General features: G+C 38.4%; 5 protein-coding genes across 16 annotated transcripts; 3 read left to right on the top strand and 2 right to left on the bottom strand.

Moving 5' to 3' along the window:
• The first annotated feature begins 2073 nt into the window (after positions 1–2073).
• On the top strand, positions 2074–99840 carry palld (palladin, cytoskeletal associated protein). Of its 8 annotated transcripts, XM_065257099.2 has the most exons (23): positions 2074–2330; positions 5800–6696; positions 48764–48939; positions 49594–49660; positions 51001–51118; positions 52016–52084; positions 53180–53321; positions 53441–53464; positions 56262–56381; positions 57711–58095; positions 60949–60984; positions 79691–80347; positions 83434–83572; positions 85023–85124; positions 85783–85821; positions 88086–88307; positions 88862–89011; positions 91620–91708; positions 92419–92551; positions 94470–94677; positions 94909–95074; positions 96169–96302; positions 98074–99840. In XM_065257099.2, the coding sequence occupies exons 2-23, from the start codon at positions 5801–5803 to the stop codon at positions 98232–98234; spliced, it is 4233 nt and encodes a 1410-aa protein (XP_065113171.1). In that variant the 5' UTR covers positions 2074–2330; position 5800; the 3' UTR covers positions 98235–99840. The 8 variants fall into 8 exon arrangements, with proteins under 8 accessions (XP_065113171.1, XP_065113172.1, XP_065113173.1 ...); XM_065257100.2 differs by lacking the exon at positions 53441–53464; XM_065257101.2 differs by lacking the exon at positions 60949–60984.
• Positions 99841–100317: 477 nt separating this feature from the next.
• On the bottom strand, positions 100318–102450 carry cbr4 (carbonyl reductase 4). 3 transcript variants are annotated; one of them, XM_065257108.1, is made up of 7 exons: positions 102316–102450; positions 101864–102015; positions 101643–101763; positions 101320–101453; positions 100875–101009; positions 100581–100776; positions 100318–100393 (listed from the first exon to the last, which is right to left on the bottom strand). In XM_065257108.1, the coding sequence occupies exons 2-6, from the start codon at positions 102006–102008 to the stop codon at positions 100598–100600; spliced, it is 714 nt and encodes a 237-aa protein (XP_065113180.1). In that variant the 5' UTR covers positions 102009–102015; positions 102316–102450; the 3' UTR covers positions 100318–100393; positions 100581–100597. The 3 variants fall into 3 exon arrangements, with proteins under 3 accessions (XP_065113180.1, XP_065113179.1, XP_065113181.1); XM_065257107.1 differs by having other exon boundaries at positions 100318–100776; XM_065257109.1 differs by having other exon boundaries at positions 100318–100776; positions 102368–102433.
• A 731-nt stretch (positions 102451–103181) lies between these two features.
• nek1 (NIMA-related kinase 1) lies at positions 103182–136520 on the top strand. Of its 3 annotated transcripts, XM_065257096.1 has the most exons (36): positions 103182–103267; positions 104450–104589; positions 104680–104776; positions 105329–105426; positions 109148–109231; positions 109345–109412; positions 109517–109603; positions 112038–112092; positions 112454–112654; positions 112788–112860; positions 114183–114337; positions 114589–114654; positions 115576–115635; positions 115805–115852; positions 115938–116018; positions 116103–116341; positions 116846–116965; positions 117075–117177; positions 118235–118300; positions 118796–118879; positions 119137–119214; positions 119333–119428; positions 119523–119690; positions 119889–119954; positions 120038–120278; positions 120951–121091; positions 121941–122102; positions 122198–122413; positions 122535–122640; positions 122796–122872; positions 123097–123305; positions 131076–131215; positions 131307–131650; positions 132237–132370; positions 133133–133265; positions 135549–136520. In XM_065257096.1, the coding sequence occupies exons 2-36, from the start codon at positions 104473–104475 to the stop codon at positions 135560–135562; spliced, it is 4227 nt and encodes a 1408-aa protein (XP_065113168.1). In that variant the 5' UTR covers positions 103182–103267; positions 104450–104472; the 3' UTR covers positions 135563–136520. The 3 variants fall into 3 exon arrangements, with proteins under 3 accessions (XP_065113168.1, XP_065113170.1, XP_065113169.1); XM_065257098.1 differs by lacking the exon at positions 114589–114654; XM_065257097.1 differs by lacking the exon at positions 118235–118300.
• A 7840-nt stretch (positions 136521–144360) lies between these two features.
• On the top strand, positions 144361–195796 carry sh3rf1 (SH3 domain containing ring finger 1). Its single transcript, XM_065257093.1, has 12 exons — positions 144361–144675; positions 146705–147264; positions 173476–173751; positions 174400–174495; positions 178253–178561; positions 185578–185688; positions 188345–188475; positions 189329–189499; positions 190457–190734; positions 191983–192311; positions 192865–193211; positions 193323–195796. Exons 2-12 carry the CDS (start codon positions 146839–146841, stop codon positions 193489–193491), a joined length of 2643 nt encoding a protein of 880 aa, XP_065113165.1. The 5' UTR covers positions 144361–144675; positions 146705–146838; the 3' UTR covers positions 193492–195796.
• Positions 195797–201912: 6116 nt separating this feature from the next.
• LOC135738920 (polymeric immunoglobulin receptor-like) lies at positions 201913–206114 on the bottom strand. Its single transcript, XM_065257094.2, has 7 exons — positions 205979–206114; positions 204712–205020; positions 204024–204338; positions 203749–203871; positions 203504–203581; positions 203182–203246; positions 201913–203094 (listed from the first exon to the last, which is right to left on the bottom strand). Exons 1-7 carry the CDS (start codon positions 206025–206027, stop codon positions 202984–202986), a joined length of 1050 nt encoding a protein of 349 aa, XP_065113166.1. The 5' UTR covers positions 206028–206114; the 3' UTR covers positions 201913–202983.
• Positions 206115–219998: the final 13884 nt, after the last annotated feature.

Raw genomic sequence — 219998 nt, 5'->3', positions numbered from 1 at the left:
TTTGGATTAAGAAAAGGCCACAGCCCACGGATTTATCACGAAATCTAAAAACAGAGTAAAAATATTTATTTTAAATATGCATTATTTAATAATATATTTTATTAACATTCTAAAATTTAATTTCCAACATTTTCATTATTCCCAGGCGGCTGCAACATAATTCCTAGTCTACGTTTAGAGAAATTTAAATTTTATCTCATTTGTAAATCACTTTGGATGAAAGCGATTGCAAAGTTAATAAATGTAAATTTGTTTTTATCATTGTATTTGTGACTATGTAACCACATTTAACACGTGGGCTGTTCGTGTTGTTGTCAGGATACAAGCATACATTTCCATACTGGATTTTGCTAGCTGTTGCTAGTTTGTTGCTGTTCAAGCAAGACCAGCATAGCCATGCAAACCAGCAGCAAAATTCCAACCATCATGGTTATTCTGGGTCACCTGGTTGACCTAGCACGAGCCTGCTGCAGCAGATACCTGGACAAAACGCAAAATACCAGGAAAGCAGAATTGTGGCAATCTGAGGCAAGTATCCGAAATAACATACATACACTCATTCATCAATCAGTGGTATTTATGTTTGAGTTGCTGTCAGTGAGGCAGGCTTAACTATAATCAGTGGATTGATTGTTGAGCAGCAGGAATAGCTGTGAGCTGTCAGTTTTTATGAAGTGAATGTGATAAGGGTCCTGAAAATAGACTCCTGCCGCACCACTCGTGGCCACATCTGCCCTTCATCTCACACACCTCTCTTAAACCGCCAAAAGTCTCTCATTACTTTCTCTTAGTTAACAAATTAACTTAGTTTTCCTCAAAGCCAGAACAATGTATCCTCCTTCTTACAAAAGGAGCTGGTCAACTGGTTCTAGATAAGTTCGAGCGGGTCAAAAGGCATGAAGCTGATCTTGGCAGATCATTAGTACTATAGACAGTGAGCGGTGACCGATGAGCTAATTGTCTGCCAATGGGTCTTCTGAGCTCATAAACCCTATGATAGGAGATTAGAGTAGTAGAACAGTCATCTGTTGGGGTCTCGCTCCTATATTAAGTACACTGTTAATGGCAGGGTGTCTTAATGGGATAACAGTGTATTTAGGGAATGAGCTATTGATATGAAGTTAAATTAAGACTCTTGGTGGCTTGCGCACAAACTGGATCTGGAACTCCCATGTCTTCATCTGTAGCTGTGAATATGACGTTTAATGTCATAGTACTGTAGATAAATGAGTGCACTAAGAAAAATTTTACAAGGTAATGTGAATCTGCCTAGATTTAAAGGGGACATATCATGAAAATATGACTTTTTCATGTTTTATGTTCTATAATTGCGTCCCCAGTGCTTCTATCAACCTAGAAAATGTGTAAAAGAACAACTAATAATAACTTAGTTTTGGTAAATCGCTCTCTGCAAGAATGTGGAAAAAATAGGTCATTGAAATCTGGCTCCCCCTGTGATGTCAGAAGGGGATAATACCGCCCCTTAATCTGCACTATCCAACCAAAGCACTGCCATTTAGTGCAGAGATCAGATTATTTTAAAGGACACACCCAAAAACGGCACATCATACCTACAAAGTGGCAATTTTAACATGTTATAATAAATTATCTATATCGTATTTTGAGCTAGACATTTTTATCTTGTGAAATAAGAGTCAAATGGGTGGATGAGCTGCAGTGTAGACAATGCATGCAAGTTTATTGGACTGATAGTACGAAAAGTAGTCACAGAAATAAACTTTAGACAAATAATTCATCAAATTGAAGTAAATACAATCCACTTATTTGCATTTGTAAAATTATCACACAGAACTTTGCCGTTTTCAAGAGTTCAAAAAGTCAAGTTTGTGTATGTCTGCAAAATGCATTTACTTGTCTTTGTGGACATGAAAATGATGCATGTGTTTTTCTTTGATGTGGTGGGGGGACATGGATGCTACACTCATATGTCTCTCTCTCTCTCTCTCTCTCTTTCTCTCTCTCTCTCTCTCTCTCTCTCTCTCTCTCTCTCTCTCTCTCTCTCTCTCTGACTATATGTCTCTTTCTTGCTGTGAAACCTGATCTAGAGGCCAAATTTAGCGGTGCTCAGTAAGCGGTCAGGGCCCGAGACAGATGGGACAGCCGGCCACTTTGCAGCCACAGTGTAAAACTCAAGCCGGCTCACCTTAGAGCAGTCCGACAAAGAAAACAAGAAACTCAGAAACAGGGAAGAAAAAACCCACAACTCCTTGAGTGAGAGAGCCACAGCTTTTTTAGTTTTCTGGCATACCGAACTTTAGTAAAACTGGAAACCTCAGACAGAGACGGACGTTTGCAGAAACTGAATTAAGGTAAAGTAAAGCTTTTGTTTTTGCTTATTTGTCATTGACTTTATGTGTGTCTGCCATTGAAAAATTATGTGTATTATGTGCATATATAAAATACTGAACAAAGCTAAATCATATACATTTAGATTAGTAACATATGGAAAAAATGAAATTGTAAAATGAATACTGAATTATTTCAGTTTTCTAGATTTCATATTAAAAATATGTCTTATTGTCAGCCTATTCTGATTAAATTAATTCAACAACTGTACTTACGATGGAGATGGAAAATCAAGCATGTTAATCTGTCAGTCTTGGTTTTCACAATTGTTTGGCCTGTCAATCTTTCATATTCCACTATGTATAATTTATCAATACAGAATAGAGAAGCCATATTTTCCACATGAATAATATAGTAAAGTGTGTGTGTGTGTGTGTGTGTGTGTGTGTGTGTGTGTGTGTGTGTGTGTGTGTGTGTGTGTGTGTGTGTGTGTGTGTGTGTGTATGTGTGTGGGTGAACAGGACTCAGTTAGTTAGGTGGTTGCTTGCTGCTGTGAAATGCAGCCCTTGAGGATTAAAAATAACAACAGCTGGCCTGCAGGACGCCATGACGGAAAGAAAGTCGTACTGTCACGTACCTTTATAAACACATACATGTTCGCACACCTTTACATACAACACCTGGCCACTTTATACAAACAAAATGTAAACAAAGTTGGTGGTAACAATAGTTCAAACAGCAGTGTTGAATGAATTTCAATTAATAGACTATAAATAATACATCAACATGTGCAAACATTAGGCTATCATGTTATAGTGGAAAGTTTCTGTAGTCATAAAGTAGTTATAAAGTTTACAAGAGGGCAGTAATGGGTCTCATACTGTATACACACATTCACACACACTCCTGCACGTCTCCCACACTGAGGTGTGTTTTCTCAGAGATGTGATCTGTTGGTCGGTGGGCTTACAGACACAATATTAATGTTTCACCAATGTGAGGTATGTCAGACCAAACACTTTCTCTGAATTTATAGCGAGGGATTCTCTCCACAGGTTACTGTCGAGTTTTACTTTTTTCATTTCGTTTCTGCTAGTTAAAGTCAAATGCATGAACAGGGTCGTAAAGTCATAAAGTAGCCCATTTATACAGTAAATGGAAAAAGGAAATTGTGCCTGGGAATCATAAAACACATTAACATTATCAGATGATAAATAAAAAAGCCAATAGTTTAAAAAGCAGATAGTTTAAAAACAGCCAATAGTGATGGTTGATATATACTGTCAGTCAAAAGAGAACAGATAAATGCAATGAATTTGAGCTTTGCGGATAGAAAATATAAAGAAACATCACTGCACTGGAAAAAATTATGTGTTAATTTTTTACACATTGTGTGTGTCATGCCATTTAAGGCGTTATTTCATGTTAAAATAAATGAAAGGGCCAACACAAGTTGTGTTAAAAAAATTTATGGGAGTAACGCGTTACAAAGTAATTCCGTTACTGTAATTCCACTACTTTTAGCGGTAATTAACCTGTAACGAAGTATTTTTTTAAAATCAAGTAACGCAGTTACAATTACTGAAATTTAAATGAGTTGGTTACTCACGTTACTCTATTTTGTGAAAAATAAACACTTGCAGACAAGACATTTCTGATCTAATGTCGCAGGACCGTGTTGGGCGGCACAATAAATAATAACACAGAAGGTGTGTTAGTTTAGGGACAACACATTAAAAGTCCTGCGATGTTAGATCAGAAATGTCTTGTCTGCAAGTGTTCATTTTTCACAAAATAGAGTAACGTGAGTAACCAACTCATTTAAATTTCAGTAATTGTAACTGCGTTACTTGATTTAAAAAAAAACCTACTCATTACCGCTAAAAGTAGTGGAATTACAGTAACAGAAGTACTTTGTAGCGTTACTCCCATCACTGTTTTTAACACAACTTGTGTTGGCCCTTTCATTTATTTTAACATGAAATTATGCCTTAAATGGCATGACACACACAATGTGTAAAAATTAACACATCATTTTTTGCAGTGTGGTTTAATGTTCAATATTAATGGTCATTATATGAATGAATAACATTCAGAAAATATAATCTTCAGAATTTATTTAATGCAAGTTAATATAAACACCAAACTATCGGCCGATATAAGTTTAAATAATCTGTTATCAGTTTTGGTGGAAAAAAAATTAATATCGGTGCCGTGCATCCCTATTTGTTTTATAGTTTACCTAACAATGCTAAGCAGAATAAGAATATTAGTTTTTTATATTCAGCCTCAGAACTGCATGGTTATGGCCAAAAGTTGTATACAGATATAGAAAACCAGGAGATATCAAAATTTAGTGTCATGCAGTATAATATGAAGTTTAGGTGGGTTATCAAAGGCAGAATAGGTCCTTCACAACCGATGATGTCCTGTGTACAGTGTGATTGTTGACTGAAAGACTATAATGTAAAGCAGATGAAAGATAACATGGCCAAATGTATTTGTAAATGTCAACAGTTTTTAATCATTTTTGACTGAGAAATGAGCAGTTTTTTGTTTATGTATTTTTTTCTTTCTTTTGGTATTATGAAAACCTGTTTGAAAAATTTTCCTACGGAATTATGTTCATATCTGTGACCCTGGACATAAACCTAAGGGTAATTTTTTTAAATTGAGATGTATACATCATTCGAAAGCTGAATGAAAAGATTGATATATGGTTTGTTAGGATAGGACAATATTTGGCAGAGATTTCGAGATACAATTCTGAGGGTGCAAAAATGAAAATATTGAAAAAAAAAACGCCTTTAAAGTTATCCAAATTAAGTCCCTAACAACATGTTACTTATGATAAATAGATTTGTGATATAGTTACTTGTTACATGCATAAAATATCTTTACTTTATTTCCTAATGATTTTATCATTAAAAACATGATAATTTTGACCCATACAATGTATTGTTTGATATTACTACAAATATACCCATGTAACTCGTTTTGGTCCAGTGGTCCAAAAATACTGTCTGCCTGCGACGCAAGGCAGCTGGAACTTAACTGGAAATGTCAGATTATTGAAAAATGTAAAATACTGCAGGGATGAACAATAAATAAATACATAAAAAAGAAAAGATTGAGAACATTGAAGAAGATCCTGACATATGAGGGAATGAGAGAGATAAGGGGAGCAGCAGTATTTAAATGGCAGTCATGCCTTGTTAGGCCTCATGATAAGCTTTTGTTAATGCTGGACAGCTGTAACCAAAGTATGTTACCCTGAGTCATTGTACGACAACTGCCCATGAGCTGTTTCTATTGTGTGTTTATACTAGTTTGTTCTGTAGTGTAGGAAATCTAAAATCAGTTATGATTATGAACATTTTGCTGATAAAATATTAATATGTGAATATGAATCGGATATTGTTCAGTATTTTTAGATACAGTTTAGCTACATTTCTGACCCTTTTTTTGCATTTTACTTGTGTATTGGTGCAGGATGCAGGACGGAGGCTGGAATGACACAGTCCCCCTTTCTCTGCTGAGAGACCCCCTGGAGGGCACGGCTTCGGGAACATCTCTTGACGGCGTGGCTTACTTTGACCCTATGGCAGACATGGAAAGTGGGGACGGGGACTTTCCAGAACTTTCTGCTTTCCTGAGCCAAGACGAGATCAACCTCAGTTTGGACTTAGCCCAAAAGGCCATGAGTGACGCAGGAGACCCAGATGACCTAGATGAACCCCCAGTCCCCACAGAGCACCTTCCCCTTTACTCAGAAACCAAAGACCACACCCTCCCAGAATCAGTGTCAACTGAAACGTCTCGGTCAGCCGATACGACATCAGGTAAAGTCACATCCAATCAGAACGTGCAACTCAGCAGGCCTAGTCAGCAAGCAATGCCTGCACCTGAATCACCCGAAAAGTTTTTCTGCCAAAAGTCCAACACACCAGTATATAAGCAAGACCGTCCCCGGCTAGTCCACGGAGGTCTGGAGCTCAACGATCGAGCCGCCTCGGCCACCGAGTTCTGCAGCCGAGCTGCCACCTTCATCGAGGAGCTCTCATCCATCTTCAAAGGCTCCACACGTGTGGATCACCAAGGTGATGAGGACACTTCTTCGCCCGACAGCGGCTACTTGTCTCCAAAGAGCCACCGGCTGGGTGTACAACAAGCTCAGCCACCTTCATCATCTTCTTCCTCTTCAGAGCCCCACCAGGACCAGGCTGGTGTTGGGTCAGATATGGCTGATCTTCCGGGGCGAGAGGATAGTCTAGATGGGCCCAAGGCTCCTCCACGCTTCACCCAGAAACTAAAGAGTCAGGAAGTGGCGGAGGGTAGTCCTATTCGTCTGGAATGCCGGGTGACTGGGAACCCACTTCCGTTAGTCAGGTACGATTATTATCATTTTAAGCAACTCGGATGGTTAACGACCATTGTGCTGTTCATGCTAATATGCGATTTTTTGATATACGATTGCATTGTTTTCTTAAATCCATCATCTTTAATAGATTTTATCCAAGCAAACATGGAATATTAGCATTGGTTGTGATCTTGTTTACTGTTGCACCAACAAAAATACAAGCTTGTGTGATATATTTAACCAAGAGAGAAAGAGAAATATGAGGTGAGAAACAGGCTGTGTATTTTTTTTAAATATAGCCTATAAATAAGTCCTGCTTGCTTTTAGATGGCATACCTGCTGTGTGGTTCACTGTATGAATGAGATCACATTTTGGCGAACGTTATGAAGCAACTCCCGCTCGATGATTCTGAAATTTGATCTTTTTCCTGCCAATACTGGAAAGTTAAGAAACAATCTGATGCTATTTTTAGAGAATCTGTTGCGAGCCAGTACGGCCCTGGTGGGCTGCCAAACTTCCACTGGACTCTTTCTTCTGAACGGAAGTGATTCCTTAATTAATGTTGTGAAATCTCTAAATGATTCCCGCAAATTATATGGAGTAAAAAAATCAAAGTTTATCCGAAGGAACACAAGTATAGGCCCTTATCAAACTCTCTGGGAATTTACGATCACTAGCCATCTTGGAACCGTTCTTTTGTTGATGGTTTAAACAGGAAAATGAGCAACTCAGATGTCTTCCAGCAGTCGGGATCATGTGATGAATTCCTGATTTTTCTCTTGGGGTTTGCAAGGATTAAAATCCATCACTGGCATTTAAGATGAATGTTTTACAATGTGCTATAGGCAAAGAGATCAGAGTTTTTGTGTGGTTTTATTACCTACCAGATTAATGTGCAGCTCCTGTTTGGGGGGGGGGTATTACTTTCATTTAGCAGATACATTTTATGCATTTAATGCACCACTGGATTTAAATTCAATATCTGATATATCATGCAACCATGTTATCTGAGTCACATCTGTCTCAAGCAAGCACATCTTGTGCAAGTTAGTTGCTAAAGTTTGGTCCAGAACAAAATGTGACCCTGGATCACAAAATCAGTTTTCCAAGCTTTCCATTGATGTATGATTTGTTAGGATAGGACAATATTTGGCTGAGATACAACTATTATCTTTAATCTGAGTGTGCAAAAAATTCAAAATATTGAGAAAGTCGCCTTTAAAGTGGTCAAAATAAAGTCCTTAGCAACACATATTACCAATGATAAATACTTTTTTATATTTATGGTAATATATTTACCAAATATTTTGGCCCATAAAATGTATAGGCTATTGCTACAAATATAGGCCTACTGGTGCGATCCAGTGTCACATATCAATAATTATTCTCAATAGAAAATATAAACTAGCCTCACAAGCACCACTAACTGTTCCTGTTTAATGCATTTTTTAACCATTGTTTAACATTATGTTATAAATCATAGTCATGTGTAGTGTGCCAACAGTCTAAAGTCTGGATACACTGCAGTATTTTTGCACTCCTAAGATCATTACATTATCACACTGTGCGAAATGGAGTGTTTTATACGACAAGCATAGACTGTACATTGATGACACCTATGCTGCGTCCGAAACCGCCTACTTAGGCAAAAAGCAGTAGTATGTCCGAATTCATAGGCCTTTTCTCAATGTCAAGGATACTTCCTTGGTAGGACTGGTCATTCCAAGTCACTTCCTTCAGAGGTTAGGCGAGGCTCCTCTTTATAATTTGGAGAACACGTAAATGGAACAGGCTAGCAAGTGCATGTCATTGCGTCATTAGGTCAGTGCAAATGTGTGCTTTCGGCGCTGCGCGCATAGGGTTGTGGGTGATTTGAGAGCACGAAGGATACACATATTCATCCTTTACTGTATATGGGATATTTTTCGAAAGAAGGACTCAGTCCTTGGTTGCAATTCCGAGGATCCTGGACATTGGAACAGTCCTTCGACGGATGTCGATGACATAGCATCCTCGAAATTCTGGCTTCTGAGGATCCTTCCTTGACATTGAGAAACAGCCATAGTATTCCAAAAACAATAGGCGAAAAGCAGCCGGATGACCTACTACTTCCGGTTATATTTTGAAGTGAATATTTTTATAATATATCGGGTTGAAAAACCCCCTAGGAGAAAAAAACCCAGACTTTTTAGCCGGGGAAGTAAAAAAGTCCTAGGAGGGAAAAACCCTTGGGAGATATATTTATATATACATTGAAACGGATAAGGAGATTAAGCGGAGATTAAGCAGGTTCCGCCGGTGGTCGTTGGTCAGGCATCAGTTGGGCATCACGTTGAAGGACAGCCAGTGGATCAGAGGTGTGCCGACTTTCACATTTACCGGAACTGGGTCTGTTTGGCGGATGTAGTACGTCCAAATCTCATTCATACTACCAGGATTCATACTATACATTACCTACTGTTTTAATGGTCAGTAAGTAGGTACTTCATCTCATTCAGTACGTACTGTACAGTATGCGGTTTTCGGCACACGTTAGCGCAACGTCACCCGCATGCGCTACGGTAAACAAATACCGGTACACAGCTTGTAGCAGCAAACACACGCACACAGTATACCGGTATTTGTTGATCATGCTGAATTTCTGACACTGTCAGAAAACTATTGTAGGCTATCTTTGGATGCAAGACCGGGAAAACGGCTGTCTTTGAACCTCTCTCACTGTACGGCATATTGTAGGATCACCAATAATGAGCCAAGATTACAGAAATTGCGATGATTGTTTCACAATGGCAATTTTTTGGCTGGGACAGCATTTTTTAAGTGAATGCTTACTACTAAAACGATATTAATAAAGTAGTAAAACATCAACAGCAATACATGAAAAGCTTTGAAGCTGGTTTGAATTTTCAAGTTTACATATTTAACTTAGAGCTGTGATCAACAGTTTATAGAGTTTTTAGCCTAAATCGGATTGTTATTGCGAACCCATATTTTCTTCTGGAACACAAAACGAGATGTTAGGCCCCATTTACTTTTATTGCATGAAAAATAAAATCCCTTTTTTCCTTTTTTCCTACAGAAGTAATTTAAATGTGTATTTTTGAGAGACCTAAACAGTCTAGATTGAATAAACACAGAGCTTTATGTTGGATAGGTTGGCCTTATGTTTTCCAACACAGCAACAGAAGGATTGAAGTCAGACAGGAGAGATGGATTTCGGTCCATGTGATGGGTTACATAATAAAAGGAAATAGAAACACACTTTTTTTGTTAACGGACATGGTGGTTGTACACTGGAACTGCAAAGCCTCTTCTTTCTTTCTCTCTCGCTCTCACCATGACCGGGCCTCATCCTGTCAATATAAATAGTCCTCAGGCCGGCATGGAGGAGCCAAGCTCTGGAATGCCGGCCATTCCATGACTTGACACTTTCCACACGGCAGTATTTTCCCCATCTTTCTACACCTTCTTAGGGAATATGTAGGTGTTGGAAAAAGAGTGAGACCACCGTGTCAGAGAGATATAGACATCCATAACAGCTTAACCTGATATAGATTGCACTAAAATATTCTGGATTGTTTCAACCCACGCCACGGTTGGGTCAAATAGTTTATGGACATGTTTTAAGTTGATTTAAACCAGCGGTTGCGTTCATCTGCATTTCTGAAACAATTAACGTTGCATGTGTTATTTATCGGACAGACTGTATGATTTTCAGCCTCTAGATGGGAGTGTTGCATTTCAAGTTCAAATCAGGTTGTGCAATCTCACAGACAAGATTGAATTTATTTTCCCTGAAACCTGCACCTCTCTGAACACAGCGTATACTACAGACACACCCTTTATAAATACTGCAGTGATTACATACAGGTGTCACATAACCCAGGGTTATATTTATTGTGACATGTTTCTCATAGTTGGCATACACTGGCTGAAGGTAGAAGAGATAGCTTGAAGTTTCTGGAGACATGAAGGCGGCCGCTCAAATTTAGACTTAACGTTCAGAGATCAAGGAATCGCGTTGGAAAAAAACTATAGTTAAACTACAATACATGACCAAAAAGTAACAAATTAGTATTCATGTTTATTCTTTCTGAGCTATTTTCCAATTTATTATAATTTGATCTTGGGAACAGACTGTAATTTTTGCAGAAAATCACATTCTTTTGTTTTTAGCCTTTTAAATGTTGAAATCACTGTATTGAAATGCTATGCATCTTATGCAAGCTGTTGTTTAGACAAGCTTTTGTACAGTGGATCCCATATTTTCAATATGATGAGTGGGAAAGGGTGTATTTGTGACCAAATACAGAGTAAGGCTAGTTTGTGTCACATCCAGATCCATGATCTCACTCCAGTTTCTCTACACATATGGAGTAAAAATGAAAACTGTGATGAAAGTAAACACAGTGTGGCTCTGGTCTTTATCTTAAACAGCAGACAGTGGTTTATATAAACAGACTGATGGATTCAGAGATGTTTTCCATCCCTTGCTTTACTCAGATACAAACATATTCTTGCCTTTATTTTGCTGATCGGCTGCTTAAAGAACAAATGGCACGGAGGGACTGAATTGACATTTAAAATTGTGAAAGTCAACCATATAGTTTTATTGTACAATAAAATAGCTTGGATATTCAGATACACTGTAAAAAAGTCTTTAAACCTGCTAAACCTGGTTGCCATAAAATTTGAGTTAATTTAATGCATGTAATCCATTCATATATTGTGGACTAACAGTTTACTTAATGAAAAGATACAAACATATTTGGTTACATCAAATGCTCTTAATCACACAAATCTCTCATCCTATTTCACTTTCCTCACTTTCACACAGTCATGGGTGTGAACGCATTCTCACGCACCCTTTTGAAATCAAATCATGTGTGAAAAATCAGCTCCAGTTTTCTTCTGCATCTACTAAATCTGTAATGACATCATCTGCATGTGTCAGCCCGCTGTCTGTGCTCACATCAGAGCTGACTGATATCATTTAAATCAGTGACCTAATGCAACTTCCAGACTCCTGTAGGTGTTGTTTATTACACGTTCAGCCTTTACCATTGGCCCGTGACTGACTGCTGTCTAATCAAATCTTAATGTTTTTTATCCTTTATTTCAGTTGAGAGGATATCTTGTGGAGCTTCTCTGTTCTTGGTGCTGTCTTTTCATCTTAATTCCTCTGTGTAAAGACCAACATTGGTGGTCACCACAATATGTCTCAACTAGTTTTCTTTTCTTAACCAGCATGAATTTCAACCAGCTTAGTGAACACCATGGCTAGTGTAGTGTTAGACTTGTACCACACCTGCCTGGACCAAGTTGGTCTTTTTTAAAGGCTTTTACTCAGTAACATGTACAAACTTTACTGCTTATTTGCCACTTGGAACTGTCACGGCTGGTACACAAGGAAGACGAAGGAAAACCCAAACGCAGACTAAAATGAAGAATACTTTAATACGTACAAACAGACAGAACAAAAACACCCACGAGGGGGTAAAACATAACAATAAACAGACACGAGAACTAACTAACTGTGAGGATTTAAACCAGGAAATGAATCCAAATGCAGACAGACTACAAAATAATAATTTATTGACAAACAGGGGAAAAACAAAGACCCACGAGGGGGTAAAACAGGACAAGATCACACTACACTAAACTAACATAAAACTAAACATGAATCAACATTTAACTACAAACAACAAACTAGACTGAATGTACTGATACTCACAAAAATACAAGACTCTGGAACACGACAGGGAATGTAACAAGACGAACGCGCACTGGACAACAAACACAAGGACTCTTAAATAGGGAGAAAGTAAATTACATACACCTGGAAAATAATCACGAGTAAGGGATCGGGGAAAAAGTGACGAGACCTGGGAAATGTGTGGTCAGAAAAAACCAATACAAAAACCACACATTTCCCACATAAAACATGGTACTGCCAGGACCCCGAACACAAAGACTAGATGTAATAAAACAGATGATTTCGGACGGATCCTGACAGTAGCCCCCCCTTAAAGAGCGGCTACTAGACGCTCCTCAAGGGGAACACTAAACACGGGACAAAACAGACTGCATACAAGACATAACCCACGAAAACATAACAAAGACTAACAAGGGCAAACAGGAAAAAACTATGACAGGACTAAGGTGGGACAATAAAAATAACAAACAAGGGAGGGGGGGTGGGGGAACACAAGAGTTCAAAGGGGGTGGTCCAGGGTGGGAGGGTGGAAAAGGAGTCTGGGTAAACTTGGGGAGAGTACTGGACGGTTCATTGCCGAAAATGGCAAAATCTGGCTGGGGTGGCGCTGGCTGCGACCACGGCTGGGGGTGCGCTGGCTGCGGCCACGGCTGGGGGTGCGCTGGCGTCGAACACGGCTGGGGGTGCGCTGGCGTCGAACACGGCTGGGGGTGCGCTGGCGTCGAACACGGCTGGGGGTGCGCTGGCGTCTGCGTCGACGCCTCTGTGCGCTCCGGCGGCTGCGTCGACGGCTCTGTGCGCTCCGGCGGCTCTGTGCGCTCCGGCGGCTGCGTCGGCGGCTCTGTGCGCTCCGGCGGCTGCGTCGGCGGCTCTGGGCGCTCCGGCGGCTGCGTCGGCGGCTCTGGGCGCTCCGGCGGCTGCGTCGGCGGCTCTGGGCGCTCCGGCGGCTGCGTCGGCGGCTCTGGGCGCTCCGGCGGCTGCGTCGGCGGCTCTGGGCGCTCCGGCGGCTGCGTCGGCGGCTCTGGGCGCTCCGGCGGCTGCGTCGGCGGCTCTGGGCGCTCCGGCGGCTGCGTCGGCGGCTCTGGGCGCTCCGGCGGCTGCGCCGGCGGCTCTGGGCGCTCCGGCGGCTGCGCCGGCGGCTCTGGGCGCTCCGGCGGCTGCGCAAGATCCCCCTTCCTCCTGTTCTTCCTTCGAGGTCGCGGAGCAGAAAGTGGATGAGGTGGTGCTCTTAAGTCGGAGGAGGACCCCCCAGACGAAGACTCCCAGGAGATCCTCCTCTCACGCTTCCCTCGAAGGGACAGAGGTGGGGAGCGGCTCTCTGGAGCCGGAGGAGAAAGTTCAGGGTCGCCGAACCCCCACATCCCAACGGTTCTTCCCTCTCGGATGGACTGAAGTCGATGGGGTTCGGCGGTTCGGGTCGGGTTCCGCCTGACGTTGACTTCGGGTCCGCATACGAGCGGGTCATAAAACTCGTAACCCGACTCATATGCGGGACAGGAACCCCTTCCCCGTCTCGCCAGGCGAGTACCGGTGTACATGTCTGCTGGGTTCTTTGTTGGCGCGTTCGTAATGTGAGGATTTAAACCAGGAAATGAACCCAAATGCAGACAGACTACAAAATAATAATTTATTGACAAACAGGGGAAAAACAAAGACCCACGAGGGGGTAAAACAGGACAGGATCACACTACACTAAACTAACATAAAACTAAACATGAATCAACATTTAACTACAAACAACAAACTAGACTGAATGTACTGATACTCACAAAAATACAAGACTCTGGAACACGACAGGGAATGTAACAAGACGAACGCGCACTGGACAACAAACACAAGGACTCTTAAATAGGGAGAAAGTAAATTACATACACCTGGAAAATAATCACGAGTAAGGGATCGGGGAAAAAGTGACGAGACCTGGGAAATGTGTGGTCAGAAAAAACCAATACAAAAACCACACATTTCCCACATAAAACATGGTACTGCCAGGACCCCGAACACAAAGACTAGATGTAATAAAACAGATGATTTCGGACGGATCCTGACACTAACTACATAAACACTGGGAACACTAAACTACATAAACTCACACAGAATACCAGGAACAGGAACACACTCAGGGAAACTTGCAGGGAACACAGAAGAATACCAATGCACAGAGGACAGGACAGAAGGGTATTAAATAGGGAGTTCTAATAACATACACCTGGAGCTTAATCAAACATAAGGGAGCGGGAAACAATTCACGAACCCTGAGAGAAACGTGGACCGCGGAAGGGCATGTCACACAACTCTCTCAGGGCAGACACGTACTGTCACAACCTAATCTCTCAAACTCGGATAAGACAAGAAATTGAGAGATCAGGTCATGACAGTACCCTCCCCCTAAGGGCGGATACTAGACGCCCTCAGGAGGAGACACTAAACACAGGACCTAAAATGAGACAAAAACCAAGAAAACAGAGAAACCAAAATCAATGGTAAAACAGATAACATTATAACAGGGTTGGGATGGGTTAACAGAAACAATATACATGGAAGAGGAGGGGGAGTAACGGCAAAGTTTGAATAATGATAATCAGTCTGTGTCCTTACAGTCTTATGAGTCTTTTTGGTGGTATTGGTGACAGATGGAGAAGTCCGGGGGGAAGAACCAGAGTTCATGACAACGGAGGGGGCTGACGTGGGAACACAGGGGGCACAGGAAGCACAGGGGACTCAGGGACAGGGAGCACAGGGGGCACAGGAAACAAAGACTGAAACTGACAAGACGGTTCCGATCTGCCGGAAAGGGCGGATTCCTCTACGTCCATGGGACGCGCCGGCGACACAGGACGCGCCGGCGACACAGGACGCGCCGGCGACACAGGACGCGCCGGCGACACAGGACGCGCCGGCGACACAGGACGCGCCGGCGACACAGGACGCGCCGGCGACACAGGACGCGCCGGCGACACAGGACGCGCCGGCGACTCTGGAGACTTGGGGGAAGTTGATGGTACAGGCTGCACGGGAGAGGTGTTCTTCCTCCTCGTCTTCCGTCTGGGACGAGGAGCGGAAAGCGTCGGGGGAGTGGGAGACAGTACGGCCGGACCACCCAACTCCGAAGCTGAGCCACCCGACGCCGAGTCCCAGGAGGTATGTCTCTCACGTTTCCCCCTGAGACTGTCGGGTGGACAGGACACCGGTGGCAGAGACGAAAAGGGCCTTTCTGAGGAAAACACTCCCACTCGCCGACGCTCCGGGATGGTTGCCAGAGGGGCTGGAAAAGAGGTCCTTCCTCCCTGGAATGCCCCTCTGGCCGTGGCACCTCTCCACGCGTTGCTTCCCCCACGTCGAACCAGTCTAGTAACTCTAAATGCCTCATAATCAATATTGGGGTTGAGGTCCATAGTCCGCTGGGTTTTTAATTTGGCGTTGGTATTCTGTCACGGCTGGTACACAAGGAAGACAAAGGAAAACCCAAACGCAGACTAAAATGAAGAATACTTTAATTCGTACAAACAGACAGAACAAAAACACCCACGAGGGGGTAAAACATAACAATAAACAGACACGAGAACTAACTAATTACATAAACACTGGGAACACTAAACTACATAAACTCACACAGAATACCAGGAACAGGAACACACTCAGGGAAACTTGCAGGGAACACAGAAGAATACCAACGCACGGAGGACAGGACAGAAGGGTATTAAATAGGGAGTTCTAATAACATACACCTGGAGCTTAATCAAACATAAGGGAGCGGGAAACAATTCACGAACCCTGAGAGAAACGTGGACCGCGGAAGGGCATTTCACACAACTCTCTCAGGGCAGACACGTACTGTCACAACCTAATCTCTCAAACTCGGATAAGACAAGAAATAGAGAGATCAGGTCATGACAGTAACACTTAAAGCTGCTGTCTGTGCAATCTTTATCATCTTACATGAACAAAAAAATCTGTTGGGTAATTTCAAAGTAAGTTTGGTGTCATATTATTGTATAGTATTTTTTTATATAGTACTTAATATATAATATTTTTGCTGGATTGCCTAAGTCAACCTACTTTTAATTTAAATCTTGACATTTTATAATTCCCATAAAATTTCATTCTAAGGGTGCTTTCACGCCTGCCTTGTTTAGTTCAGTTGAATCGTACCAGAGTTCGATTGCTCAGTTGTTGCGGTTCGTTTGGGCAGGTGAGAATGCAGCAATCCAACTCCGGTGCGCACCAAAAGTGGACCAAACAAGCGGAGGCTTTCAAACGAACTCTAGAAAAGTTTGTTTGTGGTGAGAACACGATCCGAGATCTAACCGACCTAACTGCAATAGTACTGCGCATTTTGGACTAAACCACCTGCCGTAGTCAGCTGCGCAGTGCATTATTGGAAGAGGAAGTGTTTGTTGACAGTTAATGACAGATCACGGACATACCTGGAGTTGCGAGGAGGTGCGGGCGGAGCCTCAGAAATTTGGTGTCTTTGGTGTTTGTAGTGCATTAAAACGTTGTTTTCAAGCCGCATCTGGGATTCATTCTGGAAATGAAAGGTTTGTCTAGAGTGCTGTTTACAAACTATGTATAACAACCACGGACATAATTACAGCGCGCAGCCGTCTGTCCATGGTGTCTGCTGTATTTTCCTTCTTTTGTTTACTTCCAGGGTTCTGTTGGAATTTCGCGCACGTTGATTCTGACCAATCAAGAAGCAGTTTAGGAAATGTGTTCACATACATGTGGCCAATGAGTGATGTGGATCTTATCACATGACAGAATTTTGGTTCGTTTCAACTGGTGCGGATCCGAGCAATCAGTGTGGTGTGAAAAGGAACCAAAACTGCAAAAAAAGTTACAATGTATCATTTTTTGCTTTTGGTCCGGACCAAATTAACCAAACTGCAGATGTGAAAACACCCTAAACATGATAGTATCAACACAGATTAAAGGGACAGTAATTAGGATTTCCCCGCATTTAGTGGTGAAATTGTATTTTGCATTCAAACGAATAGTGCTCTCTAGCGCCTCGCTTTTCCAAATGTGTGTTGCATCTACGGTAGCCATTATGTAATCACAGATCTCCTTGTCCGTTTCAGCTGGTTCACGTGTTCTAAACGAAAATGTGTTGTGGAAATGCGTTGGTTGGCTAGTGCTTTTTGTCCCTCTCTGCTATTATAGTTTATCAGTATGGCGGAACGACATGGAAGCCTCCTTGGACTTACCCGTTCAATGTAAGTAAAGAGAAGAAATTCTAAGCTTACAAAGAAAAGTCAGATCACTGGCAGAGGTCATTTGACACCAATGAGGACATATTTATGAATAAAGACATTGATTTTGGCTAATAAAACATTTGAAATCCTACTTACAGTCCCTTTAACAGAAAACAATGCATTGTGACATGTCTTTCACGTCACTAAATTCACTAAAGGTACACCTGGTTGTACCCCTGTAGATGAACAAGAATTCTCATTGAGTGCGTTTACATGCACAATCTTACGCCGATTATGCTTAATAAACTGATAACACGTGGGGTCATGTAAACGCGTAAAGCGGTTTTCTTTAATCGGGGGAAAGCCCATAAACAGCGTAAGCAAAAACCGATCGGCACAGGTAGTTTTTTGCTCATTACGGCATGTAAACACCTTTACCGGCTTTCTCACGGTTTTGTCCATGTGCGCATGTCTCCGCGTATGAAAGATAAACGTCACACGCGGAAGTAAGTGCAAGGTAACGCATAAAAGTCTCCGCTCGACTAAAGCAGTTGGCAGAGAAACTGTGAAAATAAAAGCTCATGTTACATTTACAGGTTCTGCAGACATTAGGAGAGATACAACAGTACAGCTTAAGACAGATATTTTGTTGACTTTTTGATCAACTATTGTGTAGGTGGTGACATCACTGCCTGCGAGAAAACTGATAATTCTTCAAGTCCCATGTAAACGCAGTTGTCTGCATAGCCGGCTTACTGATTTGCATGTGAAAACAGTTTTCTGTAATAAGCAGATTTTTGATAGTTATCTGCTTATTCTGTGCATGTACTCATTGCTTCCAATGTAAACAAAACAAACCACATACTGTTGGTGTCATTTTGAGCAGAAAAAAAAACATTTAAAGTAGAAGATGTAAAGGTGGATGTTTAGGCTTAGACTTTAGACTTGATCTTTATTAGTACTTAAAGGGACACTTCCATTTGCATACCCCAGTCATGTTTTTGAATGGTCATGCATCATTTTCTCAGTTGCCGCTGAGACAGGAGAAATACAGATTTCAGTGTTGCACTTCCTTCTTTCAATGATGTAAAAATCATCATTTTGCATCATTGAAAGCAGGAAGTCCAATATCTTTGTTGAGGGAGTGAGACTACAAACACCCCTTTTCTCGGTCATATAGGCACCAAATTCTAAATGTATGTTACATTTCGACTACAAATATGACACACTTTCAATAAAGGTTAATGTCTCTACGGGTGAAATGCTCCTTTAAAGATAGCTTTGAGAATTTCGATCTTTAAAGGTAAAATATACAGTTGCAGAAAAAAAATCAAGAGACCATTTCAAGATTTTCAGTTTATATAAATGTACTTTTTATAGGTATTTGTTTAAGTAAAAATGATCAACTACCTTAAAACATTTCTGCCATATTTCTTATAAAAAACAAAGTTTTTATTAGCATTTACTTACTGAAAATTAAAATAGGAATAAAATGGTCAAAATAAAAAGAAAGATTCCGATTTTGAATAGCTCAAAGTAAAAAAAACACAATGCTAATGATTTAACATTTATTTTAGGAAAAATTTGAAAGTGAATATTTGATGTAATAACCCTGATTTATAATCACAACTTTCATGTGTTCTTTCATGCTCTCAGTCTTGTACATTGCTGTTGTGTTGGGGTGACTCTATGTCACTCCTGAGGTTCACTGTTGGAAGTCAACCGACACTGGACTGATATTGATAACAATAGGCTACATGTAGAAACTAGAGTGGTCTCTTAATTTTTCTGGCAGCTGTATTAAAATGATTTCTACTTGTACACACGCAGTAAATTAAAATGTGTCTTTATATTGAACAGCTATTGTAGATGCCGCCAGTGTGTTCCTATTTTAAATTTTGCACAACACGGACATGCTGTTTGCGAACCCCTTCGCATAGTGTTACTGCAGCTGAAATAAATAGACTTTTAGATCATGCATCTTAAATAAGTGTTTTTAATTCATATAAATTGCTAAGAAATATTTTATTTGAATATAACAAGATTTATAAAAAAAACTTAGAACTTTCTTCTATATTTTACATTAATACTCCGCTCACTCACTAGTACAGTTAATCTTAGCCGCAGTACTTTTGTTGTCCTCTGACTTTTCTGTGTTTTCTCTTGTTTTTATTATGTTAATGTAAATAACCTGCAATTTTATGTTTCAAACAGAGATGGCGATATAGAGGCCAAAGTTACAGATTGCAGCTTTACCATTTATGCTTTCTGCAGATACATTTAACCAAAGCTACCCATGAACTTTGCAGTGCTAGCACAATGCTCTACCAACTAAGCTACAGAAAGATGTATTGTTTACATAAGGAACTATATTAGCTAACTTCTGAAAGTAATTCCGTTATACACTTCAATAAACCGAACTATAGATCTTGATTTTCCAATATTATAGTTAACATTGGCATTGAATGTGGTGTCCTTTGGTGATCCTGACATGAGGATAGTGACCGGATGACATCACCTCTGTTAAAAAGCAGCACCTCATCCTCCTTCACATTCTTCCACTTAAACGATTAACCCCAATCATTTGCAGGTGTTGAGAGACAAGGAGTTCTGTAAATATTAGGTTTGGCAGAGAGATAAACAGTCCCCATGCTTTTCAAGGAGATAGAGGGGCGTCTATAGATTTATGCCTGTAAGGAATGAAACCCAAAAAGGTCTCAGAGTTTAAACGCATGCAAACGCATAAAGGTGGGAATCCCAACGTGTGCCGTAAAGCTGTGAGTTTCATTCATATCTCCACCCAGGCGTTTGTGTTTGTCCTTCACAGAATTTGACATCTGTTTCTAAGTATTGCCTTTCAGGAGGACGTCTCTTTAATGTTACACAATCGCTTTGGTAATTTGTCATTATTCATCATACCGTATAATTTATCATATTAGGACACTTAATTAATCATTTATTCATCTAGTTGATGAAAGTGTCCACCCAGAAACATTACTTCAGCATTTTGATACACAAATCTTTACAGCCTACAGCAAAATGCAAGAACACACATGAACCAGTAAAACAGGAGGAATACTTTTGCTTAATGTGTATCGAACTTACATGAGAACAAATAAGCCTAGAAGAATGAAGATGTTTGCAATTTTGACCGTAGGTGTTTGTGAAATTCATGCCTAATCTAATGTTGAGATTGAGAGCATCAAAGTTTTATTTCTATCATTTTAACATTGATTTCAATCATGAACATACTCAGCCTGTATTAAAGGGGACATTTCACAAGACTTTTTTAAGATGTCAATTAAATCATTGATGTCCTCAAAGTGCGAATGTGAGGTTCTAGCTCAAAATACTATATAGATAATTTTTTATAACATGTTAAAATTGCCATTTTGTAGGTGTGAGCAAAAATTTGCTTCCTTTTAAATGCAAATAAGCTGATTGCTGTACTAAATGGCAGTGATGTGGTTGGATAGTGCAGATTAGGGGGTGGAGCCAAATTTCAATGACCTATTTTTCACATGCTTGCAGAGAATGATTTACCAAAATTAAGTTGGTTGATCTTTTTCACATCTTCTAGATGGATAGAAGCACACGGGACCCCATTATAGCACTTAAACATGAAAAAGTCAGATTTTCATGATATGTCCCCTTTAAAGTAAATCACAAATAGTACCGTAAAATGAATCCATAGTAGTTTCACTGTGGATATTTTAATGTTATTTAATGTTATCTTATGTCATACTGAACATTAGAAGGCATCTTTATCTATTACTGAATGACAACAAAAGATATCAACTATACAGAGGAATGTCGTGCTAGCGTGTAGTAAAGTGCATAGCTGCCAACTGACTGCATGTTTATGTGAACCAGTCATAAACAAACATCACTCGTCCATGAGCACATGTACACACGCACAGTTGGTATTGTGGATTCTCATGAACTTTCTTGCAATGAAGTGGGCAAACAAACACCACTGTAAGAGAAAGAGGAACATGCACGCACGCTACGCACAGCAGGAGGATACGGTTCTCATTATAATAAAACTAATTGGAAACAAAGTGATGTGCAAGTTTTGCTCACCCATGGGAGCACCTTCACAATGTATGCGTAACATATGCGCATTCATTACTTCCCCAGTAATGGCACTTAACCACTTTATCACTTGTTTTCCTTGGGCATGTACTTTGATGAGGTTGCCAGGTCTTAGCAGGAGATCCTTCCTTGTATTTCTAAAAATGCCCCTTGCAGTAACAAGCTTGGGTTCACGTGCCAACCCTATCCCCTTCTTTCCCCTCTCTGGAGGAAGAGAAAAGGATGTTTTAGTTTTCCCCTGGGCCCTTTGTGAATGAAAATGAGGTTATTTGGTTTTCATTTAAAAACATTTAAACAAACAATTAGTCAAGTATGGAAAAAAGTGAAACCATGAGCATTTACTTCAAATATTATAAAATGAGACTGGACGAAATACCCCATTGTTTGTCAAAACTGGTTGGATTTATATGGATAAACAGCTTTTATCTTGTTGCTTTAGTTAATAGGAGACAGTGTTTACTGTAGAGGTTATGTTTTAACATTGCTAAAAAAGTGAATCAGTCCCTTTTAGGGATGATTCATACCTTTATTTGGTCTTGGACGTGTGTGTACAACCCTTGACTGTGTGAACCAATTATTCGCTAAACCCCGACCACCTGGTGTACTCTTCTTGTTTACAAAGTTTCTTCAAATTGTAATAGGACGGAACAATGCAGTGATGCATTATTGTTGTGTTAGAGCACAAAATGTCCGGACGTAATCGGAAGCAGTTAGAAATGACCTCAAAAGGAAGAACCGTGGCTTTGTTTTTGGAAAATATATCAGAACATACCTTAGGTGAAGTATCCTTGATGCTTGCTGTTTTACATAGAGCGAGAGACTGAAAAAGAGAGACCATGCAGCGCAAGACTGAACGAGGATGTTTTTTCCCTGTACCAACATTCTTGTTGTGAACCACAAGAGGACTTGTCATGCAAATAGTGCATTTTCCAACCAGAACTGGAATTTAAGAGGGGCGAAAAAGCACAAAGGAAGAGATGGAGAAGTGTGTATACGTATGGCAGAATTCAGCTTGGAGAGGAGGTCAAACAGTGAGGCTAGAAACATTTTGGTTGGCAACCACGAGAAACACAACTGTCACCGTGTTACATTGCACAAACATTGAGGTTAACCTGAAAAACATGCGCATATTCTAACACGCACTTGTCGATATTAAATACGGTGAGGTCATGGAGATTGAGTCTGACAATTAAGAGCGATTATTTCACTTTAAAGCATCACCACCGTTACTGTTTGTGTGCACTGTGGGAAAACATCTCTGTTGGTTTTCGTACCTGTTCATGTTTGGTTAACAGTAGCTTGTAATTATGATGTCATGTTGTAAACTGTGGGCGTTTCAGGTGTTTGTGTGATGAGATCAATCCATTGTCAAACCCCTTTGGTACCGACCCAGCATCTATGTCATGTGCATTTGTGTACAGTATATAACCACTGATCTATATAAATGACTGGATTGTGCGTGACGTCACAATTGTTAAGCCACCGCGCCGCCATGTTGGTATGCTCAAACATTCTATTAAATCAATGGACGTTATCAGATTTTAATGATAAAACATCACTTTACAAGTCTTCATTTTTATATCTGAAGTCTCCATGTACATTATTAAAACGCAAACGTCCTAAGCATGTACATAAATATTTACTGAACGTTGTACATTTTGCTTTTTAATCACTTATTATACATTTATCTTTATTACAGTATCAGATTAGTAGACAGACCACAGCATATTTAGTATTAATGACAAACGTGCTCATTCTGAAATCTAAATAAATAATCATGCTTTGTACCGTATGTGCATGCAATAATTTGCTGGTTTTGTAATTATGTTGTCTTTACAAGTTACCTAAACTTATTCAGAGAATTAACGCTGACCGTGCCGCTTAATGTCAAAAAACTTTATTTATATTGGGTTTTTGTCAGAATGCAGAAGACACATTCACCTTAACAGTTTTTTATAAATCCCTTATCCTGCCGGATTAAAACATAAACATTGCAGATAACACCAGAATTAACAATTAATTTACGTACACATATCCTTAAAAATAATTTTGTGTGACTGATACACTGTAAACCGGGTGAATTTTGATCATGATTTTGAATGTAAGTCCTCTTTCACACAGTAATTCTAGTAAATTACCATAAATTCACCAGAATGAATTTACCAGTAAATTCAAAAATGTGCTGTTCACACATGCAGTGACGTTCCGTCTTTATACCAGTAAGACATCATTCACACGTAAGTATCAAAATACCGGTAAACTCGAAGTGAAAGCGGAAGTTACCTGTGGTGCGCGGCCGCGAGCTCCGTGTCATATTTGTACACAATGGCGGGTTATGACTTAATATCGTCAGTCCGTATTTTGTTGTTTTCACATCTGTGGCAAACGGTCGCGAAATTGCTCGTGACCAAACAACATTGCGTTAGGCGGCGTCAAACGGAACCTGTGTTTGCACATTAGGCTTCACAGAGGGTGTGCTAAGGACGTCGGCAATTTGGCAATTATATGGTAAGCTGTTTTAAACAACTTTGAAGAAATGTGGATGTTAACTTCAGTTGTGCTCGACCGGGTGTGCCTCATAAGCCTTGAAAAATGAAGCCTCTGGCTCTTTGATCGCCCCCTGGTGGCTGGCTGCAGTACAAGTCATAAACCCCGCCCTCTCCATTCAAACGAATGGGACTCTGCTCTAAATAAAAAAAATATTTACACTTCCAATAAAAGTTTCCGATAGATGGTTTTGGTCCTTTCAAGTAGTTTTTATCACGCTGCTATGTTCAAGTCTTCATTATTGTGGTAAAATTCATTTTAGCATGTAATTTGATGCAATAGAAACAGGGCGTGACGTTATGATTGGCATGGTTGAATTGGTCGCGCGGGCGTTTGGGCGGATATTTGATACTGCGGCTCCGCCTCTGGCTCCACGGACGATTCCTTCTGCGCATGCCTTGGCTCCAAACTGAAGTTTTTACGTAACATGGCGGCGACCGTGGTCGAACATTTTTGGCTTCAATTTATTACAATGGTGGGAGGCAATGTCGCATAGTCCATCTTTTTTTACAGTCTATGTGCTCGACTTTTAAGCAGCATGGGTGTGGAAACGAACGTAAACAGTGCGGTGGTAAACGCGTCATCTGTTTAAAAACGTTCTGATTGGCCCGATCTGTCAGCACGGTCTGACGTCGTCTGTTCTAAATGCCGGTAATCCTATATTTTTCGTTCACACATAGCGCTTACCAGTAAATTACTGGTAATCTTACAACCTGTCTTACTGGTAAATTGGGAGCACCGATTTACCGGAAAGGTTCTGTTCACACATGACATTTTAACTGCAATTTACCAGTAAATTACCAGTAAAGACTGTATGTGTGAAAGGGACTAGTGACGCCCCCGCCCTGTTGGGATTACCAAGATGGCCGCTCGAACTCTGCGCTGACTTCACCTCACGCTGTTACTTTAAGCGTTCTATGCGCAATCCAGTCATTTATATAATGTATATTACTCAAACATGTAAATTACATTTTTACAATTATGCATTTGACGGATGCTTTTATCCAAAGTAATTTACAGTGCATGACATTTAATTAGAATTTGATCCCTTAGTAGTATATTAGTATTAGTTCCCTGGGGTTCGAAGTTCGAACCCATGACTTTTTGTGCTCTTAATGCAATGCTCTTCTATCTGAGCTACAGGAACACCTCCACATGTATCAGTCAGGATCAAGTGCTTTGATTATCACATAATCATAATAGAAATGCTGACCTGAATACCAGCCCATCATAACTTCACACTTGTCAAGTTGCATGAACCATATGACGTATTTATGATATTTCTGCTGTACCTGTACTTGGTCTCAAGTCATGCATTACCATTGATCAACAACTACAACCCAAGTTTTGAGATTTTAAAGAAAGTAAAAGCAAAAACGAAATGAAGTGTACTTGAATTCATTCATTAAAGGCTTTCATTTAAGAACTCAAGATGCTTTTATTGTGACACCTTTGAGGTGACCAAAACATGCGGTTCATGCCAAAATCAAAATTAAAATGTATAATCATTTTATTTATTTGGTTTATTTATTGGCTTAATTTTTCAGAGATAAGCAAAAATAAACATATCAAAAAACTCAGCGGCAAGCTATATTACCGGTAGTAAACTAATGGAGGGAATAGGGGACACATCAATGTCTATCCAGTCCGACTTTGTGGGAGGGATGGTCAGTCCACCTGGCCATTTCATTCCCATAATATTGTCTTCAAAGGTGCAATGTGTGAATTTTAAGAGGATCTATTGGCAGAAATGTGATATAATATACACAACATTTCAGTTATGTATAAATACCTTACATAATGAACTGTTATGTTTTTATTACCTTATGAGCCATTTTATCGACATACACTGTGGGTTCTATTGTAGCCCTAAATGGAAAAACTTCTCTACATAGTGTTTTGTCAGTACAGTATGTTATATCAGATGACAATATGTTTGTCCTGTGGAGGCTAACATTGCTTCTCCATGTGTTTCGAAAGGGAGGGAACTGAGCCGTTGGTTTGATGCCTCTAAAATCAACACACAGCAGCTTTAAGAAACTAAAACAGTCTATTTTTGCAGTGCATATAACTAACCATTAAGTTTATTTCTACTTTTTCCTTCCCCTTATTTGACAATTTCCTGTTGATTGTAAGAACTAATCCTCTGTATGCTGATAAAGAGCAGTCAGCAAGCTGTGAGCACAACTGATATGTTAATACTGGAGTCTTGCGGACACGATACTGCTTAACACAAAAAGGGGACTAGGGGATGATAACGATGATATAGGACAGTCCATATGGACAGTCATTGTAATACTGACATATTTAGAAAGACCAATATCCAAAGACAGCTGTACAATTCAACTTTACTTAACACTGTCTTGTTTCATTTTTGTTCTCGCTGTGAAAAACCTAATTTTTGAGACAAAACAAAGGGCACTGATGTATTTTAAGATGTCAGTGCAAGTTGTTTTCAGTTTTGACAGCGCTTTATTTTAGTCAAGGACTAGTCTAATCCCTGTCAGGGAAACCACCCCTTTATGTGAAACTGGGGGACAAGTACCTGTATATGAAATCTGGTTTTAAAATGTTTTTTTATTAAAAATAAACAAAAATCACCTATTGAGCAAATACATAAACTATAAGGGGCCTTATTTTACCAATCCAAGTGCATGGTCTAATCCACTTTTTCTAATTTAAAGATTGGAAAAAAAATTTATGCGCCTAGCGCACAGTCTAAAAGGGTTTTTCCTATTCTCGTAATGAGTAATGGGTGTGTTTTGGGTGTAACGTGCAATAAACCAATGAGAGTCTCATCTCTCATCCCCTTTAAAAGCAAGTTGCGCTCATGCCATGTCGATTCCCATTTAGATGGCAGAATTTATAAACCGAAAGTGGAGGAAGAAGACCACCAGTTTAAGATTGATATAAAAATTGCGTTGTTTTTATTTGTATTGAAATCTTTGGTTTTCTTTAAAAGACGTTTTCTTTCAGTCATGGAAGTAAAATTAGCAAGCTTTTCATTGCTGTAAATGTATGGATAGCCTACATGATCAGTGTTATCTCAAAGAATAATTAAAAAATATGCAAGAAAAGGTTTGTACTCCAAAAATACTTTATTTGTAGCAAACAGGAGATAAAGAATTACAAACGTGTGGAGAACCGAAACGTTTCAGCACTTGGACAGCGCCGTGAGTGCTTTGAAAAGCATTAAAAAAGGTTCCCATCTCACCATATCCACAGGTACAAAGTCATCATATGCAATTAATCTGTGGGGTAGCATTTAAAAACAATCGAAATAAATGCAATATTTGCATTTGTTTAAAGCAAAACATTCAATTACTTACCAGGCTACAGATGAAGCAGCTCTTTACGCATTCTAACGTCTCGTAATCGGTCCTCATTTATGTCAAAGAGACTCAATAATAATTTTTTACTTTTTAATCCTATAATTTTTATATTTAAAAATGATTGTGTGCTGTCCATGTGTGTAGTAAGCAAACTTGAGTTGTCGTCTTGTTTATAGGCGCATATTACTTTTTGCGCTATTTAAATAACAAAAACAATATTGCGCCCTTGTCTTTAGACTTTGACCAGGTTTTAGTTGGTCAATGGCGTAGTCTATTTTAGTTGTCTCAAAATAGCAATGCGCCAACAATGTGCCTGAACACACCTCGTTTTCAGACCAGCATGACCATTGGCGCACAAATGGACGCAAATGCTTTTGCTATTTAAACAACGTAACGCTGGACATGAAAATAATAACTGCGCGTGAGTGTTCAAAACCTGGTTCCCAACAGTAAGCTTATAATAAGTTGAGCTGTCAGGTCGAATTTCATGGAAAATGTTTTTTATGGATGCAAATGTAAGTACATCAAATAACCTGTAATTTTATATTATTATAAGAGATACTAATAGAGAGGCCAAAGTTATGGATTGCAGCTTTAATAAATGTATACAGTATTAATGTACACTCTTAGAAAGGATGTGTTAATTTTTTACACATCTTTGTGCGTTAAGCTTTTAACACATTATGTGTAATTTTAACACATTATGTGTCATTTTGTGTTGATGTTGTGTTAAAAGTAACACAAAATGTGTTTTTTCAATAATTACACATAGATGGGTGAATTCTGGGACAACACATTTAGTTTTTTAACACATTCGTTCTAAGAGTGTACATTAATAATAATACCTGATAATGTAATATAAATATAGTTATTATTTGCTTTTTAAAAAAGAGGCAAGATATTTTTAAATGTTTGCAACCAAACAGTTTTGAAGCACCATTGACTTCCATAGTATTTTTCCTAACACGGAGATCAGTGGTGCTCCTGCTTCCTGCTCGATTACAAATATCTTCCTTGTGTTCGGCAGAACAAAGAAATGCATACATGTTTACAACAACAACTTGAGCATGAATAAATAATGACAGAATTTTAATTTTTGTGTGAACTATTTCTCTAAGATAATTTTTGTCAAAATTACAAAAACTGGATGATAAATATTAATGCATAGCCTCTGTGTGTTTCCATTCTGAATACATCGCTATTAACATTCATGTTATCAAAGCTATAAACAAGATTTCTTCAAGCTTAGGTTTCATACCAATAAACTTCAGCTATGTGACCTCTAATGTGTGTGTGCACCAAGCATTAAGGTCACATAGCAGCCGGTGTGAACGAGAGAAAGAAGTGGAAAAGGTCATGGGTCATGATAATTGGACAGAAAAGCCCCCAAAGGGTACAGTACCAAGTCACATAGCAGTGTTAAACAGCACACACATGTTAACTTCACACACTCAGACTGCTGACACAAGACGACGTAAAAAACACAGGGGTGTTAACAAAGACTCGTCACTTTGGCATGCTAAAATCTGTTGAATTACGCACAATGACGTCCATTTGCCTGCTGGTTCTAAAGGGAAAACACTTTGTGTGGAATAAAGCTCAGAAACACACACACACGTTACGGAGATGTCAAGGATCAGTGGGGCATTTCGGGTGAATTCACAGGGTGTGCTGTAATGCAACGTTTGATATGGCTGTTAGGTTTGAATGTGACTGAATTCTTGTCTGTGAGCCAAATCATTTACAGCTTTTGAACCTTAACTCGCTATCAATATGTGGCTTGTATCTCTTGTTTCTAAATGTTGAACTTTAGCTTTGTATTGTTACTATTGCATTCAGATTCGATGGTGTAAAAAACAGGCCAAATGTTTTACGTGAGCTTTTAGATGTGTGTGTGTCTATGTGTGGATGCACGAAGGTGTTTGTGAGCAAGGGTCATGTATTTGTTGCAATTCTGTGAAATAATGACTCCCAGAATTAATATTATATAGTACAGCGGGGTCAAAAAGAGACAAACCCAGCCGTTGGATTAAATAACCCAGAACATTTTTATATTTGACCCAACATTGGGTTAAAACAGCCCAGCATATGATAAGTTACAACCCAGTGAGTTGGGTTCGTTTCTTTTTTTGTGTGTGTGTGTTAATATCCATTTTGGTGATCCAGTCACAAGTGGATATGACCATGCTGTATCAATCCTGATGCAAAACTGTTTAATATTAAGTGCAGGTGTTGAAGAACGAAAAACCAACATGAAATTTGTTGGTTTCCATTTATGTTAAAATGTTCAAATCCGAGATCAGATTGTTGCCAAATGCCAAAGACCTCTTCATATGTCAACTTTACATCTGGCCATTTCAATCTCTCTCAATCTCTTTCTCTCTTACACACATGGACTTTATTCACTTTCTATAAATCCCTGCCCTATATTACATAATTTATTATTTTTTCTGGTCATATTCCCCTTTATCACTTACTCTTATCACGTCATATATCTCTTGTTTTATTTGTTCTTTGAGGAAATTCTTTCCGTGATGCGCATCATTCCTCCTTTTTCTCTTTTTCCTCTAAAATTCTCCTACTCATCTATTCATCTTTTTAACATTCATCTTTCTTTTCCTCTTTGAGTTTACTGGGGTTCGACCATGAGGCGCCTGAGTTCTGGTGATGATATCACAGCAACAGGGAGTTCTGTCTGAAAGCAATCGGACCCCTCCAAAATAACCACTTACCCTCTTTAATCCCAGCCCAATAAACCAGTGCATTAGAGAGATTTGCTCATGGTCTGCTCAGGGGTCAACTGAATCATTCACTGTCATAGCCGCTTCACTCACTGTGCAAGAACTCACGGGGGGTAAATGTAGGCTATGTAGTTAAAGACAAAGAGGGTCTCTATTGGACCTCTTCTGATTATAACGTCTGAGGTCATCAAGTGTGTTCATAAAGATTAATGTGTTTTGGCTTGAAAAATTGTGTTTGTTATTGTGAAAATGTCATTTTGAATGGTCTTGTGTATAATAAAGTAACTATATACAACTTCAACTTTGCTTATTCATAAAACTGACTGTTATTTCAGAGGGATTTGGGCCTTATATAAGACTTTAAAATTAAGCTATTAAATTTCACAGTGATGTCACTAATTGTTTTAACTAAAGGGCATGTCGCTGGAAAATTACCCCAAATTGGTCTTAAAGGTCGGGGTGTAAGAAAACATCAATACAAAGGGGTGTAAGAAAACATCAATACACAGGCGTATCAAGATATTTTTTGCCAATACCAAAAAAAAAAAACGCAATATCAATTGTAAAAAAAAAGATTCACACTAATTCATGGCAGTTGTTTTGATTTTAGTTTACATCCTGACCAATAAATAGCACTCTTCTTATCTTTAAACTTCAAGAGTGACAGGAAGTTCTTGGTTTGCATATGGTGGTGTGTTCTTGAAATCATTTTTTATACTGGCCTAGTCACTGGCCCCACCCAAAAATATTTCAGTGTCACCTATTTAAAATAATAATTCAAAAGTCAAATGTAATCGTATATATTTTATTCATTATTTGTTACAACAATTGGCAATTTAAAATGTAAACTCTAATTCAGAAATTTCACACAACACGCAGCAGTGTCCACAACAACCAATAAGGGAGGAGAAACCTCATGACATTGCTGAGAAGTTAACGTTTGCGACATTTTGCATATGCAGATTGCATAAGAATACATACAGACAAAGGGTCACAGGCAGAAAATATATGTTAGTGACAGAGGGCAAAGTACTGGCCCCATCAAAACTGACCCGAGCGTCTCTCACACTGGCCCCGGGACATCGGGCAGCCCTGTGACAGCTTTCCTAAAATTATATCAAGTTCTATTCCCAAAATAAGAAATATCCCAATATATCACCCTGCTTACATTACTGCAATGTTCTGCACTGTACCGCAACATATGTATCGTGACACGTATCGTATAACTAGATTCTTGCCTATAAGCATCAGCCTTACTTAAAGGGGTCATAACATGTTTCTAAAATACCATTATTTCGTTTATTTGGTGTAATGCAATGTGGTTTAAAGTGAAAAATATTGTTTCCAAATACGGTACATTATTGTTCCTCCTCTATATCCCGACTTTCTGAAACAAAGCTCATTGTTCTGCAAAGCACGGTGTGCTCTGATTGGCCAGCTATCTAGTGTGTTGAGATTGGCGGAATGTGAAGGAAATTATACGCCCCCTTACCATATTTGGAATATCAGTTCCCTAAACACAGGGTCTCTATTACATGATGGCGATGGCAACAACACTACAGCAAGAATAAAAGTTATGCCGCCTTTCTTTGCGTATACATTTGGGCGGTGTTATGTAGTCTTCCCACACAGTGAGGTAGATATGTGGCAGGTAGGTGTGGATAAGGCTTCAGTTTTAAAAAGAAAACTCTTTGGGTTTGAGACTTTAATCTTTGGGACTTTACTGATCTTCTACATGCACAAACAGCTTTAAACAATCCAATGACAAAGGGAAACATGAAATTACATCATATGACCCCTTTAAAATCAAAGTATTATTTCACAATATTTGTTTTTAAACAAAAGAGGAAAGGGGCAGACATCTTATTGTTTAAAGTTCGAGTTTAGGTTCGTGAATTAATTATGCTTAAACTGAATGTTAAACTGTTGATTTTACTCAAAAACAATGATTTGCAGATACAGTATGACAATGACATGCAAATACTTTATATCACCATACATGATATATATATATATATATGTACATTTGTACTTTAAGCAGACACTTTTATCTCTTTTATCACTTTAGTGGTTTACAAACACTTACAGTAAAATGTCATAAAAGCCCCCCATGGCACCAACTCACACCCCCCAGTTTGAGAACCACTGGACTAGACGATGTTTTAGAAAATTCAGAATGTTCAAATAGATGTTGTGTAACAGATGCGCAGAGGCAACGTCTGCCAAGCACCCTGCAGGATAAGAGAAATGGCATGATATTGTGTGGGTGTAGGTGTATTTACAGTACACTATGTTTGTTTCTTTCTATGAATGGCTCTGCTTAACAGCAGACAGAGGAAATCTGTTAGATTTGTATCTGTGTGTGTTTTGTGGATTTAAATACAACCCATCTGTGTATTTAACAACCTCGGGTGCCTTCATGCATACATGAATTTGCATGTGTGTTTTAGTCTTTTCATTGGAAGGCTTAGTTGTGTCAAAAGCCAAATAAAATGATTGTACGACTAATTTTTTTCTCACAATGGAAAGCAGCAGAAGGAAAATGTAACATGTGCGAGCGCATGTGTGTGTGCACTGTTGTGCTATAGCTAGGCAGATGCGAAAGAAAGCTTGTCAGTAAATCTTTTTGTTCAGCTTTTAATTTACAAACAAATGGGATCCATATTTTAACCTCCAGTTCCCACACACAGCACAAGATGAGGGATAAACTTTTTTCCAACACAACAATACATGTCAAAAAAATGAAAGGTGCACTATGTATCTGCAATGTGATCGGTTATAACACAAACAATTAGACATACACAAAGAATTTGTTATACTCACTCGAAACCCTGTGAGATCTTTAGTGCTGATCTCTTGGAGCACAGTCTGCTTTTTCTCAATGCTATACTAATGTATTTTACCATTATTCACTTATGTGAATAGACTCTTGTCCTCATAAGTCCCCATGCCTCCTCATCCCTCACTCCGGCTTTCGTTTGTTTGTCAGATTAATGGATTGTTTGTTTGACTACATGTTGTTTGTTTAACTTATACCTTCTGGCATCTTGAAGGTTTGCGTATCTGGAAGGGAAATATAGTTTGTATTAGTTTGTGTTGTCTGGTCTCCATGAGAAAATCAAGAGTATCTTGAGATGATGCTGAGATGATCGTGGAAATATCTGGAATAAGAAGAGACAGAGAAAAAAAAACTCAATAATATTCAGTTGTTTTATTTTTTTCCCTGTCTCTTCTTATTCCAGATATTTCCATGTGTGCAACAAAATATGTGTATATGTGTATAAGTATATGTGATTATTCCAGACAGAGAAAAAAAAACTGAATAATATTCAGTTGTTTTATTTTTTTCTCTCTCTCTTCTTATTCCAGATATTTCCATGTGTGCAACAAAATATGTATATGTGTATAAGTATATATGTGATTATGTGCAAATATAATGCTGCATAAGAGCTTCATTAAACTTTGAACTCTGTGTGTAAGCTAAATACTTGGTAACTTTACAAAACTTTACAACTTTTCAAAAAGGTCCCATTTTTTTAAATACAGTATATAAAAATGAACTAATAATGAACAATACATGAACAGAAGCTAAATATTTATTAATGTTTATATTAATATTTATAATAGTAATATTTATTTAAAAATTTAATAATACATTTTTAAAATCAAAGGTTGTATCTGTTAAAGGATTAGTCCATTTTCATAAAAAATCCAGATAATTTACTCGCCACGACGGCATCCAAAATGGTGATGTCTTTCTTTGTTCAGTCGAGAAGAATATTTTTTGAGGAAAACATTCCAGGATTTTTCTCATTTTAATGGACTTTAATGGACCCCAACACTTAACAGTTTTAACGCAGTTTAAAATGGCAGGTTAATGCATAATAAACTAATTAAATTAAATTAAATTAAATTAAATAAAAAATTGCTTATTGTTGGTTAGTTAGCCAACAATAAGCAATTATTAAATTAAATTAAATTAAATTAAATTAAATTAAATTAAATTAAATTAAATTAAATTAAATTAAATTAAATTAAATTAAATTAAATTAAATTAAATTAAATTAAATTAAATTAAATTAAATTAAAATTAAAATTGCTTATTGTTGGTTAGTTAGCTCATGTGTCATCTAGTGTTAATGAATAAGACCTTATTGTAAAGTGTTGCCAAAACATTTACCGTTTGCTCCATTAAAAAAAATCTTTTACAGGTTTTAAAGCAAAGATACCACATTAGATGCTTCTTCTGTGCTGTGTACTGATAAGAAATAAGAAAGTAAATGTACCGCCCTAGCAACGTACTACATTTATAATGTCCTCCTGTCTCTTAATGAAATGTTTTGTGAAACATGAGTACCTGATTGGCTGAATAAACACTGTTGAGTTGTGGTCTGTATGAGGCACAGTGTGTGTTTGGGTGTGAGTCTCGTAGGGGTGTTGGTAGTGGACAAAATAGTTATTCATACACACTTCTTTGTACTAGCCTTTCTAAATACACAAGTGGGTGTGGATGCCCCATGCATTAGTGTGAACCTGTGTGTGCTGGTTTGTGACTGGATGCAGTTATATGTGTGTGTCTGTTTATTGTGTATGTGTGGGTGAGAGAGAGAACGTGTTCATTTCCAGAGCTCCATAAATAATGTCCCACCTGTTCATACACTGGCAGACTTTGAGCACTCAGTTGGAGGTTTACTAACTAACTAATCTAACGAACTAACCATCTAACTTTGAAAGTCTTTTGGTGTTTTATTCTCAATACGCCACAACACGTCTAAACCTCACCCTAAATAAAGGATTAAGTGTACTGTATACGAGGCAACTGTGTTATTATGCAAATATGACATGCCTGTGCTGGTTTTAGAGATAAGGTAGCATGTACTACTGTATATTGTCTGTCATTGTCCCAGAATGCAATTCTGGAACAGGTGCAAAACATTTGTTTGACTCAAACCAGGTGATGGTAACTCTGTGCTAAGTGGGCTATTTAAACCCAGAGGTGCTATTTCGGTCCTGGGCTGAAGATTGAAATCAAACACACCTAATTCAAGTAAACAACTACTTATATATCCGCATACAAATGTATGATGTGCAGTCATTGAGTCATTGTCTTAAAATAAACCATGACTGGAGAATTCAGAAATAATATCCAGAATGCACTGGGCCTCAAATAATTCCTGACTATTGAGTGATTTATGATTTGTAGTAGGATATTAACCACCCGACATTTCAAATCAAATCCCCAGGCTTAGCTTATGACTTTGTATATTCACTTTTCAAGATCAGACAAATATTACATAAATTAATAGTAGTGTTATTGTTACTGTAAGACAAATAAGATATTCAGGGCTCAAGTTTGGACAAACTATTTGTGGCACATGAGATTAACGAAACTGTGGTCAAAGTAGAACACATAGGATATGATACTTTTGTTTATTATTATTAGTAGTAGTATGAAATACATTTTCGAGGGGGGAGATACCCGCCACCATAACCTGTGTTTCTCGTAAATTTGAATCAAGTTCAATTTGAGCAACCACAGATGTCCTCTATTCACCCCTTACAGTTGCATACTTGAACTTAAATAATTAGAAAATTGTGTTGAAAATTGTCTTTGTAAAGTTGGAACAATTTCTAAAAAATCTTGAATCCAGTTCAGGGCCGTATACCGAAGTGAAATGGTTGACGTATGGTGGAAGTGACATAGGAATGTTAATTTGAAGCGATTCTGAATGAAACCAACATTAGCGATTGAAATGTTTTGCAAAAGAGGGAATGAATGAGAGAAGAATAGACAGTGGGCTCCCTGGACCAATGCCAAAGAGTGTGCCATTGAATCTTTGTTCTCCTATAGTCCCCTATACTCTCTCTCTCTCTCTCTCTCTCTCTCTCTCCTCATGTAGCCTGCCCTGCCCTCCCTCTCTCTTCTCAAGCTGTAAGTGTGTTGGTGTGTAATTCAATCAGTGCTATACAGAGTGGCAGAGAGAGTCTGTACATGTGTGAGTGATTGAAGTTTCTGTCAGAGTCATACAGGCGTTCACAGAGACTGTGTGCTGTTAAAGTCTGCATGTTTAGTCACTGTTTTTGGATATTTTGAAAGCAAGCAAAGAGCTCAGGTACGTTACTGAACCTTGAACTATACAAGTGATTGTACATAAATCAGTAATCCTTAATCCTCTAGTTGTATCAGCTACTGTATCTTACAAAATCGTTTACATTTTAAAATAAACTTCTTTAAACTGCAATTCTTCAATATTTGATTGAAACAACAGCATGCATTTGTTAGAGAGAAACGTTTTTCTAGTTTTCTAGTTTTCTCTAAACCGTTAACTGAGATGTGTTAATAATACATTCTGACATGAGTTAATATTTAATAATTTAGATAATTTTAAACTTTGATCAGGGTGCATTGTAATGTTTAAACAGTTTAAAACATGTTTAGGTGGAGGAAGAAAGGGGAATATGTAGCAGCACAGAACACAGGATTAGTATTTGAACAATGAACATGTGCTTTCAGTCTGTATGTTTTGATTCTGGACAGAGTTTGAGGGCATATGAGAGTTTCTGGATTGAATTAGAAGATGTAGTGAAGTACTCCATCTATTATATTCCACTTACAGAATACATATTCATGTCTTTTCAGTATAACATTGTACCTTTGAAGTGAAATTAAAATGTTAATGTGAAATTTATCACAATTTTACAATTAGGTGAGAAGGGGTAGATTTCTCTCCTTTGATGTATGATGATGATGATGATGATAATATTTTTGTCATTTCTAAAATCGTAAATGGCAGTTCATCAAGAAGTATTCCAGTTCTTTTCTTTATCTAATCAAAATGTTTTAAACAAAACATACTTTTGTGAGAATATTGTTTAAATTGCTAATCACTTCATAGGTTTATATAAATACTGTAGTTTTGTTGTTTTGTACTGTAGCTCAGTGCTTACTATTACAAAATTGACCCATTACTTGACAAATACCTTCAGTATTATTCAGACACTGTTTATAACAGTGTGAGTTCATGGGATTCACGTCAAACACAGAATGTTAAATGCCATTTAGACTGTGTGTGCGTGTGTGTTTGTGTGTGCGCGTGTGTGTGTGTGTGCGGCTGTGCGCGCGCGCGCGTGTGTGTGTGTTTGCAACCACTTCATATTTCAGCTGCTGTGGATGTATCTATCAGTATTTCTAATTATGTGGTTAGTCATTCTCCATTTGGCTATCTTCTGCTATATTTGCTCTATGGCATCTCACATTTAACCTCTGACCTGTGATTTAAACTATGACCAGGGTGTAAAATGACTCCTTTATCAACTTTACTAATCAAGAGGGAATTTAGCATGAAGATTAACATATGGCCAGACAAAAGTAATACCAGAGTTTTTTTTTGCTCAAAGCTGCTCTTATAACTCAAGAGACTTAATATAGTTTTCAATTTAAGTATAAATAATAGATTTCCATTTAAAAGTCCCAAGGAGAGAGAAAATAGATGTAATGTAAGTGCAACACTTGTTGATATACATTAACAGTGAATGTTTATTTGGCCCAGGCCCGGCTCCAGTGGGGGGGCAGAGCTTGGCCCACCATGGCCCCACATAACAATCAATCTTTTGGCCAAAAATCTGTAATGTTGTACTATATTAACAGACATGAGAATAATTCTTAAGAAAAATAACATATATATATATATATATATATATATGTACAAAAAATATTAAAAATGAAGAAAACAGAAACACAACAATAACAAACCACACAACAATTGTCTGATAAAAAAAAACTATAGACATGTGAGATTTAGGCATTAAAGACCCCCCCCCCCATTCGACCGGCCCACCTGGAATATCACTTGGCCCACCTTTCATCTCATATCTGGAGCCGAGCCTGATTTGGCCTGGAATACTTTCTGACCAAATGTTTTGTTTAGTATAAAAATCTTTTGATAGCAGCCTTCAGCATCTCAGTAAATCTAAGCACAGTTTAACACATTGTTGATATTATTTTTAAAACTAAAAAAGCACATAAGATTTACTCTTTTTCTTATCAGAAAGTTAGATAAACAGAATTAAACAAAAATCTAAATTTGTTTACCATTCAACCTCATTGGCATCAAAGAGAATCCATTGAGATATTATTTTTGTGACATTTTATTTTCTATGCAAGGCAAACATACAGTACATGTATACGCTACTTTACATAATGATTAACTTTGCTTTGCTGTATTATCCATGTTGTGGTAAAATGTCTCTGTCTTCACATTACATCACCAGCATATAAAAACACACAAGATAAAACACATCAGTCATTTACATTTAAGTTAAGAAAAGATCATTTTAATGGAACCTGCCTGTACCATCTAAACTTTCATTTTAAAGCTTGTTCCTTTATTGCATCAGACATACATTTAACTCCCTGCAGTGTGACCCCCATTTACCCCCACCATTTCTGTCTGTGCCCCCTTTTCTGGTCAATGTTTAATTCTGGCTCCAGACGGATGTTTCCTGTGTTTCTGAACTGTCTGTCTGGACTGATGTCAGTAACATGAAACATGTTCCTTCATAACATCTCCAGCAACAGATGCTTTATCTCTGATAAGCCAAATTCGGAAGAAGCCAAATTGGATTATTTCAGGTCTTCATGCATGAAGAAAGAAAGAAAGAAATACAGAAAGAGAAGCAGGATGTGAATGTAGAGGACATTAAACTGACAGTGGAGAATAGATTTACATGTGTCATTTGATGATTGTTCTTAAAGTTGATAATAAAATTAAGTTACATTTCTGAATTTTGTATTTATTTTTTATATTTGTGCACACTGAGCTCCTCATATTTCTAAAATGTTTTTTCTCTTGTCTTTAAAATATAAGAAGCATGAGGCTTCCTGCTGTCTAGACGTAACAGTTGAAAATTAAATTGTGATTTTACTTTTTTATAATAGACCACTATGATGATTAATTTTAGCAGCAATATTTAACTTTAATGACAGGCTGTGCATCAAATGATCACTTCTGCACTGTTTATATCTCCATAAATGTATTTTGGAGAGCAAACCAAATGTTCGTTGTCAGAAAGTGCCTACTTTTCGGAATAAGAGCCGTACTGGTTTCTTTGAAAACCTCACCAGTGTTTAGCCCTGACCATCAAACTCTGCTTCGGGCTCCATCCTTGGCTTTTCTCGCGTGTTTAACTCTTGCCAGGAGATCAATGTTCCCTGGTTTTAATGATGCTTTATAATTATCCATGGAAGCACCAAGTGGCATTTTCATTTTTCTATCCAAGTCTCTTCTGTTTCTCTGTGGCTGTGGTCACTTGCCATAGTGCACACAAATAGTGTCAGTGAGTTGCCATTGACATTACAGTGAGTGTTGTTGCACGATGCTGAAAGTGTGAGAATGAGGAGACAACTTTGGCAGTTCTGTGTGCTCCAAGAGATGCAGTTGCTTCTCACTTGGCATCACGGTGGGTTTGAATTTATTATGTGTGTGAGATTGAAAAAGATATTGAGAAGAATGAATGAGTGCACACACACAAACTCTGTGACTTGTTGTTATTTGCTGTTGCAGATGGAAAGTTTAAATTGAGAGTTTGTGTTACATGGCACATAATGGCCAAGCCACAGAGGCAGAGAAAAAGTTTGTATTATTCTTTCTTGTTTCTTGTTCTCTCAGACACTTATAGCGTTTGACTGTGATAAGCGCTGCTGAATTCGTTTATACGGTTTAATTATTACCTAAAAAGATTTTTCATTAGCTCCGGTTTGTGGATCTGACAGCTGTGTTTTTGTGGCGACATTGGTGAACTTTGCCTTTTTTCGGTTTACAGTATTTCCACCCATAATGCAATGTGAAGTAGCTCTTTATAAATGTATTTGAGCAAAGTACAATAAATTTACAGCAAATAAAAATATGCTTTAGTTTAAGTGAGTGCCATGGATGTATACAGAAGTGGCCAGAAGTGTTGTGCAAGTTTGAAAAATTTACATCATTGATCTTAAATATTTTATTAGTGATGCATTAGAAATGTGTATGTATTTGAAGTATGAACTGAAGATCAGCTTTGAGAAGAATTTAAGGAGACGTGGCCAAAAATTACATACATGTGCAAAGTTTATAAAGACATAGCCTACGACAAATATTACCACAAAAACATAAACCTAATATGATGTTGTTTCCTTTTTGCCAAATTATTTTCTCCAAGAAATACCTTAAAAGTTTAGTGTTTTGTTGATTGTGTACCATCACTTAAAAATTAAAATGTTAAAAAGTAAATGCAATCCCCCCAGACATCATATTTGCCCATACTTTATACAGCATACATAGTATATACACTCTCAGGAAAAAAAGTACAAATAGATACAAAAGCTGTCACTGGGGCGTGACCTTTTTTTTTCAAAAAGTACCCTTTTGTACCTAAAAGGTGCATACTGGTACCTTAAAGGGTACATATCTGTAGCTTAATGGTACATATTAGTACATTTTTAAAAGGTGGCGTCTCAGTGACATCTTGCGTACCTTTATTCCTAAGAGTGTACGGTCAGATAAAGATCTCTAAACCTGGTATGGTGGCACAAAACAAAATTTGGTGATTTTTAAGCAGTTAAAAACGAGAACTATATTGTATGGCGGAAGAGCACTTAGTTTGCAGCATTTCGACCTCAGGCGCAGTAATATTGACAGGAGTTTGAGCAAGAGGGGGAGTAATCAGGAGTGATGATGTTACTGCGTGCCGAGGTCAAAGTGCTCCAAACGAAGTGCTCTTCCGCCATACAATATAGTTCTAATTTTTATCTGCTTAAAAAATCGCCACGCTTTATTTTGTGCCACCATACTTACTCATGTAATTACTCATGTAATAGGGAAAACATGGAAGTGTTCGGCGGCTTCTGAATTCATCCCTGTTTGGATCCTAAGGAATGTATGGAGCTAGGCTAAATGCTAACACATTCACAACGCGCTGTACAAAGATTAAGTGCATGCATTGAAAAAAGATAGGTATGTATTATTTCGTCTAAGTTGAGGTATGAACATAGTAAAATATTGAAAAATGGTGGTGTTTTCCTTTAAATCCAAATCCACTAACATGTGTTAAGTGTTAAGATACAGTGAAACTTTGCTTTATTATGATAAATTTGACACAAAACCTCTTTTGGTGGTTCATTATGATAGCTTACTGAACAATTAAGTGTACTGCATGATGAAGTAATAGTATTTTTCCAATGATGGTTAATAATAAATGTAACGCAAATGTAAACATTGACATTCTTTATGCTGACACTGCAATTTAATAACACCAGTTGGTCGCTTGAGTCTGTTTGTTACTGTGGCCCATTACAACAAAATTTGTATTGATGTGGCACATTTTTCATTCCTTTGTTTATGGCAATAGATGACGGGTAAAATTCCTGCTCAGAGGAAAATTACATAGGCTTTTTCAGTCTGTCTCTGAGTTGTGGTTGGGAATGTAGACAGACACAATCAAGTCGCCGTGAAGCAATGCAGTAAAGCCTTTATTTCAGAAGGTATTTGGGTTACAAGAGAAAATGGCCATATAAATTATATATGTAATGTTAAAATAGTGACAGGGTGGGTGATCAGCACTATTATGTTGATCATGGCAGAAGTAGTTCTTCAATAAATGATCAAATGATTGAGAAGAGCTAGACCAACTTTTAGCTTTTTAAAGAGGTATCTGTATCATGAGGCCTTATCACTTCACTCAGAAGCAACCTGCAGGCTGAGGAATTGCTGTGTAAATATTTGGCCGTGTTTGTGATGTTGCGTAATTCCTTTAGCCGGTCGGTTGCTAAAACAATGCAGATAGCGCATGCAAGTAAACAAGCCAAAGGTGTTAAAAACAAACATGTGTGTCTAAGTCAGATTCTGAATCTAAGAAAGTCAATGCATAGGGAACAATGTGTGTTTTATGCACTGAGCCAGATTTGAGTAGTTCTGATGGAAATATTCGAGTTGAGATTGAGACCCCTCACATGTATGTGTGATCATTACGGGCAGTCTATCAAAAGGATTTCACAACGAACCTCAGATCTTGAAGTTTGCTTACGAAGTGGTAACTTGAGAAAAGAGAGGAAAGAATTAATAATGAAGACAAATGAGCCAATAACTCCTCAGAGAAGAAGCGATGAGGATGACAAATCTGGACTTGATTTCGCCGCACTTGCGGTAAAGCGGACAAATGCTTTTGCCTTCGCACAGGATCTCCACCACATGGACATGCTGCTTTACTCAAGTGATTAGAAAACGCTCCATCTGAATGTGATCACAAAGACACATACACAAGCTGGGACACATTTCTCTCTGCTTCCTGACCTCGCTGACAATGTTTTATGAGCAGAATGTCTTACAATGAGAAAGACTGATTTCACCATGCAACAAACAGAGCATGTTTCCTTGTCTGTGTAATTTACATAATATATTCCAGCTGCCTGAAGACCTTATCGCCTGTGTGCTATTGTGTGCTTATACTCATTTATATTTATGTATTTAGCAGACGCTTTTATACAAAAACACAAGCAGTTTATACATATTGGATAACTGTGTAAATAGTGCAGCAATGGGAAATTTAAAACAGAATAGTATATAAGTGTACAAGTAAAGTTGCATAACTAAAAACTCAGAAATTAAAAAAGAAAAAGAGATCCCTTTAAAGCTCACGTAACACACGCTGTTTCTGCAATTCTGATGTAATCTGGAGTACCTATAGCGTAATATGACATCCTTTATATCTCCGAAGAGTCTTTAGTTTAATCAGATTTATAAAAGAAATATTAGCTTTACCGAATCTTTCCGATAACGTACGAAAAAATGAAGAAATAGGAGTTACTACCGCGGGAGGAGCGAGTACGAGTCATGCAACACTATACAACACTTATAACTTATGATTCACTACATGTTCGTGTCATTTATATAATATGCACGCGCCTATTTCCAACATAAGACAGAAGTCTAACTTACCGCATGCAACTCATGACCCGGTTGGGAAAATCCACCACATCAAACACACACGCAAAACTCCGCTGCTACCCCGGATAATAAACTATATCCATTGTTTCCATAAGGCTTACTTTCTTCTCCTTACATTGAAAAACACACTTCTTGTTTTGTGCAATTGTTGAGTTTTGAAATTAAACAAAGCTGTGTCGCGTGATAAGATGTTTGCAAATTCTAGCTTCTTCCGCTGATTGACGGGTGGGCGGGGTTTTCCAGGGGAAGTGCCCATATAAAGAAGTGATACGTATAGAAAACACCTGAAACGTCAGTTGGACCTGTAATTGTAAAAAACTTTCCGAAACTTGTACGAACCCTGGCGAAGTGCATTCGGCACAGAAATACTCTGTAACACACCCAAATGCTTTTTTGACACTTTGCCTACGTTTAGCATGAGAAAACAACTTTATAACTGTGTTAATAAGTCAGAATGTATGAAATACCATTGACCCCCCCCCCAAAGCTGCAATTTATTCAGAAAGTACATAAAATTCTTCTTACCTTACCCTGATTCTCAATGATAGGCTTATAATTATAATTTATAATTTGAGCTGCTACCTGTCAGATTTCACAGATAATATCTGTTTGTCATTTGTTTTTTATTTCTTAACACCATTCCAGCATTCCACATACAGTTTATTATACCCAAAGTTGGAGAAGGACAATTTGGCATCTCAAATTTACTAACCTGCAAGTCTTTGGACAGTATGAGTAAAACAAGAGTACCCCTGACACAGTGAGAAAATGCAAACTCCACACAAAAAGACCTCCTGACCCAGCCCATGCTTAAACCAGGGACCTTCTTGCCCCGAGGCAACCATCCACTGACCCACCCTTGATGTCATTCAAATAGACATGAAAAGTATGTAAAGTAACCTGATTTTATGTTTCAAACAGAGACGGTGATAGAGAGGAAACAATGAGAAAGCAATGAATTTTAGGAGAAACATCTGAAACAGTAAACATAAGTGTTGTCATTAAATACTATCCGCATAGCTTTATCATTATAGAATTGATTTAGCTGTAGCTGTTAATTGTACTCGCCAGACAACATGTAATCAACAGCCTTAGACTCCCATTTGTGCCATTAACTTTCTAAGACTTTAATAAGTTTTGTCAAGGATTTTGTTTCTTTAACCACAGACCATCACTAATCCTTAAGAAAAAAAACTCTCCTTTACTAATCCAAACTCTGGTGGTGGTTTCAGACTGTGTGGTGAATCAGACACACACATCCCTTCCAATGGTTTTATTGTAGTGAAGGTGTAGTAACCATTGGTTTATTGATTACCAATTGTACAGTAAAACCATGGTTAATTTGTGGTAACCATGGCTTACCTATACTGCCCTACAAAGGCTAAGTGCAGTAACTACGCAAACACTGAAACGGAAAGTTTTTTTACACCAGCCAGTCAAACATGTTACTGCAATTTTGGCACACACGTTTCTCTGAAATGCGACAAAATTGAACCAGGAGACTTTGTCACAAGACACAACAGATCTCACAAAGCCCATTTCCACTTTTAACTCAATTTTGACCAAATGCGTAGTTACTGCGCTTTGGCTTTGTAGGGCAGTATAGTAATTATGATTTTTGTTTTGTTTGTATAAAAATGAATCATAAATAATATTGTTAGGACTGTCATCTGAGGAAAACTGCTCATAGGTTGCTCTTTCAGATGTAAGGATTTGATTGAATTTGTGTTTCATTTAATATTATAACCTTTTAATACTATTGACTTTTGATTGAACACTCAGTTTGTGACATTGTTGAAATCTCCTTTGAGACTCAAATAGAGACATTTGTGAGTTCATTATTGAGTGTTTTTCTCAGTAGGAATATTTGAGATGAAGGAGATTTAAGCAAAAAGTTTTCATTTCCTCTCCATTTAATCTCATTAAAAGGATAGTTCACCCAAAAATGAAAATAATGTCATTAATGATTCACCCTCATGTCGTTCCAAACTCGTAAGACCTCCATTTTATCTTTGGAAACACAGTTTAAGATGTTTTATATTTAGTCTGAGAGCTTGTTGACCGTTTTTTATCTATGTACGGTATACTGTCCATGTCCAGAAAGGTAATAAAAACTTTAGCAAAGTAGTCCATGTGACATCAGTGGGTCAGTTAGAATGTGTTGAAGCATTGAGAATATTAAAAAGTACAACTTTTTTTTAAAAAAATAAAAAAGATTCAACTTTATCCAGCATTGTCTTCTCTTCCGGTTCTGTTGTGAACTGCGTGCACGAGACTAAAGTCACATGACTGCAGTGACACAGCTGACATGTTTGTAAAGTTTTTTTTTTCAAACTTAAAGCATGCGTCTCTCTCAGACTGTAAACGAAGCTGGGGCGCACCAGATAACACGTCAGCCTTAATCTTTAATCCAGCTTTAATCTATTCACACTACATTACAGTAGGTGGATGTATACACAACCCGCCATAAAATCAAAAGGAGCCAGCGTTCAAAGCCTTTGGAATATTTGGGATGTTAAAGAGATTTTATATATAACTCTTTTTCTGAGATGAATCATCTGTAGGCCACTACAGTAGCAGGGCAGATATAGTATAAATAGAAAACCAGCTAAGAGCTGAACTACACTCAACAATGCTAAAAGATCAGTTGCTAAAATTTGAAGCAGCGGATATAAATGTTGACATAATGTGTTATTTCAGACAGTTTGGATGAATGAGAGAGCAGCTCAGCTAAGTGACAGATTTTGAGCTGTTTTTGGAGCCGTCTGATTGGCAAAGTGGTGTGAATCCGAGCTGCCAAACCTTGGAATGTCGTGAAATCTTTCCAGGGTTCGCAAAGATGTAAAAAGATTCAGACAGTTCTGACACTGCCAACACTTCCAAAAGTACACAGAAGAGAAATTCTGGTTGTAATGTTGCAGACATTCTTCGGTTTAATAGCCTTGGAGATTTTACACCGTTGCTGTGGTAAGCATTCTGACGCAATACGGCCATCGCCCCATCCAAGTGGATGTGGCACACTGGTGATGGTTGAGTTAATAAATTCAATATTATGATCTAATCTTTCTCAGTATTAATCCATTGCACATTTATTTTTGCCCCATGTGCTGCGCATGTTTCTTATATTGTAACAAAAGATGAAAATTAGATTTCTGGCAGTCTCGTGTAGCAAGACCTTCAGATTTCACGCAGAAGGTCTGGAATCAATAGCAGCTTGTAAAGCAACCAGTCACAGTTTAACTCTGTTTCCAGATCATTAAAGAACATAGCACAGTCATCTTTTGGAAATCCTGTAGTATTGAACCAATCAGATGACTCCTGAATTGTTTCTTATTTGTTTCACAGTATAATAATAAATGCTGAGTCGTTTCAACCCACAATTGGATAAACGTTGGACCAACCATTGGGTTAAATGAAACTAGAAATGCCCATATTTGACCCAACCATGGGTTGAAACAACCCAGCCTTTTTTAGAGTGTGGATGTTGTTTCTGAGTGCCAGGATGGACTCAGCAGGATCCGGAATTTTGGGATTCTTTATAAAAGTCTTAATGAGTATTTTAAGATCCGGAGACCAGCAGAAGGAACAGCTGTGAGACCAAAGCGGGACTCTGTCCAGACGTCTTTAGACAAGACATTTTAAAGCCTGTGTCTGTGAGGTTAGATGAATGGATGATAGTGGTTAAGGACACTTACACAACAAAGAAAGTTTGAAGGAACCTCACAGTATGATATATTAGGGAGGTCTGGTTTAGGTTTACTTTATGAAACAGTGGTCTAGCCAATGTGTGTGTGTGTAGATTTCCCGTAACACGCTCACAGGTGTACAAAAGAAGTATACTGGGTCACTTTCAGATTTATGCCTCAAGGGGCGGGAACACCCATAATGCTGACAGTATCTGACATAACTGATTTATAACATTGAAATTGCATTTAGTGTGTACATGAGTATGTGTGGATAAAGTGGTTTCCCTGTAGACTTTGTGATTCCCGGACCTATGTGTCACACCGCAGCGCATTCAACTCTGCTGTAGCTGTGTTTGATGTGTCATGTTCTGCCAGCTGCACATACACACATAAATCTAAACATTCCTCTTTGTCTGAAAATCTCGTGACTAATCAGCCAAAGATGCCCAAGGAAAATACTGCACTGCAATAAATAAATCCTTAACAAGTTTTAAATTGGTATGTTTTGTATTCCAGCCAATGTATATAAAGATCCCTTACACAGTTGTTTAATGTTTAAAGTGCCAGATAGTCACTGTGTTTTTACACATGTATGTCTTAAACATTTTAGATGAAGATTTTAGCTGGAAAATTGAAGATAAAATGTGAACTTCCTTTTGCCCTGGGTCTATTATCTACATGTAAGCCATTTGTACAATATAGGTTGATATACCTAAAAAGTGTAAACAAGTTTGGTCAGTACAGGCAGATGTGGAAAAGAGTTAAAACTGTGATTTGTGAAGTACAGTGTTTGTATTATGGCTGTATTGGGGGAAATCTGCTCTTAGACTCTCTTCTTCTGTTGACTTAATCTCAGACGAGCGATTTGGCAGGGATTAGTGATACTGGACTGATGCACAGAGACTGTAAATAAAATTGGTTGCAATAAACTGGGTGGCCAGAGATTTTACTGTAAACATGGCCTCAGTGATTTATTCAAAATAATTTTGCCCCTTGTACTTTCTTGTACACTTACAAATGATCTCCAGCATTATAGCTCCAGTTACCACTGCTACAGATTAATTCATATCTTTCTAAATTAAAAGTTAATGTGTATCATATGTTTCTTTTAACTTGAGCTAAATGTATTCTTTTATAATCAATATATTATGCAAAATATTATGCATATTATGCAAAATCCACTTTTACAAAGTGATTGGACATAAATTTGTGTTGGCAGTGTGCGAACACAACCATCCTACAATCCACCCACTTTCTCTGGTTAATGTGATGTCACACAAAAATCGCCCCTCCCTCGGCCACTTAATGACTGTTTAATTTTACCCAAAAGCATTTCGAAATGTGTTTGTTGGCACGTTGTAGCATTAATGCAGCTAAAGATACTAATGTCCAAAACTGTATTTACAGGAACAAATCAATTTTTAACTGCATTTAAAGGTACACACATGAAAACCGCCCTGTTTGCTCACACCCAAATAGGGGCACTTTCGATATGCTAAAACAAATGACATGTGGGGTTTTGAGATGAAACTTTACAGACACATTCTAGGTACACCAAATGGGCATAATATTGACCCTTTATTCTATGTTTTTTTTTCTTTAAACCAACATACATTTATAGAAATAAAAGATACATTTGAATTGAGCATTGATATAACAAAATGTATTGCAATCAACATCAATGTGGTCGCATGAATTAATGCGGATAAGCCAGCTCAGAAAATACAAACAAAGTGACATGAGATTGTGTTGGCTGATCCACTTTGATTGACATGCCGTCCTCTCTATTTTATTGAATAGGTGGTTTTGTGAGGGGCGGGAGCTGCATCATTGCCCTGATATTCAGATCTGTCGTGATGGTGACCTGCACACTTTGGTGATCACTGAAGCATTTGAGGACGACACTGGCAGGTACACCTGTGTGGCATCTAACGCACTGGGAGCAGACAACACCTCTGCAGAGGTCTACATTGAAGGTGAGATACAAACATTTTTGACATATTTTCTAGCAAACATGCTTAAAGCAAGATACATTTAATTTTGTTAAGTGAAATATTTTGAAGATTCGTTTTTAGAGAATATATTTTATTTTACATACACCACTAGCAATTTTATTAAAGTATTTACTCAAAAAAATGCTGGGTTATTTTTAACCCAGTGTTGGTTTAGAAAGAGACGAGTCAAGCAATAGGGTTAAATTATACCAGACAAATGTTTCTATTTGACCCAATAATGGGTTTAAACAACCCAGCATTTTGGGTTGAAATAACACGGTATAGGTTGAACCAGTATAATCCAAAGGACTGGGTTGGGCCCTTTTTGACCCAAAGCTGCATTTTTTTAAATTCTTTATTTCCCAATGATGTAAAACTCATTTAAAACTCATACCATTCAAAAAGTACAGTGAGTTCATATTAGTATTTCTGGGGTACATATTGGTATCAAATGTATACATACATGTATCTGTACCTACAATAAATACTACACATTAGGATCTTTTTAAAGGATACTGCCCCAGTGACGACTGGAGTAAATATTTGACCATTTGACAATATTTGACATACTGTAAATCTTCAGGAAGTGCAATTCTCTCTCTTTTATTTTCTTATTCTGTTTTTGTCTCGTTGAAGGTGCATCCTCCTCAGATTCAGAAAGTGAAGGAACAGTGTTGAAGTCTAGGTCTGGAGTCATGCCACAGTATGTGTGTTTCAGCATGTTCTACCTCATATGACCTTTGACCTGTCTAAGTGTCTCAGCTGACAGTCCCTGACTATGTATAACCTAATAGCCCCAATTCACCAAGCGCCATAAAAGTTCCAATTACTCCACTAAAAGCAGCATGCAGGTTGTTTAAGTGTAAACTGACCTTACATAATAAGTTTCAACAGAACAATAAAGATCCTTAAGCTAAATAGAGTTGATAGAGCTGAATCACAAACTTGTCTTTGTGTTTTTATCTCACTCTGTATGGCAGAAATAAATCTCTTCTTTCCCCGTGACCCTCTTTTGCCTGAACTCTGTGTCCTTACCCCTGAACTCATCTTTTCATTTCTCTTCACCTCCTTTTGTTCCTGAGCTGCTGTCTCAATTTTTCCTGTCTGTTTACACAAATTATTAAGTGCTTGGCTTTGGTTTCAAGTGACATCATCTCTCCCATTAAAGATTAAACTCCCATTAGAAGTCATTTATAAGGTGCAAACTGCAAACTAAAAATGTAGACAGTGTTGAATGAATATATTTTTACGTAGTGTGTATTAGTGCGTGTTTAAGAGTAATTACCCCACACACAGAGTGCATGTAAACAATTTCCTACATTTAAACGTTAACTTTCCTTACATCACGTTTCTATATGTTCGCTGTTGGAGACGCTACATTAAATGACCTTTATGTTTAAAAAGTCTGACAAACACTATTAGATTACTTTACATAAACCTATTTAGATGGAGATACATTGTTTAATGTATGCTCAAACACTATATCTATCTCTGCTTCAGTCTGGTAAAGGTCAGCCATCGAGCATCAGAAACATTCATTACATTTATGCATTTGGCAGATGCTTTTAACTAAAGCGACTCAAAGTGCAAAGCATACTTTTTTATCAGTGCATGTGTTCCCTGGGATTTAAACCCTTGACCACAATGCTCTACAAATTGAGCGACAGGAACACTCTATAAGAAACTAAATATTGAACATTACAGTTTTTCCACCAGGACTGAGACTAACTCTGACCACAAACCTATTTTAAAGCTAAATTCAGTCCATCTGGAAGATTAAAAAAGCTTTTTTAAGGGTCTCATGTACTTTCATTTGGTTGTTCTAAAGATGGATTTTAGCGGACTGTGATAGACTTAGGGATTAATTCAGCTGTCACCACCGTAGACAATTTCTTCAACTTTTGACCATGATGACTCACAATACCCATTTCTTTTAACAACGAGGTCTCTTTTTGGGTTCAAATGCGCAAAATGTTAGTGATGTGTTTTTGCAGCTCTGAATGAGGTTGGTTTCAGCTATGGTGATGTTGCATGTTTATTCAGGGCGCAGAAGAAATCCACCTCCGTTTCCTTGACGATACACACAGCATCACCAAAGAGCCCAGATATCCATCCTCATCGCTCCACGCTGGTCCAGCCTCTTTCTGTTACACCACAGAGAGTAAGAAACACACACACACACACACACACACACACATTCTGGTTTCCATGTTTTGTGGGGACATTCCATAGACGTAATGAATTTTATACTGTACAAACTGGATATTTTATTCCCTTCCCTTAACCCAAAGCCTAATCCCAACCATCACACAAAACTTTCTGCTACTTCACATTTTTAATAAACATCATTTTGTTTGATTTATAAGCTTGTTTCCACACAAATTTACTGGTACCCTGCTGAAAAAACCAGGATCAAACCAGCTTGGACCAGCATGGGAATTATGCTGGTCTATGCTGGTTTAGCTGGTGGTCACCAGCACACCATCACCAAAACACAACATATGCTGGTCTTGCTGTTATGACCAGCATGGGATGCTGGTTCTTATGCTGGTTTTGTGCTGGTTTAGCTGGTGTTCATTAGCAAACCAGCACCAAAACACAACATATGCTGGTCTTGCTGGTATGCTGGTTTTTTCAGCAGGGTATTCCTATCTTTTTGGGGACAATTGGTCCCCACAACGTGATAATTACCAGGTACATACACACACACACACACACACACACACACATGTTGGCATGTGTGGTTTACTTTTATTCCATAGACACAATCCATTTTATACTGTACAAACTGTATATTCTATTCCCCTAACCTACCCCAATCCCTACAAAAAGTTTTTTAAGCCGTTCAGTTTATGTTTCTAGCATATAAACGTGTCATTACACACTATTCATGTCCCCGTAAACCAACCACACATATGCACACACAAACATGTCTGAAAGACTTATCAAGTGGACAGTGGACTTGCTCAGTCTCTGGAAAGATAAGATAACTTTAAGATAAATCTCTGAATATCCTAACCACGCAATTGTTCCCTCTCTCTCCATCTCTTTTTTTAAGGTTCAAAGCCCAGTTTCTTCTATTTACGCTGGAGATGCTCTACATAAAGCGCCCCCTACCTTCACTAAGGTAATAAGGCTGTGCGCCTTACACACAGACGCAAACCACACAACTTTAATTCACATACATACACACACTTTGAGAAATGACTGTATTAAATAGGCTGTGAGCTCCTCTGTCCTGCCCAAATGATTCAAACCTTGATCTCTGTGTGCGTCGTGTGATGATAAGTGATGTGACTCAGAACTATAAGCAGGTCTAGACAGAGCTTTAAACTTCAGTGCCAAATTTTCTGTTTGCTTGGGCTGTTAAATCATTTTCCACCTCTTTAAAAAGAAAAATGTTTGTTTTCCTAAACCTCTTTCTTCCGTCCCATCATCCCTGTACAGTATATCTTTCTTCTGAAAGACTTTAATCTTCCAAATGAGAGGATGTGACTTTTTCTTATAGGTGGGTTTATGTCATTAGACCCTTAAGCAAACACACACATACGTGAACGTACAGGCACGCAAATGATTTGGCTGGACTTCTCGAAATTAACTTGCAACATGCAACTATACTCTATACACAGAACAAGCATAACAGATATCACAAGCACATGTGTAAACAATCGATTTGCTTTGTTTCTTTTATCAGTTGTTGACAGCTTCTTTTGTCTTCAGTCTGCTAGTGTATGTACTTAAGACAGAAAGTGTTGAAACAAAGGCGGAAATATTATTTTCCATCTGTCATCATCTACTATTTACTTCCTTTCATTCGCTTATGCCTAAGCTGGTTAGCTGGTCTCCCAGACCGGTCAGGTTGGTTTGGTTTGCTGATTATAAAGGTAGCCCCTGTTTGGCCGGGCTAGGAGACCATCCAGGCCTTCTCACACCAACTTGGTGAAACTGGAAAACTAGCTAGACCACCCTACACCAGATGAGACCACCAAACTGGCTTTGGCCTTTCTCCCAGACCGGTCAGGTTGGTTTGGTTTGCTGATTATAAAGGTAGCCCCTGTTTGGCCTGGCTAGGAGACCATCCAGGCCTTCTCACACCAACTTGGTGAAACTGGAAAACTAGCTAGACCACCTTACACCAGATGAGACCACCAAACTGGCATTGGCTGGTTTGGTTTGTTTTTTTAGTGGATCTTTTAATGTTCATTAGTTTGGTTCTCTGTAGATGTTGCAGGATACACAGGCATCTGAAGGTCAGGTGGTGGTTCTGGAGTGCCGAGTTAGAGGAAGTCTTCCTCTGAAGGTCCAGTGGTGTCGGGAGGGCCAGGAGATTCAAGACTCTCCTGATTTTCGTATTTTGCAAAAGAGTAAGAGGAACTATTACTATATGAGTAACCAAATGCTTGGTTTATTAACACACTAATACATTGTGATTTGATTTTCTCTTTTTCCTTCACTCTTAATTGCCATATCCGTGTTATATCAGAGCCAAGATCTGCAGCAGAACCCGGTGAGTTTTTTTTTATTCCTGCTTCCAATCTCCTCTCATCACTCCTTGTTTTTATAAAAACACCTTCCTCATAGGGAATTACACTATCAAGCTAATATGCCAGCGCTCTTGTTGTGGCAATAGTGTTTGTGCATGATGTTATTGGCTGTGACATCATACGTTTGCAAGGTGGCCCAGATATGACTTCAAGAGCCAACGGCAATGAAAATCTCAAATCTGAGCGAAGTTTAAATGAATTGTAAAAGTTACACGCTTGTCAGCACTTGAGCTGAGTTGTATGAGTCACACGCTTTCATACAGCTGTACATGAATATGGCTCACCTGCTTTCTCATAGTGCTGTGAAAGTCACCTGTACCTGCCGTACTGTACGTCTGCGGCAGCAGCCGTCTTTCAATTGAATCACACAGCTGCAACCATCAATTACCTGTCTAGATTCACCCCACCTGTCTGTTTAAATGTCTGTCACCTGTCTATGTTTTTTCCTCAATACCGGCAATAAGATTCACATCTTGCAGCACATTTAACATCTACTACGGCAAAAATGTTTTATTAAAAAATGTAAAATTAGAAAGCTAGCTTGCAAGTACTTGGCTCTTTGGATTTAATGGAGTAATTCGCTAAAATATAGAAATTCTTTCATAATTTACTCGCCCATCTCAGATTTACGGATTATAAATTTGTTCTGTAGTTGAACAAAAACAGATCATTTTAGATAAAAATGCTGTCATGTTTTCTTCCTATATGGAGGTCAACATGGCAAAACTCCCAAAACCACATACATTAAAGGGATAGTTCACCTAAAAATGAAAATTCTGTCATCATTTACTCATCCTCATGTTGTTCTAAACCTGTATGAATTTCTTTTTTCTGATGAACACAAAAGAAGATATTTTAAGAAATGATGTAAAACAAACAGTAGATAGTGACCATTGACTTCCATAGTAGAAATAAAAAAATATTTTGGAAGTATTGTGATAAATGATGAAGAAAATATTTTGATAAATGATGGTAAACACACAGGTGATGGTACCCATAACATTTTTATTCCTACTATGGAAGTCAATGGTCACTATCTGCTGTATGTTCACAATCATTTCTCAGAATATCTTTTTTTGTGTTCATCAGAATAAAGAAATTCATACAGATTTAGAACAACATGAGGATGAGTTAATAATGACAGAATTTTCATTTTAAGGTGAACTATCATTTTAAACCAAATGACTCCAGTGGATCATATCATCTTAAGCGAAACAATATGTTTGTGAGAGAAAATAAGTAATTTGAGTTTATTTGACTATCAATATTGCACATATCTATAGCAAGATAAAAAAAATAAAATTAGGTTAACAAGTTAATGATGAATCTCATTGGTCTTGTGGTGCTGTTAGACGATTAATCGCCATTAATCACATACAAAGCAAAGTTTGTGTTTTCATATAATATATGTGTGTGTCCTGTGTGTAATTATTATTTGTATATAAATACACACACATACATACATGTATACATTTAAGGACATTTTTATTTATATATATTTTTTACATTTATATATATTATATATATATTATATTGTATATATATATATTATATATATATACACACACAAACATATATTATTCAAACACATTTATTTTGCATGCGATTGACAGCCCTCACTTGACATGTTTCGTCATGAGAAATGCAAGAACCAATGAGATTCAGCATTATGAGTGTCTTGTTTCAGAAAACATATGACGAGCTCATATGCAAAAGTCGTTAAACGCCACCTCTATCAAAAATGAGAATGAGATTGACAGAATGGGATAAATTCAAGTTTATTAAATACCAATGAACTGACTAAAGTGGCATTTGTGGATAATGCATTTCAATTACTGACTAATAACCTTTTCATTGCCATTTAAGTGAAATTACTGAACCTAAACATAAGAGCCTGATCAAAAATGCTCATTTACAAAAAAAACATGTCAGACTCACGTAGAGTGTTTTGCATTTGAGATTTTCTAATATTAACCCAGTGAAGTTGTTTGGGTTCTTTTAATGACTAATGTGCATTATAGTGCTTTGCCACTTAAAGGGGACAGAGAATGAAAAACCATTTTTACCTTGTCTTTGTTGAATAATGGTAGTCTACCCACATTCACAAACATACAAAAAGTGCAAAACATGCTAAACATCTCAGTCTCATAGAAATCCCTCTTTTAGAAATGTCAGCCAGAAAACGACCCAATCTGAAAAACTGATGCTTATGACATCACAGGCATCTAACTGCCCCTCCACTTTAATATAATTGGCTACATTTTTTGAGTGGCAGCAAAGTCAGCCAATCAGTAATGAGATTGCAAGTTAAGCCAGTAGGGGGAGCCAAATAGGTGCAAAACCACTTGTTTAAAATCCCCCACCCTAAAAGAGCTATCTGAGAGAGGTTTTTAGGAAGCTTCTAAGGCATTACAGACCCAAACAAAAACAATTTGTTGAAATCTACATGTCACATCACAGAACAAGGATAAATACTCCGTTCAATCATTCTATGTCACCTTTAATATAAAGTTGTTTGTGTTCAACTAAAGAAATAAAGGCACACACTGTAAGCATACATCTGGGAAGGCATGAGGTTGAGTATTTTTGAAAGAACTTTTATACTTCAGTAAACTATTTTTATGTCATAACATATCAAATAGTGTGTCCTTGTGTCAGTTACATGTGTCACAATGTCATTGATTACATCCATGTTTAATTGTCTGTTGTTTGTAAACTTCATGACTCTATTTGTGATGTCTCCTCTGATTGGCCCTGCAGAGGAAATCTGCACTTTGGTGATTGCCGAAGCATTTCCTGAAGATGGAGGTCTGTTCTGCTGCACTGCCACCAACAAATATGGTTCGGTGAACAGCAACGCACAACTAACCGTCACCCCAGGTGTGTTTCCACCAAAGTTACAGTACATATATCTGTATCCAACATCACATAAATATTTAAATGTCTTGGACAAATACACTGGGTGTAAAGTTAATCAGTAATTAAATTGTTTATATATTAAAAAATATATATCTATAACCATGTACAGTAAGTGTTTTTCGTGAGAATCACTACTTCTTTGCGTCTACATGGGTTGAAACCAAGCTAAGGGATAAACAAAGAACAACAAAATGGTACAATGTAAACAGTGAAATAGCCGCTCAATAGCTTCAGCATAGTAGCCTCTATAAATGTGAGGCAACATATAAACGAATGACTTCATGTGTATACAAAGCAGATACAAAAATGGTCCTCTTAAAAAAGGCGCAGCGCAGCTTTGCATCACATTTTATGGGTTCATTGTGGTGCTTCTTAAAAAGCCATACCAGCCACGTTCTGTCCTTATCACTTCAGACAGTTAGTATGGGGTGAGGAGAGAGGATACAGTATGTGTTGATAGCTGCGTGTGTGTCACACAGGACCGGAATGAATGTTTATACCATGTGATTGAGCATGTGTACTTATAGAGCCATTAAAGCATAGAATAAATCCAAGCAAACAGGACTCTCGGTTGGACACGCTCCAGGAGGCTGACGGCATCCATTGAACAGACGCCAGTTTACTTTTGGTCCATTAAAATGAATCTCATAGATTTCAAGGTACTGTTGCAAAGACTCAAAGTTTGGGATGGGAGTCAAGGTTTGGATTAGGATTTAGATGTGGATTTATTCTTGATCCAGGATTATAATCAGGGCTGGGTTGACATTATGAGGTTGTTTGTCTTGTAGGTCCTGTATGTTGGCGTTTTGCAGTGAGCGTTAAGAGGATCTTTGAATGGGATCCTGAATAGCTTCCTTAAATAAATCCCACAACTCCCTCCCTTAAAATGTGAAGTCTGGCTTTTCTTACAATACATTAATTTTGATACTAAAACAAACGTAAACTTTTCTAATTATAATAAATCTTTAAAAAAGGATGACTTGATATAAACAAGATATAAAAAAAGAAATAAACTGAAAATAGTAAAGTATGCTGTTTTTCCATTAGTCTTCAGAAACTAAAGTGATATGTTTTATTTGCTCTTTCTTTAAAAATGACCTTAAGGCTCTTTAAAATAATTTTACAATAATAAAACCAGTCGCTAAATCCCCTTATTTCAATTAGTTATATATTTATTAACTTCTTTACTTATTGCACTGTGATGCATTGTGGACTGACCAACTGAATTTCATCAAACACCTTATAAGAAATAATGATTTCTACTAAACTATAATCTTTTCTGTTACCTAGCCGGTGAAGAGTTGCCCAGCAATGGTGATACTGGGGAAGATAATGTGTTTGAGGACAGCCAACCATTCCCACCACCGCCTCCTTCTCCTCCACCCACTGAGATTAGTTTGTTAGAAGTCCCACCCAAAACTCCGCCCAGTGCCGAGGCCTTCCAGATCAACGAACTGGACATCTGGCCCAATGTCACAGCGATGCCCGTTCAGGTCTCCACAGATAACGGCCAAGAAAGCCAAACCAACCAGCCATTACAGAATGGTCAGGCTTTAAACAAGACATCGAAAAACAGTCTACCGTCACCTTCAAGTGTAAAGGAAGCTCCTTCTCCACCATCACCTTCGGTAGCAAAGGGTGTCCCACCTCTCCCAACCAAACCCAAACCCAAACTGTAAGTACTGCAGCAGATTACTGTACATCATTCAATTAAAATTAAATAACCCATAATATCAGAAATGCAGTTATGTTGTGTGGCTTTAAGTTCATTTCTATTGGCTTTAAAGCTATGTCTATATTCAAATCAATTTAGCAAATGTTTACATTTAATATTTACATAGGCTTAGTTCAGAGTGCGGTTTTAATGCTCAGTTGAGAAATCTGATTTATTTTGCGCTGGTGTTCACATTATCATATAAATGCGACTGCCATCAGTTTCATGTGTAAACCGTATATGTCCCTGAAGTGACCCGCATTGGCAGATGAAGACATGACGTCAGATGCAGCGCACTGTGTTTGCAGAAATAAACATGGATGCTGCTCATAAAAGTTCAGACTGAATTCACACTGCAATACATTAAGGACCACATATGAAAGTGGCCTGGGTCTGATTTGAAAAAAATCAGACATGTGCTGTTCAGATTGTCATAAGAAAATCAGATACGGGTCACATTTGGGCCACTTTCGCATGCAGTGTTAACGTAGCCATAATTTGCAAATGACTCGCAAGTAGCCAATCACAGTTCATGACTGTGATGTAATGACAGCCTATTCACTGCAAAAAAATTATTTAGTAGTATTTGAGTCATTTTCTTATACAGATATCTAAACATTCATTTAAAACTTAAAGGCGGGGTGCATGATTTTTGAGAAACGCTTGGAAAAGGGAGTCGGGCCGAGTACCAAAACACACTTGTAGCCAATCAGCAGTAAGGGGCATGTCTACTAAACAACATCGCTGCCACAATGTCCAGATTCTGTTGGGGTAGGGGTGTGTTTGTTTAGGTGATTTCAAATGTCAGCATTGGCTTTCAGAGATCATGCACCCCCCCTTTAAACTATAAACTTAATGTAACTTAATTCAATAAGCTTAATAATAAAAAATAGTTTTCACACTGTCAGATATATATCTTAATTGTGATTATTTTTTCAGAATACGAGGACTTAATATTTTTTTGCTTCTCAAGGAATGTAAACGTATCTTAAAAAAATACATTTTAAGATATTTGTACTGAAAAAAAGCAAAATAATTTTTTTTTTTAAATTTTCTGTGTTGGCTATTTCAAATGTAGGAATAATATCAACATAAAAAAGAAAACTGCAGTCATGAAACAATTTCATTTGCTCTTTAAAAATTCAACGTACATTATTTTACTGTTCCATTAAAAATTGCTTCATACAGCAGCTTGATTTTAACAACAATGATTTCTTATCATTGTTGAGTTATGAAAACAATAATAATTTCTTCATGCAAATAAACTATGTACATTTGCAAACGTGACACAAAAACGGTCCCTCTTTATACATAGAATTGAACATTTTTAAACATTTTTATTGTTATGCTATTGTGTTTGTGATATTCCTTAAATATCGCATGTTACTGCTAATGACCAGCAACAACTCTCTGCCTACTTTAAGCAACACTGGACACAAACATTTTTTTATTTTTTTATTAAGGAAAGCATCACTAGCACAGTACAAGTATCAGAATATTATATAATGAAATGAAGGGAAAAAAGCCAAAATTAAACAAGCATAATAAATACTAATGTACAAATAAACATATAAACAACTAAATAAATCAGAGAAAGGGGGGGTTATCCAGAGCTTGTCTCCTTGAAATAATCTAAAAAAGGGCTCCAAGATTTCAAGAACAGATCTGGTTTCATTCTAACTCCAAATGTAATCTCTTCAAGTTTGAGGGCAAAAAGTAGGTCAAAAACCCACTGACTGTAGGTGGACACAAAAATTTTTAGTAAAATAAAAGCTCATTTTTGTGGTCATTTATACCAGTGTTTCTGGGTGATGCACTATCCCCAGCTGCTTGGATTTGTCAGTAGGTGGGATAATGGGAAAGCCCCACTTAAAGAAGAAATGCATTCCATCCCTTTATCACCATGTAAGAGCCGGGTCATTGCTGCGTGCCATAAATCTCTGGGACATGTGTGCGATTTGTGTTTGCATAGATGGAAGATTTACTCCTGTATTGGATGCACATCATATGCTATCGTTTAGTCATCAGATATACTGAGATGTTTCCTGTCAGCACTTCATTTCCATGTTTTTTCTCAAGGTTCTCAGCTTTACATTATTCAGTAGGTGCAATTTGACTCCCACAAGCCCTGTTTTAGTTTTATGCGCATGGCTTTCTGAAATTTTCGGTCAAGCAAAGGTTAAGTACACTGCCCAGGGCCACAACACAAACATGCAGGTCATGCCAGAGCTACAGGTCAATACATGCTTGGGATTAAATCTAATAATCTTCTTGTTTCAACTCATGCACTACATTTTAATCAATTGCGCCCACACCAAAGTAAATTCTCATTGTTGTGCAAGTTTTCATTTTGGCTGACATCTAAGGATGACGTAAAAGTGATCCATTTATAACTTGTTCAGTGAATGAAATACAGTAAAGGTACTGTATCACAGTCAGGGAGAGGGACTAAATAAAACAGGTCAAAGGGGATGTTGTTATAGAGTCAGTTTCTTATCTGGCAGTTGTACTGTTATTATACCTGGATTATGTGTGTCAAGAGAATGCATGTGGCATTAGGGTCTTTTATAGAAACCTGTTTTTTTTTTTTAAAGATTGATTCATGTGCCTTGGAAAAGTACTGTAGCTTGTGGGTAGTGGGTGGATGTTAAAAGAAAGAAAAAAGTAATTTGTGTATGTGTGTGTGTATATGTGTGTAAGTGTATTTACAGTGGCAAACCATGCATTGCGTACATGTTGTTTACATGGCAGCATTTTTTGTGATGTTTAGTCAATCTTCCCCCCATCATCACCCCATTCGTTCTGTGATTCCAGATCAAGCGAACAAGCAGACGACTTTTCGAACAAAAGGTAAAACAAAGAATAGGTTTATGAAGCCTGAGAGTGAATCTTGTGTGTGTGCGTGGGTTTGACGGGCATGTGTTAGCAATGAAAGGGAAATTGTTTCTTTTCGTGGACGAGGTCCAGGCTGGGTTTTAAATGGCATGCTGTTTGGCAAAACCCCGTCTTTGCTTGAGCTTCTGCAAATCGCAGGATTGCCATAAAAAGCCCCGAAAGATTTTCCAGCATAACGTCACAAATCAACCGCCAGGAGCGACGGGGGACCAGGTCGAGAGACCCTAATCCCCTATTCGAAAAAATACACACCACCCCACTGCTCTCAGCCCAGCACTTTACCTTGTAATTTGGTTGTAAAAACAGGAATCTTATAATTGTACAATCACCCAGGGGTTACTGTTGAACGCCGGGTGGCAGGTTATCAGCTCTCCGCATCCTTCTGTTACCGGGCTGATTTCATGCCTGCTTCGCCCCCAGGTACATCCAGACCTGAACTTTGCCTTCTGACCTCACAATCCAGTTTACGTATTCCAGCTGGATATTCCCATCAGTGGTTTTCACATCAGTGCTTTGAAAAGAATGAAGGTATGGGAAGGCATGTTGTAACTCTTGACATTTATCTTTTACAGGTCCCCCATGAGAAGTGTTTTCTTATATTCAACTCTATTTTAGTGCTTCCGTAAAGCAGTGGAAAGTATGAGTTTGTATCTCCGGTTGTGTTGTTTGGGTAAACAAAGGCTGATGAACGGATCTCATGTTTTACAGACAGCCTCGGACATTTGCTGATAGCGCTGCTTTTAAATAAATCAGCTTTAGGGTGCGGTCAAACTAGAACTTTGAGCATGCAAATATTTTTCGGATGTTGCTGTGAATATGAGCTGGGAGCGTTTCGTCCATCTTTGCTTTTCAGTAGAGAAAGGTCACGGCATGATGTACCGATTTTATACTGGTCACATGTCTTCACGTGATGCGAATTCACAAGTCAGAGTTCTCCAGACTTGAACTTTAGTATGCAGTGAAATGATAATAGATAAATATCTTTGCACAGGGTTGCTTTTACATTCTGACGCATTCACACGAGTATGAATGGAAGTCAATGGAACAAAAAGTGTAGGGTGACCGGCCCTTTATTCTGAAGCACTTGCTTTTGTTTGCTAGAGTGCCGCACGGATAACATATTTTTATAGGCCAACTCGGAAGTTAGTGGGTCACTGGTTCCCTCAAAAAAAGCCCATTCATTCCTTCCATAGACTTTTGGATTAACACAAAAAATAAATGGAAAAATGTGAGGGTAACAGTGGCCTGATAACTTCCTGGTTGGCCTACAAAAATACGTCATCCATTGGTGTTCATTTTATGGAGGTGGACAGTAGTGAAGTATTTTTACTCAAGTACATTTTTCAAGTGTCTGTAGTACTTCATCAGAAATCACGACATTTCAAAGCATGATTTCATATTTTTTACTTCCCTATATGACTTTTTATGCTTAATTATAATAAAAATCTAGTACTTTCTTTCTTTTTTTTACTCAAGTAGTTTACTCAAGTTTTTATGAGTTTAATGGGTTGGCTAATTTGTATGAATTCATACAAAGTCAATTGTACGAAAGTGTATGATTTTTAGGGAAAAAAATCAATAATGATAAACCAATCCTAACCACCCCCCTAAACCCAACATCAGAGAGGTGAAAGCAAATTGTACAAAAACATATAAAGTTGGTTATACGAATTAGGCACCTCATAAAATACTTAGGAACCATGAGAGTGTGTTGGAAAGTACTAGATTTGTAATGTGCCAAAGTAATCAATGTAAAAAAAAAACACTTTTATGAAATGTAGTTAAGTAAAAAGTCTGATATTATGTAATAAAGTAAAAACACTCTGATAAATCACTGTACAGATACTTGAGTTGAGTAAAAATGCTTTACTACTGTACAAAAGTTGTCACTGGGACTGTACCTTTTAAAACATTATAATATGTGCCATTTTGATACAGATATGTACCTTTTATGTGCCAGGATGTACCTCAAAGGTACCAATGTGTTTCTTTGAGGTACCAATTTGCACCTTTGTGTACAAAGTGTACCGCCCCAGTGACAACTTTTGTACCTTCTTGTACCTTTATTTCTGAGAGTGTCTCCAACCTCTGCTGATTTCCTTCAGGCATTTGTTCTGATCTACAACTGGAACATTATAATAAGGCACTTTTAGGAATGGGATCAGTACAGCGTTTTTGTTGCAGTTATTAAAATAAAAAGGATGTCTGTGGTTTCATGTACTGATATAAACAAAATCTTGATTTCTTTAAGTTTTATTCAGAAAGGAAATGTCTAACCGCTTGTTAAATCTGACGTCATGCATCACAGATTCTGTCTATTTGTCGCTGTAATATACACCTAGTGTGCCGTAAAACTACAGAAAAATCACACTCCTAAGTGGTGTCCGAAACCTGAGTGAACAACTTCATTCCCTACATTCATTCACTACTTTTTACCCACAATGCACTCTGATTTTGAGGGTTCATTCGATGTACACTCGTTCACTCATATTTCCCATGATGCAACGGGAGACGAACGCTTACCTTGGATCGGCTGAAGGATACTGACAGTAAACACCAAACATTTACGTTTATACACTTTTGTTACTTCTTGTTGTCAGTTATTTTCTACTTTTTGAAAATAAACAAATGAAAAATAATTGTGTTATCTTTTATTTAAAATCGAATACACATTTTTATTAAACAAATAATAAATAAATAAACAGCAGTAAATAAATATTATAAGCAGTTGTTTTGCTCTCTTTATTATCAACTAATAGAATAAACATGACAAATGTGAAAAACAGTAAGAAAGTAAACTTTACCATTTCACAGCACAATCAATAAAGCCACACAGGTGTTTATGATGAATCTCTGCGACAGCTCTCTGACGCATGATATTTACGTCAGTGTCATTTTCATTTGCTTCTTCCCCATATAGTGGACTCAATTGTCATTCCCCATATAGGGAATAGTGAATGAGTGAACGAGGGAACGGTTTCAGACACAGCTCTAGCCTTTATCTCCATACCGAAATCCTAGATGGCCAAAAAATAATTCATCACTTTTTGGACGCCATAAATCTGAAGAATATAGTGAGATAATGTACACCACATATGAACGATTGTTGAGTGGAAGCTCCGAAATTGTATTTCTTACGTTATGACTTAACAAGCGATAGTCTCAATGTGGCTGTTATCATATGCTATAGAAGCATACATCACAATAAACAAAATAAAAAATCGTAGCATTATTTATATTTTACATTTCCTCAGAATGTTGCCATGAAGATCTATATCCATAATAAATGTGCACTAGGAAGCACTAAGAAAAATTCAGCTTTAGTTGGGTATTTAATGAAGGTCAAAATAAATTAGAAGAAGCACTTTGGAAAAATATATACCACAATCACAGGCGTTGCTATGTGGAGGGAATTATGTTTTCAGAGGACCCCTGAATTAGCCGAAAAACAGCAGGCAACTTCCCTGCTCCCAGGGCTGTGTGAAGGAAAACATGCATTTTCGATTCGCCCGGATTAAAATTACCAAGTACAAGCGAGACAAATTTACCTGACCTTGTGTAAACAAATCCCTTCTGAATACATTTAAGGCATTAAATTTAAATAGAAGACTCACTAAATCATTATCTGAAATATACGAGAAGTTCAGTTTCTGCTTTACATGTGCTTATAAGGTGTTAACATACATCAGCGTTCATCACCTTTGAACTGTGCAGTCTGATAAACGTTCAAATCTCTTCACACTTGATCTCTCGGTCTGTGACGCTACACCCTGCAGTGATAAACGCCATACAGGAAACTGTGCAGTGTGTTTTGGCAGACTCTGGTGACAGCAGGAGGGCCCGTGTGAGATAGATGGTGCCCGATGTCCTTCAGCACAGGAAGAGGAGGAGAGATAGAGAGAAATAGTGTAAGGTGTGAAAGTACATGTTGATTGGTGGATGAGTGTTTCCAGTGGACCCAGAGGAAAGGCTTTGTAGAAGTTTGGAGGCCACCGTGCCATATAGGCATTAAGCGTATGGGTGTAAATCTACGACATACCATAAATTAGTGACATTTATCTTAACAACTAAATCCCTGCCACTGCTGAGGTTTCATTTTAAAAAAGCTACGGGCATCTGGATAGGAGGAGAGACTTGTTGCTTGTGTTGATTTATGATCTCGGTGGGTTGAAATCACAGGGCTTTTATGGGAACATGCTTCACAGTGTGTAAAGCCCATAGCACACCAGAATGATAACACCTGGAGCTTGTAAAGACGGAGAGAAATGCGCACAGTGAGATGACTATCTAGATTCTGCTCTATACGCTATCATTTTGATTATTGAGGGTTACCTCCCTCCTCATTCCTCTCGATACTACACCCCTGGTTTTAAGTTAATTTAATACTTGTTATGGGTATGTTAGTTGCCAGTACAGAGTTGAGGTGTACAGATGGCTTATACGTGGACTCTATACGTTCTGCCAGGAAGTTAAAGGTGTTGTATCCTGTCAGAGCCACACCAGAGCCAGACAGTGAGGCAATAATCATTCACTTCCTCTAACAAAAGGACCAGCATGTGCACATGCACCACTAGTTTAGGGTGAAAGTTGGGTCATGGCCTAAAGAACGAGAAATCCTCTCACACCCTGATTCATCAGACGTCTGTGACACACACAGACACTAAATGTCTTCAAGTAAATCTTTGCAAATTAGGCAATAACTTACCTTCTTATAAATTTTTTAAACTTTTACCCTGTGTTGTGTTCAGGATTTTTGCTTGTTTTGGATCATTGAGTTGGAAATGAGACATGAGAGAAAGACATAAACAGAGCGAGACAGATTAGAAAGGAAGTCTTTAATCCTTGCTAAGTCTAAGCATTGCTATCTTCATCGTGACTGCATTGCTGCCATACCGCATAGATCAAACCTCCCGCCCGCCACAAACTTTTGTAAACCGCAGCAGGGGTGGTCGTCATAGACACGAAAGACAACTGCAACAAACTGAGGGCCGGTCTCGAAAAAAAATCTGCTCACATTTTTGCGATACTGCTTCTTGCGGATCACAACCACAGAAGCTTGCTCTTGAATGCGAGAGGGTTTTCGCTCTCAAATGTTATTGTGCTGGTGTTTGTTGATGTGATTTATAATGCTGATGTGAATCTAGTAATGCTGTTGCTGTGTGGTAAATTAATCAGTAGGGTGGTGAAAGGCAGTGAGTTGTTGTATGTATGGCTTTTATAACTATTACTGCACTGAAATGCCTTAATTTTTTACTATAAAAGTAAAAATAGTTTATAATATCTCTTTAAAAAGCATGTAATTAGGATTCCCTATTGATTTCAGTGAAAGTCCTGGTCAGCCAATCACCTGAGCTGTAAATTTCACAATAATGTACATTTATGCATTTGGTAGATGTGACTCAAGTGCATTCAACCTACACAACTTTTTTATCATCAGTATGTGTGTATCCCTGCGTTGAAACACATGGCCTTTGTGATGCTAACACAATGCTATACCAATTGAACAGAAACTGTATGTGACACCTGTATGTGCATTACATACAGTTCATTCTCTACATTAAGGGTTAAGCTCAAATTGTGTTAATGTGTGTCAATGTTGAGGATGCTGCATATTTCTTAGGACGCAGTGGTCAGTATTTTACGACACTGTTTCAGTCGTGGCTTTCTGGTCATTTTTTCATTCAAGCATTCCTGGTAGTGAACACAAAGCAAGCTTTAACATTGAGAACAGGGTCGAGTTTTGAATCCATATCATCTTACAGTATATTGTTTAATTGTTTGGTTTGCCGATTAGCATTTCTGGCTTGTGAGTCAGCGTTGTTTCTTAAAGCTGTTTTGTTTATGAGGTGTTGCTCGTAAAGACCCAAATGGTATATTAACAATCATTTTCTTACAAGGCGTTGCGTGTGGTTTAGAAGCTTACCCAAAAGAAAACAAACATATGGTCAAATTCCATGTGACAATACAATTTTAACATGCAGGGAAAAAAGGTTGATCGCGAATGGTGACACAGCTCCCTAAACATTTTTCTATCCATTATGCACCTCTTAAAGTAAATTGAGGAAATCGTTTTTTTTTCTTTTGGGACCTGTGATCCCAATGTTAGAAAAGACTTCAACTTTTTAAGTTTATACAGTGATTTTTCTTTTTTGTTTATATACAATGCAGAATGTAATAAGTAAGTAAAGTTAGATGGAATGCAGATATCAACATAGAAAGGGAAGCTCAATCCAGTTTATGATACAAAAATAGGTCCCGCATTTTTTATTAGCTCAGACAGTTTACTTTAGAAGGATTTAGCAGGACAATGCGCTCTGCAACGGAAGCCAAGAAGGGTAAAATGTAATTGAAAACACCATTGACCTGTGTTGTCCTTATAAGGAGATGGGGGGATGCAGAGTTGGCGGGAGGACAGGAGGCTCAGCGCTGTATTGGCTGGTAGTGTTAAAGTGACCTACTGGGAATTGAGCCGCTTTCCAAATATGGAAGAGTCCAGACCATCCCAATAGAAAATCATGTTACTGAAAACAAAGAAAAAGAAGATGAGAAAGTAATAAAAAAGATATCAAGAAGTAGTTTTGAATTATTTTAAAACAATTATTCAGTTTTGGAGAAAGTTGAAGAAATGTTGAGTTAATGATTTAGCCTGTCTCTTAGTTTAAAGAAACTTTAATGAACAATGAAGTAATCCATAAATGTGGTTACATTGACATGAAATTAGTGTGATAGAAACTTTAATACTTCTGATGCTAGCACAGTAGGGTGTTATTTTTGTGATCTCATTTATAGATATTTCATCTGGTCAGAACAGAATGTTTAAGATATTATAAGGATTTTTGGGGGTGGAATGACGGCACTTGTGTGTTGACAGAATGGAAAGTTAAAACCTCAACTGATCTTCTGAGTTTAAAGGTCTCTAGGTCTGGAGAGAAATGTTTTGCATACTAACCATGGCTCTCTTAATCATAGACACTTTAGGAATCGCATTGCACATTCATGCATTTGGCAGGTGATTTTATCCAAAATGATTACGGTGCATTTAAAGTAAATGTTCAGTATGTGTGTTTTTTGGGGTTCAAACACATGACTTTTAGCTGAAGCAATGCTTTACCATTTGAGCTACAGGAACATAATCAGAGACGTATTATAATTACTGATCTGCAGTAAATGTGAGTGCATACATGTGTATACATTCATTGGGGTTAGTTTCAAATGCATAAATTCACTGGGGTTCATAAATATGTCTTGATGGCCATTGTAATGATCGACACCAGCAAACATGAGCTTGTTTTTTACCAGCTGTCATGACTCACTTCTGAGGATTAGAATGAGTGTTGAATGGACTGTTTGCTCCCTTCTTGCTCATAGGGGCGACTCATCTACACCCTAACAAAATCACACAAGTGAGCCAAGAGAGGAGCAAAGAGAGATACAGAACAATCCTAAAAATAGACATTACAGACTGACCAAGAAATGATAACAGCACCCTTACTCCCTTTGCATTTACGCAAATACACCCACACTAGTGAGGACATGTCATAAATGTCCATGGTTTTTATAACAGGCTTACTAAACCTCTCATAAACCTATGGACATTTTTCTGATTAAAATGAATCTTGTTTGGCTCACATATGGACTTTTAACTAGTGAGGATCATCTAAAATGTTCTCATGAGTTGCTTTCAAAGTGTTTTATTACATTTTTGAGGGGATTGTCAAAAATTTGGCCCTCACAAACCGGTACACACAGAGAGAGCAGAACACAATTTTAAAGGTGAACTGAGATGACAAAAAGTGAAATAGTTCCAGAAAATTTAATCTACAGCAGATGTAGAAACTAATTGTCAGTAATATGTGTAAATGCAGAGCAAAGTATACAGATGTATGTCATTAAACAACATCAGATTAAAAACATTTCTTAAAATTCAAAAGACTGACTGAAGGACAAAAAAATTCATTTGTTAAATTTATAGTGCACAGATAATTACATTTTTTTTTTTTGTTGAAAATTTGCCATTGAGGGTGTTTTTAAAACAAGCTCATATCTTTTTCAAAAGAGAGATGTTATCTGGTTTAGATTTGACTACTTAAATAACAGGGTAACAGAGGCAAGCACATGGATTACAAATAAAGCATGAAGACATTTAATATTTAATTGTGCCATATAATTTACATTTTAGAGTTTAAGATGCAAAATATATTTAAGAGGTTAACTGCTGTTTTTTTATAAATGTCTACCTCATTTTGACTGTGCTGTCAAAAGTATACTGTTAAAAATGTCCTTATTACAGTAATCAATGAAAAAGTGTTATTTTTGAAATAGTAAGAACAGTTTAACTCGATTACACACGTTAAAGTTTAGTCTTAACAGAATTGACACTGGGGACTTTTATTGGGGAGGTTTCGTGTTGCAAGACTTTTATTTTGACAGGCATGCGGCAGACTGTAGTCAGCGTGAGTCACTCAGCGCTTGTCTGCGCGTTCTTTTATAAAGACGCGAGCACCTGACAGAGCGCGCAGTTGTCTGCTGTATACAAACTCAAACACACCTGTGAGGAATTACCTTCATTAAACGGAAATAGCAAGGTGAAAGAAGTAGGTAGCAACTTTTAAAACTTTCATAAAAGTTAAACTAGAATCATTTTTTTGCATTAATTCCATATGTTTCTTTTGTTTTTAATGCAGATGTTTAGACAGAACATTAATATAACGTTACCTGCTTACATTAAACTAAATAGCCTAGTTGTGGATGTTTTGTTTCTGTTTTTGGTTTATTTCTTTTTTGTATGCAAGGATTTCTTGTTTTTTTAGTATGTTAGAAAGTTTCACACATCTATTAGAATAAATAAAAAAGTCGAATGAATGTCCTAACAATATATATCCTAAGGACAGCAGAACAGAATGAACAGTTAAAGTTTGTTTTATACACTCCTAGACTTTCCTAATCTTAAAAAAATTTATATTTGCATTTATTCATGTAACAGATGCTTTTTTATTACACACAAAATGACACAAACGACACAGAAATAAGGCATTAAAAATGCTTTTAGTCAGCACAGTAAAGCAGGGCTCTGGCAACAGATTTGGGTTATTCAAACCTCAAGCTTCCAAAATATCTGGAAAAAAATTATATTAGTGGCTTTGTCTTTTGCATTTAGTTTCCAGGTTTAAACTGTTGAATGTTTTGCATGTGTTAGCACTTAGCTGAAGGCAGCAGTACCTAATTGATGGTTTGCTTAGTGGAGTCTCAGTACATAAAAGCCATTGTACTGTTATATTGATTTGCGCTCTACTTCTCCTTTGTTGCTCAGTTTGCCTTGTTTAGGGCTGATTTCTCCTCTGTTCTTACTCCTCCCTCCCTCTCTCTTTCTTTCTTATAACTTTTCTTTGCTGGTAATCCCATTTGATGGTGATGGGTGATGTCTTCTCGGCCAATCCGGAGAGGAATGTCTTCAGCTCACATTCCTACAATCCAGACATATACACACTTTGAGAGAGAGAGAAGGAGAGAGAGAGAGAGAGAGAGAGAGAGAGATGCAGTGGGACATTCTGTGTGAAAAGAAAACAGTCTGGTTTTATTTTATGTGCTGTGCATGCAATTAAAGGGGAAAGCAGTGGAGAAAAGAGCGAGATTGGTGAAAGAACAAATAATGGACTGTGCAGATCAGTACGTTTAGACTGCAGATAACTCGAGTGGAAAGAATCAACAGTGAATGGGTCCGATAATGGAGCTCTGTAATGTTAAACACATTTGCTGTTATTGCTGAGACTGAAGGTTTCATTCATCCCTTTTAAATAGGATGGGACAGGAGAGATGGAGAACGTTTTTAGTCGGAGGAAGAGACAATGGAAGACTGAAATCAGATCATATAAAAAGATTGGGGGGAAAGTGCAGGCATGAAAGTGAGAGTGTGGGAGCTTGAGAAGAGAATGAGCCTTTTTATTTGGCCCTGACATCTTTATGGAAAGTTGGACATTTCCTGGTGGGGAGTGTGGAGTGCGTAGGGCCGTTTGGCTTGGGCGGGAGCCGCATTGTGAGATCAGATCTGGGTCAAGCAACCCCAAAGCAGGAACACACTCTACCAATGCCTGTAATCAGAGAAGGAGCTCAAAAGCACAGTTTCCAGACCCTTTGTGTGTACAGAAATGTTTAAGTTTTCCATATCTGACTATTCGATTAGTAAAACGAACTAGTTTTACATTTTATTTGCAGTTTTCCACTGTACTCTGTATAATTTTAGAGGGGATGCTTTAATTATTGTGCTAATGCTGTGATATGTGATTTAGTTGTTAGATGTTTGGCATAGTCAAACCCTCAGTGAAAAGTTGCATCCCTAAATTCATCTCAACAGCACTTTATCCATATGCATGCAGATGGATGTTAGCTGAAACCGATCTAATATTTAGGGCTTTTCAAGGAATAGCCTAATCATTCAAATACGTGACGATTTTCATTCTACACATTTTTTGAAGTGAAGTCTACTCTATGTACTCAGTTGACCCCTGAAAATGGTCAGAAGTGGAAGATTTTGGAAAATCTTGTTCATAGTAGCATGGCAAACATCCAAATGGTTGAATGTACGTTAGTGGCTATGTTGGCAGGAGAATGCATCCGGTTTGGCTTTTTGTGATTGACAGTGCTGCTATTACATTCAATTCTAATGGAAGGATCAGATGCAGTATCCTGCTCTCATTTTCTAAGCTGTGGCATGAATAGACTGTGTCTCAATGGGTGTGTGTGCATATATATTTATGTATGTATCTGAGTGGAATGAGACGCTAGTCTGATCCCACAGATGGTCAAGATACTTTGTGTTGTGGCAATTTAAGGACTCTGTATGGTTGGAGTCTGTGCTTTCTGCGTTATAAAAACCAACTGTTTGAATGATGTTAAAGTATGCATGATGGTGGTATATAGAGTAGAGTGTGTATTTGGATCGTGATGAAGTGGAACTGTCGAAAGAAGGCTATATAAGAAAGTATACTGAGCTGGCAGGGTTTGGGTGTGGTTGTATTTCATAAGGAAAATTGAGTGAATGTGCATAAGGAAAACATTTAGAAGTTTAAGGATGCATGGGCTAAACAACTATACCATTATTGCACAACGTTATCATAATACTGACGAATTCATGCTAACGGTCTCTAAATTTCTCTACATCACAGCATCACTGCAAGCTTGCAAAATTACTGTCTAGTCAGCCTATATGACTCATGTATGTGTCCATGCATTTGAATGGAATCAATCTAATGAATCATTCAGGTTTTAGAATCGAATCAGATATTGAATCACTTAAAAACCTATGAATAATCCACAGTTTAGGGGCATGCTAATGCAGTGATGATGAGTCGCGAAACACATTCAGATTTGTGCATTGTCGCATTTTATGCATAGGTTTTGTTACAGAAAAACACATTTATTCTTGTTTTGACCTTGTGGCTTCGGTTCAGTTTCGCTGTCTTGAGTTACAACTTTTGATATATGACATGTATTTATAAAGCCTGATACACACACACACACACACACAAACAGTTTTTGGGATTTTTTTAGTCATCATTTCTTTTATTCCAACTCTTTAATTCAAACACAAGCACACAATGCAAGAGTTGCTTTGTAAACGCAGGGAGTCATCTAATTATCAATGTTTAAACTCAACAACTTCCTGTCCTCTTTAATCTACTTCCTGTGATTCCAGCCGGTTAACAGTTGAACTCACGCACACACTGGGAAACAAATTCACACAATGGAGACGTTTTTACTCTGAAATCATGCATGCATTTGTCCTTAAAGCACAATAATGGTGCCAGTAAGCATATCTGCAGGTTTATCTTCAGCTTTTTATGTCTGTAAACACAGGCATTAAACACTGATCTGTTTAATTAAAGGGATCGACGTGAGACTTTAGCGTGAGAAGAAGCAATGCAGATTAAAGGGAAGAGTGAGAATGAAAAGAATGAATGAGAGGTACAGTACACTGTTCCTGTAGCTCAATTGGTGAAGCTTTGCATTAGCTTGGCAAGGGTCAAGGGTTCGATTTTCAGAAAACACACTGTTACTGATAAACCTTGAATGCCCTTTGGATGAAAGCATCTGTCAAATGTGTAAATGTTATAAAAGGTATGTGAGAAAAGGAGGCTTTTATCATCCCCTTACTAAAGTATTTTGACCCTTATATAGCTCAATTCTGCGTCACTGGTCCATTCTTCATAAGAAGAAGTGATTGATGGACTTATTAACCAATGACTCATCTCTTACCATTTAGTTCTTAAAAGGGATTGTTTGTGTTGTTACAAACCTGTATAAATTTCTTTGTTCTGAGGAACACCAAGGAAGATATTTTGAGGATTTTTGTAACCAAATCGACCATGAGCTGAATACGAAAGAAGAATACTATGGAAGTGAATGAGGCTCAAGATCGGTTTGCTTGCAAACATTCTTCAAAATATCTTCATTTTTGTGTTCATCAGAACAAAGAAACTATACATTTATACAGGCTTGTAACAAAATGAGGGTGAGAAAATAAAATAATAATGTAGTCTTTTTGGGTGAACTATGCCTTTTAAAGGGCATATTATTTGATGCAAAAGCCGCTAAATGCCACCTCCATCGAAAATGCGATAATGCTATTAAACAAATGTTCTCAACACGTATTTTATGTTTAACTAGTATCTTCGCTTCGAATCCTTTTAATCCCACCTCAGGCCTTTCAGAATCCACATCGATTTTCTTTGTAAAGTCCTCTTAGTGCACAGAAGATGAATCGGATGACCGTGGATCACATTCAAACTTGTGTCCCTTGTGAGTACTTGGACCTGAATACAACGTGAATGTGGCAGTGATGTTGATCACAGCGCCCCCTAATGTGTGGTTCAGTTTATTAATTTTTACATTCTGAGTTTCATTATTTGCAATATTTCTAGTTGCATATTTAGGGATTTTGCAACTGTGTACTTTGTATTGTCCAAAAGAAGTGGAGGCTTTTTAGCCAAAAAAGTGAAAGACGATCAAATTTGGTAAATCCCAATGAAATTACTAAAGTGACATTTGTATAAATTACTGACCAATAACCTTTTAATTACCATTAGAGTAAAATGACTGAACCTAAACCATAAGGGCATGATAAAAAAATGCTAAATTAAGAGAACTTTTTTTCATTTGTAAGCACTACTTTATGCTGCAAACACCACTGTGTTTTATAATGGAACAAATTACCACTTCAAAGTGTGTGTGTGTGTGACTATAGTTTTTTTAATGGTATGACAAAATTGTAGCGCATAAATCATATATTCTGGTTTCCAGCATACGCCCTTACTTATGGGCACTCTGGTGAGGAGGAGAGATGAGAGTCTGCATTTGATTCAGTGCTATAGACTTCAGAGGAAGATGAGAGATCTGCAGGATTGTGCAAAACAGAGGAAGAATACAGATTAAGAGAAGAAACAGGCTGACAGATGGAAGACAAAGTAGATTCCTAAAGTTTTGGGGGCAGTTTAGAGTTTAAAGTGATCTTTTGGTACTGTATGACTTCATACTGTACACTTTATACTTTCTGTGCCACAGGATACAAGAAATAACGTTTTTTCAACATGCAACAAAGATAATCAAATTTAATTCAAATCATTTAAGTTAAATCGTTGTTTTTGTAGTCTAAACAGATAAAATCTTAGTATGAAATCCAATTTATTTTTGACAGCTAGCTATATGAGGAAGTTTTTTTGGTTTCATTGATCTTACAACGTTACCATAGCAACCAATCTCAGTACACCAGATGTCAGATTTGATCAAGCAGTCTTGTAGATTGGATTTGAAAACTCAGATCCAGAAATCGGATTTTTGTGCAGTGTGAACAAATCCATAGTGTTTAAGCAAAGCTATTTACAGTAATTTTGGACAATTTTTGACATCAGCTGAACAGTTTATGATTTTAAACAGACTACTTTGACCATGCGTGTGCGTTTATACGAGGTCAAGCATTTCTCTGGGGTTCCAGTAAAACAGTAGGAGCTGCATTTGTTTTAAGTGTAGACATTTTTAGACACGTACTAAATTGAACAAGAATGTGTGTGAGTGCAGGAATGTGAAGTGTATGTTTTGTGTCCATGTGAGGGGTCTGCTATATCTCCACTGTAACAAACTGAGTGGCTTACTTCATGTAGCCTTTGACTGAAGGCTGTTGTTATTTAAGCAGTTATACATATGGATTTTCTATGGTAGCATTCAATCTTTTATTATATTGAGGTAGATTTGAATACAGCAGACTGAGATCTACAGTGTGTTTGGATGCTAAGATTAAGCATTGAGCTCTGGTGATCATGCAGGTTATTTGGGTTCGAATCTTCACATGCAATCCTTTCATTCACCATATTTTCTCGCCATTTCTACTGTCTTACTGTAGACAAAACCAGATGCAAGGGCTTCTCGCAACATTATGAGCTGGTTTGATTTTCCTGTTTAGACCTGTGTACTACATGAAAGCTTCATCTAAGCTAGAAATATACCATGTCTGAATGTGCTGTAAATTATCACATTTTAAGAGCATAGATAATGGTACCTATTTATGCTCTCTGTGCCTTTTAAGGCAAGCTGATTATGTCATTACCGGCTGACCACCTTCCATTAATTCAGGCCAGAATTCCAGAAATGCAAAAAGTAAACCAAGCATAGAAACGTGCAAAACTATTTTTAAAAAATGGCTCTGTGAATGTACATTGATATTTCTTGAATGCTGGAAACTATTAGGTGGGATATTAAGGGCAGCGGTTGGAGAGATATTTCTGGAGGGACTTGTACTGCCAGACCTCCACCGACTGTTAATCAGCAGCTCTTAGAGAGAGAGACAGAAAAGCAGAATGAAGGATAAAATACATAAAAAAATCAAGATTTAATTTTTTTGTTCTTTGTGCTCACTTTACCTCAGAATCTAATTTCTTTCAATTTGGAGATGTGGGATTTGCAAGAATGGATTTTGAAGAAGTGAGTCTGATCGTCTGGTGCTTTAGACTCAAAACAGAGCCAAAAAAGGAATGAAAGCACAGCAGCACAAGCGCTCAAGTCCAAGAGCCTTTCACCAGCTGCCAAAATATTCCTGTAAAAGAGCTCTGCTGATGTAGACTCAAACGTAAGGCCGATTCAAAAAACAGCAGAAGATGGAGAGGAGAAAATAGATGGGGATGGTCATAGATGGTCATTTATTTGTTTAATGTGGTGCAAACCACTGCCCATGTCTCCAAAATAAAGTAATGTCAAGCTAGTGATTCCCAACCAGAGGAACGTCAGCAGCCTACCGAACTGCTTACAATTTTGGCTTTGTTTGAAAATCAAATTAAATCTACAGTATGAGAATATGAGAGCTTTAAAATAATCACAGTTAGTATGCAGTTTTTTGTATTAACACACATTTTCTAAGTTCTATATAGATTTGTATTGGTATACATATGCATGTTGCCTTTACAGGTAGACGTTTGCATCATGACCCGCAACTCTTTTTAGTTAATAGTAGTCATTTAAAAGGTACTGATGGGTGTGGTGGTACAAAAATGTTAGGACTGATTTATTTTTCTGTTTTTTCCTTTAACACATCATTTGATTTATTTATTTAATGTTCTAGGTTTTGTGTTACAGCTTGGCGAAGTTTTATACACACACCGAATATTCCTGTTTTTTTATGTCTCAGCGACTCTGACTTCTCAGCTCGCTCAAGCTAAAGTTGGTTAGAGGGGAGCTTTCACCTCGTCCATTTAAACAAAAAACGAAGAGGAGGGAAAACGCAGTGACTCATTAGTCAACATCTGGAAATAATTAGGTTAAACAGGGTTTTGAGATGTGACAGGACTACAACCCCCCCCCAATCCTCTCATAAAACACACAGAAATTACACCGATTGAATTTAGTTTCAGGAGATTCTTTAGCGAAAGAGAAACTGGCAGAAAAACACCAAGCTACAGTGGACTGCCTTTTATAGCTAGTCTACGCTATTCTGTGGAATTATACTGTGGGTGATTTTGGTTAAAAGCATCTGGACATGGTTATTGGGTTGTTCAAGCGGTTGTTGGGTAATTTGTCTAGCAGTTTCTAAAAACTAGCCGGACCGAGTGGAGGTTAATGTGCGAAGAAACTGATTACATTTTGACCTGGGATAACTTTTTTCCAGTTTATGGGAAACTGTAGACAGCAGATATCTGAAAATGACTTGTGGCCATGGGTTTTATGTATGTACTGTAATGCTCAGTCATACACCCACATTAACACGACACAGCACTAAGATCTCTTTCGGTTTTACTTTTTTAGTTTACACGCAGTTGTCATTATAATACAAACTTTACTCTCTTGAGTGGATTTAAGTTTCCTTCCCTGAAATTCGACATGAATAGATCATGCATACCCACACAAACAACTATCCCACCAGCTCCTTCATAGTTCACTAAATGCATGTGCAAGAGCGTCTGTGCAGATGACACCCTGCAACAGTCTATGGGCGAAAGGATTAAAGTGCTTCCAGAATACGTACACATTATGTATATGCTGCAGTCTGGAGCTCCTTTCCTCCTGTGTGACGGGCCATGCATTCTGTGATAGAGTAAGAACCGATCTTCTGCCGGCTTTTATGATCTCACTTGCTTTACTTTATGTGTGGCTTTCAAAATGGAAGAAATTTCCAAAATATCACCTAAAATTTTCAAAGAAATGTTCAAAATATCACATTTGTGTCACATTTGATTTAGCAGATTTAAGCCTCTGGTATAATCTGTTATTTTATGCATACTCGTGTGTACATGTGCAGTCGAACGCACAACTTTGCAAAGCATAGTTCATTTGACTCATACACTTGCACTGATGTTTGACGCAGGGTTTATAAAAATAAAAACGGTGGTGCAGGTATAGTACTCTTCTGATGACGAAAACTGCATCACGCGCACACGGACCCTCGCATATGCGCAAAAAAATTGACTATACTTTGACCTTTTATAGCCCTAGCCTGTTTGCTTTTTATTATAAATTACAGGTGGTTGGTGCTATATGAAGTGCACATCTAAAGTGAGTTGCTAGGTGATACACAGACCTGTATCAACTTTAGTTATATTTACTAAATATCTATTTAAAGGCATTGATTGCCTTCACTGTCATAAAGGGCCAAAAAGTTTCCTAGCTGTCAATGTGGCACTACCCTTTCAAAATGTACACCTTGGCACCAAGAGTTTACATTAGTTATAACTCAAAGGGAACATACTGGTACCAAAGAGTGCATATTAGTACCTCAAAGGTACAGGTTGGTACTAAATGTGTACATATCTGTACCTTAACGATACATACTGTGTTAGGATCTTTTTAAATGGTACAGCCCCAGTGACCATTTTTGTCTGACAGTGTTAAAAACGTTTAGTTTAACATAAATTATTACGACACAAATTTCCATAGAGATCCCCTTATTTTATGTGGAACATTTATGTAGGCTGTGTCCGAAAATTTAGGCAGCTGACTTGTTGCCTTGTGTCTCATGAAGCAATGACTTCGGAGGCATTAAGGCAGCTAAGAGAAACGCTTTCGGACACACTTCAAAGGCAGCGTGTTTAAAATATAAATAGATATAACTAATCACATATTTGAAAACTACAATACTAATTTCTCGCTAGAAATGCTATTAAAAAGCGAAAATATACATTTATTTACACTAAATTTGTGCTGCAGCCGATTTCTTGGCCGCCATTTAATTTTTTCGAACTGGACCAGTCTCGACCAATCACATTTCCTATGCGCCCACAAGCATAGAATTATGGGACAAGATCTCAAGAGTCAGGAAGTTAACCTAACATTGGATTCGGACATGCCTTGATGCCTTCCTGCCTTGGGATGCTTCCGCAGAAGACAGCAATTTAGAGTTTTCGGACGCTTCCGCTAGAAGCTGTAGATGTACTCCCCTATATAATCTTGCTATGCAACAAAAATAATGATCTGTGATGAATGCTGTGTGGTGATTTAGTGAGTAGGAGTTTGTGCCATACTGTAGCTGTTATAGGTCATAGATTTATGCTGCCTTCCCATGCTATGGGAAATATCATAAATGCCTAGTTGTTACCTAGTTGGACATTGGACATGAACAGCCTGTCAAGTGATATTTATGATGGGGAAACTGAGATAATTTTGATATTCGGGTTTTTGAGTTGGGCGGACCATAAACTTTAAACATTTTGGCGGGAAGATTGATTGCTGTAGTGATTTATATTTTTATTAGTTTTCTCCACAGCAGATACATGGCTTTGTTAAGTCATTAAACTCTTGTGTACACATAATAGATAATCATTTGATGCATATTGTATGTTTTATACAGAGGCATGGTCTGAAATGATGTGCAAGTGCCAATTTGTCAAATGTCTGAAACGCGTGCTAAAGTTTAAAAAGAGGTGGCTGCATTAGAGCGTATTTCAAAATTAAATTATTTTATTCACAAATCTGTTTCGAATTAACCTTTTAAAATGATTAATTTCAGGCAATAGTTGGCCAGGCTGATAATCAGTCAATCCCTAGTTAAGTGCTGTATTGACCAATCAGCATCCAGCTGATTTCGGTTTCATCAAGATTCATCCAAATCTGGTTTTTTTTTTCAATAATTGTGTTCAAAGTACTTAAATTTTCATAGCTAAATTTAACTTTAATTATTTCCTAACAGAAACGCCGCACAGCTGAAACAACTTCAAGATCAGATCCTTCTAGAGCAGCAGCAACAACTCGATCAGGAGGTTTCCCCTTCTCAGAAACCTTCGCAGGAAGTCCCGCCTCCATCTCCGCCTCTCCCACCCCCTCCCTCCTTTCAGGAGCTGGAGAGCAGCACCATGCAGACAAGCACCTTCAACTACGCCCGTCCCAAGCAGTTCATCGCTGCCCAGAGCCCCACAACAAGTGGTGTGCAGCTGGGATACAGCACCCAGTCTTCTACCTCTTCAGGCTCCAACCTGTCCTCTCCATTATCCCCCACGACGTCCCACAAGCCATTCAGCCGCATCACTCTTCCACCCTTCCAACAGCAGTCGCTACTGACTAAAGCGAGCAGCGTGGAGTCTCCAGGCTCTCCTTCCTTCCCTCCACCTCCTCCTCCATTTCTCAGCTCCAGCAATCTCTCCTCTCCTTCTGGTTTGCAGCAAGACTTCCCTCCACCGCCTCCACCACCTCCTCCACCTGTCACTTCCAGCCCCGCCCGCTCTGATAACTCTTCCCCCTTCACGCTCACTCCCACATCACCAGCGGGATTTCTGGTATCGGTTCTCCCATCTTCACCTCCTCCACCACCAGTTAATGCATTGGGGTTGCCCAAGGGTAATGGCACAATGTAAGTACCCACAATCCTCTGCTACACATTACTTGATTTAAAGGAATAGTTGACCTAAAAATGAAAATTGATCTTAGTGTTGTGCCAAACAAGTATTGTTTATTTTCACAGGCATAGATATGGTTGAACTGCTGTTTCTTTTATTCTATTTTTGAAAATAATTCCTGTTAATAATCACAAAAGCATATACTCCCATTAAGCCTTTATATCGGTGGTGCCCAACCCTGTTCCTGGAGATCTACTGTCCTGCAAAGTTCAGCTCCAATCCCAATCAAACACACCTGAACCTGGCAATCAAGCATTTCAGGGCTACCTAAAAATTAAGAGTCAGGTGTGTTGAAGCTGGTTTGGAACAGGAGTATAGATCTCCAGGAACAGGGTTGGGCATCTCTGCTATATATTATTATGAATTTGCATAGTACATAACCATGATTCCAGTTAAAGACTTGGAAATATGCATTGAATATAGAGTATAGCATGTGCTAATCTGGATCTTAGGTTCCTAGATAGACTTCACTAAAAATCTACCACCCAGAAAGCAATTTGGGCTAAAACCAGGCTAAATTTGGGCTGTCAGTGAAAATCTAATAGACGTCTACCATAGCCAAAGAATAGACGATACGTATAAGTTTAAAACAAATGAAAGCAAACACCTTGAACACCTGTTGCCTTTGCCTACATGTTGGAATATCATACTTCAAGTTATTTTGGCAAAAATGGCATGTAACCAAATTCAAGGCTATTTAGGGTAGAAGTGGGTTACTCATAGCCGGGCTAACTATAGACCCAATATAGACGTCATTTCAACGTCTTGGTTTTTGCTTGCTGGGCAACCATTCCCACCTCTGGTTAATACTTAACTTAATTAATATTCCATACATGCATGCATTCAAGTGCACATCTAAAGTGACATGAGCCTGACATGAGCTCTACACCACTAGGAAGAGCATACAGAAGGAAGTCTTGGGTGAATAAGTAATTTGTAGTTTTTCCCCTATTTTTGTGTTGCTCTGTGGAAGATGATATACAGCTGTGGAAAAATACATTTTAATTAATTCGAATTTTCCTTAAAATACATTTAAAAACGTTATGAGTATTTTGTTGTTGAGATATTAATTTTAACTTGTTTTCTCTGCAGTATTGAAGATCGGAAAACACTATCGTTTTTAGTTATTTTGACCATGTTTTCCACATTTAAAGAGCACCTATTGTCCGATTCACGTTTTTAAATTTCCTTTGGTGTGTAAGTGTGTATTAGTATAGACACTTAGAACGGACTCGCGTTCTCGTGGAGATTGGTCTTGCCAGGCGACCTTGGAAGAACGAACTCAGAAGGTCGCGAGAACACCGATCGCACTTGTGAGAATTGAGATATGTGCGATCTTCCTGTTGGTCACCTGACCTCCCCAGATTTCAGCTCGCAAGTCTGCACTCGATGCATCCTCGATATCAAGAACACATCCGGGTATTTTCATGCGTCCTCTGTACTTGTGTTCTTGAGAATTGGAATTGAACTTACTTGACTGTTAATGATGACGTAGAGCGAGAACACAAGGACGCAAGATCGCCTAAGAACGCATATTGAGAAACAGCCAGTGAAATCCGGAGCTACAAAATTGTGCAGTATGTGAAAAATGTGTTGTTTTTTAACCATAAACCATGCAAACACATTGTATTACACCAAATACACAAAATAACATTGTTTTTAGCAATGAAATAGGTGCTCTTTAAATAACAGTAAATAAATGCAAATAAAAACATAATTTTTATTAAGAATTTGGCAGAAAGTGTTGTCGGTAGTTGACAGAATAAAAAATTATAATTTTACTTAAAAAAAAAATAAACTAGTAAATCTAGGCAAATTGAAAGGGACCATTGAATTGGTCTCTTAAATATTTTTTCTGCCAATGTATTTGCATTCTTACATGGAATGTTTATGGAAAAACAGGGATCAATGTGCGCTGAGAAACATTGAGAGTCAGGCCAGTGTATATGAATGAGAAAAAACATTTTTAGAAAGCACATAAGGTATGAGATTTTTTTTATTTTACTTTAAAATGAAACTTTCAGAGAATGTCTAATATGCTCTCTTCTATACTTTGTCACCTTTCCTTACACACATACTCACCTGCAATCTTTTATTTTTAATTATTCATATATTTGTTTTAAATCTCCTGTGAGTGATGCTAATAAAATGTTATAAAGCAGTAGATATCTGTAGATCAAAGGGTTCCTTATGATTCGTGATCTTTTCAGAAAATGATCCTGCATGTGTGACTGCTCACGAAACATGAGTTTTTATAACCCACTTGTCCATCAGAGAGGGAGAGAGAGATAAAGAAAGCGAGAGGAAGAGAGCTTTCCTGATTCAAAACTGCTGCTGGATCATTCATCTTTATTATCTCTCACTAGTTCATCTCTTACAGTACATCCCCCACTCTCACTCTCTCGCTCAATCTCTCTCTTCCTGGCATTCCAGAGCCAGAGGGGGAAAGATAAGGGACCGCTGTGGAATTCTGAAGCGCACACACAGACACAAACAGATCATGAAAACGATTCTTGGATCCCAGTGGAAAATAATTTCACATTTGTCTTAAGAAATTTTTACTTTCACATAGCAGTTTATTATAAAAGTCGGAGTTGTGTTAACTAGTTGTTTTGTTGTATGTGGCTGTGGCTTGCATTCCTAACCAGCTTTTATGAAAAGATTTGATGGGCAGGTAATTATTAGGTGGCCATAGTTTACAATTTAGCCTTGTTAGCGATCAGATGTAATTTCAACACAAAGATCTGAAACAAATGTATAATTTACAAGTTGATCAAAGTATGCTTTTCTTTTATCAAACTGTTGACAGTTTCTTTTATGTTTTTCTAATTAACATTTTTATGCACTTTTAGTAAAGTTTAAACTGATACTGGCACACTAGAGACACTGGATTTCATTGCAGCGTCTGTCTTTCAACACCAGCTTTATCAAACACTGCTACTGAATCTATAGTTGGACGAATGCCGATGTGTTGTTTGTTACTTTTTTAACAAAGTATTTTCTCATGTATTGTATCTGTATTGTGAATATGTTTCAACAGAGCACTGCCACGTAAAACCACACCCCGGACGCATCGCATCATCTCTGATTCAGACATCCAGGGCTCCAAAGATGCAGTCATACAAGACCTGGAGAGAAAACTGCGTTTTAAAGAGGAGCGACTCAGCAATGGGCAACAGGTTTGTTATTGTATGCATGCGACTAAAATTGTATTTGGGTTACCAAGGACTTAAAGGTGCCGTAGAATGTAAAAGTGTATTTACCTAGGCATAGATGAATAATAAGTAGATGGTAATAACATATTGTGAGCCTCAAACACTATTGTTTCTTCATTTTTATGTAAACCTTCTGCATGCAAAAGACCACTGGAAAACAGGCCAATTCCAACATAAAACAGATTGTGATGTTACAGTTGCGATGTACACCCCCCAATTTTTTATTATTTACAATGTTGTTATGGTAATAAAAACAAAGTTTTGACTGCTGAGTTAGCGCTATATTCTAGTTGATGCTATATGATAACATTTTGACTGAGGTTCTACTAATGGCGTTATAGTTACGTTTGGCAGGTCCATACTGAAATAACACAAACTTACCACTTAGAAACGTCCATCCAATCTCCAAATATTTACAGATTCAAAATCTGTATCTTTGTCTGATACAGGCTCAAAAATAAGGTCTGTATACACACACAGCGCTACTAAAATGAGCTGCTCTGAGAAACAGCCAATCAGAGGTCAGCTTAACATTATTATTCATGACCTTTTCAAATAAGGTAATAATAGACCATTTTATTCTGGGGACAAATCCTATGGTTGTAAATAAACATGGATAAACGTCTCTAGATTTTTGCAATTAAAGTTTTGCAATTTTTGCATTCTTTGGCACCTTTAAAGTATATTTGTAGTAGATTTAATACAAATTAACATGCATTAATACTACCATGCTAGCCTTACTAGCAATACCACATCAAATATGATGTGTATTACAATCAATCCAATAATGCTGGCAATTGGGTTTGACTAGAAAATCTAATTTACCTGATATTTCACCTAAATATTTTAATTGTGTCCTTTCTATGCATCTTCCAAATTAACATACCATGATTAGTTACAACTGGGTGGATTTTGTTTCAAACAAGATTATATTTAACCCTGTCAATGAAATCCAGGCTAATGTCTCATGATAAAATCTTTATTATTAAAAAAAGTTTAATTTCGATAATTGTTTAAATTTCAATATTTGACATGGCCTTACTCTTTCAATATTAAAGATATCAAGGGTATATTTTTACAGAATGTTCTTTACATTATGTAGGATGATTTTATGTAGAAAACAGTATATCACAAAAATGACTTTAGCTGGGTTTTCATAAAGGTCACACATGTTTTCACTGTAACTATATACCACTTTAGGTTTGGATAATATATGGAGAAAAGTACCTTCATCAACAACTCTTCAAACTAAGATTCATCATTGTTTACCTACAAGCCATCAAAGAACCATCCACATATTCAACTAATAGCTCTCAATTTACTATTACCAGCGTCCAAATAAACTAAATGCTATCGCTTGTGTGTTCTTACACACTAACCCAGGCTCTGACAGATTAATCCTGCTTGCTTTCAGAGGTTAACCTATGAGGAGAAGATGGCTCGCAGGCTGCTGGGTGCTGACAATGCTGCCACAGTGTTTAACACGCAACAGGTGGAGGAGGAGCCAATTACACAGGTATATACATAAATACATGCCGATGAGCACATATCTACACAATATCCCCACTGTGTCACCATAAAAAAACCGTATTCTATTATTGCACAATTTATGCACAAAGTGTACACTGAAAGTGCACTGCTCGTACTGCGCGGCGGTTGGAAATAATTTAGACAATTGTGATTTGCTTGCATGCTTGTCAATCATATTATAATAAAGCTAACAGCTCTGAGCTCTTGCATGTGCTTGCACATATACGTTTGGCAGGTAGGGAAATGATGTAATTTTGACAATAAGCAAGGTGTGTGAAAAAGTTAGCAGGAGTAAGCCGTGCAGACACATTGCAAGTAAAGTGTGTGACTGTACACATTTGTGCAATAATTATGTTATCTGAGCTAAGGATGTGACATCAGAGCTTGGTCTTATGGGAAAGTGTTTTATGAGGTTGCTAATTCGCATAAATTCGTATAAGGGGTGAATCATCCAACAACTATTATTGGGAAAAAAAGCAATAATGAAACTCCATCCCCCTCAACATCGAAAGTGGGAAGCAGATAGGACTTAAATATGAATGAGGTTGTACAAATTAGCCACCTCTTAAAATAGTTACAAAGTGTCGTGAGATTGTGTTGGACATCATCAACCCCCATCCCGCCTGTTTCTGATCTCTTTACAGGAAGGGAACTCGGCTGACTCAGATTCTGTCCCTCAAAAGGTTGTTCATCCTGTCTGTCTTCAGCACTGTTTTAGTCATCTAAATCTGTCTCACCACTGTTTTGCTTGGTTCACCCTTAAAGACAGACCCCCCGTCTTTTGTTTTATCATCTCTCAGCTCTCTGTGTGTGGTCAGCCCCATGTTTTGGCCAGTCTCTACTGTATGTGACTGAATACAGCATGTGGAGTATGTTTACAGTACATTCGTCTTTTGGCTAAGCACGGTTATCAAGTCCTTAATGATAGAAGTCACAATATTGATGTCTTTAGAAATTACAGAAACTATAGTATTACTAAATAATGTAGGAGGAGTTTTTAATGGATAACATGGCTAACTGTTCTTTATCATAAAATAAACTCTGACATTGATCTGGACTTAATTGTTTTGTTATAGTTCAGAATAATTCAACTAAGTTAAATAATAAAAAAATCTGTATCATGTATCTACTTAGTGTTCACTGAATAAGGGGTTGACCGGGCATTAAAGAGAGAGTTTGTGTCTGCTTCACACATTTCCCACCCTTGTGAGAAGATACTAAAATGCAGTGGAATGCAAAATGGAAATTGGAAATGCTGTTAATGTTTTGTCAGATGTAAAGTGTGCTTAGCTCTCAACACTCGTCTTTGTGCAAATAGTGGTTGTCCATGTGTTTACATTGGTAGTGTGCATGTGTGTGTGTGTGTTTTTGGGAGGACATGGATTTACGTGCAAGAGAGCTAAATGGAGGCGGTGCGTTGTTGTCTGCATGTGTAGTTATGGTGCTGTGTGTTTTACTTGCTGCAGCTGCGTCTTAAACCTGTGATTATTGTTGTGATGTCATGAGGGCACACCATTCTCCAGATGTTTCTTCTGTCTGCACAGAGTCAAATTCAATGGAGAGAAAAGATTACGAACGCTAAAAGGAGAGATAGGAAAATGGAAAACTAAAAAACAACATAATATGATGAAATACTGATAAGATAAGTAATACTAAGATTATGTAGATACAATTGAGTTAGTGGACTTGAGTTAGCACATTTACAAACAGTGGTGTAGTGCAGGGTATACAGAGTAACCCATTACTAAATCCTTCACAATGATGATAATAAGTCAAGCAGCTGAAGTCAATACTGGCCCATTTTGGAGTGAGCTGAATAGGCAAGGCTGTTATTACATGTCATCATTTATAACACAGGGCCTTCAAGTTGGGCCACTTAAAAAAAAGCTAAAGTTTGTGGGATTGACCCTAAAAAGAAACTGTAATGGCGCTTTTTCATTGCATATAGTACCCCACGGTTTGGGTCGGGTCAGCTTACTTTTGTGAGCTTTTCCACAGGGTGCAGTACATAGTACCCGATACTTTTTTTTTTAGTACCACCTCAATCAGGGTTCCAAGCATCCCGAGCTGATACCAAAACGTGACGTGAAAACACTGTTAATCACTGATTGGTCTAAGAGAATCGTCACTACCAGCGCCAACGCTATAATGTGAAAGATTAGCTTTACCTTCATGCTAGCTTGCGCTGTCTCGAGCAAACATGTTGTCATCTGTGCTTTGCTGTAAGTTCCCAAACTCCCTTTTAGCGATGAAAAACATCCACATGTTGAGAGAATCAGGAACATCATAAAAATTCTTTTTCAAGACTTTCAGTTTGTGGTGGCACATTAGTGACGCGCACGTCCACATATATGCTTGAATGCCACTTAAATGAGGCTCAGCGGAGCGTGTCGACTGACGCCACCGGTGTTTGTACAGAAACTGTCATGTGACACAGAGGTAGTGATAAACGCGATGTGCAAACATCTATTTGTGGTGGTCAATTTTAATTTTGTGGTGGACTGAGAAATAAATAAATATATGGGAATGTACAACAACGCTCTCACTTGTATGATGTCACAGCAGTAGGCAGCGCAAATATAACGACACGCCTATAATCTCTCTCACTCTGAAGTGATACTAAACTCGATGGAAAAGCTAACCAAGCCAAAGTGTGGTGAGCTGACCCGACCCAAACCAAACCACGAGGTACTATGTGATGGAAGGGGACATAAAAGTCACTTTGGATAGCATAATCTGCCAAATGCATAAACAAAAGCGTAAATCAGAATATGGGATTCATTTTTAAACCAAATGCATCAACAAATATAAAGACATAAACTGTTTTTAAGCTAGATTTTTAAACCCTCATCCTGGCTGCCATAGCTTAGTCAAATAGGTAAACCTGACCAAAATCTTAGTGACAGTGCTTAAAGAAACTAACATCCACTTCCTGTGTGTGTGTCAGGAGTATAAAGTGTCCAGCTTTGAGCAGCGGTTGATCAGCGAGATCGAGTTTCGTCTGGAGCGCTCGCCTGTTGAAGAGTCTGACGATGATGTTGAGCATGACGAAGACGCCCCGGGAGAGACGGTCGCACCTTTCTTCGACCAGAAGCTTAAGCATTACAAGGTGTTCGAAGGCATGCCTGTGACCTTCAGCTGCAAGGTCATTGGAGACCCAAAGCCAAAGGTGAGGGGTCATCGCACTTGCAATCAGACTCTCACTTATTTTAATTACTAAAACCGCATTTAGTGGCTAATTACTCTCAACATACACCATTTTAATCCCTGTATAGTAATGTATAGCATGCTAAAAAAGAGTCATCTGATGTAAAGTAAGTTTGACTATATTATAAAATCATATTATGATTAAGAAAACTGGAAGGAATGATTACAATTTCCAAAGTTGCTCCGGACATTTCGAACATTCCATGCCTCATATCCTGTTTTAGAGATGCACTAGTGGTGCGTGAAATGGCGAGTCATGTTTACTTTACCATTAATGGCCATTTGAAAAGAGGCATGTATGTTATAATATGAGATTAAAGGAGAGCAGACTGATATGATAAGATTCCTGCTATATTTAATCTTGCATTTTTACTGCAATGACTGTGCGATGACAGAAGTCTTTATATTAACAAGAACAATGAGGAAGACAAAAAGAAAGAAGCAAAGGTTCAGGCTTTTGACAAACAGTTTTTGGAAAAACATGTTGTGCAATTGTGCATGTCTGTGTGTTTACAGGTGTACTGGTTTAAGGATGGAAAGCAGATATCGAAGCGCAGCGAGCATTACCGTATCAGTCGGGAGCCCGATGGCACGTGCCTCCTGCACACGGCTGCTGCCTCGCTGGATGATGATGGAAATTACACTATAATGGCCGGCAACCCAGCGGTGAGACACACAAACGCATATGCGCGGTTTCACAGACAAAGCTCAAGTCTAGTCCACAACCAAAATAAATTTTTGAGATGTCATAACAGAAAATAACTTGCCTGACATACCATAAATTATGTCAGTGTCATAGTTTTGTCTCAAAATGCAAACGTTCTCAAGGAATATTTTTTCTGAGGTATTTTATAATAGTGATTTAAATATCTTAATTTAACTAAGACATAGTGCTGACTTGCCTTGTATGTGAAACCAGGCCATTTTGTACCAAAGATTTTAAATATACTAAAGTTGAGCATTGCTATTATTGCAAACAGGAGATAATGCAACGCTCAATATGGCAACAAAAGTCCCGCTTCCAGTTAAAAGAACCAATTATTAATTGATAAAAACAGATAATACTTTAGAGGAGGGGCTCTATACAGTTGCACATGGCGCTTGCCAACCTGTGACCATGTGCAGTAGCTGAAACGACTTTGCATAAAAGGGTTTTATTGCGATTTTAAGCTACACGCTTTAAGCTTGAGAAACAAGCAGTTTACGTCAGGTTTAATTGTTGGTCCTATTCAAGTTGATAATACTTGTTGTCATGTATGACTGAAATAACTACCCAGAGGTGTTGCAAACATGGGCGCCTTGTGACGTGACTTTCCTAAAGGGACTTTGACTGTACACACAAAATGGGGCCAAGCCAAGTTTTTTTTAAGGGCTCCAAAAGGGAGCCATAGAGACCCCCTCATGTTAAAATGCAGAAATAGCTAAGTTTACAGCCTGGTACATTTTTTTGTCTATATAGCTAATTCTGCTCTTTATGAAAACTGTGAGGGGGTGAATTTTTTGTAACGCATCAAAAATTAAATGATATTAACCCTTAAAGTTCTGCATAATTATGGGCATGACCACTTGAGTGACAGGTGAACTGCCGCTGCTGCCACCACAGTTGAAGGATTAGTCAATTTTCTTTAAAAATTTCAGATAATTTACTCACCACCATGTCATTCAAATTGTTGATGTCTTTCTTTGTTCAGTTGAAAAGAAATTATGTTTTTTGAGGAAAACATTCCAGGATTTTTCTCATTTTAATGGAGTTTAATGGACCCCAACAACTAATAGTTTTAATGCAGTTTAAAATTGCAGTTTCAAAGGACTCTAAACGATCCCAAGAAGGCATATGGGTCTTACCTAGCGAAACTAGATTGTCCTTTTTGGCAAGAAAAATAAAAAATATGCACTTCTAAACCACAACTTCTCGTCTTCCTCCAGCTGTGTGACAACCCAGCGCGACCTCACGTAATTGCATAATGACATCGAAAGGTCACGTGTTACATATATGAAACTCACATTGTGGACCATTTTAAACAATAAACTGACACAAGGAGATTAATTGGTATCATTCGCTTACAACTACGTCGGAACGGTCCTCTATCTCCACACTTGTAAACACTGGGGCGTAGTTTTGCATACGTCATCCGTGACCTCTTGACATGATGACGCATTACGTGTGGTCGCGCCGGCGCGTCACAGGACCGGAGGAAAACAACAAGTTGTGGTTTAAAAGTCCATATTTTTTATTTTTCTTGCCAAAAATGACAATTGTTTTGCTAGAAAAGACCCCCATGCCTCGTTTGAGATTGTTTAGAGACCTTTGAAATTGCAATTTTAAACTGCATTAAAAGTGTTGGGGTCCATTAAAGTCCAATAAAATGAGAAAAATCTTGGAATGTTTTCCTCAAAAAACATTATTTCTTCTCGACTGAACAAAGAAAGACATCAACATTTTGGATGACATGGTGTTGAGTAAATTATCTGTGTTTTTCTAAAGAAAATTGACTAATCCTTTAATCTAGGCGGGCGTGGTTTCAGCAACCAGGCCTCTTAGCTCCACCCACATTCCGCCTCTTTGCCCATTTTCAGTTATCTGCGAGTGATGCACGATGAAGCTCTGTCAAGATGGTGATGGCATACTCCGCCAACTTTGGGCTTCAAAAATGCTCATGGACAATACGTCCATATTACCTACCGTTTATGGTTCAAGCACAAAGACTGAAGCTCTCTTAATAGAATATTAAGAATATTTATCATCGATAGAACATACATTTATTTTTAATAGTGAAGGAATCTGTCTTAAATTTTTTTGAACGGTTTTGCTTGCACCCTTCCACACACCCAAATGCCCTCAAATGACTTTGTATATCCAATGTTGTATGATTCAAACAGATAAACATCAGCAGTCCGGGGGAGCAGTGAGAAAACTTTTTACAGACTTCAGGGCAACGGGTTTATTCATACAAACAGATACTGAAATGTTCCAGATCTATTCAATGAATCAAAGAGTCAGACTGACCAATCAATCACAGTGTCACAATGACAAACAAAACTGATGCACAGTCACGCAAGTTCATGTGGTCACAGGCCCCTCATTTTTCTCTTTCCCATCTATTTAAGTTTAAAAGTGCCACATTGGCATGACAAATACTTGTTCTGTCATATTGGCAAGGTAAGGCTGTAAACAAATAGAAAGGTCAAAGCAAAAAATGGCAAACCCGCATTGCTAAATTAACAAAAGGAGCACACTTTTCATTCATCTAATAACTGTGGCTTTCACTCTCAGGGAAGAGTGAGCTGTACCGGCAGGATGATGGTCCAGGCTGTAAACCAAAGAGGGAGAAGTCAGCGCTCAACACCTGGACACATCCGCAGGTAAGCGTTATTCTGCTCTCAACAGGATCAGGTTTAACCATAATGACTGTGATTTAGAGGAAAACACTATAATCTGTTCTCAGAACTGTTGGATTTAATATTGATCATTGTCAAGCACCAATGACTTGAGTTGGTTTATGGGATTAGCACAAAACGAAGGCGTGTCGCATGTAAAAGACACCTGTATGTTTTGAACACTGATGTAAGGACCGGTAACAAAGACAAGGGTTTTGTGTGTGTGTTTGGGAATGGTTTTCAACGGGTGGGGTTTCCTCCTGATTAGATGTTATATTATATGTGCCCTTTGTGTATTTATTTGTTTGACCGAGGCAGTTGTGTCAAAAGGTATCACACAATGTGCATGCCTATAACTCATTATGACAGAGAAAAGTAATATGATCCTGAAATCAGATTGATTACATTTTCAAATCTTTTTAGGATACTACATTGTGAATGTGTAGCAGCTACGTTTGTCTCTGAATACATTTGTATTATAAATCTCTGCCGGCGCAAATAACACACCCTTCTGTGAACTAAAGGATTTATAATAAAAGTTTTAAGTCTGTTGAAATAGTTTAGACATATTAACATCCATCTAAAAATCACATCTTTACATAAACGTGTAACCGGATTTGAATTTTTTTGTGTGTCATTTATTTTACAGTATTGTGGTAATACTATGTGTAAACCTTGTTTTAATTTTTTCTCAGACCCCGCTCAAGGTCTAGAGATAGTGGTGATGAGAACGAGAACATTCAAGAACGTCACTTTCGCCCCCACTTCCTGCAGGCCCCCGGTGACCTCATCGTGCAGGAGGGCAAACTCTGTCGCATGGACTGCAAGGTGATCAGCAACGTCACACACTGTTATGATGAACCGATCGACCTCAAAGCTTCTCACACTCTGAAACCCGGCAGATATTTTATCAATGTGACCTAAACAACGTGATAAATACCAAGACAGAAAACAATTTAAGCTAGACTTCAAAAGCTGAAAGGAAACTCAAAGGAATCTTCTGCATACCAGTTGAGCTCTGTTGACTAATTCTTTGGCTTTGCTCTTCTTAAATACCGGAGACAAAAATATGTGTTGACGGTTATGCTTTTATAATGTAAGTCTATGAGGCACGCATACAGGGTACCTGATCCATAAACAAACAAAAAAATGCATTGAACACAATTTGTTTTGGCCTTTTTTGGCAGTTGTGTAGTGGAAAAACAGATTAGTACAAACCAAATTTTTAAATAATCTGTAACGCTTTACAATAAGGTTGTATTTGTTAACAATAATTTAATGCATTAGCTAACATGAACTAACAATGTTCAATACTTGAATCATCTTAGTTAATGTTAATTTCGACATTTACTAGTACATTTATAAAATCAAGTGTTTTAAACTAATGCACAATGAATAACTGTATTTACAGTAGCTAACATTAATAAGAATTAATACATTTTTAAAAACTGTATTGTTTATTTTAGTTAATGCATTTACTAATGTAAACTAATACAAACTTATTGTAAAGTGTTATCAAATAATCTTTAAAAACTTGTAAAGAAAATCACTTTATAGATAAACAAATGATAACGCTCACTTCTGTATTGCAGATTCGCATTAAATAATGTATGACAAGTACATTAAGACATAAACAATAATATAAATAAAGTTAAAGCAACATGTTTCATCACTTTTGAGATGATAAATGACCTTCAATGAAAAGCTTACATATTATTCGGTTTTCTTTCTCTAAGGTTTATTTACATTGGCTCACCACTGTGACCTCTCTGTTTATAAATGTGTTTTTTGTCTATCCTACATTTCTTTTATTTTTGTTTACCTTTTATATTCTACCTATAGTCTTTAAGCAATTTCATTGTTTTCAGCTTTGAATTATTCTGCATTCATTTCTGCCTTTTATTTGGTTTATTTATTTCTCTGCCATTCATATCTGGCTGTGAAACATATTTTACAGTCACAATAAAGACTCCTAAAAAAGAGATAAAAAGGGATTTACTTACTATCCATAATGCGCACATTTGCTGAGCACTTATGTCAGCTATATTTATAGAGCTCATTTAGTTCTACTAGCTTTGAGGCTTTTAAACTTTCCAAGCCAAAAACGTCCCTAGTGGTTGGAAGTTCAAAAGGGTTTAAAATCGAAGCTTGTGTTCAAAGCGATCTTTCCATTTTTAGTTATCTGCTTTTTCACTTACATACATGTTAGGGATGTGTTGGCCTTCGTTTAATAAGTCACAAATGCGCTCAACTGGCTGTAGCGATTCATATAATGGGCGTAATAATAATAAATGGATATAACAGGGAATATTTGCACCCAGGGGAATAACACTCGAACAGAGACCGTGCAGAAGGGAACATTCTCAGCAACATTAAAACAAATGCGAAAAGATAAACAAGCATTGTAAACAGCTCAGTCCACCCATCTCGGCCCCATGCGTAAACAAACGTACACGCAAACAAGCGTCAGCACACAGACGCATTCACTGGTGGTCTGTTATTGGCACACCTCGGGGTGGGGCAGGTGTTGTGTTTCTCAGGAATGTGATGGTTGGTGAAAACAGAGCCCAGGCATTGTGTGCAGATCCATTTCTCATGAGAACCACATGGTAGCACACAGCTACCACATAGACCAATGCGCACACTAGAATTAGACTGGGATAAAATACTTCATGCATATCACCCAAATACATTATTTAATGTAGAGAAAACATTGAATTGACATGTCACGTTCATTGTCCTTAAGGTAAGCGGATTGCCGACACCTGACCTTATCTGGCAGCTGAATGGCCAGACCATCCGTCCAGACTCATCCCATAAGATGCTGGTGCGCGAGAACGGAGTTCACTCATTGGTCATCGAGCCCGTCACTAGCAGAGATGCAGGCGTGTACACGTGCATTGCCAGCAATAGGGCTGGACAGAACTCTTTCAATCTAGAGCTTATTGTTGCAGGTATACAAGCACTTACATACTCTAAACATCATCTTCTGGATAAGAAGTTAAAATAGTAATTTTAATAGTATATATATTTATGGTTTGATATACACTTTTATCCAAAGCAACTTGCAGAGATTTTCTCAGTATGTGTGGTATCTAGGGATTGAACTCAGTATTTAAACTGATAATGCTGTGCTTACAGGAATACCTTATGTATGTTTTTATATATTTTATCTATCGTTTTAGCCAAAGAAATGCATAAAACCCCAAGTTTCATTGAGAAACTCCAAAACACGAGTGTGGCTGAGGGTCATCCCGTCCGTCTGGAGTGTCGTGTGTCTGGAGTCCCATTCCCACAGATATTCTGGAAGAGAGAGAATGAGTCCCTCACTCACAACACGGATAGGATAAGGTATGAAATCTCAGCCAATCACAGCCCTCCTACCGACATTCCACCAATCAAACTGCAGATTTACACTATGTCCTTGACAAGTGACAGCGGAATTCTGTGTTAGAAATGGCTGATAGCTCCACAGATTCCGAGATTTCATTCAATTAAAGTTCTGCGCATTTTGAATATTAATTATTAAATATGGACAAGGAGAGACTGGTTAGATATTTAAAGCAGAAATATATAAACAAATCCCTCAAGTTTCACTAGAAAAGCCATAAAAAGTGGATGGATTCATCTGTGCATGTGTGTGCGCTCTTCAACTGCAGTGTGAGAGGGTGCACAGGGAAAACTCTTTGTCATTGGCTTTGTTTTGTGATCGTCGCATAACGGCCCTTTTTCGTATTTAGTATGGACTCAAATTGCTTATCACTAGAATCATATTGCATGTTACATTTGACATTTAGCAGACACTTTTATCCAAAACGACATCAGAAAAACAATAAAGTGGTTCATCTTAGGAATGCAATAACAGGCCTATGAGAAGTACAAAACAAGGTTTTAAAAAATTGAGAGATAATACCTCTTGGAAGAGGGAAACGAATAAATAAAAGAAGTCCTGTTAACTACTACTGGCAAAGATAAGTCTTTAACTGTTAGCTTTTTGTAAATGGATGAAATTTATCCACAGATCAGTTTAATTTTCATAATAAGGAGAAAGTTATTCACCTTTTAAATGTTTTTGATCTTCGTCTTTTATTGGACACACTTTCCATTCCCTCATCTTGTGTGCATTACGCGCCTATATATGGCCGCTAAAGCAAAGCTGATTTTGAGCCGCTACTGTGTGTATAAACAAAGAGTGATGACTGGCCTAATAAAAGAAACATATGCAGTAACCCTACCACAGGCGGTACCATCAATACCACCTCAGAGAGATGTAAAATCTGCAATAACTCCATTTGTGAACATGCTTTATTCATGTGGATTTGAGTTAAAGTGGGTTTATGAAGAATTAATATACAATCTCGGGTTGTTTGTCATGAACCTGATCTTGTAAAATGGCATAAGTTGCTATGTTTTTCATTGTAATAAGTGTGCGTTCTGTTTCCCAGCATGCACCAGGATAACTTCGGTTACCTCTGTATGATCATCCAGCCGGCGCTGAAGGAAGATGCAGGCTGGTATACAGTTTCAGCTAAGAATGAAGCCGGCATCATCTCCAGTACAGCACGTCTCGACGTACATGGTCAGTAAAAGTAAACCTTGCTTCTAACAATTATATATCTTGGTTAACGGGAAGTTATCTGATCAAGGTGTCAGACGCTTGCATGATTTGCTTCAGGCATTGAGTAAATGTGTATTTTATTCGTCCAATAAAAGCATACTCCCTTCCACCTCCCAGTTGTGTTTCCATAGCAGTGTGTTCGCCATCAACAACATGGTTAATAATACGGATGTATTACCTAAGGTTAACCGACACTGGAAACATATGAAAGTGTTTTTAATTACAGAATGGGTGTAGTTTTATACTGAATGTTTTAATCAGTCATACCATGACTAAAGTTAAGTGGAATAAAATTGAATGTGGGTTTTTTTGGCAAATAGTCGATTGATTCCTCTACATTAATAATAATGTTAATCGTTGCCTTGATACAAAATAGACGATACAGTACAAATGTGCATGATAGAGTTGCATCATGTCATGTAAAGCAGTAACTGAAACATACACAAAAGTGATGTCCAATTTTGAACAATTGACATTTTTGCTCTTTATTCAAATATTTATTAAAGATGCATTAAAAAAAAGAAGCTTGGCAAAAAAGTGCAAAGACACATGTGCAAGTTCATAAAGACATAGCCTAGGACAATAACTACAAACTATTACCATAAAAATATAAAACAGATAAAACCGTAGTTAGTATATGCGTTATAACCTTTGCACATTTTTTTTCTCTGCATTTTTTATTTATATATTTAAATAAAACCCAGAATACATCGGAGCTGATGTGGCAGCTTTTGCACTTTTAGCGACCAGAGTTCAATTCCAGGCTTGTGGTCATCAGTGTTGGGCAAAGTTACTTTTTAAAAGTAATGCATTACAATATTAAGTTACTCCCCAAAAAAGTAACTTATTGCATTACTTAGTTACTTTTCATGGAAAGTAATGCTTACGTTACTTTTAAGTTACTTTTGCGTTACTTTTTCTTACTTGGCTGAGGCTTGATCTTTTTCAGGCCTTGCAGGTGTTTTTTATGATCGCAAAAATGTCAAGCTCTGGCCTGCCATCTCCGTTTCTGACTTAAACTATTACTATCTACGTTAATATGTTCAGTTTAACTCGGTACATTATTTTATTTTTAAATTGAATTAATTAAACTGAAAAGTAATTTGTATTACTTAAAAAAAAGTAACTCAAATACTAATGTGTTCATTTATTAAGTAATGCGTTACTTAAAAGTAAAGTAATATTATTATGTTACTTGTAATACGTTACCCCCAACACTGGTGGTCATTTGCCAATCCCATACCCCTCTCTCCTTCCTGTACTTTCCTGTCCTCTCCTCATTCGCTGTTAAATAAAGGAAAAATGGCCAAAAAATATAACTTTAAAAAATAGAATACACTGTGTTTTGCCTTTTTGCCAAATGATTTTGTCCAATATCTTATACATTTAGTGTTTTGTCTAGCGTTTATTGTTAAATCTATATTTATACCACAGGGCTATTGAATGCTTTATTCTAATTGGTTGAGAAATATTCCACAGGTATGCATTATTTTTTGATAAATGCACACCTAACCTTGGTTGCGCACGTACACACCCACTTTGGGTGTGCACTATTTTCGAATAATAAATGGCCCGTTGTCAATTATTCCTTACGTAAATATTGGACAAATCCCCCTGGACATCACTTTTGGACACTGTTCATAACATCTTCCACGCAAAGTAATTTATCTAGACATAAATATTACAGCATGTGTTTTATTTTTTTACTAAAAAGCATGTTTCATTTTCTCAGCCCAGTGGCAGCAGACTCACACCCCAAAACCCAAGAAGGTACGTCCATCAACAAGCCGCTATGCCGCTCTCACAGAACGGGGTCTGGACGTGAAAGCGGCCTTCTTCCCCGATTCCAGTCCTCTTCTTCCTGGCACCCTAGTGGAGAGTGATGACCTGTAAATACTAAGAGGATCTGACCTTCGAACCCTGATCCCCAATTTCATCACCAACATCCAGTTTACTCGATAATCCCCACCCATTTCCCAACATGAACCCTTGCTGTTCTCTTAACGTGGGTTGGATTGGAGGAGAAAAGCGATTGGATGACTTTTATAGCCATTCATTTATTCAGTCTGAGTGATGGGGAGGGAGCCGATCAGCATCTCCTCAGCGATTTTGCTTTGTGATATTTAACATCTGTCCTGAGCCATACCTGAGGAAAAGAGAAGAAATAGTCCATTCACTATACTCGAATTGTGTTATTGGTTCGTGGCGCACTTAACATTAACATACTGTACCTGCTATCAGACCCAAAAACAAGCACATACACAAGCACATGCTTTGAGGAAGGAGGTAGTAAACTGATGATCACCTTGTTTAATCATCTCTTAAGTGCCTAATAAATTTTATTGACATTAAAATACATCTATTCAAATTAATACTGCATGTTACTACAGTGCCAACATGTAACACTTTTTTAATGTATTTAGTTAATATGCTTTAGATTAGATCTATTTATGAAAAGCTGGAGGAAGTGGTTTCTTTCCAGCACAGGAAGTTGTACTTTTTGGGGATTCTCTAAAAAGCGAGGGGTGGGGGTTTTTAAGGGGTTAAACTGAATATAAGAGCACACCTTAAGCTGCATGGACCCGATTGTCGTCTTTGAAACGATGAAAGAAATCCTTAATTATAGTTATCAGCTTTATTTGTCATCCGCCGTGTTGACGGATGCACACTGCCGTAGATATCTGCTGTGTCTGGATCTCAGCACAAGTCCAGAGATGTTGCACAAGGCCGGGCCTTAATGATATTTTCCCACCCCTTCTTTTGTTAGTTTTTTTAGGAGCGATTAAGAGGAAGCTGATATGTCATTAACGTAAGTTGCAAAATTGCAGAGTTGTAGCAGAATGACAGGTTGGGACAAATGCAGATGTTTGTTGTGTTTCCATGGAAATGGGAGCGATGGGAAATGAATATGATGGAAGGATGCAGAGCATGCATGTTTGTGGGCTGTACAGTGGAGGAGGGAACGGTTGTGAATTAACACAAGAAGTTTATACATGTATTTTAATGGTGACGGTGCATGAAATGAACAGATGGTATTTGCGAGAGGCTTTAGTTTTCAGGTTTGGAATTACAGAGGCGAACACACTATGTGATTCTTAATAGCAATGTTTTTTTAGGAAAAATGAAACTGAATATTCTGTCTTATTCACACACATACTGTTGTGCAATCAAATGTTCAAATGACTTCCATCATCTCACAGACAGACACTTGCAACATATATAAATATCATAAAATATATACAAATAAGACTTTGATTACATGTTTAATTTCTTACACGGATGTTTTGTCCCTGAAATAGACAAAACAGATATTAGGGGGCTCTTATTCTGCAATATTTCTGTTTTCCAAGCCAACCTGTGCCTGTATACAGACGTTTTCTTTATTCTGTATTTGGTTTATGAATAGTAACATAAATAAAAGTCTCTGAAAGTATTAAATCTGGGTCGAGTCAAATTGTTCTTGGCAAAAACATTTCCCAATAAAGTTAAACAAGCTTTTTAGTGGTTTGTATTTTCATGATGCCAAAATGCCAGAATTTATCCTTTGGTCTTTCAATTAGTCTGCCCTAGTTATGTTTCTGCAAACATAAATCGTATAATGGTGACATTTTCATTAATCTAGGTTGGTTTTAGGAGTTTGGCAAGATGAGAGACAGCGGCATTGCAGATTTGGAATTAGAAATAACTCTGACATCACAAAGTATCCATCATATCCTCCACGCATTGACCTGTGACCTCTGTCATTCCAAGTGTGGAACGTGCAGTGTTAACCCAAAATGTCCAGCGAGTTAAAAATAACCTGAACAACCCCCCTAATCTGATCCAGCTGGGCCTGTACTACTATTACACAATTCTGTGTTTGAAATAAAACTCCAGAGATTAATGGGGATCAGGAGGTGCTTAACATTAAGCTTGACTATAAATATAAATATTTTAATACATGTACAAAATATTTGAATGAATCCGCAAAGCAATAAAAACATCTACATAACTTTATTTTCCTTATATACAATCCCCACTTATGCATGCTCTATTACAATTTCAAACTAAAAAACACCAATGGAACAAATATGAAATGGTTGTGTGGCCTTCATATTTCTGACAGGTGCTAACTTAGGTGAGCCACAGGTGTCACATTATTCTTTAAAGCCAAAGACTGATATCTCACACCTCAGAGCTGCTCCTCAATGGCACAGAGCCCCCAAAAGGTGTTTTTGGACCCATCTACATAAACCCTTAGCTGTTGCAAGGGATTATTACATGGCCAACTGCAGACCTCCATCCGCTATCAGAATCTGTCCTGTGATATACGGGGACTCCAGGAGGAAAAGGACAGATTGAGCCACGTCTGCTGGTTCCCCAAAGCGGCCCATCGGAATTCTCTTCACCACTTCTTCTTTTAGTAGCCCTGCTGTCATATCTGTCTGAATGAATCCTGAAAAGATGTCAAAGAATCAGATTGATTTTGATTTGAACTGAATATGGGCATTTAGCATGATGGTTAGCAAACAAAACAGATGTGGGGACACCAACCTGGAGCCACCAAGTTGACTCGTATGTTTCGTGCAGCGACTTCTTTGGCTAGAGAGCGTGTGAATCCCTCCAGTCCTGCTTTACTGGCGCTGTACACACACTGACCAGCGTTACCCTTCAAACCCACCACAGAGCCTGGAAAAAACACCAGTAATGTTCATATTATATATATATTTAAATTAACATCTTATTGAATAAAAATCAGTGACTAACCCCTCATTAGTAGTGTAAATCTGTAGTTGATTCAAATGTGTGTTTTATCTGATAAATACATTGTAATTTATAATTATAATGGAATCCGTGTATTACGTTATCATTATTTGACAAATTTAAATGCTACAATGGTGATATCTGGAGCTCTTGCACCATCTAGTGGTGATCAATTGAGTTCAAATGGAGTACAACTACAGTCCTCAAAGAGGTGTATACAGAAGATATGGGTCACCTATATTGACAATAGCTCCTCCATGGCTAAGCATGCTTCGTAGAGCGGCTCTGCATGTGAACATTGAGCCCAGCAGGTTAGTGTGCAGAACAGACACCATATCTTCAGATTTACTCCTTAATAGCAATGCATCTCTGGGACATACAAAACATTATTGCATTAAAACAAAGTTTGTAATTAACAATATAATATAATCTGTATTATTATAATCCACATTGACTAGTATGCAAAATTGAATAACTGTCAAACAAGACTATTCACACTATATTAAAAACTATAATAGACTCATAGCGTGTATAGCTTAGATTGGTGACATCTCTAACCTGTTGATGCCCGCTGCGTTAACCAGGTATCCCACTGTGCCGCAGGTCTTACTTAAAGTCTCAAATGTTTTCTGGACTTCCTCTTCTTTTGATACATCACAGCTCAGTCCTAAATGTCTATCTGCAATTAAATAAATGGGTGTTTCTTCAGTTAAGGGGTACTGAATGAACTTAACCACAACAGGTAAATCAAAATGATTCAAAGTGATTCAATGATTCACCTCCAGGTAGAGATTCAGCAGTAGCATGTGCTGTTTCCTGATTTCGGGATACCACCACAACCCTATGACCCCTCTGTGCCAACAGCTGACAAACCGCTCGTCCGATCCCCCGGGAACCACCGAATACTACGCACAGTCTGGACATTACAGACCTAAAGAGAAAACACCACATTTATTGCATATTATTTATTACAACATTTATTAAAACCATGGGGTCAACATGAAATTCAAAGCCATGGTCCAGTGCTGAATAATTAAAGGGTGACAACTTTTTACCAATGATCTTTGATTGACAGGTGATTGATTGGTTGATGTTTAGATTTCATTGGGTATGAGAAATTGGTTTTGGTAATAATATGGTATTCGTGGAGGGTCGTAAAGTTTGATTATTATGGAAACAATCAAACAAAATAACTTACAATTGATATGTATACAAAAAATGTCAAACTCACGTTACATCGATTGTATCACAGGCTGCTTGAGTTCTTTCTCATGTATATTTACTGCGTTTGTCGTCAAACGTGAGGTTGACAAGTAATGGGAGCCGCCATATTGACTGCACTGCACCCTCGAGTCAGTAGATGGAGCTAAACGCAGTGCCACATGAATAAATCCTTTGTCAAAGCTCTAAAATATGCTTATATGAAGATATGCTAAATATGTTATAAATGTTAGAAAAAATACTGCCCTGTACTAATAAATATACAGATCAACATAATAAAATTAAATGTACAATATTTCTAAAGGATCTGCTGGAAGGTTTATGAATCATATACCCTAGCTGCCTACATTGCTTTGAATTATAGTGTTTAGTAATTCACCCGTCACATTGTGGAAACATACATAAAATATTAAACCAGGTTATTAATTTCTCATTTAATAATGAATAGTACTCATTAATAGTACTCACTAATTAATAATAGTAATAATATTTTTTTATTAATTTATTAATCATACATTTTTGCAGTAAATGGTTTGCACAACACAAATGATGAAGATAAAATAAATATCAATAAATTTAAATCGTTTTCTAAACTCTTGTGTAAGGAAAATGCTTTGAGGATTACAAAAATACAGTGTACACTTGAATCCTTTTGACCGGTTTCAAAAGCTCTTCAGTTAAGGGCCATGAAAGCGGATATTGGATCCATGACCGTGTACCAACCGGTGACGGTTGCTAAGGGGAAATTTGTACCAAACATTGACAGACAAACTAATGGGTTGAGATTTGACTGAAATTTCTTTCAACCTATTACCGGAGAGTGAGACTGTAAGAGAACCAATCAAATCGCTTAGTTTGGCCTTCTTGTCCCACCTACCCGTTTGAGACGGCCCACAGGGAAAAAGATTCATGTGAGCTGGACTGATGCTGCAAATGCTCGCGTTTTATTCTGATTATAGAAGGTAAGAAATTATTTTGCTAGCCAAAGTGTATTTGTTTCGTGTTTTATATGACAAACCTTTGCATTTAAATGCCTGTTGATTACATTTTAATGGATGTCAACGAGACTGGTAAATTTCCTTTCGCGGTTTTATTTAGCACGCGTTTAGTACAGTATTTACATTAGTTTGGCTAGCGACTAGCTGCTCGGTTAAGGCCCGCTATATAATCCGCTTTATGCATTTAAAACTTTGTGTCTTTGTGAGGATCATAACAAATCGGGAAAAATCTTAACGTAGCGACCAAGGCTGTGGATTTTTTACTGTCTTAATGTCTTAAAACACAAGCAGTGCTTTATGTCATACTCTGTAATTTAAATTGACAACATGAAAATCTCAAACCTGATTTGTCTACCTAGCTTTACTATTGATAAAGATCAGCGCATACAGCTGTCTGCTTATCTAATTGTTTTCTATGTATAAGGTCAGATCTGTCTGTCTCTTCTTCTGCATCTCTTTTTAAAGGTTGTGACTAGCTGTTTCTGTCATGTCCTCTCACACTTTCTGGACTTTTGTTTGTCTTACTGTACTTGCTCTATCATCCAAGGCTGCATAGAATTTTATAATATTTTCATTTCTTGGGTTGATTTGGAAATGAACGTCTGCTTTTGCTGTCTGTAAGACAAGTGGTAGTTGCAGCGATTCCCAGAATTCAGTAGGATTTTGTTTTGGAAGTAAAATTAACCTTTCACTCATCAGAAGCGGCTCTGCATGGTTGCATGATGCCTGCTGGCACTGTGAATGATTGACAAGCTTTTGGAGACTAACATGAAACTTAATGAATGTGCCTTTTAAAATAAATATAGAAACATTAGATTTGTTCCATTAGTTTATTTGGTTGAGCATTAATTAAAAGCTGCACCAAGGTTTCCCAATGAACACACATACTGATAAATGTATAACTTGAATAGGCCATAAGATGCTTTGGATAAAACCAACTGCCAATAATGTAAATTTATATATCATTTTGGTTGCTACAGTTCTCCAATCAGAAGATGAATTGGGATGAATCTAACAGTATAATGTATCAAAGATGATAAACTTTATTTAGTTTATTAGGGTTCTTGTTAATACTGTAGTCTCATCATTTCTTTATAAGTACATAGTTTTTTATGATAATGCTTAAATTTTGTGTTTTGTCCTCAGCATGAGAAGTGTTCTCCACAGACATGGATAAATATGAAAGGTTGAAGAAGATTGGCGAGGGATCTTTTGGAAAAGCCATCCTGGTCAAGTCAAGGGCAGATGGCCGGCAATACGTTATCAAGGAGATTGGCATCTCCAGGGTAACCAGTGTCCTCTTTTAAAAGCATCTCAGGACTGTGTATTTTACATTTATATGCATTTATATTTATATTATATATGTTCTTTTTCAGATGTCAAACAAAGAAAGACAGGAATCACGTAAAGAGGTGGCAGTTCTGGCTAACATGAGCCATCCTAACATTGTCCAGTACAAGGAATCCTTTGAAGGTAACTTGATGTAATTTAAGACATCTGTTTTCAGCAAACTGCATTAAGTAATATTGAAATGTTACACTTCACTGCCCTGCTCTGCCATTATGTATGCCATGACTAATGTATGTCTAAGGTTGAGCGATGTTTAGTTGCCAAATGTTGATTAATATAAACATTTGTTCCGGCACAAACTCGACCTTATCAGTTAATGTCTGTAAAGATGGTCTCTGATTTATACCCATGGGGGATCTGCATGATCTGGCAAAGCCCTAACCTCTTGAATTCAATTTTAGAGAGGATGTCATACAGCTAATGATCATTTCTGTGAAGTCTTTTGCATCCAAATGGCAGGGTAGCTAGTGCATATCTAGCTTGTGTTTATCACTGCTATTAAAATAAACTGTAAAAGGAGTGCAATGTCTGCTCCAATATGCTCTGATTTTAATGTAAAACCTAAAAATTCAAATACTTTTTATTGATTTGAATTGATGACAGCATGTTAGGTTAAATGTCAAGGAGCCTTTGCTGTTCATTTGTCATTAATGAGATGTTGATTTGTTTCTGTAGAGAGTGGTTGTTTGTACATAGTAATGGATTACTGTGAGGGAGGGGACCTGTTTAAGAAGATCAATAACCAAAAAGGGACTCTCTTCTCTGAGGAACAGGTAAGAAAATTAGTACCATCACAAAACATTCAGTGTTTCCCATAGATCTGAAATTTACTTGTGGTGGTAGCTGGTGAAAAGGGCAATCATTATTATCCACCAACAAAAAATGGTATACTATACATGTGACAAAGAACTAATAATGTGTGACACAACACAATACTTTGATTTATTAAACATTAATATTAATTTCACATTATAGTTCATTAATCTAACCACCACAAACTTTCTTTGCCATAAACAAAGCTGACACTGTTTGTCAAAGCACCACGAAAACACTTGATGTTTTTGCACTGATATATGACGTAATTTGATGACCCCTTTTATCAAACTCAATATACAATACTATGAATAGCCTATTAATAGACAGTGCAGGTCTATAGATTATAAATGTGACTGATGTTATAATGGTAATAATTTATATTAGACACTTTTACCGCTTCTGCTTTCTATTTCTCTTTTGCCGATTAAAAAAAGCTTAATCCACTAATTATTTCAGATTTAAAAGTCTACTTGCTGTCCCGATGACAGGCTTTACATTACAGCTTTGCGTTTTTTATATCCTGAGTCAGCTAGAGCTTTGCTCGTTCAGCACTGCTTTTTGCTACAATCTCTGTGCAAACTGTTTAGATTTTAGTAAAGATATGGTCTATTACTAGTGAGATTATTAAAAAATGGGATAAAGAAAATGAAGCGGCGCGTGGTCTGAAACAGCACTCACGCTTTAGCGCGGTAGCGCTCGCGGCCGTTCTCCGATGGACTCGGGTTTTACACACAATATTAATCAGACTTGGGACCCGAAGTAATGAACTAGGACCGACCCGGACCCAACTGACCATTTAAAATATAACCCTGGAACCGTACGGGTCCCGCGTCCTCAGTGAAGAAAGACCTCTAATGGTAAAACTCTGCTCAAGTTCAGAAACATGAAAGGATACTATGTGACACTGAGCTTGCTTCGCGTCGCACCCAAATTCATTGAGAAACAGAGAGCACGTGAACGGACACTCAACGGGAGAGACACAACGTGCTTGCACGCAAAATGAAGCCAACTTGGATGCTATAAGCCCTGGCTGCTCCGTATGTGCTGCAGTTGATCCAGTTTGCCGCGCTGTATGTATGATGAGTTTATGACGCGTACATCATCTTCACGGTCACCCAACCCCCACCTTTCTCTTTCTCTCTCGCTTTCTCTCTCTCTCAACACCTCTCTCTCTCTCTCTCTCTCTCTCTCTCTCTCTCTCTCTCTTTCTCTCTCTCTTTCTCTCTCTCTCTCAACAAAACACAAGTCATCCAGTCGAGTTTAGAAAATACGGAAATTCGTAAAGTGATTTTTTTTTCCTGGGCGGGTCGCAATTTACCTGGGCGCAGCGCCCAAGTAGAGCCTATGTATGGGAAACACTGAATATTTAATGAGGAAAAATGACTGAGTGCACTTTTAAGCTCAGCATTTCAGCAAAAGGAATCACTGAACAACAAATTTCTATGTGTGACCCTGGACCACAAAGGGCCATAAGGGTCAATTTTCTGAAATTGTTATTTATACGTAATCTGAAAGTTGAATAAATAATCTTTCCATTGATTTATGGTTTGTTAGGATAGAAACAAAATATTTGGCCGAGGTACAACTGTTTGTAAATCTGGAATCTAAGGGTGCAAAAAATTAACTCTTTCCCCGCCATTGACGAGTTATCTTGTTAATTAAAGGTGGGGTGCATGATCTCTGAAAGCCAATGTTGACATTTGAAATCACCTAAACAAACATGCCCCTACCCCAAAACAATCTGGACCTTCTTTTGATAGACACGTCCCACACCTACACAACCCAGGCAACAATGTCGGTTAGTAGACACTAACCTTACTGCTGATTGGCTACAAGTGTGTTTTAGAAGTCGGCCCGACTCCCTTTTCCAAAGTGTTTTTCAATAATCATGGAACCCACCTTTATGAGAAAACATTTGCATAAAAAACATGCTCCTGATGAATTTTTATGTTAATCTGCAATACAACAGTATCCACTGGATGGGGCACTTACCCAATTATGCAAAATCTGGAGCCAAAATGTTATTTACTAATTTTAAACTCTGTAAGTTTTGATAATCTTCTGAATCTGATATATAACAAAAATCTTTCACAAAAATTCAATTATTTCAGCTTTTTGCTAAAAAATAGTATTTTTAAAGAAAAATACCTATATTTAACTCTTTCACCGCCAGCGTTTTTTAAAAATGTTGCCAGCCAGTATGTATGTTTATATATTTTTAGAAGAACATTTTCCTGGAAGGCATTTTGTGAAACTTTTGTAAAAATCACATCACAAAATGCAGGCAGGCAACTTAAAAAAAATGGCTGGCGGGGAATGAGTTAAAATACCATTTATGAATGAATATTAGTAGCTACTCAGAAAAACTGCCAAGGTGAAATAATGGGAAGAATGTTCTTTTGTTATCATACGACCTTTGATTACTGCATATTCAAGTTGCATCATCAAGTTACTATCTCTGTTTTGGTAGAATGTAGTCAATCCTATTCTTCTAGACTTAGAAAAATGTGTGATGTTGTTACCATTGTGAAGGTCTGTGAGCTTCGACCTTTGGAATGAACCAAACCAGTGATTAAAACCTAAATAAATACAATCCACAGAGAAGCTCAGATCGAGAGACAGTTGAGTGTTTCCTGATGAGACATCTCAATCTGGGTTCTCCCTGCAGAATATATGCTACCCCATTCGTGGTCTGAGTGTGTTTTATTTTTGTTAAGGTTCATAAGTATTTTAAATCTGACAGCCTTTTAAAGTTGTCAAAATGAGTCCTTAGCCACACATATTGCTAATGATAAATAACGTACATTTACATTAGGAAATTTAGAAAATATCTATTTGGAACATGACTTAATGTCCTCCTAATAATTTTTGGCATTAAAAATCGATAATTTTGACCACCGTATTTTTCGGTCTATAAGACACGTTTTTTTCATAACTTGGCTGGTGCTGCGTCTTACAATCAGGTGCGCCTTGTAAGTCAGTAATTAATTTTGACATTTATGAGGCAAGAGACAACATTACCGTCTTCAGCCGCGAGAGTCTGCCATATGCTGCTTCTGTAATTATGTAATGCAATGGATTCTGTAATGTGGAATGACGAATATCTGAACTTCATGCTAGTTGGCTTGTTCGGTTAACTTAGCCTATTCAACCTTCCAGTTAAGTTCTGTATGCTATGGTTTATCGTTTAAATAACTGATAATATTACTTTTAACGTACAGACATCTATTCAGCCTGCTGTTCTGTCCGCTATTGTTTAATTAAATAACTTGCCTTTCCAGATTAAATGTTTGTTCTTCGGCTTGGATTTTGTGAAATAATTTTCTAAATAAACGCGACTTATAGTCCACTGTGACTTATATATGTTATTTCGTCTTAATGACGCATTTTTGAATGATGCGGCTTATACTCCGGTCCGGTGCGACTTATAGTCCGGAAAGTACTGAAATACAATGTATTTGGCTATTGCTACAAATATGCCTGTGCGATTTAAGGTCCAGGGTCACATATAACAATATGAAAATGACATACCTGTATGGTATATTACACTTTTTATTCAGCATATAATTTTCAATAAGCTTATTGTAGATGAGAAACAGACACTCATTTGTGTAACAAAGGATCATCTCAAGATGTTTGAGATTGTGTATTGATGATCAATCTGTTGTTTCCTGGAAGATTCTTGACTGGTTTGTGCAAATCTGCTTGGCTCTTAAACATGTGCATGACCGCAAAATCCTACACAGGGACATTAAATCACAGGTATAGATCTCTCTCCCTTTCAAATGCTTGTACAGACACTACTTTTTTAATATAATCCACGGTATTCTGTTTAGATATGATAATAATGCATAGTTACTGCTTTTGTCTTCAAGAATATTTTTCTGACCAAAGATGGTACAGTACAGATGGGTGATTTTGGAATCGCTAGAGTTTTAAACAGGCAAGATTTTGTCTTATTACATCTCATTTCTAATTTCTGATTACGCAAACACCTTATTGAATGTGATTATAATTCCCCTCATAACGCTTTGGTTATATTTGCAGCACTGTAGAGTTGGCAAGGACCTGTATCGGCACACCATATTACCTGTCACCAGAGATATGTGAAAATAAACCATATAACAACAAAAGGTACTTATGGTTTTGACCCAGATGGGTGTTCCCAGCAGAGGAAATGCAGAAAACGTATAGTCATGTCCAGTTGCTGAATCATAGATGATTTATATAAAATATTTAGATATAGTTAGAAATTTTAGCAGTACTGTATCTCTGATACCAGCATTATTGCTGTATTAATCTTAAAGAGTCTATCCTGGCACTGCATGTAGTTTAATCTAAATATTCTAAATATAATCTAATAATCTTAATATTCTCAGTCACCACTGATGAACACAGGCCACTTAAATTCACATTTAAGTTTACATTTCAGAGACCATTTGTTCGAACACGAACATGTCCTGGAATTGTCTCTAAAAACACTCCCGGAATGTAGACCTAAGCCCCTTTCACACACAGATTACGGAAAATACATGAAAATACATCCGAGATTTGTCAAGTGATCATTTAATTTTGGTTTATTCACACTGCCAATGATTTTTTTGGAATCTGTGCGTGCATTCACACACAATCCCGTGGAGATCCCGTAAAGACACATGACACCTTTAAATTAAAACCAGCATCTGATGTTTGTTTATTATTTCCTTGATTTCTCTCTCGAGAAACCACGTGTGTGCATTTCTGTATATGATAAGATCATTAAGATGTGCGTGACTATTCTGTTATGCTTATGAATGATATTAGCTTCAGCATGGATAGTGAGAAGTAGAGGTCTTCTCGGTACCCGACCCAAAATGACCCGAATCACTTTATACCCGAACCCGATGTGCATAAATTATAAAAAATGAAAAAAGACCCGACCCGAGACGAACCCGAGAAAATTAGAACCGAGTCCGACCCGAACTAGTGGCATTTTTTTTTTACTCGACTGGACCCGAATGTTAACGGCACTGACGTGTTTGCATTCTGCAGACCCACACGCAGCTGTCATACAGAAAGAAACTCCGCTGTCCTCGCAACCAATTTGGCTAGCTCCTCAATTTGTTTTGCCTTGATATTTGACGACACCAAAGTTACCGCAAAAATTTACATTAAAAAAAACGAAAATTAACCTACCGCCAGCCACACAATGTCGCAAGCACTCTTGGCAAACAGATGAGGGGTTTGAAAAAGACATTGATGCACACACGCGAGAGAGTTCGGGTCTTCTCGGGTCCGTTCAGCAAAAACACATTCATTTTAAATTACCCGAGACACCGATACCGCTATTATTATACCCGACCCGTGTCCGAGGCGCATGTGAATCTTTTAGACCCAAACCCGATCGGGTCTCGGGTCGGACCTCGGGTTTTCGGATCTAGGTGGGCCCGTGAAGACCTCTAGTGAGAAGCTCCCTGATCTCTGCTTCATTCCAGTTTGCATACATTCAATTTTTATGTTAATCTGCATTTAAACCCCCGTCAAAGAGCTGAACGATAACTTATTGTTGCGACAACATATGTATCCTCACTATGACACGCCTTTTACTTTGTTTTTGCGTTATGTTCACACAGAATGCATTCTGTAAATGTTACGGCAATGTTACTAGGTACCCTTTACAGGAGCGATCCAAGAAACAATTATGGGATGTGTCATGGTGTGTCATGATGCAACGTGTAAGAGTGGTCTCTTCGCACTGATTGGTTGGAACATATGGCCATGCTCCTCCCAAACTTAGTTAATTAATCTTATTTTAATGGAACTGTACACAATGCAATAATTTATTATCAAAGTGTAAACTGAAATGTGCGCTGTGAACCACAACATGTGCATGGTTTCTTGAGAGAGAAATCCCAGATAATAAGCTAACTTGGAAAAATTCCACCATGTGCATCATTACAATTGCATTAGACATCACGTTAGGTGTCATGTGTCTTTACGGTATGTGTGAACAGATTTCAGTAAATGAACTAAAACAAAATGATCCCTGGACAAATTCCAGACACACTATCTGTAACTTGTGTGTAAAAGCTATTACATTTATGCACTGGGCTGACACTTTCATCCAAAGTGACTGTGCTTTCAAGGTATACATTCTATAAGTATTTAAGTGCCGTTTAATTTAATATTTATAGCATCTTACTTGGCAGTGGTGGCCAGTGACTTCTCTTCTGAGGGGCGCAAATTCAAAATATGTGTTTGTTGCGTCATGTGAACGATGTGAACCATCATTTCAAGCGTCTCTTTTATCATAAACCCATTTGAAGTGTCTGCAGCAGACAAGATATGTTTTTTTCCCTCGAAAAAAAAGTCACCGGCTGCCACTGTTACTTGGCATAGTTTTATGCAAAATGAAAATTTATTTGAAGTTCAAAGACCACTTTAAAAGTTTTTTGTGTCTTAAGTATTTGCATGTGTACATGTGAGTACTGCACATGTTTTACCCCTATATTTATCCATTTGTCCTACTTTCTCCTTGTCGTTTTTGTCTCTGTCTGTCTCTCGTTCATCCTGTCGGGTCTCACCCTAGTGATATTTGGGCCCTGGGATGTGTCCTATATGAAATGTGCACGCTTAAGCATGCAGTAAGTACCTTGTGTTCTCTGTACTTCTTACCTAAGAGTGCAATTGAGCTTTGAAGTGTATGAGCAGCTTCTTGCATACGAGTGCCTTTTCTATGCGAATGATCAAAAAGAATCAGCTCTTTAATGTCTTGTTTATTTCTATGTGAATGTAGATCTCATCTTTTTCTCTCTTTCTTCACATCTTTCTTTATTTAATGAAATGTTGGAGGAGACACATATTTTATACTCCATTACATTATAGACACTATAAAGAATTCCTACTTTAGATTAATTTTTTAAATTCTCTTTGATAGGCCTTTGTGATTTATCTGTTATGGGAATATATTTGTGTTAATATTTTTGTTTGATGTCTTTCTCGCAGTTTGAGGCGGGAAACATGAAGAACCTGGTGCTAAAAATCATTCGTGGTTCATACCCGCCTGTTTCAATGCATTATTCCCAAGATCTGCGCTTTCTCCTAACCCAGCTTTTTAAACGCAACCCAAGGGAAAGACCCTCAGTCTCTGCCATTCTGGACAAGCCTTTTCTTGCACGCAGGATTCACAAGTTTCTCACTCCTCAGGTGCGATTCATTTATTACAGTCGGTTTGTACTGTACATTATGACTCAGATGAATTATATAACACTTGCATCTAATTTCAGACCCATACCACTCAAGACACTCAAGTTTGTTATTGTTCCCTTGTGTGTTATAGCTTATTGCTCAGGAATTCAGCCACTCACCTCAACTTAATCATCCTAAACCTAGTGTCACCCAGGGAGCACCAGGTAAACACATTTTCTTGCTTTGTTATGCTTTAATTTTACCGTCTTTTCAGCAAAAAACAAAGCACTTAAGTTGCAATATAGTTAAATGGCTCTCTCGCTCACCTTTAAAATAAATATTAAAGTTTTCTTATTCCCCATTCCCACATTATTCTTAAACAATCTCGCGGCCCAACAGGGGGCCATGGCCCCCAATTCTAGACCCACTGTGCTATACTGTTTATTGATAATGGTTCTGTTTCGACTTGTTTCAACTTCATCTAGTAGCAGATTTAACTGGACAAAAAATCACATTCACAAACCGCTTTGCCATGTAGCTGCATGCAATTTTGTACTTTAGCTTTTTTATTAACCTGTAATCTTACCATAAATCACAGTGGCGGCCAGTGACTTCTTTTTTTGAGGGTGCACGATGTGAAGTTCATCACAACATGAATGTAGCCCGTCATGTGTGTGGTTCGTAATTTCAAAATATCTGTTTTGCTCGTCGAGTGACCCTGTGTGTTTCACGTGTCTTCTCAAAATAAGTGCCTGCTGCAGACGCGTCTAAAGGGTTTATGATAAAAGAGACACTCGCATTTACCAGATACTCGCATAATCTCATGCATAATCAGAGTTTACTGTTAAGGGAGTGTCTTGGGTGTATTTTGTGAATGTGAGCGTCTCTTTTATCATAAACAGTTTTGATGCTTGTGCAGCAGGCACTTATTTCAACAAAACACGTGATGCACATGGTTCACATGATGCAACGAACACATATTTTGAAAAAGAGAAACGCGCATGACACTCCAAACACTTATTTTGAATTTGTGCCTCTAAGAAGAGCAGTTACGAGCCGCCACTGGTAAATCGGCAATTCAAAGTAAAGTTCCTGTAAAGTCAATTTTGAAAATTGTTTCTAAACACTTAATAAATGTTAGAAATGTATTAGTGAAACACGTCACAAAGACTGTAAACTATAGTACTGAATTGCAGAGTTTCCATTTCTGAGTTTAGGATTTTTAGGCGGGTCTAAAACAGTGGCTTAATGACGCACATGAGCTACTGCGCATGAGCATTCATTCAGATAGTAGGTTGATTTGAAAGTTGAGAGAGACGGTAGATTTCCCACTCACAGTTTGAGAGCAAAGAAACATATCTAAATACTTGCTGTTTTTTTCATCGTTCAAATTGGGTGCAAATACCAAATTTTTCTGTGGTGTGACATACTCAAAACACATTTAATATCTTGACTTTATAGGGACTTTAAAAATGAACGACTTCTGATTAATTTGGTGCTGCAGATCAGTTTACGTTTTTACATCCCTTTACTCTTCACTCCGCAGCCAAACGTCCCGCCCCTGGCCCCGCCCCCATCTCTCCAGCTCAGAAAATCACCAAACCAGCTGCCAAATATGGAGTGCCTTTAGCAGTACGGAGACCATCTGAAGCTCTCAGGAAAGTCCCGGACCTGGCAAAGAAACCAATTAAACTCAAGCAGGTGAGATGCCTGAGCCTTATGGCAAAGAGCAAGCACCAAGAATTCCATCGGCTAATCCATCCTCATGTTTTCTACCAATATGGCCACAAAATACGTAGTTATTGGGGTTATTGATGGTTAGGTTTTTATGCATGGGCAACAATATTGTGTTTGTTTGTCATATGGATATTGGTTGTTTTCCGGCTCTGCTACCTTACATATGAGAGCGAGAGACCTCTGATCCTCGCTCCTGGTGTCATGTTGTTGTCCAGGCTGCCCCTCATGTTCCAGTTCATAGAAGAGTGAGTCGAATGGAGGAGGAGAGAAGGAAGCATGAGGTATTTCAGACAGTGCCCCCTATCTACAGCTTCCTGTTCTAACACCCAGCCCTCCTCCTTTTAACACATTCACCCCTGCACCAATCCACTCTGTACTCTGTAATCAGTTTATTTTTGGCCCTATCTTTTGTATCCCAACATCCTGAGAGACCCTGAGTGTCGCTAATAAAACCCATTTAGAACAGGTTTTTGAGAGATGATGTGGTGATATAGACATGGACAGATATTTACCCTAATCCAATAAAAAGGTTAGGTAATTCTTTAGTAGATTATAGTAAAATTGATTTCCTTTCCTTTTTTTGTTTCTCCTTGGTGACTATCAGATGATGGTAGTCTACATTTCTGATCCTCTTTCTTCTTTTTTTTTTAACTTTCACCATCTCAGTGTTCATAACACCTGCTGTACAGTACCTTCTGAATGGATCTGTTTAAGCAACTGTTATTTGCTGCTTTTTTATATTTATGTATTGAGGAATTTTAAAGAATATACAGTGGCTCTAAAAATCTGGAAGTCGCACATACCAATTATACAACATAATATTTTATCAAGCCAAATGGCATCTATTTAATGTTCATATACACTTTTCAAATGAAATGTCTCAAAAAATAAATTTCATTGGGTATCGAATTATAAAGCAATGCATCCATCCATCCATTTTCCACTTTTCTTTTGCTTGGTTGTGGGAATGCTGAACCCATCTCAGCATCTCTGATGTATTGTTACTGTATTTAAAGCAATGAAAACTGCATTTATTTTAATCCATACACCTTTTGGTGCCACTGTATATGGACATCAAAATGTGTTTGAAACAGACAAATCCGTTTATCACTGTTGTGTTCGTTTAAAACAAATTGTGCATCCGTTGGTTTAGGGAATGCTGCTTATTTTTTGCCTAAAAACTATCACATATTCTTTTACAGGAGGGAGTTAGGAAAAAACGGATGGAGATGATGGAGAGAGAGAGGAAACAAAGAGAACAGGTGAGCTCTTGTTTCTGTACAGCAGTTGATATAAAGTTCAGTGTAAGGCCTTAATGCTTTCATGAAAGCGATATATGCTATTTGAGTGATATGTCTCTTGGGTAAAAGCCACTTTAAAGCCTCTTTATTAAGGCAGTGAGCATCAGTAATTGTTTTTCTCTTTCTGTAGATGTTGTTATTAAAGGCTGCTCAGATGAAGAGATATGAGAAGGAAAAGGTGAAGTGATGGATGCCCATCTGTAAATAATTGTTTACAATAATTTTATTGAGCGTGTAACAAACATTGACATTTTTAATTTTAGCTGAACCGATTCAACCGTGCTCGGGAACAGGGTTGGAAACTTGTCCTCAGTTCTAGTGGAGGCAGCAGTCCAGAGCGAAAGGTACAATGCTCTCTAGGTCAGCTGATAAAATTATTATTTTTTTTATTATTTATCAAGTTTCTTTCACTTTTATCACTTTTATAGTTTCATGTTGGTGGTGGTGGTGGTGGCGGCGGTGGGGGCGGCGGCATTGGAGCACCTCATTGTCCTGGAATTGTCCCCTCTCCTCTGCCTGGCCCCGCCCATGCCGCACCCCATCTTCCTGGTCCCTTCCCCGCTCCCAGCAGAGCTCATGTAGACCACTCAGCGGATGACCAACCATTAAGACCAACACACAAAGATGGTGCCAGTGAAGGCGGCAAGTGTTCAGGGGACATTGGCAGGTCAGATGAGAAATGAAAGAAAAAAATTATTTTTCAAATTACTAGGCATGTTCGACCTAATGAGGTGATGCACAGACCAACCACATGAAAAGTACCTTGCAATTCTGCTGTGCCGCATAAAGTCGAACACACCTACTATGTTTCAAGTATCTTGGTATTTGTGTCTTTTACTAAACCCACCGATTATTTATTAATGATTATTATAATTGTTTAAAACCAGTGGTTGCATAACAAATAATTATTATCCATCACACAAACATGAGACCTTTAAGTTTTACAAAGCACTGTGTTGTGATTTCTTGCTTTCTTATCTTTATATTCTGCTCTCACAATCTGAATGACTTTAGACACTGTGGTCCTGCAATAAGGGCACACAATTTATTTGGACTTTTCTCCCAAGTCTTTTGGGTCTATTTTGTGTTTATGATTAAAAAAAAATATTCATTATTTTAACATTTGGTAAATTATAATTTTAACCTCTGTATAATGTTACTGTGGTTAAAGGATTCCTGCAGACTCTGAGAAACTGAACGGTCATGTCTGCATTCCCGATAAGGGTGTTATGAAGAGAGAACCACGGAAAGCAAGTCTCCAAAATGAGCAGATTTTAAAGAACAACTTTAGGTCAGTTGACTGTGTTTCATCAGCATGTGAATGTGTTTAAATGTGCTTAGGTGTTTATAATTGTCCTTTAAATGGAGTTATGTGATCACTCCTTGCATCATCACTTTAGGTTACGTGGTCAGTTAGCAGCGGAAAGGGGTAACCAGGTGGAAGAGTTTTTACAGCGGAAAAGAGAAGCCATGCTGAATAAAGTCAGAGCAGAGGGACAGTTGGTATGATTTTTTTTACTTCTACCTCTTCTGATTAAAGAAGTGCTCAAAGTTTAATACAGGTCTCTGTTAACAATATTTAAAGGAACACTCCGCTTTTTTGGAAAATCATTTACCAGTTCAATATTTGATTTTTACCGTTTTGGAATCCATTCAGCCAATCTTGGGGTCTGGCAGTACCACATTGCTTAGCACAATCCATTGAATCCTTACTAGACCTTTAGCATCGCACCCAAAAAAAACCCTAAAGAGTTTCAATATTTTTCCTATATAAAACTTGACTCTTCTGTAGTTACATTGTGTACTAAGACAGGCAGAAAATAAAAATTTTCTAGCCAGATATGGCTAGGACTATACTCTCATTCTGGCATAATAATCAACGACTCTGCTGCCGTAACATGGTTGCAGCGCCTGAAATAGTCCCCTTGGTAACTTTCCATAGCTGGGGACTATTTTCAGCACTGAGTAATATCATTGCGCCTCCTGCAGCCATGTTACGGCAGCAAAGTCCTTGATTATTATGCCAGAATGAGAGTATAGTTCCTAGCCATATCTGCCTAGAAAATTGCAATTCTTAATTTTCTGTCAGCTTTAACACACAGTGTAACTACAGAAGAGTCAAGTTTTAAATAAAAAAAATATCAAAACTCTTTGGTTATTTTTTAGTGCAATGCTAATGGTCTAATCAAATTCAATGGATTATGCTAAGCTATGCTAAAATTGGTTGCAAAAGACGTGAAGATCGGCTGAATGGATTTCAAAATGGTAAAAATCAAATGTTTAACTCTAGGGGAGCTGGAAAATGAGCATATTTTAAAAAAAAGTGGAGTGTCGCTTTAAAAAAAACAATTACTGTTATAGTAAGATGCTTACAAAGGAAATACATCGGACCATGCAATAAACATTGAAATATACACTTTTATGCATTTACACACATTTCAACAGCATAGCCATAAGCTTTTATCAGCCAGGGGGTGTTTGGATTTTGGAGTCATTGATCAATATTTTAATATTTATTAACGTGGCTTTTGTAATATTGGTTGAACCAATGGGTGAATAGGGGGCCCGGCAAAACCTGGCCGTCATCTCCCGATGCAGGAGACCCCAAGTCAACAAAGAGGAGGAGGTATGAGTCCAGTCTGGAACTGAACTTTATTGCTCCATCCACTTTGTCGACCCTCAAACCCCCAGTTCTTTATTTTTCTCTCCCTGCACAATTTATGTTTGTGTATGCAAGTGTTCAATACATCATTTCAGTTCACCCAACACCATGTTTCTGCCAAAATGACCCTTGATTTTTATGTGTATTTTTGTAAATGTTTGCCTGCTTTAACACAATTTGTTTTAAATCCTACATTTTCTAATTAATTACTTAAAGACGTGAATTTAATCACAGACTTAATTCCGGATTCCTGTTGAAGAACGTCTAATTCCTCCGCTTATTAATGAATCTGCTGTAACTGCTCACCTCTTGGTTTTGCAGCCAGAATGCCTTGTTTCTTTTTATATCAGTTCACCAGTTCATGTTTTGTTTGTGTCTTGGCCATATTCTTCTGTCTGCATATTTGTTAGAAGGATGCAAAGGGAAAAACAGATGTCATGTGATGTGTGTATTTCTCAGGAGTACTTGATGAGGCTACGGCAGATCAGACTGCAAAACTTTAATGAACGTCAGCAGATCAAAGCTCGCCTCAGAGGAGAAAAGGTACGTATGAAACTCTCACATTCATGCCCTCAGTTGAAATGGCTTTCAAATGTTGGTTTTAAAATGACAAAGTTGTCAGCAGTTTTAGTATACAGGTGTCTAATATTTATTACACAGATTGTATTAAAGGAATAGTTCAAACAACAATAACATTTCTTTCATCATTTACTCATGTTGTTTCTAATCATATTATTTTATTTGTAAACAAAAAATGATGTTTATAAGCATTTCTTTTATTTTTGTACATTATCTTAAAGTATGACAGTGATGGATCAGACAGTCAGGAATCATGTGAAGAGGCAGTCCTCAGGAGAAAAAAGATTGAGGCTTTAAAGGTGATTCATTTTTTCTTCTGATATTCACGATACTGGCATTATGTTGTATCTTTATGTATAGCTTTGATAATAAGCAGTCAAACATATGGATGCTTTGTGTTTGTGTCTGTTGCTTTAGGCCCAATCAAAAGCTCGTGCCGCCATACTCAAAGAACAGCTTGAAAAGAAAAGGAGAGAAGCATACGAGAGAGAGAAGAAAGCATGGGAGGATCATGTATATCATTCTCCTTCCTTAGTCTTGCCTCAGTCATCATATGTGATGTTTACTACCTTATTGGTTATTATTTCTCACCTATGCTCTTGTCCAGCTTGTAGCACGAGGAGTAAAGGTTCCTGCTGCAGCTCCACCTTCTTCAGCCACTCCCAATCAGCAGCCTGACCCCACCCCCCAGGAGGAGGTCGCCAAAGCCACGCCCTCTTCTAGACCCACCACTCCAGCCATTTCCATGACTGCTGCTTTGAAGGACGTGGGCGCGGTTAGTCGCCCGTCTTACTAAAGAAGCTTTTCACTCTACTACAAAATATATTTGCAGCCATTTTTTTTTCTAATTATTCCTTTAAATTATTTGCAGTAATACCATTATACATTATCTGTATCAATAATAATAATTTTTCTTTTATCTTTAAATGGTAGTGGCACCACTATTTTATTTAACATATTTAATTTTTTCTAGATTTCATCTGTGCAGAGTTCACCTATAAAAGAGGACTCTCTCAAAGCAGAAACATCAGGTGTACAGGTGAGAGTTGCATATTTAGATGCAATGTAGAAGGATGTTTGTATTAAATAGTTCTCAATAAAAATATGTTTTTATTTTTAAAGAGTGAAAAGAAGGAGATTCTTCGCAGGCTGAATCAGAAGGTCCAGACTCCTGAGGAAGATACTAAGAAACATTCCACACTTTGTAGCAATGAACCATGTCCCACTCCTCAACCAATCCAATATCCAGTCACAGACGAAAGGCCACCCACAGGTGGTGATAGGAAGAAATGGGAGGCTGTCGCTCCACCCCTGCTCTCTGTAGCAGAACAGACTCTGGAGGAAACCTGTGCAACTCTGGCAGGTACCAACACAACACTTGGATCAATTTGTTTTCTTAGATTTGGTTCTTATGTAGTCCCTCGGTTATTAAAGATCATTTTTGGGAAGGCACAAAAATTGGCAGGCACTCGAAGCCACTGTTGCCTCACAGCAAGAAGGTACCCTGTTTGAGCTCTGGCTAGGTCAGATGGCCTTTCTGTGTGAAGTTTGCATGTTCTCCCCGTGTCAGCATAGGTTTATTTCGGGTACTCTTTGGGTATTCCTCCCACAGGCCAAAACATGCAGTTTATGTGAATGATATTTTGTGCCTCCTCTATCATGTGAATTGATCAATTTGTCTGGACTGAATTGTGTGTAAATTAACCAGTTCTTGCCATTAATATAGCCATAGATTCTGGAATGGCATTACGAATGCATACATAAATAAAAGAAGGTTCATTTGAGGCACTCGGTTGCAAAAGCAGCTAAATGCCACCTCCATCAAAAAAATCGGCATGTATTTTACGTTAATCAAAACTTTTGCTTCAAATCCTCTTAATCCCAGCCTCAGATCATTCAGAACTACCGGTTTATTGGCAGAATTCATTAAATGTCTAATAAAAAAGCTAATTTACAAGAAAACATGTCAGATACACTTAAAGGGTTTGCATCTCAACTCTTCATTTCCTACAAATTGTGTTGTCTTGTATCTCAGTGTCTCAGGCAGCATCTCCAGTGACAAGTGCTCCCTCTGGTGGAGACCGGAAGAAATGGCAGAATGATGGTGCACCTCTGCTGTCTGTGGCTCAGCAGACACTAGAAGAAACCAGCCTTAATACAGCAGGTCAACTAACAGGTGCACTTTCTTATTACCCTATTTTTTAGTTCATGAGTTTTTGGGATCAGGTGGGTCATGCATTCGGCTGTTATATGACACAAAAACAGAAACGGCACAGTTCAATAAATGACTTGCAGTGACAGTTTTGGAAGTGCAATAAAACTTTAACCCAACAAAATGGGAGTCGTGGCCTGGTGGTTAGAGAGTCGTGCTTGTAACCCGGGTTAAGTCTCATGGTCTTGGAGTGTGTTGCCCTTGAGCAAGGCACCTTAACCCCAATTGCTTCCCGGGCGCTGAAGTGATAGCTGCGTATGTGTTGACTTGCAGTGTTTGTTTTCACAACTCACTGGGATGGGTTAAATGCATAGGACACATTTGAATGTGGGTTCCATACTTGACAAACGTCCCGCACTTAAAATATTAAATTCATATAGTACTGTATTTTCCAGACTATAAGTTGTATTTTTTCATAGTTTGGGGTGTATAGGTTTCCTATATTCTCGTTTAGAAATAATTTGGTTGGTCTTGAGAGACAGACAGAGAGAGAGAGAGACAGAGAGACAGAGAGAGAGCGAGAATTTTCTTGTTTCTTTGTTTTTATATTTTTGGCATCCCAAACTAGATCCTGCTGGTATAAATTTTGCATTGATGTGTTGTGGTTTGTATCCATGGAGGGTGTGTTTATGCATTGGGACTCCAGACCATTCTGTAGCAACCATCTTGACAACAAACTCAAACACAGCTGTAGCGAACACGTTACTCACTAGCCTACTATTAAAAACTTCCTAGCTTTGAAATGTTTTTGTGTGCCTGTAGCATACAATATGTGTCTTTTTTGCATTAACAAATATTTATTTTAACCCACAGTAGGTGAAGTCATTTGCATGGGCGAATTAAAGGAGGAGGGGCTAAGGAAGGCTTGGGGGCGGAGCCCGGACTCTGAGGTTTTGAAGGTGTTGGATAAAGCAGAACTCCAGTCCCTTACCCAGCAACTAGATCACACCAGCATCTGTGACAACACACTTAATGGTAAGTCATTGATCAGAGTGTTTTTCATTTATGTAATCTGTCAAGTGACCATTTTACTGACTGTGTGATCATGTTTTTATGTCTGTCTCGAACAGATTACAGCCTTAATCCCATTGAAGAATCTTCAGATGCCACACCAGCCAATCAAGTGCCTCTTACTCAGGCATGCCAGCCTGCTATTGACCATTCCAAACAGGATGTGACATGTCAGGAAACAGTGCCAATCACAACAGAGGTTAAAAGTCAGGAAGTAATCTTACCAAAACCAGATGAGATACAAAACATTGAGTCTGGAGAAAGTGAGACAGAGGGTGAGAGTACTGTGCTGAATATGAATGTGTAATATTACTACACTTTCTTAGATTGGGACTTTTTTGCAGTGTTTGCGGTTTAAATGTTTCAAGCATAACCATCTTTTCTCTCCCCATCCAGTGGTTGATGATATGGAGTCAGTAGTTCTGGAGGAAGCCTCTCCGCAAACCTTAAATCCCCCAGCAGAAGTCATGCAGGCATGGACCAATGACATTCCAGCATCTGAGTAAGTACAGAAGAGTACCAAATATTTCCATGTATGCCCATATGACCTATTAAATCCAAAAACCTTTTAGCAAACCTGTCTAAATTTGTCGAAGATCCATAAACTTTTGTTGCAATCACTCTTTTAAAATCATTTCAATGTCATGTTTATATTAGGCCAGCAGAGGGCAGACTAATTCAAGCTGAAAGCACAGAAATACCTCGAAGGGAGGAGAAGCAGCCTGAACCAGCAGGTAGTCTCAAGTGTACTGTTAAGAACTCTTATCTCCCTCACACACAAACGTGTCATTATGCACCACATCAAAGAGCTTCAGGCTTTCCCTTTACACTTCATTTGACTGTCGAGCTTTGCTAAGCCCCAGAAGCTTCCAGAACACCATTCTAAATTATACTTCATTGTCAAAGAGACTAACTAAAGGAAATCATTGTGTTGACATCTTCCTTTCTCTCTCTGTAGCTGATGAGGCTCTGTTTGTGAAGCTAAGCAGCAGTCCAGCTCACAGACGCACGGTAGCATTGGCACTCCTGTCTGCCCAATCCTCGGCAGAAGACTCGTCGTCTGTTACCTCACGCTCTCGCTCGGTCTCTCCACAACAGTCCCACCGGCATGAGGATGCACTTCTCATTGGCCTTTCCACAGGCCTCTTCGACACAAATAACCCAAAGGTGAGCATCAATGTGGAAACCCCACTGGACTGCAGACCTAGGATGTAAATTCTTTGTAAGTGTATTTCTTATCGTGTTTAGGGCCATCAAAGGAGCAAAATGCTTTTGGGAAACAGAATTGTGTAATTGCAACATTTACCATCAAATGCTTATTTGGCTGTACTAACCTTGGGCTGTAAATCCTTTGGTTTACGTATGTGCATATGAGTAAAACTACTACAAAAGCATCAGGCTAGTATGAGAGGCAGAGTTCTGCATCATTAATTTTACAGTGGTATAAGAAATTATGATCCGCACTTACAAAAACATGCTTCTTGAGGTATAAAATAAACATTTGCCTAAATAGTAGAGACCAATGATTAAGAAATCGAGAAAATCAGGGGCCCAGGTACCGAACCCTGAGGTACCCCTTTAGTAGGTCAGCATAAGACACCTCTCCCATCCATCCAAGATATTTTAATTTAGATAGGACCTAAACCAGCTGAATGTAGCTCCTCCAATGCTCAGGGTGAAGAAACTAAACAGGTTTAATGTTGAAAGAAGGAATGGTTGGATATATGAAGTTGAAAATTCTCTCAACAGTTGCAGATCCTCAGGGTGTGATGGCAAGGTGGTCTCTGTTGAATGCCTGGTTTTGAGGTCTAACTGATTACTGTCAGAGAGGCTGTTTTGTTGAGAGGAATGAAGAAACCTTACAAGAAACAACCCTCTCAAGAGTTTTATCCCTGAACAGGAGAGATTCTTCATTGTGCACCAGCTAGTGAGGTGGTTGAATGTTGCTGTTTTTAATATGAGACTTTTCCACTGTGTTTGGAAAAGTGCTGTTGCGGAACGATGTGTTGTTGATGATGTGTTTGAGAAGTGTAAGAGAGTGGAAATAGTTTTGTAGGAGTAGGAGAGAAGGGAGAAAGTTTTAGTGCATCTGGTTATTTATAATTTTGTGCTGTTGAAAATTGACTACTTTAGGATCTAACTCTGAAAAAAGCCATCACCATATATATCACAAGATGAGTATAAGGAAACCTTTTATATATGTGCGTGTTTGTGTGTGTATATATTTATGTTTAATAATGGTTATATTTTAAAAATAAAATTGGGAATTGGTCATTGCTAATTGCAAACTTGCAAACAACATTTATACTGAAACACAGAATCCAAAGCCCAGTTTAGCAACAAATTGTTTCCTTGTCTTATCTCAAATTTGCTAAATTTGTAAGGATCTTTATTATACGGTACCTATTATGCCCATTTCTACAAGATGTAATATTAGTCTCAAGTGTGCCCAGAATGTGTGTCTGAACCTTTAACCCTTTCCCCGCCATTGACGAGTTATCTTGTCAATTAAGAGAAAACATTTACATGAAAAAAACGTGTTTCTGATTAGTTTTTATGATTATCTTGAATACCGCGATTATCCACTTCCACTAGATGGCGGAGTTACCCAATTTATAAAAAAAACTGAAGCAAATCTTTTTTTACACTCTGTGTATGTTTTGATAATCGTTCTGAATCTGATCTCTAACAAAATTATTTCACAAAAATGCAACTATTTCAGCTTTTTGCAAAAAAAATCAAAATTTTTGAAGAAAAATACCCATTTAAGAGTTTATAAGCAGAGAAAAAATATAGATAGGATGAAAAACATTTTTTTTTTCATTTTGTTTGTTTGCTTGATTGTTTATTGTTTATTTAAAAGCAGATTTTATTTTTTTTATTTCATTTGATATATTTGTATATTTATATATTTTTAGAAGAACATTTTCCTGGAAGTCATTTTGTTAAACTTAAAAATGCTGATGGGCAACTTTTCAAAAAATCTGTCGGGGAATGAGTTAAAGCTCACGTAACACGCTGTTTCTGCATTTCTGATGTTAATCTGGAGTACCTATAGAGTAGTATTACATCCTTTATATCTCCGAAGAGTCTTTAGTTTAATCAGATTTATAAAAGAAAGATTAGCTTTACCGAATCTTTTTCCGATAACGTACGAAAAAATGAAGAAGGAGGAGTTACTACCGTGGGAGGAGCGAGTGCGAGTCATGCAACACTTTATACAACACTGTTTAACTTGTGATTCACTACATGTTCGGGTCATTTATATAATATGCACGCGACTATTTCCAACATAAGACAGAAGTCTTACTTACCGCGTGCAACTCGTCATGACCCGATTGGGAAAATCCACCGCATCAAACACAGACGCAAAACTCCGCTGCTACCCCAGATAATAAACTATATCCATTGTTTCAATAAGGCTGGATTTCTTCTCCTTACATCCAAAAACACACTTCATCTTTCGTGCCATTGTTGAGTTTTGAAATTAAACAAAGCTGAGTGGCATGATAAGATGTTTGCAAGCTCTACCGTCTCCCGCTGATTGACGAGTGGGCGGGGTTTTCCGGGGGAAGTGCCCATATAAAGAAGTGATACGTATAGAAAACCCCTGAAACGTCAGTTGGACCTGTAATCAAAAAAACTTTCCAAAACTTGTACGAACCCTGGCGAAGTGCATTTGGCACAGAAATACTCTGTAACACGCCCAACTGCTTTTTTGACACTTTGCCTATGTTTAGCATGAGGAAACAACTTAATAACTGTGTTAATAAGTCAGAATGCTTGAAATACCATTGAACCACCCCTTTAAGTGCACTGCTCCTCAGTCCCTTACCAAAAGAGACAATAAGTGCTTTCAATTAAAATAGATCTGATTCCTGTAAATACAGTCTGAGATATGGCGGACAACGTACAACTCGCTGAGGGCAAAAACTGTGGTAATGCAGGACTGTCATTCAGTGGGCGGGTTTTATCAGTGTGACATCACATTAACAAGAGAATCAAAATGGCTAATCTAATAAGACTGCTTTGGTTTAATGGGCATTAAAAAAAGACTGGGTGAATTTTTTGTCTTTGTATGGTGATTATATTCACACTGGCAACGCACATTAAACTGCAAACACCTTATAAAACTGGATGTTGCATAATAGGTGCCCTTTAAACACTATGCAAGTAGTTTACTCCTTTAGTTTACAATCCTTGATAAAACTGGATTGCAAAAACTAAGGTATGTGCATTATGCGGCAAAAATAACTCACGGCTGCACTCCTGCAACTCAGCACAGCGCTGCTTACGCAGGCAGTGTGAATCTTTTAACATGGGTGCAAAAATAAATAAGTACTACTTATGCACTGTGTGAAACAGGCCTTAGATGCATTATTTTACCATATGAGTGTGCAGCCAGGTAATGTACAGAGGACTGTGAAACAAGGGCTGCGTGTTTAATAAAAGGACATTATAGTCAAACCAAAGCATAATAATGAGAACCTCACTGCTGCCATATATCACACTCATTATATAGACAGGGAGAGAGCAAGAGATAGACTGGAAGGAAAAGATAAATTGAAGATAAGACTGTGCTATCACAGGAGGAACAGATTGCAGTCTCTGATAATGTGTAACACTTAGCAGAGTATTGTACATCACACTTTTATACGTGGTGATTTGTTTTCCCCAGACTCAATTTTTTGTTTGTAGCACACAATGGTGTGTGCATGCAGGGGTTGGCATATGTATGAGTGTAGATGTGCTTCGGGCCATTGCCGTATGTGTGTGTGTATGTGTTTGAGCTCCTGAGTGGAGCGTTATTAATGTGATTCTTCCACATCCTTGATACGCCAGTAAACCAAAGGGCTTCGCTCTACCCCGAGTACGTTTTTACCCACAGGCACACACACACTTTGCCTTCACAAAAAGGCACATTAACATTCACACCCGTGCCCACACTTTCCCAAACACAACGTGCATTTGGCCTTTCAGGTTGCTTACACCCAAACCCTTGCACACAAAGTAGATCTCTCGCACGCACAAACACACATTAACTTTGGACTTTCTCAGAGCAGACTGAGTGTGCGAGTGTGTTTAATCAGTAGGTTAGCACTTCTGTGTACTACACAAGTGAGAGAACACAGTGCCGCTCTGTACCATCGGCAGTGTTAGAGATGGATGACTGCACTGATATTAAAACCCTCCTCTGCTCTGTGGAGAGAATTTTAAGTCCCTGCTGGGTGTTTAATAGTTAGCGCTTTTATTCTCGCACACCATTCAGATTCACCAACTTCAAATTGGAGCTTTGAAAGTGTGCTTGTGCCTTTTTGTTCCAATTGTAGGTGATTAAAGGGACCATATTTAAAATTATTTGTACTTTCTCTAAATGCTCACTTATAGTCAAGGTTTATTGCAAGGTTGAACTTCACAAACAGCTTCATGTAGCAGTAATGACTTTTTTCCACCAATGGAGACGAAGGGAGTGTCTAGGAAAATTGGATTTAAAACATTTGTAGCTTTCATAAGATACAACTTTTGTTTTGTGAGACTACTAGTAACATGTAAAGAGAGTGCTTCAGGAACACTGGTTCCCTCACTAAAAAGCCCATTATTGCAAAAAAAGCTCTTGTTTAACGTAAGTTTATGCCACTTACATAAACACAACGTTTATGAATTCTGAAGTCAGAATTAGTTTTTATTTTCAAAGTAACACATTTATTATAATAATAATAACCTTTATTTTCTATAGCGCCTTTAAATGTACCAATTTTTGTATCTCAAAGCGCTGTACAGAAACAATTAAAACACTAAAGATACAGCACACAAAAATATTTAAATTAAAGACACATCACTGTAAAAATAAACATTAAAGACAATAAAGGTAAAAAAGGATTTTTAAGCTAAGATTTAAAAATACCAAAAGATTTAGCTTGCCTAATCTCAATCGGTAGAGAATTACAAAGTTTTGGAGCTAATAAAGAAAAAGCCCTGACTTTGAAAAGTTGTGTTGTTCATCACAAAAGATGTAATTGTCATAAACTTTTGTCAAACACAGAGCTTTTTTGCAATTATCCAAAAGTCTATGGGAAAACTGAATATCTCATCCCTGTGGCACTCTATTACTCTTTAGGTGTTGCTGTGCCTTTAAGATAGTTGTCACTGCTGCATCCTTTTTGCTGCATTGCATTGTGACAGGTTCCCAAAACAATCTGCCTGAAATGTGCTGCACAAACTCTGAAGGTCAGAATGAAATGATCAGAGAACAGGTTAAAAATAACCTTTGGCTGCTCCTTTCTAAAATTGGGATTGCTCAGTATGCAGACACACAAGTGTTACCTTAACCAGGATAACAAGTTTGAAGAAACTTCTTGAAAATTTAGATCCCTAATGCTAATTTTTGTATGTTAATATACTTATGTCTGTGATTTCACAGACATACCTTTTTTAGCTATTCTGGTAGTTTACATAAACGTCTATTTAGATATATGACCCTTTAGTGTAAAATCCAGGCTAAAGTCTCATAGGGGCAGTTTTCTGGACAGGGTTTAGAGTAATCCATAAAATTTAAGTTGTTTTTACAAACATACCTTACAAAAAACAATACCGGTGTTTGTGTGCATCTTAGTGCAAAACAATGGCACTGATAATATATTAAGATATGTCAGGGCAAGGTGTTTTTAAATTAGGGCAAACATGTATTTTAGTCTGGGACTTGGATTAATAACCCTGTGTGGGAAACCGCCCCATAATGTAATGAGATCAGGGGGAACAAAGTTTGATTTTAGTCTTGATTTCTCATATTTTAATCTTTGATATTCCCATCATTCAATAGCAGGGGACTATTTTTGGGCCCTGCGTAATATCATTAAAATATCGAAAAACATCGATATTTGGTTATTTTTGAGCGTGATGCTAATGGTAGGGATGAGAGTGAAGCCTATGAATGAAAACATGAAATAATTACGTCTTTTCATTCTTAGGCTTCACACTCGTGTGTGCGGGACACCCACGACAAAAACTGGTTGTGTGAACGGGTTTTTACAGCTCATTTAAATGACGCGCCAATCGTTTTTGATACCATGTGCTTAGGAGGATCATGACATTACACATTGTAGAGATGAGAGATAGAGAGAGAGGTAAGAATGTTGCCCACATCGAAAAAACTTAAAAGAAGTCTAGAAACAAAGTATTAAAGTATGTATAGCCATGTCACTCATCTCATTACAATATGTTAAAGAAATAGTCTACCCTTTTGCCATATTAAACTATGTTATTACTTCAACCTAGACAAATTAATACATACCTATCTTTTTTCAATGCATGCACTGTACAGCGCGTTGTGAAAGTGTTAGCATTTAGCCTAGCCCCATTCATTCCTATGGTACAAAAAAAGTTTTATTTTGTGGCACCATACTTACTGGTATAACTCCTCATGTAACAGTCTTTAAATAGGGAAAACACGGAAGTGTTTGGTGGCTTCCCTGTTTGGTACCATAGGAATGAATGGGTCTAGGCTAAATGCTAACACATTCACGACGCGCTGTACAGTGCACGCATTGAAAAAAGATAGATATGTATTAAATCGTCAAAAGGGTAGACTATTCCTTTAACTAGATAACTGGATACAACTTATTGTATAGTTTAATAAAATAATGTATTTGGATTATACAAATACAGTCAGTTCACACGCACCAGCACAGCGCGTACACTGGCGCGGAGCAGAGCGAGACCTTTAGCCTATGTGCCAGGGCTTAGCCCCGGACGGCCCTGGCCCAATTTAGACCCATGTATCCGAGTCCTGATCAGTGGCCGGTTGCATAAACATAGCCGTGACATTAAGACTGCGTCTTAAAAATGATTCTGACTAACTAGCAATTGGTTAGGGCTAATCAGTCTTATTATTTGGATTTAAATTAGACTGATCTACCTTTATATGTAACATACTTAAAACATTTATGATCAGTCTTGAAGAAAAAAATTCATGACTAACTTTTAAGACTAGTCTTAAAGTTTTATGCAACCGGCCACAGGAGGTAACAGGAGGTCCAATTCCGATTGAGTCTGAAACATCCCTAGCTAATGGTCTAATCAGATTCAATGAACTGTGCTAAGCTATGCTAAAAGTGGTAGCGTCAGACCCAAATATCAGCTGAATGGATTCCAAAACAATAAGAATCAAATGTTTAACTCTAGGGGAGCTGGAAAATGAGCATATTTTCAAAAACGTTGTGTGTTACTTTTAAACTGCATTTAAGGTCTGAATTAAATATATTCACAGTAGGATTTTTCTTACTTTGAAAATGTAAACTGAGGATCATGAGCATTAAATGTTTCTAAATTTGGGTTAAAAGCAGGGTTTAATTAGAAACTAACCCAAGGTTAAGCACAGTATGAAAATCACTAATGTAATTTCCAGCAGAAACTACAGCACGATCAGCAGCTTTTGAAAAGCAGGCGTCACTGCTCACAGAAATTGGCTGCTGCCCAATTTTTTTCACTTCTCATTTGCATTAGTTGAAAACTTCTCACATTTATGACACATTTACTGCTTGCTTCACTGGCAGACCTACTATTCACATGTGAGCCCAGAGAATGAAAACGCCATTCTGTATTACTGAATAGACACATATGAAGAGCTCAGATGGAAAACCCTAGAAGTGCGTCTGACATGTTTTTTTTTTATCATACTCTTAATAGATTCTGCCAACAAAGTGGTATTTCTGAATGACCTATAAGCGAAAATGATTTTAAGTGAAAGTATTTGATGAACATTATAATAAGCTTTCGGTTAATAACATTAGCGCGTTTAGCGTGAGCTCTTTATAAGGTTTAATGATGTCTTTGTAGCATGTGAAGTCTTTATTTTTCTAAAATTCTTCTTTTATGACCCCTTTTAAAGACATATATAGGTGTTATTCCCTAATCATTTTTGTGTGTGTTGTATCTCAGATGCTGAGAACGTGCTCATTGCCAGACCTCAGCAAAGTCTTCAATGATGCTGCCGAACCTGAAGGCCCTGTCGCTCCTGAAAACAACCTGGAGGTTGAGGATCTGGAGGACAAAGGAGATGAACCATCTGAAACTGAAGAGTAAGACAAACATGGCTCTAAATGAATGTATACCTCCTCGCACACACACACTTGCAAGAACCTACACTGACACGTTCTCTCTGACTCTTAGTGTATACGATGATGATGATTTGAGAGAGCTCAGAGCATCTATGGAGAGGCTTCTCCAGGAACAGCGCAGTGACGATGATGAAGAGGAAGATGATGGTGGTGGTGAATCCAATGGGAGTCCTGCTGATGAAGAACCAGCTGGTGTTAATGGGCTGGCTGGTGTGGGTGGTAAACACAGTCCTGAGCCTCCTCTGGAGGTTTGCAATGGGATGGTTGAAGAAGAAGATGATGATGCTGGCCATGATGAGGAAGAGGCAGGTGAGCTGGTAACTGATGGAATGGATGTTGAGGAAGATGAAGAGCAGAACAGCAGTGAAGGTCAGCTCAACGAGGAGTGGCATTCAGGTAATGACAACTACATAGATATGGCTACACAAACTGAATAAGAATTAAGGTACAACAAACATGGCTCAACCCAAAAGCTTCCTGTATATCTACAAACATAACAAATAACTGCATTCATTAACACAACATAACACAGTGGCTAGCTGCATCCACAGACCAAACAAAACACAATAGCGAACTGGCTTTACAAAAACATCATTACACAACAGCGAACTACTGTACATCCACAAATACAATATAACACAATGGCTAAATGCATCTACAGACAAAGCATAACACACCACAGCTAACTGCATTTACAAACAACACAACAAAACTTTATGGCTGAGATCACTATACTGTAGCAATAAGAGCAGGTGCTGTGTTTATTGAGCTAAAGATATTGTTCTGGTTTAATAAAAAAAACTGATGATTGAAGGGCTTTGAATGACTACTGTGTGAATGATGTTTGCAAATAAAACAGGTCAGCATTCTATTGGCCAATATTTCACCGCACAATCATGTTGTTTAGCTTTGCAAAGCTTTTTTGATTGATTGTGGTATATCTACATCTCTGTGTCCTGTCTGTGAATGGGTCTGAATGCAGATGACAGTGAGGAAGATGATGATGAAGATCTAGAGCAGCAGGACAGCATCTTCAGTCGCCTTGAGGAGTTGCGGTTCAATCTTGAGCAGGCGATGGGATTTGAGAATTTCATCCAAGCCTACAACAAAATAAAGGTCAGATATTTTTTTAAATCCAGATTTTTTACAGTGACTGATTCAAGATCAGATCTACATGAAATGACAGCTTTCACCATGTCTCCAGGGACATTCAGTGGTTTTGCGCTCAATGCAGTGTGTTGTGGAAATACTGCATATCTGGGAGGTCTAGTGGTCGCCCTTCACCAATAACAATGCAGCCAAGTGCTTATAAAATAGGACATAAGTATTTTGTTTGTCGAGTTCTTTCTGGGAAATTCTGCTTCATTAGATACAGATGTTGTCCTCGGCCTTTAAGAATGAATACAAATCTTTAAAAATGTTTTTATATAGCAATAAATCGCTTTAAATCTCTGATCACTTCATGATTAGAAATATTTGAAGATGAAAACTTTTCCATAGTTTCTTCCAGTATTATTTGGGACTCATATGAGTCATATGTCGCGCTGGTATATTTGTAGCAATAGCCAACAATACAATACATTTTTATGCCAAAAATCATTAGGATATTTGGTAAAGATAATGTTCAATGAAGATATTTTGTAAAGTTCTGACTGTAAATAATAAATCATAAATGTATTAGTAATAATATTAATATGTGTTGCTAAGGACTTTATTTAGACAGCTTTAAAGGTTAATCTTTTTGCACCCTCAGATTGCTAATTTTATGATGTATAAATCCTAATTTTAAACAAAAATTGACCCTTATGACTTTTGAATTTTGTGGTTCAGGGTCACATATTATCATTTTTAAACTCCTTTGTGTGTTCATTCTGATAGGCCATTCACGAAGATGAAGATGAGAACATTGAAATGGGCTCCAGCATGGTGCAAAGCATTTTGGGAACCCAGCATCAGCACCTTTATTCGAAAATCCTCCAGTTGGTGATGGCAGATGGAGCTTACCAAGAAGGTAAAGTGTAGGCTATAGTGGGTTTGTCAATGTAATAATATAAATATATCATCTGAAATAAATTATGTTAGGCCTGGGCAAAAAATCGATTTAATGAAGTAATTCGATTTTTTGTAATGGCGCATTTTTGGCTGCCCGGGGGTTCCGTAGCGTTATTATAGCAACATCAACAACATCATAGCACACGTGAAACAGCATCAGCAAGCGACAACATCATCATCATAGCACAAACACATGAAACGGCAACAGCAAGCGACAACATGGCTACCGGCGAGAGTGGGAAGTTTGTTCCAAAGAAAGGAATAAAATCATTTGTCTTGCTTTTGATTAAATAAAAGCAAAATTTGCTTTAAGTTGTCTGCCGTTTGTACTTATTGCTTTTCTTAATAAGTGGGGGGGGGGGGAATCGTAAAAAATCGGAAGTCGAATTAAAAAAAATAAAATCGGAGATTTTATTTTTAGGCCAAATCGCCCAGCACTAAATTATGTTATCGTTTTTACTACTAGAGCTATTTAATTTGAGCTATCATTGTCAGTTTTTGCACATATATAATAATATATGAAGAGTTTGGTTTCAAAACGCAATAAATCCATTTTGACTAATTTGGGTAAAAATGTGTTTTCCATACCAAGAAAGTGAAAAGATGAAAACCACTATTTTCTGTTATAAACCTACACATAGCATCTTTAGGTTATAACAACATTACAATTATTTTATTTAAATAAATCCATAAGTTTTTTTTCAAAATGCTATAAATCTATTAAATCAAAATATAAATGTGCATTCATCTTTGCCATGTTATATTCATTTAGTTGACTAGTGGTAAACACTGATTAAAACATTAGTAGCATTAATCAAAAAACATGTACTTTGTCATTGCTGCTGTCATCCTTGGGACGTCGTCGCTGAACATTTTTGACAGCGTTCACCGATCAGCTGTAAAATGTTTTGGTCTTGCTCGATATTCGTTGGCTTTGAGTAAAAAAATTTAAGGTTTTTATAAGATCCCCTGGGGTCAATGTGTTAGCATGACAGAAGCTTGATACTGTTGTGTGAGAACAAGCAACAGCCAGCATTTTTCCTTCGCCCGAGTGCCACTTACGTAAATTATTAGATTTTGATGGCTTACGTTTCTTCACCACCACAGGTTTATCAATGCCATCAAAATTACTATTTTGTTTTTGTTTATTAGTTGTTCATGAAGTAAAAAGTAGATGAGGAAAACTAGGATTCTGTGCGTATTCAAAGCGGCACCCTTATTGTTTACAATGCGTGGAATGGTGCGCTGTGATTGGTTAAGCAGATTTATTGCATTCTGCAGAAAAGGAGGACTGGCATTTGTCGCGGTTTGGAGAAAATGTGACAGAATAACACGGCGGATATTGGATTTTGCGTAAAATGCAGAATTTACTTTTTAATACTGACCTGATACAATACTGATTTTGGCAGTACAAATTTTTTTTAAATGGCGTTTTTCACGTGTTGGAACGAAACTTTTCATACAGTATTTACACATCTTTTTTTATTTTGAAGGTAAGGTAATGTCTGTAAATAACCTTCAATAGAAGATTTTTTTCAGCAAATACCTACAGTAAATGCTGATTCATTCAAATAAATCACAATAATGCAATCGTATGCTAAATATAAACAGCTTATTCAGTACATATTATGTATTAAATATCCACATTGAAAGTCTAATCTGTTCATGCACTCTTCTGTGTGAAGCCATTTGATGTTCGTCTCACACAATCTTGCAAAGACATATTTACAAGTTAATTTACAGCCTGATCTCTGTAGAAATAGATCAATGATAGGAGTGGGTGTACGAGAGTGCAGCCATTTCATCCACTGCAGTATATCAAGCACTTCAGAGAAAACACACACACACACAAATTCATAAAGAGATAAATTGACACGCTGCCTCTTTCTTTGTTCGGGCATAGCTCAAATGCATCTTCCTGTTGTGCGATCAATTTCCTTACTCTTTTTATGTGCGCATGTGCCTCAAGCTCCCTCCTAGTTATTTTTCTCCTGTTTTTAAGTTCATAGACCGAATGATACAAGACATGCTGCATTGCTTAAAGCAGTTGAGTGCAGTAATGTGAGGGTATTCCTGGCATTTACAATATGCGTCGAGGGATCATTGTTGTTGATTTTAACATGACCTCTGACATGAGAAATATAGCCTGGATGTTTTCTTCAGATCTCTTCAGGTCGTATAAGTCAGTCTTTCCTAACAGTTTTCTTTTTCTTGTGCCTCTCTCTCGCTCTCTCTTTCTCAGATAATGATGAATAGGAGTTATTCATCCGTGCCAATGGCAGCCTTGGACAATCTGCTGGCAGGCTGAAGTGTTCCCATGATGCACTCTGACAGACTGAGGAGGTGCTGCTCATAGAGGATGGGGTGAAGGGGGGGAAATGGGCCACTCAAGCACGGGCCGTTTACAGTCTACGGTTCGATTGTACTTCTGACTTCCATATCCTAAGTAACTAAAGTAAATTTCGTGCGTATAAATGTACTGTGGGTAATATTTAACCAAAGCGTAGCAGAGTGTTAGCAGATGAGGGCGAAAAGTAAGTGTGTCCCCCTAGCTGTTGACAGACTGTATGTGAAATTGCTGCTCTGTGCTGTATTTACTAACAGCTGAAGCCATGAAAACTGCTTTTTAAGGCTTTGGACTGGCCTGGGAGGTCTAGTGTTGGGGGTCAGAGGTCAATCATCTGCCCAGTTTCAGGTACTCGTGCACAACAGACAGCAGGTTTTACGCAGCTGTCTACCTCAAATACAGACTCGTCCAAGTAAAAATAAGTCTTCTCAAACCATTTTTTTTTCAGAATCTCTTTTTATACGTTTTACTGAAGTAACGGTTTACATGAAATCATATCACCTCTTAAGATTTCTTACCAATAAAACAATTTTGGGATGTGAAGGAACTGCTATTTAAAGAGATTGTGAGGAGATACTATGCATATACAGAGCAACTATACAATAGCGTGCTTCGTTTGGTGTTATTTTGGGTTTATGACAGGCATTTTAAATGCTTCGTGCATGTTGTACGCAGCTGCACCTCCAGCTGGGTATGCTGAAATGGTTTTCTCATTTTAGTCGCTGGCAAAAGTGGTACTTGAAAGTGTACAGAAAAAAATGTATAGCATTCTAAAGCAATTGTTTAATAATTTGCAAACAATATTACTGTGTGATTGCATGTTGTGTATATTTGTACTGAGAATTAAAACATACATTTTTGAGAGAATGCATTGCCTTGTGGGTATTTGGTGTTCTTGCGTGTGAGAGTTTGGAAGTGACAGATGCGGTTTGGATGCGAAACAGCTGAGCTGAAATCGGTTGCCAAAATCTATTTTCAGATACCTATTTGAGAGGGATTTTCTTCGCCCGTTTTGAACCTGATTGGCCGTGTGAGCTGTCAATCAAGTTGCAATCGTGCAGCTGTCACATGATTTGGCTGGAAGCGTGTAGGGGTTTCCTTTTATCAGAGAACACCCATACATTCCCAGACAACCACAGACTATTGTGGGTGTGTATAACTTTGCCAAATATCTTGGTAGATGAGTCATGTTGTTCTCTGTATTAAATGAAGAGCCTGACAGTTCATTCATTTGCATTCTGAGCTATTTAAAGTATTCTGATTGTGTATGGGGAAGCATTGTTAAATCACTTGGACAACCTTAATCAGCAGTAATAGTAGATGATCATCACTCTGGTTGTATACCTGTACTGTATATATGTGTGTGTTTGTGTATAAGCTAAGCAATTTGCATTCAAACTTCATCCCCATTGCATCTTTGCAATACAATTAAACAGCAAACAATTTCTGCGATTTGTGCATATCAATTTGCTTTTAATTTCTCACTCCATTTTGCGCTTTGGTCGGCAATAAACTCAATTGTCTGTCATTTTATACTCATCGTCACAGTTAATTGTGGCTCTGTGATGGTCCATGCTATGCAAATAAATGTACGTGATCCTATGGGAAAAGATGGTAGAGAATTAATCCCGCCGTGCTGGAGGAGGGAACGCACTGATGGATGAAAGAATAGATTTTTATTTTATTTTCATTGCTGCGTTTTGCTCTCGTCTGAGTGTGAGCTGCCTTTGAATTTTAAAGGGGAATATTGTGCTGCAATTTTCCAAATGACAGAGAGTCATAAATCGCACCGTTACGATTAATGTTTATTCTGAAATGCTTTGAATTAAAGAGGCAATGCAGTTAACTGTCATCAAAAATACCCATTTTACTATTGCCCGAGGAAATGTAGGTTGCAAAAGAAGTGTTTGCCATCAGATCGAGCCCATAAAGGGATAGTTAACCCAAACCCATTTTTTTCACTTTCATGTTGTTACAAACCTGTATAAATTTCTTTGTTCTGATGAACACAAAGGCTGATATTTTGAGGAATGTTTGTAACCAAGCCGAGGCCCCATTTACTTAACGTAGTAGGAAAAAGAATACTACGGAAGTCAATGGGGTCCCTGATTTGATTTGATCCTCAAATTTGTGTTTATCAGAACAAAGACATTTATACAGGTTTGTAACAACATGAGAGTGAGTAAATGATACATGGCATTTGACAAATCCATTCATTTGAACACGAGCTGTACATATATTTATGGTCTTGCCATAGTAATTCAATGAAGGAGACTGTCCTCTAAAAATAACGACCTTCATAGGTCGTTTGTGCAAGCACCCAATTATGACGTAAAGTGACGTATTAAGGGATTAGTGTCCTCTAGTGGCAGTAGCTTATACAGCCTTTTGTTACGTTTTATTACACAGATTAGACACATTTAATTTTATACATTTGTAAATGTAGAAACAGTTTCATAAACATTTATGGTTTTAAAGATATTTTGGAGCACAACCACACCCTTACCCTAAACCCAACCACTTCTCAACTACATAAAACACAACATGCAAGTAAAAGTACAGTCAAAGGTATTTATTGCATAAAAGTATTAAAAACCATTCGCGTTGCTAACCTTGCGAACTGAAGCCATACGATTACTTTATATGAAGAACTCTGTGATCAAAACGTAATTTCTCATTCAAACATAAACCAGCATGACGTAGACGGTCACAAGAGCCAATAGCGCTTCACATTCTTAGATAACGTAATGATGCAATCGGTCACGAGAGCCAATGCCTTTTCACAATCATAGATGACGTATCATCGCTATTTCTGGCTGCAGTTTTTGAATTTGTGTACACCGGATAAGATATTTATTTACAGAAGATTGTCATCACTTTTGCATCTTTTCATCAAATAAATCGATTGTTTGACCTCGGTACACTTGGAATATTTTAAGTACATTTTTAAAAAGGTGTGACTGTTTTGTATGCTGTGTTTATATATCATATAAATACATGGGTTCGTTATTTGCCCTAAATGCCTGCATAGTGTAATGTGTAATAAAATGCAATTAATCCTGGCAGTTTATATTTAAAATCTTACAAAATATACCCCAAAATATAATTTTATTCCCTAATATATTTAGTTTCACCTGCTGCCGGTAGAGGCGCTAATTTAGTAAATGAATCAATTGGTCGTATTTGGTGAAATGGGCAAACGACCAAAGCAATTGTATGGGTTGGAGAATAGGTTGGAATGAAGTTTAAGTCTGGACTTTAGACTACCTCAATAGCTCTTTAACCATTCTGGTAGAACTGCTTGTATGCATGAACCATCTGTGCTTTACTTTATGAACCGATGCATTAACATTCACCAGGAGAATCTCTTAAACATGAGCCGAATGACAAGGTCCTGATGTTGCAAAACCTCCCCAAACCATCACATTACCACTATCATGCTTGACTGTCAGTGAGGCTTTGCTTTTAAAAAGCACTGTTCGGATTTCACCAGCAGTGATGGGTAAAGATTCGTTTTTTTTTTTGGTTGAAGATTAATGACACACAGCATAAAAATATTCAAAAACAGTCAAAAGTACAAACACTTTTCCAACACTACCATGTTTAGTATTCATGGACATGAAGGTCACCTAAAAAGCAAATCATATCCAAGGCCCTTGCACACTATGGAATGTTTGATATATTCGTGACGGATGGGTTGAGTGGAATAAAATGAGATGACAGCAGAATGGATCGTTCAAGAACAGCCATCCTCTAAGTCTCCTGTAAAATCTTTTAGCCATTTATCAAATCCCAGGGGTTGAGTTAATTGACTTTGTGGGTTGAGGTTTGGCGATATGCGAGTCCGCGAGGAAGATCTATGTATATATGCATAATGCAAAACATACATATTCATGCTCCATTTGCCCAAGCACAAGAATGAATCGCTTGTGTGCATCTCGCAAATTTCATAGACGGCTTTGTGCTTAATCTGACAAGTGTTTTGCCTCGAGCTATAATTTTGCCGAGTCTTTTTCTCTATGGGAGCTAAAACACAGATCTAGTTTATATGTCCAATCTCCGAGGGGGTTTATAAATGTAGGTTAGGTTAAGTTTGAAACCTCCCCCACCTGAAGGGAGATTGATGCTGCTCTTTCATTAACCTCTGTGCTAGTTAACTGTCTCTGCTGTGGAGACAAACTGCACTGCAACATTTAATATCCTGCTGAAGTCCTCCTGAGACGGGAGGAGCTGTGAGATTATCGACAATGCGGCTATGTATTGATAAAGGTATTTGGGTGTGTTAGAGACTCAGAAAGGGAAAAAATAAAGCAGAAGTGTTTGTGTACATTAAACAATGGGAGTTTTCTTTCATCCTGTCTGTTTTGCCACTCCTAGTTGTATTTAATTTGATTCTTAAACAGGGTATTGTGAACAAAACACCCTGTTTTTAAAGACCTCATAAATCACATATCATTGAGTTTATCTCCTGTGCTATTATATGCACTATTGCAACAGGAGGATTGGGTAGGGCATGTCAAAAGCCTTTTTTTCCCCAGTTTTTTAGGCATTTCGTAACATCCTGGACAATAATGAACACTTGCCAAACACGGCTTAGGGTTTTCTTTGCAGATTTACTTAATCCAGCTTATCTACGACAATAGAGACAAAGAGATCCAACCAATATTTTGGTGCTTAACCCCAAATCATCCTGATTATTTTATTGACATTGATCTTAGGCTTGAACAGTGCTTTCCTAATGCCTCATATATCACCATTATGAGGCACTCACAATACTATAGGGTGTAAATATGCATTCCAGTTGAATCTTGCAAAAGACATTCAGTGTTAAAGGGACATTCCACTTTTTTGAAAATGTGCTCATTTTCCAGCTCCCCTAGAGTTAAACATTTGATTTTTACAGTTTTGAAATCCATTCAGTTGATCTCCGGGTCTGACGCTAGCACTTTTAGCATAGCTTAGCACAATCTATTGAATCTGATTAGACCATTAGCATCGCGTTAAAAAATACGCTAACCAAAGAGTTTCAATATTTTTCCCATTTAAAACTTGACTCTTCTGTAGTTACATCGTGTACTAAGACCGACAGAAAATTAAAAGCTATGATTTTCTATGCAGATATGGCTAGGAACTATACTTTCAAACTGGCGTAATAATCAACGACTTTGCTGATGTAACGTGGCTGCAGCAGGCGTAGTAATATTACGCACTGCCCGAAAATAGTCCCCTTGGTTACTTTCAATGGCAGGGGACTATTTTCGGACAGTGCGTAATATCACTACGCCTGCTGCAAGACCAGGTTACAGCAGCATAGTCCTTGATTATTACGCCAGAATGAGAGTATAGTCCTAACCATATTTGCCTATAAAATATTAACTTTTTATTTCCGTCGATCTTACTACACGATGTAACTACAGAAGAGTCAAGTTATAAATAGGAAAAATATTGAAACTCTTTAGATATTTTCAGCGCAATGCTAATGGTCTAATCAGATTCAATGGATTGTGCTAAGCTATGCTAAAAGTGCTAGCGCCAGACCCCGAGATCAGCTGACTGGATTTCAAAATGGTAAAAATCAAATGTTTAACTCTAGGGAAGCTGGAAAATGAGCATATTTTTCGAAAAAGTGGAATGTCCCTTTAAAGGTAATGATGTTTATTTATTGATTGCTAGACCAAGTAAAAACATTGTTACTGTTGACTACTCTTATTATTTTACTACATACTTTATTGCTGTATGAATTTACGATTTTTTTTTTATTGTTTTAATGTTAACTGAAATATGAGTAGCTGATACACACATACATACCCTTATTGTGTCTGACATTAGAGCATGAATTCACAGTTTCATAGATTTAGATGGTCGTAGTAGTTGTCATGGCCTTGGATAACAGATGTGTTCAAGCTGCAAAGGATCACTGAATCCATTATTCTGTGTGTCACATCTCCTCTCTCGTCCCCCCTCTCTCTCTTTCCCTATCTGTTTCCTATTCCCCCCATGCTTTTTATTGCCAGCGACACAGCTGTTGTCTCAAACGTGGCAGAACTGTGCATTAGTACACGAGTGTGTGTGGTTGCAAATTGCTGTTCACAAATTCACTAGCGGGAAAAATAAAACCCCCAGCAGCATAAGTGAGGCTGTGATGCTTTTCTCCTTCTAGCCAATAAACTTTCCTGTCATTTTAAAGTATTACAACATCATTTTCATCCTTTTGCATCACACATTTCTGGAGAATGCATCATTATAAAGCTAAGAAAACAAAAGTAGGAAACAACAAAAGCAAGTTTTTGCATGTAGACACGTTTGATCGGTTCACACTGTTGTTATTCCAAGCTCAAAACAATCCCGATCTGTGATGGGGTCAGAGATAAATCAAAGCAGGCCTTTCCTCTGGGGTTATCCAAGAAATTTGCACCAGGTTTTATAGCCTCTACCCCTCCCTTTAGGGGCTGGGATAAATGACCCCCAGCAACAGTGAAATATGACCAGAGGTCTTCTGCCATCTCCAGTGGGATCATGTCTGACATCCAAGAGCTGTGTGACCATAAATCTACCAGCTTTATTATTCTCGCTTTCTTTCCGCTTGGAATACTATTCCTTTCTTACCCCTCTATTATGTTTCATACACATTTGCCTACATTTGTTTTTCCTTCATCTGATTGATTGTTCTCATTAGTCAAGACATAACAATACTGTTAATGTACACACATCTTTCATCATTCTCATAGGCACTTGAGCTTGTTCAAATCAACCATTTGCAGATGATTTAAAATCAATCATTTACATTGGTTTCAGAATGTGCACTATTTAGTTTAGAGCACAAATAGCTCATAACTATATGTTGTAATTGTCAGGCAGACAAAGGACTAGACAATTTCAAAATCAGCTCTAACGTTGTGTAACACAGCTAAAGCTGTAAATAAACCATGCTTAGAACATGCAGTGCAGTGACTTTTCGGACAATGACCGAGTAACATACTTATAAAAATAAGCTACAGATCTTACCCTTGACTTATGCAATAAATTCCTACAAGATATGTTGTGATCCAATGAGGTAAAAGCCTAGTGCTTTTACAGTAGAACTTGAAAAAGCCTACAGGAGAAATGACTTTCGGATAAGGCATATGCCACCTTAAGACAAAAACCCTAGTCACTTAAGTATTTTTATCCCTTCGGGCAGTCTTAGTCATGAATCACTCAAACATTCTTTAGTTCCTAAAACCTTAAAGAGCAGCGCCCGAGGCTTCGGTTTGTATGATAAAACCCGCCTTTGTGGGATGAAAGCAGAGTGTTATTAAATAATGAGTGTTTAAAAATGAAAACACTTTCTGTTTGCCTATTGAAGCTAAATGTGTTTGTTCCTACAGTTGTTATGTATCAGCAAATCATCTGATCTGATATAAACAACATTCACAGCCTATGGTGCTCTGTGTGTCTGATGATCTCAAAACAACAGGGACCGTGTGAGAATGATGTGTCATTTTAAAAGGTCTCTTGCACAGTTTACACACCGGTGATGTAACTGGTTGTTCTTTTGACAACTTAACTTACATGTTAACCTTTGTGTGTGCCAGTGTGCATGTAGCAACTTGACCTTTGAGCACAAGGTGGAGGAAAAATGCAAAGCTTTGTGAATAACAATGCTACATGTCATATTTGTACCTATAGAGCTATGTTTGTACTATACTAAATAAACAACATTAATGCAAACTGTGCAGCAAAGAATTTTGGGGAAAAAAAGCGTTATGCAATGATAAAAATTATGAAATGCTTCAAACAGTTGTATGATTAATTTTGTCACATTACCTCACACGTGCATTTAATGCAGAGAGTCTTACAGTTATTTTCTTTTTAACAAAGGCTATTTACCATTTTACTTTTACATTTTGTGAAACAAAAATGTCTCAACTCTTATATTGTTGTTATTATTTGTTTAAGCTCATCAATCCCATCGGAAATGGAAAGTTAAATGGCACTTGTGTGCATTGCGGGAAAGGGTATTCCTTGAAATACAGTAGTATTCCCATTGTGGAATATCATATTCCTTGAAATTTGTTTTTACATCTTGTCAGAATAGTAGTAGGCCATCTGGGTATATGAAAATGTGCATACTATGCACAGTATGCATGCTATACACTGTAAAAAGTAAAAGTTGGATTACCTTTAAAAATTACTTTAATTGGTAATACCAAAAAATATATGTTTAAGTAAAAAATGTAAGTTGAAAAAACTTTTTTAGGTGTTACCAACTAAAGTTTTTTTTTTTAAGTTGATCCAACTTTTTACAGTCTAGTACGGTATAATTAGTATGCTATTGCAGTTGCAAGTTATTGCATTTTTGTTAATCTCTATTCACCTGCTATAGTAATTTTAATGTTTTAACAATTTAAAAATTATTATTTAATTATAAAACTATAATTATTTATTAAAAAAAACTTGATGACTCAACTCTTGTGGTTTTAGCCACGACTCGACGCAGGCGTTGATTATAAACAAACTATAATTGTAAAATGCTATCCAATAAGCTTCGGGTAGGTTAGGATGAGAAATTAATGCTAATTATAGGTACATAAGGAATCATTTGGCTTCTGTCAGTTGTTTTGTAATGACCTTTACAAATCCTGCAGTGCCTCAGAAAAGTCAGTGTATTCTCTCAGCTTTGGTTTTGAAAACCCTCCCTCCCGAGTCCCGACTGCCTATGCTAGTACCGCGTCACACAGTATCAACGCCGCTCGTCATGGCGCTCGGACGCAGGAACTCGCTTCTCCTGTTTTTCTTTTTCTTCACATTTTAATCTACCCGAATCTCTTGGACTCGAGTCGTATACTGTTTCGACTCAACAGCTGAAGAGGGCTGACCCAGTCCTTGCTTTGTTAGACCGATCTTAACAAATAAACTTGTGTCCGACCGGGCGATCGAGATTTCAGGAACCCTTTTCCAAGACGAATTCCCTAGTTTGAGGAACTCGGGAAAGAAACTGTTCTGGAAGAAGAGGAGGGGTGAGAAGGGGCCCTTTTTAAAGGTAGCGTTACGTTTGCTCTCACAAGCTTTGTATTGAAATGTTTAATTCAATTCACACTGGAGAAAAAGTTTGCAAAGTTACGTGGGAATCCAATCAACGTGTGCGCGATCTATTCAGCTGGACAAACGTGTCCATGAAAGCGTCTGTCGCGTACTGTTTGCCGTGACACTGAAGGCAAATCACACACAGAATACTTTTGTAACACTTTGGTTTGCAAACGCTTTTTCCTCTACTTCGTCAGATCACAATTCTATGGGTTATTTAGTTTCAGGGTTGATTAAAACAGGCTTTCTCTGCTCGGAGTCGACACATTTGTAACGCCGCTCGAAAACAACGTAGCCACTGTTGGCTTTGTAGTTATTACACGCAAGGTTATTGTTTTTATTCAGGACTTTACGATAAAGAGGGCGAGGTTGAGTGTTTGCTTTACAGGCTTAATTGTTTAGTGGATGTAAACTGCACAGCCCTGAATAAAAGACTTAATGCTGCATACAAAGACGACTTTTTCTATATTAAAACCTCCTTTCTGTCTGTATAATGGAGCAAGTGTATTGCAGGAAGCCAGTATCCTGCTGTTTCAATTGCAGTTGGTCTCTGTTTATTGAATAGTGTTTCTCAATGAGTCTGTTAAATGGGGTCGTGTTTATGTTTTAATAAGGATAACGGGTACCTTAGGAACATTTACTAGAGTTTTATTATAGCTAAAGTGTGGTAACGTCGGTTTTGGTAGAATTGATTACCATTTTACCACACATATCATGATTAAACTACCTTTCCGGTAGTGATACAATGGATAATTTGTTATTAAACTAGAAAATTTTTATATAATAAAAAAATTATAGAATAAAACTGGTTCATTTTTAAAAGGGGGTGAGATGAGCTCGACGAGGCACTGGACAGGCGCGAGCACCACATCCTCGTTCTTCATGTCTCTGCTGTTTTTGCCATGTTTGCTGTGCTTTTTCTAGACCAGTTGAGGAAAAGTCCGTTTTCATATAACTTACGAAAATTAACCATGTTACTACAGTAACCATAGTTCAACTTTGCTATTTATAATAAACTCATAGTAACCACAAAATCTCACCATAATATAGTAATTATAGATATTTTCAGTAAAACTGGTAGTACAAACGATACTCAATCCGCCAAATAGCAATCTTTACTATAAAATCATGGTTAATTTTCATAAGAGATGTCATTGTTTGGAAACATCCTCGCTAAGCTTCGTTTACATCTGTGATGTGTCTGTTTGTGATCCAATCGCATGTGGTCAGCGCTAAAAGCAGATTTAACAGCTTTAAATGGCTTTAAACGTGCTCATACTGATGCGTTTAAAACGCACGCGAGTACATTTAAACGCTAATTCATCATGATGCCTCGCCTACCGCCTTTTCATTTTCAGTGAACAAAAGTTTGCCGCTTACTAGGAGCTTTAACAAAATGTATATAAACCGCACATATTCACATGCACAGATCTTCAGCATGTCTGATTTCAATGTGCATTGACACAATCCAGTTCAGATAATAGATCCCTTAGGAAAGTTAACCATTGTTTGCAGTAACCGTGGTACACCTTTGGTATTTGTTGTAAAACCATAGTAACCACAAATTGATCGTGGTCTAGCTACAGTACAGCAACCATAGTTTAGCCATGATATATTTGTAGTAAAATTATGGTAATACATATGTTATAAAGGAGCAAGCCTACTGCACTCGCTAAATATGAGTTGGTTGCAATCAATTGATTTTGTGCTCAGAGTATAAAGCGTATTCAATTTAAGCACAGTCTCCTATACTGTCCTCTTATTCGTTTACTAGGTAGTCCAGAAAACAGAGTGACTGGTGGTCACTGGAGACACATTACTACCAAGTGTAAATGGCCATTTGCTCACCTGACCACTTGTGGTCGGAAAACCCAAAACGCATTATAATACGAGGTGTAAACAGCTTGCCATTGTTGTGAAATGTGATATATGGCTGATGTATTGGAGAATAGCTTTATAATGAAATTTTTTTTGGCTTTTTGCAGTGAATGCTTGAGACATCACCATGACTGCGGCATGGGAGTGACGTGATAGCTGGATCAGACTTTTCCTCCAAACATCCTCTTATCTGCGCACCCACATCATGCCCTTATCTCTTCAAACGTACAAAACTGATTGAATGAACGACCACACTGAGAAAGATTGTGCTAGTGTGAAAATGGACGAGTCTGCGCTCCTCGACCTGTTGGAGTGCCCGGTATGCTTGGAGCGGCTAGACGCCACGGCGAAGGTGTTACCGTGCCAACATACGTTTTGCCGCCGCTGCCTGCTTGGAATTGTGGGATCACGTGGAGAACTGCGCTGCCCGGAATGCCGGACGCTGGTGGAGAGTGGCGTGGATGAGTTGCCGAGCAACATCCTCCTGGTACGGCTGCTGGATGGTATCAAGCAGAGGCCGAGGAGGACAGGAAGTGTTCACTCGGCGAGTACTAATGGATCAGCTGGAGCGGGAGTCCGGGGACAGGCCTCGGGAGGAGGCCAGAGAGATCAAGGTCCCACGGGGACGCAGTCTCAACGAGCTCAGGCCAAAACTACTCCAGTGAGGGTGAGTTTAAAAAGCTTGAGAGCTTGTTGACTAATTTAACATCAGACAAGTGTGGTCGAATAGAAAATCATATCTCTTTTTAGTATCAAAATCACTCAAACATAGTGATTCAATGGATTATTAGCATGTAAGTCAGATGGTAGACTGCCTGTCTGGCCTCACCCCGTCTGCCTCACCCCATCTGGTCATGGGTGGTGCGACGCTATCAGGATGAAGCAGACCTTTGGGACACACTCCCTCAATCTCTCTTTTTCACTGTCCCATCTGTGTCATGATTCTGGATAATGAGCTGTAAATCAATATCCAGTTTTTTTAATCACTTTGTGAAGTTAATGCAGTGTGGACTGTTTCTAAAAGTTTAGAGGAGACAACTTTTCTCTTATATATGAATAGTGTGGATGTAATATGTGTGGGTTTTTGTGTAGTTTGTATACTAGTTGAGAATCTTATTAGCTCAATTCATTGTTTTGCAACTAAAGAAACCGAGGTAAGTCTCCTTCCCTGCTGAGAAAAAGCCGCATTAACTGCCTATTACACTGCATTATTTTTGTTCTGTGTATGTTATTGTGGCCATTTTTATTCTTTTAAGCTTACATTTTGGAGACACTGTTGTGTTTGTTGGTGCATTAAACTTTGTGCCTGCATCCAAGGGAGTTTCTTTCATATAACTTTCAGACAAAGCGTCTCAGTGGACCCGCATAGTTGTCATAGCAGCAGTTTTGTGATTGTCTGTTTTGGTTCACCTTTTGGTTTAGTATGGTAACAAAACACAGGTGTCCCTACAATAAAGCCCTCTGGCATCTCTCCCACAAAGACTTCTGGGACAGAAAGAGGCCTCCACCCACAGCATGATGGGATATGTCGCTCTAAGCAAGTCGTCTCCGGTCTATAATCTCTTAATATCCATATTTCTTTTGTTGTTTGTAAACAAGTGCTTCTTCATGACAGGTGGATTATCCTACATTTCTAACAAAGTTTAAAAGATAGTCAATCTTTTATCAAACAAATTTGATGCACTCTCTTCACACGTTCCTTGAATTACCTTATCATTGTGAATATCACGCTTTAGGAACATTTGGTTTAGGCCTTTTTAACATCCAGTAAATTGATGTCCCTTAAGGTAGATCAGTACACCGAGATTAAAATCTTTATTAAAAAACACATTTTATTCTCTCCCGCAGAAACGCAGTGATCTTATCTACTCTTTCTTTCTACCCATTGTGCATTCATGCGGCAGCCTATTCAAAGGTGTATCCGAGGTGCTGTAAACAGTCTTGCTTCTAGCAGAAAGGGCTTTGTGCGACAGTTGTAGCTTCAAACAGAGTTTGTGATTCAGAGGTGATGCAAGGACCAGGAATGCATCTGAGACAACATGATAACAGAGAGCTGTTTGACTGGCAGGTCTGTTATTTAGGTCTTTAGAAGGGTTTTGTTAAGTTTGACACACGATATGAGCTACTTTGGATACACACAAGAAACACACTCGTGCATGGATGCCAGCTTGTGCAAAGCCTAAGAATTCCTCTTTGGTTAAAGGATACACAGAAGTCGACATGAACACCCCTGAGATCTTGGTTGTCAGGTGTTATGTTATGTGGCAGATTAAGCATCTGTGAACTTGAAAAGCGTTGTTACTTATAATCTCTTTTCTCTGGCCTGTATGGTGTTTTATCCTTGGTTTGATCTTGTGTGATTCAAGTGAAGGTGCCAGGACATAATAAACAACATTGTGTACTGTTCAACAAAACATGGTGTTAAACAAAATGTGTTTGTAGCCAATGTAACATTCTTGAAAATAAACAACTTTAGGCATGTTTACACAAAGTTTTCAACCAAAAACAGGAATCTTTTTATGCGTATCGTCTGTTCGTTTACATGAAACTGTGTTTTGATGTGTGTTTGTACTACTCAAGAGTTTATTAACGCTAAGTTTATAAAATTTGGACGCTTAATACGCCAGGGTACACATACAACTTGATTGTATGTATCGCTCCATAGTAGGGGTGTAACGAAACATTGTGCGATTCTGCTTGCTATGCTTCTCAATGAATAACAATGAAATGCCACTACATCCAAAAGCCAGAGGTCTGCTCTTGTGCAGAAACTCAATATGTACTGCAGAAGAAGAAACTACTAGGGTTAAAATACTAGGGTTAGGTATCGTTTGAATTTGAAGGATTCCGGTTCCGATTTCGATTCCTTGTTTCGATTCTGGTTCCTAGCAATTCTCAATTCTGATTCTTTCAAGAGGCAGGGTCAAAAAAGTTTAGGATATTTTAAATGAGCTAACTTACCAATGGTCTTTCTGAAGGAAATAGTCCGACCTTCTCCATCTATTTGAATATGAACTTTTTACTTTTTGTAAACTTTACTATGAATTTCTCACAGGGCTGTTTTTAACTACAATATAAATATTAAATAATATGAACTTGAATATAAATATTATAAATTATGAAAATATATACAGGGGAGCCATGAAGGCCTGCCATGAATAATGGCTCAAGGTTAAGGAATTTTTCTACTAGCCCAGTTAGGCCAGTGGTTAAAATTTTCACTTGCACTGCCAAAGTTTTCACTGGGCCCACCACAAAAAAGTAGGGATGTTTTGATCCGATACTTGGGATCTTACTAACAGGGCCGATCCAAATCTGACACTGTGTGTTACCCATGGTTGTTACTGTCAAGCTAAGGGCCTAAAACACTCATACATAATAAACTTTTGTAATGATGCAGCACTTGCCTCAAAAAGTCAAGTTACAGTGCTGTCAACTGGCCCGAGCATTGTTCATGTTGGCCTCAGGCTTTCCTTATTTTACAGCTCTGATAATACAGCGTTTTTAGTTATTTTTGTAGATCTGTGTAAACCGGTATCATTTTGATGACGACGTTGTGTGGTGTTTGTGAAATATTTCAAAAACTCAAAGGAAAACGTTTGTTTTTAGTACAATTGTTGTCAAGCAAACATACCTTTTTGTTTCCAGCATACTGATAAAACATGCACCCTGACTTTTGGTAGTTATGTAAAGGCCGGCCAATCCGACTGAATCAAAACCCATCAAACGGACCGCAAATGGGCTTTGGCCGTGGCATCTGAAGCCAACTGGACCTCATCCAAAGGGGTTCAAGTGTTTCTAAGAGCAAGATGTGAGGGTGATAGAGGTGGGGCATGGGGACTTGCAGGTGGATTCTTTGAGCTGCTGAAAAATGGGTATCGACATGTACTTTGATCTTTCCATGAGTCCAGCAGGCGAGTACCTCTCTCTCCCTCTCTCTATCTCACTGTCTAACTCTCTGCCTATCTCCCTTTTCCCTCCGATTTCTATCAGAGGTGAAGAATAGCAGGAGGTGTGGTCGAGGAGACAGATGCACAACAGCTTATTGTTTGCACCCACCTCTGATCTGACAGTCTCCGGGCAGTGACGCATCCAACACTGTGCGCTGCGGGGGGACACGAACTCTTACAGCGGTCTTTTAGATGTAAATAGGTGAGAAAGAGAGGAACAATGCCATAGTAGAGAAGAGAAACATGGAGGCAGTGAGAATAAGCTGGAAAAAGAGAAGGCGTCAGAAAGACACTCTGATGATTTAAGGGGCCAAATGTCAGCTGTGGATGGTGACTCTCCCTACCGCAGAGCTCCAAAGCCACTTGACTGAAACAACTCAGCAGAGCTCGTGCTGACTAATCACAAGGAGTTTTATTGTGTGTCTGCGTGCACGTGCGTTTGTGAATGACTAACTGAATGTCGCCCAGGGTTCACCTATTGTGCAAGTTTTAGACAAGACTTGTGTTCAGCCAACTGTGGTTCTGCACAGTTTTTGGCCGTGTGTGTAGCAGAAGCACAGTGTTCATTGACTTGGTTATTAGTTCGAATGAATGGAGATCTGTCTCACGATTTTCAGCTTTTCAGTGTTTTTATTTGCGGATGGATGGCTCTTATGGAATCTCACAAAGACTGGCAAACACAGGAGTAATTGGTTTGAGGTAGTCTGATGAGTCCTTCACTGAATAAACTCGCTGAATCCGACAGCGTTTATTGAATTACCATCTGGCACTCTTATAAAATAGTTTTTAACAATCTATTATGAAGGGAATATATTAAAACTTTGCTAACGTTGCATTTAGTGGGGGAATTTGTGTGAATTTGTTTGTGTTGAATGTTGGAACCGTTGGTTTCTCGCTCCCTTCATGATGTATACTGCACACCAACGTTATGATGGTTTAACCTCATCACTTTCTTCTTTCACCCTGAATTGACGTGACATTGCTTTCAACGGCTAGCGTGTCAACCGGGCGTCACAGATGAAACAAAGAGGAATGGCGCGTGGGGTCGTAGGTCAGGTGTGTGAGGTCGTGAGCGTGGGGTCAGAAGTAGAGCAGGAGGCAAATAGACGGTTAATGTAATTCAGAGTTACTCTTTGATCTTCCTCGTACACGCACTCAGAAAAATATTAATATTTAATCAGATTCTAAAGGTGCTTCGGTTGTGCCGGTGATGTAATCAATCTCCATATCTGGCTGGGAGAAAGCGTTTGCAGCTGTGTTGTTAGCCTAGAGCGCACATTTTCGCTCTTAATATCTTGTTATGAGAAGCAGAACGGATAAGTACTTGCATTTAATTGATGAACGGGTGCTTGGTTTAATGGCCATGTGGGCTGATGCTTAGGTTGCCACAACCCTACGGCATTCACGGGCCATCTGATGCCATATATCCACAAAAATGCCATAAGCATTCCAATTTAGATCTTATTGGCTGATGTACAGGGGTTTATTGCCTTGTCAGAAATAATTGAAAAAAGTAGAAAAAATGTTTGTTGTTTATAGCATCATGGAAATCTAAAAGATTTTGAAGATTTCTTTGAAGCACAATACTTATTATGTCCTTGATCACTGTATATTTAGTTTTGCTCTCAAGGCTATGTGATTTCAGATTTTCCGGTTTTGAATGTCGTGTAAAACTTTACTGTGGTCATTGACTTCAGATGTTGGTCAGACAGTTTCCTTCCTGTCTAGGTTGGTGGTTTTTGGCCAAAAAAAGCTGTTTGATTGTTTGATCTCGTAGAAGTACCCGCCGCCTTTGTCATGCTGTGTGTTTTTGAATAGTGCTCTGTAAGGGACCGTTGCATTTAATAATGGCTAGACTGAGCGCAACAAAAATTTTCTTGAAAACATAAGGCTTGTAGAGTTAAAAGACATGGGTCTGATCTATATATGCTAAAAGTTACAGTGTAAGCACTTGATTTTAACCTTGTACCCCATCACACACCCACACACCCGGTCTGTTAACTCGAAAGCCCAAGTGGTTGTCCATCAGTGAGAGTGTTCGTGAGACTGACCTCCATAGCGGAAACTTCCCCAAACCCCAAAAGCCCTCAAATCTAAACTCTGCGGGCCGCCCGTTTGATGTGTGAAGCCTTGCTTCTTCCCCTGTGCTCTCCGCTTTGTGTCTCTTTGGCGGTACTTGGTGTTTTTATGCAAGGAACAAGGAATGTTGTTTATTGTGTCCTGGCATGTATTAAAGGTTTTGGTGAGATTCCTTTGACCCCGCCCCTCCGCAGCCCTGTGGCCGAGTGGGCCGCATTGACTCATACCGGCTCTTTTTTGATGATATCATGGTTGCCGCAGAAACCTCTGGCTGACCCGCGCCTGCGTCACGTAACCCCTTCATTAAGGCCAGTACCCTGTAGGCAAGCCTGTAGTTATGGATCTGACTGCTGCTCACAGATCCTCTCTTTCCTTGTTTTGTGTCTATCTTTCCCTCGGCATTCCTGCTGGGTTCGCTGCAAGTGTATAAGCTAATTTCCCTTTACTCCCCCACTTTTTTTTTATTGCACATTACTCCTTTGCTTCCATTTTCTCATTCTCTGCCTTTTCGTCTTTCTTAATTCCCTTATTTCTCTCTCAGCTGATGGCAGGAAGTCATTTTCAGCTGCATAATGTTTCCCACAGGCTTTCAGATGGTTTGTGTTTGTGTGTGTGTGTGGGTAGTAATGCAGTAAATAAATGTAGCTGATCTGTGCTCTAAGCTGATTTTGTCCCATTATAGTGTGCTTTCTTGTTGTGCTTAGGTTTGGTTTAGGATGATTAGCATGATGACAGCATTAGTCAATTAGTTTGCTTGGTAAAGTTGCGTTTTGAAATTCATCCCCTTTACAGAATCACTAAAGCTATACACAATCAGACAGATGGTTTTGGTCAGGTTAAATTGTGTGTTGTGTTGTTTGTTTGTGTGCTTTATTTTGGATTGCATTTTTGTGGGTTTTTTGTCAAATTATATGCAAAATCAGACAGCTCAAATTATAATTCACTATTATAATCTTACCATTACCAATCTGAGTAAGGAGCAGTGTTGCCAGACAGAGTTGATGGTTTCCAGGCCAAAAACTGTCCAAAACCCGCCCAAACACACAAAAAACTCCCAAAATATTTACATTTTTGATTCAATTTGTTTAGCATTTAGTTATTGAAACTGCCACACTTTATGCACCATATAGCTACAGATTAAACACCAGCAGCTACAGAACCACAATAGCAAAATGACAACATAACTCGTTCACATACACAGCTAAGTTATGCCCCCTTGCCCACACACACACACACACACACACACACACACACACACACACACACACACACACACAAAATACACTTTTACAGCGTATATTTAAATTGTTTTAGGATAATTCAAATACCCAATTTGTTAATAACAAATTCCCAAAATTTTTTTTATCGATTTATATTATATTTAATAATATACCTGTATTTCAGACTAAATTTTACCCACACAATCAAATTAAAAACAAAATTTTTTTTTTAAGTTATGGTTTCCAACTTAAAATTTAAAGCAGTGCAACATTTGAAAAGTATTTCAAGTTTTTTTGTATTCTAATAAATTAAACTGCATTGAGTCGAACACGTTTTATGTAAGTGACCCTCCCCACTAGGGGTGCACTTACAGATACTATTCGGCCGAAAATAGCAAAAAAGTATTTTTCGGTGTTCAGGCGAATTTACTGAACAATAATGTTATGATGTATTAGGGTTGTTAACGGTATGAGATTTTCACATTATGATAATCATCTTTGAAAAATCAAGGTTTCACAGTATAGACGTTTCATTGGACTCTTGCGTTGTCACGGTTACATGCCTGGATGGAACTAAACTTCCAGTCTCTGTTTGTTTAATTGTCTGACTAGTGACTAAACTAGTTGATTTCCTTTAGATGAGGGAAGACTGCGATCACGGATCAGCGCTATGTGAACGGAGGTTTGGCAGCTAATCTGTAGTTAAAGTGCACCTATTTCATTGCTAAAAACAATGTTCTTTTGTGTATTTGGTATAATACAATGTGTTTGCGTGGTTTTGGTTAAAAAAGTAATTATTTTCCACACATCAGATATTTTTGTAGCTCCAGATTTCACTCTCTTCCTGAAACGCATCGATTTGAAAAGCTTTATCTCCCTTATTGGCCAGCTAATTTGTACGTTGTGATTTGCCTGAATACCTCTGACGTCAGCAGGAAATGTGCTTTACCATGTTTGAAAGATTCGCACACAATGCAATGCTGACAGGAGTTAACTTACAGGCCAACAGAGTCCAAGTGGAAGGAATTATGATAATGTCGGTCTTGTCTACATCACCAATCCCAGGATGTAAACTATTGCCTGCGATCAGTGTGTTTGTTGTAGTCCAAGAAAAGAGATTTACCTTGGACAAGATAACGCCCGTCATTGTTTAGTTTGAGGTATGTACATTTTGCATATCGTTAACATGTGCTAATACACACTTACACACCAAAGGAAATGTAGAAATGTGAATCGGGCAAAGATTGTGTGCATTATAGTACACATTTTACACAGTAACGTAGCATAGTGTCGTTTTTGATACAACACTGCTATTAAACAGGTCATTTCGGGTCGGGTACATTTCTTTGGACCCAAGCAGAACTCTAATCAGCAGTGTTGAAGCTTTTTTGCTATTTTAAGCCGAATAGTTTCACTTGCTAAACATTTGCTGTATCCCTACTCCCTACCTAAATAACAAAAACAGATTGGATCACATGTCCCACATGACTAGTCAAGTTTGGAAAGATGTAATCTAGCATAGCCCTAGTTTATACCTGTGTATGTTCTCTGCCTATTTGTACACTCAGAATAAATGATATATGTCTGGCTGCATTGTGTGTTTGCGTGCTGGCACAAGCAGGTGTTTGGGTTTGTTGTGATTTAGACTTGTTTATGTATACTCTGCTTCTGTAGGGTGTGACGGTCCATTTCTCTACCCTGAGGTTACATCATTTCAGGGTTAGGATCAAAAGACCTAATCAGGTGTTAAAAGCGTAACCATGGTGACCGGCTCAATGTTTGGTCGAAAGCACCGGTGGGCCCTTGGGGAAGGGTGTATTCATGCGTGCCTGTGTGTGTTTAAAGTATCCTCTGTCTCAGGTATTTATCACATCATTTAGTCTCAAGCGCGACTAATTACAGATTCAGTTCCGACATCCGTATCTGGTTTGCTCTGAAAGCGTGTGTTTGCATCACTTGTAAATGTTTTACTCGTGTGGTGCGTCGACGTGCGTGTGTGTGACTGATAAAAGCTTGAATATTTAATTTGGCAACATTAACATCTGCTGCACACACACGCACACAAATGCTTGTAAGCGTTACCATGTGCGGTTTACCCAGCAGAGTCACATCTGGTCATTTTTCAACAATCAATAAACGTTATCCGATCCATATATCACCACATCACATCACTCTGCATTTGTGTGTGTGTGAGATGGGTGGCATGCTTTAAAACACCTGAGCTCTTCTTGACAGCTGTGTTTGTGTGTTTTTAATTTTTTCATTGGTGTTTTTGTTGTAGCAGATCTGTCACACCTGTGATGGCCCAGCTGGAGTAAACCACACACACAAACACACAGCTATAGTTAACTCTGAGGCTGTGTGTGGTCTTATTACTGTAATCAGACAAGACGCTTTTAGCTCAAACACTTAATTCGTTTGATCAGAGAGGTTGTGTGTCTGTTTTTTTTTCTATCTAGGACAAGTACTGCTTTTTAATTGGGCTATAAATATCATTTCTAGTGTTGGAGATGCTCCCTCAGCCTCTATGCTGATTGGTGAGCTTGTGTGATTGACAGTTCTTCTACCTAAGGATGAACAATGGGGTTTTTGTTTTCTTTCGACCTTTCACCTTATACCTAAAAGACAAAGCTGCATATAATTAAGAGTTTGCAGTTGTTGGGTGTCCAAAAACCATGAAACATTCCCATTGTACTCCTCGTTGTACTTTTAGGTAAATTTGTACCACTGAAAACAAAAAGTTTTGGATTTACATTGAATGAGTTTTTGTGATTTATCTCTAAAGTTCTGATATAAAACATCAAACACTATAAAAGTGAAACTGGGAAAGCAAAAGTAAAGAAATGAATGTTAAAACGGCATACACTTCTTCATCTCCCTCTGTGTGTGACACGGGCGCACCGCTCTTTTGTGCTTTGGCTTCTGGAGCATTGAGGAGTTCCTTAAAGAAACTGGTGGTTGGGATGCGGTTGAACATCGTTTGTATGATTCACCGGGCAAACTCGGGTTGCTTTAGTGAGATCATTTGTGTGTGTGTGTGTTTTCTCCAGATGTCTTTTCTTGCATTGCTTTGTCTCACGCACCCCCTCTGTGCACATTACTTGAGCTGTTGTGAAGTGTGTAACTGAAGAGTTTTGCTTTGAGCCTCAGGGGGCAACAGATCTCAGTTAATCTGCATGTGTCTCCTGAGTGACGTCTCTCTGATTTCCCTTCTGCTTCAATTACACTGTCTTCATTCTTCTATCCTTTCATTATGTCTTTCTTTTTTTCTGGCCTTTTGTCCGTCCTTCCTTCTTTCCTTCCCATCCCTCCTTCCTTCCTTCTTCCTTTATCATTCTTTCTTTTTTTTCTGTTTTGTCTGTCTGTATTTGCCTATTCTTCCTTTTTTTGTTTCTCTGTCCGTCTCTTCTGTCCGTCTGTCCTTCCTTTACTTCTTCCTTTCTTTTTTCTAGCTTTTGGCTGTCTGTTTGTCTTTGTCTGTTCTTCACTTTTTTGTTTTTTCTGTCTTTCTTTTCTATCCATCATTCCTTCCTTCCTTTCTTTCTTTTTTCTGACTTCTGTCTGTCTGTCTTTGTCTATTCTTTTTTCTTCTGTCTCTTCTTTCCTTTTCTTTCATTCTTTCCTTCTTTCCTTCCTTTCGTCATTCCTTTCTTCCCTTCTTCATTTCTTTTGTCTGTCTTTCTTTGTCTGTTCTTCTTTTTTCTGTCTCTTCTGTCCTTTTCTTTCCTTCCTTCCTTCCTTCCTTCCTTCCTTCTTTCTTTCCTTCTTTCTTGCCTTCCTTCCTTCATGCCCTTCCTTCCTTCTGTCATTTATTCCTTCCCTTCTTCCTTTCTTTTTCTGTCTTTTGTCTGTCTGTCTTTGTCTATTTTTAATTTTTTGTTTTTCTGTCTGTCGTTCCTTCCTTCCTTCCTTCTGTCATTCATTCCTTCCCTTCTTTCTGTCATTCCTTCCTTCCCTTCTTTCTGTCATTCCTTCCTTCCCTTCTTCCTTTCTTTTTTCTGTCTTTTGTCTGTCTGTCTGTCTGTCTTTGCCTATTCTTCATTTTTTTGTTCTTCTATCTGTCTCTTCTGTCCTTCCTTCCCTTCTTCCTTTCTTTTGTCTGTATGTCTTTGTCTATTCTTCTTTTGTTTGTTCTTTTGTCTGTCTTTTCTGTCCTTTTCTTTACTTACTTCCTTCTTTATTTCCTTCTTCCTTGCCTTCCTTCCTTCTGTCATTTATTCCTTCCCTTCTTCCTTTCTTTTTTCTGTCTTTTGTCTGTCTATCTGTCTTTGTCTTTTCTTCGTTTTTTCATTCTTCTGTCTGTCCTTCCTTCCTTCCTTCCTTCCTTCCTTCATTCCTTCCCTTTTTTCTTTTTTGTCTGTCTGTCTCTCTGTCTATTCTTCATTTTTTGTTTTTCTGTCTGTCGTTCCTTCCTTCCTTCCTTCCTTCTGTAATTCATTCTGTAATTCATTCCTTCCCTTCTTTCTGTCATTCCTTCCTTCCCTTCTTACTTTCTTTTGTCTGTCTGTCTTTGTCTTTTCTTCGTTTTTTCATTCTTCTGTCTGTCCTTCCTTCCTTCCTTCCTTCCCTTCTTTCTTTTTTGTCTGTCTGTCTATTCTTAATTTTTTTGTTCTTATGTCCTTCCTTTCATCTTCCTTCCTTCCTTCCTTTCTTTTTTCCTTTTCTTTTCTTTCTGTTTGTCTTTTCATATGTTATTTTTACTGTCTTTCCATCTGTCTGTCCATCTTTCTGTTGTCTCTCTTTCAATGTTTCTGTTGTCTGTCTTTCCATCTGTTTGTTCATCTTTGTGTCTGTTCATCTTTCTTTCTTTGAGTCCGTCTGTCTTTGCATTTGTGTTTTGTCTTTTCTCTCTCTCTCTCTCTCTCTCTCTCTCTCTCTCTCTCTCTCTCTCTCTCTCTCTCTCTCTCTCTCTCTCTCTCTCTCTCTCTCTCTCTCTCTCTCTCTCTCTCTCTCTCTCTCTCTCTCTCTCTCTCTCTCTCTCCCTCCATCTCTCCCTCTCTCAATCTCTTAAACACAGATGATGGACTGTGATTAAGTGTCTGTTCAGTAACTGTAACACTATGAAGTGGATTAGAGGGACAGATATGTGTGTGGGCATGCAACAGCAGGAATTGCCTCTGACACACAAACACAGTGCTAATCTGACTTGGGAAACTCGGTTTGGAACGACCTCAGTGTTGATTGTCCACACTAAAGTGCACAAGTGTGTTTAGCACTTTAATACAGCATGATACACTAACCTTATTAGCTTTGATCTGACCGGCTCCTCCCCTCTAAACAACTCCAGTCTGAAGACATAAGAATTTTTCTGTCACCATGGTAACAACCCCACAGATTTACTTAATCAGAAGCTAAATTCCAAATATGGAAGTATCATGTCTGCTGAAGAGTGATAGTGATAAAATATAAGTCATAAAGTAACTCTTCTTTGCTTAAACTTCCAAGTTTATTAATCAATGTTAGAAATATGTTAACAGATGGGTATGGGTGCTATTCATATTTGTCAAGGCTTGTTTGTTGGAATTAAAAACTTTTCTTGTTTTGGAATAGTTCACTCAAAAATGAAAATTTGGTAATCGTGTAACCCTAATGTACATTACATTATGTTTTTGCATTTGGCAGTATTATCCAACAGCTAAATTATTAACTTTTAGCTTAGCTTAACATTAGCTTAAGCTAAGCTAAGGAACTAAATGTCTAACTAAGCTAATTAGCTTAACTTTTTTTTGCAGAAGATAGTCTTACAGGTTTGGAAATAAATGGAGGTGAATAAGTGATGACAAGATTAACAGTTTTCCTTTATCACTAAGCAAAGCTTCATTTGTTTCGTCATCCTGCAAGCAGAACTCAGTATTTCATTCTGGGTTTCGTGTGCATTGACAGTGAAGTTTGAGTTTTGACATATGTGTGCGAGTTGGAGGAGGTTTGAGTCTCTGAAGGAAATCTGTATGAAGAGGAGGAGAGGTCAAATGAATGGATCTGACAGCAGGGTGGGAGTAGGAGAAAGGGACTGATAGCAAAACATCTCGGATATTGAAAGGAGAGAGAGAGAGATTGCGGAGAGGAAAACGCTAATGCTAATTGCCTCTCTCTCTCACTTTCCTTCTTTTGCATTCAGTCGGTGTCAAAAATGTGCAGACACATAGACAGTAGCTGTTCTTCATGTCTTTCACAGGCTTTCAAGCACACGGCCTCCTCCATCATTATTTCTACATTTATAACAACTCTGTGCTGTTTTGGAATACGGAGAGAAAGAGGGCAAAAAGACCAGAAATGTTTGCAGCTAAGTAGAGAGAAAGTGTGTGTTGAAGCAAAGGATAAAAGCAAGAGGATACAGCTTGAAGATAACGTATGCATATGTTAACATCAAATTGTGATGTGGCATAGTGGTTGAGAGGGTTCAAAAATCATTTTTCCCAGCATTTGAATTGTTCAGATTTACCTGCCGAACATATTCCTTACCAGTCACAAAATTTTCTTTCGTCAGTGTTCCCACGGATCCTTGAAAGTTTGTGAATCTGGGGGGAAAAATTCAAGGCCCTGGGAAGTTTTTTAAAAATATACATGCATAGATACAGGTCATTGAAAGTGCTTGAATCTATTTTATGCAAGAAGTTTTCTGGAAAAAATCTCTGTGTAGTTTAGGATAATATCAAAAAGTATAGACCTTTTAAGCACGCGTGATGAACTGTTCACTTTAAATGCTTATATCTTCTGTATGCGAATGTTGATTAATACCAAAATGCTTTTTTGCATAATTGTGTTTGACAAATGAAAACGCCTCGGGTTACGTATGTAACTCTTGTTCCCTGAGATGAACGAGAGGGAACGAGATGCTGCGTCTCCCTTGCCATACTTCCTGCATCCCTTTAACGCCGTCTTTGGCAATATTTCAGATAGCGATATACTTCCTGGCTCCTGCGTCACCCTGTCTTTGTCGTTAAGCCTCACCATTGGTTGAATTTGATTCAGACGCATTCAGACGCATTAACCCTTGGAGTCATCCCCAAAGTGTCACCGCAGTAAGGTACCCTCGAAAGGTAACTGTAACAATGTATCTTGTTCAATGTAACCTTGCTCTCACTTGAAATGTGTCCCCACATTTAGTCCTTAATTTTGAGGGTATTGAACCTGGAAAGTCCTTGAAAGGTCCTTGAATTTGAAGTTAACCAAGGTCAGGGAACCCTGTTCGTGTCATTGTTCTTACAATGCAAGTCATTCTCAGTCTTAGTATAATTGTACCTGTAACAAAAATATAAAGACCCATTGTAATTTTATTTCTCATATTTCAACTATTTTGAATGCTGGGCTTATTGGAAAGTTGTAGGTTGAATTATGGATGTGAAATAGTTGTCTGTGTTTTTCTATGGAGGGTAAAGTTATGTTTCTTTTGAACTGGTATGATCTACCTGAAACCATCTGCCATTAGCATACAAAATAGGTCAGGACAGGCAGATGTACACACATAGACAGAGAAAGAAAGTAGACACATATGGCTCTAAGACAAAATATGGCTATCATAGCGTCCATGTAAGAAATGGCAGCACAAATGTGCTTCTATTTTCCAAAGACGCATACAAGCAATTACATTCGTCCTTCATGAAAACCACATGCTCCCTTCCCATGATTCCTCTGTAACGCTCAGACCCATTCCCTGTTAAAACATTTTCTTTTTGATGACTAATCTGTAGCTTAAGGAAACGTCCCGCATCAGCAATGTTTTTGCTGTACTCCCATATGTTCCGTGTTTTATTGAATGAAAAAAGTATTTTTCCTTTCTCTTAACTAGGGCTCTGCTTTGACTTTGACGTTTAGCTTTACACATGCCTGCTTCATGGTTCATTTGCCCACACATTTTGGCAGGACGGCTTTGATCACATGAAAGGACTTCAGCTCCCATGAGACTCTGCACACCGGTCTGAAGCAGCTTGACTCGATCAAGCTGCAACGGCTGTAGTTCCCAAGAGGCCTTAAAGTGTAGTCCGGTTCCCAATGGCCAGATGAAAATCAGAGGTTTTGCAGAGGTCAGTGCTTGTGAAACAGGTGCGTGTCGTAATGAGGTGGAAGCGGGGTGGGATGTTGATGTGAGTAATGAAGGTAAAAAGAGATGTCTGGGAAATAACCATCGAGAATGGATGAAAAGAACGCGTTGAGAAGACGAGAAAACCTTTTTGGTCAGGTTCATCTCTGATGTTGGTCCAGGTGCACATCTGTGGTCCAGACAGTTTTTTGCTTTCTTTTGTTTTATATTTTGTGGCACACTCACACATGCATTGATTTACATTTTATGTATTTGCCAGAGGCTTTTATCCAAAGCGACTGATAAAATGCATTCCCTGTGTTGAACCAATGAGCTTTGCGCTGATATCACATTGCTCTGCCAATTGGGCTACATGAACAAAATATAGTGTTAAACTTAAGCGATTTGTGTCTGTGAGGTCAGTGTTTTTACTTTATGGTAAGCCAATATATTGTTTCAATATGTCAATGAAATAAGAGCCCTGTTTTCGATATCACTTTTTGTATGGTAATCCTTATATTTTCCCCTGAGACTGTTAAAAGCAAATGTTGTTTTCTGGCATCCTTGAAACTTTAGAATCTCATTTTAGTGTTACGCACTTAGAGCTGCGGTACTCATGCAGACGTTTCCATGGAAACATTCACTTTTGGCCACTGGAGCAGACTGCTCATCTGCCTGGATTCAAAGGTCAAGGGTTGGATGCAGATGGAAAAGAAGGCAAACATCAGTCTTGTGACCTGATTAGCCCTTTACTGTTCTCTCTCCCTTTAATCTAACCCGAATGCTGTTCTTTCTTTTCCTCATTAAGCGCATACTGCCCTCCGAATGGCTTTTAGTTCTTATTGGGTCTGTGACAGACGCAAATCATTGCAGCAGACGAAAATCTATTTCCTCTCGCTGGCTAGACCTTGTGTTTTGTTATTTAGTCTTCAGCCTTGGATCGACTCAATTCATTTCTTCCCTCGGTTGTAAATGCCCACTCAGCATCCTCTACACCTGATCTATCATCCTTTACAAAGTCATTATCCACTAAAGTTTCTGCAGGGATCCCGTTAGTCAAAGGGGTGAGAAGTACAGGGTTTCAGCAGGAGCTGCGGGTGGGAGTCTGTTTTTAGCAATGGACTGTGATGGGGGACGGGTCAGGTCATTTTCTTGTGGCCGTAAACAGAGTCATTAGCAGCCAATTCCAACTTAATGTAGCTGTAATGAAAACAGTATGGCCGCTGCCCTTGCCAACTGTGTCAATAAAGTGCCGTCATCTCCACTCAGTGTGGTGTTTGTTCAGGTTGAAGATTTCAGTGGAAAGGGTGGCCTGCTGTCTTGTCTACTCTTGCCAGATATTGGACTAAACTACACAGGTCTTGGGTATATTTTGCTCTTTTAAAGAATCCTTTTGTGTGACATGTACAGACCTGCTTGTGGTTATCCAGTTAATACTTGCTTTAAAGTGCCAGTCAATTCCAATTTCTAAGCTTCCTAATATTGTTAAGGAGTCCCCAACAACATGTTTAAATGCATGCAAGGTCATAAACACTGTCATTTTCTCAAAATATAAATTTAATATTGCTCCATTTCTCAGAGACCCACCAAACGATTTGTGCAAAGTCGTTTAAAGATTTAGGCCCAATACCATTTCTCTGTCTTACCCCTTCCCCTTACCCCTACCCCTTAGTTTTGTATGTGAATGTGCAAAACATAGGGGAAGGGGTGAGACCGAGAAATGGGATTGGGCCCTAGTCTGCCTTAACCCCACCTTTCGGTAGCCTACTCTGCTCTTATTGGTCAACTGACTCCGCACAGTCCAGCAATAGTGCAACATGCATTGACCTAGTGCTAACATGACTTGCTGACAAGAGTTAAGAGTTTGAAAACCAACATAAATAAACATCATTCATCATTAATCCAAGTTATAAAAATGCAGAAAGACACTAAAATTTTACACTCATGTAAGCTAACCAGGCCACAGCTAAACAACTAGCAAACATGCGTTGCTAATGTGACTTACTAATAAGACATTTCAGTAAACTAATAATCATACTTACAGGTTGTTATGAGTAGACACATGTAGTTTCAAATAAAGTGGGCACTGAACCATTGTTTAGCAAATTCAGCCTTGAAAAAGTAATTTTAACCACTGATTCTTAACATCTTCATCCTTTGGTAGTGAAAAACAACACAAACTTTCCTTTACAGCTCAAAACATAGCGTCTTCTTGACATGATGTTAACACACTAGCGGAAGTGTCTGTGGGCAGGTCAGGGTTTTCGTTTCTCACGGGCAAGACTGTAAGCGGAGATTTTGCGAAGCGTTGCCTTAATACATAGACAGACAACAGGCGGGAGATTAAAAAATAATATAACTCTTAAACACAGTTCAGAGTCGACTACCTACCTTAGAAGCCAATAAAGTTATTTATTGTCCACTTTTTGGTTTAAATACTTTGCACATTGTTTACATTGATGGACAGCTACATGACACACTGCAATACAGGTAATTTTCGATATTGGATCTGTCTGGTACTTTAAAGCTGTCATCCGACTGTAATTTTTGCTTCTATCACCATCGCCATGTTAGCCCCTGGGAGAGAAGTTATCCAATAAAGAAGAAAGAGAGGCGTTGTTTTATTCAAAATGTATATTAAACAGCTGTCCCTTGTGGTAAAATTGTACTAGTTTAACGTCATTCCAGACAACGACTAACTTGTTATGCCCACGTATGTCACATGATGAATCAACATGGCAGGTGTAGTACGTCCGAATTCATTTATACTATTCATATTCATACTACGTAGTACCTTCTGTTTTAACAGTCAGTGAGTAGTACTAATGAGTAGTCTAACTCCATACTTACCTAGCCATGAATCTCGCTTGATGATACTGCCGTTTTGAGAATCGATACAGTAACGGCAAACAAAATATCCAGATACACACATGTATTAATATTTTCTTACACCCCTGATATATACTTGACATAAACATTGATGTATTTTATCAACCTCTTATAAACAATCCTTTGTTTCCAGGTGTGAAACTGTGTTTCTTTTATCTTGCAGAAGTTGGGTTAAGACCACCAATCAGATTAAAACTTGCCAGATTGGGTTTGTGCGCAGTATACATCAAGCGGTCAGTGAACAGACTGTGGGCGTGACGTCTCCAACTGATACACAGTCTCCTGTCTGACCCGCTCACCCCCATGACTCTGTCTCCTGTCTGACCCATCCACCTCCTCACACTCCTTTAACAGCCCTTGTAAACGTCAACAGGCTGTAGGATTTTTTTTCTAAAGGAAACCTTGCACAGCCCTGGTGATGAAATGTGCAGAGTTTTAATACATCCTTTGTAGCTCTCAACTTGATTCGTTCAGTTTGTGTGTGCCGGGTTAGTTTGCTATTGCATGCCAGCTGGTGGAGTGTTTTGCTCATTTAACGGAATTGGCATCAAATTTAAGTGTGCATAGACTCCAAGCCGACTTTAATTTATCATCCTGTCAGAAACATGATCTGGATGACGATAGGTTGCAGATGAGATGGATTTTGTGAATTGGAGGAAGACAAGGAAGGATAGAGGGACAGATGAAAAGACAGCGGTAATGGTGTGACGTTAGATTAATCTCTCTATCCTGTTAGAGCCAAAGTGATATAGAGATGTTTGTCTATACTAGAGTATAGTGATTGATGGCTTATGAATGGCAGAGCTCATTAGAGTTAAATTACACATTTCTCATTAGCGGTGTATTAGGCATGTCTAGCTGTCACACAGTGACAAATTATAGTCAGATTTGACTTCTCTAAACAACGTCAAACATTGCCGCCAGCTTAATCGTGCGATAAAACACATGGATGGCTTTCGATATATTCTGTTTGTTGTTCTGTTCTGTGTTAAACGTATTTCAACTAATGATGCTCCAATCGATCGGCTGTAGATCGGTATTGGTCGATTATCGCATTAAATGACTCGATTGGTACTCGCTTAACTTGCCGATCTCATGCACCGATCTTTCTATTTACTTTTCTCATCATAGGGCTTCTAAACACGGGTGCAATTTGAGACCATTTTTACACCGTGTGAGTATTTTTATAACCCGTTGCTCATGTACGACGTGCAAATTCGGATTTCTCCCTCCGCCTTTGCAAAGATAAGCGTATTTTCTATGAGGGCGCTCCAGTCCTAACATGCAGCGTGACGCTTCTTCACATTCCCATCAAACATACAACATGTATATCTTTAGCACAGCCTGCCATTCAGCACGAGTACAGACCAAAGATCTCTCTCGTGTCTTAAAGCTACAGTAACCTAATTTGTCAATAATATTAAAGAGAAAATCAATCCCTGTAGAATGAATATTTGTTGTGCTTATTTGTTTGCTTCTTTAATAAAACAATAATATACACAATTAAAAAATACAATTTGTGGTATTACTTTATCTAGAAAAAAAGGTTAACAGTTACAGTCAACAAAAAGTCATGTGTGTAGTACTGATGTGGGCGACATCATCAGTTCAAGTATGGCATGCATCATTTTCTGATGGGTGTTGGGGTGTAAAGTTTGGAAATTAAATCCCACATAGCTGTCATCATTGTGCCATCAAGTGATGTGCGGATTGTTTCTGTAACAAGTAGATAATATTGTAGCTCGGTGGTAGAGCATTGCTTTGGCAGTGCAAAAGTTGTTGGTTCGATCCCAGGGATCATATATTGTGTTCCTTGGGATATTCAGTGATAAATGTGTACTGTACACTGCTCTGAATAAAAGTTGCCTAAATGACACATTAGTAGTAATTGGCAATTAGATGCCATGGATCAGTACGCCTGGAATATAGACCCCAAGAGCGTAAAGTATTTTTAGGTTTCTTGTTAACATTATAATCTGATTCTTTTTGCATCAGGGAGAGTTTCAACATCATAAAGCTGTTGTTGTTTTCCCTCCAGTGATGGGTATTTCGAGCAGCTGTGCATCAGTGAATAATTTCAGGTCTTCTGGGCTCTGAGCTGTCTTGAATTAGCATCTAATATGTTGTAGGTCTGATCCAGTCTCATCCAGCAACGTTCTTCTGATCTTTAGTGAGACGGGCTGATACTGATTCAGCCCAGAGAGGTGTTTATCTCCCCTGTCCAGTTTGAGAGTATTTGGACCGGGATGAATCTCGAGATTGGAAAGCCTCTGAGGCAACGATTAGCCTTACTTTTTGAATGAATCTTTTGAGGTTCATGTAACCTGAACAAATGGGTACACGCAGGCATGTCTTCACTGCTTTGTTTGGACCGAATGAAAGCCACAGTGTGGTTCTTTCATGTCGGGCCAGTTCAAGCGGTCCCTAGCACCCTTTATTTTCATGCACGCTGACCACCCTAAAATTAGTTTGATCTGTCTTGGCTTTTGTATTTCTTCTTATCCTTAAGTCTTACAGCAGGCCAGCTGACAGTCTTGCCTGGGCCCGGGACAAGATAATCTTAGAGGGCCCCCCACCCCTTACTTTTTACTGGTAACAAGAGATTTGGCATTATCAGATTCAGGACCCACGAATATTGCATATTATACATTGTATAAAACATTTAGTTAAAGGTGATTTTCGTAATTTTTAGAAGGATCTCTTGACAGAAATGCAAAATAATATACTAAACTATATTATCAGGGGTGTATAAAGACCTTTTTATAATGAACCGTTATGTTTTTATTACATTAGAATGAGACGTTTTTATCTACATACACAGAGGGTCCCCTTTCGTGGAGGTCGCCATTTTGTGCTGCCATGTTTCTACAGAAACGTTTAAAGGACAAACTTTTTTTACTAAGTTGTCTCTGACAATGACATGTTTTACTGTAGCTTATCTATGCGTTTCAAAAGCGAGGGGTGAGCAGTGGATTGAGCCGTTGGTGGCAATTTTCAACCTCACCACTAGATGCTTCTAAAATTTACACACTGCACCTTTAAATGTAGTACACTGAAAAAAAATATTCATTGAATTTAATACATTTTTTAAGGTAAGTGGTTGCAATCAATTTATTTAAGCTACATTTAAACAAAAAGATTAGTAAAGTAAAATAAAATATAAAACTTTTGTTTAAATGTAGCTTAAATAAATTGATTGCAACCACTTACCTTAAAAAAAAACGGATTAAATTCAATGAATCATTTTGTTTCAGTGTACTGACGCTGTATACTGAAACAAAATATCATAATCACGTATGAATTATGAACAGACTATTGGAAATATCAGTAAAACAACTTCAGCTAATATTATGCTGTGTTTGGACTAAATATTGAATAAATATTACTCCTCTCTTTAGAAATTTGAAGTAGCCTAAACATATAAACTCAATCAATATTTCTCCAAACATGCACGCCTTTGAACCAAAAGTCCAGAGGGATATTATTTTGTAAAGAGCTTTCATGATGAGCATGCATTAGATTTTTCTCAATGAATGCGACTGAGGGTAGAGCCCTGCATTTCAGCCCAAGCCCGACCCGACCTTTTTACACCCCTCAGGTCGGGTATCGGCCAATTTTAACGTCACAGCTGATACGCGGGCGGACCTCGGGCTTATAGGCTTCTCCATCTTTTTATATTTTTCAATTTATTTAAAATAACATTTTGACAGACGATGATTGCAAAACAAACGTAATAAGACTTTTAACCTATAGCACGAGTCCGCTATAAGCACAGCCAGCCACACATTTACAATGCAGCTGTTGCGTATTTAACAGCAGGGCTTCAGCTCACCGAGAAAAAATATTAATGGAGGACTTGATTAAAACCTTGGATACTGCGCATAATCTATGCAAACAGCATCCAAGACATAATCTATAATATATATATATGCATAGCGAAGTTGTAAGATAAGGCAGGTTGCATGTTTATTCGTTTCATGTTTATTTCGTTTCGTTTTGTAGCTATAGCCCTTTTCATTTTTTTATTTCTGCACCCGTTGCAGCTGCAAGCAGCAGAGCAACCTGCCTCCGCTTTTTAAAAATAGTGTGTGTTGATAATAAACGTTTAAACTAACACTGTGATATGCTGAAAATATATATTTTATATAGTTGTTATTATAGGCAAGTGAAGTGTTGATTTGAGAGTTCAATTCATCAAACATGTCGTCAACTTGCTGTCGGCTGCGAACCGCTTGTTGGAACAAACAAAAATACTCTAAAATGTAAATAAAAAAAGAAATATAACTATTTTGCCATTTAAAACAAATCTGAACTGCTTTAATTGCTGCAAGAGTAGTACAGCTGTGTAAGGAATCTGTTTAAGGAGTTATTTTTTCTATTTCTGCGGATTTCTTTTGCAGAATCTATGCGGAATTTTGCAGAATAATTAAAAATGTTTTAAAACGATCTGAGAGAATGTGCGCTGTGAATATTACAAAACAATAAAATATTTTATAATTACATTTTATTAAAGGATTACCCTGAATTAAACTGGACCAACATAAACCAACAGATAATGGACAATGTGCTGTCACAACCATAGAGTTTAATATAAATTAGGCTACATATATTACTGTCTACAGTGTAACAGTAAAAAGAAAAGGCTTCTCATAATGAATGTAGCCTATATCAAGATAATTTCATCTGTTTAACAACACAATGTATATTTATCTTGTAAACGGATTTGAAATAATAAATAATTTTCGCATCACTTAGCAATAGAGACGATAGCGAATTCATTATCTTCTCCGCGGTAAGTTTTATTTCAAATTCAAGTTTTACATATTAAATATTAAATAGTTTGTGCTTTCTCTCATAAAAACCTCACAGCAAACAGCACAGACTTCTAAACACACGCGATGCAGTGACTATATCTGCGGTCACAGATTCCTAACGGGGATAATTAGGAATTCTATTTTCCTCTATAAGGCCTATATTTTCTTCTTTTCTTTTCTTTTCTGAGCACCGGACTTGTGCTGAGTCTGACCGGACATTTTGAGCGTACTGAACTTCAAATCAAATGAATCAAATATTTTCTTTATTATTTATCAATTATTCCATAGGTTCCAGTTCTGGGCCCCCCTCTGGGCCCCACCCCACCCTGGGCCCGGGACAACAGACCCGTTTGTCCCCCCCTGTCGGCGGGCGTGTCTTACAGTATCCCTTGTTTTTTGTACCTTACCTCTTCGCACTCATTCTTTCTCTTTCACTTAGCTGAGCAGAGTGGGAAAATCTGCTGACAGCGGCCTGTGAGAGAGGCCCACAGCGGGGATAAGAAGAGAGTGGAAAGGTATACAGATGAATGGAGCTTTGAGTTGTTGATTATTAAAGTCAGTGGACTTGCTTAAAGCCTTTACGTCAAATAAAGCTCTTTAACTAAAAATACATTTGCCAAATGGAAACGGTGGTGGGCAAGTAAGTTTCAACTTTAGCTCTTAAATGGTTTCTTATATAAGTTTGAAGAAGTGATGAGACTTTTAAAAGGTCATTTTGTCCTTTAGTTAGTCTGGCTGGCCGTCTGTCCTCTCTGCAGTGAGTCTGTTCCATTGTGATCACAACAGAATGTCAGCTGCCCCTTCCTTCATTCCTTTTATTATTTCATTACTTTCTACCTTTCCCACCTTCATTTATTTCTTCCTTTCTTCATTCCTTCCTTTCGGCCTTTCCTTCCTTCCTTCATTCATTTTAATTACTTTCTAACTTTTCTTCCTCCTTCCTTTCATTACTTTCGGCCTTCCTTTCTTTCTCACTTACTATTTCTTCTTTCTTTTATTCTTTTATTCATTTATTCATTAACCTTCATTACTTTCTGCCTTTTCTTCCTTCATGCCCTCCTTCCCATCATCCCCTTCCTTCCTTTAATCACCTTCTTCATTTTGTCATTTCCTTCCTTTCTTCCTCACTTTCTTCCTTCATTCCCTTCCTTCTCATTGTGTCCATTGCTTCCTTACTCACTTCCTTCCTTCCTTCCTTCCTTCCTTTATTCCCTTTCATTACTTTCTGACTTTTCTTTTTTCTTCCTTTCATTACTTTTGGCCTTCCTTCCTTACTTCCGCTTCATTCACTTACTCACTCACTCACTCACTCACTCACTCACTCACTCACTCACTCACTCACTCATTACTTTCGGCCTTTCCTTCCTTCCGTCCTCACTTCTTTCTTTCTTTCTTTCATTCCTTCCTTCCGTTCCTTCCCTTTCATTGTTTTCTGCCTTTTCTACTTTTCTTCTTCACTTCCTTCCTTCCTCACTTCCTTGATTCCCTTTCATTACTTTCTGCCTTTTCCTCCTTCCTTTCTGCTTTGCTCACTTCCTTCCTTTTTCAATGTCTTCCTTCCTACCTTCCTTCCTACCTTCCTTCCTACCTTCCTTCCCTTTCATTATTTTCTGCCTTTTCTTCCATTCTTCTTCACTTCCTTCCTTCCTTCCTTCCTTCCTCATTTCCTTGATTCGCTTTCATTACTTTCTTCCTTTTTCTTTCTTTCTTCCTTCATTCCCTTTCTGGCTTTCCTTCCTTCAGTCTTACTTTTTTTGTTACCTTCTGCCTTTCCTTCCTTGCTCACTCCCTTCTTTCTTTCCTCACTTACTTCCTTTCTCACTTTCTTCCTTGCTTCCTTCGTTTCCTTTCATTATTTTAGCCTCTTCTACCTTTCTTCTTCACTTCCTTGATTCCCTTCTATTACTTTCTGGCTTTCCTTCCATCCTCATTTTCTTTCTTCCTTTCTTCCTTTTTTCGTTACATTCTGCCTTTCCTTCCTTGCTCACTTCCTCCTTACATTCTTTTTATTACTCACTACCTTGTTTTGTTTCTTCTATAATTTTAGTACTGCATTCTTTCCTTTCAAATTTTCTTTATAGTCTCTCTATCATTGGTGTTGTGATTACCATTCTCCTCACTATACACTTGAGATCTGTTCTGCTGTAGAGGAAGCCTATGTTGCTTTTTTGCTGGGTGAGGGAAGGGGGGTTCTTTTGGACAGAGGGCCCCTCTCTTGAACAGCCTGCCTGAAAAGGGCTCATTCAGTTGGGCAGGACTGTGTCTGCAGCCTCCTCCATCTCCCCAGCCGTGGATCATTGTCAGGCACTGAATGAGGCTTTGACCGGTTCCAGACGACTGGTTCTGCACCATAAAACTCCATACATATTGATAAATAGACTTGCTCCTACGCATTGTGGCTCTATTCGCATATCCCATGGCATTTTGAGAGTGCCAGACCAGAAGGTAGTCAATGAGTTAAGCAACACAGACGATGCAAGATAGACAGAAAGAGAAACCAAGCACAGTCAAACTGAGAGGCAGGCCAACAAGGTCAGTCTGAAAGACAAGCCAGCAATTGATCATTGCACTTACATGGAGCACAAAAGCTAGCGTTGAGCATGTTTTGACTGCATGTCTAGCTGGGAGAAAACTGTATTCATGCGTTTTGATTTCAAGCACGGCCGTCTGCAGAATTAAATGAAATGGTATAGGGCTGGGCGATAATTCGATAACGATAATTTTACCGATATAAACTTTTTCGATAAAACGATAAGGACAGTTCGATAAGTGATCGATAATGTTTAAGCACTGTGCGTAATGTTGCGCGAGCACTTCCGGATGCGGCACGCGCTCTTGGTTTACAATCACAGTGACAGTCAGACTTGAAGGAGTGGAAGATGAGGCAAGTTATTTATTTATTAGTAGAGACCTATGATTTTCGCGATGCGGATAACGCGGACGGAATCACGGAATCCAAATGCGCGGAAACATTTTCTTGTGTGTAATGTTGGACGCGCAAACAGGGTTCGTCAAACACAGCAGACACAGGTGCGTGCAGTATACTTTACTTTCATTCAGCGTCCGCCTTGCGCACGCACACGTCCGCCCAGCTTTAAAAGTATATTTACAGGACATTCACAAATTCAGGAAACTGAGGAAAAGCAGCAGATCCACCACTGCAGTGAATATAGTGTTTGGGTATGTGCGCTCCCACAGCAAAGTGACACCCTTGACATCCATTTATCAGCGTGTATAGCTCGTATATGTATAACACACGCGTGATCACTGAACTAAGTTTTCTTTCTTGTTTAAGTGAACATAAACAGCTGTTACTCAGTATATTGAAACTTAAAGCAGTCTGTCTTGTGTCTTAAAGGGACAGTAGTCTGCTGCTTTTGTGTCAGAAATGTGTTGATTTCATAACAAATAGATTTACATTTAATACAGATGCATTAAAACAAGATTTTAGTTTTTGTATTTGTCATGTTCTGAATAAAAAGTAGTTTAAAACCATTATTAACTGTCTGGTTTTTACAATTTTCATTCAGGAGCAAAAATCTGCCTTTAAATTTGACAGGAGTAAAGATTTGTTATTTATCATGATAATTATCGATATCGACTGATATGGAAAACATTTTCTCGATAATTTTTTGAGTCATATCGCCCAGCCCTAAAATGGTATGTGATAGCCTCCAAAGATAGCAGTGTGTAGTCTTCTGAAAAGCATTTCAGAAAAAGGGTTTATTATAGCACCCTTCGCTTTTCACTATCATCCGCTCCACACACTTGATCTGAGTCATCCCTCGCATGAGTTTGAAAAATAAATGTGCTTTTGAGTGCTCATCTTGCATTATCCATGAATCCAAGTTATTTTGGTGAAGTGGACTTTTAGTAACCCTTTCATTCTCTCTCCCTTTACTGCAGGGTGTCCCTCAGCTACCCTGTGCCAAGGCATTGTATAACTATGATGGCAAAGAACCTGGAGACCTCAAGTTCAGCAAGGGGGACATCATCATCCTGCGCCGGCAGGTGGATGAGAACTGGTATCATGGAGAGATGGGTGGAGTTCACGGATTCTTCCCCACAAACTTCGTCCAGGTCATCAAACCGCTGCCACAACCACCCCCACAATGCAAAGCCCTCTACGACTTTGAGCTTAAAGATAAGGAGGCTGACAAAGACTGCCTACCGTTCTCAAAGGTGAAACCAGCTGTTGAGAATCTACTTGTATTATTCACACACATCTTCATTGATGAGTTAATAAAAAATTCATATAAGTTTTAATTAGATGCCTTTTGTCAGTCTCTCCATTCTTCCAAATGTCAGGGCTTTCTCATAACACTGTGTGTGTGCGCTGTATGATATCGATCACATACATACACGGCATATGTGCAAAACCCAACATACAATCCATACATACTGCGCCAAGTTTGAACATGTGAAGGAATGAATGGGATTTTGTAAGGTACGATGCAGTGAATAATAAACTAAATATCAGGCGTTCTGAACATGTCCAGACAAGCTAGCAAATGGCTTTAGAACGTATATGGTGTATCATATAGACAACTTTTTTCCACATGGTGCTACTTATTGGAGCTTGTATACTTGTGGTATATAAAATTAGTTTTTTATTATTCTATTCCATGAAGTAAATAAAAGGAAACAGCAGAAAATTATTTTTTTGTGCATCATAAGCATACAAGCTTCCCTTCAGCCATTTATGTTATGGACAGATTTTCATTAAAAAAGTCTTTGTTACAGTGTTTTTATAAATTGCCTCTTGTGTATTTTTTAACAACTTCTTGCTGAATAGCAAGTAATGTATTTTATTTTTGTCTGCCTCTTTAGGATGACATCCTCACCGTAATTCGTCGAGTAGATGAGAATTGGGCAGAGGGAATGCTGGGAGATAAGATTGGCATCTTCCCTATATCTTACGTAGAGGTGAGCCATATATTAGTGAAGTGGTGTTGTTTCTCTATTAATATTCAATTTTTATAAAAAAATTCAGATCATTTTCTCACCCCCGTTCATTCAAGATGTTTATGTCTTTTTTGTTCAGTCGAGAAGAAATTAAAGCCCTTTTCACACAGAGATTACAGAAAGTGCATCTGGGATAGTTTGATTTTTGGTTCATTTACACTGCAATGTGTGAAATTTTCCGCAAGCTTTGCGTGCATTCACACACATACCATAAAAAGATCCTGTAAAGACACTTGACGTATTTTTTCCACAACGTCAGAAGTTTGCTAATTATCCGTGATTTTTCTCTCTCGAGAAACTATGCACATGCATTTTAGTTTATGACAAGATCATAAGGAGTCTCTGATAAGGAATGGGAAACGCGCGAATCTGAACTTTGGCAGAAAATCGCGTTGCGTTAACCAATCAGGAGCTTGCTCTAGTAGTGACGTGATTACCATATTTTCCGCACTATAAGGCGCACAGGATTAAAGGGCGCATCTTCAATTAATGACTTATTTTAGAACTGTTTTTATATATAGGGCGCATCGGATTATAAGGCGCATAGAATAGATACTGCAATCAAACGTTTGACTGGGTTTGCGTTATGCATCTACTAGATGGAGCTGTGCTAAAGGGAATGTCAACAAAACAGTCAGATAAAGTCAAACTTTATTAAGCATTCTGACAACTCCGTTCACTCCCATGGTAACGTTGTTTAAACTTTAATTTGCATATTAACAAAATCTCACAGCCTTGCTCAAAACGTGGAGGGGAACTTTTCCCTAATTCAGTAAACGTGTAGTAAAAGAAACAGTCTGTGAGAAAGCATAGTACCCGTGTTTACTGACTACGGTAGCCATAATGCTGCAAGCGCTGCATTTTTTCATATTGAGAAATTTTGACAGCGCTACTTGATCCATATATAAGTTTTTTGAGAAAGTTAAAGGCTTTTAAGTGCGCCCTATAGTGCGGAAAATACGGTACAGGAAGCGTGCGGAGTCTCATGACGCAAGTTTCCGCGTGAATGTCTCGAAGCGAAGTAAACTCAAAATGTTCAAGCATCCAACTTTGCGCGAATAGCGTGTTTTTGCCACGTCTACCATGCTTGGTGTGAACCCAGCATTATGCCTCGGTGGGGATCATTTAGATCCCATTGAAATTGCAAACTGTTGAGGTCTACTAAAGTCCACTATATGGAGAAAAATCCTGGAATGTTTTCCTCAAATCTTAATTTCTTCTTGACTGAACAGAGAAAGACATAAACATCTTGGATGAAATGGGGGTGAATAAATTATCAGGATTTTTTTTATGAAAGTGGAGTATTCCTTTAACATTTAATGTTTTGGTTTTTGTGCAAATGTACCCTTAAGTACAGTTTTTGTCTTGGAGACACTTATGCAAATCCTTTTAAAGATTTAGGTCTTACAAGTCCCCTTTATTGCCATTTGTTAATATTGCCAGTACTTCACCTCCACTATTTCATTGTTTCTGTTCTTGTTGAAACAGCACAAAGCTTTTAAAGCACACGATCTCAGAGCTTTAAAACTGTTGGCCATTATTCGAGCTTTATTGCACCCTAATCAGCTTGTTCATCATTCTGACGCAAGACTCCAACACATAATACCTTGCGCCACTGATTTCCTTAAATGCACATAACCTCATGTTACATTTTTCCAAAAACACGCATTACCTCTGTTATAACGAAGGTCGCAATTTCACGCTTCGCCTGAGTATTGCTCAGTCTCTTCATCCAAAGCACAATACCTCCTAACAAAAGTCTCTACTAGTGTAAACATTACCTGAAGCCTGTCAAAGCCAGCGCAAGCTCCTTATCAGCCACGTGTGTAACCTGTAGGGAAAAAATAACCACAAAACGACATTCAAAAATAGCTTTTGTCAGAGATGCATTGCTTGAATAGCATCTCTCTCACGTGAAGCGCGAGAATAAGGGAGGAGTGGGGCACAGGCATTGAGTGGACACAAAAGCCACCGCAATTTTCACCAAACCAGACTTTTTCCAAATGAATGCTTTTGAGAAGGTAATCTCTGATAGCAGTGGCTTTTAAAGTGACATTCAATCAGGTGTTTAAAGAAAGAAAACGGTGGGGGGTAGTTTTTCTGTTCGCATGAGATCTTTTTGCCATCATAGATGTCTATATATGTTTTCAAAGAGCGATATGGAAAATACAATCAGCCACATGTGGCTCTTATTAGGCTTTATGTGTTCAGTATTGAAAGTCTGGATTAGAGAATGGGCAACATATCCAGTGAATGTTCGGCTGGTCTTTGAACTAAAACTGAATTGAATTCATTTCCATTCACACTGAGTGAATCATTATGATCTTATTTTTTTTTAGTCTTAAGATTTGCTGTTATGTCACTTTTGGTTAGTAGATCCACACAGTGGACACTTATGTTTTATCTTATCCACATTTTCTAGTAATGGCAAATTTTAAAAATGAGACAACAACATAAATGTAAGGGACATCTCCCTCATAGCATTGATACTGGACTCTTCCAAATTCTTGCATATGCATTGAGGTTTGCAAATGTCAGCCATTTAGGGATGAATCTGTAGATCAAAAGATTTTAAAGATCACTCATTTAAATACACAGTAAGGTGATGGCCCGTGGCGATATGGGCCGTTCTTTCATTAACTGAAGATTTTTTTCTCTGTGATTTTAGTTTCACATGAAAGAGGACGTGTCCTGCAGTCCCATTCATATCATCTCATGTCTGCTGTGATGATATGAATCATCACATTTTGTTGTGTACAATTGTGTACTTTTATAACTATCCGGATGTGATCATCTTTTATAAGTTGTCTTTTCTTATTGTGCTATTGTTTGTACAGCACTATGGTTTATTTATTAAGTGCTTTATAAAAAAATGGAATTTGAATTACAGTCGATGTATTGTAGCCCATGTTCCCATTACTCTCCTACTTGCTTAGTTGGGTAAGTTTTTCTTTTTTGTGTGTGTTCCTTCGAGATTTTCACTTTTTCTGTTTATCTTTTTGTTCATTTTTCAGCATTGTTATATTCTCAGCTTTCCGTCTTTTTACCACCAGTGTTGGGAAAGTTACTTTTAAAAGTAATGCATTACAATATTAAGTTACTCCCCAAAAAAGTTACTAATTGCGTTACTTAGTTACTTTTCATGGAAAGTAATGCTTATTTTACTTTTAAGTTACTTTTGCTTTACTTTTTCTTACTTGGCTGAGGCTTGATCTCTTTCAGGCCTTCTAGGTGTTTTTTATGATTGCAAAAATGTCAAGCCCTGGCCTGCCATCTCTGTTTCTGACTCAAACTGTTCCCGCTTGGGAAAACACTGTGTAATTCTACGTTAATATGTTCAGCTTAATTCAGTACATTATTTAAATTTTAATTTGAGTTAATTAAACTGAAAAGTAATTTACATTAAAAATACTCGAATATTACTCAAAAAAGTAATATTATTACGTAATGTGCGTTAGTTGTAATGCGTTACTCCAACACTGTTCACCACACCAGTCCTTGATATACCATTTTAAATATATGACTCGTGGTCTATAGTTACCGCATATGTTCTGACACATTAAGCTCATGTGGGCACTGTTTGCTCAAATCTTGCAACTTGTTTCTTTCCGTTTCCCCTTTCTCTATCAGTTTAAGTCATCTCTCTGCTCTAAATGAAAGTAACCAAAGGGGCAAAAGTATTGTGTATCAAAACATTGTCGTTCCTTCTCATTCGCAGTTTAACAGTGCAGCGCGACAGCTCATAGAACTGGACAAGGCAGAAAGTGGAGGAGACTCCAGCGAAGGTCCCTCTTCCTCGGGCCCCCAGGCCAATGGATCCCAGAAGGTCCCCGGAGAGAAGAAGAATAGTAAAAAGCGACACTCCTTCACCTCCTTGACGATGTCCCATAAGCCTTGCCTGGCACCTCCACCCCAGAGACACTCCATGGAGATCAGCGGGCCGGTTCTGATCAGCTCCTCTAACCCCACAGCGGCAGCCCGAATCGGAGAGCTCAGCGGAGGCTTGTCCTCTAGCGCACCTTCACAGGTGAGTGAATGATGGGTGCATGGGTGCATAAAACAACTGTGATGGGAAAATGGCATATAGGGGGGATGAAATGAAATAGGAGGCGGTTGGTCTCTCTGTCGCGCTCCCTCTGAATATTATTACAGCATTAAGGCTGACCTCTAAATGTCCTTACACGCAACCCTCCCTTCCTCTCTCTGGGTTATATTTAGATTAGTACTGATACTGGGTGCAGGTAAGGACATCATCACGTACTGAGGATGAGAGCCGTGGCCATGGTTACACAGGCTGATAAGTTTACTGCTCGTATTCAGTCATGTACATCAGAATCTCCACACAGCATTATATTTTAATTAATATAGCGTGACCATGGCAGCTGTTTGACCTTGGTGTTCATTCAGTTAAATTCCACGTCACTTAAACACAGAGAGACGGAGAGAGGAACATTATCTGTGTTAGGGATAGTTCAGTATATGTACTGTAAAACCTATAGCTGCTCATTAATTTGAAAAATGAAGAATATGTGAAACATCAGGTGTATTATGCAATAAATGTTTTAATCAGTATTGTCACATTATCTTATGTTACATGTGCTTGGTGTCCATTTACCATCTGGAAAACTAAACAATTACTTGCTTTAATAATGACTTGCTCTGCATTCGTCACACTAAAAATAAACGATCAAGTAATGCACATTGCATTCTGGGATAAGTTACAGTGCCAAAAATTGGATTAATGAGAATAATAAGAAATTAAGGATTAATGAGACTCCTATGGTGGTTTGCTTTTTGGATAGCCTTTATGCCTAATGATGAAATTGGATCAGATAGTGTAATTATGTAAAGCTTGGAGAGCAAACTGTTTTCTGAACTACAAACAGGGTAATGTGCACTACAGCATGACTGGCTTCAGTAAAAAAAGCTGCTGTCGAGAAGGATTGTTGTATGACAGAAATTGGGGGAATGCACAGCAGTATCATAAAAACCAAATGGTGAAATTTGTCAAACAGCTGCAAATGATAGTTAGAGAAGACAGGAAAAATCATTGTGTCAACATCCTACCCACACTCAAGAGGGATGCTTTTCCACACCAGCTTACTGTTCTCTCCTATTCTGTCAGCGGTTCTCCCTCTCGCTCGCTCCTCATTCCACACAGTCCAACATGCTGTCCGAGCGTTTGAAATCACTGATGCGTGACAGCGCTCCAGCACATCAAACAATCTCTCCACCAATCAGTGGCAGAGGTTATGCCAACAGCCCGGGAATGACAGTCACTCACAGCTGTTTCACTGGTTGCCGAGCAGTGTGGTCTCCAAGGAGATGGCAGACAGACATGTCACTGCATGCGATGTTCCTGGGTGGTGGAGCTCTAGGAAAGTTTGGAATAAATTTGGCTTTTCTTTTTTTACACTTGCTTCATTTAGTTAGTTTCATTATCAATAGCACATTAGGCTACTTTTAGTTAAGAGTAAATTTACACAACAATAATGTACTTAAACGGAAACAGTTTTTGAAGTTTCATGTACAGAGGACAATGCAATCCCTGTTTATGTGTCTTCCCCCTACTTTACACTTGAATTACCGTTAGTTTCATTTTTAATAGCATATGACATCATTTGTTAGGACTTAGTGCTGTAACAATGCATCACGTTTCCCATGAAAAATAACTGTCTGAAATCGATTCTGAATCGCAAGACTCCGATTCTGTATTTCTTGCGCAGCTTTTGCGTGTACTACGGGTCTTTGATCAGTAGGAAGTCCTTATCAATCTAAAATCATTACGAGTCTGAGTCGTTTACAATGAGCATTTAAAAAAGCAACACTCGTCAAACATAATCATTAAAAATATTCTTTATTATCATGAAAATACCTAAAACCATTTGAAGAATAGCGATGTAAATATGATGATAGACATTTCCTAGAATAGCGTTTGTAATGGGTCTTCTTCTGTGGCACAAAAGGAGTTTCTGCACGAGAACGCTCTCTGGCTTTTGGATGTGGCGGCATTTTATCATAATTCATTCAAATTTATTCATTCGAAAAATGTGCATTTGCACTATTCATCGTCCCAGCCTTGGTAGGACTACATAACATCCGTGTACTAAAAAGTGAGAAGTTTTTTCTTTACATTTTTTTAATTTTTCAAAAAACCTTGTCAAGACGATCACTTTACATGGATCTGCAAAAACAACTAGTAGCGCTGTAATATGCATGTCAAGCCATTAGTTGTGGGTGTCGCTTTGTAAAGTAATGAAAGTATGTCCATGACATCACTAGCTGCATTTCCATTAACCTTCAAATTGCGCAAATTGACATTGCGAATTGAGAATACAGTGAATGGAAACACATAAATTTCTAACGAACTCCCATAATTCTCCAAAAAGTTTTACGCTTGGATGAGGTGGTTTTTCAGGCAATTCGAGAAAGGAGTATTATTGCAAAACTGCAATGGAAACCTGAAGTGCGTAAAAGTCACATGATTATTCTTTTAAAATGGCGCGTTATGTTTGATTGAAGACAAAAGGGGTGTTCGACTTTACGAGGCGTCACAGGAACAGACAAGCGAGTGACATCAAAGTACAGCAAGAGTAGCAAAAAGTATTTTGATGTCATCTGCATGTCGGTGTGCGTGGCGGCAAAGGAAGTCGAACACACTCGTCGTTGTAGATTTTGAAATGATTTATCGTGAGACAACAAAATTGTTTAAGTCGAATAACATTGATTAATGGAACTCCATCATTTTGCAATAATTTTTTCTGACATTTAGAAAATAACACTAAAGTTTTGTGAAAATCTTGAATGGAAACGCAGCTGCAGTTTTCACAAATATCTCACAAAATATTTTAACAATGTGCGATAACGGTATAATTTTCAGAAAAAGTTTGGGATTCCATGGTGTGTAAATAAACGGCAATAAATATAAACATTTTTGTTTAGTTTAGTTTTTAGTTGAAAATGTTGTATAAATGGACCTAAAATAAGGCTTTTCTATTTTTACTCTATTTCTTTTGATTTTGGCATGTAAAAGGAAAAAGTTGGAGACAATACAGGGAATATATTGGGGAAAAGTAATGCAAACAGGCCTGTCATCCCTAGCTGAACCTTTCGGACAAGCCAACTGGAATGACCTATATAAAGAATAAAATTATCTTGTTAAAAACTGGTCTATCCACACTAAAAGGGATAGTTTACCCAAAAATGTAGTTACAAACCTGTATAAATGTCATTGTTTTAATGAACCCAAAGGAAGATATTTTGAGAAATGTTTGTAACCAAAACGTTTGTGGACCCCATTTACTTCCATAGTATTCTTTTTTCCTACTATGGAAATTAATGGGGTCCACGAATGGTTTGGTGGAAAACATTTCTTAAAATATCTTTCTTTGTGTTCATCAGAACAAAGAAATTTATACAGGTTTGTAACAACATTGGTGTGAGTGAATGATGACAGAATTTTCATTTTAGGCTGTTGAACCAAAAATCGGCATCGTAGTAACAGGACAGAAATGGAAGGTAGTATTTTTGCTTTCAGATTAATGACTATGTTCCTTCATAATGGCCCCTAACGAATGGCGTCACCTGTCTGAGAACCTTCTGGAGCCCTCATTCCACAAAACATTGGAAATAACAGAAGACACATGATACTTGTGTCCTCTCAGTTTCGGTCCTATCTATGCTCTTAGATCTGTTTTGGTGTTTATAGGCGGGGTCTTCTGAAAGCTGACCCTCATCTGTGTTTTATGAGAGCAAATACTTAACACCAATGGAATGAGGAAGCATGTGTTAATGTTTATTAACTGAGACAGTTTCTCAAACAAAATCAGTTGTCATGTGTTAATGTGAAACCCACATCTCTGTTCTGAAGCACATTCCAGTGGATTTACACAAGACCACGTTTCCTACAAGCAAAACTGTTTATTTATTTCCTGCAGTGTACTTGAGTCTATAATTAGACTTTTCTTATTGTCACAGTTTTTCTTTTACGCTTCAGGTTTTCATCCATTACACAATGTTATCTTTTCCATGCTCGCTTTACAATCCTGCTGGTAGCATTTGTTCTGCATTTGACTTCAATTTTGTTTGATAAGATAGTTTTTTTATTTCATGTGACTGACACCTAAAATGTTTGTTACCAGGCAACAACGCTATGGCAATACACAATGATTGCTGATCCGTTGTTTGTATGTCATCTAGTAATATGAATATAGACGCACTGCCTCTTTTACACCCCACTGCACATACCCATAATTCCTCTCCCTTTCTTTCCTCTTGTTGCATTTTGTCTCACGGTCTCTTACACATTCCTGTCTGGGAGTTTTAGCACTAATAATTAACCAGACACTTTCGATCTCATAAAAGCCTGTTCATGCCCATAAAGTCATTCCCCTCCTGCATGGCAGCAGTTATGAGAGTGATGTATCCATTTACATGACTTTTCTGACACATTTGGAATATTTAAACCACAAACTTATTGCTCTCATATTCTTCTGCTTTAAAAGGAAGAAAGAGGAAAACTAAGAAAGGAAAGAAGCCGGTGGGAATAAAGTTTAAAGTGAGAAATTGGGTGACAAACTGTGTTAAGTTTGCATGTTCTTTCTTTGTCAGCGTGGGTTTACTCCAGGTACTTCGGTTTCCACCCACAGGCCAAAAACATGCAAGTAAGGTAATTTTGGAGAAACCAAATTGTCTCTCCACAACTTGTGTATGGATTAACCAGTTATTGCCATTAAATATAGCCATGGATGCTGGAATTGGCGTGCAGAATAAAGAAGAAAATTAGAGATTGAATTAAGATTCCAAGGTACCAGACAAATAATATGAATTAAATAGGACTTGAAATTTCTTGATACCCTATAGGTCTTGTATGAAAAACAAACAAATATTTGGCAAAGGACATTTTGGTACCTGTGTCTTTGATGCTCGGCCCTTTGTTGTGCAAATGTATCCCTACAAACAGCTGTGACATTATTTAGCTGTTGGCTTATTTTATCCAATCAACTGATGTTGTTTTCACCTGTGGACGTGGGGTGTCAGCGAGAGCGACATTAGATGTTTGTGCCATTATGTATTTATATTTACATATCTGAACCTTATATTATTAAAGCCATAGCGTGCGACTGATAAACACTGGAGGTAGGCAAGCCTGTGGAGAAGATAAAGGGTGTTTGCAGAGATACACAATGTTTTATTCTTACAAATGAGTTCACTTCTGAAGAGGAGAAACAATTTTAGTTCTTTGTTGGGTGGAAATTTGTGCTGCATTCCAGATAACTCAGATCACGGAAACAGAAATAACGTCTGAATTTAGAAACATTAGAAACATTTAACAACATTAAAAGAATAATGTTACAAATGATTTGGTAACATTAAAATAGGCAGTTTCCTGGACAGGGTTTAGGTTAATACAGGACTAGGTCTTCGACATTTCAAGTAGTTTTTACAAACATACCGTACACAAAAAAATACTGGTGGGCATCTTGAGACAAAACAATAACACTGATGTATGTTAAGATATGTCAATGCAAGGTGTTTTTAAATGAAGGCAGCTAAAACATTAGTTTTAATCTGGGACTAGGATAAACCCTGTCTGGGAAACCGCCCCTTAAAGTGTTTTGCAGCATTAAAAGAGTGCCGTTCCAAACATAATTTCCTAATCAAATCTTGATTAAGAAACAGTGATGTAATGTAATAATATACTTTATTAAAGGTGTCATTATTAAATTTGTATTTGGGGCTTTTGTACGCGCACAAAAGCACACACAACCATCTCTTTCTTTATTGTAGAAAGCAGTCTCATGTCTTACAGATTTGATATGGTTTGGCCTTTTCTCATGCCCATTTCATTAACTGTAATGAACTGATGCTAAGTTTGAGAAACCTGCTGTTTGGTTTCATTGGCTTAAGAACAATCTGGTCATAAAGTGAGAACTACAGAGCTAATTTTGGACCTGAAAGTGGAAAAAATAAAGTCATTAATGACAAATGTCACCCTAGGACATTCATACAATATTCAGAAATGTTCAAGGGTTGCGTTTGCCTCCGGGGAAAGAACGGGAAATTGAATCAAACTTGAAAGTGATTTGTGGATGTCATCATTTTATATAATTATCTCTGTCTCCTCTGTGATAAGGACTATTTCTGGTCTCTGTGACTGCTGTCTAGATATACTCACAACTTTTTTAAATAAGCAGATGGCTTCTTATTTAGTATTATTATTTTAATTTCTATATGAATACTCTTTTCTGTGTCTGATTTGCTGAAGCACAGATGAAGTGTCGTCTCTTTAAAGATGAGACCTTGTCATTTGCAGAGGTTCACAGCTTGAAGTTATTTATTGCTTCACATCATAAAATTTATTTTTTGCTGAAGTCCCTTGAACCTACAAATCCGTTTGATTCTAGCTTGTTTGTAGTGTTTCTCAGAGTTTTTTTTTAACCTGTATGTTTATTTTTGTAGATTATGTATGAAGCCTTGTGAAGCTAACATGCATCTTAATATAACATACAGCAGATGTATCACCCACGCTGGTAGCATCAGTACTACTGATGTTTTCTGAAAACATGGGCATCAAGCTTCAGATTTTATTTTTGATTTGTTGAACCTAATTTTTTGTACAAGCATAGGGCCTCAGTTGGTCTCTGACAGCGAATCATTAATCAGTTTATTCAAGCATGCAACCCCAGCTGACCAGTTAGAATAAATGTTATTTGCCATATGACTCAGATCACCAAGTACATGTTTTGATTGGTTATGAAATTTTTAGGCCACCAAGGTTGGTCATTTTAGGCACGAAGAACAAATGTGAATAAGTCCAATGTGTGTACAGCCTAACCATTAACATGCCATTACAAAAGTTCTCCTTGCATTAAAGTTAGTTTTTCTAAATAACAGTTATCATGTGTTATATACGTATGTAGTTGTATGCCTTTTTGTGTCCTTCCTTGAGTAAAACAAAATCTTAGTATATGCAATTACAGTATTGTAAATCTCTCGGGAATGTTTCATTAATGTATAATTTCTTCTTATTTGTCTCCTTAGGTTCACATTTGCACAGCAGGACTCATTGTAACACCTCCACCAAGCAGTCCTGTCACCACAGCAACAGTTTTCACATTTCCTCCTGAGACCAGCTATGCCTCTCTACCTGTGGTGAGTCTTTTAGGACTTTTTATAGTAATATTTATGACTTAAATAGCATGTCCGATAACTTATTTATCTTTATTGTCCACAATTCATATTTTAAGACCTGAATATTAATACTCCAAGACTATACTCCAATATTACCTCAACACTAGTATGCCACCTTTGTATGCTCATCATTGATGTAGTTTGAGTAAGTTTACTATCATATTTTAACAAAATTCAAACAGATTTTTTGTGTGGAAAGGGTTTTGTTCAGATTGCGTTTTACGGAGTCTATTTGCACAGACTGTATTGGTCGACATGTACTCTCCACACATTGCATCTGTCTTTATGCCTTTGTCAGTGCAAACACAAAGATTTGGCTTGAGAGTGTTTCAAAACTGATCCCCAAGCAGGTGCAAACACACCAACACATTAAGGTAAATTCAGAATCCAGTGTAGTAAATGTAACATTTTGAGTTTGGTGTTGATGCCGGTGTCATGAGCAATTTTGTCCTCCCCTGGCAATTCTGTCCCCCTAGGACCCTGACTGGTACCTAGCAATAATGCCTGGTCAAAATTTGTCATTGTGATATCTTGTCTGTGTTAGCGGTCTAGCAAGCGAAATATTTTGTATGCATCTATTTTGTACAAAGTAATCTTTTAAATAAAAGCTTACAAAAAATAATATAATAAACATTTGTAAGAATTGTAATAAGGCGCTAAAAAAAACTAACCATGAGGATTTTTTTAGCCAATAGGATCATGTGGGGTCCTAAGAGGGCAGAATTGCTCATGACACTGGGATACTTCAGCCTTAAGTATAGTCAGTTTTTTACACATACAAACGCACAGCTTTGCAAAGCAGTTTATTGACTCGTATGTTTACATTGATGCTCAACGCATACGCATTGACAAAATTCAATGCATCTCCTGGGCTACATACTACTTACTCTTGTATTTGCATGTGCAAGATTCGTGTACAAAGTACACATGGTTTTAAAAATCTGGTGGTGCGAAATTTGCGTCACGCACGCGGACTCTCACGTACATGTAAAAAATGGACTATACTTTATTGATGGGGCTGTGAGGCTACACAAGACATCACTCCTACACAACCAGCTTCCCCTTGGGCATCAACAGTGTATCAAAATGCACTCGTATACTGATGGTAGCTACATAAAAGTTTCAGATGTACACACACGCACACACACTTTGGAGCTAAGATGCTGACATTTGATGAGGACAGTCAGCATGCCATCTGATAGCCCTTCATCTCCCTCAACACAAACAAACCAACCATTTTCTGGGAGTCGTGTGGGCCTTAGGGTGGACACTAATGGCTCTGTGAGATAGATGTGTGTGCAGTGGTGTGTGGGAATTGTTTTCTTTTGTTTTGAATGTATTGTTTTTGTAACAGTGACCTTAGTGTGCATCGGCTCCCTCTGTTATCTTGTGTGTGTGTGTGTGTGTGGGGATGTTATAAGAGCAGGATAAAAACAGTTTTGGTAATTGCAGTAAATTTACATTAAGCAATTAACACAATTTTTTGTACAATTAATTAAACCTATTAGCATGTGCGTAATGTTTATGTATGTGTTTATGTGTCTCATAAGCGTTATTAGCATCAGTGTATCATTAATAAACATGAATTAACAATAAACAAGTTCAGTGTATTTATAAATGACTTTAGTTTTAATTAACTGAGAGTAATGAATGCTGTAAAACAGTTGTTGGTTTATGATACCCAATACATTAACTCATTTTAATGAATTAAACTATTAGGATTAGTGTTATTTTGTTGTTCCAGTTCAGTTTCTTGGGCGTCTGCATTTGTATACATGCATGCCTAGTTCCCTAAAGCAACAAAAGTGAGCATTACAGAGTGAGAGTTGTTTTCATAGTGGTGCCACTGGGCTCATAAAGTCTGTCTGCAGATGTGTGTGTTAGTCCATATGGAACCAATTTATCCTTTCTCAGCCAGACATATAGCCCAGGCTGGATATCCACCAATCACAACACCTGGCCCGGCCAAAGTACCCACTTTTTAACAGCCAAGACACAAGCTGGAAAGTCACAGTTAGGGGCATTATGGCTTTATATGGATCTCTGTGTCCTCCTTAATTCTTGCTACAAATTTATATGGGGGGCAGATATGTGAAACGATATTAAAATAGCATGCAGGCAACTTGTTAAAGGAACACACATGCAGTTTTTTCGAACAGAATGTCCAAGCAGCCATTTTCTATATACTTATATATAAAAGTGTTTTTAAATAATGCTGCCTTTACGTGCTATCAAAAATTTGATAATTTCCACTTCTGAAGTTGTGATTATTGTGTTCAGGTGCTTTGAAATCGGAAAGATGCCAGGTTCACTTGCATGTCTTGGGAAAATGTTATGGAAACACTTAAACATGAAATATGCTTAAAATGATTAATTGGATATGTAAATATCTTTTAAGTTCTAACGACAAGAGAAGGCAATAAAGCTGTTGTGTATAAAAACTAATAAAGAATACCTGCCACAGCAGGAATTATTTTCTCATTCGCCATTTTTAAAGCTTGGGGAAAAAGGCATTTTAAAGCATTTTTAAAGGAACTGACTTCAATTGTAGTTTGTTGCTTGTGTGTAATTTGCTTTATTTTGCTATATTATGTGACAGTGTGTTTAAATATTTCAGGATGCTCTTCCTCCTCCACCTCCCCCTCCTCCTCAGTCACAGTCCATAGCTGTGGGTGCAGCCGCATTGAATGCTGGACAGAGACCGTTGCCCGCTTTAGGTGACCAGAGTGGACGTCAAAGACCCACAGTGTGAGTACAACCATAGCATAAGACACACACACACTTCAACTTCCTTTGTCCACATACGTGTAGATCACATTTTTTGTTGTTTACACCATAATTCTTAATTCTGTGTAACTGGAACCTGTTGTAAACAAACATGAAAAAATACACTGCTTCATGTTCAAAGACAAATATTTAGTAATTATATTTATTGGTTCTTTCTAACCCAAAATAGCTGGAAGAAATCTGAAAAAAGACAAACCAAAGCTCAGATCTTATGAGATTAAACGTGTATCTTTAACCCAATTTGCTGTTTGAAAACATGGAGGCATTACATTATTTTCGTTATTTACACTTTTAGTTCCTGTTTGCATCATCTTACAATATGAATAACACACAAACACATATGAGAGAGCTCTTTAAACTCTAACTCACCTCTGTGCTGTTAGAACATTCCAGCTGCGCATGACGGGACACACAGGTGAGGGATCACAGGTCATTTCTAAGGGGAATAGGGTTGTGTCCGGAGCACTAAAATGAGTTGTGACCCTCACCTTTAACCCTTTTCTCCATCAACTTATGCACTAAACACACCTGATTTCTGTTAGGATCACCCATTGTGCCCAGAGTGAAGTGTTTTAATGCCAATCATTTGCGCTTGGTTGCAATGATTGTTTTATTGACCAATGCAAAGGAAAGATTTTGTTGGGTTTATGGTGGAGAAATAGCTCCCACCCCTGTTTGATTAGCAGTATTGCATCTAATGCTGTTTCACATGAATATATTTAATACTTTATTTAGGATGAGTTGTGCATTTATGTGTTTTTAGTAAATTTGTTTGTTTGTTAATTAAGTTTTGGTAAATGTGATTCTCTCTCAGTTATATGGCCATGTTTCCATATACGCCCCGTAAGGAAGACGAGTTAGAATTGAGAAAGGGTGAGATGTTTCTGGTGCTGGAGCGCTGTCAGGACGGCTGGTTTAAAGGAACATCCATGCACACCGGCAAGATTGGAGTGTTTCCTGGAAACTACATGAGTCCTGTCAGCAGGTATGATATGCACACGCATGATCACTTACTTGAACATGTTATCACTCATACATATACACCCAGTAAGCTAAGCTAAGGAAAGATTAGATTGTGTTCTGGCTTTTCATTGGACTATATGCTTCAGACAAACACACAAGTCCCCACTTTTAGATAAATCTGTGCTGGACGCTTGCACACATAATGTTCTAGACTGTTGCTGTGGTTGATTTATTACCACAGAAAATAATTTCTTCTACTTCCTTTATAAACCTGTGGTTAGGGTAATACACTTACAATGGAATTGGTGCTGGCGATACACAAGAGTTAACAATGAGAAATGCACTTTTTTGTAACTTACGTTTTATCTGGTAAAATAAAAAAACACATTATTTTTATAGAGTCAAACATCCTTTTCCGTTTATCTTGAATAGATATTGTGAAAGACCCTACTCAGAATGACTTTCCGGCCAGTTCTTTGTAAATCTATCACATTATTATCTTTTATCTATTAACATTTAAAATGTTTAATTCTTGTGGCTGTAGTTTCAAAACCGAGTGCCAAACGCAGAAATATAATCTATCGTAACATGGCTTGTGTACTTCGTGTAAATGCAAAGAAAAAGGGAAGTGTCAAAATTGTTCATGAATGCTGTACATAGAGTTGTACTTGTACTGGACCTGAAGCATTCCTTTAAACATGACACTCCCTTGTGGAAGATATAAGAATTACAAAAAGTTAAGCAACCCTTTTCCATATCAGCCTGACGCAACGTTTTACTTGTGTAGACAATTATTTTAAGAGTTTTTTCCAGCAACAAAGGAATATAAGTGGGTAAAGCAATAAGATAAACAGGGATGCGTAATAAGACATGTTTGCAGATTTACTATAATCTGTTCCAAGCTGCAGGGTGAGATTTTAAAATGAGAAATGTCAGTCTTGAGTTAACCTCACATTACTGTATCTCTCCTCTGCTACAGGACCGGTAACAGTCAGCCAAAAGTTCCTCTGACCCTGTGCTCTCAGACTGGGCGTGGTGTCACAATTGTTAGCCCCTCACCTGCTCCCATTGGGGCTGGCCTAGGGAATGGGGATTCCAGCAAACCGCTCCCCATTTGCCAAAATCCAGCTCCATCGTGCTCGCTGCCTGCTGCTATAGTAACAGCAGCACATATACCCACTGGACAGACCCCTAAAGTGCTTATGCATGTGACATCACAGATGACCGTCAATCAAGCACGCAGTGTCGTCCGAACAGGTATACAAAAAGAGACTCCCTTTAAAAATTACATATATCACTTTGTGCTTTGGCACCAACGTTATCTTAAAAACCTGAAATAATTTATTAGTCCTGTTTCCAGAATCTTTTTACATAAGTTTGCTTAAAGTACACTGTTGAATTAAAGATAATACATTTACTTGTAATATATGTTAATTTAAGTTTATGGGTCAGTGACAAAAACGGTTTGGCAAGATGAGAAATTCAATAATCTTAAAAAAAAACTTGCTTTAAAAGCATGCATCTGGTTTATTTCAATGCACATAGTGTATTTGTTAATTTTATGCAATAAAAAAATTACATTTGCACTATTTTTCTGAAAGTTAAAGGGATAGTTCACCCAAAAATGAAAATTCTGTCATCATTTATTCACCCTCATGTTGTATATATTTTGTTGTTCTAATAAACACAATGAAGATATTTTAAGAAATGTGTTATAGCATACCGTTCGTGTACCCCATTCACTTCCATAGAATTCTTTTTTCCTACTATTAAAGTGAATGGGGTCCACGAATGGTTTGGTTACAAACATTCCCAAAAATATCTTCCTTTGTGTTCATCAGAACAAAGAAATTTATACAGGTTTGTAACATCATGAGAGTGAGTAAATGATGACAGAATTTTCATTTTTGGGTGAACTATCCCTTTAAGACTGAATGGACCTGAAAATATCAAATGGTGTAATCACCAATTGCGTCAAAGAAGGAGAAATATTAAATATTTTATCCACCTTAATTCCATGTAAACATAATAATAAAAAAAATAATTGTATTATTTATTTCCAAATGTAATTTTTAATGCTTTTTTGTAATATTTGTCCTAACATATGCTGAAAACACCTCTGTTTTCTAAACAATCTTTGACAAATGATGTAAAAATGTATGTAAAAAAAATCATATAACACTAAACTAGATTATTATATTTTATTCCACATTTTTTATGAATATATTTATATTTTTAGTTAAAAAAATACAGACCAGTTACACCACATTGACATTTTTGCAATTATCCCCCAAATATTCTTTCAAAATGAAATAAAACTAGAAACTGGAATGTATGCAAATAATCAGCAAATTTATTTTGAAATTTTTACCCTTTTACATTTAATTTAAACCATACTGACATAACATAATTAACGTCATGTCATTGACACCTATGCCAGAAAAATGTGCCAAATAATCCTAAAATGATCCTAACTTTGTTTATCTATCCCTCTTTTTCCATCAGCTGTGTGTCATAATCAGGATCGCCCTACTGCAGCAGTAACGCCCATCCAATCCCATAACTCTGTGGGCTACCATCCTAACTCAGCTGTGTGTCTCCAGCCATCACCTGTCCTCGGCTCCAGCCCCGGATCTTCATCTAGCAGAATGGGCGTGGCTATGGGCTGCGCGGCCTCTTCCCTGACCCCACCCAATGTTAGTGCTGCTTCTCTAGACAGTGATGTCATGAGACCCGTCACTGTGGTGGCACTTTCTGCGACCCCTGGCAGCACTAAGTCTCTTGGTGCAGGATCGAATCATAGTGTTGCTTGTAGACTGGATAAAGACTGCAAGGTGAGGCTGAAATTGTTGAGCTAAAGTCTCACTTCTGCAAGAGTTTTATACAATATGTGTGTTAGTAGTCTTTTTATGTTTGATTGGCCTGTTCCTATTGTGTAATTGTGTGTTTGCTGATACAGAACTTAAATCATACATTTTCTATGATTTAAATCATTCTGCAAACCCAGAGGACACAATCCTGAATGTTGTTTACTGTGGTTTTGTGTACTGGGATAGCTCTTACACACAGTATATAGTTTACTTTCAGCTCTTTAAATGGGTCGTTTCCATAAATCATTCTCTTTCCAAAACTTCACGGGTGTATTTTTGGATACATTTTTGTTTTTTAAAGTCTCTTGGAATTGGGATGTAATAGGCACAACTGTTAAAGTAAGTTTGATGTGTTCGTGTTATGAAATGTCATTTACTGTAATTCCTATTGATGATGCTCTCGTTGACAACTGATAATCTTCAGAGTCTGTGATGTTTTAGTTATAATTACATGGTTGAATAAAAATAGACTTTTTGCCCTCACATGCCATTTCTAAAGAATCAAATGTCTTTTCAGCGGGAGAAAAAAGGCTTGCTGAAACTGTTGTCTAATAAAAAGAAAGTCCGCCCATCTCCCCCATCTTCTCCTACACTGGAGGCGGAGCAGACTGTTGCCATGGAGATGCCTCAGGGTGCTACTGGACCGGAAATGGCTCAGCCTAGTTCAGCAGTCAATGCAGTGGTTAACAATAGTCGTGTTGGAGTTGAATCTGAACTTTCTGCATCTTCATCATCCAGCACAGACGCAGCATCACATAGAAGCAACTCACAGGACAACACTGCCCCAATTGCCCCACCACCACGACAACCCTGCTCTTCACTCCTTTCAGTGCATCATGACGGGCGACCAATCGTGTGTGAAAGGTAACATTTGCCAAAATTGATTGACTTGTAGGGAATTAAATGAATCTGATAATCTATCAACGGTTTCTATACATTTGACAATACATCTTAATTTCTTTTCTGTCTTAAAAGGTACCGTGTGGTGGTGTCCTACCCTCCTCAAAGTGAAGCAGAGCTGGAACTGAAAGAGGGAGATATTGTATTTGTGCACAGAAAGCGAGAGGACGGCTGGTTTAAAGGAACACTACAGAGGAACGGGAGAACCGGTCTGTTTCCCGGCAGCTTTGTTGATAGCATCTAACGCACATTGACTCTAAAAACTGAACATTTAGACAAATAAACTATGGTAGAAAATAGCAACACTGAATTTCAGCCTTACCAACAGCTCTACAAGAGAGACAACAGGACTGTATGAGTGGTCACACGACTACACACGATGACTGTGATGGAGTTCACAAATGATGAGGGTCATCAGATGCATGGATTTTGCTACAGTTTAATGAATTTATATCCACCTCAGCAGATCCTGTTGTTTCAGTCCTTAAACATTTGGTGAAACGGATGGAAGCAGTGGAGGTTACGGTTAGCACTAGGCACCCTATTTCTAGCACAGTAGAGTATGTTGTGATAGGATTTGTTAATTTATGCATCTGTAACATTTCAAAGAGGTTTAATGTGTGCCTTGTACTGTTTCACTTTACTGTAAATATACGCAAACAAACCTGATCTGAGTCATGAGAACAATATGAATTTTCTTCATTAGAAATACATGAATTTAACTTATTTTAAGTACAAACAGCTTTTTGGGGAGGTTTAGGTCAACTGATAGGTCAAATCCCTTTAGAGACTAATATCACGATACACTTCATGATCATGTGATTTTTTTTTTAAGAAAACTGTAATCATTAATAAGAGGATGAACCAAATGAACTTGAGGTTTTCCACAGTAGTGTTTGTCTAATAAAGTATAATTGGCTTGTAGTCTCAAATTCTGATTGGTTGTCATCATCAGAAATGAAAATAAAGGGTGATTATGGCAATTAAAAGAAAATTAGTGTGGCTGTATGTGCTTCTAAAATAAGGGAATGATAGATGATGTATAACTAATTGGGCATTTTAAGGAACTATTACTAATAGTCCTTAATTTCACTAAGATATTGGGTCAGCTGGATGTTTTTGGGTAGTGTGAAAAAGCCCTCAGTTGAGTAACAGATACAAGCGTCCATAATAAAAGCACAGAGACAGACATTTTCTTAAAGTGATAATACTATTATGCTTGTCTGCATGTGTTAATTTCCTCTCTGGTTTTAACAGCTGCTTCAGTTTTTTACTATCTCACACATGCAGACACATCTGACCTGTAGGCCCCTGCATCATATTCACAGGTTATTACTATAATGCACACATTATGTATGGTAGCCTTTACCATTGCAGTTTACTGATTTTACAAAAGTGATTTTAAGATTTAATCCATCTTACACATGGTTTCTGACTGTGATAGCTTCATAAACATTGATTTCTCTTTAAGTCGAGTCTGTTCTGGTATTGTCTGCTGTACTTTAGTTTTGGATGTTATATTTTGTTTTGTAAGCTTGAAAATGATGATGTTTGTGTATTTCGATTCTTTATACAGTAGATAACATGTTTTATTTTATTTTGAAAGCACAATTTGTTTGATTTTTTAAAGATCTCATTTATGCCCCATCTCAAATTTCTTTTTCCTATTTCACAATTTTATTTTTTCCATTGAGTTATTTTGATGCCTATAAAACTAACAAGATGGCCTTCATTGGATGATTTACTTACATTTAACAAACCACTTGTCAAACCACCCAGGTTTCAGTGAAACAGGTTATGATTATAAGGTTATAACACTGAAATCTGATTGGAAAAGCAACTTAAAATCAGATTTAACATTTTAACTGATTTCACTGGATGATTTCAGACAAAGCTCTTGCTCATGTAAGATTGGATATTAGTCACACAGCAGAACAAAATCTGATCACTGTTAATTCATTAAAACACTTGTTAGTTATGAGGGGTATAAAATAAAGTAATAACTTTTATAAAACATGTTTTGGAAACCTTTCATTTATTGAATTATTGTTGTTCTAAATTCCCTATGAGTAGGTTATGAAACTTTAATTTGAGACTTTTATTATATGGCGCTAGATGGCATAGTTCCGCTTTGCGGTTCATTTTAGTTTCACTTTCACAGACGCTCGCTCCACCATTTTCTTTGGGTGCTAATGTGCGTGGATGCATGTAAGTTCTCCTTAAACAATAACAGTTAACATTAATACTTCATCGCAATGCTGTACTTTGAGTAATCCGTTTCTATTACTAATATAAATGTTAATTATGATGTAAAAGGCCAGTTATATATATTGTGGTTAAAACTTTTATGTTATATTACCAATTTTACTCCACACGATGTATATATCATGTTTATTTGTATTATTTGACAACAATGTTATGTTAGCTGACTTAAATTGATATATAATTCCTCTGTGTATTTCAGGAAAACCACATTAATACCTTGTGGCCATGATTGTATGCTGCTATGAATATTAATACTCAAAGTGCTACATAAAGAGTTAACTGTTGCCTGTCTCCTGTCACACTTCTTACCGGAGCCCTGTAATGGATGGGCATTAACCTACCTAAACACCACAAAAGTCAATTACATTTGGTTCTTCGAGCCGGATGCTGCATTCATTACGGTGATCAATGGAGCGACAGAGCCACAGTTATCCTCTTCATTCCACACACCCTGTCCGTAGACAGGACAGAGTACGTCAGCTGCCTGCTCATCTGCAAGACTATGATGTAGCATTACCCAAATCGCTGATGCCAGTCCCTGGACTTTATGATAGTCCATACGCACAATCAAGGATAGATCATACAGGAGCACAGCTGATTCTCAGTGGACAGGCCGAGCCAGTCTCGACTGTTGAACAGCCTTCTGGTTATGAGCAACACATGCAGTATGGACCAACACATGCAGTATGGACCAAGCCATATGAGCAGTATTAACGTTGAACTTAGTGACCTTGTGAGGCAGCTAGATGTTGGGAGCTCTATTAGTCAGCTTGCTACACCAGCAGCACGAAACATGACTCACAGTCATTCTGAACATAATTCTCATAGCAGCGGCACAGTATCGCCTGTATTGCCCAGTCTCGAACAGGCTGAGGTTACTTTGCTACCTCCGGTTAGACCAAAGGCTACCGCTGTCCCTTCGATCGCACCTTGGCGTTTGGGACATCCATTGCCTGTTTTCGCTGACACAGGAAATCTTCCCCAGCAGTCAACTCCATGGCATATGACACAGACCAGACCCAGTTTGGCACCTGATATGGCTATATCACATCCTGATATCACTGCTTTACATACAGCAGCATATCAGCAAACTTCATACAGTGCAGCAGACATTCACTCCTCATGTCAAATCATTTCATCACTACCACAGACAGTCACATCAGTGAAGCTGCCAATAGTTACTGCACACACAACCTTTGTGCCACCTGTCTATCAGCTACAGGCGAATCGACCAAGTCAATCGCAACAGCAGTCTTTCACAAGGTCAGATCCTTATCGGATAACGTCATCTGTGACAGGATATCATTCTACCTTACTATCTTCTCAGACTCCACTCCAGCCACATTACCCTACTCCGGTTTCGACTTACCAACCAATGCCTGCGTCCCCTCCTCTTCAGCCTTCATACCCTGCTTCATTTTACCAGCCAACGCCTGTGGGCCCTCCACTCCAGCCAGTTCCAATTCCAGCTTTGCCTAAGCTTGTGAATGACAGTGAGCGTGAGTTTACAGACCTAAAGATGGCTTTGGACAATCTCCTCAATCCCCGTACTGAGCTTACTGAACATTATAAATATAGGGTGTTAATGGAACAATTGGTTCTGGAGGAGGCAAAGCTAATTGCACAAGCATGCCGGCATCATTCAGCACCTTATACAGCAGCGATGACCAGTTTACAACGCCAATACGGCCAACCTCACCAATTGGCACAAAGTGAAATAGCGGCCCTCCTAAATTCACCTGACGTTAAAGTAGGAGATGCAAAGGCTTTCCAGAGTTTCGCTCTTAATGTTGACTTGTTGGAGGGCATGTTGATGTCCCTTGAAGGACCACAGGGGCGAGAGCTTACCTGTACAGGACACGTTGATAGGTTACTCAGTAAGTTACCGAAGTACTACAGAGATAGCTTTATTGAACACCTCCAGTTACGGGGCCGACTGAGTTCTGTTAGCCTAAACCCATATAATTTGCATGACCTTGCAGACTGGCTGAAAGTAAAGGCAGAGGCCCAGCGTTTATCCTCAAAAATGGTGCAGCGCTATCAAACTGAGAAGGTTCAAGTAAGTAGAGAACGTCAGCCTAAACTAAAGCCCCCAGCTCGGCCCATCGCTGTCTATCATGGAAGTAATCAGCCCAAAGAGGTAAGCACCGTACATTTGGTTGCTACGGAAACTGCAGGTGCTCAACAATCAGCTAATAGGTTCAAGCGCCTATGTCTGTATTGTAAAAGTCAGGAACACTACTTGTCACAGTGCAATGAAATCACTAAACACTCGCCTGCACAGATTCTGAAGTGGATTAAGGATGGCAAGAGATGCTGGAAATGTGGACGTACAAGTCATAAATGTGAAGAATGTACACTAAAGAAGCCTTGTTCAGAATGTGGCGAGGTTCATCTTGGGGTCCTACATCGTATCGCACTGGAAGTTTCCCGCACTGTGCTGCTTACGACATCTCAAGATCGTGCCTATCTGTCGACTCCAAGCTCTACAGGACGGGTTTACTTAAAGGTGGTTCCAGTGCTGCTGTGGAAAGGCAAGAGCTCCATACCGACATATGCCATTCTGGATGATGGCGCCCAGAGGAGCATTATCCTTTCAGAAGCAGTCCAGCGGCTAGGTCTTGAGGGTGAAAATGAAACTATGACCCTACGCACCATTCGGCATGATATCAGTGTGTTACAAGGGCGGTCCGTTGATTTACTGCTTTCCACCCAGTCAAACCCAAATGAAAAATATACCCTTATGGGTGTGTTTTCGGCTCCTCTCCTTACATTGTCTGAACAAACATACCCGACTAGGAGACTTCAGCAATGTTATTATCATCTCAGAGAGATCCCTCTTCCATCCTTCGATAAGGTCCAGCCTCTTCTGTTAATCGGGTCCGACTACCCAAACTTGATCACAGCCAAAGAGCCTATCAGAATAGGACCAGCTGGTGGCCCAGCAGCTGTAAATACGCAACTTGGTTGGGTTCTCCAGGGACCAGATGGACTCCTTTCACATCAGGTACCTACACAGCAATGTTTATTTACTTCCCTCTCACCAATACCAGATCCGGTTTACCAACATGTCGAACGACTGTGGCAGCTAGATGTACTGCCATATCGCAGTGAGAAGCTAGTAACACGGTCAAAGCAGGATCAAAGGGCTATAAACATGCTGGAGACAAAGACACAGCGAGTGGAAGTTAATGGCGTTGAGCGCTACGCTACCCCACTTCTTCGTGTCCAGGATGCTACCCCCTTGAGAGGAACCAAGGAATCAGTTCTTTCCAGCCTCAGGAACTCTGAAAGGCGCCTGAGTAAAGACCCAGAAAGAGCTAAAGTTTACGAAGCCGAAATACAGAAACTCCTAGATGCAGGCTATGTTGTCAAAATACCAACGGAGCATCTGTGGACAGATAAGGAGTCGTGGTTCATACCGCATCATCTTGTCCATCACAACGGCAAGGACCGGCTGGTTTTTAACTGCTCCTTCGTGCATCAAGGAATTTCACTTAATCAGCAACTACTTCCTGGGCCCAGCCTCGGTGCCTCTTTACTAGGAGTTCTCCTGCGGTTTCGGCAGTATCCTGTTGCCATTAGTGGTGATATCCGTGCGATGTTTCACCAAGTGAGACTTCTGCCGGAGGACAGATCCCTGCTGAGGTTCATTTGGAGGAACATGCGGAGGGAGGATCAGCCTAACATCTATGAATGGCAAGTCTTGCCTTTTGGAACGACCTGCAGTCCTTGCTGTGCCTCCTTTGCTTTGCGTAAACATGTTCAAGAACAACAGCCTGGCAATGAAGAGGTGTTACAGTCTATAGAGCAGAGTTTCTACGTAGACAACTGTCTACAGAGCTTTTCGACCCCTGAAGAGGCTAAGGAACTAATTGACAAGATGAGACCACTCTTAGCCTCTGGGGGTTTTGAGATAAGGCAATGGGCTTCTAATGTTCCATCAGTAGTCCAGCACTTACCAGCAGGAGCACGTTCTGAGAGCATTGAACTGTGGCTTCAGCAGTATACCCCGGATCCTCTAGAACATGCTCTCGGTTTAATGTGGCATTGTCTCAAAGATCATTTAGGGTATAAGCATCGGGCAATAGGAGAGCATCCCCCAACAATGAGACACCTTTACAAAGTTCTAGCATCGCAATATGACCCCGTAGGGTTTATTGTTCCCTTCACTACCAGGGCCAAGGTGCTTATCCAGAAATTCTGGACCAAACCACGGAATTGGGATGATCCGAACTTACCTGCAAATTTGCTGGAGCAGTGGAACCTCTGGGAAAGAGAATTACCCAACCTTAGCAAAATCAAGTTGCCTAGATGTTATCTTCCCCCCAACTTTGCAGTGGAAACATCAAGATTTAGCCTGCATGTTTTTCGGGGATGCATCAGAAGTGGCCTACGGATCCGTTGCGTATCTGCTTATTGAGCAGAATGGAGAAGTCCATACCTCCTTTGTCATGGCTCGCTCCAGGGTTGCCCCCAAACGACAGCTATCAATACCACGGCTTGAGTTGTGTGCAGCGCTGACCAGTGCTCAATTAGCCAGATTTCTCCAACAGGAACTGAGCATTGTTGTGGAAAATGTGACATTATGGACTGACTCCACCACCGTCCTTACCTGGATAAACTCTGAATCTTGCCGATATAAGGTATTTGTCGGAACAAGAATAGCCGAAATTCAAGAGCTCACTGGAGACCACACATGGAGGTATGTTGATTCCTCAAATAACCCGGCAGATGACATTACCAGGGGCCGGACACTTACTGAGATAGCAAGCCCAGGTAGGTGGAGTCAAGGTCCAGAATTTTTGAAGGAACCACCAGAGCAATGGCCAACTACACCCATGGCAGAAATCCATGATGATCCTGTGGAAGCAAAGAAAGGTATTTTCTGTGGCCTAGCAACAAATGACCAAAGCTCTGGAATGCCTGATGTATCAAAATATACCTCATGGAAAGCCTTGGTTGATGCCACTTACCAGTTCCTTCACGGGGCGGCTACTCAAGATACAAATGCACAAACTCCAGACTTCCGAAGTGCAGAAGCTTGCATACTGAGCCAGGCTCAAGAGGAATCTTTCTCAGAGGAGTTTAGAGCCTTAAAGACAGCAAAACCGGTGCCCGTATCCAGCCGTCTGCATACCCTTGCGCCAGAGTTTGATCACACGCTGGCACTAATCCGTGTGGGTGGTAGACTACGGAAACTGTCTGATTCCAGTGAGACTGAGATACACCCAGTGGTCTTAGACCCACACCATTCAGTGACTAAGCTCCTCATAAGGCACTTCGACGAGCGTTTACTTCATCCAGGTCCAGACAGGGTTTTCGCAGAACTACGTCGCTATTATTGGATTCTGAGAGGCAGGCAAGCAATTAAAAAACATCAAAGGGAATGTGTGGAGTGCCAGAAGTGGAGGGCTAAGCCGATAGTACCCATTATGGCTGACATACCCTCAGCTCGTCTGCGACTCAACCAACCGCCTTTTTTTTCGACTGGAGTTGATTGCTTCGGGCCCTTTATTGTTAAGATTGGCCGGCGCTCAGAGAAGCGATGGGGAATCATCTTCAAGTGCTTGACAACCCGATGTATTCACCTTGACCTTCTTAACAGTATTGATTCAGATGCATTCTTATTGGCACTTAGGCGTTTTATCGCTCGAAGGGGAACACCATCTGAAATTCTCTCAGATCAAGGGACTAATTTCAGAGGAGCAGAAACTGAATTAAGGCAAGCCTTCAAGGAAATGGAGCCCAGGCTGCAGGAGCTGCTAGCTGACTATCAGATCACCTTTAAGTTGAATCCTCCGGCTGCACCACATTTTGGAGGCATCTGGGAAAGGGAGATTAGATCGGTAAAGTCTGCCCTGCAAGTAGTTATAGGAAGTCAACCTGTTCCAGAGGAAGTGCTGAGTACTGTCTTAATCGAAGTAGAAGGTATTCTGAATAGCAAGCCATTAGGTTACGTTTCATCTGACGTAGCGGACTTAGACCCGGTCACTCCTAATATGCTGCTTATGGGCCGACGGGATGCCTCGCTTCCTCAAGTTATTTACACTCCAGAACCTGTAACCAAGCGCCGCTGGCGTCATACTCAAAGTATTGTTGATCACTTCTGGTTATACTACACCCGACATTACCTGCCTGACTTACAGACTCGACAGAAGTGGCAACGAGAAACACAGGATCTAACTGAGAACACAGTGGTGATGATTATGGATCCACAACTTCCTAGAGCCAGCTGGCCAGTTGGTCGGGTTGTTAAACTGATACCCAGTGCTGATGGACATATCAGGTCAGCTCAAATACAGGTCAAGGATCGTCTATACTTAAGGCCTGTCGCCAAACTTGTAAGACTTCCACCAATTCCTGATGGAGATGAAACTAATCCCGGAGACTAGGGAATTTACTTTATTACATATTAGCTATGCTAATCTGGGGGCGGCTGTTCTAAATTCCCTATGAGTAGGTTATGAAACTTTAATTTGAGACTTTTATTATATGCCGCTAGATGGCGTAGTTCCGCTTTGCGGTTCATTTTAGTTTCACTTTCACAGACGCTCGCTCCACCATTTTCTTTGGGTGCTAATGTGCGTGGATGCATGTAAGTTCTCCTTAAACAATAACAGTTAACATTAATACTTCATCGCAATGCTGTACTTTGAGTAATCCGTTTCTATTACTAATATAAATGTTAATTATGATGTAAAAGGCCAGTTATATATATTGTGGTTAAAACTTTTATGTTATATTACCAATTTTACTCCACACGATGTATATATCATGTTTATTTGTATTATTTGACAACAATGTTATGTTAGCTGACTTAAATTGATATATAATTCCTCTGTGTATTTCAGGAAAACCACATTAATACCTTGTGGCCATGATTGTATGCTGCTATGAATATTAATACTCAAAGTGCTACATAAAGAGTTAACTGTTGCCTGTCTCCTGTCACACTTCTTACCGGAGCCCCGTAATGGATGGGCATTAACCTACCTAAACACCACAAAAGTCAATTACAATTGTTCAAATAAATGCAATCTTTGTTGTGGCAAGTTTTGTTGTTAAAATGTTAAAAAGCTGAAGATGCAGAAAACAGTCTAAAACACATTTCTATTTCTAGCTCTTCTCAGTTCATGATATTTATCTCTCATCTTTCATTCTGCAATGTCCAAAACCACAGGAAGCCACAATCACCCCAGCATACAGAAATACAGCACATGGTTATTAAAAAGCACTTGCAACACATCTGCTTCCATTAGTCATTCTTAAAATATTTTTTTAAGACACGCACCTATAATTGACTGTACATTTTTATCTGACTCCGCTACAAATTACCCATATTGTAATGACTGACATTGTTAAAAGCTACATGTTATAAGAGTTCCCTTGCAAGTTTACAAGATCATAATGTAGATTATAAACATGTTTCAAATGTGAGGTCTGAATTTGAGAATTAAATGTATGAAGTTCATTTTACATTGATACTGGCATACTCCGTGTACTCTTCTATATCTTTCTGTATGGCAGCTGGTGTGGATGCTTTTTTAACATGAAATACTGAAGAATATTCAACTTCATCCTAATAAGAGAGACAAAGAGCCGTGTGTTAGTACTTGTATACACATGCACACGTCATTATCATTAATTTAAGTGAATTTGTGTTTACCTCATTCTCTGGTTCTCTTGATAGTTTTGGATCTTCACTGGTTACCACCTTCTTATTTTCACCTCCTACAAAATAAGACATCTCAACAAGTCAATTCAAACATCAGTTTAATCAGTAAACATGACGTATCTTTTTTCTTTATTTATGAAGGTTTTTTATATATATATTTAATATAATATAATCAATAAACAGCTTCAAATATAGCAGTGCTTAAATTTTTTGAAAAATGGTACTAGATGAAATACTGAAAGCTTAAATTAAAGTAAATCTTCTTTTCTCCATTGTAAAATTAGAGTTTTAGATGGTAAGGATGTATGTGTACCTTTGTATCTCCAGTAGATAAATGCCAGTAATGCCAGTGACAATACTGAGGCAAATACAGCCATTAAAATAACATAATCTGTGAAGAAATAAACATAGAAATGAGTACTGATACATAATATATGTACAAAAATATGTGTGAATGTACAAAAACTGTTTCAAAAATCACCCTGTCTTTAGGCCTACTAGGTAATTATTTTAGGCCTAAAAGATTGTTTTTGTAAAGCAAAAAAGTCAATGACTTACACAGAGGTATGTCATGTGGTTGATGTGTTATTCTGTCTTCTGGTTGTTGAGTTGTTATAAGCTTGTGTGTTTGTTGTGAAGGTTGATATGTTGATGAATAGATTATATGGGCCTGTGGTTTCTCTGTTCAGAGTAAAATCATTGTTAGTGAACAACACTGTAATATAACAGAGCATCTGTCATTCAACTTTACATCAGCGTTTTAACAGTTTACATTTTTTAAACAAAACAAATAATAATGTTGTTAAAGTAACAACACACAGAAGATAATCTACCTTTAACATGAAGTCTGATGAAGATAAACCTGTTAGACACAGAACACTCATAGTATCCTTGGTCTTCTTTGGTCAGTGATGAGAGATGTAGAGAGAGATTTCCTGGATTGGTTTGATTTAAAAGTTTACATCTGTTCTTGTACCTCTCATTGTGTTCAGATGGGTAAATTTCTTCATAATTTTTTACTAACTTCCATGTTATCTGGTCAGGTTTAGCCAGTGGTTCAGTACAGAAGCAGGGCAGAACTACAGACTCTCCTAAATATCCAGTTACATCAACTGTCTGTTCATGCAGAGAGTGATTCAATTCACATCCTGAGAAAAAATAAATAAAAATTGTTTATATAAATAATAAAAATGGTTTATATTTAAATTTAAACCACATGAAAACAGATTAATATGAAAACCTTTAACAACAGTTGCAAAAAAAACAGTGAATATTTAAAGGTCAACAGATTTCTAGGTGGGATTCCATCATAAGATTACAAGCTATAAATAAAAGTACAAGCTATTACAGGAAAATGGTTTATAAACAAACAAACGTAAAAATAACTTTTCCGTAAATAGCCAAAAGATTTGAGCTGAATTTCGTGAGACTTGGACAAAAAGGAATTCCCATTTGCATTTTTCTAAATTTCTAAATATTTTGATCTGTTTTGTGAGAGTTTAAGAAGAATCATTCATTTACCTTTAACTGTTAAGGAAACCTCTGTAAAACTGTGTGATGATCTATGTGGTTTACAACTATAGATTCCTTTATCTTCCTCTCTGAGGTCAGAAATAAGAAGGGACAGATTTGCTGGAGATGTTTGATTAAATAGCTCAAGTCTGCCTGTGTATTTCTTATGTTCAAATACATTCATCCATTTGTGTACAATCTCCCATGTAAATGTTTTAACTGTAGACTTTGGGTCATCACAGGAGCAGGGCAACAGGACTGAACCACCTGTGTATCCTGTTATTTCTATTGTCTTCTGATCATTTGAAAGATTACAGCCTGTAAAAAAGAGAGTTAAATCAGCTTTCAGTTTTAGATTGAAACATACAATCATAACAAATAAAATTGCTGAGATCTGAAATCTGTTCAGATTGTAAAATGATTACCTTACTTAAAATTAATTAAACATGAAGAATATTTGTTAAGTAAATCTAAAATATCTCAGATATACAGACTTACAGTAAATGTAGGTTGAATTAACTTGAACTAGTTCAATAACAGTTACAGAGTTAGTCCAGCACATCATTGTGACTTACAGTAAAGGGATAGTTTACCCAAAAATGAAAATTACCTCATGGTTTACTCACCCTCAAACCATCTGAGATCTTTCAGACAAACACATTTTCTGTTATTTTAGATATATATAGCTTTATAACGGTTGAACAGTGTAGAACTGAAGTACAGTTCACCAAATCTCAGACTCATGTGTTAAAGCAGGGGGGTAGCGTTTATAGTTCAGCATGATTGTGCTTCTTGAAAAATGACGTTATGGTTTTGAAATTTTAGTTCAAAAGCCTGGTTATAGTGTTTTAGCAATCGAGAAAAACTGTAAACAACATTGTGCTCAACCAAATGAAAACACAACATATCAACATCAAGACATGTGAATGTCTTATCAGGAAGTTGAACAAACATCTTGTAAACGTATTTAAAATGGCTTAAGTCAGATGAACTATGTTTTTCATTTTTTTACAGTACAGGCTGTGTTTTATTGTGTATCTTATTGTGCTTGTCTTATAAATGTACTATAAACTATATAGTTTACTCAAGAACACCTAGAACACCACATATTTTATATATTTATTGTTAAAACATGATCTGTTTTGTTTGCAAATCTTGATGTGAATTGTAAGACATCATTTTGAAAACTTAAATTACATCTTAAAAATGAGTAATGTAACATTAATCTGACTTTAATTTTTTTTTTTTTAAAGGTTTGGTGTAGTTTTCAGCTCACCTGCACTGATGTGAAGCATAAGAAGAGAAATATAGAAACAGTCCCTCATTGTTTTATTAATCCTCACTCAGTTTAAACTCTGAGAGTAATGAAGAGAGGGTATCGGTGATCTTAATCTGTGTTTCCAGAAGCTGTTTGTCTTCAAAAACCCAACTTCCTCTTTTAATTTCCTTACACAGTTTATTTCCCTTTATGTCATTGTCAAATAGCTCACTGTTGAACCACAGTAACAAGATTATTTTGAGCTGCGTGGGTGGCACAAAATAAAAGTATTCAATCGTTCATGATTTCCTTTATTTGCATTGTCAAATTCTTCAATTCTCGCATTAATGAATGTGAAATATAAATATGATCTGTGATTTCTGGGCCTTTTAACTTGTGTGTAATGATGAATTCAATGGTTGTTTTACATAAAAAAAAAAAAAATGAATGTAATCCTTTATTTCATTATATGGTGAGAACAGGTCAGATTAGTGACTTTTTAAATAAAGCCATCAACAAAACAAGAATAGTAGACTTCACAAAAGATCATAATAAATCGATCGCATTAATCACAGTTAATCACAAACATCAATATTTAAAGAGCACATAAAAGCCCAAAATGCAGTTAAGTGTAAGAAAAGACATTATTGTAGCAAATAAAAGCATTGAAGCAACATTTCAAGAAGAGCTTTAGTTAATATATCCACACTGATCTTTCTGCACCTTTGTTTTTTTTTTTTTTAAGTACACTAGATAAAAGTTTTTTTTTTTTGGCTGTTGCATTCAAACGTACATGATGTTGGCCTTAAAAAGTGGCATAATTGTTTTTAGATAAGATGTTTTTGACACATTCTGGAAACACTAGGGCGGACTACAATACCCATGAAAACAAGACAGGAGGAAATGACACAACATTAGTTACAAAATACTTCATGATTCAAAATAAAAGACATGACCCAAACACAAGATGCAATACAAAACTATTACATTTATAATGAGAACCTAACATTTCTTAAGAATAAAAACCACAGAGATGAGATCACTGTTACCTCCCTGCATTACTGTCAGAAGTGGAAAGTAACGAATTACATTTACTCAGACATCAGGTACATCAGGGAAGCTAGAAAGAAGACGATAAATGTGTAAAAGATAAAAGTAACATGGCACTCATCTCATTATATGCTCATATAATTTAATAATTCCATAAATGTTTCTTACTTATACTTAAGCTTTGTATTGTTTTGTGTTATTGCACTTTAATTGTAAAGGTGTTCCTACAATTAAAAACAACTATGATTTACGTTCCCTTGTCCTTTTTTAAAGGTGCTCTAAGCGAATTGAAGCGTTTTAGACCATAAAACATTTTTTGTTACATACCGGAAACATCTCCTCACTATCTGCTTGCTGCCTGTCTCCTGATCAAACTGTAAAAAAACGCGATCTCTGTAGACAGCCCAGGCTTCACAAACGGCCATATCAACAAATGGCCAAACCTAGCCAGCACAAAACAAAACAAAGTATTCCAGCCAATAAACGACAAGAAGGATTTGGGGGTGGGGGTTGGGCGCGTTCATGAAAGCACGGAAGGGAGGGGGAGGGGGAGGAGTTAGCTACGCTCTGTCTGTTTGAAAACAGTTCAAACATCAACAGGAAGTGACGTCGCACATTATTCGCTTAGAGCGCCTTTAACTACTAAAATCACATTTTTCAAACATTAGTTAGTGAGTAATGTTGCTGTTAGATGATAAATAAAACCTGCAAACTGAAAAAGCTCAAAGTTCACTGCCGGGTGATATATTTTCTTTAACAAAAAAACCCTTTCAAAGCCTACAGCAAATGGCTGGTTTGGATTTCAATCCTCTACTTCCTGGTTGAATGACGTCAAAATATCAGTTTCTAACTATCTTCCGCCCATAGGAATCCTCGGTCGCCAGCGAAGCTTTAACAGCTCTGCTAAGCTAAGTGTCATGATTTCGGTCTTACCGGCTGCTGTGTTTTTATTTCCCTGTGTTGTGTTTTGTTTTGACAGCTTCACACATGCGCACCTCTCACATGGGTGTCATCACTGTGATTTCCGTCACGTGCGTCACTTCACAGCTGCCCCTCATTTTTGCTCATTTTGCCAATCGGTTTGGTATTTAATCCCTGCGTGTTTTGTGTCTCATTGCAAGTTCGTCTTTGTATGTACTCGCCGGTTTCTAGCGCGGCTAGATTCTTGTCTTGTCTTGTCTTGTCTTGTCTTGTCTTGTCTTGTCTTGTCTTGTCTTGTCTTGTCTTGTCTTGTCTTGTCTTGTCTTGTCCTGTCCTGTCCTGTCCTGTCCTGTCGTGTGTTGCAGTTTATACTAGTCTGTTTCTAGTAATTTTTTCTCTGTTTATCTGTGCTCTCTGCTACCCGGAAGAATTGGATTACCGCCGCTTATTTCATCTGCTGTCCTCTGCTCTATTCTACGCATTAAAGACTGCCATCTCTCCATCTACGTGCAGAGGATTCTCGCCGCGGCTTTGCCGCTGTCCAGCAGGGCGGTCCTTCGCCTCAGGAGCTGTCCAGCTTTCCTCCGTCCAGCATTCAGCACCATTAACGCTCTCTCTCTCTCTGCCCGCCACAGGATCACTCCCCTCGCCTGCCGAGTGTGGCGTTGTGCCCAGGTGAGTGGTGTATTTCACTCGCTCTGCAGTGTGTGTTCTTACATCTCTCCCACCATCTGTTGAAGAGTGGCTGGTGCCTAGACGTGTGTGGCTTTCGCCCAGTTTCCAGTGTGCCCTCCTTCCTCTCTCCCACCATCCGTTTAAGTGTGGCTGTAGCCCGGACGTGTGTGGTTCTCACTCTGACCCAGTGTGTGTGTTCTCATCGCCATTTCGCCGTCTTCCTCAGTGTGGCCTTTGTGCCCAGACGTGCTGCTGACCCTCATATTTATATTATTCAATAAACATTTCTGTTCATCTGCACTGGGATCTCTCTGTGTTTCTTTGCCTAACACTAAGCTGCTATCGAATCACAACACACTAAACAAGCTACACAATAAGAACTCGTTACGTATTTCTGAAGGAGGGACTTCATAGAACAAGGAAGACATCAGCCCATTTTTAGGACAGTGCACTATAGAGATAAGTCAATTGTGTCAAAAAAAATTTTCACCCAGGAAACATGAACATGTTATATCACAATCATAGCTGCAGGAAAAACAGGACCTTTAAGATTGATGTCCTTAAGAAGCATCAGCATCTCTGTTCATGAGTCTACCATACGTAAGTCTTTGAACAGGCACAGTCTCTATGGCAGGACACTACGGAGGAAGCCGTTGTTCTCCTGAAAAACATTGCTGTGAGCCTAAAGTTTGTAAAAGAGCACAACCCCACTGCTACTGGGAAAATATTTTATGGACTGATGAAACAAAAGTTTTTTTAAGAAAAAAACTATGGCATCAAAAGGACACAGCTTACCAACATCAAAACATCATCCCAACAGTGAAGTATGGTGGAGGGAACATCATGATTTGGGCATGTTTTGCTGCCTCAGGGCCTGGACCACTTGCCATCATCGAGAGGAGTTTAACAAAATATCCTACAGGACAATCTCAGGGTCAATAGTATCCAACTGCTGCCCCGCAGCACCGACGATTCAGACCATCAGTCTTAGGCCGTAAGTAAGGGATGGGCCCGCAGATGTTCTATTAGTTAACTACATAAATGAAAATAAATGTTAATAAATTAACAGATATATAATTATGTTTTAGTATTTTTTTTAAAAATTCTACATATAAATAAAATTGATGTAAAAAATAAACACGCTACAAAAACCATATATGGTTCAACATCACTTCCAGCCTGAGATGGGTGCCCTGGATTGTGTGGCCTGATATGTGGGCCGGTGCGGGGCTGCAGCTGGATATATCTTGTCAGGGTGACTGTCCGCCAGTTGAAGCTCAGTAGAAGCTGGTTCACGTAATCAAAAAGGTAAATAAAGAATACAGTATTTGGTGTATTGGGAGGGCTCCGAGCTCTGTCCACCTCCTTGCCAGATATACAGATATACCAGCTAATAGTGAGGTAATGGGGTTGAGCAGGGGTGCCTGGCTGCAGGATTTAATCTCAGGGTACGCACAGGTTAATGCTGTCAAACCCTCACAAAACATGGAAACTAACATATCAGAGGTTGTGTTAGACTTTTTCATTGTTCATTATTTTGACAGACATGGACATAAAATATCCATCATAATATGATTATACGCCGTCATTTTCATTTTTATATTTAAATTATAATTTGACATTACATAGGTTTTGTTTTCGGTCACATTTTTAATTTTTTAATCATGAACTTACAGGATGAGCATATTTACTTTTTTGTAAAGAGAACAGATGAACGGAGACATACTTTCATACTTATACCCAGTGTTTGAATTATTTCAAAGATTATGGGTGTCCCCTAGCTCAGTGGTTCTCAACGTTATTCCTGGAGGCCCACTGCTCTGCACATTTTGTATGTCTCCCTCATTTAACACACCTGAAAAACACTGCCCTAGCTAAACGACACTCCCCACCCCCCGGTCAAGCCCCCCATCATTACAGGGTTGACGTAATTTCACAAAAGCCCTTTTCACACAGACATTCCGTAAAATACACGGGACACGCATCCTGGAATTTTCCGGGACATTAGATTTTTTGTTCATTCACACTGACATGATTAGCCGGCATCTGATGGTCCCGGGAAGACACGTGTAGTGGAGGACTTTTATTATGCTTTTATTTTCATATTATTATGTTTTATTTTTCATCCTATTTTTCATTTTTTAATAACAATCTGAAGCTCACAAATTGTGATTCATATGGAGATCATGTTTTTCTGCTAACGTACAGAATTATGCTCTTTCTGTCTTTTCAGCAAGTACAATGTCCAAGGAAGGACTTAAACATCATGTACCAGCATGTACTGTCCTTTATGATTATGTTTAACGGTCTTTGCTCTTAATCACTGACAACTGAAGGCTATCTTCTAAATGACGTAGAAACGGATGATTGTACGTGTTTCAGCATCTTACTATAAATGTGTCTTCAACCTTGTGATCGGGGCTCTTAGGTTTTTAAACTTCTTGCACCATGGGGGTGAGAGCCTATTCTGCAGAATATATAAAATTCAGACAAAGAAAATTCTGTCGACAGTGTGTCTGTGTGATCCTTGACTTTGACTCTTAGTGAGTATTATTTGATGCGGCTAAAATTCCACGACAATAATGGCGACGAGGATGCGGATTCCACAGCTGTAGACTCCAGGTTTGGGAGAGACTGACTGATCACCCCTGAGACAAGAGGTCTCGGGCTCCGTACCCCAGGCCTAAGGGAAGGGAGAGTCTCAACCAGTTCTGAAGTCAAGGCTGACGGAATCTGGAAAAGAACCGTTGTGGTGGCATCTGAATAGATAATACGGTAAGCGTTATTTCGTTCGTGACCATGGGTCAGGGTAATTCGAAAGGGAGTACAAAGTCAATGGATCTGGAAAATGGTGTGTATGCTCGAGTGATCAAATCGAAGGGCACGGGGGCGTTGGAAACCGTAAACATCTGGGAGAAAAGGTATAATTTTCCTCCTAAAGGGACACTGAGTGTAAAAGCACTCACTTTATTAAGGGAAAAGATCATTGCGGATGGCAGAGAAATGAGAGCACAGAGTAAGATAAGAACCAAGGACGAGCTGACTCAGACTAAGTCAGAGCTAAACATTAAGCAAATGTTTTTCCTACATCAGATTCATTACATGATGAACCTAACTTTCTTTTTTTTCCCCCTCCTCCCTATGCACCTGCACGTACCCCACCTGGGGTACATTTCCAATTCACAAGGGTACCGCTTCTGGACGATGACCTCCAACCCCCTCCACAACGTCGCCCTCCACCACCACCTGCTCAACAAATTGCACAGATACAACAACCTGCTCAACAAATCGCACAGATACAACAACCAGCTCAACAAGCCGCACAGATACAACAGCCAGCACGACAAGCACCACCTTCTGCACCCCCGCCACCGCCGATGCAAGAACTGCCACGTGGACCAGAATCAGAGATCATCCACACCCTTGACAGCACTTTTGAAGAGGACAAAGATGATGTTCAGATAAAGACGGAGCGGGAGGCAAGGCCTAAGGAAAAAGCAGAGAAGTCGTTCACCAGAGAAACAGCTATCTTCAGCTTTTGCCAAGATAGGAGAATGGGCACAGCCACAACATAACAACGCAATTTCTCTTCGCAAGGACAACGCTCCCGAGAGAACGGGCAGCAGAGAGAATGAGAGAAGAGGAGAGGAGATCCGAAAGAAAATGTTTGCTGGTATTGCGGACAGAAAGGACATTTGAAAAACCAATGTTTCCATTTCCTGAAAACTAAAGGGACACCGGAATCCCAAGGGAGCACGGGAAACCTGCCGGTGTGTAAAGAAAGGGGCGACTGAAGCCAGGAGGGGGAAGGGGAGCATCGTACGGAGGCGGGTAAGTCCAATCTTGTTTTTTCTGCGGTTCAAATGCCATATTATCTGCTTGCTAATTCTGTTTTTTCTGATGTGTGTGAAAGGGAAAGAAACGCTCTATGCAATGAAGAACTTGCTTTGCTTGATGTTGAAAGAGAGGCATACTCTAAACTGCCTCTCGAAGAAATAATGGTTGAGGGACAGGCTATGTTATTTATGGTGGACTCTGGTGCGACTAACTCTGTCATACGCAAAGATGAATTCCCATTTGTCACCTTGAGTGGGCAGTTTAACTCATCTATGAGTGCTACGGGGCATATAGTGAGGGAAGAATTTACTGCTCCACTCTGTTGTATGCATGACGGTAACAAGTTTATGCATATGTTCCTTTTATCTGACGCGTGTCCGGTAAACCTCATGGGGAGGGATTTGATGTGTAAAATTAATGCTAGCATCTTATGTAACAACCAAGGCCTGAATATTTCTTGTTGGGATCCCAGAATGTCATCTATATGTATGTCTCTGTCTGTATATGTGTATGAATGGGCCTTTCTGAATGAAGAGTTCCATGCTGAAGGGAAGATAAGATTGCCACAAGCCAGCGAGGTCATTCCAGCTGAAAACATGCATTGCACAAGCTCATGTTGTTGACATTACAGAAAGAGAGTGGCAAGAGAGATGGTTTTCTGTAAAGACAGAGGGTTTTGACTTTAACCCATATATGCTGGAATGACTCATGGTGTGTGGCACTCGTTCAAATTGACAGAAAAGCAGGAACAAATTTTTGATTTTGACAATTCAGTACCCCACATCTCCATTGCAAAAAAATACTAGTCAGCCGTTAGAAAAAGCAGGTGAATTTGCAAAGGCCTGCAGCGAGGCTGTTGATTGGGAACCATTGGCAGATAGCATACAGTTCTCAGAGCAGTTATCAGCACACAGAAGAGATTATGCTGCTTTTTCATGGCTGAGAGAGAGAGAGTTGTAATACAGAAAGCTGTTTCTGCAGATTTCAACTCACAAAACAGTTTGTCAGTACACATGACGTGTGCTAGTATTGATTTACCGCAAAAAGTTCTTGACAATGTACCTGATTACCTGTGGGCTAAAGACACGTATGATGTGGGCTTGATTAAAGGGTGTGAACCAGTAACTATCACCCCAAAGAGTGATTATAGACCATGTAAACCCCAATATCCTCTGAAAAGGGAGGCGCTTGAGGGGATAAGGCCAGCATTTTAGGCATTATTGGGATAATTATTCCCTGCCCACACTCACCTGTGAGAACACCCATTTTTCCTGTACAAAAGGTCAGGGATGCAGGTCAGCCCACAGAGTGGAGGTTTGTTCAAGATCTCCAAGCAGGAAATGCTGTGGTACAAGCAAGAGCACCTCACGTGCCAAACCCTTACACAATTCTCTCACAGATACCAGCTGATGGCCAGTGGTTTTCAGTGTAGTGGATATTTTCAAGCAGGGGCGATTCCAGGATTTTATAAATGGGGGGGCACAGGGGGGACCAAGAACCAGTCAGGGGGGGCCAATCAAAAAATTCAAATGAAAATAAATACTGGTTTAGAAAATATTAAGCATGGTTCTTGTGCAATGCCACGTGCTCTAATATAGATGGTATTAATTTTTTGTATTTTGCATGGATTAAACAACAGTTCTTTTCCAGAATAGTTCACTTTAAATAAATTGTCATAATTTACTCATCCTAAAGTTATTTCACACCTGTATGAGTTTTTCTTCTGCTGAACACAAAATAAAATATTTTGAAGAATCTTAGTAGCCAGAAAGTTGATGAACCCCATTGACTGCATGTTATTTTGTTCCTACATATGAAGTCAATGGGATCCATCAACTGATTTTGGTTACAGACATTCTTAACTCTTTTCTTTTTTGTGTTCAGCAGAAGAAAGAAACTCATACAGGTTTGAAACAAGTTTATGTATATGACCATTTAAATTAAGTGAACTGTTCCTTTAAGTACATTGCGTGTAGCTGGTATTAGTTAACATTCTGACATATCAGGATTTTGTTTTTCTACTCTGTCTGATCTGACTTTCATTGTTTATTAGCCTATATTGTATTTTAACACAACTGAATGCTATTTTTTGCATATTATCTGTTCTGTTGTCAGACAACAAGAAAGAGTTTAAGCTAGTGACTAACACGACCCAATAACATCTCGTGTTTAATCCAACCAGCTGTTACTTTATACTGCTAAAATCCTAATTTAAATGTGACATTGTCTGATACAATTTACATTGAAGAGCTGATACGAGGTGATTTCGGATTACCTGTGTGTCTCATGCAAGGTTGCTCTTCTCATCTGATTGTGTTTATGAGCGCTTTTAATTTTAAATGCGAGTGATAGTTTTAATGTAGATCGCGCATAGCAATTCAGCGCAAATTCAAAAATATCAGAGAATACTGTTAAGCGTGCGCGCGCATACCGCACCATAGGGAGGGAGAGAGAGAGCTCGTACACGGAGAACTGGTGTGTGTGTGTGTGGGGGAAAACACTAACCTTTCGTTAAGTCATAATACTCGATCAACTGTATTCTCTGTCAGTAACATCTGTTGGCTGTTAACTTTTACGTGAAAAGACAACAGAGGAACCCAGGTGGAAACACCGCCAACTTTTAACTCCCTCACTCAGTGTCAGAGAGGCACTGTCGAGGTTCCGCACGCAGCAGTGAGAAAGCGTGCACGCGAGAGAGAGAGAGGCGCTGCTGAGCGCTTGCAAAAGCACATGAAGCCGTTTTAAATAGTAAAATAAAATGTAAATGGTAATCATGGAAAATCTTTTTGATTTGTGCCAGTGTTGAGTCTGTGGCGGCTGTTGAGTCTGTGGCGGGGCGCCCTCCTTCTCGTTTGCACGAGTCTCAAATCAAACAGTGATTGACAACTGGTCCAATTGTGCGGTGGGTGTCGTGGTGTCTTTTTCCTCCTGTTTTAAAAACGCGCAACTACTGTGCTCGCTTCGCCTTCGCGTTCGAGCGATTCTCAAATCAAACAGTGATTGACAACTGGTCCAATGGTGTGGTGGGTGTCTGACAACTGGTCCAATGGTGTGGTGGGTGTCATGGTATCTCTTTCCTCCTGTTTTAAAAACGCGCAACTACTCTGCTCGCTTCGTCTTCGCGTTCGCGCGAGTCTCAAATCAAACAGTGATTGACAGCTCTCTGGTCCAATGGTGCGGTGGGCATTTTCAGGTTGACAGTAAATCTAGCTGGCCCAATGAGATTGGAGGGGGGGCACCAGGGGGGGCCAATCATATTCCAAGGGGGGGCGGTGCCACCCCATGCCCCCCCTCTAGACACGCCCCTGTTTTCAAGTGCATTCTTCAGAGTTCCTGTCCATTCTGATAGCCAGTTTTGGTTTGATTTTACATTTAAGGGGTATAGCGAGAGCCGCACTATTTACAAACTCTGCATTGCATTGTTCATTACAGAAACTTGTGTTGGATGATGATGTTGCTTTATTGCAGTACGTGGATGACCTCTTGGTGCCAGCACCGACTCAGCAATCGTGCACAGACAACACCATACGGCTGCTTACTCATCTAGCTAAGGAAGGTCATAAGGTAAACCCTAATAAAGTCCAGTGCTCAGTCCAGAAAGTAACCTTTCTAGGATATGAAATTAAACCAATGGGTAAGTCTCTCTCTCCAAATGGAATAGAGGCAATAGCTAATATACCAAAACCCATCACAAAGAAACAAGTAATGTCATTTTTGGGCATGACATCATATTGCAGGACTTTTTATTGCTAATTATTCTGAGATGCAACAACCATTGCATGACATGATTTATGAGAAACCTTTGGCACCATCAGAGAAGGTAGAATGGACAGAGAAGGCTGAAAGGGCATTTGTGGAACTAAAACAGACATTACAGCAGGCACCCACTTTGGGGTTGCCAGATCCAAAAAAGCCTTTTATTCAAACTGTGGATGAAAGAAATGGCTGTATGACCTCTGTTTTGTTACAAGAACATGGTGACAAGTTGAGACCAGTTGCATATTTTTCAGGACGCCTTGATGCGGTGGCCAGGGGCCTACCAGGATGTCTCAGGGCTTGAACAGCGCACATCTCACTTGTCTGCAGCAAGATGGCTGCGTTATTCCTGTGCATTGTTTCAGATGTCTAATGTCACAGTTGAAAGATGTACAGTGCTTAACCCGGCGACATTGTTACCTACACCTGATGAAGGTACACCACATTGTTGTTTGTCTGCCCTACGGGAAGTATGCACACCAAGGCCTGACCTTGCTGACACACCCATACCTAAATGCACCCTCACATATTATGTGGATGGTTCCTCTTCCAGAGATGACAGAGGCATAGATAGGATGGGGTGGGCAGTTGTGTCTGACTTTGAAGTAGTGAAATCCGGATGCTTACCACCTCAGAAATCTGCAAAGGTGGCTGAATTGCATGCACTAACACAAGCTTGTCAACTTGCTATTAATCAATCTATAACCATTTACATTGACTGCTGATTTTACTGACAGTTTCTCTCCTATAACAAATTTTACTCCTTTCTCAAATAGCTGTGTGCAAATGCAAAGCACACACCAAGGAACAGGACGTGATCTCCAGAGGAAATGCACGCACATATGCGGAAGCATCTCTCATGACTACTAACAAAAACGTTTCTCTTACACAGATTTCCCAGGAAAAGGAAGCCGAAACACCACAGGAGTCACTAATAAGCATGCAAACATTTTCTCTTCCAACAGAAATAGCTCTATGGAAATCGTGTGGAGCAACCAAAACTCCTGAAGGGATTTGGATGGGTCCAAATCAAAAACCTTGCTTACCTAAACATTTTTATTCCCATTTTGCTAGGTTGACACATGGGGACCACGGTGACATGCGATACTCTTCAAAATGAAAATGACATGTTGCAATATTGTATTTCTATGTCCTCTGTATTTCAAAATATCTCCAAAGCAGGTTAAATCAGCCCTACCCCGTCCAGTAGAAGAACCATTACACAACATCAAACCAGGGGATTACGTGGTGGTAAAGAACCTCAGGAGGAAATCCTGGAAAGCCAGACGGTGGGAGGGGCCATTTCAGGTTCTGCTGACGACTCACACCGCTGTGAAGGTCGCGGAGCGTGCCACATGGGTGCACGCTGCCCATTGCCGGAGGGTTGGTCCTGGACTGCAAGGTGTAAACCAAAGGGAGGACGGCTAGTCGACTGCTACGGACCACTTTTTCGTATTGGTGGGAACCACAGATACCTGTATACTGCAAGTTTATACGAAGAACGACACGAGAGAACTGCAACAGCTCACAAAGTATTGGAGGACGACTCCAGTATTCTGGGTTTGGTTTGGGTACACGCACACGACATCTTTAATGTGGGTAATCGACACGACGCTTCCAGCTTAATAACTGTAATTACAACACCAGCTTTGAGACCCCACATTAATTTAGACACTAAGATAATTTCATTCGAACAAGAAAGCAGGATAGCTTGGCACGACTGCACCGTGTGGTCCTACCAAACCCGAACCTACAAAGGAAATTAATCAACAAGGGCTCACAACCCCAACTCTAACTGTGCTCAGGGCTCACGACCCCAACTCTAACTGTGCTCAGGGCTCACAACCCCAACTCTAACTGTGCTCAGGGCTCACGACCCCAACTCTAACTGTGCTCAATCCGGAATCATCAAGGGCTCACGACCCCAACTCTAACTGTGCTCAATTTCTTCAAGAAAACGAACTATTTTTCTTCTTTCAAAAATGAGATTCATGATCATACTATGTGTGTGCATTTTTACTTTTGCAACTGCACAGAACTATATGTACACTATGGTTAAGGGTAATAACCAGAGCTACGTAACGATGACAGTAAATAAAGTTATGAATAAATCATAAAAAGGGAGGAGTGTAGTGGAGGACTTTTATTATGCTTTTATTTTCATATTATTATGTTTTATTTTTCATCCTATTTTTCATTTTTTAATAACAATCTGAAGCTCACAAATTGTGATTCATATGGAGATCATGTTTTTCTGCTAACGTACAGAATTATGCTCTTTCTGTCTTTTCAGCAAGTACAATGTCCAAGGAAGGACTTAAACATCATGTACCAGCATGTACTGTCCTTTATGATTATGTTTAACGGTCTTTGCTCTTAATCACTGACAACTGAAGGCTATCTTCTAAATGACGTAGAAACGGATGATTGTACGTGTTTCAGCATCTTACTATAAATGTGTCTTCAACCTTGTGATCGGGGCTCTTAGGTTTTTAAACTTCTTGCACCATGGGGGTGAGAGCCTATTCTGCAGAATATATAAAATTCAGACAAAGAAAATTCTGTCGACAGTGTGTCTGTGTGATCCTTGACTTTGACTCTTAGTGAGTATTATTTGATGCGGCTAAAATTCCACGACAATAATGGCGACGAGGATGCGGATTCCACAGCTGTAGACTCCAGGTTTGGGAGAGACTGACTGATCACCCCTGAGACAAGAGGTCTCGGGCTCCGTACCCCAGGCCTAAGGGAAGGGAGAGTCTCAACCAGTTCTGAAGTCAAGGCTGACGGAATCTGGAAAAGAACCGTTGTGGTGGCATCTGAATAGATAATACGGTAAGCGTTATTTCGTTCGTGACCATGGGTCAGGGTAATTCGAAAGGGAGTACAAAGTCAATGGATCTGGAAAATGGTGTGTATGCTCGAGTGATCAAATCGAAGGGCACGGGGGCGTTGGAAACCGTAAACATCTGGGAGAAAAGGTATAATTTTCCTCCTAAAGGGACACTGAGTGTAAAAGCACTCACTTTATTAAGGGAAAAGATCATTGCGGATGGCAGAGAAATGAGAGCACAGAGTAAGATAAGAACCAAGGACGAGCTGACTCAGACTAAGTCAGAGCTAAACATTAAGCAAATGTTTTTCCTACATCAGATTCATTACATGATGAACCTAACTTTCTTTTTTTTTTCCCCTCCTCCCTATGCACCTGCACGTACCCCACCTGGGGTACATTTCCAATTCACAAGGGTACCGCTTCTGGACGATGACCTCCAACCCCCTCCACAACGTCGCCCTCCACCACCACCTGCTCAACAAATTGCACAGATACAACAACCTGCTCAACAAATCGCACAGATACAACAACCAGCTCAACAAGCCGCACAGATACAACAGCCAGCACGACAAGCACCACCTTCTGCACCCCCGCCACCGCCGATGCAAGAACTGCCACGTGGACCAGAATCAGAGATCATCCACACCCTTGACAGCACTTTTGAAGAGGACAAAGATGATGTTCAGATAAAGACGGAGCGGGAGGCAAGGCCTAAGGAAAAAGCAGAGAAGTCGTTCACCAGAGAAACAGCTATCTTCAGCTTTTGCCAAGATAGGAGAATGGGCACAGCCACAACATAACAACGCAATTTCTCTTCGCAAGGACAACGCTCCCGAGAGAACGGGCAGCAGAGAGAATGAGAGAAGAGGAGAGGAGATCCGAAAGAAAATGTTTGCTGGTATTGCGGACAGAAAGGACATTTGAAAAACCAATGTTTCCATTTCCTGAAAACTAAAGGGACAC

The sequence above is a fragment of the Paramisgurnus dabryanus genome, chromosome 12 (assembly GCF_030506205.2).
Source record: "Paramisgurnus dabryanus chromosome 12, PD_genome_1.1, whole genome shotgun sequence".
Taxonomy (NCBI): Eukaryota; Metazoa; Chordata; class Actinopteri; order Cypriniformes; family Cobitidae; genus Paramisgurnus; species Paramisgurnus dabryanus.
The sequence above is the reverse complement of the archived record's forward strand: the minus strand, read 5'-3'. Positions and strand labels throughout refer to the sequence as shown.

Coding starts and splice junctions, on each gene's coding strand:
- palld (XM_065257099.2), top strand. CDS start 5,801: ATGCAGGACGGAGGCTGGAATGACACAGTCCCCCTTTCTCTGCTGAGA. Junction 60,985..79,690: donor GACGACTTTTCGAACAAAAG/GTAAAACAAAGA, acceptor ATTTCCTAACAG/AAACGCCGCACAGCTGAAAC. Junction 85,125..85,782: donor AGGAGGAGCCAATTACACAG/GTATATACATAA, acceptor ATCTCTTTACAG/GAAGGGAACTCGGCTGACTC.
- cbr4 (XM_065257107.1), bottom strand. CDS start 102,008: ATGTCCAGACTGTGCGTAGTATTCGGTGGTTCCCGGGGGATCGGACGA. Junction 101,454..101,642: donor AACGCAGCGGGCATCAACAG/GTTAGAGATGTC, acceptor TGTATGTCCCAG/AGATGCATTGCTATTAAGGA. Junction 100,777..100,874: donor AGTCAACTTGGTGGCTCCAG/GTTGGTGTCCCC, acceptor ACATCTTTTCAG/GATTCATTCAGACAGATATG.
- nek1 (XM_065257096.1), top strand. CDS start 104,473: ATGGATAAATATGAAAGGTTGAAGAAGATTGGCGAGGGATCTTTTGGA. Junction 116,342..116,845: donor TGTTCAGGGGACATTGGCAG/GTCAGATGAGAA, acceptor CTGTGGTTAAAG/GATTCCTGCAGACTCTGAGA. Junction 121,092..121,940: donor TACAGCAGGTCAACTAACAG/GTGCACTTTCTT, acceptor TTTAACCCACAG/TAGGTGAAGTCATTTGCATG.
- sh3rf1 (XM_065257093.1), top strand. CDS start 146,839: ATGAACGACCACACTGAGAAAGATTGTGCTAGTGTGAAAATGGACGAG. Junction 174,496..178,252: donor TCCCTATATCTTACGTAGAG/GTGAGCCATATA, acceptor TCTCATTCGCAG/TTTAACAGTGCAGCGCGACA. Junction 190,735..191,982: donor ACGCAGTGTCGTCCGAACAG/GTATACAAAAAG, acceptor TTTTTCCATCAG/CTGTGTGTCATAATCAGGAT.
- LOC135738920 (XM_065257094.2), bottom strand. CDS start 206,027: ATGAGGGACTGTTTCTATATTTCTCTTCTTATGCTTCACATCAGTGCA. Junction 203,582..203,748: donor ACCACATGACATACCTCTGT/GTAAGTCATTGA, acceptor ATTTCTTCACAG/ATTATGTTATTTTAATGGCT. Junction 203,095..203,181: donor CAAGAGAACCAGAGAATGAG/GTAAACACAAAT, acceptor CTCTCTTATTAG/GATGAAGTTGAATATTCTTC.